Consider the following 288,358-nt stretch of genomic DNA (forward strand, 5'->3'; position numbering starts at 1 on the left):
CTGCACTTTCCCTTTACCACATTCATCATGTCCCTAATCATTGCTATGCGGATGATGTCCGAATATATTTTTCTTAAACCTGCTAAACTCTCAAACCTCTCAATAATGTTTTACTGTTATAATAATAAATATGCAGATAGATTATAACAAAACTGATGTGGTCTTTGCACTAAATCAGGGTTTCGATAGTCACCCTTAAGCTTTAGGTTCCTTGACTTCATACTCAGTGCTTGCTGCCAGAAACCTCTGGGTCTTTTTTAATTCCCAGTTAAACTTTCAGGAACATCTTTAGACAGTTACTCAATCTTTCTATTTTGATTTAAGAAACATTGCCAAACAGTTTGTACAAATCACTCACTGTGTTATCTCTTCAAGTCTGGACTACTTCATTTCGCTTTATATCAAGATTTCACGGTATGTTTATGCGTAGTCCAAACTTCTGCAGCATATTTACTGACTCCCTCAATGCTCTCATGTCACGCCAGTGCTGGCTTCCTCATACTGGCTGCCTGTTAAATGTAGTGTTGATTTAACCATCCTTCTGCTTGCTTTCAACATCACAGTTTGGCTTAACCCTACTGTATCACTGAGCAGTTAGTCCCTTACACGTTCATTCTCAGGCTCCCATGGGAGGTTTAAGACTCATGGTGACCAAACCTTTTCTGTCCTTGCAGTTACTCTGTAGAGGTTTGATCAGAAACATTGAGAGTCTTTTAAACATTGATGATTATTCTGATTATTTTGCATTTCTGCATTTCTGATTATTTTTGGTGTATTTTCTTTATGTATCTACATCATCTCTTCTCTCCCTCTCATTTTTTAATTTGATTTAGACACTCAGTTTAAAATAACACAAACTTGCTGACGCAAGTTTTTTGAAAAATGTATACATTTTTAGCTTGACATTAATGGTAATCTTGTTATTAATGGTTTGAAACTACTTTTTGCCATATGCTCTATGCACAGAGTTTAAGTGACATTGAACTATTATGAATAAAAAAAAAAACACTTAAAACTTATTTTCTTATATTATTATATTTAGCAGTTTTTGTCAGTTTGGAATTCAAAGTTTATCTTGCCAAATCTTCCAGCCAATGTGATGAAATAGATCTGACTTAAAGGTGATGACAAATAAAATAACAGTCTTCAGTCAAGGTAATAGCATATTGTCAGTAGTAAATTAAAAATGGCCATAGGTGAAAAATTTCTTGTTAAGTTACCAATAGTGGCATTCCCACCATTCCCTGACATCTCCTATCCTACCAATGTGTCTGTGTCAGGTAAAACATCCCCAAACCTTTTGTATTGTGCCCTCTTAACTTAATATAAATATTATATGTGTATCTGTGTTGTATCTCTCATCTCTTGATTATCCATGAAATATAAAGAAATTCGAATTGGAATTTGTACACACAAGCTACAATTTACTCTGTTTAGTCCAAATTCTTTGTCTGTCCCTCTTTTCCTCTCAACTTAAAAAGGTTTTATCATTTCATAGCACACCGTCTGCACATGGGAATTTGAGATAATTGGATTTTATTTTAGATGAAAGCTTAATTAATATTTATTTTTGATAGCCTACAATTCAGTAACACGATAACAAGTAACTTTGGGGACATTGTTATTCTCAATAAGATTGATGTTTAGGACAAATCATATGCTTACAGGATGTAACATTAAATAAATGAAAGATAATTAAGTGACTTCTTGGGTGAAATTTTCCTCGGGTGGATGAAGTCATTTAAGGCACCTGAAAGATGTTTCACTGACTTTCCCATTGGTTTCCTTCCATCCTTAGGCCTCTAATTACTATCACAGGTGGAGGTGTTCTTCAATCACCTAATTCTGCACCCTGATTACACTTGGCATTTTAACCCTGACTGTCAGACATTTTCTCCATATGTGCAAATGAGTTCATAATTTCTTCATTATGCAAATATGACTGCTAACATTTTTGAGACTTTAGGACAGACATTCACAACATATGACTCATGTTCATATTGTGTGATAAACTACAATATGTGATTAAACATAAAATCTGACTAATTATTGTCATGTAACTTAAAGCATCTTTTCTTATGTGCTTGGTGTGAGTTTCTGGTTGTTGACAGAACATTGTTGGCATACCTTCTGAACACAGGGGGGCAGTATGGAATCATAATCACTGAGTGACATCCTTGCATAAATGAACAGAGATCAGGCTTTATATGCAAGTCTTATGTGTTTGATAACTGATTTTTAGTGTTTGATCTCCACAGTCTTCAATATGGTGTTTTCAGATAGCACCTGATGTCTTTTAGAACTACTCAGTCGTTTTGTATGTGCTACAAGCACAGGTCATCTTCAAAGGCAGAATAAAATAAAGAAATGTAATGAAAAAAAAACTCACTGGCATTTTGCACTATGAATCTTAGCTTTTTGCTCCATGTGCCTAATTAGTAACTTGAGCTCCCATCCTCAAAGAGGTTGTTTGGTAAAGTGAATGGTTAACATCTGACTGATCAAGAGACACTAGGAGGGAATATTCTGCTCATTAGAGAAATGACTCATTGTTTTCTGTCCTTTCTTCGTTCCTTCCTTGACTACAGCCTTGGTCACAAGCCCTGGGCATAACCCTGTCCATCCACACTTGTGTGAATAACTCAATGACTCCCATCCATGGCACAATTAAGGCATTATTACACCCTCTACTGGACCTCACACTCCAGGGCGAATTGTGGGGGCAGAAGGGGGCTGGCCCGACCCCCATTTCCATCCGGGCCCACTGTGAAGCATTGGCTACTCTTACGCCTGACCCATTTTACACTCTCCATGTGTCCTGCTTCTACACAGACACACAAACAGCCTGTCTCTGACACACTCATGGCACACACACACACACACACACACACACACACACACACACACACACTCCGTCAGTCCCATCCAGAAGGAAGAAACATGGCATTGTGAGTCACGTCACTGCCAGCAGCTGTGTTATCGGCGTCATGTGGGGCACTCGTTCAGCCAAGCAGGGGTGAGCATTGTGAGGGATTGAAGGGTGGTGTGTGGGCACCTCTCCTCTGTCTTTTACCCTTCTCCTCTCATGTCTCTGCATGAAGGAAGCCATCTGTCTACTGCCAGTCATCTAAGGCAGTAAAAGTGTCAGTGACACTTAACACTTTGAGCTTGTCCATCACCCACCCACCTCTTGCCTACACATCGGGTGAAACCATGCTGAGACCCACAGCTGACCGTGTTTGGCTTTTTCACTTTTCTGCCACTTCTAAGTTACAATTTGTTCCGCTGTTCTATTAAGCTTTTTAACTATTGTTCCTACTATCTTCACCTGGGACACACTGCTGGATCATGTTGCTATTTGAGACATTGTCACACCTAATGTTTTTCTTGTCACATACAATCATTCAGCAATATTCTCTACTCTAGTTTTCTAAACTACAACTATGAGTTCCATTCATCAGTCAGAGGATCTTCCACTAAATGAGTTGAATTTTTATTGTAAAGTATGCATCAGCTGTAAAACTTGTGACTCCATGAGACTTAGTTAGCTCAAAAAAGTAACCTATGCAAAAATAATCTGTGTAAGCAGGCACTGGACTTGAGTCAATATTTATAAAGACAGTTCTCTCACAAGCTGATCGGCAGCTAAACAAAATCCATCCCTTTATTCTTTATCACTGATGCAGTTCAAGCCCATCTCTCTTGATCATATCAGAGACCAAGGTCTTGTTTTCCTGTTTAATGGCTCTGGGAAAGAAATATTTTATTTCTGCGGCTTAACTGGAATAAAGGTCATCGATGCCTTTCATCGTACTGCAGTAAAAAATGTTTCATCATGATTTACAGTAGAGTAATTAACTAGATAAGCTTGGGTTTCAACCAACCAAGCATCCAGCTGCTGAAAAAACGACTCATGGTAAATTCAGTGTGCCTGCTGTCCATGCATTATTAATATTCATATGTGCAACATTTTCTTGAATGCTTCCAACTCAAAGGAACGAGTCTAACAAATGAACTTGTGATAGAACAGAGGTTTGCTCTCCAAATGTCACATCTGCGGGCTGTTCCATTTGTTTTGAATGGTCTCCAAATGAAAAGCAATTTAAGAGCTCCAACCATTAGAAAAAAAGAAAACAACAACAACAACAAAAAACCTCACCACTGAAGAACAAACCAAACTGTAATTAGTGAAAATGATGAGTGTTCAGTGCACTTGCTCATTTTGCTTTACAACTGGCCAACACTTTTTTCTTATACCAAGCTCTGACAATTTATATACTTCAGCCTGTCTACATTTGCAAAATGTCATCATGCCAGAGATTAAATTAAAAGCAGGTCTCTGTAAAGAAGATACATCTATCACATCATTACTGGCAGAAGATTAACTGGTTGACATTTCTCTCTACTAAATTGGGACAATAGGACCTGCTCCAGACGATTCTCTGTCAACAAGCCCTGTCAAACACACAGTGCATGATGAAGAATATAATTAAGTCAAATGTCTGTCACGCATCTGATTTTCTTCCAAAAGAACTCTAAAAGATTGCACGTTGACTTTGTTTGACTTTTGTTTGTACCGAAATGTCAAGGACGCTGTGCAATTATGTTGCTGAAAATGTCCTTTCAATCAGTTTGTCCATAATTCAAAAACTAAGAGCTCAGACACACACAGATGAACTCATGTGTGTTTAATGATACATGCTCACAGACACATGCTTCACCTGTGCAAATACGACCAGAATAACTAACAGTCTAATATTGAAAGCTAATGCTTGATCAATCCAAAGTGCACATAGTGTGGGTCCAGTCAACAGAGCTGGAACAAACAAGAGCAAACCTTAACACAGGGAAAGGTCATGGGATCAATAATTCATTTAAGATGCTCTCTGGGATTGACTCTGCAGTCGCCTTGTAATCAGGAGGGGAGATTTATTTATCTTAACTAACTTTAAATCCACATTCCTAGGGTAGAAAAAACATTATGCCACCTCAGTCGATTTTCAGTGCCCTCACAAGGCCATGAGATTTTCTGTTTTATTTACCCCCCAGGAGTTGGCAAGGAGCAGCTCTTTAATAGCACTTCAACTGTGGACTAAGCATCTATTTAGGAAACTTTGCAGAAGAAAAAATAAAGGAAGAAGGCTGAGGACACATTCAAGGGTAGAAGAGTGTTTGTAGTTGTGAATTATTTCACAATTTATGTTTGCAGTGGGCACCTCCAAGTTATATTAGCGAAACATGTAACATAATTTTATGTATTTTGCCAAGTGAAATTCACACAGCAAGATAAAAATGGGGTGGTTAATCATCTAATCTGTCTGAGCTAAATATGATAATGTGTTCCCGTGTAGACTCAGTTGAAAGACCTGTTTCATTAAATAACACCCTTGTCATGATTTATGTATTTATTATAATTAAATGTCTCCAAAAAAGAACATACTTTGCAGTGTTTTCAAATATCTATCATTTAGCTAGCAGGGCATTTCACACATGCAGTGCTCCCAGGACTGAATGTCTGATTCACAGACAGAACCACCACCTCTGATTTAAATAATGCAGCCCTGCTGAGTGGAGGCATCCAGGGGCTATGTCAGCTCAAATGCTACAAACCTGCCTGGTCTGAAAGATTTACCAAGTTGCCAGTCAAGGCTATGTCCAGGTGTGATGCAGAATCTACATTTTCCAAAATGCATTACCTTGAAATAAAGATGCTTACAAAACATTTTGAGAGAGCTTTTTTTACATGCTCCACTCCCCCTACCTGAAGTGGATTCACGGTCTTGCTCTCCAGATCGCGCATTTCTCACAAGGACAGATGCTTTTTTTAGTTTCCCAATGAAACAGCTGTCGTAAATGAACAAACAACTGTAACGGGGACTTTTTATAGGCAGAAACGTGGAGTTTTGCTTCAAAACGTCACTTAGCTCACTTTTCTGACTGCTATTAGACCATATGGTTTACAGTTTGGAGTGTGTAAACAAGCCTGACTGACAATCTAATCTGACTGCCAAATGGAGAGAGAACAAAACCGTCTCCGTCTAAATGTAAACACACAGCAGTAAAATGCCCTAAAAATGTTGATTTTGCTGCTCAACTTGTTCACTCCGTGCTGTACCTTCTATCACTTTTTCTCCCACACCATGTAAATAACCTGCCTTGAAGATAATTTTGTAATAGAGTGTGTTGGCGCACCAAATGCTTAGTCCGCTGTTCACTCTAAATTTGTGCCTTTGTTAAATTGGATTCCAAATGTAATTATCTTCCAAGGTAATTCATGACAGAGTATCCTGCCGTAACTGCTCATTTGAAAGGATGCAGAGTCATTTATGAGTCATTTTGGAACAATACTGTATCTCTTGGAAGAGGTGAGGCCCATGGGGAGCTCGGCAGGCTTTCTACTTTGTCAGGACAGGCAGGAATGAATGATTAGTGCCTTCCAATAACTAGTTCCAAGGAGAGAGTTTAAAGCGATACTGTAAGCAAATGTCTGGCCTAGTAATGAGTTGGATCTCCATGATTAGTCAAATCCATCACAAATGGTGCTATTTGTATAATGTTTGCAAAACACAAGCATTTTTTTATTCAGCATGGGAAGCATTTCCAGGGAAATCATGTTGCTGGCAGATGGATTCTCACTATTAAGACCAGCCTGGTTAAAGCACTTGCTTTGAGATAACCTTGTGTAGCCAAAGGAGAGTCCTTTGTCCTTTGTCTTTGTGGATACTAGTTTGAAATGTAACAGCAAAATGGCTTTTCACTTCTCAGATTTGTAGTGTAAATGCTCCTAGGTTTGGAATTGTTTCTTCGAGAATGCCACGTTTCCATGCAGTCTGCAGATGGATTAATCCAGCTAAAGAGTAATTGCCCTCGCATTGTATTGACTCTATGCATGAGGGAATTCAAATCGCATTTAAGTTTCTGTTTTGTAGGATTGGAGCCAGGACTTCAGACAAGCTAAGGTGTTTATGTGAGTTCATTTAATTTGGAGTAAGACTGCAATGGTCCTATTAATGGATTAAAGGGCTGCATGTAAATGTAATGGTGTGAATCTGCTGACTGCTTAAGACAATATCAGTGGGGGGAGTGAATAAAGGCTTTAGCCACAAAATACCAAGAGTAGCTGATCATTAGCCAAATGTACAACACTGGTAAGCAGATGAAGTATGTGACTGTTTGTCTCCATTTCTGTATACATGGTTGCTGGCATTTAAGAGGGGTGTTGTTGTTAGTTCTGCACATGTATTTCTCATCCAGTTAGTTTCTTCTTCATTCCCTTTTTCTAATAAGGGCAAATTACAAATGCACCGTGGAGCCGCATTCAATTTCAAATGAAATCTAGTCTGGATCAACATGCTAGGAAAAACAATATGTGAGCAAAAGATAAATAAGTGGATCTCACATCATTGCTGTTGTTACACGGGCAGTGTGTTACGGGGGGGATGTTGTGTTAGGAAAAACATAGATTGGAAAAATAAATTCACCACTGTACACTGATTAGGATTGCCATTGTCTCTTTATCTAGTTTTGGTTTACTTGTTTTTTGCTTTGTTGTTGTTATTTCCCTTCCCCCTCCTTAAGACAATTGAATGATTTTTATATTTTCCCATGAACCATTTATATTTTGCTGATTTTATTTTAACTGTTAAGCAATGGGTTTTGACAAAGCCAGTGTGTTAGCAAGCTACAGCAAAAGCAAATTATTGTTAAAAATGACAGCCATTTGCATAAATAACATAACATTTCCAGTCAGCAAATTACCATCTCTCAGTGAAACCACTGACCAAAACAGTCCGTTTACATTATTATTGCTAATATGCATACAGCATGTACCTAGCAAAAGCAGACTCTAATTTTTACCAATTATTCTCACTGACAGAAAACAGTGCAAAATAAACACAAACTCAAACATCATTTTTATTCTCCAAATATACAGAGCAAAAGCATCATAGATTCACAGACCAGTACAGTTAAAATACAACCTTTTTTTTCCTTTTTGTCTTAGTTACAGAGGGCCACTGCCTGAAAATAGTGGTTTACCCAGTAGAATTTACATATTGTATTTTCATTACAATTACTGTATGTTTATGGTTCACTATTTATACAAAGTCTTCAAATGACCATGTAAGTTAAGTACTTTTTCAGACCTGGGTCATGTAGTATTTGCACACTAGTTTGCATTATTTGGAGTACACAACAACTGAACCAATCACAGAGAAGCACACTGATCAGACTTTCAAATGACTTTCTGTGATTCTTTCAATTTACTGTGACTTATTGTACACTGTACTCCGTAAACCAAACCACACTGATTCCCGGTGTGCTCTGCAAGCCAAAGCAGATGCCAAGGATTATTTGCAAATACTATTTAGTCCAGGCCCCTCAGTAGCATACTATTAAAGTACTAACAAGGTATTGATTTGTAGAAAAGAAGTGAAAAAAGCATTTTTACAGTAAAGAAAGATGGGTTATTATGATCATTTTAGTGTTTCTGAATGTGTTCAGTGTGTTCCATCATGGACAGTAACACCTATCACGCTGTACAACAGACTTCAAAAAGCCTCATGTAAACCATCTTTCACAGGCATAGGTGGGATATTGACACAAGCAGTGTTCAATATTTCTTTTTTCCTGTTTATTCCAACTTAGCAATAGATTTTGTATATTAAATAAATATAATATAGCCAGTGAATAAAGAAGATGTTACAAACAAGTACCAACCAGTCTTCACTTCAAACTGCCTCACACCTGAATCTGTTCCTGCCCAGTGTACTGCAGGCTATTCTTTAACATCTCCTAATAACAGACTACCCTGCATGCTCGCCTCTGAAAGGGTTGCTTTGTTTTATCAGCATAGGTCAGTAACCCCTTGTAATTGTTCAGGTCTTTGTGTTTATTCATCTGTTATACCCTGGCATCTGTGTGATGCATGTAGCCAGGCAAACAGGTGCTGCCAGCACCAGCCGGAGAGGCGTTCACAGGTGAGCAGGGTGGACTTTGTCCTCACATGGGCTCTGATTCCCAAAGACATTCAGTGGTACTCTCATGCCCATTGTAGCTGCTGCCATGGAGCGATGGGACAGAAGGCTGGTCTATCAAATATTTATCTGTTTGCTGTGCACTGTGCAGATTCTCTGGACTGGGAAAATGCATTATGTTTGGATCAATGCAAGAGCTGCATCAGATAAGGAAAACTGAACTGTTTGGATAGGAAAGCAAATTTGCTTTGTTTTTAGGAAGAGACGTGCTCAATATGATTTGAATTGTGATGCATAATATATGTAAATAAAATGAAAACTACATATATATATATATATATATATATATATATATATATATATATATATATATATATATATATATATATATATATATATATTCCCATCCATATGAGGGTAAGAATGTTGCCCTGCACTTTTGAATGCTAAGGAAAATGCATTTGAAAAATGGCACAGGCATACTTGACAGTCATCATGGTGTCAAATGCAATATATTGCCTGGCATCTGGACATTTCTCAGAAGGGCTGAAGGTATAATAACCTCTTACTGCTTCTCACTTCAAAGGTGTCCCAGCTAAGCACAGCTTCTTATCCTATAGCCTGTGCTCGGTATACAGAATGTGAGTTTCCCGATTTTGGGGGAAAGAAAATACCATCATGACCCTGCCATGTAATTATTAAGTAACGAGAAAGGTTGATGACATATTTGGGAAGGATAAAAGAAAAGTGATTGTCTGTCTGTGTAGTTTTGATGTCACAAAGATTTTTGTGAGCTCTCATATAGTGAATTCTGACTGGGAAAGAAAGAAAAAACAGAAAAATTATATACACAGAGAGACTGCATTAGAGATTTATATACAGTCTGTTAAGTGCCAAGCTGGATTATCACCGTTGAAACAGAGTTTTTTTCCTTCCTTAAGCTGTACAATGGGCGCCAATCCATTTGTAAAATTAGAGTCCAAAACACTGCCACTGAAGTGGAAAACTCTATTCAAATGCCTTGAATATAATCATATGTAAAGTGCTTACAACAACTTGCTTTTGTTAGAAGTGCCTTGTTTGGTTCTTTCACACTGGTTGTGAGGCAGATTTCATAGTTTCAGACGCATGTCATCCCAACTGACAGATGCACGATGGAATGCGTGGACAAAACACCTAATTAGATAACTAATAGAATAGGTTTTAGACTTAACCTTATGTTTGTTTTGAAATGACAGAATAGAAGTGACATTGGCATTGTGAGCCACCATTTTCAATACTGTTTATAGTATTTTGCTGTGTTAATTTTCCAGGAACTCATATTTACCCCTCAAAAAATTGATCAAATAACAAACAAGCTGATTCTATAAAAGATGGACGGATCAAATCTCAATAATTCATAGACACATAAAGCAGTTTTTAGCTAAAATCAAATGTGAAGTAATGTGTGACATAACAGATAATACGTAATTATTTGTGTTTATAAGATAGTGTTGTCCTTATCGATCAGTGCCTGGTTTAACGAACAAACTTTGTAGGCTTTCCATTTTATAGACTTCTGGAATTAACCTGACACAGTGTGGTACATTACGCACTAACAAAGTGGATAGGAAAATAAATAGATAAATAAAACAGACAAACAAAATGCCCAGTGTCCGGTACTCCAAACAAGCAAACTTTTCATTTCTTAATGTTCCGCAACAAAACATGACTATGACACTTCACGCTGCTAAACAACAGGTTCAGTTTGACTTTTATGTAAAGCATGAGTTTTTGTGAAACTGCAAATTACATCACTACTCACTGCATCTACTTTCAACTAAAACAAATACAGTGTAGGTGATGAGAGAATAAATTCAATTTCATATATGTCACACACAGTGCCAAACAAAATAAAACAATGCACTTGGAAAGCGTCAGTGGGCCAACATCACCTCAACACATTTTTCAAATTTGTTTTCATATCTCTTGATTTCCAGCATGATCACAGGTAGGTATACAGTTAGAATGCACTGGACTCTAGTGTCAACAGCGGTGTTGACAATAGCAATGGCATAACCACACAATAAGAAGCTCAAAATATAATGTTTACATTTCATTCAGCGGGTACCCTCAAGTATGGCTGATGATCAGCGGCAGCAGCAGGACGAGCTCACAAATACAACACATGTTGCAGTTTGTGGGCTTTCGTGCTGCCTGCCTGGGAGCTGGATTTGGTGCTTTAACACTATGTAGAGTGCAGTTCCCCATCAACAGAAGAGCTGACAGTGTACGTCTGGCTCGCTTATTCAAAGTTTGTATTGATGCAGTTCAAAGAGACCTTCAAGGCAAAGAAGATATGGACCGGAAGAGGAGCACGTGCCTCATTTAGAGTCCTCCATGGGGGAAATCACAAATCAGAGTCACAAATTAGATGCTAGAAAAGAAATTAGAGTCACATATGTACATTGATATTCTTTTATCACGAAGTGTCAAAGTAAAATAATGACTCAGGGATTTAAAATGAGATCTCAGCCCCTCTTTATCTGCTCAGCTCTGTGGCCCAGATATAGCTGCACAGAAAAAACAGCCATTCTTTTCAACGTTCAAGACGTCTGTGGGCACAGGGAGAAAGTTTTCTTCCACCTACACAGGAAACGAGTTTCTACAGGCCAAGCTTTACACACAGGTTTGAATTGAATGTAGGGGGGAGAAACGAGTTACCATTTTAACAAAAACCACGTGCACATTCATTTTTGTGCTTCAAACTACAGGAGAGCAGCAGGACTCTGGCTTGCACTGCTTAACGTGCCAGTCTTGCTGACGGTTTCAACGCTTGCAATAGCAATCTCAGTTTTTCTGAATGACAATCTTTAAAAGGCAAACAGTTTTTGCCAAGGAAACTGATTGTCACACAAAAGCCTTGCATTCCCACCCTCGAATCCGGTAACAATTCCATTGCAGAAATCAAGTATTGAATATTCAAATCCCAAGCTAGTCATGTCTCTCTGTTGGCAAATAGTGTCTCTGTAGCACAATTCTGATTCAGATTGATTTTAATTTTTTTTTTTAAAGAAGGTGGTTGATGAGTTAACATGAGGATTGTAAGGCTTCTTGATCCACTTTTTGGGACATTGAGAAGTCTGAGCAAGTCACACGGTGTATTAAAGCCAACCAGCCCTGGCATCTCCCGACGCACGGAGAAATCAAACACACAATTCTTTGTGAGCTCCTTCTTTTACAGTTTTACAATCCTCTCCGTTTCAGCCAGTTCAATGCCCTCATCCCTGGTGGTCAGACGTGGGTTTGCATGCGCTTCTGGAGGGGCCGAGTAAGGTCTGAGTTCTGCGAGGAGGACTGGGAATAGTGGGAGGAAGAGGAGGCTGACGCCTTGCTGTCTTTGTCGAACTGCACGTAGCCATCTGGCTTACTGTAGCTGCTGACGCTGCTGTCGCACTGTGTGTCGATAAAAGAGCTGGAGTCGCTGAGGGAGCCACGCTGGAACTCCCGCTCACATAGCTCGATGGAGCTGCTGCCCATGCCCAGCACAAAGCGTTGGCTGTAGTCATACAGACGGTTGGAACCGGCTCCTAGTGTGGAGTAGATGTTGGTGAAGGACATGCCTGTTGGTACCCGCTGCTTGCCAAGGGTACCTGTGTTGGTGGGGTTCCTCACCTCAGTGGTCTGATTACCTGTCATGGTAGGCGTATGGTGCTCCTTGAATGTATTGACACTGTAGTAGCCATTTGTGGGATCCTAATGAAAACAGTGGAAAAAAAATATTATTATTATCATAACTATTTTATTTTAGCTTATTTTCTTCGAGGCAACATGTAAAAGAAAATTAGTAATAGGGAAAAAAAAGAAGAGAGAAAAAAAAGAAACCATTCCCTTGTTTATATGCATTTCCATGTACATGTATTCTAACAGGAGCCAAGGTCAAACTGGCAGTAATTACCACTCAAATTGCTGAATAAATAAGGAAACAAGCTGCCGTGAACAAATGAAAAAAACAGTGGAACAGCTTAGTGCTAGGACTTGGACAGCCCCCATGCTAACCTTAAAATCATGTTTCTCGCTAATTAAGTGGGCCTTGATGAGTTATAGTTTGGCATCCAATGTGTCACTGCAAAGTTCACTCAAGTACCAGCTTTAATTGGACCTAAACGGATTGCAGCGTGTGTAATTTCATGTATGCACCGAAATGGTGTCTGAGACTACAGCTGTGTTGTTTGTCTGCTAGACACCGTGCTGTTGCTAAGGGTCCAGTTAGGTCATGTGTGTCTGTCTGTGTGTGTATTTATATCCCTGCGTGAATGGATGTGAATGTCAAAGATAGGGAGAACAATCATAATAGGGAAATGAAAGAGACCACCTGAGAGGATCCCCTTTTTGCCTTGCTTATCAGAGAGCAGAGAGGAAGACTGTTCGTATCTGGCCTTAATCAGTGTTTGGTCCAGCTTCAACTCTGACCTTATGAACACTGTCATTAACTAGGATTAAACAAAATCTGACCCCAGGGGGAGCAGGTTAGATGAGAAAAACAACAAAAGCAGATTCCAAAGATCCAACGTCAACAATCACTTGGACAAGAGAGCAAATAATAGGAACTGAATTTTGTGTAATGGCACAGATAAGCAGCAAGATGCAAAGTGGGAACGTAAAGCAACTATGTCACCTTCCTTATATCACTTAGGGACACAGCAATGATTTACTCTTTGGTGAATGTATGTCGCATTCTGAAAATTCATCTACAGTCTTGTTGACTAGAATACAGGTTGGAGGTGGAATAAACACCTGCTGAGATAATCTGCTGTGCTTGATTTACTGAAGCATTTACATAAAAAAGCACCAAGGGGGTCTTCTTAAGGAATGAGAAATATTTTAGGCACATATTTAAGTAACTTTGAGGACAACTTCTATATAAATATTGAGAATTCCTGTAGCATAAGACAGAAGACAAGGTGTTTCTAAAAGAGCTCACCTGTTAATTAACTATTAGTTTACTATTTTATGCTCTATTCACTAATTGGAATAAAAAAACAAAACATGCAAAATATTAATTTTAAAGGGTCATTTTACTGGTGTGACAGGAGTAGGTGACCACTCTTTATTAGAGGTCCGCCTATGAAGGAGTGAAAAAAGGCCTTGATAGAAGAATCTGTACAATCTGCCAAATCGTGTGTGGATCATTTATTGCAAGATTTACAAGAAGTAAAGTGCTTTCATGTGCGATGGGAGAACAGAAAGCAAAGTGCCTCCTCTGTAAAGACTGATCCATTCATTGCCATGTAAATGGGTGGGCAGCTATAAATAGCACTGAAGTCAGTTTTATTACATTCACTGAATCCTGGCTACACTGAATAAGACACATTTGGGTGGATCTGACCACACTGACATTTTAATCTTAGTTCTATACTGAACCATTCTGCTTATGAGCTCCAAAAGGATTATGGAGGAGCAGGACTATTGATATCAAAGGATGTACATGCATAATACAGAGTGTATTTCCTTGATTAAACAGTGAATGGAATACCTGCGGTCAGATTCCGCATTCAGCACCAGGCTTCTATATTTGGCTGTAGTGTTTTTCAGTCTTTAGACATTTGATTGTGGTGCTGCCTATATAGTTGTCACATAATTAAAACCAGTACTGTAGCTAAATATTCCTATTGTCTGTAAAGATTACATCTCTGATACTGATTGTGATGCCACAGGTTTAAATAAAATAAAGGAGCTGATATGTTCCAAACCAGAGATTTTACACTGAAATTTGCCAAAATCCAAACATGTGACTTGTTATAAGTGGTATAAAATTAATATAGGAAAAAGGAGGAACAAATTAATTGAAAGAGTGGGAAAAGCTTTGCAGCAGAAGGAAAAAAAGAGATTGACATACATGAATACTAAAAGTTGAAATAGACACTAAACAGACTGGATGAAGGTTTATTGGCAGGTTCAACAGCTCTGATATGTTTATGAACATGATGCCTCTTAAAAGGAGACATTGCAAAAAGAAAATGAAATGCAGAGAGGCTACAAACGCTGCTGACAGAGCAAAATTGGCACATCTTATAAATATCCAGCACTTCCTCCAGTCCTATATGATCTTTAAAACCGTCCAAATGCACCAACAGTATATGCAACAACTTCAGTCACTTAAATAACAGCTTAAGGGCCAAGCAGCCTCTGATTTCTTGAACCGTCGCCAATGAGAGACTAATTAATAAAATCAGACCTATAACAGGAGTCATTTTGCCTCCGGACTTCTCCATGGAGAATTATGTGTTTCAGAAGCAGGATTAATGATTTTCAGCTATTTTGGTCCCAGAGTTGAAGACCACCCTCTGCCCCAAAGGCATTCTCTCCCTCACCAACTTTCATTCTCGTTCTCCCGCACCTCACGCCTTTATGCCGTGCTTGTTTCAGGAGTCGTACCTTAATGTGCTGATACTCCTTCTCTTCCTCTTGTAATACCTCCAGCTGCTTCAGAACTGATTCCTGCTGGAACTCTCCTCGTTCAACCTGCACAGAAATCAAGCAAAGTACTGTATAGTAAGAGTCTCTGAAATGGTTTCACTCCCAGAAAAAAAAAAAAAGAAATTTCTGAGAGAAGGATTTCACTTTTATCACTTGTTCTTTCTTTTTAATATCAGTCAGACATGTTTCACCTTCACTTGGAGCTGACAGGGAGCATTAATAATGTATCTGTGAATATATTTTATTTATCTTAGCAAAATGCAGATTTGTAAGGTAGCTAAGCTCATTTCCCTGCACTAACATCATGTACTGACTGTGTTAAGTAGTCTAAAAGAAACTGTAATCCAAAAGCTCTAACTACAAATAGCCCAGCCTTGGAGCAAAACCAAAACACTGGTACATATCCAAGAGGAAACTGTTTTCGTGTGTCTAGGAGGCATGTACTGTAGATATAGATGTACTCCCACTGTAGGATTACCCAGTATGCATCAGCATCTCCATAGTTACAGTGCATTGTATTGGGGTCTGCTCTGTGCATACGACTAGTGGCATCATCAAAGTGATAAATATAGCCTTTATACTTTGACTACAGCACATACACAATTTACATTCCTGTGTTCTTCCATTTCTAATAAAATAACGCGTTGTGCAGGAAATGCCAACAATAAAGTGCATCCATTTAGACACTGTCAGTTTAAGAAGGGCACGCTAAAATCTGAACAAAAATGTCGAAAGCCTATTTCTGAAAACAACAGCAAGAAGTTGAAAGTAGTATGTTGCGACACTCACACTCACCATCAGTTGTTTCATGGAGGTGTGTTCTTCGTTTTCTCGTGCTGCATTGTGGTCTTTGTGTACAATCTCAACGCGGATGTCGTTTTTCGCCGACACAACTCCTTTCAGATCTGGCAGAAACAGACAACACGTATATCTCTGTAAGCTGGATAAACAGCATTCTCTATTTGTTGACATTATAATTCCCCCCAGTGCAGTTTGCAGTATTACAGAATTTAGCAAAGATCCCTGGATTTGTGGTTTGTGAGAGCTCCCCCATTTCCCATAAACAATACAAAGCATTATTAATCATGTTTCCTGCCAACACAAGATTATCTTTTTCTGCATACATATGCAATCTCACACAGCCTTCCGCGGTGGCTCATTCTGCTTGGGACAATGCTGATGATACTGTCATATAACAAAGTCTTACTTTCTGTCTTAATTTTGCTTGCAAGTTCTCTCTGGTGAGCACAGATGGAGACGGGCAGTGAGGGCATAACCAGGTGCGCTTCCTCTGTAGTATACAGACAATAGACATGCTGAAGGGACCAGTAGCACAGTTTGGTTCTTGGAAAGAGACAGTGGCTGACTGTCTCTAACCTGAGTCACTTGGTACATGGGTGGGTGGCAGTGAACACAGCACAGGATGTAAATAGCCTAAAATGGAAATGCAGCCAGACTGAGATTGCATGAAATGAGCCCTTGTCACAATCTGGCTAACTCCGCACCACAAAAAAATGTCCATCTCAACAAGAGATTTAATTGTTCATTAAGTGTTACGCTATGTTTCAGCAATTAATCTTGTCAGACGTTTCTTGAAGCTTTTAGTGATGTCTTGGTGTCGTTAAAAGAATTTGCACATAGCCAAAATAACTTTCTAGTTCCAGATTTTTGTGATGATGTTTCAATGAAAACAGAATCTAAGTCCGTAGATGGACATGTTTTAATGTGCTTGGGGACCACACAAGTACTGGCATGCACGCTTCAGTGCATGTCACAGGGAAGAAGAGACATACTTCTCTGAGAGCGGGTGCAGCAGAAGGCTCCAATGGTGCCCATGAGGACAATGAAGGCCACAAAGGCTCCCACAGCAATGCCGATGATCACTGCCACTGGGAGAGATTCTGCAGAGAGCAACATAGAGACATGTCCTTCTACAATAACAGAACAAAAACACCTCAGCTGTGCAATAAAGTCAATGTAAGGAACAGCAAAACGGTCATAATATAAGGGGTCACCTTTCTCTTTCAGCCACATAAATGTACCACCTCTCCTCACATCTCCTTCTGTTTCTACAACCAAGGAACTAAAGGGAAGGATGCTACATTTTCTTGCACCACATAACTTGGACCTTACCCCTCACATGGAACAAGGCCATGTAATAAAATTACACAGGCACACAGACACAGGAAAATAAATAAATAAAAATCTGTACTGTGTACAAATAAAACCAAATTCAAATGGAAACTAATAACCGAACATGTTATTCTCTCATTATCCTACTGTCTAATAACTTTTAATTTTACACTCATTTAAGCTAATAGAAGCATTTCACAAAGGGCTTTTATTTTTATTGAGTAGAGTGCAAGAGTGTGTGCCTTAGTTTAGGCATAATCATGTTTGTGTGCTTCTGCATGGAGGTTATAACACATTTGCGACTAAATTGGGATTAAACCTGCAGGCACACATCTATATGCTGCTAGAACATTAAAGGTTCTCATTAAAGCGCACTTTAATGAGAACCTGCGTTACCAGCCCACATTTATGACCTTATCGCATTTTAAACAAATGCAAAACAACCAAGTGCTCTTCCTACACCATTAGAGCCTATTTTACGTCTTCGTTATTATTCACTTTCACATAAGCAGCTTATAATTTATCATTTGTGATAAGTGGACAGAAAACACAGCTTCCCCTATGGTGCAGGGGAAAAGGTCAGCAGATAAAAAAAATATTCATTTTTGAAGTAGAAGAACTGTTTAAATTTCTCTTTTAATATTTTTTATACTTGGGATGCATTGTATGCTAGGGGCCACCAGTTCAAATTACCAGGGAGTTGCACTTTATGTTAACCCAGAAAACTAATTTGTAAGGGTTTTATCTGTGTCATCATTACATCCAGTGTACATCAAACACTTCACAATTTAGGCCATGCTGTGTAGCTACTGTATGCGTATCTTGCATTTTTAAATGTGATTTTTAACTTTTTTTTTTACTTATTTCTGACAGAATATGAAAATAAAAATCCAATGGTGTTTTTAGATTTAACTGCAGAAAGTAAAGTAATAATCTATATATAATTTACAAAAATTGACATAAGTGCAGACAATTTACCATTTATATACACACACCCACACAAATTGTATAGTCACAAGCTCAGACATGGACAGGCTGTTTCACAACACAGCTGTTTCACTAAGACTGTTTAAAAAGCCACAGTCAGGTGATTTAAAGAAGAGGAAGGTAGAACCTGTCGAACCTTGGCTCCCACCTTGTTCCTTAAGGCGAATGATCTCAGTGTCCGAGCCAAAGCTGTTCCACGCAGTGCAATTGTAGATGGTTTGGAAGTCAGCTGGGACAATGTTACTCATGGTCAGTGTGGAGATTACTCCATCATCTGTGTTGACAGTCTCCACAGTGTAGCGGCCAGATGTTCCAGACTCTAGCACAGTTTCCTTCCATGACCAAGCCTGAGAAAAGCCAGAGGGTAAAGAGGTCATATATCGTGTGAAGTCTGTGATCATTACTGGCACTGTAGAGAAAGTGTTTGCGGTGATATGAATGAGTTGAAACGGAAAACAAACAAACAAACCAAAAAACAAACAAACAAAAAAAAACTACAAGTGCAATACAACTTTTAGCCATGTTAGCAGTCTGGTTTTACAAATAGGCATCTTGGTTTGTCAGGTTCAGAACTTCTGTCCACACTAAAACACTCCAAAAATATGGGATGGATACCCATGCAACAAATACTCTCATGACATAACTTCCATTTATCACCAAGCATGCAACAAAAGCTATTTTTTACCTCCATCTACAACTTTTAGACAAACTTTTACACTTTTTCTATCAACACAACAGAAAACAAAATACTAAATGCAGCTATCAATATCCCAATATCCCAAGGTAGAGATAACAAACCCTGCAGACACAGTTAATTCAATAAAGGTTTGGGTCTGTTAATGACATGTGTGTTAACTGTTTTGGACAATGGCGTAAGAAATGTGTGAAACTAATGGAAAAAGTGTTTTTTGCAAAAGACTTTTGCTGTGCCAAGAAGGTGATGATGAAGACGATTGGCTCCCAGTTTCATTAAACGCATCTTAGCAATTGAGAAATAATGTACCTCGTTTTATACCATGAAAATTGAAGTTTCTGAGGGAAATTATTCAGAGAAGATATGCTATGTTGTACTCTGCTGTGGATGGTAAAAGCACTTTAGAACAGCATGTTATGGGTAAAAATGTTGTGGTTAAAACTATTTTTGTTAACTGGCCCCATTTGCTGCTCTGTTTGACAAGCTGCCAGCTCACTGAGATATCGCTGGCATCTGTATACTGAGCTAATGTCTAATGGATAATTGCAAATTGCATGTGCTCTAAGCAGAACCCTTCTCGCCACAGTGTCTGTACTGGTCTTTTTTGGATTTTGCTGTTGGGAGACCATTTAAAGACCTCTGCTTGCTGCAACCAAGAACATATAGGTAGGACAATACACACTGTGCATTATTTTGCTGCACAAAAAAAATATTATGATTTTAGAGTGAGATAAAATATCACCCAATGATAATAAAGATTATAGAAGCTAATTATTTGAAGAAAATTCCAGTTTAGTTTGTGTTTAAAACATTTGGTCCAAAATGAATGTATATACATTTACACTTGCACATATACAAAGTACATGTATACTTTTACTCATATACATATACCATCACATATTATGATTTTAAAATGCTTAAACCAAAAAGGGTGTAAGTCAAAGCTACGGCTTAATTTACCTACCCTTCCCACTAACACCACTAAGCAAAATTAAAAAATCACTGAAACTAACTGGCCCCACCAAACGAACCCAACTATCCTCCGCCTGTTTTACACCCCATACCCAAACTCTACTACATTGCACTTCTTAACTAGTCTATGTTTTATAATTCCCAAATAATTAATGAGTCCCACATCAGTATACATATGCTATGTATATGTACATATGCTATGTATACTATACATACACATGTATTAGCATTTGGAGCCACTTTGTAGGTACTAAAAGTAGGATATCTTGAAAATTGTGTTTTGAATTGTTATAAGTTCCAAGCTAAAAATAAATAATAATAATGGAAGTAAGTAAAATTAAGATAAGAATAATAAGAAAAAACTTTTCTCTTCATACTAGGTTTGAGGAAGTGATGGATTAATGTGAAGCTGACACATGTGATGTTGAGAGAAAAACAGCACAACAATAGAGATTTGCATACGCTGAATTCATTTATGCAGCGCTATGATAATTTAACACATGCCATTTAGTTACTGCTTTTATTTAAGGCATCTTGGTGCAGACGGCATTTGTTTTGACTATGGCGAGAATCACAATTATTTGCTGATTTTTAACAAAAAAATGAGGAAAAAAACAAGGAAAAACACATTCGGTTTCAAGCTTGCAGTGATGGACAGGTGGCTACGTAGAGACATCGAAATGCAGTGTTGCAGTGTTACAATTTTTGCCTTGGTTCAATTGTTTTCGCTTTCGTCTTAAGTGGAAAAATTCCATTAATTAACATGTAGGGTAATAAAGTGAAGAGCTTTCCTTGTGCTTATCAAATCTCTTTAAAAAACCACGTAGATTGCAAAGTCCTCTAGCATGACCTGATTTGACTTGACATAACTACAAACAAAGCTGCTTCATAAAACAACAGTTCTTAAATGTAGAATAAAGGTGTACTGCCCCCACTGGCTAATCTCTCAATTAAACCTAAAATTATTTATATTGGTAGTAAAAGCTGGGTATAAATGTAATAAAACACATGTTAGATGGAAATTAACCACAAACATACAGTATCCAAACACACACACACAAATTAATAATAGGGACAATGTGAGCTCAGAGAATATGTTGTTTATACTGTATAAGGTCCATAAAGTTTAATGGGATCAGTGGTAACAGAGCATTAAACGAGAAACTGAGGGTTCAAACTCTAGATTCATACTTGCCTTTTCATACAAAAACAAATGATGGAGATAATGTTTCACCTATATAATTTCCCATGTGCAGCTAAAAGATCTGTACAGTTTAATTATTATGTTTCAACATGGACAAAAATCATTTAGAATATCATTTACACTGTACAGATCAACTGTACAATACTTATCAAATCTCTTTAGGTGAAAAGATCAATGCAGAAAATGATAAATAGTACAGATATACTTACAATACGGTCTGGAGGAGGTGTACTTCGAATAAAACATTTGATTTGTCCTTTTTCTCCATGTAACGCTTGTTGAGTCTGTGTGCTAGAAATAGTTGGCGGCCCTGAAAAAGAACAATCATAAAAAAAGAAAAAAGTTTTATAATGAGTCACAGAAATTGAAACATGAATAATTAAATCCATTTTCAGTTTCGGGTCATATGCCAATTCTGCTCAATCACATTCCTGTGATACATTATATCCTAAGCGCTCCCCTGTTCCAAGCCGTAACACCTGAAGTGTTCAGTAATTTGGGACTCCTGAGGAATATTGTATTGCGCTGCAATATGAACGTGCCTCTTCCCTCTCTACAATCTAGCCAAGGACACACCAGGACTAAACGAAGGGCATAAGTGGGGGCCCGGACCTCATTCTGGATCAAGAAAGTGTTGATTTATGGCTGGCTTGATTTCTCCCACTGAGATAAACGTCACTGGAGAGTGCTACAGCAGTTCTTTGGAGTGTAATCAGGACAACACAGATGGAAAGAGAAAAATGCCATTGTGAGCAGATAACACAGTTGTCACAGTGTTTCACCTCAAATCAATTTGCTTACAGCAAATCTAGACTCTGAGCCAACAGGCCTGCACATAACTAAACACTAACCATCAGCTCTCTATACATTCACAGTCCAAAAGATAGAACACAGTATGATTTGTCTTATGTTGTATCATGATCCAATTTTGCTTGTTTCACTGTCCATATTGTAAATATACATAAAGCTTTAAATAAATGAATGTTCCTACAAAAAACATGAATTCCATTGAATAAATGGAGTTGCTATTGGAATTACAAACTATGTAAACAGGGCTACTTCCATCAACATGAGCTGCAGGTATGAACTTCAAGCCAGCATGTGCAAAACCACAGTCAAGCTACAAGATCTAGCCTGACAAGGGCAGCCCAGCCTAAACGACTGGTCTGCTTGCCATCTGCTCTGGAGGCTGTTCACACCGGGTAACAGCACTAATATGAAGACAAGATATACACTAACACATGACCCAATTCTGCCTTTCAGGTCTATTTTCCCTGTTGAACGTGCCCAAGTAAAATAATATACAGTACAGAGGCTAATTTTTATATTTGAATAGATACAATTACAGGACAATATGGAGTTTTTATTTATGCTATGAAGGTAGATGAAAAAGTGAGTATTACAACATTTTTCAATTTTACTTTCATCTGCTTCTTCTTTCTTAGAAGCTGGGTTTCTTCAAGAATCTCCAAAAAACGCTTTTGTACTTTGTCTATTAAAATCCAACCTTAAGCAAGCCTCTTGTAATATTTAGGGTTAGGAATGTGGGTTTGAGGAGGAGGCGAGTGATGCTGCTTCTTGATTAGTCAGACAACTCGCTTCCTCACCAACTTTCCTCAAACTCCTGCTCTCTGCCATCTCTCAGACAATACATAATTGCAGTTTATTACCTGTCTCTTATTAAAATGAATTAGCATTTTAATGAGACTTTGCCAGATGGCGTGTTGGTATGCTACTGGAGGATGCTGCAAGGCTGCTACTGCTGCAGAATGAACAGACAGTTTTAAGAAAGAAATGTATCAAAAGCTGTTTCCCCCCATTTCACTGGTTTGCCAACCATTGCTAATACTGTTATGTAATGCTAGTAAAACCTTATTTCCTAAAAATTACATGTGCAACTAACTTGCAAAAACACTTAGAATTTTTTAGGGAATGTAAGCATCTTCTAATTCACTGCATTCCTTTCTTCATGCCACAGAAAGAATCTCGGATTCCAAGTGTGGCTCATTTTAGGCAAAAAATGCTATGGTTATGGTTAAAGAAAGACTGTCTTTTCTTATAATCTTAACCACCTAAACGTAAAATAAAACTTTAAATAGCGCTGTGGTCAGACAAACTTGACTTTATACTTCAAGATTAGATGCTATTAATGTGTAAATCAATAAATTCCATTAACATTAATTGTCAACACATAGTCATTATGTTTCTTTAAAAAACTTCTTGTTCCTATTTTGTTGCTAGCGTAACATATTTGCATTTGCTTAGTTTAGTTGTAAAAAAAAAATCATTTTTTAGGAGACGGGGCTGAATGTGCATACTTTAACTTGTGATGAGGAGGTGAAATGTAAGTTTGTGGTTTGTAAGAGCTCTGACTGTCAACACAACAAGCTCAGTCGCTTGCAGCGTGCAAAAGGCCGGTGTTAGAGGCTGGGGAAGATCTATTCATTGGATCAGAGCTGCAAATGAGGAATATAATTAGATAGCTTTATCTCACTAGCTCAGCTTGGGCTGAAATGTGTGTGTATGCCTGTGTGTGTAAAAGTATGTGTTTGCCACTTGCACTATGTGATCAGAGCACAAACACATTGGTAGCAAGCAGGTGGGTGGCACTACAACATCAATGTTAGCAGCAGGGGAGGTAATCAAAATGTTGGGTGCAGTGTTTTGCTCATTCATTTGAGGAGGTGTTAACTCTGTAGTGGACATTGCAATCTGATTACACAATATCAGCGTGGGTGTCGAAAGGCCAGGGCTTACATTTCCTTCCCAAACTGAGCTATCCACTTTGAACAAAAGCTCGACATTTTCTTTCTGCATCGTCGCAGCTCTTTTTATGTGTCACTTTACTGATGGCAATTAGTACATTTTCTTCAGAAAGAAATCTGTAGAGAAACGTATATGTTGAAGCTGCCAACAAGTTTTTATTCAATAACAAAGTTGTGAAATTAAATTTTTGTTTTAGAGCTACATGTATACAGAAGACTCAGGGTTATATAATTATTCAATTGTTGGGAATAGGAAACTGATAATGCAACAAAATATTGCTTGCACAATTTCCATCAAAATAATGCTGCCAAGGAGATTAAAATGTTTTATACTTCACACAGTTGAGTCACAGTGAAATCTGACATTGGTTTAAAGTTGCTCGTTATCTACATCCCTAATCTATATATTGTATGCAACATTTAAACTGAGAGAAAGCCCTCAGTCCTTAAAATAGTGTCATCTTCCTGCTGTTGTATTTCTGATATACCTAATCACATTCACAGTACATTAGTGAGTCAGACTGGATCTGCAGCCACAATAACAAATAATTCTATCTTTATCGCTAATTGGCTAGCTGAGGTAGTCATCATGTTTATCTTCTGTAGAAACACACACTTACCAATCGGAATACAGCTTTGCCACCTTGGGCTGCTTTGGCTGAATGTTTTACAGCAGGGACCAAGATTGTATTTTCTCCCTATTTCTTCTTCTGTATGCACTGTGATCCATACGGTCCTCACCTCACACTGTAAGATACACTTACAGTAATAATTCAGTGGGCATGCCACAGGCCAGAAACACAATTTCGATTTGTTTTGCCACAATTAGTGGTTTATCCAGATATTGAACATATGATTGGCACTGAGATGATCTTAACTAGTGTTTGCAAATAGAACGTGCAGAAAACACATGAACAGAAAGGCTCACCAAAAAACCTCTGGACCTGCCTAAAGAGCAAGATATAATACACAATTTATGTATTAACACTAAGAAGCCTATTGCTTGCGTTATGTGTACAACCACACACTTGAAATAAATGTTAATAAAGCTGGCATTAAATCTGTCAATTATCAAGGTTCGCACTAAGATCTATTTTGAGCTTGTTTATTTCTACACCTTCTTTCCACTTAATTTTAAGAACTAACATTGATTTATCAGATACATAAAGGACACATTGGAGGTTTGCTGCTCTCTTATGAGCCATTGTGAACAAGTCTTAAATACTGAGATCTCACCAAATTATAATTTTTTTGCTTTTAAAGCGAACAATTTTTTTTCCCTCACGCAATATAACATAAGTGTCAGCTGAGCACATAGAGCGTATGTGACAGCGACACATAAAGCATGTTCAAAGTCTTGCAGATTGTATCTTACCATGCTCAAATTGAGCTGGTGAGATAAATGAGATAAATTCTCAATTGTTGCTATGCACTTTTCTTTCTTAGACAGTGTCGCTGCCAGTTTAATGATGGCTGGGATGATAATTAACTGGTATATGAATGGTGTTTTGAAAGAAAAAGAGGGAAAAAAAAGATCAAGCTTAAATGATTTGTGGGATATTGGACAGTTCTCTTGCCTTATCTTTTCCTTCCTGGTCTTTTTCTCTCTAGACTGCCAAGTAATGTATGTGTGCCATCATAAATCCTGCTTAGCCCTAAGACACACATATACTCATGAACAGAAATGGATGTACATTACTACTCACACATTTTGGATATAGTAATTAATATGTATTGCATGAATATATGGTCCTCAGGTATACACAAGCTTAAAGTATTCAAGCATTCAAGATAAGTTCTCTCAAATCCAACAACTGCAGGACTCTGGAAAAAGCCATGCATATATATTGTATGCTATATAAATAATCACACGCATGGATGTGCACAGCCCCCTCTGTACAAAAACTTTGACGACTGCATACAAAATGCTGAAGGACATTTCAATTCTGAAAATGTTTGACTAGACTAAACAATATGTATCCATTAGTGACTTAAACACAAACTGCCTCCCCTGCTAGCTGTTTGATTATAATTAAATTACATTCTTCCCCAGGGAAAGCAGGAATCCTCATGTCTATGTGGCATGCCACAGTGGGAGCCAGTGACACACAACGGCAGAGAGGGGGAAGACAGAGGGAATGACAAATTATAAACACATGTAATTTAAATGATGGCATTAAGGAATCAGGGGATATCTGCAGGGAAAACAAACAGCAGAGAAATGCAGCAGACACTGTCCCATCAGGAATACTCTGAAAATCCACAGCATTGCTAGACATATCACTGGATCATAGATGTCCCCCCTGTAAAGCTCGCCCATCCGTTATGTTAGTTACTCATTGTCAGAATCAATTGAGTCCTGCTGACTGTCAGTAACGATGGGCTGATGAAAGGTACAAAGTGCTCATATTCATCTGCAGATGAGACAGTGGCGTTGGACAAATCAATGAACCTCCAGAGAGAGTCCTCCACATGCCACCAACCCCAGTGTTTGCACTTTCACAAGTTTGACAATCTGATTCGCCTCAAGGAGTGGGTAAGAAATGACTCAGATTCCTCATGTGGTGCGGAAAAAAAGAGAGATGAATTTAAATTATTCAGAAGGGTAAAAAAAAAGGAGGCTTTTGAATGTCAAACATTCAGGCAGGAAGGTGCAAGATGCAAACAAAGACGAATATAAACAAATAAAACAACTAGGATTCATCCAGAACTTGCTTAAATGAAATCTGCAGAGACTAAGTAAACATGCCATTTCAGCTTTGTTGAATGTTCCCAGTGTGCTTGGAATTGTTTTCTGTTATCAGCTTTATTAAAACAATCCATCTCATTTCTCTCATGACATCATTTCTGATCACCATAGATCCATAAGCAGAGCAGAGATTAATCAAAATGGTGCATTAGATAGTATTTTGTTTGCATATTAAAGATGCATAAATGATACCAACATAGGCCGCTATCAACAGAATAGGAGAAAACAGAATTAGTTGTGATTTTGCCTTATGCCCCTTCTGCATTGATTTCAGCTAGAATCCCGGCTGAGTAGGAAGCTCACCGCAGTTCATAGAAAGTCATGGTTCTGATCTTGTGCTGGAGGGAATACTGGTATCCCATTCTCTCTGATATGCAAAGCTAATGTCTGGATTTTGAAAAGAAAATCTTTACACACACTGTTTGCTACTTGTTGTATCTTCATCCCCAAATCAGCGGCAGTGTTGCTTACAGGCAAACTCTTTTGTTAGCTTTGAAAACGTACAGTCATACACTCTCAGAGTCAACTCGAAGACATCTTGCAAGCATCGTAAAGCTCCCTCAGTTTTTATTTATTTATCTATTTGGACCACATTGTCTTCAGATGGATACAGGGAAAATACGAGACATGTAAATCCCACAACTAAGAACCTCTGCCACACCGAAGCATGCTCTCTGAATATCAAGCACCGATAATGAAGTCATTTGTTTGAGAGTTGCCAGGTCTCCCACCAAGGCTGGTATTCATTAGTCAGTCAGAGCCCCAGAAAAGGCAGCTTCCCTGTGACTCATGCAGAATTTAATTAGCATTTAAGTACATTTCACCTGTTTATGAAATGTGCAGTCACATCTTAAAAAGACAAAGTCCACCCTTATTAGTTTTTAAATTTAAAACAGTGACAGCTGATGAAACAGTTCTGTACCATCACATTACCTTTGTCAGGAAACCTGATTTGCATGAACATGCTATGTACCTTGTATCCTTGTGCTGTGCTGAATGTTTTTTCCTTTTTTAAAATACTGTTTACCTGCTCAGTAAAATTAGCCATGTCTCTAAGGAAGTACTACGCTAAAATAAATAAACAAATAAAAACAGGAGAGAATGGAGTGGCATATTCTGTTAAGATTTATAGATTTGAAGTTCAATACTGACTCCTGGCACTGCTTTCTTTTTGCCACTGTTGACCCCAGCCTCAAGATTCACACTAATGTATTTGATAACTTTGTGGGCCTGCATTCAGCGCTGTTTGTTTGAAAGACAAAAACAAAGCTTACCATTGACAGTGAGAGAAACCTCCTTCTCGCCAGCTCCTACACGCGGGACCACAGCACGGCAAACATATTTCCCAGCATCCTCCTGTCTCACAGATTTCAGTGTCAGGAGGTTCTCATTGCTTAGAACCTGCAGCAAAAAAAAAGCCAAAGATCATCAAATGCAATGATAGCAAGGCACCTTTGCATTTAAGACAGCAACAAGGCAGAACTATGATAAAAAAGCAAGGCTTTTATTATCTTAAAGGGCACCTCTCCTCAATTATTAAAATCCAATTTAGGGTTTGAGCTCAGTGGAATAAAGGGGGTGACTTTGGCCTTTGATGTCGACAAAAGGAAAGGTGAAACGAGTCTGAATTTGCGGATCAAATCAACAAATCTCATGTAAGAGTAGGTCACCAGGACAGTAATAGGCACAAAATTGAAATAAAAAAAAAAGAAAAAAAAAGGAGATAAGCAGCCTTGAATTTATTGCATGTGACTGTATGTAAAAAATGACCAACAGTGCATATCAATACACTCACCACTCCAGATCCCCTCTTCATCCAGACAATGGTAAGCGATGGATTTCCTGTCCAGGCACAGTTGAACACAGCATCAGATCCAAGGTCCACCTGTAATGACTGAGGCTCCGCAGCCATCCGAGGACCAACTGTTGACATACACATACTTTCTATGATTGATCTACAATCAAGCATGGTATTAGGGAAATACAGTGTTACTTAAGAAGCCACTCACAGTAAACATCAACATTGCGGCTGATGTTAGTGCTGCCTAGAGCGTTGGTAACCTCGCAGGAAACAGGTTCGGTAAAGAAGGAGTGGTCCACAATAACCTCGTATGTGTCTCCAGATACCTCGCTGATTATATTCCCTCCTTTGGCCCACCTGGTGTGAGGATTAGAAAGCAGGGAATGGAGAAAACGGGAAGAAATGGAGAAATGAGGGAAAAGGGCGAAAAGGCATTAAGACAGGTTTTCACACCTCTTTATGTCAATAGCATTCTTTTTTGTGTGAATAAATCATCATTCTGGGGCAGATTTTCTGTGCTGGCTTCAGCATATTTTTGTGGCAGCCCTCCATGCTGTGACAAGCTCCCTGGCGACTCAGAGCAGACAGCACGTTCCTCATTACGGCAGACAGACAGTGCAGCACAGAGTGCCAGCTAAGAAAAAACAAATCACAGAATGACAAATGGGTAGCTCCTCCACCTTTGAAGATGCTGTTTGACACATACTGTATTGCACACAACAGCTGACATTAATTAATTGACATGGGATCACATAAAGAACATCTGTTTGTGCTTGTGAGTGATAGCTTTTGTGAGGGGGACAGAGACACTCCCCCTGTCTTCAGGTAAGACTTTTATGATGTCATGGGAAGCATTGTCTTGCTCCGTGTGGAGAGGATGGCTCTCTGCTGGTTCAACAGACAAGGCCCATTTATAAAGGTGAAGCAAAGGCATTTGTGGATGTCTCGGGGCCCTTAGGAAAATTAACATGGTGCTGTGGGACCTACAATGCATTATACATCTAAATGCTGCCATGCTCCACAATAGAGATGTGGCTGCATGCTGATGTGGCAAATGAAAACAATGACAACACAACTGGTGCCTGCCTCCATTTTATATCCTTGCCAGTACTGAGAGCAGTTTTCACGGGATAGGGAACTCATTTGTTTTCCATGACTAAGCTGGCCCCATGCTTGACTGAAATGCTATCATTTAAATGAGAACAGATTACCTCATTCAATCAGTAAGTGAAGTGAAACAGAATTCTAATTGGGCTTCATGGGATTTTTTTCGCTTTTTTCCCCGGCACTAAACCTTTTCAGACTTGTGTTCTTGTTTGACAAGGATACACTTCAGAGCTGTGCAACACCTCTGTTTCCAAAAATGTTGAAATTAGGGCAGATGGTTGTTTTTGGCCTGTCTGCCCTTTTGCATAACTGATCGAGTAGAGATCGTACTTGTATAGTGTCTGAGTATGCATCCCAGAAAAAAAGAAAAGTAGGGGGGAAAAAACCCTCTAAATATCAGCAAAGGCAAACAGAAAGTTTGTGGATGCTACAGCACAGATTGAACAATTAAAAAATGTGAAAACTATTATGTTGATGATGATGATGTTGATATTTATACCAGTGTGTCCCTGAGTATGAACCTCATTATGAATGTTTCTGCTGCTGCTTGATGATGTTAAAGACGAATACGATGAAGATGATGATGTTGATGATGATGATATTAATTAATCTAGCAATGGTTGTGGTAGTCATGTTGAAGGCAGATGATAATAAATATGATAACTGGGATGATGACAACAATAATAACTGATAAGGAGGATGATGACAAGTTCCATCTAAAAGCTGTTCAGGAGCTCATTCTCTGTATAAGAACTGTTTTGATAATCAAGGATATTCTGTCATGTCAACACTTTTGGTGCAAACAAATGCATCAGTATATAGATTATTTCCACCTATAGGTTACTACCACGCACGCGGTAGGAGCTCTGACTGGCTAAGCACAGATGTTTGGGCAGCCAGCTGCTCCCGAGTGGAGGTTGCTGCTGCCACGTTTAGGAGCCCTTGACTGTGTTAGAGGGAGCAGAGACAGAATGCCGTCATCCACAGGGAGCATGGGAACTCTGTTGGTGTGCTGGGCCTTGTCCAAAACCCATGTCTAAACATAGCTGGCCCAGGGTAACACAAACACCTGCATTCCCTTTGGGAGGTTAGAGGGGCCAGTGAAAGCTTACTCAATAGCTGACTCACTTTACACTGCTGTCTCTTATTCAGGGATTTGATTCAGACAAGAAGGGTGAATCCTATATGCTCAAGTGTCTCTGGATGTGATTGTCTGTGTGCACAAAGCTGTGCGTACAAGGGGTGTGTGTTCCTTGTTTGTGCATGGGTGTGTAAGCTAACACTCTGATACAGATAAACATGTCTGCCATTAATGGAAGATGAGGATGAAGGAGCCATTCGAAAGGGGGAGAGTTTAGTATTTGCTGAATGTGATTAAAGCAATAAAACAGTAACAATTAAATTAGGCAGGTATCTGCGCCATCAGCATCAAGACCCACAGTAAATCAGGCCCTACAGTTATTATCAGCATGGTTAAGCACAACACAGTGTGATTCTATTCTTCCTTAGTTCTTAGTAAAATCTAAGGTATATCTGCTGGTGTAATGATAGAACACAGTCTCGGACTGGATTTCAATTACGGACCTATATGATCTGCCAAGTGATTCTACAGATACAGAATTATGTACATTATGCACATGTATATCTATGTATCTAAAAATCAAGATATACATTCAAAACAAATTTCCAGGGTGATTTTCAATTCGTCAGGGTTGCATTGATGTGCATGTTTGCATGAATGGCGTAGCACATATTATTTATGCGGTGCTACCGATACACCAATGTGAGCATAAATAATGTGGTTTGGAAAACAGCAGTGGTGTCCAAAAACAAAGAGCCGCATGGAGAGAAACTGATCAATTAGCTACTTCCAAAGTTTGTAAAGAAGTAAGGTATAGCATTTGTAGTGTCAGTCAAAAGCAAACAAACAATCCAGCACTAGCAAAAACAGCACAGAGAATATAAGCGAGGGGAGCATTGGGATGTTATTTGCTGCAGTGCCATGCAAAGGAGGGGGTTTGTTGTCGCTCTGGCATGGTTATATGTGCAGACGAGGGACCTGATTTGCTTTGTTTGTTATTCTTTCTCTTTTCTCTAGTGGATTCTTGTTTGGATGTGAGAAAACCCTCTGTGTCTTCATCAGAGGGTGGTTGAGTGATTGTGATGTGCGCCAGTTAGCCCTCCTACCATTATAAACAGTAATGAAGATGTTCCGACCCACTCATCTTTCCCTCTCAGCGTGCCTTGATTCCCTAAGTGCCTACTGAAACACATGCCCAGTACTCTTAGTTTATTCACACTTTCACCACCACGTTCATCTTTACTCCCAACCCCCGCTCTGGCAAAAGTTCAGGTATCTGAAGAAATTCATCTTGTTTCCATTTTTATGTTGAAAGCCTCATTTATGGAACCCGTGTGACAATCACAAAGGGTTGAGGGCAGTAGAAAGCACCAAGCCTCTGTCTCATAGCCCCACTATCTGGGGCCTGTGTCTCAAGTGTCCATTGAATTGGAGGATGGCAAAGTGGCACAGTGCACATTGGGAATGGATGGCTCTCTTGGGGATGGAAAAGAGACCATCCGTCTAAGAACTACTCTGTCCTTGTGCCGTATCTGATCTGGGGTAGACAGAGTGTATTAGCACTGAATAATGGCCCCACACTGCTTGACCAGCTTTCTGCTCTCCTGTGCGATATTGCTCTCCAGAGGGGGAATTTGTAGGAGAGGGGGGGCTCTCCCTTGTAGAAGCCTCTCAGGCAAGCATTATAAGGTCCCTACCATGCCCAGAACTCCAATGGTGCATGGGAGTCCTGAAGCGCTTGTATAAATTGTAGATAAATCTAAAGAGGAGACTATGAAAGTAGAGAAATGGTGGAGAGTATAACCTTGAAGTTTTAGAAGTTATTAGTCTGTCTGGATATTATTTAATCCTGCAGTGGATTGTGTCAATGACAGAGAGCCCGACAGCAGAGAGACAGTGAGAGAGAAAAAGAGAGAAGGGAAGACATAAATTAGAGACTAGGGAAGTAGTGGTTATGGTCTCTTTTAGCTTCAACCTCCAACCTTTTTTCATCCTGCAGTTTTCCTACTAAAAGAAAAAGTCATCTCAACTGCCGTTGCATTTTAGCTTTTGATACCCTGGGGGGCTGTTTTATTCTAGCATTGATCCAGACTCATAACAACAGAGGTGAAATCCCTTCGCAGGTGCAATAGACGTCCTGTCTCTGCTCTGCACCTACACAATCAAATACAAACCTTGTTTTCCACAATATCACTGCCCTCCCTCCTCCTTTTCTTTTTCAAAAGGGCAGGATCCATCAAAAAAGGCAACATCTCTGTTTTGCCACCTGAGTGTGTTGTACATCCATTTCTTTTCCCAGTACCATTACAAGATTCAGAGTCGGCCAATTCCCTTTGCTATTGATTTTATTCCATTTATTTTTCACCAGGTTTGTAAAACCTCCCACACAGAAAACCATCACTTGACAAATAACTTCAGCATTACACTTCTGGAAGGCCATTTTCAAGAATGATTATCTTCATTTTGTTGTCGTATCACAATTAGATGTAGAAAAAAGAATTAGCATCAAAAGCAACTGAGAATGTGTCCATCAACAAGGTTTAATAAAGAGGAAATGTACTATTATACTGTTCAATACTGTTGAAGAGTGGCGGTACTTTAGGGTAAGAAAGACAAAATGCAAAATGAAATGTGGGCTCATAAAATTGTTTTCTAGTTAGGTATCCATTTGTTTAGTTTGTCACTATTTCTCACTGTAACTTGATTTGATATGAACTATATTATAATTTATTTATTGCTTTGTTTTCAGTTGTTTTGTGTGGATCAAGATGTTTTGGTGCATATGCTAACATGTAATAGATGAAGCAAAAACAAAATCGCATGAATTACAGCCAAGATGTAACTCCCCAGGAATTATGTCCATTTTAACTGATTCTGTAGCACACCATTTACATCTAGTACTTATTTTTAGTGGTAGAGCAAGTAGTATTAGGCCTTTTGTCAAGAAAAGAAGAAGATAAGGGTGTTGAGGTTACGAATGGAGAGTCAAATACAGCAAATTCAACTTGTCTGTGGAAAATGACATCACTTGCCACATAGAAGTCCATCTTTTGTTTTATGGCATTGGCAAATAAGTGGTAAATAAACATAATCTGGGAGTATCGTTTTTAAATTTGACTGATATCAACATTCGGACTGAGCAATGGGGTTGTTGATTAGCTTTAGAGTATGACAGGTGTGTAGGTTAGACAAAAAGCTGCACAGAGACACAGACAGTACATATCTACAGTAAATGACATATACAGTTATCTAAACATGTAACGATGCACTGCTGTGAAAGATGCAAAGGTTTGATATTTTCCATATTTGTGTGCTATTAGTTTACTGTCAGCAACCTTTACATAACAGTTAAAAAAATGTTTTCAACACTGTTGGGAAACTTCCTGAAAGTGACAAAGATTGAGCTCCACTAAATTATGAAGGATAAACTCCCTCCAGTGATTTTCAGAGCCTGTCAATGCAGCAGTACTGAGCCCCTGAGGAACCTTTCCATTCTTTTTCTGTGTCTCAGTGATTATTGCTCATTTTTCCAACCTAATAATAATGGTTCTAAACACAAACACATTCCTCTGTCTTTCACTATACAAAGCTGTATCTTATCTCTGGTTTCAGTAAGTTTGACAAAACTAGGTCCAGAGTTTTGTTTTTTTTGGTGCACATGCCCTCTTGTTGTTTGCTGAATTCAGTTAAATGACATATTAGAGTGAAGACCAGGGTTTCATCCTCCCTACTGGATACTGTGGATACACAACGCAATTTCAGGAAAAGCTGTAATCTTGACAGCTTCATAAGATGTCCCACACATTATATTTCCAGTTTTCCTCCAACTCACTGATGGACATTTAATGTTCAAGGGAGACTATATGACCACAAAGCGAACAGCCATGCAACACACCCCTGTATTGCTTTGCTGCACCCCAGTGAAACATGACAAGGTTTCCCAAGTGGTTCTCTGACATGTATTTTCATTAAAAATTTCAGCATGACAGTGTTCATTGTTTTTCTCTTTTCATCTCAATGTGTGGGCATATATAATAGTGTCAGAAGAGGGTGTGTAGCAGTGATTAATGCTACCAGTAATGAAGTGTTGAAAAATAAATAACACTGATCTGAGAGAACTTCATTATAAGTTAAGTGTATCAAATTTTCTCAATCCTTTCTTGTACATTTATAGCTTGTGCAACTGATCCATACACACTTCATTTTCATGCTCTCACCTGTAGAGTGTGACAGGAGGGTTGGCCTTTGCAGAGCAGTGGAATTTCACAAGGTTGCCCTCCAGAACAGGCTGAGGCTCCACTGAGAGATTGACAAGTGGGAGATCTAAAATAATACACAGAGACACAAAGAGAACAAAATGAGACAAACACCATGTTGCAGACATTTTCTGTTTTCTGAGTAAGGCTTGGAAAGAAAAGAAAAATTATAAAACAGATTTTGCAGATACAGTGGGACGACACACTGACAAGCAAATATATTTGTTTTATTAATGGGTGCCAGTTTTATTTGCTCATTTATTTATTTATTTTAGGGACCCCCAAACCGATTTGACATTTTTTATGTAGCACTAAACTACCAAACATAGTATGTATTGTGGGTTGCTGTACATAGCCCACTTAAAACCAGTAAGTGAAGGTCCTTATTTGGATTATCTCCAAATAACACAAAGGCAGTGCTTAAAACAGTTGTGACAACTTATCACAGTTTGTGGAAGCATTTTGTCCTGAATAATAGGAAATTACTCTGGAATAATTTGACACCATATTTTAATCTTACTGCCACCCACCTCAGGGTCTAAGCTGTCTAAGCAGTTATTGAGTAATACTGTAATGTATTTCACAGGTGTGGGCGAGAGCATGTTATTTTTTTCCCTGTATATCTATAAGCAACATTTTAAGTAACAAATTAAAGAAAAACTTGACTTGATACCAAGTTTCAGTGCATGACATTCTGCAAACAGCCAATAGTCCATAGTGCAAACCACTGCAATTAAAACAACAAGCAACCTCTGTGATGGCGTAGAATTAAAACAATTCTTAGAATAACAAGCATTCAGATTATGCAAATTTAATAAACAACTTAATACATCCTAATTGACAAAGGTGGGATTCTTTTTGAAGATACGTGTTAATTTCCATATCAATGCTGCCCCATGCAAAACAAACAGCTATTTACCCCAGAGACCCAGAGAATGAATTTCAAGTAGGTTGAGCGATTTGTCAGGGTTTCTGAAAAGGAAGTGGGCATGTTTTGCTGTTTTCTTTAATTTCAAGCTGTCCCAATGTGGAACAAACCAAATGTCAGACTATTCACATTAGCACATGTTTCTGTGCTAATGGTCTCCACTACAACCTTGTTAACATCAGACTTATATTTCCATTATGTCCACAGCACCACAGCCTGTGCCATCTGAGGTTCTAGTCTCACACTGGTATACCCAAAATGTGGACAGTAAACTAGTCATGGGGGAAAGTCCTGGTTTTGGGTTTGATGCTGATGAAGCCATCTGTTCAACAGGTGTACTACGTCTTTCTGCTCTGTGTTCAATAATACTAATGTATTAACCAGGGACTGTGTTTGGATGTGGATGAAGAGCAGTTGTGGGCACATACATCCACACAGAATAAAGAAGTATTCCAACACTAATGAATCCAAACAACACTGTGTATGGTTATGGAGAGTGATTCTGTGTGTGTGTGTGTGTGTGTGTGTGTGTGGGCATGAAGAGTAGGAAAACTGCTTTTACCCTGTGGCTGTGCAGATGCTCTGAGCTGGCTCAGCTGCCACAAAGCCCCAGAGAGGGGGTGATCCAGGTGTCGTATTCCTCCCTACTCACACAAACACTATATTCCCCATCAGCAGACTTATTTCCCTTCAGGACATTTGCCCCACACCTCCACCAACCACACTACCACTTTCAAATCCATGAGCTCCACCTGTGCCAATTCTCCCCAGACCAGTAAAGAAAACAACAACATTGTGGATCCTGGAAGGCTGAAGGCCACAGTGAACCAACAAAGTCTCCCCACATACTGAGCAACCAACTACGTGTGTGTGTGTATGTGTGTGTGTCTGTGTGTTTGCATATGCAGGCACATGTTTATGCAGGGCATGTGTGCATATGAAAGGGCATGTGGGTGTGTGTTATACTAAAATGGGAAACCTATCCACGCCTTGAGCAGCAGTGTTAGCAGCCTGTAGGTGTTTTTAACATTGCAAGTGGTTAATTACGTGGTCAAAAATGTGGGTAGAGGGAACCTCAGGGGCAAAATGACAGATGTGGCAGTAGTGGAGGTGGATATAAAATCCAGCAAGATGAGCAGTAAAGCAAGAGACAGGAAAAAAAAGCTGGGGAAATCTGGAGGTTGTGCTTGTGCTAATAGACACAGCAATGCAGAAGCTAATTTACAAGTCGTTTTCATTAAAAGAATGTTTAAAAAAGCTGTAATTTCAGCTGCTAATAAGATAATGATTATTTCGCAAAAGCTGACTATCTCTTAGAAAAACCTTAGTTAGTCTCAGCAAGAGGTAGCATCAAGACAACATTGTATTTAATTCTCAGAGTGGTGAGAAATTTGCTGGATAGTTCCAAGTCCCTGAGGAACCACATACAAAAACAGGCATCGGAGCAACAGCTATGAAAAGTCAGCCAGCAAGGGCCTTGGGTGCGAATCAGGGGCTGACACTTCTATAACCTTTGACCCTTCAAATATGAAAGACAACTACTTAATAAAAAATCCATTGCCACTTTGATGTATAAATGCATGAGTTGCTGAGTGAGTGCACTTGAGGCAACATGCCACAGCACATCAATATGCAAGACTGTTAAATCTTTGGATTCGTCAAGAGACTACTAGCAATGGAGAGAGAGGCCTTTCCTCCTATCCATCTGGATATGGATAGAGGGAAAGGGGGGGGAGTAGGACTGATCGGAGCTGTGAGAACAAGAGGATGAATGGTGGGGGTAGTGTTATAGTTGGCCGACAGCTTTTGATCGGTTAGTTCAAAGTGGAGACCAGATGGTGTTTTTGGAACATTCTTCCAACTTCCCTCTGTTTCCTGGAGATAGTGCCAACATAAATTGTTTTTTCCTTTCTTAAAGCTCAATTTCCAGTCTCTCTGGATCACCGTAGACAGCTGTTCTCCAGTAGGACGAGCCTAAAACTCCGGGTGTGTAGGCTTTCTCCGAAGGGTAGGGAATCTGTTTGTGGGCCATCCGCTCGTGGCTTTATAGCCTTAGCAATATGGGCAAACTGTCATATGGTTGGCTACGTGGAATACTTCAGAAGAGAACAGACTGACTGACAACCTGGGGTCCAGCATATTGAGTGCAAGATATCCAATGGTTGAACACCAAACAGTTTTTTTGTTTAATGAAAACAGATGTTCCACAACAGATATAGCATCTTAAATAGGTGGTGTTGTGTTCTTTGTAGCACATCTGTAAGCGCCCAAATATGTTCATGATCAATGTTTTGCTGTGTAACAAGTAGAAATCATATATTTACCTAATAATAAATAAAATCACTTTAAGATCATTTTGCATTGCACTGCCATCAGGGCTTAATTTAACATACAGAACATTCTGAAGATTTTATTGCCCCCTTATCATTATACTATTTCTCTCTCACTTTCAAATTCTGTCTCAGATGAATTTGCCATTATCTGCTTGATTAAGCACGGAGAGCATGTAGCTGAGCCAAAAACAAATCCTCCCCAATTGCACATCTGCATGTTCTTTATTAATTAGTCTCAACAAATGGCATCCGTTTTCCCCCCACATGGCTCAGCTTGTTTGTAATGCAAACACACGCTGAACCTTGGCTTTGCTCATCCCTATAGCACATTGATTTCTCACTAAGGCTGCAGATATGCAGCTGGACTAGAACATATTTGAGGGATTTTTTAAGTTGTGTGATGAGTGGGATTCAGCGGGACATGAAACTGTGGCATCAGAATCATATTTCATTTCAGTAGGGGGTAGGGGAGTTCACTGATTAAAGTCCAAAGGGCGTAATGCAAGTTAAGTCATGCTGCTGGAGAAAACAGCATCAGGGGGTTGCCAACCCTCTGCTATCAAATAATTACAGTCTGCTAATGGACCGGTTTGGACAACTGAAGTCAGCAGTCTATCCAGGGTTCTGAATCACTTCTGTTGGCTCTAAATCCCTCTCATTCTGGCAACATCACCAGTACATACTGTATTTAGATGCTAATTTGTCTAACCCCAGGTCAGATAACTCTGTATGAACTTCTGTGGGAATGAAACTGCTGAGGTGGATGTAAATCATGAGCATTAAAGTGATGACAAAAAGAAAATGATGTTGTGAAATGCATTGGATTTTAGGCTGGTTTAAGCTGTAGAGCAATGTGCCTGGTTGTGTTTAGATTACTCTCATTTGGATTGCTATAAGGATGGAGTTGAGAGAAAGAGGGCATCCAAATGTCAAGAAGGGCAGACAGACTGTGGAGACTTTAATTATCTTTGTTGCTATTATGATGATGTCACTAACATGGTCAATTAGATAAGTCGGGACTAGAAAATAAATTCGACTTTTATTTCTAAATACTGGAACACACAAGCATTTAGTTTAAAGTGCAAATGTTCTGTTGAAAGTTTCCACATTTTCAGGGTATGCACACCCATTTGGTGATACTTACCTATTTGCTGTGTTACTGAGCGTTACATGAGAGTATCAATATCAATTTCACCTCATATCGTTCAATACAGGGCTATTGCACAGAGTATAGTGGAAATATTTGCAAGGCATTAACCCTGTGTTCAATAAGTCATAGTTTTGTATTTCTGATTTGAAAAAAGAAAAATTTACTTTGAAGTCAATGTTCATTTGACTGTCTATAACATGTGTTGTCTTCAAAAGAATTTGAAATTATTTCTTCATACCCTGACCAAAAGTGGGTTAAAAGCTCTAGCCAAAGATCTGTTGCTTTTAGACCAGCAAATTATAATGTATCTCCAACTGATCTTGGAAGGACAGAAGTGGCTGTGGTGTGCAGCTGAGCTTCAGTGACTTCCTCTGCCACCAGGGTCCCACTTAGACTAACAGCAGCTGTTCACCAGAGACTGCCATTAATCCATTCATTTTTTTTACGGGACTGAGGCACATTGCAGCATCACCACTCTATTTTTACTATTATTATTGGTTTACACGAGTAAACATAAGAAATAGTTAGAATTATTTGAAGGCCCAATTAATGGCATTCTATGTAAAAAAAAAAAAAAAAACATTTTTAAAATGATAAAATTTTGAACAATATTTTAGCTGATTATCAATTCAGATTGCAAAATCCACTTTATCTTTAAAAAGGGGATAATGTATTAAATGTGAAAGTCTCTTTCTTTAGTTATTCATGTTTAGTGTAGAACATATGCATATAAGTTTATAAAAATGAAAAAAAAATTGAAGAACACTAAATGAAAAAAGAAATCACACAACATACAGTATGTGCACATCAACAAAATGTTACCATGCACCACTGTAACCTTTACAGCAATTTTTAGAAAAAACTATAGTACTTAGTATATGAGTATGTTTGGAAACAAGTTCAAATTCCTCACAAAAAGCACAAATTAAATATACTTAAGGTGTGTACATCCAACTTAACATGGCAAATGACCTGGCTACAGACTGTAGTGTCTCTAGAAAAAATGAAGGTTCTCCGCAATTATAAACCACATACAGTAAGAACCTGACATGGGAATGATTATTGCTATAGAATTGAAAGAACACCCACCGCAATTGTAAAAGAAGAGCTGGTGTTACATTTATTTCACACACTGACAGGGAGCGCCTAAAGGAACCATTGCTTTGATAGGTAAGGTGATGGCTTTCACCCTCTCTGAGAATGGTTCACTAAGAGAGTAGCAAAGAGTGGTTCAGGTTCGGTTTCTCATGCTCTAATAAAGTATTACACTCGTGATCTCTGACAATACAATGTTAGGCTCCATCTTAATCTATCATTTTAAAACCATCACTAATGAACGAGTAACAAATAGATGAACTCTGAGTAGAGAAGTAAGAAACTGTCATATTACAGAGTGTCCGTGTTATATCGGTGTGTCTGTGATTTGTAAATGTAAGTTGCTTGTCTCATCTCACTGTTGTGTGTTGTCATAAAAAGACTGTTTTGAGTCTGTTTGTGAATTGTGTCCAGACTACTCCTTGCTCACTGTAGGAGACTGTGGCCAAATTTTGGCCGTTCTGTTCAAAAATGTGTCCAAGTAACCCATATGTTGTCTAAATTTAGATGACACAACTGCAGCACTCATTAATTTTTTTTTCTGTTATGCACCAATCAGTTTTTGAGTGGCAGTCATTGACAACTCATAAAGTCAGGAACTATTTAGTTGCAATATTATGTAAAGTAAATGTCACAATAGGGTGTACAAGGCATAAGCTCCACCATCTGCTCTTGTTATTGATGCATATTTCAAAGTTAGTCACAGGTTCTAGAACTTTCTTGGCCATTTGAGGACAATTTCCTGGTGATTTATTTAGAAATAGCTTACCTATCTACACAGTCTTACTTGGTTCAGCTTGGCTTTTAGGTCGTTTAAGGATTCAGCCCCTGAATTAGGACACAGCTTTTGTGTGCTGCCTTCACTGTATGACAACAGCTGCTCCCCATCAATATTAACCACTTTAGTTGTTCTTCCACACTGCAGTCTCTAGAGAAGCAAATCACATAGGCCAGACCTATATGTGGTGTCTGGTCCTTAAAAGGAGGGAGGTCAAGTTTTATCTGCTGCTATTTCCCATGTCATTGTGATCCATCATTTATTTATTAAGTGTAGTTTTTTCTTTTTTGTGGCAGAAAGACATGGTGTACTCTCCAGTTTTCTTCCGTGAAACGCATGCTGGGCTCACCTGTAAGGGGTTTCCAGATATCCAAATTTGCAATACTACATTCAACACAGTCATGAATGTGAATAATCACAGGGAAGTTATCATTGTACTTACTGTACAAATTTGTATGCAAGAAATACATCATCAAATGCTACAGAAATCTAGATGTACCTTTACAAAAAATAGCTGTGTCTCTACAGTAGCTAAAGGGTTAACTTTGCGTGTCTGCAGAACATCATTATCATCATCAGTTCAGTGTTTTGCTCAAAGCACCGACAAGATCTGATTTTTGTTAGAAAAAAAACATGCAATTTTTCGGATGTTGTTGTTGAGCCAAGATCCCTGCAATCAAATTACTCAGCATTGAAATTAAGAAAATTGATACCCAACATGAATGAATCAAAGTTCAATTACAGCATGTTTCATTTTGGGAGCAGCTTAATTTAGAAGTGGATCTTCGCACAAACTCCAGAGGCTCTGCTGAACTGTGCTGAACACTTTACCTGTCAAGTCTGAGGAGGGAGTGGGGGGGTGAGAATGGAGGGAGAGAAACGAGAGGCTAAGCCTTGTGGGAGACAATTTGGATCTTGACAATTAGTCTCTGCTGCCGCTCAGTTTGATCTCACACTGTGAAAAATGTTTTCAGGAGCTTTAATTGTGTAAAGAGCACATTTTGGAATGCTAATTGCAAATCTGCTGCACTCATTTTTCAGGGTTAAATCATACTTTCAGAAGCAAGCATGATGCTATGACTGCAACGTTTATCACACATCATTATGCATGGTGACAAATCATTTTACATGTGGGCAGATTTCCCTCTCAGACTACATGACAAAAAAATAGCGAGGACAAACTGCAAGGGTTGCAAACACTAGCAACTGTTAATCATTTTTACTCCCGCGCCTGAGTTGGCCTGATCGTGCCGTGCCCGCTCTTGCCATGCTTGCCTCTTGTGGTGTACATAATGAAAAGAATGGAGCCGTCAGTCATAATGGCTCTCTAAATAGCATTTTCTGCTTTATTAGTCATACTTAATGGTGTTGAAGGGGCTGTGAGTGATGCAAAATCCCTTTGTTCAAAGCCCTTCTCTTACTGTGAATGCTTCTTGATCGAAAAAAGATTCCCTGACAATTGAGGCTGAATGTGTTTTACACGCTGGGCTTACTTTGCCTATGTTAGAGGGGAATTGTGCATGCTCTCATCAAAAAGATTGATGGCATGAGCAAGGAAATAAAAGAGGTGGAGACAGTGTGCATAATGCCACAGCAAGCAGGTAGCTGGACCAAAAAAATGACAATCCTGTTCATTTTAGATGGACAGCTCCTTTGATATTTCATCCTAGTGAACAAAAAGTGATGCATCACCAATCCATCCACCCACCTACATGGTTTGAAAGCAAAATGGAAACCAATTATAAATATCCATCAGAGCCTAAAATGAATCCAAGATGTTTACAGAATGTTAGACATGTATGCCTGTCTGACAGTTTCACGCCCCTACATGTGAGAAATACTTCATATTTTGAGTAATGCATGTCATAGTTTTTTCCCTGTCTGTACTGATCACTTACTAAGGGACAACAGCAAGAGGGAACAGGGAGACGAATAAAGGGAAACAGAAAAGGAGGAGCGGTGTACTTACGCTGGATGTCAATTGTGACACTGGTTTCCTTGCCGTTGGGAACTGCTTTGTTGGAGGCCCTACAGATGATCTGTTGTCCTGTTTCAATGATGGAAGGTGATAGATAGAGCATGCTCACGGTACTTTCTCTCTTGCCATCCCGGAGAAAATTCTGCAAACAGTGAAGAGGGACTGAGTGTAACAATGTTTTAGGCCTCTAAATCTACACCAAATACGCATAGTTGGTTTGACAGATTACCACACTGGCACCTCGATTTCCATCCATTAAAATCCATTAACAGAAACTCCAGTCTCCTTTGACAATAACCTCGAAATGCTTTCCACCACCAAACTTTGAACTACATAATGGGTTGTATCATATGTAGCCCAAATCCAAACAGCTTAAGTTATATCTATACAGTCCACATAAAAGATTTTGGTCAACTGAAACAAAACAACTACAGTAAATCAGCAAATTTAGGAATAAACATGGCAAACACACATTATCCCTTGGGGAACCAGAGGCAAACCCTCAGAGCACTCTAGCCTGTGGTTTTACTGCAAAGCTGAATGACTGGTATACAAAAAAAACCATCATAAATAAAAAAATAAAAAATAACAAAAAAAACAAAACAAAAAAAAAAAAACAGAAATTTGTTTTTTGAGCCTCTTTTGTGTGTCTGGAGAGATGTGCTCTAGTGCATGGCTTGTCATACTCCACAAAGGAAATCAATCTTCTTTTCAGCGCTCATCCTCTGAGCCCTACATTGTGGAAGCCATCTGGAATCGGTTGGTAGCACTCTGTAGCTCTCCCTCTTCCTCAGATGCTCAGAGGAGGGCTCTGGGAGTCTATGTTAACTAATGCAGGACAGAACAAAGTCACTGACTAGAACAAATTGCGTGGGCAACGGGGCACAGTGTGGTCAACCACAAAGTCAAGATACATTTCCCTGCCATGTTTTTAAAGGAGGCTCACAGTTGTTTTACAATGTTTAAAGAAAAGAAAACCCCTGCTAAAGGAAAGAAACAAAATGAGTTACTTGGCTTGCTGTACAGTTACCTGAGGAAAAAGCTTTCACATGTACAGACTGCTTCAGTGACAGCACAATCAACACTATATTTGCTAAGCAATGCTTAATGCCATTGCTCTTGCAGACAGTGCATTTAAGTATAAAATAAAAGTTGTATTAATACAGAAAATGTAACCAGAGATGTCAAGACGGAAACTTTGTCAGGTACAATATATTAAAATATTCTCACAAAGTTCAAGAAAGCTAAGCAGCATATATATTTTACCCACCATAATCACTACGTATTAATCATTAGCTGAGTCAAACCCATTGTCGGTGTACAAACCAGCAGTAATTATCTCCTCATTTCTCCACTTTAATGCAAGGGTTTCTATTTAATCAAACTGTAATCTAACTATGAGCCCTCCTTCTCTTTTAAGCACACCATAGTCTGAATAATATAATTAAAATGTCATTGACCTTGTAAAATCAAACAGCAAGTTACTTTAAAAGAAATCTTTTTAATGAAACACTTCATAGTTCAACCACCTTGAGGTGCCTTTTCAGTGGCACGTCATATTAGACCTTTGCTATATTGAATCAAAGATAAACAAATATTTATGTATAATAATAAGCATTTTGTCCACTGTAAGGATAATATAGATGCCATCCATGTTCCTGTGAAGTTAATTTGTATGTGAAGAACCATGTGATGAAATTCATAGTTACATTCATAGTGCGTGAGCCACTTCTAAAGCAGAACGCATTAGCTGTCAAGCACGGGATATGTCAATGTAATATCCTTTCTGACACAATCAGGATTGTTTCCCTCGTCGCTCTGGACCTGTCTAAAGTCATTAATCTTAAAAAGGGGGTTAGCTGGGTGCTGCATTAAATTCAACACCATGCCACATTACAAATTGATAAATTTTTACATCACTGCCTGGAGCTTACGTGAAGAATACTTTAACTATAATAGGGGAGAATTGGCAAAAGTAACTGCGACTTTTAAACATCAGTTGTGTGTTAACAGACATAGGCAGAAACTGTGAGCTCTCTTTTAGCAACCTGATGAAATCAAGGCTAATATTTTCTGACATTCCAGTGCTAGTTTGGGCTAGACTGGCTGTAATATCTCACAAAAAGTAAATGCAACAATACCAATCTTAATTGGCTTAAAGCTGCAACTGCCAAGCCAGGCTTTACCTTAATGAGAAGGTGACCTGTCATTAGAAAACCGGCTAGCAGCTTAAATAAGCCTAACTAACTAGATTATTTAATTTAGGGTTATTTTTAGAGTTTACTTTCAACCTCTGCTGCCCAGCATATTGTATAGTGGAGTTCTCCAAGCAATAAATAAACAACCAACAAAATTCAAAGTGAAAACCCAATTTAACACACCTGGTGCCACTCATTAAGCAGCACACACTGAGCCTGTTTTTGCATGTTAAAGTTATTTACCTAGATGATGTATCAAGGAGGATGCAAATAATTCTTGCAATGATATAATCTGCAATATTTTTACAAATCTCTTCTTCCTGGGCTACTTTGGTTTCTTTGAATAATGATTGCAGATTTGTACAAGCTGAATGTGGATTACATATTATTTTGACATTACATACAATCATTTTTGCTAAGTTTTGGTATAAAGAGTAACGACATTACAGTATGTGGGGAGACAAAAATGCATATGATATAAATGTAGTCAAAGGCTTAGTTTTACCTTTGCATTTAATGATATAAGTATCTTTTTTAGTAAATCCTAAAGTCATTAAAATGAAATTAAATGACCCACTGAGAATGGGCTAGTAACCAGGGATGTTGAAGAATAAAGCTGTCCAACGATGGTGCTGAATTTATGATGCAAGCAAAGGTTAATAAATTAAACATCATTAATCTTCTGATAACTCATCCAACACACCTTTAAAGTGTCTCTGGGTTATATTTAATAATTTACTCATATATTCAAGTCATTTCAAATTTTGGAACACATTCTTTCTTTCAAACTGTTTTAAAATTGAACGTTATAGTAGAGAAGTAAAAATATACCTTTTCATCCAAAGTCACTAGGGTTAAAAATTCCTTTTAGTTTACAATAAGTTACATAAAATAGTAGTTCAAAGTTTTTAAACAAAATTAATTGAAGTGATCTATGTTTCAGATCTATGTCTCACAATAAATAAAAGTTCAATAAAGAAAATTCAGTGAGCATGTTCATACGTGCAGTGCTCGTTTCAATTCTTCCATTCTTTGTCTTGATTTGTAAACATCCTTAACCCACCGACCCCTTTCATTTTTACACAGAGACAATGGTGGTGCAATAAAGTGCTGTAATTACAGACTATAAGGGATATAAAAATAATGAAACTAAGAGGCAGCAAAAGCAGCCGCTTGAAACGTGTAGAACAGCAGGGTGAGTAACTGAGAAAAGGTTGAAAAGATTGTTCTCTCTGGTGAAATTATATCCACAAACTGGAGCAGCTTCGTTTAAACTTTTACAGTCTTACTTGGCATTAAAGAGCGATACTGTTTTACTGTGAATCTGAAAAGATACATAATAAAAAGCAATATGGCCAGTTCATAAAAAAAAATAATAATAATAAAAATAAAAATAAATCACAATAATTTTAAACGTCTTAAACCTGAGATGATTCCCCATTAGTCACACTTCTTAGCTTGCCACAAGATTTTTCAGGCAAAATGTGTTGCGCCGTCTGGTAGAAGGAATGCATCTTGTTTTTCAAATGGTTTGTTCAACCATCCCAGTACTAGAGTATCATGGAGCAAATGTGAACACCTTCTAACCACAGCTTAGACCTGGACCCCAAATGTTACAAACAGTCTTTTGCTTTTTACCACTGAGAAACTCCACTGAAGCACAGCATGGGGGGGGGGGGGGGGGGGAATTCACAGTTAGTTAAACATTTTTGAACCATTCACCTTAGTGTGAATAGTTTGTGCATCTTTATTACTTTATAATAATTCCTCAATTGTACATGTACTACAACTCCGGTTTTTGAAAACTACCCTCAATAACATTAAGCAATGCATCAAAGTGGTGACTCCCTCATTTCTCCACACATTTTGCTAAGCGATAGCTTTAATTATACACTCTCTCTTTGACCACTGGTCCAATAAATAGAGTTCTAAGAGGTGATAGAGATCAGGTTTTTGAGGCCTTAGTGGAAAATTATCTTTGGGTCAGAACTATCATTAGATTTGACACCATCAGGAAAGCCATTTTTTGTAATCCTCCACCACATCTGCTCACATTAGTCCTCTTCATTTGCAGGATATGAGAAGACCATTAGAGCAGATGATTATGCTTACAAAATGTCCCACTACTGGTCTTCGAACCCCAAAAAGAGTCATCTTCTTTTAATCGAATCCATTGCTTTTTAATGGTAGGCAATAGAGATAAGAGAGCAATAGAGATAAGAACATACTTGGGCTCAGTGACGGCATGTGAGCATCCATCAGCTACCAGCACAGAATGTCCTCATATCTGCCTCCGTTCTGAGAGGAAGTGAACGCAGGAAGCACACTCTCCGCCTACCATTAGCAGGCAGCACCTCCAGCAATCATTTTATTCAAATCGGCCTGCTGCCGTACCCCAGTCCAATCAATGGCATTTATCTGCTCTTTGAAAAAACCCGATAATGGGATGAGGCAGCGCAGAGTGAGAGAAGGCGGGGAAGGTGTTAGTGTGCTAAAGTGTTTCGTCTCTTTATGTCCTTTGTCTAAATGGAAATAGAACATGACAGTGTTGATTGCATGATTAGCCTTGAGGGCTAATGTCAATCAGGAGTCTATGGATTCAGGTGATCACAATACCAGGCTGGCATGAACAGTGTCTGTTGTGTACTGTGGCATTAAAAATGGGGACAAGATGTGTCACAGGGACTCACAGTGCACCATGAAAAGGTTCATGCAAATACCAGACTGGAACGTGACATTGTAGATTTTTAACAGGTTGGAAAGATAAAGAGAGACAAATGCCACTGAATGAGATCAAAACACCAGAGAGAGAAAAAAAACAAAAGCCCTGATAGTTCCATTATCTCCCCCTCTGTTTGTCTAAGCTGATTTGGCTTCTGGGGGAAAAAAGTCCAGCAATATTTTTTGTAATAAAAACACAAACTACATTCTCAAGGAATTTCAAAGAGCAGTCGGGATGCTGAGGTAAACGCCCATTGCTTCAAGCAGTCACTCTGAAACATCTCATGGATGTTTATCTCTTTGCAGTAGTTAAATGTTCCATAGCTTGACTTGGAAAGATGTAAATTAACAGATGTTTTCGTTCCTTTTTTCGTTCAAAAAATCGCAAACAATGAAGCATGCGTGCTAGGCTTTCCAATCATTTACCACCCAACCTTATCTACAAACCTGGTATGACACACAACCCTGTGCTTACCTTAGAGTACATGGCCCCATTAAGAACCTCACCATTGCGGATCCAAATGATTGAGGCTGCAGGCTTGGCATTGTCAGCGTGACAAGTCAAATTGAGTGGTTCACCAGCTCTAAGGCTCACCACCGGCCCTCCGCTGATGACTGGGTCTTCTGGGGGAACTATTGATAGAGATACAAAGAAGGGGGTAGGGGGTGCAGAGGAAACAAAAGTTATTTATGAGTATGTGTTTTTGATTTTTTGATTTTTATTTTTAATGAATAACACTGTACTAGAATGGAATGCCTTTGCTAGCATCAGCTTTGTTTAGTTTTTAAATTTATGATGAACCATAAAAGACTAAAAGAATTGCAAATACTAACTGCACGGACCTGAAAGTGCCTAAATCCCATCAAGAGACCAACTTTTGGCTTAATGTAAATAAATAAATTATATTTCCTTAGGAAACAAAACCCGCATCTATGGTTATTCGCATAGGAAAGGCAATGACTTCACAGTGAGAAACCGATTTACCCTGTATTTAATGGAAAATTAGCAGAAAATGGTTCCGTTTGAGGCACACAGTGATTTGCACAAGCCACAGCATGAATTTCTAAATAACAATCAACACTACCATCAGTCAAAATAGTAATTTCCCAACTACACATACAGTATTCATCCAAATGTTAGGTTTAAATCTACTTCAGTGTGCACATAACCCTCCTCTGATGCACATATTTGTTTGCTACTCCCCCCACCCACCCCCACCCCCCCACACACACAAACACAAATATAACAGAGAAGAAAGCAGCATCACAATACTGCTATACATGCCTTTAATGGCACTGATCAAAGTCGTATCCCTATTTTAACCGTGGGCTGATCTGTTTTTTTTTTTTTTTTTTTTTATAACTGAAACTGCAGTGAATTATTGATTGACCTGAGTGCTCATTACAATGAAGATCTGGGGCAAGATGAAATCAAAGGCTGCAGGCAGCTGCCATATTCCCTTGCAAAAGCATCATGATTGGAAAGAAGGTTGTTATGGGTTAGATTTATGCTGTCAAACAGCACTGAGATGAATGAAAATAAGGGAAATGTAATTTGGGATGATGTTTTGCACATTTAATGGCAATAAGCATAAAAGTGCGCTTTTATGGCAGACATAAATGAAAGTGTGTATCCAGAAAGTTGTGCATGCAGTTTTCTATGTTACTCATTCTTCAGTGAAATTACTGATGTTATCACTTTGTTTAACTCAAACAAAACCTCTAGGACCTAGAAAACTTTCCGTATTCACATACTATAAAATTTTCATTACCTATACATTTGACACATTTTTTAGTTACAGTACAGTCATTTATTATCAAATGTTTTCTATTATATTCACATTTAAATTACTTTGGTATACGTGAATTATTTGCATGGTATGATGCAGCACAGAATTCAATAACTACTGTTTTCAACTTTATGTGAACAAGCTTGAAAACTACACTTGGTCTATCTTTCTTAAACTTTGTCCAAGTTGTGCTATGTGCTGACTAATGCAAACTGAACCCATTGGTGCAGTTTTACAATAAATGTATTCACCTGCAGTTAAAGAGTAACTGCAATTGATTATCCAAAATGCATCTACAAAACAAAAAGCATACATTTTTGGAGTTTTCTGTCAGCAGACAACTTTAAAAAAAAGTGGCAACAAAAGAAGGAGCAGCCACAGCGAGCTGTGTGATGAAGAGCTGCAGGAAACAGTCTGCTCATCAGGTTCATCTTAGTCTTCAAGTGCTGTGGTTGATTAGTCCACGGGGGTGGTATTCTGGTCTTTTGCTCATATGCCATTGCACACGATTGACTAAAAATCATTGAGAATGTTTGTTTGTCCAAATTATCACTCATCAGTACCACGCATTTAAAATGAGTAAGAACTGAATCAGACCAGTGTGGGAACAGTGTCTGGACTCTGACTAGACCAAACTAATCACTCTGACCAACTGGACCAGCAAAGCTGCTATTTCAAAGAATTCACACTCGCTGGCTCCTGTTGTGCATTTGAGTTTGAAATGCAGTGTTAATTCTGGCTGGCTTCCTTTCATCTAGTCTTCATTAATATGCAGGGTGCTGAGAGAGGTAGATGAATCTCAGGTCAGCACTAGCAGATCAGACAGCGCAGTGTGCTGATCTAGGCAAGTAGAGAAGATCCTTTGTGAGAATGTGGTCACCTTCTGGTCCTCTACCAGCAATTGGAAACAAGGTCAAGAAGATCACATAAGTTTATTCTTATGCTATGAATAGAGCTACTGCATTATGTGAAAATGAGAAAAGGAGCATGTGAAATGCATTATGAGCTGGGACCCTCGAGACAGCTCTTCCATTTGTCATTAAAGAAAATGAACAAAAATGTGATGCTCAGTCATAGCACTGTGACAGCTGATTGCAAAGATCCAGTTTTATTGGCTGGCTGTCAGTGTTCTCATTGCATTGAAGCAATAATTAAATGTCAAACGTATAAGGATGATCCTTTTTTTCCCCTCACTGCAAATGCAAGAGCGCTGATATTCCTGTTATTGCTTACAACTGCTCAGAAACTCTCAGAGACAGAGAGATCAGAGGCTTTTTTGCTTTCTCTCAAAGGAAATATCCCTCCTTTATAATATTACAGTAACACATATCGTTGTCTATAAATACATGCTAGGATCAGAAGGTAACAACTATTGAGCGCAGTTACCCGCTAAGACTTTTAGTAAGTCACTACGCCTCCCTTTGACCTTTATTAGTCTCAGTTGTCTGCAAATGTTCAGCCTTATTTTTTATTGAGGGATGTCAGAGCACACAATCCAGGAGGAGATTACGATTTTGTGCATATCAGGCTACATGGGAGAGAAGAGGTCATACTCAGACCAAACAGTGCACATCTACAGGTCGTGTCCCCCTGGAGAATTGCATGCCAACAAAACACTGAGGGTGAATAGTGAACTGACAAGTAGAAAAATGATCTGCCAGGTTGCTTCTATTCTGTATCCTTAGCATCTTTCTGTCCTTCATTGTGTTTGAGGTATTATTTCATCTGGTGGTTGCCAAGGTGAAGAGAGTTTGTGACAGTTTGGACTGTTTTCTGTGTAACGATGTGCGAGGCACTGAGCTTGTGCTGGCATCTATTTGACACCACCAACACTAAAAGAGAATGGAATACACACACAAACACACACAGCAAACAGAGGCAGTTACATTATACAAATTACACAAAAGTCTGGTAAAAGAGGAACCTTTTGTACTCTTTTAAGGCAGGTGTCTGCTGATGAAATGAGATGATTTGACCAGTAACCCAACATCCATTGAATACAAATGAATGAGAGGGTAAAATGGATTTAAATAGATATTTAGCTCTTTTTTCCCCATATAGGATCTTCCACTGATCCTGCCTTATGAGTGCCAGGTCTAACAGTTATACAGAGGCCAAGCCTTGAACTTGAATCAGCCATCATCATTACTGGGCTGTTTGCAAACTCTGCAGTCCCTAATGGTTCTAAATTAGCTCTTTACTGCGGCCATTCGATAGACTTGGCATAAGCAGTGTGGTCAGTGGTACAGATTGATCGCTTCTCTTTAATTACAGGGCTGACTCACTGCAAACTCCTTTCCCCTCACTACTTTTTTCCTTTGGGATGATAATGTAATCCCTTTTAACACTTTTGACAAATTTGCATTCTCCTTTGTCTCAACGCAGACAACTTTGGCTTGCGTACACAAACACTCAGTTAATTCATTACATAACCCATAGAAGATTAGTTGAAAAAAGGTGTGTTTTGATTTGCATGTCTGAATTAATGAAAGATGTGAGGTGTTTGGCCTCGACTAAGGTCATTGTGAACTGGAGTCAGTTGACATTACTATGACCTAAGCATTTGTTAGTTCATAGATTTTAATGTTGGGTTATAAGTCAAGAGCTTTAAGTTTTATTTTGAGGAAGAAAGTGATTTTTTCTGGACAACTTACATTCCGGTTTGTGATAAGAACTGAAAGAAATTCATATTGATTTATCCAAATCTACCAAATGCTAGAAATATATCCAAAAATCCCACCTTGAATGCCTTAGTCAAAATGAAAAACAGTAAGTGTGATGTCAGAAAGCTTGGATTTCAGTGAGATCATTTACTTTTACTGCATAATCAAAGTTATCCATAAATGAGCCTTCATGTGTAATTAACTGAACAGTGCAAGGCAGTAATTCGGTCTCTTGCAAAACAGCCCTGAATAAACCCTGGGGGTCATAGAGCGGCCTTTAGCCCTGTGATGTGTGAATTCTTCACTAAACATAAAATTTCTGAAACACAAAAATAAAATAAAAAATAAATGTAACTGTAAGTTTTTAATATGTCCTAGGGACATTGCTTGACAAACCAATATTAGGGGAAGTTCTCCAAAGCAGCCCGCGGAATGCTGCAAGGATCCTGGCTTTCACGGAACATGAGGAGGAGGGAAAAAGCAATTTGGAGGCGAATAATTGTGAGAGGGTTCCTTACAAGGAAGCTGCATGGTATAGGGAAGGGGAATGTTGTGTCCCTCCTGTAGCGCTATGCTCTAATAGACGTGTTCTGAACAACAATGGGGTTTCTGACTTGCCTGTCTATTTCAGAAGAATGTTTGCTTCGGCCGGCTGTCACCCTGTTGCGACAGCTTGCAGAGTTTGTGATGGATAGATCAGAAAAAGAAAACAAAACAAAAGAAGAGAGGAATACCCAGCTCAGGTGAATACTGGAGACATGTGGGGCTCATTGGCCTCTTCAAGTGCTGTCACTGCACATTTGTTTGCAATCCAGAACGTCCTCAGCCATGTGCACATGCGTGCGCACACAAAACCTCCTCATACGGTATACCAAATGAACAGTGCCAGGTAAAATGGAGGGAAGGAAGAATGAAGATGAGATGAGGAGTGGGACATGCCAGAGCTGTCGCAGACATGCAGAGCCTGCTCCATGACAATGCAACCATGTGCAGCCCCAGAAGGTGCTCTCCACAGATGGGGAGGGTGCTGACATCAGTGCTAACCACCGCTCACCACCAGGCTAAGTTGTATTATGCATTTAATGTCTGTGGTGGGAGGCAGTAAGTTTGGATTTAAGGTTTCCAAAGTTAAAATAACATGCTGCTTCAATAGACCAGTCATTCCAGTCATTGGTCCTCGTTGTTTTAAAATTGTCTTTATGCCAATCATTAGTTTGTTAACAGCAATTACAGTTAGCGGAAAACAAAGCTGTTTACTTTGTAGTGTAAATTCAAATCAGCCCAGCACCTGTACACAGTTGGTACTGTTGTTTTGCAGAGCACAGATGTATTTGTGTCATTTCTCCTCCTTCTGTTGAAATGCTGCGGGGGAAAAAAAAAATAAAAAAAAGAAAGAAAAACATCCTACATAGAGTCTGTCTACCATAATCATGCACCTGTTCACAGCCTCTGTGGTATCATAGATGTAGTTATCATTCCATCATGTGTTGCAGACAAAAATGGCAGAAAAGGCAGAGTAATATAAACATAAACACTGGAGTTATATTTTCTTCCAGATTGACTTTAGGACACTTTGTCTCTCTCTGTGCTTCAGAGATTCTTGGCTAGACCGAAATTAACTTGACGAATTGGTTACTCACACGGGAGCCTTTTTTTACTCCTTTGTGAAGTGGTAATTGGCCTATGCTGCAAAATGTTCTTGTTTGTCAGAATTTAGCTCACACACACAAAAGGGATAGGGATATGATTGATTTTTGTTACCTTTAATTAGGAATGAAATACAGTAAAAAAAAAAAAGCATATGTTCCTATGTTCACACTCAAAGAACTTGGGTACAAGAATTTTGTAGAGTCGGTCACACCAAGGTAATTTGTGTCATAAATTTTGTAGCCCAACTGAGCTGTTATACCTATATATAGGTATAACATAACTATAGGAATGACCCTGAGACTCTACTCACACAAATACTACATGCGCTAAGAGCAATAATAGATGAAGCGCCGTACACAACAGCATAAGCTTTTTTTTTTTTTTTTTTTTTAAATGAACAAATAACAGCCAAATTGCACTAATTGTTACATATTTAACAGTCACAGACAGTGTCTCCTGTTACCGACCCATCAGTGGTCAGTCGTTTCTACCGACTGAGAACAGCATAACTGGCCAAATTAGCAGTGCAACAGCTCACATATTGTTAGCGGACAAGTGAGTAGTAACATGGACATCCATTTTAATTTGGACTTTTCTTTTGTCCTGTTTTCTACATGAAACTTCTAATTCTTCAGTAGAATTCTCCCCCCCCCCTTTCTCCTGCCCTCAAAGTTCACCTACATTACTAATAGGATGGCAGCATGATCCTTGAGCAATAATGAATACAGACTTATCCACAGAAATGGCTGATTCAGCTTTAGCAATTGGAAACAACAATGACAAAAGATACCCTTGGGCTTTGTGCACATGAATATTGTTGCTGAAGCGCGGGTGCAAAACATTGACAATGCAGAAAAGGAAAACAAATATCTTGCACACAATGGTTCATTCAAATGGCATGCTATCAGTTATGTTTGGCAGAGGACCAGCATCCTACAGTGGGTATGAATGCCTGTTGTTTGAAAGATCTTGTGGAAGGTCTTTGAAGATTAACATACAGTACATTTCATTTTAATAATGAGATGAACCATATATGGACTATGTACAATTGGTGAGTCTACAGAGGCAATAACATAGAAAGGGGTCTTCAATATGTATCCAAACTAAACCAAGCCAATCACCCTTTTTTGCCCTTGCTACATTTTAGAGTTTATTAGTATTATTTACTTTTTATGGCCATTAATATTAAGGAAAAAATACCAACAATTTTTAAAAATCAATCAATCAATCAATCAATCAATCAATCATTTTACCTGACATGTTTTTTCCCAGAGAAAACAATCATTCGGCCATAAACATGAGAAAGAATGCAACACTAGGAGATTTTTACTAAATACCTGGAAATTACTTTCCTTACTTTTAAACTCCAAACAAGTCTCTTATGGTGTATACTTTAAATGCAGTATCCTATTAAAAAAGTTTCAAAAACAAACAAATAATTTTAAAAAATGCCTGAGATGTATCAATGAGTCATTACATTGAAAAGGAGTTATAAGTTACAAATAAAAAAAATAAAAGCAACTAATACACCTTTTTTTCTCTTGCAAAGACCTAATCAAACCACAGTGATATCCCTTCCCCTTTGTTCTACTGGTCCCCAACCTAAGGTAGAAAGATTTGATCCAAGGTCTGAAGCAGTGCCAACTTGCTGCAAGGAATATCAGGGGTCTTTTTTTGGAACCCAAACTCTCTATTCTCTTCCTTCATGACTAATTCACAAGAGCTTGATTCTCCTTTGGCATTCGAGGGTAGCCCTCCAAACCATCCAAATGCACCAATGGGTTAAGTTCACCATCAGTTTTGTTCTCAAAGCTTTCTGATTAGGGAACTTCATCATGGTTTATAAAGGCTGATGTGATCATTGTTTTTCTCTTTTCATTCCACCATTCCTGTTCTTCAATATTGGCAAGAGTAAATGGTAACAAAACAAAGGAATTTCCTACTTATTAAATATTTTCTTTTTAATGGGCAGTTCAGGTGAGTCACAACTGCTGCAACTGAAGTTTTTTGGCTTTCAGGGACAAACTCAGGAAATTATTAACAAGAAAAGCAGGAGAATGGAAAACATGCAGTTTTTATTTTTTGGCAGTGATAAAGCATTTTTCTCTTTGCATTTAAAAATATTTGTGTTATTTTATTTCCTATCAAAGTCAATATGAAAAAAGTTCCTTTGATTTGGCACATGGTGGAGTTTGGACTGATAGTGAGCTATGAAAGCTGGAGAGGAGTTCTAGATTTATTCATCTGTCAGCTTGAAGCTGTGAGGCTGTGTGTGTGTGTGTCTGTGTACACTGGCGGTGGGTGTAGATGTGTGCGTTTAAACATATTGCATATACCATTATACCTATGTATGTGTTTTTGTGTGTGTGCACGCACAGGTGTGTGTGCGGCCTTAGCTGTCTTCCAAGTCGATAGACACACTCTGTCACCGCTGGCAAGTAATTGACAGCTTGGAGTTTGCAGTGACACAGGACTTGCATATCTTTCCTGCATTGTGTCAGCTTGGTGTTCTCCCTGGCTGTGCATCCAGGAGCCAGCTAACTTGGAAGAGGATTAAACAAACACCTTATATGTGTGCTTGTGGAGAAGAATGGTAAACTCTCTCACCCTCCATCAGCCAAAAAGGTAATAAAGGTTTTCTCTTGCTCATTGCTGATAAGTTATTTAAACAGAGTAAGGCCAACAAGTCTACTTGCTGTTGCTGTATGTTGCTTGCAATCCAAAATCAAGCATTTGCAAATAATTAGTTTTCTTTTTTTCTTTTTTAAATTACTCTGAGTAGTTGGTGTAGGGTTTGCCAAATCGGGAAAGCAGAGTGTCAAGGGGATTAAAACAAACAAACAAGAATTATTTGCATCTGCTGTGTATGGCAGCTGTACACTTCTTTGCTGCAATGTTTTCAAATGAAAAGGCAGTTTTAATACCCATAAAAAAATCCCAAGGATACTAAGAAGGCTTAAAACATTTTTCATAAAATGTGATATTAATCAAATCCATTGAGAATGACTTTGCTGAAGTGTTAGGTAACACATCTTGAATTGTTAGTGACTCGTCCTCCCCTCCTGTCCTTGATGCTGTGATTGTATGTCAGTGTTTCTGTGACAAGCTCTATGTCAGAGCAGCTAAACGCTGTAAGATCTAAACAAATACAGAATGAAGGACAGTGGTAAAAGGTAAGAAAGCACCAGTTTTAAAAGACAATTTTAGCTCTTTATAGAAGTATCTGTAATTATTCATTCATATCCATTTGCAGGCCAGCTTGGCAGCCAGAGAAATGTTATGCAGCAATTTGTCTTTCTCTTTTTCTCTTTCTCCTACTGCCTTCCCCCTTACAAATCATTAGTTTCACTTTTCATTAGGCTGGATCAATAAGGCGGATCAGTCGCTCGTGGCGAGGATACTGCATGGCAGACACCCCCTCTCTCTTTCTCAGCTCTTTTTTTCTTGTCATTCTTCTCCCTTCTCTTTTGCTCTGTCATTGACTACAGCCATCTTCACAGCAATCCTCCAGTGAGAAAGGCTATAAGCGGCAGTGGGAAGCAGGAAGCTTGAAGGTCCCCAGAAAGAGACGCATGCCAGCGATTGCAATAGTGCTACCCAATAAAGCAGAAATGGCAACACTGAATGATAACCTCCTGGAGTTTAATTAAGAACTAGTAACCTCTCAAGCTTACACTAATAATGAAAATGAAGACTGCATGCGTAGGAAGGAAATTAAAGTGGAAATGTAAGGGCCTGTAAAAGTTTAGTCATATTGACAGTATCTGCCAAATGCCTGCCAAACTGTCTGCCAAATGGAAAACATCACTTAATTCCTTCATAATGGTTTTAATATGAAATAAAAGTTTTGTTCTTATGATTTACTGCTCATGTTTTGAACACTGTGAATAAGACAGTGAATGCAGGTGGTTGTGTGTAAACCTAATGTATATGCTTATTTTCTCTGCACTGGAAAATTAAGAAGATAGGATACTGTGTACATTATGTTGTAAAGCACCATTTTAGTTCTTGACCTCTTGTATTGCTTCAGTCCACAATTTTTTCCTGAAGGATGTAGATTTATGTTGGGTATTTTCACTCTCAAACAATAAGACATTATTGTCATTATTGTACCTTTAGGGGTACAACAGCTTGGCACAGGGGGTTGTACCCTCTAGGTGGCCAAATTTATACCATTTACACTGGGTATTTACTTGTATCTATATCTATATCTATCTATCTATCTATCTATCTATCTATCTATCTATCTATCTATCTATCTATCTATCTATAAAATCTTTTACTGCTCTACCTTTATGGCAGTACTGTACACATAGTTACCTTGAGGTCCAATAACTAGTCTTAGAGGTACATTAGTGTACAGTAGATTGTTCTACTTCCCAAAATCTTGATCTTCATCTCACTCTCTCAGTATCATATAAACATTTACACCAACACCAACAAACACCAACATTTATTATGCAGCATATGCTCTGTATGCTGTGTAAAAATGCTGCTTAAATCCTCAGAGGCCCCTTTGAAACCAAAATGAAAATCTATTCACAGATTGAGAAGCTATTGACACAAGTGATGCACTTGTACAGGGATGCTGTTTGGAGTCTGTGTGTGTGTGTTTAATTCAGACTCACCCAGCACAGTTAGACGGGCGGGACGGGACCTCATGGCAGCCTGGACAGCCTGGCACTCAAACGCGGCGTCATCCATCAGCTCGACACGCTGGATTCGCAAATGATGCTCTCCTGAGCTGTGGTCACCGATCACTGTGTAACGAGGATAGCCTGCAGCGCAAACACATTTGCTCATTTAATCACGTTCAAAAACTGAAAATACGGTTCATTTGCCAAAAGTAAGTCAGTGAATTTGTCATAAGCTTTGCAGAGTTATAACAACATGAGGCAATATTTAGCAAACACATTTTAATAGATAACCTGCATAAATGATTTAGCCCATGTTATAGTTCATCGTACAGACATGAGCATTTGAATTTAAATTGCACACATTGGATACTGTAATTTAACCATGAGGTAGCTAAGTAATGGATTACTTATAGAGTAAGAAATTATTTGATTGTACTTTTGTTAATTTACTCACAATGCATTCTCATACAGTGCATGTATTTGATAGCTCTCCTGGCAAGGTTAATGAGCTGCTGTGGAGGTTGCTGAATTCTAGGGAATTATGTTTTACAGCAACCGTAAACAGGAATGGCTCAAATTTAGGTTGCTTCAGCATTGCTCTGTGTAATGATTTATAGTTTAATAATGCAAGAAAGCAGAGCAATAGTCAAGAGACATGGGCATTTTACACAAATCAAACAAGATGGTTTTAAAGATATCCTCTTAACTATTATTGAAATATGCGTTGCAAGTGTGTTGAAGAGTGCGTCTCTCCACTGGGAAAAATAAGTAGGAAGAGGAATGTGTTGGACTAGAAGCTTTATGGGGTTTTTCCTCATGCTTTTGGAATTGCTTGTCTCCGAAGATTCTTATTCTCTCATCTGTCTTTCTAATTATTGGTAATGCCTGTTTATAAAATTGTACTTGTAAGAAAAAAAATGTCAAGAAATCCCAGCAAAAAATGTTTTATTTCCTCCCTTCCCCTTGCAGAGCTCTTTAAGTAATTGATCAGTGATGAAACTATTGGGGAAGTACACAGTAGAACAAGGCTGGTCTATTTAAAAAGCGTCACTCCAACTTTGGGCCGTGAAAAGAAAACGTCACACTTTAAACTCACTTGTCATTTCCTTTCCAAAAATTCCAAAAAACACCCATCCAAATGCTGGGGAGTAAAATATTGATTTCTCAGTAACAACTAGCCAATGACTCATGTTCACTTCAGAGATCCCCGAACAACAGTCTTTTCACTGTAAAGGTTTTACAGGCTAGCTATATGTTTTGGTGCCCAAAAGGAACATAACAGACTGGCCAGTCTTATAAATGCTTTTAAGTCCTTGAATGAGTCTACTGAAAAACCTCATAGTTTGCTCAAAGTCCAATTACAGACTGATGCTTCATTGAATCCAGTTGCCTTTAATAGAGCATGAAGTGGGCCTCATTTTATGCTGGTGGGGTGAGCTACGGCCAATTAAGGCACTCTTTGCATTTAATCCTCCTACGTTTACCCTTTAATGTGAAGAATCCATACAGTGGGTGGATGAAGGACAAAAGAACCCCTAAACATAAACATTAAATCTGGGGAGAAGACAAGAGGCAAGCTGGCTCGACACACTAATACTTCCTTAGCTAAAGCAAGCCTTCACTAAATTAGGTTGTACATTTATCAGGGTTAATAGAGATGTGATCACAACTAAAAGCTTCAGTTAATAACATTATTAACCACTGGTGACTAAGAAGGAGCGTTATGATTTTCACACTCAGAATAATGCTTAAAATAGAAGATGCACCATTTTGAGGACAAGGTCACCTGGAGTACCATTTTGCTTCAGTGTTAGGTTCACTGATGGGATTGAAAGCTGTAATGCCATTGCAGATCACAAGGCTAATGATTATTGCGCATTCTCAGCAATATGACCTTGATTTGACTTCAGCCCACCAGTGCCTGTCCCTACCCCAGAGACAGAATTTACTTCAAAGGTACTTTTGTTTTGCTTCTCTTAATTGTAGCAAGGTGTAAGCCATGTCAATTTCTGTTACACAAACAGATGATCTGGCCAATTACCTCATCTGTGCCTCTGGCAAACTAAGAGTAAATTTGCAGTGTGAGGATATGGCTCTGTTCCAGTATCTTCTCAGTACATTAGCTTGATCCAAAAGAGAAAACAATTAGCATTTTTGGTGGATAGTAAATGCAAAGAATGGCATCATCTATTTTCCAAACAATGTAAACACACAGCAAAGTGTTTTTGTCACCTTATAAGCACTTTGATCATGGATTTGGACAATACGACTGAATTTGTCCTAACACACATAAAGACTGATCACCTTCGCACACGTTATATGTACCTATAGTACGAAGGCCACTGATCCTAGATTTCACTGACTTCGAAAGACACGTTGTGTTGCCCGAAGCACACAATGTAAAATAGGCCCATTAAGGAGTAAGGAATCCATCAGGGGGGAATAGATTTGTCTTGAGGCTGGATCAATGATGTACGTGCATGTGCGGGTGCATGTGAGTATACAAACACTTGAGGCATGGCCTAGTGATTAATGGCATTCATCTAGAACATGTTTCACACACTGTAACCACCAGGGGATAGAAAAAGGTTTGCTGCAGCTGTGAACAGGTGACTAGTGTTTAATTGGCTCTCATCAGAGGCTAGAGTGACACATGTATGCAGCTGCAAGTACTTTTCAGAAGTTCATTCGCCAATATCCTAATGCATGGCATAATGTATACAAACATACGTCTCCATCTTTACTGTGTGCACAAGGGTAGAATCCCCCTATAGCTGCGTTGTCTGTTGTCACCACCATAATGTGTAGCAAATGCATATTCATGGCATTGACGAGTGTGTTCTGAGCTGCTGTGGGGCTACTTTACTTTACTTTAATTAGAGTGGAAAAGCATGACACAAAAGGGAATGAATAGGAAATTCAGGGACAGATAGGAATCAGTGGCTTCTGTGCTGTGATTTCTTGTGCTGAATAGTGAAAGAGTTCTCTCAGTTTAATCACTGCTCCAGTGAAAGGAAACAGGTCTCAGGCGGAGCACGCCGTTGGAGACGCAGCTTCTTTCTATGAATAGTCGAACAGACCTATATTATTGAAATGCTCCGTGTAACATTTGATTCGTCACACTTTTTATGTATACAGCTGCCACTTTCCTTTCATTGTGTACATCTTGCAGTGGATGTACCATCACTCTTTTACTGCTGCATGCCTTGCTTGTTTATGTAGGCAGGAGTGATAAAAAGGACAGCTGTGGAGCGCTTTATTTTAAACAGCGTCATCCGTCTCAAAGGAAGGCACTCGGTACCACACTGGTGATTTTAGTGACCTATCTTCCACAGAGAGGCTGCTATTCCTCATTCAAAACCCTGTGAAAGTTTTTGAACAGTTTAAAGAAGAAAATTCATTTCACATATACATCTCAGGCTTGATTATTCCTTGTAAACAAAAAAAAAAAAACAAAAACAAATCAAAAGACAACAATTGTGGACAAGTGAAATGTAAGGGTTACTTCATTCTGTCCATGATTGTTAACCTGTTCACAAGTGTGTTATTAGAGGTCAATCCACTGTGGTTCTCCCAAGTGCTGTGACCCAACCTTTTCTCCATCCATCCCTTACTCTGATTTTGCCCATTGTTGGAATGAGATTTCATCTTGATTGTCTTGTCTTGTTAAATCAATAAAATACAAGAGGACAAAACTAACTCCACAGCTCAGCTCCCTAAATAAAAATGTTCTCCCATTCCCATTTGCTCTCCCTCTTGTTCTATCCTGACCATTTGTAAGTACTCTCCCTGTCTGCCTCCTCTTTTTCCAAAAGAGACTCAAAAACTGCAGGACTATTGTTTACTGCAACCTCTCAGCCTCCCCTGGGCCTGATAAGGACTTGAAGAGGGAATACCATGGCTTTACTGAGGCTTAATTACAGACCACGCTGGTGACAGGGAAGGCCTCTAAGTGTGTTTGCTAAAGGTCAGAGAGTATGAGACCCCCAGTCTCTAGTGGAATACATATTTAATCATTGCAGATCATAAGAGACCTTTGTGTTTGTTTGTTTTGTTTTTTAAATGGCCATGGTTGAACATTGTGTGTGAGGCAAATTAGAAAGCTCTGAAATAAACACTGTGTCCTTATAGAGTAATGCATCCTGTTGAGTGAAAATGAATGATTGTTTGAATAAATGATGTGGATGTATACTGCAGTTTTTTTTTATGGATTTTCTGAATAGCTCGGTGCTTCAAATGTTTATTTAGGGGAGTGATGTTTTTCCTTAAAATTCATCAAGGTCATGAATATACATAAATGCTTAACTAGTGTAACAACAGGCTACTAAATGACAGTGCAGTAGTCTCTTTTACTCCAAATTAAACAATTAAGGCAATTATACATGAGGTGCAGTGTAATTAGAGGATGCCAGCTACTCTTCAAAAAGCCATTTAGCAGCCTGAAGCACCAGAGAAAGACCAGTGGCACTATTGATTTCACATTTCATTCAAATTTTTGTGCCTCCCTGCCAAACATAAAGTGTAAGGGATTTATATCTGCATATAACATAAAGACACATAGACCTGTTTGGTCAAACTGAACTATATAACCATTGATGTTTCATGTAGCACTTGTAATACTTTTGTAATACAACATTAAGAGACCTATTTTATGCCACTGCGGGGTAATATATTTGGTAGAGGGTAGCTTGTTGACACGTGGGGGCTTTAGATGACATAAAGCAGCCATTTGAATATGACAGTTTTATTACAGAGTGTAATTAATATGGGAAACTGATTGTGCTGAAGGAATGCACGATGACAAGAGGATAAATGTTGCTACTTACCAGAGAGGTCTCTGCCAACTCCCAGTGCCAGACCATCCTTGATCCACAGGACAACGCCATGGTAATTGGGGATGGTGCATGGTAACGTAACAGGCTGGCCTGCCACCACTACCAGGTCCTGTGGCTGCTGGGAAAACATGGCCTCCACCCCTTAAGAATAGAACAAGGTAAAGGTCAGATATGACTCATGTGATTTTTTTTTTTTTTCAAATAACCAGGACAAGAGGGCACAAAAATGTAAGATCAAAGATGTGCTGCATGAGGAAGAAAAGTGCAGCCATATGCCCTTTTCTATCAGTGTGACACCGACCGCATGTCATCTTGAAAAATGTAAAAGGTGGGTATACAAATGTGGTATATTTGTTTACTATTCATGCTACAGAGACAACATACTTTACAGTGCATGCATCAGAGGTGTCAGTGCAGCACCATGACACCATGACAAGCGCAGGCTAAAAGACAGCCGTCACAGCTCAGCATGATTCATTTAGGAAGAATATCACCGTACAGATGGGCTGGGCCCATACACACCACAGCCGATAACAGGATCTTGTCTGCCAACACTGCTCTAGTGGCATGCATTAACTCGAGCTCACACCCATGTATTCCAACTGTGCAACTGCTATTAGTCGTACTCCTCGACCGCGTGTTCAGGTGGAAAGTGCTATGCAGTGAACTCCATTAGAGGCAGAGGGTGTGTTAATGGGTACGTGTGGGGCGGTGGAGAGGGGGATCTAGTGTTGTGTATCAGACTGAAGGGTACAGAGTGATGTTGATGTTAAGCTTGAAGCACTGATAAGTTTAAGAATAAACACGCATATGCACAAACTGGCATATATTTACTGTATATGGCCAACCTCATGTTGATTTAAGTGTAAGAACTGCATCAGAGGCTTGAAGGTCTCACCTCTGCTGTCACACATTATTGAGACAGTCTTGTTTAACACCTAGTTCCTTTTTGATTATTAAGCAAATAAACAAATGTATCAATTAGTATCCCGCCTTGACAAGTGTAGCAACACAAACACACATGTTGTACAAAAAGCAGTGTGTACTCCTAATATGCTCATTTGGCCTTGCACACATTTGTATTTTGATCATAGGCAAATAAAAAGCTAATTGAAGAATAAGATACTGAATTAAAACAATAAACAGAGCAAAAACAACAAGAACTTGTGTATTTTCATCTTACACCTTTTACAGTGGAGTCATCTACTGCAGCTCTTTCTCTTTCTATCATTAGTTTTCTATTTTTAAAAAGATTCTTATCTTTTTGCAGTTAAAGGAACTGATAGCTTTGTTGTATGATTTCACACATCAGAAGAAAGCATGTTGTCATAAGAGAAAATTATTTTACTTTAGGTAGAAAAAGCCTTTTGAATTGAGCCTTGAACCAAATTCCATAAGATGTACAACTTGTTAAGGAACACATTTTTATATTGATTCATGCTCTCTCTTTTAATATGTATCTATAACTAAACCAACATCACAACAAAATAATGTGCTGTATCTTAAAGCATATACTGCAATGGGCCTTTTGTCATCTTGAAATTCAACTGCTTCTCCCTGGCTAACAAGCACTGTCCTAAATGTTTGTGTATATCGTGGCTTGTGCTTACTGGGTGAGACTTTATCTCACTATACGTACTGCGATGGCCCTTCAAACCTGGACAGCTTTGTTCAGCCCTGACTGTGTTCCCACATGATGAGCTTATCTCTGAGGTACTCTGCTACTGAGTCGACACACAAGTGAAGCAGGTTAACATACAGACAGCTACTCAACAGATCTCTTGGCATGTTATGAGGAAAAGAAAAAAAAACATGTAAATGCCAGGGAGTGTTGTATGTACTCTGTCATGACAGATATTATCAGACATGTCAGCCTGTTCTGTAATTGATTCAAAGTTGGAGGAATCTCAGTGTCGGTACTTCTTACAGCCTGACTGTATTCTTACTCTTTAACTCCTTCGTTGGCCTTGTGTAATAAAAAATAAATAAATAAAAATTGATTGGGGATTATTTTTCAGAGACAGTCTGCTTGTCATGCTGCTGCACATTCTCAACAGGCAGATTAACACAGTATCAGCTTGATTGCAGCATTCAATTAGGTGAAAAACGTTCTTAGCGGTTTCATACGTTTGATGATGTGTCTGCACAGAGATAGATTTTAGCACACAGTTTCAGTAGGAGTCCATGCTAATTCAGTCACACTTTGCCCTGAAACTGTTGTAAACAAATATTTGACTTCTCAAACAGCCCCTTCAAAAACATCAATTAACAAAACTCCACCAAACCACATGTCTCTCACACAGATACATACATGCGAGCCATTACTTGCAGCTTCACTTGAACTTGAGCTGTGTGACATAAAGGAGCACACCACTGATTTTGCACATCAAGATGAGTTTACTCGTCACAGGGAGTGCTACTCAGCTTTTGAAGGCAGTAAAATGTCTTCTGTGGCTCTGGAGGGAGCCTTCCAAAATAACTCTGATCATGTCAACAGGGCTACCACAGCTATGACTTGGAGACAGAGGTTTGAAAGACCTAAACATTTATCAGAGAGGAAAAGTCAAACAAATTATTATAAGGGGACCAGTAGGATCCAGAATTTCTACTACAAGTTTAGTTAGTACTGCCAGTCTTTAATGGTATCCTATTCTGAACAAATGTTTCATCACCATTCCTGGATTCATGCCCTAGAATAGCTTTTAAAATCAAAGCCTTAATTGACACCAACTTGTACTTGTCACTTGAGCAGTTAAAAAGTGACCTCCTTCATTCAATTTAAAGCCTCGCTGAGTCTTACAACAAATGTTTCTTCATTGGAACACAGCAGTAGTGAAATGGAGGCGATGTGGGCAACTGGGGCGTACATCAAGGTGGCTACATTCATTCATCCATTCCCTCTGGACTGAATTAATCTCTGTCACACCTGCCAAATTTATCCTTCACTGGGCATCACAGTGTTGGCAAAAAAAAAAGAAAAAAGTGCCCCTCCTCAATCTACCTCTTCAATATTTCTCTATCAGGCATGACACGCAACAGAGCAAAGAAAACTGCCATCACCTAGTTTACTTTATATAAATGAAATTAAGTTGATGTTGCAGGCATTACCTCTGGTTGTTTTAGGTACCGTTGGGTTTTGTACTATGATTATAACTCTCTATCAAGCACTTTAATATGTTTTTCTTGAGACCTTGGAAAAAAAAAAGTCAAATAAGTCTTGACTTCAGGAGTCATGTACTCTAAATGTAAAGGCACACAGGGCAGAAACCGACTTCTCTTATGTGTTACTACGACAACAACAGACAGCCAAACAGAATAAAAAAATAATAACTATTAGTTTGATAACAATAAGAACGCTGCAATTGCAAAAGGCTCTAATCTTTGGTACAAGGTTACCCTCAATTATCCAATAGCCATGTTCCAGTAAAGGAAAACTGCAGAGTTTGACAATGCAGTCACCTACTTGCAACTTGTTTGATTCTATACCCAGTCTATTTATCATGCAGAGAAAAACATCCTTTCAATAATGTCTATTTCAGACTATACCATCTTCGAATATTTAAAGGGATTCTTCAAACGTACAGTGATTACACAGGTTAGCATGAGACCATAACCCAGATACGACTCACAATCATTCCTGGCTGTAAAGACTTTACACAACAATGATGACAATTAAGCCTGTCAACCATGAAAAGAAATAGTTTGCTCAAACTTAAACTGTGACTTAATTGTATCCTCATCAACCTATGTTCTTACATCTTTATGTACAGCAATCAATTACAGTAGTGAATTTCCTCGACGATGCATTAACACTTACTGGATAAGATTATTTGGATCGAATCAGAGATTATGTTTATGCTGGGTTTGATTTAGGTTAAATGCCTTGCATTTAGGAAGCTGAGATCTTTGGTTAGGACCACCCAGTTGTTTCAAATGGTGTGAAAAGCAGGTAGTTAAAGTCTGTGCAGAGAGCCAAATTCCTAATGTGGACCAGCACTTTGCATTGCCTAATGTTGTCATTTCACTTGAGATAATTTTGTTTACCATTGGATGGCTCCTACATTTCCACACACTCCAGCACTATTTTCCCCTCAGTGCTAACTGCCCCCAATTTCATCGCTCTTTGCCAATCAGGCTTGGAAATTACCGTTACGAACACACATCCAGCCCACTTCAGAGAAATAATCAGCATGCTGTCTGTGCGACATGTGGCCACACAGCACCAAAGCTTAGCCCAGGATCATTATCAAAAACTATTACCCCTCTGGCCTGGGCATTTTATACCAGTAATTTAGAAGCCCAGGGGGGCTTTGGAATATGGAGGAGTGGGCGAGTTAGTCATATGTGTCGTAGTTTTGTAGCCGATGACCACGGGTCCTTTATTTTTCCTTTTTTTTTTTAAACCACATTGCTTGCATGTAGTTTTTAGTGGAATGGAAGTGGAAGCAGTGAAGAGAGAAACAGTTGGGGAGAACTGTGGGGGAGAGGTTTATTTTTATCTTCTAATTCACTGGTTGTGTTGCCATAGGTTACAGGTGCTAGCTGCTTTTGATATAAGTGTGAAATTAGAGACTAAATAAAGTTATACTTGTAGATCATATTGCAATAACCACCAGGAACTGAGTCAAATGAAAAATATCAGCCACTCTCCCTGCAGGCGGCTCAATTGATACATTTGTTTAAACCACAAAGAAGAGATGTACACCACAGGGAACAGTAAAGTACATTTTCAAGCACATGACAACTCTTTCTTTTATTCCCATCCTTTCCAAAGCTTTGTAAATTATTACCTAACAATGAAACTTGACTTCTGCAATCTACACCCTCCCTCATCTATTCACCAGACCTCCTACTTCATTCGAGGCAACGGCACACACTGTCCTTCATAATCACATCAGAACGATTAGTCATAAGTCTACAACTCCAGCATGCATTCTGACATTTCCACCATATATCGAATCCCTATGATTTGTGGAATTTAATCGTCTAAAGCAAAATCAATAATTTGACACTGTCAGTGAACCATGCTGCTGTGAGATTCTTCAATCCAATAGAAGATAGAAACCTCAAAAAATGGCTTCCATCTTGGCCATGGTTTTATGACTCTTAGTCATTTTTTTGTGCAAGTTGGTTTCAAATTGGTGATAAAATAATTCTGTAAAATGTCTGACAAAGCATTTAGATAAGTTTGAAAAAAAGAAAAAAAATTCAGGGGGTGTTGAAGCAAAATTATTGGAAATGTGTGACAGAAACTTGGCAGGAAAACAGCAAACTAATTATCAGTCATACCCACTGAAAGTCACGCTTTGATCAGTTATGTTTTATAATCAAATTCATAACAACATAAATTCAGAAGTAATGGGTCACATCATAAGTCATCTAATAATTCTGATTAGCTGTGATGATTTACTGCGTGTGGGAATATAATAAGGCAATTAGAGGGTCATTGTCTTGAATTTTGGCACACTGAACTTGGCACATGGTATCATTTTAATAGTACATGTTTATGTCAACAAAAAATATAAACACATGCCTAATAGAGCAGTGTACTGCACACACACACATACGGGACTAGAGCATGCAAGCACCAACTCTGCAGATAAAAGTGACTAAAAATTAATAACTTAGCTGATCTTACTGAAATAAACCTGTGAAACTGTAACGAATGTCTACACCTACAATCAATGCACAGTAGATGGCTTAAGTAAATACTTTTTTATAAACTCAAGTCATTCTGACAGAAATTGCCTTCAGTGTGTTCTGAAAAGTGAGAATTTTTTGAGATTGTAAACAGACATGTACCTTCAGAGAGGGAAGGAATAGCAGACATGACAAGGCCTCAAATATTTGCCATAGCATTTGTCATACTTGTGCTCTGGGTGAATCATGGTATTAAGTGTAATAATGATTGATTTTTTTTTCTTCTTTTTTGGTTAGATGCTGGAATTCAATGTCCCAACTTGCTTGTGCCAAGGTTTAAAGACAAAATGTGATATGGAATGATGCCCCATTTCTCAGAGCAGTCAGGCGTTTGTTACATGGGCTGCTTCATAAAAAAAAATGTAATCCTTCAGATGCAGCTGGCAATGTGTCAACAATAGTTACCAATATTAAATATTTCAGAAAGCTCCATCAAGCTCATTAGATGAAACATGTATTACAATCAATCTGTCTTCCTCATCGGAATGTTCAAATCCCTTTTTCCTGCCTGTCCACTTGTAAAACAAACATTGTATGCTGACAGATAATACGCCAAGCCTATCTGTGCTGTGATAGCTGCCATTATGAGTAAAACTTGTCTGTGGGAATGCAAATTCATGAAGCAAGGAAGATAAACATCAGTGCTGCCGGAAGATGCTGTATTTATGCCCTCTCTCACACTGTGCATTAGGGAAGCATGACAGTTGCCAAGACACAATCAAGACGAATCACTTCTGATGATGACTTCTAAAAATTACAAATGGCAACACTGGGAAGGCCTTGCAGGCACTCACTTTATCATCAGCTACATGTCCAGAGGAAGTGAGATTTCATGGACATCTAAAACGGGAGTATCAGGGGCCACAGATTTTTAATTAATCTTTCTAAGCTGCATCATTTCTGGCACTTTCCATGTGGTTGGGTTAAAAGGTCATCGAGGCATCGTAAGCAATGAAATTGATTCTTACCATTTACCAAACTTCGCAACAGAAAACAAATTGCTTAACATCCCAGTTAAAAGGGGACAGTGATTTAAAGGATTTAAAGAGTGTAAAGGTCGTCAGGGCCGTAAGCCTCTAAACAGTCTAAGCAGTGTAGAACAGAACAATAAACACTAACAGGATGTATGTGAGCTCTTCTTTGTAAACACATGACCTAGTCTGACCACTGATTGTAATAGCAGTGGTCAGACTGTAAAGCAGTGGCTCCTGTGGGCTGGTTTCCAAGGTAACAACAGTTCAAAGAGAATGGTTCAAATAATCTAGTTAGCATAAATGCAACTGAACACCACATAACCCTTATCCCCTGGCTGGTATTGATTAAAAAAGTGTGGGGAAATAGAGCAACTCACTTTGCAAACGGGACTACTTTTTTAGCGAACACTTTTGCATAATGGGAACCAGGGACATAAAAGAGATGCAAATGACAGAGGGAGATGGAAAAGAGTAGGAGTTTGGAAGTTCAGATGGGGCCTGATTGAATAGGACGGGTTCCTTCTGTTTCTCTACTTCTACTACCCTTTCTTTGTCAACTTTCACCACTCCATTGCCTCCTGCCTCTCCAGTGTCACCGGAGCATTTGTTTGAATGTTTGCTTTCAGAACTCAAGGCCAGCCTTGCTATTGTCTCTTTACTGACACATGCACACTTGAGTTTTTACTGAGTGTGTAAGCATGTCAAGACATCAACACAACATGATTTGCAAAGGGAACATGTTTGTGTAGTGAAGGGACCTTCAAGTGTGTTCAAAGTGAGCGTACATTGGGATTGATCATGCTCATTAAGGAATGATGAGCGTTTGAGACAGACTCAGGTGGCTGATTTGATGGATGTGGTGTAGAGAGGGCCTTAGTCCAATAGGGCATATCATATATTTTGAGGGAGAGTCCCATTTTTCTATTACATGATATGTCACAGGCACAGAAAGCCACATTAAGCTGCCTTTTGTACAGCTATAACTCACATTTTGGAGGGCTGACAAGATAAAAGTATACCATGACTTTCAAGACTTGGAGCATTTTTTTGTTAAATCAAAGATTTTAACTAAAGAGTTAGATCAAAGCCCTTGGACAATAAAGCCAAAGAAGATGAATCTGTGAGTCAAGAAGGCTAAAGTCTAATTTCAATCAAAGATTTTGATAAGTGAAATGAGTTGTTTGGTTTAGCATTTATTTGGTTACGATTTGTTCCCAAACAGGATTAAAACCCAACTTCAACATACAGAAATATAACAGACATTTTGAATATTTCGTTTTGACTAAAACTAGGGTTAATTTTTAATAGAAATGACTGCACTAGACAACCCACAAAAACATGAACTGGGGATAGTAGGCTCCATATAAACAGCACTCCATAGTTTGTCCAAGATGAGGTGTTCACAGTACAACAGGGATGACACTTTACTCCAAGATGTTTCCTGTTTTCAGTATCCCACTGAAATGCATATCATATCTGTCAAGGTATTTCCTGCAAAGCTATGTTGTATATTTTTGCTCACTTTATTCACAGTAAACTTTGGGACATCAACATAGACATTTTTCCTTATGAGGAAATATTTGGCGACATATAGCAGTGTGTTAGCTGTGCATATTCACTGCCAGCATAAAGAAAGGCACAGCCTGAGTGTGCAAGGTGGGGGCAGAACCATGGGCACAGCTGGTATATTTGAACTTATTCTCAACTCTTGTTAATAAAAGACAGACATGTGATAGATGACAGATGAGAGAGAGAGAGAGCGAGAGAGCGAGTTAGATAGATAAATAGATTCTCAATTTCCTCTTGACTTCAACGCATTAAAGCAGAAAAAAAAAATTGGTTGAATGATACAGAAAGAAGGATGAGAGTCCTGCTACTGCCATTTCTCATGTGACACAGGCGTTAATGCTCACATTTCTCCAGTTGGGATGGATTTTTAATTATCCACTTCTAATGATTAATGGTCTTATAATTATGTGCAATGGAATCTATCAACATAGACTGTGTTCATTCACATTAAAATGCCTATGATGATAGCGAGAAAAAAAAAACACTAAGAATGAGAAGATGAGTAATGTGATTCTGTGATTATTTTGGCCCAACATTCCTATTTTTGTGACAGCTTTTATTAAAAAAAAAAAAGTCATCCATGTTGTTTTTGTGAGGTTTTAAATCGCAAGGTAGTGCAGATTAGTCAGGAATTAAATTGAGTTGAATGAATCTTTTGTGATCGTGATGATGTCTGGTTAGTTGGTTGGTTAGGTTATGTCTGTGCGCATTTATTCTCCACGATGCTCTGAGCAATGTTCCACCTTGTCTCAGAACAATTGTTCCTGTAAGCAATGCCAGCCATTTGGTTGTGGCTTTTAGATTTTGGAACAGTGCATTGTTCCTGCCTGCATCTTGCATCCTGCCACTGTGTTGGATGTATACTGAACATATATTTCCTCAAACACTGTTGCCTTGGTTTGAAAGCAGTCCTCTAACAAATACAATGCTCTGTCACTTTAAGAATGACTAACTTGTCAACTTTTCTAAAAGGTTTTATTTATGGCATCCAGAATTTTAACAATCACCAAGCATAAGTTGTAATGGTCTAGTGGAAAAGGAATGTGGTCTCATTAAAAGGGATGCTCTCACTGAGCTTTCTCTGCCTCATAAAAACCCCATTCAACATCCTCCAGACAGTGGAGACATCCATTTTCCTCTCATCATCTTCAACTATTTGCTTCCCTTGGAGACGGCGTCATCTCATTCTTCTTCGCTGGCTGCTGTGACATTGAAAGAGACCCCTAATCAAAACATTTGTCTTTCTTTCAGCTTGCGCTCAGACCGGTGAATGAGAGCTGACACCAGAGGGAGACGTATTTGTCCCAATCAGGGCCTCATCTCTGTGTCACCGTTGGGCGAGTGTTTCATCTCGACAGGGCACTGATGAAGCCACCACTTAGCCTTGATTTGGAGGAGCGGCTCACCACTGCCAAAGTGCCAGGTTAAATCACAACATCAGTAGCTCAACCACGGCCATTACAGGAAACGCAGGCATTCTGCCTTTACCATAAATGCTCATAAATGTTGCAGTAATGATCTCTGCCCTGTATATTGTCAAGTAAGCTGTAATTATAATTTTGGGTTATACTGGGATAGAAAATTATACAGCTTTTACGACTGAGTATTTGTATTTGTGTAAGTGTCATTTAAGTGTCAATTACTGTGTTAGCTCATTTTCTCTTATGAATGTGACACTAGAAGGGCAAATGTGGAACACTAGAATGTCTGCCTTTATCTGCAGGAAGTGGAAGAAGATGTTTACATAATTTCTTAGTCTCTTCCAAGCCAGAGGTTGGACCTTAGCATTCATATTTCCTCCATATACTCTAAACACAGATCACTGTGGCTAAATTGTAGCATTAACATGGATTCAATGACAGCCTCCATTGTTCCATTAGTGCCTATCTAAGTTAACCCCTGTCAGGTTATAATGTGTCAGCCCTACACAAAAATGCAGGTGATGAAGATGAGTGTCTTACTCTTTGGATTTAACCAAATGCACGTCCATCGCTGTAAGTGCTATCTGGTACATTAGTAAAAAAAAAAAAAAAAATGAAAAAAAGGCTTTGAAAAAGTGGAGAAAGCCTTGTGTGTGTGTGAGTAGTGCAAGACAGATGAGAGGCAGGTTCCTGCTAGCTACAGTACCTGTCAGACAGAGTGGAATGTTGTTACGAGACAAGAGAGGAAAGGAGGCTTTATCAAGGTGTGCAGGATCCCACTGACATGAGATAAGAGTCCTGAGTCGGAACTATATTATGCCACACCTTCACTAAGAGAACTCTGTCAAGACAGGAGTAAAGAGATCCATTTCAGTGTGGGAGCCACCATAATACTGTACTTGACTGCAGAAAGCCATTACCTTTCAAGTATACACTCTACCTTTAAGTGCATATAAGGCAATAAGCAGACACTCTATCCTGTAATTTAATTCCCAAAGCCTTTCTTTGAAATCTGCCCTTAAATGGACAAAAACATTATTTCCAGAAAGCTGTGGGCAATGTCTTTAAAGTGGTAAAAAAAAAAAAAGATAACTGTTGAAAGCAGTAGTGTGTTTGGAAATCCATCTTTTTTTCAGAACCACAGACAAGATGGCCGTCTATAAGTCTGCTTGTTATTTGTGGGACCCGAGTTAGGAGCTCAACAGCTTGTCCTAGAGCGTCCTCTACAAGTCTACATGCTTCTTCAACAATACATCACCCAGCCCCAAATGGGACCACACAACATCTCTCCTCGGACTAGCTTCCACACTGCCACCTCATACACAACATCCTTTTCATAGAAATCTCTCAATCAACGCCTAATTTGCATTTCAAAGTAGCACTTTACAGCCATGGTAAGGACATAAAATCACATCTGCTTTCAAATAAATAAATTGGAATTCAAAATGGTGTAAAAAATGATATAAAAGCAAGTGTTGGCAGAAAACTAAGCTGTCATATTTTATGTCATTTACAGTACATTAGCAAATGCCATAAAAGCGCACAGCTGTGCGAGATGCAGCAGTCATAGGATTTAGGGGACTTAAAGCAGTAAAATAAATGGGAGGGTAATGATAGAAAAAGGTTTGCCCGAAACTCTGTGGGCAAAAAGCCTAAAAACTAATTGAAAATGTACCCTTTTAGTTCTAGCATTTTCTTTTTGGAATCACATAATATTCTAAACACATCAATATATTTAAAGAGTTGTTTATCAAACTACTTTTCTCATATGAAAATATATACACCTTACTCAAGAAATGGCTTTTCTTACAAGTGGAGGAGCCTTCAAGAGAGTCAAACATATTTTCATGAAATGCTTTAACAGATGCCATAAATCTTTCTTTTTGCAATAATTTTTTATGTATTAACTGGAATATAATACAATTTGCAAAGCTTTTATAATTTAGAAATTTTACTAAAGTACTTTTATTAAAGTTGAACAAAGAGCCATTCATTTTTACTCTAATTTATGTTTCACTGTTGTCCATTACGACCAGCACGACCGGACGTTGAGCGCTGCTCCTACTGTTGGGGCGAACAGAGAACGCATGGTCTTCAGTTGATCAAGAGTGGTTTGATGCTGAAGCTCAGGTACCTCTCATCTTAGGTTACTGTCTCTCAGCGCTCCTGGCCTCCCCTGGGGCACTTTGCCACATCCAACTCAGCATCCTGGTTACTAGACTGTGAAGCCTCAAGAAAGCCCCATCTCAAATCTACTCCTCTCCTTTTTCCACGCCTCTTGAACTTTCTTTTGCCAACAGCATCGCCCGGGGCCATAATTCAGCTTCCAATAGTGGAAGAGCTTTGAACCCCCACACTACAGTGCCTCCAATCCCCCACCCAACAACTTCACTACCTCTGTTTTTCTAATTTGATATAAGCTTTGCTCTTGCCAATTTTCATTTTCAGCACAGGTAAAACACTTAGAGAAACGCAATTGGGGTGCTTCTGCCATAACGTGTTTACAGGGGAAGACGAGTTGTTAAGGAGTGGAGAACAGACATTATTAGGTCACTTTTTTAACCAACTCCCACTGGCTCCAACAAATGATGATGAAGTGTGTGTGACTGAGTACTTTTCCTCACACTTTAAATCTCATTAACATAGAGGGAAAAGTTACCGCCAATGTGTCTTATTCACAATTTAGCTCTACCAGGAAAAGACACACCAGACAAAGGAGAGGAGACAGAGTGAGAAAAAAGATGACTAAATGAACACTGCGGTTTTTTGGAGCAGAGAAACATCCTGGACTCTCTTTGCCTTAATGAGAGATCATTGGCAATAGAGGCCAATGCAGCAGAATGCCAAGCATGAAAAGCACTGATAAAAACTGTGCCATCCACTGAAGAGTTCTCTCCTCGTGATCCAGGGTGGGGGCACACCACCTCTTCACTTAGTGTGCATGGCTTTTGGGTTGTGGAGGCATATCTTAAACCACTCTAAGTGGTTATGACATGGGTTCTAAACCAATTAGAGGTCTTCTCAACAAGAAGCAGTCATGGTCCTCTGCCGTTTTTACTGGGCACTTACAGGCTCTTCTGCACTCACTTTTTGCCTGGTCACTGAACCTCCTCTGTGACTCCAGCACTCGTGGAGTTACCCTTGACTATTACCCTTGGCTTTCATTGCCTAGGTTGTCAGAGCTTTGGTCCTACTGCTGGGCAGACTGCCAGTTGCAAGCTGAACAATTCTGCTAGGCCCCTTCAAAGACGCACGCGAGCGTATGAACATAATCAGGTGCACAAGCAAACATATACCCATATAAATATGAACTTGGCTGCATGCAGAAATGGGGTGTAGCTTTTGAACACTAATGGAGATAATGTTGCACTATTGAAGGTCAGGTCAGGGGAGATTAGAATGGCTGCCTCACACTGACAATCTGACCTTTAGTAAGTTAGTCCTCACAGTGTGACTTCTCTCCTGTTGCCTTGGAGCATCTCTGTGGTAAGGCCTTACTTACACAGCCCAGAGATCTATACTCTACACATTTAAAAAAGATGATTTAGAAGTTGTATCAAGGCTTTAAAAGTGCAGCAACATTCAGTATTAGCATCTCCAACCTTATATTTCCTACACAATAAAAGCTTGTCACCATGACAGGAGTAACTTTTTGGTGGGCGGGGATTGTAGACTGTAAAATCCACACTACAAGGATGCATGAAAAGGTTAAGAGGTACTTTTCTTGCTGTTTGAAAACAGCTATAAATGGATATTGGCATGGGAAGGTGAGGCTGTAAGTAGATCTTTGTTAGTTTGTTGCAATCACTTGGAGTGAGCTGGAGTGGCAATATGACGTGATGCCCTTTGGGACGATAAACATCAGATCCCTTTATGCTATTGCAGACAGTGCTTGTGTGTGTGCGTGTGTGTGGAGAAGTGTTTTTGTCAGTGCTACCCTTCAGGTGTGAATGAAGAAGAGTGGAGCTATGACTCCTAGGCAGTTTTAGCCCCTACAGAATGACAACTCTCTCCAGCACCTGGCTGCAGAGGAGCAATTAACATGTCACAACCTGAACCTTCTGTCCTGATCTTCTTCTGACTCTGTCTAACTCTCTGTGTCTCGATTTATTTTTTTCTGTCTTTCTATCTGTATCTCTACCTTTTCACAGCTTTTTTCCTACTGCTGCCATATGCACCCTACAGATGACTGAATAGCCACAGCTTACTTCTGTGAAAGTTGACAGCAGGTGTCATAAATGTCCCTAATACAAATAACAGGCCTGTGGTCAACCACAGTCTGTAAAACAATTCATAGGTGGTGTGATATCTTGCACTCTTGTAGTGTCCACAACATAAAACAACAAATCCCCACTGACAGACAAGTGTTTGCCCATGAATATGATATAGCTGCCCAAAAGCACTAGACTGAATTAGTAGAGAATGGCAAAACACTTTTGCCAAAGTCTATTCATCCATTATCTGTAACCACTTATCAAGGTTGGGTCACGGGGGGCTGCAGCCTATCCCTGCTGTCGCTGTGAGAGTACACCGTGGACAGGTCTCCAGTCTATCTCAGGGCCAACACAGACAGACAACCATTCACACCTACGTAGAGCCACCAATTACCTAACATGCATGTCATCAGACTGTTGAAGGAACCTAGAGGAAGATGAGGACACACACAGAAGCACGGGGAGAACATGAAAACTCCACACAGAAAGCCCACACCTTCCAAATTCTGGTAAATGAAAGAAAATTATACTCTTTTAAGACTTCAAGTGCTTTATCTAAATGAAGATTCTCACTGAAATATGCAGTATAGATTAACATAGTATATCCCTCTTGTAGTGACAACATTATTACAGTTGCTAACTAAGAACGTCTTGCAGGGCTTGTGAATTTTACACCTACATTTAACCCCGCTTAAATACTGCTGATTAATGGGTGGCAAGTTTCAACTGGTGTTACCCTCTGGCATGATGCCTCTCTATTCATTTTCAGGTGAATATTTTTATCGATAATTACTTCTGGTATCTCTGCATCTCCAGTGTAATGAAGTTGTCATGGAGAGAATGGACAGGAGGACGAACGAATGTGCAAGAATTATGTGGATTGAGACCACTGTAAAACAGATCTGTGAAAAGGGTCTTAACCTGAGACAGGTAAATTTGTATGAATTTCAAAAAGTAGAGTCATTAGTTGATGTTAACATCATTAGTTGATGTTAACATCAACTAAGGACCAGTTTGACTGAAAACAGCTCTCGGTTAATTTCTGTCCATGAGATTTCATCCTCTAGACTATTCAGGCTCATGATAGTGCAGCATAATATGAGCAACATAGTAAAAACAGCAAAACAACAACCTACAGTATGAAGATGTCTATCTTTTGGGGTGCCACAGCATGGCTTCTCCTACAGCTGTTGAAATTATGATCCTAATTATACACCAAATGTTTTGCATGTTGTCAGCCCATCACACATGCATGCACTATTGGTGTTACCCTTAAAAGCTAATGCAACAAGCACACAAAACCACGAACATACGTATGTTGGCATGTGTTCCCATATCTTATGTGTTTGTCATGTACAGGGACAGAGAAAAAAAACGAAATAAGTTGAATGGCCATCTGAAACAGATTAACATGGAGAGTCCAGACAGCCACAGCACAGCCATTATTGCTTGAAGCCAGTGATTTTAAAAGCAGCCACAATAACTCAGTCAGTACAAGATTCTATCTGCAATTTAAACTGGAGCACAGAGCATGCATATGGAAAGGAAGGGCAGATGTGAGGTTTATAAATGTTATCCAGCACAGACTCTGTACTTCTGCTTTGCTAATGGCTGTTTGTATTCATTCTCACAGTTGGCTCAGAGAGATAGAAATGATTTATTTGCATTTTTCATCTATATGGGACATAATCAAACATTGATGTTTATATCCCTCCGGAAATGTTGATCGAATAGCCTGCTTACCCGCAGTATATCTGCCAGCTGCCTCATCTGTGGGCAGCATGCATCAAAACTGGGCCTGACATGATGTGACTTTTCATCTGCAGGCTTTGGAGTCACACAGGTATAGATTATTTCCTCTCCCCTCCTTCTCACTCTGCTGTCTGCACATATTCACCCACTTTCTCTCTCTTTTTCCAAGTGTAAAGCATATAATTTGTCATCTGGAGAAATTGTTTCCCACTCTCTTACCATCATAGTGGAGCACATTTTCCTGATCTCCGGGATCAAAGGGTTTTCAATAAAAAAGACTCCATATCATCCAGTGACCCTGGCTTCACGCTGCAAGGCTCCTAATGAGCCCTCAGCAAACGGGCTGATTTTTTTTTCTTTTGCTTGTCTCTGCCAGTTGAGCTGTGACCCGACTCAAGCCTTGCAAATCAAAGACATCTTGAGTCTACTCATTATTTACTTGTGACTGCTAGCAGAGAAACATGATTAAAGTGAGTCAAATTAAATAGAGAGGAGCAAAGAAGAAACAGTGCTGTCGAGATATGTGGACCGGTTTTATCAAATGTTTTCTTTGCACTTCAACACAGATGAAGGTCATAACTGCCAATTAAGCGGGAAAAAAATTAGGCTGTTTATCACACTATTTTATATTAACTGAACATTTGCCCAGCCAACAGCAAAACAAGGTATTATTGCAATTAATTATGCCATCATGTTAGTGTAGTGTGTATATGTGAAAGACGGAGAATGATTGTTTTCCTGTATGTCTTCAAGGAGGATAAAAAGATGGCCTAGCTGTGTCTGCAAGACCATCAATCACTGCAAGGTATATGCATGTCTAAACCTTTTTATATATCGAAAAGTCACTTTGTCTGGATGTCACCACACTGTGTCACATTGCTGAGGAACATACAGAAGGTCAGCTTACTCGACACACTTCTCATATTCATCACGTTGCGTTGAAGAAAGTCATTCACTTACCAAAAGGTTGCAAATGAGTCACAGACAAATTATCAACGGAGTAATGTTTTCAGCCTGCTGCTACAAAGGAGTTGTTTCTGAACAGTGCAGCAAAAACAATTAGAAAACGCCAAACCAAGTCTAATATGATTTCAATCAATGATGCTCACTTTTAGAACAGTCCCCGATGAGCAGAATAAATAAATATAAAATCTGAAACATGTTCTGGTTCATGGCTGCCAGAAGAATAAAAATGACAATAGTTTTTGTAATATCAAAGCCCTGTTGCTTGAGCATATGCTGGCACAGACAAGCATACATGGCTAACACAATTTAGCCATTAGAAGGAAGCTTTTAGATGTCCAGGCAGCGCGTCATAGATGGAACAGACCTTTAGGGAACTCAGAGGAAGAGAGAAACTCAATCTAGCTTGTTCTTACCAATGTGGAGGGGGCTTAATTAGGGCCTGGGCATTTCATTAAGGCAGCCATAAAGTCAGCTTTGTTCAGTACAACACTGGCGTGCAACACTGGGACACTTGAGCCATCACACTCACATGCGCATGCAGGCAACTCTGGCACTGCTCATTCAGTGGACCTAAACAATATGCAGTGGGGCAAATTCCTCTCACTATAATTAATATGAACTCTCCCATCCCCCCATCGCTCTGGGTGGAGAATGAATATTGTATCCTCCACCCACTTTCTTTACACTCACAGGGGCCATCCATCATTTTGCCTTAATGTGTTTAGTTGCACCACACAAGGGCAAGGGAATCAGAATGAAATCATAAAGGACACTTAGACTGCTGTTACATGGAAGAGGGGATCCCATATATCACACCCCAGCGTGTTCATTTCCAGGAAATGACTTGGGCCTTATGCTGTAATAAACGCTTGATCTCTCCCTCCATCTCTTTGTCTCCTCCTCATAACCACATAAAATATAGGAATGTGGTAGCAGGCAGTAATGTTGTAACTTTATTATGTGAGTGGGATTATGCGATTAGGATGCATTTCATACTGAAAATATCCATTTTGTATTGCTTTGTTTCCTTAATCATAAACAAAACATATCGTGACCTATTTCAGAAATGCATAATCCTCACTAAATGTGAGAGAAAATGTGTACAATGTGATTCTACTTAGTGTCAGTTTAAGCCGAGCCATTGACTCGCTTTCTGCCAGCCTGCTTTCCATTCTTTCCAGTCAACTGATCTCTAAACCGTTTGTTAGCCTGTGCATGCAGGGAGTGCACAAGTCATTCCATGACGGGATTGGAAAGATGGGAAGACAGCAGAAAATAGAAGAAATAAAAGAAGAAAAAAAAGAAGAAAGAAAAAAGTGAGCGAAAGAGAAATAAACTCATCTCTGATCTTAAGTGACAATTTGACTTGGCATTTTGCCAGTAGAACGCCATACAGATGAAAGAGTGCATAAATAAAGGATGCAGAGAAGATGTCAGCCAGCCACAGCAGAGTGAGAGAGACAGAGAGGGAGAGTCGAGAGGGGAGACAGAGAGGGAGAGTGAACCAATTGGACACCTCTGGCTAGATTCCCTTGCCCATTACAGAGTCTGGATCTGACTTCACGTGCAATTAGAGGCAGTGTAAATCAGCAATTAGGTGCATAAATGAAGAAATGTCAGCTATTACCTGGAGCACAACAGGCCGACAGACCTTGCCACAGAGCATTCTAACAAAGCCAGGATCCGTCGTCTTACAGCCAGCCATCCACCCACACATACTCACAGCATGTTCAGCATCCACACACACACAGGTTTCCACTCATAGTTCAATTGAGCAGTTCCTGTCTGGGTTTGACACTGAGCTGTGCGGCTCAATTAGACATGTTGACGTACTTTACAGTAAGTATGACAACTGTTCTCTGTGGAATTGTTACAATCTCTTCTCTCTTCTGAAGGCTGCAAGAAGCTGAAATAGATTAAATAATATGAAATAACAATGAGGAAAAAAAGGGGGAGCTTGGAAAGATAAATAGAAACAACAAATACCAGTAAATAAAAAAAGAATAAAAAAAACACACACACAGAAGGTTTGCGAGTTTTTCAGTTACTTTGAACAGAGCAAATGACCAACTCAAACAGATATACTAGCACCTAGAACACTGCCCTCTAAAGGCAGTATACACAGTTCTGTATGTAAGGTATCAATGGGGCTAGTATATATACTAGCAAAAGTATATATACTGCAATACTAGCAAAAGCCGTTGAACCACCTTTATTGTTTTGAAAGCGAGTGTTATGCGCCACACTAAATGTCATGCTGCTAATACCTAAGAGCCACAAAACTAGAATTGGCCTAGACTTGCGTTTTTTTCATTCTGGCCATCTACAGAGATAATGTTTTTAACCTTGTGGTCATAAAGCTAGCGATCCATACCCACATTTTCTACCCACACATTTGCACTGAAGGCCATTTGGAGTTAAAACCAACCCAGCATGCATTAATAGAAATGAAAGGCAGGGAAACACTCTGTTCATGTCCAGTCTCTCTGTACTTGGAGAATGTTTACAATGCCTTGGCAACAATCATCTCTGCTAGTTCTTTTAGGATGGTTTGGGGCTGAGCTTAAAAAAAGGAAGACCTATAAAGTGGAGCGACAGAACAGAGGTGGGGAAAAATGCTGTGTTGAAAAAGCAGGCCACTTTGCAGCACTGTCAACACAGTTGTCCTAATTATGCAGCCACCCAAACAGAGGCCTCTCTAATCCGCAGGCACACTGGGCTGTCAGATTTCCTGCGAAGATCAACACCACACACACACACACGTTCCGTGCAGCAACTGCTGCTGCACACTCACCTCATGCCCTAAGCCAGCTAAGGCATAACTTTATAGCTTAGAAGGAAATTTACACAAGGTTGATAAGATCGAACATGAGCATTGCGGTGCCCTAGATTTTATCCATGTCCAAATGACTTGCCAGTGTCAAGGATAGGGTGCTGGGGAGATGGAAGCGTTAGACTTCGTCTTGGAGCAGTACCCTCTAGGGAGCTGCTTACTCTGATGCAACTTATTAAAGCAAACAGCTGTGTTAGCCACGGGGAACCTTTTGTGTAAGTCTGTGCTCCATGTGTTTGGCTACGAGTAGTGTAGAAATGTACATGTGTGACATAGACATTCAGTTTTGATGTAGGTAGATGTATTATATTACACATAACATGACCTCTGTCTCTGCTGATGCTTTTTGAAGCAGCCTACAGCCTCCCCGATGACCGCTTGGTAATTAGACAGATTCCCAGTGTTCTGTGCAAGCACTAAATGTCACCCCATATAGCTTCTTCCTTTTCACTAGGTAACACATTATAATGAACGTCTTTTTATTCCTACTGCTCTCTCTCTAACATCCACAATACCCACCTTAACAGACATAACACACACAGACACACAGACACACACACACACAGCACCTACTGCAAGCTGACATTTTAACTTTATGGTAGTATCAAACCAGATGGTATGTGAGCACACTACTTCACTCCTATGGTGATGGCAGGTCACTGATGTAGCTGTCTGACATGGAGAGGGGTGCTAGCAGTTAAGTAAAACACTATCTGTGACATAGAAGTGTTTTATTGGCTTCAGTTGACCACCTGGCAAGTGGACTGATCCAGTAAACGGGAAGGGTGAGAAAAATAAATTCAGACAGACTTATTCATGATAAATTTAAATTTCCCTCTGTGCTCTGGATGGCCTCCAATCTGAAGTTGAGAAGTTCTGCCATATTTTTTGGGCCCTCATAATTGTGTGTGTGTGTTTGTGCGTGTTTGCCGTCTTGTTTCTGTTACTGTGAAAGGACTCATCACACTTAGGAAGGCAGGGCTGAGGGAAAATGAATAGCTTGTTTACTGGGTGTCTGCAGCTCCTGTCCCCCCCTGACATTGCAGATGCTTCCCATTTAGGTAACAGAAAACTGGAAGGGCTTGAAGATGCTGGAGATACTTGGAAGGATGAGGACAGACAACAACCATGCTGCTGAAGGCAGCAGCTCCCTGCACAGAGATGCGTTTTCAGGCCAAGCCTGGCAGCAAGTTTGCACTGCAGCCCCCAAATGCATGACAGGCGTGGCATGCAAGAAAAGCCAGCACCATTTCCCAGATGGAATATAAGGAGATGCCTTATGAGTCCTGTTTTGAAAGGCGTGGAATGATTTCCCAAAAATAAAGCCGCCCATCTAAGCAGAGTTTATATTCTTGCTGCATCTCTCTTTTCCTCTCACTTTCACATATGCACAAACTCAGCTGAGTAAGCACAGATGTCTGAATGACTTTTTACCTTTGTCCAACTTCTTTTTTTCCCTTGCCAGATACTATTTGTCTTCGACCCTCTTGCTTATAGTATCTGGGGCCATCTGAGCAATTCTGCAGTAGAACTGTGCACTGCTGGGTTTGTAGCAGTGTGTGGGAAGGATTAATGTGACAGAGCCTCCCAAGCGTGCCACAAAACCATCATCTTTAGCCCTGGCAGCAAGAAATGCACACAAAGGGGGTTAGTAAGTTGAGCTAACTCACTGACTGCTATCTACCACAAACCCCCCACCACTAAAACAGGGCTTTGTATGCTAATGAAACTCCACAGATAAGCAATGGCAGGCAGGAGAAAGATGTGTGAGGCATAAAATCATGCCTCTGCTAGCATTAAAGAATAATAATAATGGAGAACGCAGAGACGTCTCTGGTTATTGATATGTCTTTTACGACATGCCTCTAGTGAAGAGAGTGTGACACTAATATCAGCCCTGTGGCAGGACGGGAAGGCGCATTAGAGACAGCGGCCGCTTCTCATTTATTTGCATAAGAAAAAAGTATGCTGTGTCAAAAAACATATACAGTAATAATTTCAAAATCCAATATTGCCCCTTTAGGAGGCTTGGAAGTATATATCAACAATAATCCCAGCATTTACACACAATTCAGGGTTATCATATCACTTTTTTATAGATGTCTGTGGAAATGGTTTTGGAGATTGGAAGAGATAAAATACTTATCAAGTTGGCTGGAGGGAGGAGAAGCCTTATATTGCAGCAGTTTCTCTTCAGTGCGCCCGTGGCCTGATTGTGGCAGTTTGAGAAGACTCATGCCCCAGGTGCCATCCTGTGACAGTTGGGCTCAGATGGATCTAAACCACCATTTGCACTGTTGGCAGCAGTTTGCTTCCATATGTTACGGAGTGGGCAGGCACTGTGGGACGCTCAGCTGGCTGTGTGGAGTGGGTCAGAGGGACAGAGTCCTTTGCCCAAGGCTGGTCGTCTAGGGATTTGTTGATTCTTTGTTGTGCATCGCATTGAAAGTGTGCTGGCAACTCCCTGAAGAACATATTAACCAGGCGGTGCATAGAAACACTGGTGGTTAATGAGAAACAGCGGCAGTGATAAAAGTTTACACGAGACCTTGATTTATATTCAGTCAAAGTGATAAAGGCGACCGTTTTGTTTCCAGGCTAAGTTATGCGGAAAGTTATAAGAATTGCTGCGTTTTTGCAGAATTCCAAAATTGATTTGCAAAGAAGACACTTGTCTCTCACACCATCACCACAAGAACTCCCTCTTCTTCGTTTTGGCAGCACATATCCATACCACCATATATCTAACAGAACAGCCCAGCGATAGTAGCATAATGTGTGCGTAAACATGTTCTTGAGCTGTCCTTTTTCCATCTCGCCACAGTGTCCAGCAGTGCATTCTGGCACCGAGGTCATCAAACAGCCAGAGTTTTCGTTCTACTTCAGTTTTCAATCAGTTTTTTTTAACACCCTCTGCATATTGGCAGCATATAACTTAAATTCCCTGAACTCATCCTGTATGACCCCCACGCGGCACATATAAGGCCTGGCTGAGTCTGGAACCCCCAGCAGATCCCTACATGCTGTACAGCTTTATCAGTGCTATGTTTCTCTCAGGGAGGGGGGTAATGGAATAGTGTCTTCCTGGGGCGAAGGCTGAGCACAGAGATGGTAGAGAGCATCGTTAAAAGCATACGAGTGCGCTTATGAGACAGAGGGGCCCGGCTGCTCAGGAAAGGGCAAGCTTTTATAGGGACAACCTTTGAGTATGAGTGCAAGCATTCAACATCTTTTCTTTGTCCAAGGTTCTCAGAATTCCTGCTTTTTTCCATCAGCTGTGGGTGTCCTGAAGGTTTTTTTGTCCTTTTTTTTATTTTCAATTCATTGCCTCACTTTGACACACACACACACACACACACAGACACACACACTCTCTCTCTCAACACACTTGTCATCACACTGCCATGACAGAATGTTGAACCAGCAGGTCAAAAGTCTCTAATAGGTTGTTGGTTCTCAGACACAATAATGGCGTTGATTCACTTTCCTTAAAACACTGCAGCGTTAATGGGGGTCCAGGGGTGACGGTAACACCATATGAAAATAATAGTGTTTGCCATGTACTGGCTTGTTGATTTGCTGCCTGATGGATTTTTAATATTCACGGCCGGGTCGTTCCGGACGATTGGTTGTGGCTATTTAGCAGCTCGGTGCTTCTGGACAGGAGGTGTGCTGCCACCACAGAGAGGTGGCAGGGGTTGAGGGAAGACAGAAAAGTTAGACACTTCAAATTAAAGATGGTGTGTTGCGAGTCTGCTCCAGTCTTGGTCATTCCGAAAGGAAAAGATATATGTTCAGCATCTAAAAGGTGAATGTGTGTCTGGATGAAGACACAGTAATCAGGTCTGGGTGGACAATAAGGAGAATTGGGCCACACCGACCTGTGAGGGGAGAGCGACCTAACAAATGGAGAGACGAGGACAAAGCAATGCAGTCTTGCTTAACTGACTGAGCCCATCAAAGTGCCCTGCTAAAGCCTTGTATCGCTGACCATGAGTTACTCCCCAATGTCCAAACACATTTCCAGCCGAGCCTTATTGTTCCATTTGTTCAAATATTCATGTAAACACTATTAGAAATGTTTTTCATGTCTTTAATGTCTTAGGCACAATAGGAGTGTTGCCCAATCTCATAAGCATCTTTCTTTACCACACGGTGCCCTAATGATTTATTATTGCCCATCCATAAAGTAGAGGACAAAATTAAATAGAAAATAAAAGAAAGAGATAATGGTCGAACTCTAAGCAAGTGTGGTCGACATTCCCCATTGTTAAACTCTAAGGCATCTGTTATTAAAACTCCATAGAGATTCAAGCAAGTCTGATAATGACTCTAAGGACATCATCAGTTCTGGACATTACAAAGTTTCCCCCAAAGCATCAAACAACATCTGTTATGAAAATGTTTTCACAGGCTAGATGACCAAAGTGTTAGACTCCTTTCCTCACCGTTTAAAAACTTTTTTAATTATATAACAAAGCAAACAACAAAACATTTTATATATTGCCAAATGTATAAAACATCTATTGAAGTCTGTGAGACTTTCCAATACAAACCCAATACATTGGACAGACTTAATAGAATAGTTATTAAAGAATATTTATCAAATTCATGATCCATCCACTAAAAGTGTTTTGCATCTGTACAGAGGTCAATACTTTCTGAAGATTGCTCTGAAGAACTCTTGGTGTGATATTTACACTGCTCCCACCTAGGCACAACCTGTTCTTGCAGAGGGAATTGAACCTCCGTGAACCCAGCACCATTCCATGTGCACTACCTGTCATCTTCCACACTGTCTGTAATTGGATTTCACCAGGAGCCCATGCCGTTCACTGGGCATTTGAAATCTTACATGTTTCTCACTAAGAGATTATTTCATGAAACTGTCTATATGTGTCTTTTCCTGTATGAACTCAAAGTAATTTCTGTTTTTTCTTACCGATTACACACATGCCTCAGGCGCATGCTATCATTTGTAGGTAGGCCTAATTTGACACCTGCCTCATCATTTACAATTAGGCATTATGGGATATAATTGGCCATCTGCCTCTGCCACCTTGTGTTCCTGGAGAGGGGCCATGTTTGTCTATGGCTGTTTAGAGAGCCTGTACACTTGAAGTGCAGTTGCTCTGGAAGTGACCCTTTGATTTTGTTATTATTTATTTATTTTTAGCCTAATGAAGAGTAGGGCAGAAAATACCTGGAATCAATCAAGCAAAGAAAATCTAAATTCTATTTCGGTGGCTGAGATCGAGGTTGTAAGAACGGTGAATATAATTTCACATCGGTGATAGTCTGGCAATTTTGAGCAATTTAGATAGGAAATGCTTGTAGTACAAGGCGCTAGGCAAAGACTGGGAACTATTCAGCATAAAATAACCCTTTTACCTAAGATGAAGAGCCAGTGAGAACATCAGTGGCTATTGAATATCTGACAAAAATACAGATATTGAAATTGAAAGATTTTAAGGAACAGATACATATTGCTTCCTAAATTATCCTCACCTCTAGTGAACTCAAAACCCTTGGCAGGTACTGTAATTGCTCTGTTCTTGCTGTCAGTCACAGTTAACTCTCTCCATAGCTGTTCCCGCTTTTAGCTCCACCTGTGACCCGTCGTCTGCTCGATGTGATGACAGGCACCACATTTTTGATGACAGGCAACGAAATCTTGAGTGACAGTGGCTTTCATTCCTTCATCCCTGTCAGTCACACTACTTGGCCACTGGGAACAAGTATTTCAACTTAGCTTGTTGTCTCTATACTGTAAGTACTTAGCAGTGACAGTGAAGAATTATGCCTATCCACGTGCATTTCCCAAAAACCCCATGGTTGACACTAGCATTAAAAAGGGACTGTGTTTTGAACAGTGCAACGTGCATGAGGTCGTTTACCTCCCGAATGTTGCAGTGATCAAAAGAGCCTTTGCCAGCAGGTTTCCTTTGGCTTCAGGCACACAGTTTCCTGCAGTTTGAACAGTGCCACTGAAATAACTACTCTCTCTCTAAAATAGGTTATTTTAAGTCCACTATCAAAACACTGGGGCCACAATACCTGAGGGACTTCACCGTGTTTGCCCATCAGCATACTTCACAAACAATAGCTCAGTCTCTTCAAAATGCAGATTTATTGCTTGTGGCAATGGAAGTGCAGGAGTCTCATTTGCTATATGTTCCTGTTCTTTGTCATTTTTTCCAAATACAGACATTATATTTATTTACCACTATTGTTGTTGTGGTCACAATTTAAACCGAGTTATCGACTGTGTTCCAGGTAAAATAAAACTTATAATGGAGAAAAAAAAGAAAAGAAAAAAAAACTGACTACATAATAGAAAAGTGCCCATAACTACAGGCACAGGAAGATATGTGCTGTGTTAGAAAAAGAAAAAAACTGACATTCATAAATGTTTTAATGTCTGTCTAGTGCCACAGAAACAAGCTAATTTGAGACCTTATTCAGCTTTCAGCCTGGAGATTTCCAGTGTGACCCCTGCACTTAGTACATCTATAATGTCCTCTCAGACGTCTTCATTTATTAACATTCTGTTCTCCACTCTGCGATAGGTTAATTAGCATAGCTCAAGGAGCATGAGAACACAGAAATTCCTCCAACGTGTTTGTGTGTATGTGTGTGCGCGTTTTTTTTTTTCATATCAAGGGCCACTTATACCAGTGTTTTGCCTACAGATAGATATAATAGTAACAGTAGCCATGGAATAATAATACACTGGCTACTGTCCCTCAAAAATCCATGATTTTGAAATCCACATTGAATTAATTCATTCTTGTTTTACTCAGTACATTTTTACAGCTTTCAATTCCAAGTCTGGGTTTCTGCACATGCAGACTCAAGCGTGGGGAAAGACTGAAAGAGAAGATTTTTTTGAGCTCAGGGCCAGAAAAGTTAAGGCATTGTTTTCCACATTATTTACCTTATATAAATTATTGACTGCATTTCCATTTAAGATATTGTTTGATGGATTGTATGCCATTCCAAGGAAATAGCAAAAACAAAGGGAAATATATCATTTTAGAAAAACAACTCACACATAAAACTTTCCCTTGTACACTGGTTTATCATTAACTGTAAATCCGTTTATTACCCCAACTGCAACAGGGTAACAAGAGGCCCTGAAAAACACACCATGCTGTGCTAGCCAGCAGACATCTTGCCGATTTGTTTCACTTTTCTAGGTTAATATACAGTAATCAATCCCAGTTGACATCAATACTGGCTGAGCAACTAGAGGGAAAATGAAATCAAAGAGAATACTTTTGCAAAGTGTGGCAAATAAGAGCTCTTTGAGGTAGGGAGGGAGGGATGTGAAGTACCTGCAAATTTATATATATATATAAATATAAATATATATATATATATATATATATATATATATATATATATATATATATATATGTGTGTGTGTGTGTGTGTGTGTGTGCATGCACGCACACACACACATATATATATACACACACATATATATATATATATATATATATATATGTGCATGCACGCACACACACACACACACACACACATATATACATATATATAGATATATATATCTATATATATGTGTGTGTGTGTGTGTGTGTGTGTGTGCGTGCATGCGTGTATCATGTAATACAGGAGGTTATTCATGTTACTTCTCAGCCTTTGGCCCAGTTTCTCCGTTTGTTCTTTATCACCCCTGCATCTTATGCTGTAATTATTATTTTGAAGTTACTCAAAATTAAGTTGCATTAGGAATACAACTCAACAACTTTCAAGCTCTTTGGCACATGTTTTCATGCTCTCAAACACATCTACAGTATGATATAGTATACCCTACCGCAGAGGTGGGAGTCAGCTGGTTGCTGTGTCACTATGACAAAACATGACAGATGTGTTTAGGCAGTGGAGTGCCGGACCTGCCACACAGCATTAGGCTCGCACAGTCAGAGAGGAGAGCATTGGGTATTCCCACACAGGGAGTCCAATCATGGACATAATAACGGTTTGTCCACAGTGAGGATCGGATGTCTGAGCCAACCTGAGAAACTGCTGCAGAGCAGGAGCACTGTAACTCAAATCTTCCTGGATTTCAGAGAATCAAGGCCGGGTTTGCTGGTGTGAAAGATTTCAAGGAACACTTTGGCTTTATAAGCTGGCAGCTTGTAGTGAATTTCAACGGCTCAATTCAGAAGACTTACCACAAATTACTGACATAAGCCAAGATAAAATGATCAAAGACAATCTCATTATTCTTCCATCATTTACTGAGACTTTTTTTTCAAAATGCTGATTAATCATTTATTCATCATAAGGAGAACCATGCGCACAAGGTTTGGCGAACTGACAGATTTGACAGGTATCCTAACGCAGCTTTTCATGTTCATTTCTCAAACTGCTGCTCAGCTTGTCTGTAAACCAATCAGTGAACTACAAGGCAGCCCATTGTCGATAAAAATCTCTAAGCAGATGACGGATCCCTCTTGAAAAATTCTGTGTTTGATGAATTATGGAATTGCATAATGAAAGTTGTGGAAAACCTTTCTTCTCATAGAGGCTCATGGTGAAAATAGTCATGCAATATTCCACCCATTCCATAAAAAAAAGCTGATTATGATTGACTTGTCGGTAGCCAGGTTTACTGTACTAAACAATAACCGTTGCAGCAGATAGCACTTTAATGCAGTTGAACAAAACACCTATGCAAAAACATAACACTGTAAACAACCTTTGGAAAAAGGGTGTTTGATTACCATAAAAATGAACTGCCAGATTCATTACATAAGTCGCTCACACACATCAAATGAGAGAGGGAAACCTTCTCTATGGACCGTGAAGAATACTTATACAATATGATTAGCATAGGCTTAATTACTATATAGAAATTAATCCTCAGCAAACAGAGAAAGTCCAGCCAATAGAAGTGAGAACAAATTAAACTCTAGATGAATTGGCTCATATGTTTGCACATTTAGCAAACTCTTTATCAATTAGCCAATTAGTAAGTGATACGATTTGTGTAGTTGAAAAACAATAAACATAATTAAAATACACAAGTAAACAACTAGATAAAGGGGAAAAAAGAAAGAAAGAAATGCTTGAGTCAGTTTTGTTAGTTGGCTTGCTATGACGACAATTCTCACAAGTGAGACCTCAAGTGTTTTAGCAACACACTGACCATTACAACACTTTGGCAGGAAACAATAAACAAATAAATAAATCAGCACTGCATCTGAAATGAGCACATGCTGTTTTCTTACCCATCAAAAACTGCAAAAACCTGACACAGAATCTACAACAAACAAGACAGTGCAAAGTCGATTTCAGTAACTTCAATAACATGTACTGTGTAGTTGTGGTCAAAATGTGCCAGTGAAAAGCAGTTGGGGTCTTTGTCCGTGACACATACACAACTCTGCGCTTTAGTTTCAGTGTACACTGTATAGGCTTTTCTATAGTTCCAACTCATCTCTAAAAAAGAGTGGACACATCAGGCCTTGGGGACCATGTGTGAAATGCAGCTGCTGTCAACACAACTGTGGTCACAGCAGAGTTCAGCAGTACTCACACCCTCTGGCTAAAGATCAGGTCACTTCCTTTAATGCCACAAACAGAGCTCTCTGTTTCACTTTTACTTCCATACACATATGTGCATTTTGTTGCTGCTTGTCTCAATGTTTACAGTGCAGTAGTTGTTGTATTTTCATAATCTTCTGGTGCTATGTACATAAACACTTTTCAAAATAAACTGCTCATTAGCGAAGCACTAACAGCTAAAGGCCCCTGATATTTTAGTGAATGACTACTCTCCAGTTTGCTTCCACTCACTCAGACAAAGTGTCCAACCACGGTGAAACAGCAAGCCACCATAAACAAAAGCAATATCAGAGCACATGTCTGCATGAGCAATGTAAGTGCCTGCAAATATGACACAGTATGTCACAAGCCCACCCACAGCTCCGATCTGAATCACCCGGCTGTCGCCATGGCAATTGAGTTTCCTGATGAAAGCTGTCCACCAATAAGATACCTACGTCACTCTAATCGGACAGACAGCCTGTTCATGCTTAAGCGGTGCATCTACCCACTAATTTGTCAGCCGTAGGCTTTAGAATCTGTGCATTTCCTTTCTTTTTTCCCCCCCATTACTTACAAGAGATCCTAATGAGAGTGCACATGTTCAGCTCTAGACCGTGAGTGGTTTTGACTTTATACCTTAAGCTAGGACTGAATTCAACACTTGATGTTGTGGTGCGGGTGTGACATTTCCCAGGCAGGGGCATATTCACACACCTTTCACAAGCCTCTGCTCTGGGGCAGAGGCTAAAAATAATCTAAGGATGTTGCAGTGAAACTGTTTCATAATAAAACCTCTCCTATTTTACTGCTGCCTAATTGGCTACAGGACCTTCTCACCTACTTTATTGGGTGTTTTGACAGTGTAAGAGCCCAAATACTGCTGGCAGGCACACAAGATTTTTCATTCTATCACTGAGTCACATGTTGTTCTCAAACTGTGCAACAAAAGGCTTAAGAATATAATCTTGCAATTAGGCAAAATTGCTATGCTTGGTTTAATAATTGTTACTTTGTAACTAAGTATTGTGGAGTTTTTTTCATAATGAGAACAACAAACAAATTATGATTCCTTCCCACACCTTTCAAGGAAAGTTATAGAAAAAAGAAAGAAAAAAATTACACAATCCAATCTGTTTACATATGACAGGGCATCTCAAATTATGACATATTACTTAAATGAAAGGATTATAAGTAGGCTCTGGAGTTTATGAGAAGCAAAAGGCATTTTAAGTAGATGAGTCACAGGGAACCGTGCCTCTAAAGAAGTATATATGCTTCTTTGGTATCACTCTCCAATCTGGTCTCTCACAATGTTTGTTATTAGTCTCCTTGATCCAAGCATCAATGGAAAGTCTATTGCATCTGCCAAATGCACTGTGCAGGCAATATTGCCTGGCTTTTAATGATAACGTTGATCCTTTAAAGCTCTGATTAGATGTTTTAGTGAAGATGCACTGTATAGTTTGAAGAGGAGTAGCACAGAGAAGGTGATTGTACTTTTTTAAATTGATTCCTCTTGGGAAATTCATATGGAATCACACCTATGCAATTCTTAGGCTCCATTTGTTTTTGTGGGGGAAAGAGAAAGAACAACAACACTGTGCTGTTGCTGTTTACATCCAAGACAGGGTTGTATTCTTTGTCAGCTGGCTCCAACTGTCACTCAAGGTTTGTATATTATTGAAACACATGCATATCAGTGTGCACATCAGTGTGCATGTGAAGGAGCTCAAGCCTAATGGAGGAACCCACCTGAAGATGTGACTTTCCACCTCTTGTCTGTATGATGCTCCAATGCAATATGGCCCCAAGTAGCAGGAGAATTAAAAACAAGCCCTGTCAATTTTCATTATTAGGCATCAGGTGCTGTGCCAGGTCCAGCTGCCATGCTCGGCTGCTCTCCACTACCTTCAGAGCCTTTTAACCCTAATTGACAGTCTTAAGTCCACTACCCAGGTGCTGCAGAAGAGACAGACAGTGAAGGAGAGAGAGGGGTAGACTGTGGGAAACAATAGTCAACATACTGTATAGATATAGTAACCGTGAGTAACTGGAGTTTCCTCAGAAAAATGTTTTCCAGTCTTTTTGGAATAAGAATATAACTTTATTTCTAAGTAAATAGGCACATTGCTGAAAATGCACCACCACCTTTGTCAGGCAAGGTTACATTTTTTTGGAATACTTCTTATCACAGGGATTTAATTAGGACAATAGACCTTATTTCATTGTCTCTGACCCCTAAGTGGGTGAATGCCTTTATCTACTAAACACTGCTGTGCATTTACCACTGAACAAGTTGACGCATAAGCTGTGTAACCATCCCTACTGCTCCCCTCTCCTGTCTCCTCCCTGCTGTTAAATGCTAAACTAAGCGAGCCATGCTAATCGGTAGGAAGAGGCGACTAAAGCTACTGCTAATCCATTCTGGAATTAGGGGGGAGAACAAATTAAGAAACTTCAACTCATTAGCTGAGCTTTAATTCACCGCCCCTCCTGGAGTAATCCCTAAACTCAGCCTCTCCAGTTAATTATACTGAGGCCCTGGATGAGAGGCCCTTCATTGTGTCTCTCTTGTTGCTGTGCTGTGTTAGGTTTGCGAGGTGTGTGTGCGTATGTGTGCCTGTTTTTCTTGGTGGTTCTGACTCAGAAAGGAAGGCTAAGAAACATCAATACTGCAGTGATATCCTAGAGTGAGAATCACCTATTACTAAATATTCTTCAGTTGGTAAAATAACTGCAAAGCTTTGACAATTCCAATGATTTATTTATTTAAGCTTTCAGGCTGTAAGGGAGATGAAGGGCTGTATGTTTGTGTGTGTGTGTGTGTGTGTGAGGGTGAGTAAAGTCTTTTACTTGCGGTTTGGTGTATGAAAGTAAACTATATAAAAATATAAACACTTTCGATAAAAAATATGCACCGATCTCTTCTCTTTGTGCAAGTTAAAGGGAATTTTCAGAGCACTTATGTGCATGTGGGAAATGCTAGACACTGCTGTGATGAGAGGAGGCAAAGTCAGAGAAATCAAAAGAGTCCCTTTCAAGAAAAGTCACCTGTGCTGAGCTGTGAAGTAAATGATTTACAGGCTCTGGCATTTTCTCCCAGCACTGAGTATTGATATACACAAACATATGATGCTGTCCATTTTTGATCAGGCACCAAAAAGGTATAAAATGAGCATGATCAGTCTGTGAAAGTCCCTTCAGTTACTTTTGAATCTAGTAGACTATTCCAGCTTAACCCTTTAAAACCATTTCTATAATATTTAATACATCAGTTTCTGGGACCTCTATGTCATCATAATGATCAACGCTTTCCTGAAAAACCTATTAAGTGTATTCTGCGTCATGATTTCTGCACTCTGGTGGATTATCCCTGCGCTGCATGCAGTGAGCAGTGTTGGAACATTATATCCAAGATGGCTGAAGAAAATTATAAATAAATTCCTGTAAAAATAACATACAACAATAATACTGTTAGTAATATTTCGATATGTATAATTTAATGAAGCAGCTTTTAATGATTTAATATTTTGTACTCTATGTTATTGTGTTGCCATTGTGTTGAAAATTAGGCCTGACCAATCAAATAAAAGCTCTAGACTTGTGGTAAGCATAATGTAGAGTTAATCCTGAAATCCAATGCAATGACCACTGCAAGATTTATAGAAAACTAAATGTGTGATAGTGACATTGAATGTTTTTCTTTATCAGTTACATTATATAAATTTACTGTATATAAATTTACTGGAGTGAAGACAGCTGGAAAGTATCTATGTCACTGAGCTTTGTGTAACTCCTTGTGATGTTTCATGTCCCTTTTATAATTCTTGTGTGCAAAAGTAAATCATTACCATCCACACTGGAAGAATTCAGTGGCTACAAAGAAAAAAGTATCTAACAAGGGCATTTTTACTTTTTTACCTTCAAAAGTAAAAATATCTGTCCATCCTCTCAAAAAGGCATGTTATAAAATGGATTTAGCTCTTGTGTCCGCAAGAGCGCTGAACTCATTTTCAATCTACAGCCACAAAATTTTAATCCGATTTTTTAGACACCAGATACTTTGTAAATTGACGGTAGTTGCTACAGCCGCAGCCACCTTTTAGAGAGGATTTCAATGGCTTTCTGAGCTGTGCAGATGGATTCACATTTGAACTCTGTCATTACATGGGTGATAAGCCACTCATAAGAGAGGCTTTTGTAATTTCAAATATGAATAAGTGGCAGTAGAGGATCAAGCAGCAGCGATGGATGGATGGATGGAGGGAGGGATAGATGTGCAGGCCTATGTTTTAAAACCACTTCATGTTCCTCACTTATCTTGCCCAGAGACACATGCAGCGATTGTTGTAATCAGACAAAGACCTCCGAGAGGCCTAATATGGAAGCTGTGTAATACCTGGTTCTAATTTGCTTTTGTTTACGCTCCATTCGCACAAGTGGCTCAGCCATTTGCAATCACCGCCTCAATGATTAACCCTAACTATGGTAGACCAACAGAAAAGATGGATGTTCTTGTCACCCCTCCCTCCCACACCCTGCTGTGAGGACATTGATTTGTGGTCCAAGCAAGGTTAGTCTAGGGGCCACTTGCCATGGTTCTCCCATCAGGCTAATGAGGCATGTCGTGACAGCTTTGGTGTGTGGGTGAACAGAAGATGCTGCTTGTGGCATGTTCCGTCACTGAGCAGTACATATCGGTGCCAATCCTCCCTCACTGCAGTGCTGTTGGCCTCTTATAGGGCTTTAATAAAAACAAGGGTCACACTTTCCGACTGTTCTGATTTCAGTGTTTATATTTCAGTAAAAAGCGCATAGTGCCCCCATATATACAAAATCCAAGACAGTGACAGTGGAGTATGATGTTTGCGAACATCTACTATGAGATCAGGCATTCAAGAGTAAAGTACAGGCTATGCATTTGAAGAAAAAACTAAATAATTGATTTTGCGTGTCTTCATTTGTTTGGTCACATAAATGGAAATACACTTTGTCTAATTCAACTGAAAACTTCCTTTTCAAGCATCCACAGGCACAAAGTCACAAAGAAAAGAGATGAAAAGAAAGAACATAAAGCCTTGATCCTTTTCACTGTTCTTAATTAGTTTTTCTATACTAAAAAATAGGCTTTTGTTCTATTTGTCTCGCCCTTGTTCTGCAGTGTGATGGTTTTCATTGCGAAGAGGATCTCAAGGTATAATAAATGTTTTTGGATGCACGCACAAAATCCATGGCATTACAACATCATGAAATTGCCACACAAAACACATCCAAACTCTCTTTCACATGCATACAAATGGCTAGGTTCACTCCAGATTGCATCTTCCCTTAAGGCCCAATCAGATGCCAAATCAGGTCTCATCTGATGCAACTCAAGATCACATCCACACTTCTGCCAGCAGCTAGAGTGCGAAAAAAAATAATCTGTCTTTAATACCTGAACCTAATTAGCTCTGAAATCTGGGGTTAATTAAACAAATCCATGCTATGCCCAAAAAATAAATAAATTAATAAATTTGAAACATCCTTTTCTGCCCTCAACCTTATTATTATTTTGGACTCATGTAAAGCGTTATATATTATTTTTCCAACCAAAAATGTGTTTTAAGGACATTCAGAGTAACACAAGGGGAACCCTGATATTGGCCGGATGCATGCTTCTCACAAACAGGTCAACTCACACTGGTTTACTGAATCCCACTACAGTGCATCTGTCTTTGCTTCTTAATACCTGTCAAATATGAAGACTAATAAGGTAACAGAGAGGAAAAATACAATCAGGATTCTCACATATAGACAAAGAGAGGCCTCGAATGGGAGTAAAGTGCTCTAATGGATGGGTAATTGGCATACCAACAAATATTCATTATAAAGCCTCCCGAGTGGGCTAGCAAGCACAGTGGAAGCTTTTGTTTCACCATTATCAACTTTCATCAGCAAAAATGCACTGTCAGCAAATTCTGAGGTAATGGAAACACTTTATATTGGCATCATTCAAAAGTCAGATATAAACAGGTGCCGGTGTGTTTTAAAACGCATTAAGTTAGAGAGAAAGAAGGAGAAAGGACATATGAAGTTTGACAGACTATAATTTAGTGTAGGAAATGATTGCTCCTGTTGGACCGCATAAGGTTAAGATTTTTGTTTATTCATTTGCAGAGTGCCCTGGCCAAATCATCACATTCACAAGTGCAAAGAACAAAACACCAATGTTCCTCCCTCCCACTCACACAGTCAACTCTCTGTCCCACTCTAGATTGTAGTGCTGGATGGAATATTTTCAGCACAGGAACACCTGACATGCAAACACAAACTAGGTTATTTCAAAAGAAACAAAAATAAATTCCATATGGAAATTAAACATAACAGGGAAATCTAAACTGCAGTATAGTCACAACATTAAAACTGCTGGCAGGTGAAGTGAATATCATTGATAATCTTGTTGCAATGGCACCTGTCTAAGGGGTGGGACATGTTAGATAGCAAGTGAACAGTCTGTTGTACTGGACAAGCATTTGATATCTAGACTGGCTGGATCTGAGCATCTCAAATATTCCTGTCTCTTAGTACTCAGTGGTCAGTGTCTACCAGAAGTGGTCCAAAGAGGGACAACTGGTAAACCAGTGACATGGTTGTGTGCAGCTACAGCTCAGTGATGCACAGAGGAAGCCCAACTTACTGGACTGAAAGAAAATTCTGCTGACGTCTTTGTGCCAGTTACCCGAGGACACCTACTGAGATCTTATGAAGTTCATGCCTCAATGGGTCAGATCTGTTTTGCCAGCACAAGGGAGACCTGTACAATATTTGGCTGAGCTTTTTATTGTTGTAGCTGTAAACATTTTACTTATGCAAAAGCCCCTGTGTTTTTTCTGAGGCCATATTTATTTTTTTAAATCCTACCACATTTTGTTTGAAAGCACAGCCTCTCTGCAAATGACCTTTCGCAAGAGAAAAGAAGAAGCAGATTGGGCACTTTTTTTTTTTTTTTTTTTTTTAAAGGGACAGAGGTGACATGATGATAGCTCAGCCACTGCCAGCACTTGAAAGCTCACCACTCTTAATGGTGCCACCTGTGTTTGTTGCGCAGGTTTGTCAGCACTCAAGTTTTCAGTGCTAGTTACTTTCCACGTGGAGCTTCCTAATGATGCACACAAGGCTTTCAGTGAGAAAACTACCCTGAAAACCCTAGTTATTGTAACCTTATCAATACTCTCTCTTATCCACTAGAACATGCCACTGTAAACAGCCTTAAAAAGATTTTAAATAAACTAAGTCAAAAGGATGAAGGGACAACTTTTTGAGGAGCTCTAATGTGCTTTCACAATGCTGTGAGTGGGCTAAGTGATAATGTTGTTAGTAAGGTGCTGGACTAAGAATTGCACGAGCTGCTACAGAAGTCTAAAAGAAAGCACTGCCAGATGTATCCCTATAAAAAAATGAATTCATTTTTAGGTAGAGCCCATAGTTTTACCACTGTCCTCTTTCTACCTAGGGGGCTATTATTATCAGGTGAAGGGCTCAGTACATTTTTGAACCTCTATGGTCATATCTGCGGGACTGCCTGCATGGTGCGTACAGTCGGTAGAAAAATGCAACTCTGTTGAACTTTTTTTGTCTGCTCCCATCTCGGTCATTTTACCCATTCTCCTACAGAATGACAGGAGTTGCCTGAGGGGGGTCATTTGTATCTGCTGCCCCTGTTGCTTGTCTTAGTTGTCCAGCCTGTAGGCCATGTAGTCACATGGAACCAAGTGTCAAAAGGAGTAATGGCACAGATCAATGGCAAATGATGCCCTAGCATAGGAGAAGCTTCCTTCCTCCCACGTTTTGCACCTTCCCACAGATTAAAACACCCTGCTGGGCGATCATTGGCACTGTGAGCTGACCGGGGCAAGGTGTGGTGAGGGCTCCGTGGGGTAGCATGCAAATATTTTTTCCTTGTCTTAATGTGTCAATCTCGAGGCCCTTCAGGCACAGCACACATCAAGAAAATGCAAGGGTGGCTGGGGCGAAGTTCTTACACAATTTGTAGCCATGGTCTATTTAAAGCCCGGAATTTTACCTAGAGTATCAAATAATAGTAATTTTGAATAATGATTTAAGGTGATTAATAAAGATTAATTATAACTATGATTACACAAATGGTAACAGTATACAACCAGTTAAATGATTAGGAACCTTTTACCTGTTGAGTCCTGGCATCATTTTATTCCTTAACAGCACTGAGAAAAGCTGAAACTAGTGTATACTTCTGATTTACTGTATATATCCGAGTCTTTTTTACCTAGAGGAGATTACCAGAGCAATCATCAGAATGTGGTTCCTCCAGGAATCAGCTATGAGAATGAATGGATTACATGAAAGTAATTCCAAGCTCAATATCAGAAGCTATACCATAGCCAGGAAAACAGATTCTGATCTCATAGTGTTGCCATGTCCTCCGGCTCTCTGCAGCAGTCTAAGTACCTTTGAGACTCTCTAGTGCATAAACCACCTTCGGTTTATAGCACTGTCAAGGTCACAAGTTCACCTGGATATTTCACATACCTTGCTCTATGCACTTGGCACATGGTTCTTTGAATCTTTGGGAATCTTGCCTTTAAATACACAATCAACTGTATATTAAGGACATAAACAAAGTGATGCAAAAGAAACTGTAAACAGCAATTTAAACAAGCTTCAAAAGAAATATTTTGGATGAAGGAATTCTACTGAGTGCTCTCTCCTATGGTAATGAAATGGGTCCATCTGTCACTCTATGCCCATGGCAAGACCCCATCTCCTGCAAGCGTAAGGGAACAGGCAGCTAATCAGCTCCCTCAGACATCTTCATCACAAATAGCCACACACCGACACACATTGCCACATAGTTGCACACGTACAGGAGCACACTCGAGGGAGTGATGAGAAGCAGAAGAAGCATGCCCGGACACACACAAGGACCCACAAACACAGCGCAGATAGATAAAAAGGATTAGGGTCCAACAGGCCAAGAGACAGCAGGACAGAGGAAGGGCATGTTGCATGTGAGTGTTAGTAACCTAGACTCTCTCTCTTTCCATCTACACATGTGCGTATTAGATTATGTCTTCCTGTCCTAGCATATGTACACGAAACTGCGTGCACACACAACACGGCCTCATTTCTCACTGTTATATGTAAATACGTTTTTTTTTCCTCTTCCATGCCTCAATCAGTCCTCTGTGATTAATACACAAGTAACATAAAATTACCTATTGACTTGAACAGAAGTAATTTTGAACATCAATGTCTAATTCTCCTCAGGGCTTCACATGCAACAGTGTTGCAAAATAAATCCGTTATTTCCTATGTCTCCTTTTCTGCGAATGCACACTGTGCTGCATTGAATGACATGAGGATGCATTTTATTTACGATATTCAGTTCAACAGGGCACGTTTATATCACAGCTTTAAGCCTTTAGGCAATACATGTATCAAATGTGACTAGCCTGCATTGAGCTAGGAATTTAAATAAGTCTCAGTTATACATTGCCTACACTGTCAAAATTATAAGCAGAATATTGACAAGTGAACAGTTAAACACACTAACCAGCCACATCTGAGGCAAAGGTGCATTATGTTTGTGTCACCATGTCACTACTATCAGTCATAGTATTGCTGTAAAAGTCAGAGCCACAGAGGAACCCCCCTCTTCAAAATATGCCGTATAGTTCATCAATATGACAAGGCAGGTTTCACTTTTAGATCTGGCTCCTTGCAGTGATAACAAAAGACTTACAAAATGTTGCTTAGCCTCATGTCCTGATGACTCTCACTCTGCTTAGCATCCGTTTGATGTATCCATGGTAAATTATCATACATTTACTAACTCATTGATCAAAGTGTGAACAGCAAAAAAACGCAGCAGGACCCCTCTGTTTTCCCCTCTCATCTCAGGTTGTAAACGAGAACATGTTTCTTAATTCTGTCTGGGGTAAAATCCCTTTTGGACCGTTGTCTAACACAACCAGTGTTTTACGCTTAGAGAAACCGTGTTTTAATCCATATTGATAAGTTTTACTGTTTCTTCAAAAGATTTAAAGCTGTCGTGGTAATTTATTTTTTTTAGGTGTGTATGGTGGCATGACACAATTAAACCACAACAAAGGGAGAGTTTGTTTGCTACAGTCTGGCTACCATATTGTGGTGTAACTTAATAACGTAGCCACATAACTACTGTAGATAATAGACATAATAATAAATGCCACACATTCTAAAACTTAGTCACAGTAGTTCTACTTCTGTTGTGCAATCCCTTTTAAAAATCTAAATTAAGTTACCCTACTATTGTAGACACCCTCAAATAGACAGGTGCCAAGGCTGAGATGAAATTCACTCTAAACAAAAAGAGATTAAAAATGATCAAATGCAACTTTTTTCTTTTCAAGACGATTTTTTTTAAGCATTGCACTATTCACCCTGTCAAATGGCCCTTTTGTATCCTTTGTGAATATTTTCTGAAAGAGGACCCTTCTGTAAAGACACAAGTGCCCGCACTTGGCTGTACTATTATATTTCTTTTTTTTGAATATATATTCCAACGGACACCAAACTGTCTCCTGACATTCTGAAAATGTCAAATATAAAGAGAATATTTAACGCACATGGTACCCACAACGGGCTTTTAAAATTCTCTTTTAGAAATTAATTAATTACATTATGGCCTAACTTATATATTAATGGTGCTCGTATGTGTCCTTGAGCGCACCTAGCAACAATGAGATGACTGGAGCTTAAAGCACCAATAGAGTTGGACAACTAGAAGAAACATTCAACAAGTTGAGCAAGGTTAGACATTACTGCTACATCTGACTGTGAATCTGCCACTGCACACCGGTTGCCAACTTGGGTGCGATCAGCATCGGCCTCACATTAGCCCTGCCTCAGAACTCTAATCCCCGGGCAGAGGGCAAAAACTCGTTGGATATTGCAGGTAACCGCTATAGTAAGGACACTTGATGCTAGGAGTAAAAAGTCAAGAAAAAAAACACCATCATCCTTCAACTTTATATCCCCCCCAACCCTTCCTTCAACTCTCACCTGCAGTCAAGTAAAACTCTGGGTCAGTTTTTCACAGCAGTACAAAGTCCTGGATCAGCAGCTCTCAGTTTGGTAATTTCCTGACCTTGAAATGTGCTTTGCGCATCTGTGTGGTAGTTTTACATCACACAGATGTGTGTCTCAATGCAAAGCAACATGCCACCTGAAATGTCCTATTAGCATCGTTGACATTTTCTGTTTTATGCAACAGGATATACAGTACGCAACATACCCCGCTATAGTAACCATGAGGGAGGGGTCAGAGGATTCGTGTAAAACTAAACATTCAAATCTAAATGTTCAAACATCTAAATCCGGCCCAAATAAACTGTTTATAGGAATTTTGGAGAACAGACCATCAGTATGGCTACCAAGTGTCAGCAAAAGCCTTGGTATTTATGAGTGCAAATACAAAAAAAGAATAGAAAATGGTATTTACATAGGTACTCTTTAAAGCAGGTACGGGAATTAGGTGCACATTTATTTTAAAATGTCAATGAGTCTGTGTTACTATATCTGTTCACAGCTGCTTTATACTGTACAGTATTTGTAAAGCTTCCCGTTCTGTTCACAAATCCCTGCAGCCAAATTAAGGCAGCATGACACATGTTGCTAAATCTGCAGCTTCTGAGTTAGGAAGTTTCATGTTGGAGTACAGTGCGATTACATACGGCCATACACTGCGTTTACCTTGATTACGTGATCTGCAAGTGACACCCAATTGCTATAAAGTGAACTCATACAAAACTACACACACCATATTAGTGCTCAGTGACTCATTGCTCTGTTGTTCGAGAGAAAGATGCCTAATTACAAGAGCTCATCAGCTCTGTGTCTCATTGTCGCCTTTATAACTTAGCAAAAGTAGCACTTCATTTCTATTTCTGAAAATCATTATGCTGTAAAGGCTGTCGTGTTCTTTTTAAGAGCAACTGTGCTTATTTATGATCTGGTATAGATAGTAAGTAGCACCAGATTGATGCACTTCGGCACCACCCAGATAAGTCTGTAATTCTTCGAGAAGCTTCTTTACATTTGTTGATTATGCAACAACATGACTGGTCCAACTGTTTCAGAGCAAGAAAGCAGCCGATTTAAGTCTTATTATGCCACTGAGTAGTGAAATATCAGCCATCCATAGCTACGGCCCAGTGGGTTACCTACTAAATGCCAGTGCTGTTATCATCAGAGAGTCATGTGAGAGACATCTACCAGCAATAGTAAATATGACAGGAGCAAGAGTGGCTATAAATCTATAAAGGTCTGGGTGGCTCCTTCATCAATCCATTTAAGTCCATAACTAGTTAGTAGGCTAGGCTATAGTCCGAATCACAGTGATTTCAGATGGCACATATCAAAATGAGATTTAGCCACATGCACCAACTTCCTCTCAGTGTTACACAGGAACCCTGGATGTTTATTCCTCAGCATTTCCACATCATTTATTTTTTCTTATATACATGTTTTGTTTTTGCTTTTACTTCCCATTTCTGCTGTCGGAAACCATAATTTTAACAAAGCATGAAATTCCACTCATGATCTGGAATTTGGCATGACACATACCATGACAGTGACAGCAAATGACACACGATTTAAGTGCCCACAACTCATCTTTAAACTAGCTAATCAGTGAGCAAAAGGAGGATGCTTCTTTGTGCATGTGCTCTGGGGCAGCGCTCTGGGCCTTTACTTACAAAGGAAATCACTCTAGGAGTAATTTAGCAGCATAGTTAATTTAGGAAATCACCCCTATTTCCAACAAAATGTAGGAGGGGAAAGAGATACCTAACACTTAATGACACAGACCTCATTAAAGTATGTTGGAAAAATAATACGTATTTATCTATTCATCATTCGGATAGAGCTCAGATTCAGGGCTTCCTCTAGCTTTCTCACTGCCTGCTTCGATCTTTATTCGTGGATTTAAAAAAAAAAAAATCATCCCTGCGTTTAATGCACATACACAAATGTACACACAAAGTTGTATCCTGACAACCAGTGGGCTAAACCTAGCATTTACCTCAGCAGCTGGGTTCACCACCAGTTACAATTACAACCATTAGCATGCTTAATTAACAGATTCACTGGCAGCTCACGTAGGCTGAACATGGTCCCCCCTCTCTGCCTAAACCACCAGGCCTCCAGAGATCCGACTCCCACATTACTGCCTGGTAAGTTGAACAATTTGTGGGGATGCTGACAGAGCACCATTGTGCAGATAAGCCTCATAGGGAACATACAATGAATTCACTTTTCTTTTCTTGCTTGGCTTTTATGTTTCATTGACATAGCCTGTGTTTGATGCAGACTGTCACAGAAACACTAAAAATGTAAACAAAAGCTCTGTGAACAAAAGCTTCAAAGATGGGTTCCTCCTAGTTGGTGAGAGACGTGGTTGTGGTGCCAGATCTGGCACACCTCCAAACCACTTGAATGCTCCATAGTGGTACCAATAAAGACAGATTCTCTGAAAAGCAATAACTGTCCTTCAAACACAAACACTACATATGCATTTTATGTCTAAATTGAGAAAACAGTTATTGTTTTCTTCCCACATACTGACTAGCTCCTTATTTTTTTTTTAAAAAACATGTTCTGTTGAAGTTACACCAACTCCTACTCAACTGGTATGTGAAGGAAGACGGATCCTTGTTCAGCGAAGAAAAAGCATTTTCAAATAGCAGCTCTTGACCGCTTGTCGCAGCAATTTCGTTTGCTGAGAAAATGTGCTCCCTACCCCTGGCTGAGTTTTAGGTCTGAAACAATCAGCATGCTATTTACACCGAGACATCATTAAAAGGTATAAAGCATTCTACTGCACAAAAAATAAAAATAAATAAAAATCACTAATTTTTCCTTGAATACCTTTGTATGTATATACTTGACATACTGCTATAGGTTCCAATATCTTTACTGTAAAATCTGCACAATGACGGAACCAGTGACAAGTAAAATGCGTAAACGGCTGAAAGCAAAATATAAGTCTTGCAATTTCTTACAGCTTCTTTTTTGGTGAGAGATGCAATACAAAGAAGTACTGTACATACATGAAGTATCTGTATCATGTCATAGCTGGACAATTCTCAATAAAGTACTAAGAAGTAAGGCTATAACTTTAATCATGTAATGCTACAATGATGCTGGAGGAAGGGAAAACCCAATTAGATGTGGGCACTGGTGCACAGTCCTCTGGAGAGACTGAGCGGCTCTGTTAAAAATGTATCATATTGCTCAGCTTATTAAGATGTCATCTGTGCAAACTCTGCAGGTTCAGGGTAAATACCCTCATGGCATATCCTTCTGTGGGCATGTCGATCCACCCTGTCACCGCTTTTGCAGTGAATGGCTCTTTAGTGGCTGTCACTGGCTGCCTGGAATGCTTCATAAACATCTTGTGCTTTTTCACCTAATTAGACTGGAGGGACTTCACTAAAATGCAGGCAAGGGGGGCTTTGTACTCGTCTGCTGCACTGAAGAACCTACCGCTATAAACCAACAGTCAGACACTGCCCCCGTGCTCTTCCCTTCCCTCTCTTTCCCTTTTTCTTAGCTCTCACATTTAACAACATCATATGTCTGTTTTATTTATGTATTTTATGTCAGAAGTGCTTGCAAGCATTGTAACATCTTAAAGCTGCACTAACTTTGCTCGTGGTTAGAGGGTCACTGGGGCCAGTGTGCTCAAAAGTTGTATCTTTCAACAGAATCTCTGTGCCTCCGATTTCAAAATTAAATATTGCCATTTGCTTTATTCGGTGAAATGAAAAGCAGATACAGCAGAGACATTTTCTGATATTACCATGTTTACTGTGCATACCGCATTAATCTAAGCACACAAATATTTCCTGACTAAGAATTGTCTGCTAAAAGCAACAACAATTTACCACTAAATTAGACTCTTTGCAGGAAAAATACCAGCTTTACACACTTATTTATATATTTTTTGAGTGATTTTTTCCCTGTCTAGTTGCTCCCAACATTTCCACACACACACACACGCGCGCATACAAACATACGCACATATACAGATTTTCATGAGCACGCATCACACACGCTGTAGACATGTGTGAACGAGACATCTCCATAACCAGCTGACCTGAGACTAACAGAGCTGCTGGTGACTCCCGGGAGAAGGATAATAGAATTTCTCCAGCTGCCTTCCTGTTAATTACAGCAGACCTTGGCTCTGAATATATATTTACTCAGAGGGTAAAGCAATCTGCATGGATATTACACACAACCATGCACTGTCCAGCCAGAACAATAAATAACTAAATGAAAAGTAATAGTTACAGTATACAGATGGTGTGCGTCTGTGTGACAGCGTGCCCTAATAACTAATTATCACTAATATAGAAATGCTAAGAAAGGATGTATTACAACTTACAGTTTATATGATACCACACTTTATTGTGCTCAACCTTTTGGAGCAAAACACTCAAATTGCATCTTTGACAAGCAATGATTTTGGACCAAAGCAGCAGCAGCAGCAGCAGCAGCTGAGAAAGTTTGCATTAGTGACAGGGTCAGACCACATTAAATTCACTGGAGTTTTGTGAGAAAATAAGTAGTTTCAAAAAGGGTTAGAATTCAAAGTACATTTTCCTGCACTACATACATACATAATTTATTCACGTCACATGCAGTGTATGTATTGGGGCTTAAACAAATTCAGCAAGTGACCTCTTAAAGTACATTGCAGTGTTCTAACACCAACACTTAATGTATTTTCTTACATATGTACATAATGTATATGGCTGTTATTTTTTTGTGGGCAGTAATTTACAAAGAATGTTTTGTATCTTGATGTTCTCTGTGCTCTTTACCAATGTACTTCACACAGTGAGAGATAAGGAGTAAGGCTGCAAACAATGTTGCAAAAGTTTTCTTTGACAGATGGAAAAACAAAGTCTGAATCTATACTTTGGCTGGTTAGCTGGCAGAACCACCCAACAGTTGGCAGGGAAATACTGAAGCAATATAGAGAAGGAAAGACAAGATCCAACACCATACTGAGATGATTGAGAGGGGGAAAACAAAACAACATGAGTCAGTGCCCTGAACTGATTAATCTACAGTATGTACGTATCCACATTGAAATGCACATACATGTACAACATGAATTCAAACTGAACACTCATCAAGCTTTCTCACAGCTCTGCACTCTCAATCACACACGCACACACACACACACACCTAGACATATTCCCCTTTGCTCTGTGGGCCAGGCAACAGCTGTGTTTGGTGCAAGTGGAAGAGCAGTTAATGAACCAAACAGAACGCTTGACAATTCACATCTGCTGACACTCTCCAGCTGCTTCCAGCAGGCTGGCCTTCGCAAGCCTCCGTAGACCAAGACCTAACGCCAGGGTAAACACCTGGGAAACCACACACCCAGGAACAGACACACACACACACACACTTTGGTGCATACAATACACAACACATAAAAACATTCACTCATCCTCAAAATGCCTCTTTGAATGGAATCTCTTCGGTCCCTAAAAGGCTGGGTTATAATGCTGAATAACTGAGGGTGCAAGCGTTTGATGTGGAGGTGGGAATAAAGTGAATCCATTTGACCGCAGTTAACATGAAATGAAACCACAAAAGCAATAAATGAGTGTCGTTACACCTACTTTCTATTGCAGTCTTACTTCATTATACCTCAGACCAAAACATTGTGTAACAACGTGCCGTTTGTGCCACCATCTCTGTACATTACCACAGTGTGTGCTGCTCTTTACTGTCTGTGTCTTACTTTGCAAAGACATTATTTATAGCCAGGTATGAGGAGGAAGAAGCCTTGCTGTCATTGCAGCAGACAGGTTAGTGGTCCTCTTCCTCCAGTAGGAGTCATTAAAGCCATCTCGCAGAACAAAATGGAGTGAGTCCCCCTTTTGCTGTATATCCTTGGTTATTGTGCTACGGAAACTCTTTGCTGACTAGCGGGCAGCCTCATGGACATATATATTAAGCAAAAAAATTACAAATTACAGATGTGCTGCCAGCAATATGCCCACACAAACAGGCAGCGTTATACTACACAGGGAGCGATACCCATCTGCTATAGTGAAAGAGGATGCAAGCATGGAGAGGTACATAGTGGTGAATGTAAAAGCATCATTAGTGCAGGGATGCTAAGCTGAAAAGTGTTCTCCTGGGTTCTCAAGGCTGCCCTACTCCACAGCCTCATTTAATAAGAAATGACTCACCTGTTCAGTGAAACTAGTAACATATACTAAATATGTGATTATACCCAGATGGGTCCCAAGTGCTTGTTTTTGTCTCCATGCTGCATCAGCACTCTTTTGTCATTCTATCCTTCTCCTCCCCCCATCTCCAAATTGCCCAGTATCTAAATGCGGTGAAAAATGTCTCTTCTTTTCTGATTGCATTTGATAACAATTTTGTCAAGGCTCTTCTGGCAGCCGGCAAGGAGCAGTCCCATCAGCAGCTGTAGCTAATTAGCCACTTTCGCTAGCTTTTGGCTCACCCACTGCTGTTTCCCTTGGCCCAGGCTCCTCAAAGTGTAAATTATTGGATTGTCGAGATCAACGAGGGCTGGCAAATAAGTGAGCAAGAGAAGGAGAGCGATGAGATGGGGTTCAAGAAGAAAGCACGTAGAGGAGAAAACAGATAACAGTTTACCTTATCTTAGCTATGGGACAACAAGACCAGCTTACATGGTGACTGCCTCAGTTACTGTAGTCAATTTGGTCTAAACTATGGTTAAATGGATTCAGTTTCCTCCCACGTCTGCACCAATAGCATGTGACCTTTGCCTCTCTGCTGAACAAAAAGCCAACAAAACAAAATATCTGGTATGACACTGATTTTTTTTTTTTTTTTTTGTTAACTTCAAGGTATGGAATTGTAAAAACAAACAAAAAAACTGTCTTCCCACACACATACTAATGATGCACACACAGCCCTTAGTTCATAATTTTGGCAATAACAGCAAAACATAGCAAAACCCACAGAGGACGTCTATGTAATTAGCTCTGCACAACTAAGGTACTGATAGTTGCTAACGGTAGAAAGAAAATGAGACTGAATTACTGTGATTCAAAAATAGTGGCCTGATGAAAACACAAGGCAATCACAGAGAACTGAAAGTCTAGCCAAGGACAAGTGGTGAGCGATAACGTGGGACAATCTTTTATCCCCCTCTGATTAATTCCAAGCCCTCCACACTGTACACTGGATACAGTGTCATCAGCAATCTCTATGTTAATAGAAGTTTCTTCAGGATTGCAGGAATCTGGCCTGTATAGATGTATTAGGAGTATAGAGAGATTAACCTTGAGGCCAGCAAAGATATTTGTTTGCCATTTCTTAACCTTCATTCTGCTGTAAATATTGCATCTAGTTTGTCTTAGTTTTAATTTTTTTTTAAGAGGAATTTCTATAATAGCAAAATCAGTATAAAAGAATATCTTCTTGCTGTATAATCTGTGAGTTACAAATGCACACTTTTCTTTAATGCAAAAGGCGAATAAGCTAAACACAGAAAAACCTAAACACACTTCAGCTGGTCACTGAATGGAGCAGTTTCACATGAACGGTCAGGGCACAGTTCAGTTAAGGCAGGCAAATAAAACCTATAATGGTCCTTTAGAAGACTTGTTTCACAGTCACAAAAGAACAGTTATTAGCTAAGAGTAATTTGGGTGGCATGTGTTAATCAAACTGTAGGGCCCTTGAGTAAATGAAGAGGTAGCTGAAAGCAAACAAAATAAATAACACCAGGAAAAAATCAAAATCATGTTGCATTGCTATCCTTAGAAACTCCACATCACAGTCATGTCAGAAATTCTCAGGTTTTGCCCAGGTTCAATTTGCATTTTCATTTTATTACACTTCACTTTACTCAAACTAAGTTGGACTAAACTTTTTCATTAGATATTAATCTGATTGAAGATAGTCACCAGCTGAGAAATAACTCAATGAGAAAGATGGCCAAGTACATATTCCTTTATCTCTTAAGAAATTTTTACTTAGCTTTTGGAACTGTCTCTCAAAAATGCATTAAGCCATACTACATCACCAGTTAGCATACCATACGAGCAGCTTTGGCCATCTCCCAAAGAAAATAGTAACAATGACTCATGGAATGCGAAAGCCCATCTGTTTCACCTGGTCATCTGATGACAGATTAGGTGCGACTTTAAATTTATGACGTAAACTGTATTATGGCAGTCCACAGAAAGAGATCAGAGTCATATTTATCCCATATAATGTCTTTTTACTTTGCAAAACAATCTGAACACATCAGTGACTGAGTAATCTGAGGCAATAGGCGTTTACTCTAAATGTCTGAAATTAACACTCTCCCACTGAATAATAAGTTTTTTGTCTTGATGAAGTAACTTGATGAAGTAACATGCTAGATGTTCAAACTACTGTACTTTGAATCTGACTGGTGTTGTCTAACTCCAAATAGTGTAATGACTGTATTATACAGTAGAATGCAAACCAAGTGAAAAGTATGGGCTGTAACACTTTCTATATCCAGCCTTTCCAACATACGCACTGTACATTATCTCCACAGGAGGGCTTGGTAATAGACTCTGGTGAAATGCCAAAAGCAAACTGACTGTATGACTCATCTTGTGGAATTCACTGAAAAGAGGATGAACCATCCATTACAGCTATGCATTTATTGCAGCAAGAAGCCGCAATTTGAAAATTAACAAAGTATTTTAAATGTTCGTCTACAGTTTTGTTTTTTGTTTTTTTTGGTGTGTGTGTTTTGTAACGCTAATTGAAATACACCAGAGGGATTAGTGGTGCTAAAAGTAGACAAACCTCCAGTGACTGTAATTCAGTGAAGGTAAATGTCATATGAGTGTTTTGGTTCCACCAGCTTCCTGGTGATGCACACTGGCCATCTTTTCCCACATCTGAGCTGAATGACGAGTGTGTGTGTGTGTGTGTGTGTGTGTGTGCGTGCGTGCATGCTCACAGGAAGTTTTTTGGGATAAAAGAAAGCACACAAACAAGTTACTGGCAGCCCTCAAAGCTGATAACCAGAGTGTGATTTGCAATTCGTGTATTGACCTTCATGTGTCACATTGGCCTACATCAGAGAGAATAACATTCCTCCATTCGTACTTTGTTTGTGAGAGAAACAGAGAATTTATGGAGGTTTTTGTTTATTTTTCTTTCAGATGCATCTGTCTTTGACGATTAAATGTATACTGGCAAAAATAGAATCTGACTGGAGAGTGAAAGAAAGGAAAATACGTGTTTTGTTTTCTTTGGTCATTCAAATGGAGAACTGTAGATCTCTATGCATTATGAGTTAGATAAAAACAGTAATCGAGATTGGATCATTACTAAGTCATTACATTTTAACTTAATGTATGACAGCATTAAAAATGATGAATTTCCTTGTTGATCTTTTTGGCAACATCTCTCATTCCCATCATCTCTTTTGTCTCGTATCCTCATCTACATACTGCTGCTGTATTGACATACCTTATGATTATGAATGACAAACTGCTCAATAAAATTATTCATAAATTTAAAAAACAATTGTGCACACGCATATGTCACATTTGACAGCTAGGAGATGGATTGTGGATGCCACGGGAGTAGAACTTTAGATGTAGGGTATAGTTATTCAAATCAATAACTCCGTCTTGTTAAAAGAACCCACCTCCTTCCCTTGAGGTCCAGAGCCATCAGATAACGACATCTCTATTTTTTTTACCACGTCACTCTATAATCACCCTCTTCTGAATATACATATCTGCTGGGAACCCTCTCCTGCACAGTGCCTCATGTGCATTAAGTAACTGCAACGACATGACCAATCGAACTGTCTCTGAAGCTGCTGTTTAGTCATTGAAAACAGTGCCACATAAATAAAAGGTTTTAATTTGTTTCATTTTATTTAAAATCTTTATAAATATATTGTTTTGTAACTTTGTGGAGACCTAAGTGCTAGCATTTCAGACTAAAATGACCTACATATTTTCAAATTTATTGTAGTGCAAGTCATAGATCAATTGAAATGTATAAATGCAGATCTTAATTTACCAATAGACCTTTTTCAAACTTTTGCATTTCTCAACCGGAGAAGCTGAGAACATGCTGCTTAATTTCTATTGTAAGTCATTACATAGGAACAAATGCAGAATCTAAAAACATGAGCTTTTGTAGCATAGTGAAAGTTCCTGTTTGGTGCAAAGAACAGGCAAACTTGTTCTTTCGCTCGTTTCTAAAAGTTCCAAAATATTCATTTTTATTTTTTTTAAGAAGGGTGTAGGCGATTAGGAGAGACAAACGACAAAGAGGCAAAACGTCCGTTTGTAGTCAGCTTTTCACTCTAGATCATTACATTAAAGCAGGCAGCGCTTGGCTTAGGTACAGAGCCGCCTTTCGTGGAACAAATTTGTCACACCACAGAAAGGGGAGAATGTCCATGATAGGGAAATTAAAAATTTAGCTGGGGAGGAAACGGTCTCCTCTTTGTCCGGTGTGTGGAAGCTGCCACTGACGCTTCTCAACTGACCTCGACTATGTTTCCCACCCACCGCAGGTAAGAAAGATTAACATAAATTTTGTATAACGTTGGAATTTTAAACAATGTTCATTCTGTTTTATTGGTTCTAATTTAAAGCTAAACAACTTAGCCTGTTAGCTTCGCATACTTTTAAACAACCTCTTGATTATAACAGTAATTCTGTTTACATGTGTAAGGTACTGCATTACATAACGTTAAACATCTTTGTCTCAAATGCAGTCTGTACAGGAGAAAAGTGGTGGTAGTCTACAGTTTACAGTGAGCCATTAATTTGGGCATAATTACGTTTATCAAGCATGTCACATTTAAATACAGCAACCTGGCTAATCGCTTTGCTTTATTAATGTTTATGCTTGTAACTACACAAATACAGTAAATTTATTCATTGACAGAAGTTGAAAACACTACTGTAATCACTGTGTTTCTGAAGTGGAATTAGGGTTACCCGTTCACCAAGTACTTTTTTTGAAAATGGTCTATTGTGGCCATACAGCACAGTGTTAATCTGTTCTTTTCAAAGTGAAACATTCAAGTAATGCCAATATGCATACATGTGCCGAAGCGGATATAATAAATGGATTAATGTATGATGTTTAGAAAAACAAAATTGTCTTAAAAAACTCTTGTCTTAAAAAACTCTTATAAATTCATATGAAGCCCTGCTGTTCAGAAGCAGGCAAATAAAAAAAAATATAGGGGGGGGGAGAAATCAGAGTTTGTTGTGACTGATTGTTTTTGAGTAATGGCTCTACATACTGTGTAAGATCCTCCAGGCCTGCTTTATTTCATCTGGCCAAAGACAAAACTAATCGCAGAGGACGGCAATGTGAGGGATCGCGGTAGATGGGTCCACCGCAGGGCAGCTGCGCTCATGCTGGGTGTGATGTTTGTGTGTGTAAATGTGTGCACATGCAACTTCCATCATGAGCTCAGTGTGGGGGTCATAGCACAAACATCACTGAGGTTTACCTCAAACTCTATGTCTTGTGTGTGTGGCTTGTTTCTCATTGCGTATGTGGAAGGAGGTGTGTTTGCAAGCTTTGCCTTAAAAGCTAAAACCACCCCAAGCTGTGATTGCTCTGCCAAGCATAAAAGATACTTTTGCCCATTTTCTGTGTCTGACTCTTTATAAGACAAACAACATTAGTCATCCTTGACAGTTGCTGCTATCGCTCTACTTTAATTCTATTCCAAATAAAGTAGATTGCATTGTCTCATCTTTTTATATGACTTATATTTGTTTACGAACATCCGTTACATGAATTGACAAGACTTTAATTCGATGTCTAGTTCAATGCATGCTGTATTTCTTATGGAGGGCTAATCTCAGTTTTCCAGTGAGTCAGTTATTGTCTGAATTGTAGGCCACTGGAATTGGAAAAGACCCAAGCTATTTCAATGTGATCATCAACTTTAACTCTGCCTTTTTTACCACCATGCATCTCCTCTACTTCAGCATCAATATGCATTCAATTCCTCAGGTCCAGGTTGGAAATTATGGAGCGCTCCTGGGATAATGGCCAAGGATTTGCTTCGCTCATGGCACCTTTAATAACAGAGAAGAGCTAAAGAACATACCTACACAGGATAAGGTTCGTAAGAGGGCTCAGCAAGGCTCTAAGCCCATGATATCTTTGACTCCCCGGTGACGGATAGAGACAAAAGCTTCAAAGCATTTCCAGTGAGTGAATGATGAGTGCAGTTGTATTGCTGTGGACCGACACCATGTTAGAAGAATGGGATTGGGAGGGAAGTGGTCATTTGCCATCGCTGACACGAGGGAGAAGTATTGTCAAACACGAGTGAAAATATTAAATGAGGTATACGTGGGGGAGAGTGTAAGTGGAAGAAAAAAAAAAGGTTGGCCTACTGGGCCTTGGTACCAGGGCAAACAGGAAAACTAGTGGAGATTGTGAATAACAAATTAATTAGAAATTGGAGCAAGATAGCAATGGATGAGAGGCCCGACAGACAGGGTCCTGGGAAAAAGAAATAAAAAATAAATAAAAAAAGCCAATCACGGAGCAGTGAGCTGTGAGCCCCATCCATTATGTGGGGACTGACAAGTTACCAGCAGTCAGAGCAGTAGCTGCACTTAATAAATCAAAGCTGACAACTCCTCCTTGGCCCTATCTCAAGTACAGCTTTCCCACTTCCCCTTCCCCAGTTTCTATTAAGCTTCACCTTCTGCGTATACACGCTGCCCACCTTCCAAGGGCTTTGCAGGTACTGGATTTGTTATTCCCTTAGTTGTGTCCAAAAATATGTACTCCATACTGGATTAAATGTAAATAGTGGCAATTCCAGTCAGAGGGTTATGGGTTTGGGCCAAAAAAGTTTGTTGAATAATGTGTAAGTTTTGGAAAAAAACAGGAGAAATCTTAAATAAGAACATGAGAAGCAAATCTCTTCCCTATTGGTGTTGGGTAGCAATTAGGAATGGTATTTCTATGATCCTACATATCAATGCATCAACAACAATGCTAGATATTATTTAGCACTTTTATATGAGGACAATTTGTTTGTAATGTAGCCAGATCTCCAAAACAAAGTTACAGTATATACCAATTAAAAGAAGTTTGTTTTTCCAGTAGGATTATGCATTTCGATATCTTTCTTTATTTCTTTTTAGATTAACTCGATAATCTTTTAAAGGACAATCAATTAGCACCTTCCAAAAAAACAAAATGTTTTGTCCTGTGTAGTGCAGTACAATCTCAGCAATTAGGACTCGTACTTGTAAATACAACAGTTTTACACACACGCACGCACGCACGCACACACACACACACACAGAAACAATTACTAGCGCAGATGTTTAAAGTGTATTCCCCACTGGGATCAATTCTAATCAAGTGTCTAAAGGCTGGAAATCAGCCTTGGCAGTCCCTTGTTTTCACTCCATCTTCTGGTCCCAATTACATACACTGTTCTGTTGTGTTGTTGCATGTCTAAAATTAACTAAAATTGATTAAATATTTACAAATGCCTCATTTTAATTCGGTGCTAAGCTAAAATGTTATAACAGGGTATGATAAAGCTCACTGGTTCACATGCTATAAGTGAAAACAAAAGAACTGGGCAGTGATTGTGCTTCCATAATACTAGATACAGAACACTGTATTATAGGTAAAAAAAAAGAGCAGTAGACTTAACCCTGTAATACTGTAGCAGAGATGCACACAGACTTTTGACAGACCAAGCAAATGACATTATAGTTTACAAATATAAATGTGAGGTTTTCAGAGAAGTGGGTGCTTACTCAGCAGTTAAAAAATGCCTCTATGTGCTTCAAAAAAAGATTTTTAATCATTTAAGTGTTGAGTTCAGTAGCAAGAGAATGACAAAGGTCGGTTCTTATGGGATAAACATGAACGTGTAGTTTTCCCACAGGTTTATTTTCTGATGCCTGGTTCACAGATCCATCATTTTAGTTCACATATGGAAGATTTTGTTATAAGACACCTTAGTTCAAGGTAATGGAAAGGTTAGTTGCCTTTGAACAATCACCATCACGCTGCGCCTACAGTAGCTGTTGGCTGAGAGCAGACAGGTCCAGCAGAAACATTGGATAATTGCAGCAAACACATTTTTTCACCCTTGAGCATTTAGAGACTCTCTTGCTTGTGCTGAAATCAAGTGTGTACTGCATAGCTGTAGTTTCCTGATAAAGGGAAGAGAGATTTCAGAGATTTACCAAAAACAACGGCTCCCAGAGACGATTTTCATAAAGGAAAAGACACAGTTTGCCTTTCACAACCTGACCTGGTGAGATGATATAAATATCATAATCTGGAGATCTTATTTGGCTTATTTATTACAAATGCAAACCCAAATGAGACGAGTGTTCAGAACATAAACACAAGTCAAATCTGGAAATGCATATTCATCTGTGGAGACCTAAATGCTCACACATGCATACCAACTAATCATTAAACTAAATATTTGGAATAAACACGGCACACAGTGGATAGCCTTTGTGCAAGTAATGAAGCTGTAAATTTCCTCCTTATAAAGAAAAAATAAAAGAGACAGATTATCCCCCCTTATATCCGTGTTTCTGAACAGATTGGTGCTCCAACTTAGCCATGACCTCGCTGGCAGTAGAATTCAGCAGCATCATGCCTACCAGATCATTTTAACCCATATTTGGGGTTTAGTTTAAGCCTAATACCACATGATGGAAAAGAATGCATTTCAAAATATTTGCAGGTCTTAATGCATTACGTCTATACTTCCTGTTAAGATATTCTCTTTATGCACTGTACAAGTTAAACGAATACTTTAGCTCAGTGTCAAATGCAAACGCAGGAGACGCCCCCAACTTTTCTGTATTGCAATACAAAATGCCTATGATTTCTCCCTTCAAAGGACAGAAGTAATTACCAGGATCTAACCTAAAAAAAGACTGCTTTTAATTTGTAGTTGTGGGTTGGATACAAGTGGGTGGTATATAAGCAATCATCTCCTGAAGCAGAGCAACACAGCACCATTCAATTTCTCAATTTCTGATCCCTAACCAACATCACCGCTGTTCTCTTGCGGCACCACTTGCTATGCATTTGCACTCATTGAGGGTAGATGGGACCCTTCTCACATGAGGCAAGTTGTCAACTCACTACATATGACATTAGCTTCTTTCCAGGTTTAAATAATTGGAGTCTGTCCCTCAGGCCAGAAGGCTAGGGGTTAGAGGGGCTCAAAGGGGTGGAAAAGGAATGGAGGTAACGGTTCGCCGGCACCACGTATGGCTTCACAGAGCCTTTCTGATGAGGTTCCATGGGCTCCGTGCACCTGCTGCTTCAGATAAGCATACCTCAGATGCTACTGGGTTAGTTGAAAAAAAAATTATAGAAAGATGGATCATCTCATCATCTTTTCTTATTTCAGAATAAAAATGAAAGAAGAGAGAAAACATCAGTAATGAACCCACAGACAGTCATTTTATTGTTACTGGTATTTGAACCAAACTCGTGATGTCGTGGTCATTTAAGACACAGTAGACAGTGGGAGATCAGTGGCTCCTTAATCACACACAAACTGTATACTTCTCTTTTTTCAGCCTCTCTTTATTTAACCGCAGGCATTATACATCAGCAAAAGTCTGCAGCAAATGAAATTAGAGTGGAAAAGAAGTGATGGGAATCTTAGATAAACTCCCCTCAGTCAATAAGTTGGCTTTGCTGTGTAATTCTCAGGTACTAAACAAGGCTTTGAGTGTGTGTACAGTCACAGATCAGAATTGGAATCCAGAAAAGTAAGAATCCATCTTTGTTCATGTTTGATTCTTTCCTCCCGAGGATTGGCAACAGACAGATGGCTGCTGAGATTATATTAGTTGGATGCGGTGCCTACTTCCTCCCTTAAGTCACTGTGTTTGATGTTGCAAGGCCAACACTTCCAAAATAATAACAGCCGCACAGTGTAGCTCATGCATTATGAAGACAGGAAGAAAACAGCTGCAGAACATCAGCAACAATAATAACAGCAAGAAAAACAACACATAGACAGTAGCCTTGGTTTAATGTCCTTGTTTAACTTTGCATAGTGGATTTTTTTTTCTTGTATTTCCTTTAAAGAGCACAAGCCACCAGCATCAGCCTACTGCATTTAAAGTTTTCAGTATTTCCCATTGCATAGTAAGCTCATGCCAGAATAACACACTGACCCGTTCTAACAAATAACAGAGATGATGTTGCAGTACCAGTACTACAGTTGTCGTATGCTCTTCAGAAAGATTTAAATGTTTGATATTCAGAGGGTTTAATAGTGTTCTTTAATGGGGAGAAAAATAACCAAAAAAAAGATTCATTTTGATGTTTCTTTATTTTCTCTGGTTTTACTGAAGCTGAGCATAATTAAACATGATATTTAATCACTCGCCTGAAAATCATCACAAACCAATTTATTTCGCCAAGCCTTCCGAATATGCCCATTTTCGATATGGCACTTCATGAGGCATTCATCCTGTTGTCTTTGCATTTGACGGTTATATGATGAATCTTTGCGTAAGGGCTCTTATAGTACACTCTACATCCAGGTTTGTGTCCACACGTGTGACTCTGACGTAATTCTGCAGTGACAGCCTGGATCTGTAGTTCAGATATCATTGAATTGCTGCAGGGGGGAATCACTTTGTCTCCCTTTCTCGCCTAACAAGGCTATTTTTCACAGACATGTTCGAGGTCAAAAAAACAACCTGAGAAAGACTCAAATACATGTTTATATTCTTTTAACAAATTTGATACATATTATGTTAAACTTATCACTGTACTAGATGCACAACCTTTCATAAATCCCAATAATCTTCATCAGCCAAAAATGTGTTCTGAGAAAATGTTTTTGTCTCTCTAACATATACAGTAATCCATGGCCTGAATAAAATACTATACGCAATTTGGCATGAATTAATAACCTTGAATTTGAATAATTCAGTAAGACAAACTGAGAAAAGGTCAACATCCATTTCCCCTTCCAGATCCATTCCCCTCCATGTGACTTTAACACTGTTCCTGAATAAGTATCTGGCTTAATTAAAACATGGCTAAGACATCTCTCTGTGAGTACCTGTAATATCGTAAATCCAGTTGAACTGCGGTGGTATGGTGAAAGGGGAAAGAAAGTGCGTAAGGTTCAATGTGCATGTGTGGGAATGTTCAGTGACAATTTGAGGGGGTGTTTCCATTCTTACACTAGCATCTCTGGCTTCAGCACCCTTGACTCGCTCGTCACCCATCACTCATCATGGCTGAGAGATGACCCAGTGCATCTCGTAGCCTTCTTTTAATCAACTAGTCTCTCTGCATGACCTTAAATATAAGAAGCAGCTGATGGAGACAGGGGGCATTTGTCTTTGCATTACGGGCAGACAGCCTCTCCTTGAGAAGCCCACCGGATTCATCAGTGTGATGAAGTGGTGTGTATACTGCTTAAAGGAAGCCTTGGAAAGTAAAGACAGAAGGAGAGCACCAGGAAGAGGAAAAACATGAAACAAAAGGGAAAAGGGAGCAACAGGCGTGCGATGGGTGAATGTGTCTGTTTAAGGGAGCCTGTGAACTTGTTTGTGCTGAACCTTGAAACTCTAAGTGTGTGTTTATAGGGAGCATCCAATCAATAATGGTGTGCAGTGAACAAATGTGTGTTATGGGAACTTATGCAGAAAAATCTTGTCTTTTCTGTTTGGCAGCATTGTATCCATGATGGTATATTGAGTTTGGCACCAAAAAATAAATAAAAAAAATGTAATAATATAAATTAACCAGTAAGTGAAATGAATTATTATTATTATTATTATTATTATTATTATTATTATTATTATTATTATTATTGTTAATATGATGATATTTTTAGGTGATTTAATTTGTTACGCAAAGAAATCTGGTGCATGAACATTGCAAAACCAAAATTAGTTCAGCTGATGTGAATTGTTTTGTGGGAAGAGAGAATAATTTTAGGGTAGCATCAAAGTCATCTGTAGGCCTAGTAATGCTTGAGATATTTGACTGTAAAATGGAACGCTCTGGCCCACTGCTAATGCTAGAGGATATGGCCAAAAACTAATGCCAGCGCTGAAAATTGCCCTAATTACACTTAAACCAACAAACCATTTTTTGTTTAAAAATTGTAAGTTTCAGACCATTGCCACCTGCCACTGGCCACAAGGTCACTGTGCAAAAGTAGATCTAATGGTCCAGGCCATTACCCATAACCCCTGCTGCTGTCACACCTCTCAACAGGCTTCAGCAGAACAGGTTCCTCACTTTGAATGATTTTAGACAGCAACAGGCTGCTGTCCTCTTGAAGTTTCCACCTACCTGTCATCTCTGATCAACTCCAGCAGTGCTTTTGTTTTACCTCCTGCCAAACCTGAATCTTTATGACTCACTCTGCACTCCCTCCTCCTCCAAGCAAGAGTCCACTATTATTCATGCCAAATAACTTCCATACTTGACTCTAAACAATGACAAATCCTTAACCCGGCCCACCCACTCAAGACGAGGGAGCCATCTTCATCTACTTCACAGTCCCTGCAGAGTACCGGGCTATGGGTTGAAGGTCAATGCTCTACCAAACAGGCTTTGTCGTCACCAGGCCAATCAGAGGGCATCTTATAATCCTGTAGAAAAGCTAAAGTTCTTTGCCCGAAAATCGTTTTAGAGACACATCACACGCTCATTAAGAGAGTGAAACAAATAACAATCCAATCAAGCATTTTAAATATAGTCTTTCCAAACAAGGTTGAAAATGGGCTCATTAGATAAGGCTTGATATGCTAAATTATCGAACTTTGACAGTGTACTCAGTTAATTTACTGTTACATAGCACAAGTTAATCTTTGATTGTCCATCATTCTCCTACACCTTTGCTGCATCTTGCCTTTACACAAAGACAAGCAATATCAAGTTAACAATGTGGAAAACAGCGTTGGGATTTTCCCATGTCCTTTTATTGTCTTCAAGGACGAATCCCATCAGAACACCATACCTGCTCCCTGTACACAAAGAGAAAGTTACAGACACATGCACTTCACACTGCAGTTCACCTCACATACCCAAGGGACTAGAGAGGCAGACAAACCATTAAAAAAAACTATATTTCATACAATGCATACCGCCTCAGTCTTATTCACCTTTGACTGTGATAATCTAAGTAGCAGCTAATTGATTACCTGCTGAAATCTAAAAGGACTGAAAAGGTCAAGGTACGGCACTATGCAAAGGACAAACACCACAGGCAGCAAGGAAAGGTCATGGGCCCTTTGCCTTTTTGAAGAAAGGAGCAGTGGATGAGCCAACAGGAATCCCAGGGGAGCCACAGCATGAGTAATTTTGGGCCAGACGGCAGTTTTGTCTAAATATAAGCATTCAAGCTGCGCTGCCTGGCACATGCTGAAGACCCAGTCTTGAGACATTGTTGAAATTCAGGTCAGAAGAATTAAGCTGTGCTGTAGGCTATAGACTGTATGTTGTAACAGAAGGATGTACTCTAACTTCTGTAAGGTATCTGATGTGTGCTACACTAAACAATCTGATTTCCCAAGCAATGTGCATTGGCTAGCATGTGTTCTTTTTATACATTTACATTTAGTCATTTAACAGACGCTTTTATCCGAAGCGACTCACAAGTGAGGTACAAGGCAAGCTAAAATCTAAGTCAAGTAGAAAATATCAAAGCAAAGTCCTTGTGTTTATTTTTTTGGTGATTTCATATATATAAAACAATTGTTGGGTGCAAAAACCAGTAAATAAATGTTAATAGTTAACAAATAATGTCGTAATTTTAATAAGTGACTTTATAAATTTGCACAGTAATGACTTGGCTTTAGAAATACATTTGACAATATGTCATATGATTAAAACAATTAATATTTTACAACAGTACATATTTTCATGTTAATTAATTTACCTTTACAGTTACAGCAGATTATGAAATCTAACACTTTGCTGAGAAATAACACAATAATTTTATAGCAAATTCAAATTCCAAATGTCGACAAGACCCTAGTTGCCATGGCTGTGTGCATTACCAGATTTACATCTGTGCACACAGGCTTTGCCTGCTAAATCTATTATCACGACACATGGCCATTGTCTCTATCCTCAAGAGTCTGCATACTCAGGTGTCTGTTATTATTTGGAAGGCAGCGTTATAAAAAACAGCATTTCCATTTATTTGTCACCACAGCTGCTTTTAGCTGGTGCCTGACGACAACACTCTACTTTGCCTTTTATCCACCCTACCCAAAAAAAAGCAGTGAAGTGAAATGGTGGTGACAGTCACATCCTTGCCTGAGCAAGCCAAATGTTGCTTGTTAACACACAGAGAATGAAACAACACTAATGTACACTTCAAGGGCAGCGAAAAGGTTGAATAATTGAAAGCCCCACTCTCACTTGGACTATGTGTTAAAAGAGTCTGACGATCACATCACATCACTTTCACTTTTCCAGTCGGTTTCCGCTCTAGTGCCGGGCGGCCCCGTTGGTACACAGGCATTAGGTATTCTTTCACGTAAGCTCTGTTCCTCCCATGAGTGCCTGAGCTCTACTCAAGGTACAAAGGGGAGATAGTGTTTGCAGTCTTTCCATTTACTGATGTAGGTCCCATAAGATAAAAGGCGCTTGGAAGTCAAACTGCACCAAATACTGGGCTTAGTAGACAGCAGTTAACTGACACTGCTCCCTTAGGACCAGTGGGTCCTACTTGTCAGCTTGACATACTTCATGCTGCCATTTGCTCTTTTACAAATGGGGTTGGGGGATCCTCCCTTTGGCGCCTTAGATAGCCCCTCCTCTTTGAAAGAAGCAGCACAGTCATGTGGTGAGAATTCACATTGAACAGGTACAGGTTCTTAAGCAAATTCAGAAGCTATCGCTAAATTAGCTTGGCTGACTATAGCATAATCTGAATCCCTCTGCCAGACTTGCAACTCTTAGCCTTTTTTATTGTTTGCTTCATGGTTTTATAAAGGCATTTTAGGAGTGCTCCGGGAGCTGCATATACTGCATTTGCTGACATGTATATTTCACAAAGTGTCAGGGCTGCAAATCAAGGTCTCCCTGTGTGTGTGTGTGTGTGTGTGTGTGTGTGTGTGTGTGACTGTGATAACCACTACATATAATATTAGTCCTATAAATAATATAGTGCAAAAAAAAAAAAAGATATGCTTGGATAATACATTGTTTTTCATAATAATTTTCAGAAGTTCATGTCAGAATTCTGCAGATCAGGCAGGACAACCCACTGACACTAAGATGATCATTCACTGCAATGACCCATCAATAATTCGGAGGTGTTGAGAGATACAGGCTGCTTGATTGATACCATGTGTCATTGTGCTGTGAACAGAATTCGATTTAGGTGGTGACTGAGAGCCTCTGGGAAGTTGGTCAATATGTTGCTTGCCAAACTATAATTAGCCCAGTAAGTCCTTTGTGCTGGGGCATGTAAGGTAACAATGTGAGTCCATTGTCAACTTCAATGTGAAGGTCCGATCTGTAAAGTGATGGTTTGACAAAGGTGTCATAACATATTAAATAGGTTATAGACAAGATATTATTGATGACATCAAGAAGTACACATCATGCAGTTTATTACGTACTTATCATAAGGACTAAATGCATGAACTAACATGATATATTTACTCCAGCAACAACCCATTAATGAAGTTCAATGCATATTTGACTAAACTGTTGGAGACAGTTTAGTCTCCACAATGTCACAAACAAGCATGCATGCTGTTTCTCTGCAGCCCTGTTCAAGATACAAAGGCCACAAGACACAAGAGAGTGAATGATTTGTGAAGTTAAAATCTCAAATCTTACTTGGAAGTATGTTTATCGTGTAAAACATAAAAAATAAATAAATATATAAAACAATGCATTTTTGCGGAGGTTCTAAGAAATGTGGTATGTGATGAGCTTCAGCAGAGTGATTTCCAAATGAGAGGGGCTGCTGCCGAACTGATTAATATACAGGGAGGAACGAGGGGAACAGAGATCATATTTATGGGATGAAACACACAGATGAATGTGTGCCTGCATACACACACACAACAAAGCAAACTCTTTCCAGACAGTAGAGTGATGGCATGTAATTATTTCCTCAATGGCCGACCATGTGTTTATCAGAATGTTAATGTATGCATAATAACAGGCTCCACAACTCCTGCAAGAATGTCAAGGCTGTTGGCCCGTCAATCAAGCCTCGAAATAGAATGGCAAATAAGTATGCACTGCTGTCATGCTAAATGAAAGACAGAGCCCCCTCATATCCCTTAAGCTGACAAATATCAGGCCAGTGCAGAGTTAGAATTATTTTATCAGAGACCATAGTGAGTGGGTGGTCAGCTGGCCAGAGGAGAGCTGACACCTGAAGAGGCTACTATGATACAAACAAAAAAAAAGGCAGTTCAAAAATCTTGGAATATGCATAAAAATGCCAGATATTCCAATCACATGGTGTAGAAGGCAGTAAAGAGCAGACAAAGCATCCTTGTACTACCCACTTGTAGCTGTTATTGAATATCTCTGACTCTTCTGGGAGACAATGTAACATCCACCCACTGTTCACCTTAATAAGTAAGAAACTAAGGGAAAAAAAGGAAAAAAAAAAACTTTGGACAAAAGAAAAGCATGGGTTGAATTCTTCTACACCCTGTACAAGGCAGTGTCTTCTGTTCAAAAAGAAAGTCTTAAGTGTCAAAACCTTTATTTCTATTGTTTGTGCTGGATATTGGTTGACAGCAAGTGCACAAAGTTTACCTGCAATAACTTTAAATACTTAGAGATAGTATACCTTAGTCAGTATTACTGTATCCCATATGACACTTTGTTATGGAAATTGTTTATTTGTAGGTTTGCACTGCTTCTGAATATAAAACATAAAAAGGAAAGATGATACTGTATCCAATAAAAAGATCCCCTTAAATAAAACGAGGCAGAATTGTGATTAAAAAAAAAATTCTAAACTTTCTTCCCTCTTGGCTCTTACAGTTATCAGCATGACAGCATTATCTGGTTTGCTTTATTAAAGAGTGGAACCTGATTATCATCATCATCTACTGAACAGATTTTCTTCAGATTAGTTCAAAGAAGGCTATTTAAGAGAAGGCTATGCTGGATTTGAAAAAAAAAAAAAAGCAGGAGAGGGATTCCAGTTAGGCTCCCCAGATGGATCTCAGTGTGGGGCTGTAAACCCCAAAGACTTCTCTAGATTTTAGACCCTGTCTGGACCACACATTGTGCGGGATTACGACCAAGGTGTGAGGTTGATCTTTTCCAGTAGACATATGAAGCAATAGAAAGGCAGGGAGACAGCCAGGCACAAACACACAAACACATGTCGTTCTCATAGAGAGTCATCAATGAGTGGCTTATCCACACACTCATGTTTTGTATGTATTTCAGAGAAAAGTTTTGCTTTGTAGTATCAGAGATCCACTGCAGACACATAGTGACATGTGCTGGATGTACTTTGTTTGGCAAAGTTAAGATGTACTTTAAGAAAAAAATAAATGTTGCATCGATTGCAGTCATTCATCACAGCAAAGGCATCTGCTTTATTGAGAGATTCAAAGTGTCACATCAGTAAGGGAGGAACCACAGCTCATCAAAGATACAACGGCTTTGTCCTGGAATTTTTGTAAGAACATTGCTGTCATACCTATCACTGACTGGCTGCCTGCCTGCACAATGCAGTGCATCACCGCACCCAGGTGTTTATTCTTCTCTCACAGCACCAATGCCTGGAGCAAACCTTTAACAAAACTGTGATGGGCAGTAAAGAGTTCATGCTGGGGAGCAGAGCCATAATTGTGGAAGAGATGTATGAGAAGCTGAGAGGCCCGATTCCTCTGTTCTTCGTCTGTTATGAGAACAAAGAGCTGTGGCTGTCACTATAGTGAGCTGCAATGCTCTAATTGGCAAGGACACTGGGAGAAAATTCTCACCAGTGTAAATCTTTAAACAGTGAGGTCACCTGCACAGATTTAAGGGAATTAATGCCAGGGCCTGGGGGACAGGATGGTGTGTCAGTCTGCATGAGAGAATGTTACTGAATCGAGTTAACCAAGCAGAATCGTCTTACAATAATCAATTCTTAATTTCATGCTGAGTGCCTCAGATTAATCTGTGCAGCAAGGAGAAGTGGGTGAGCTTTGATTTTGGGCTGTTGGGCTGTGTTACAGCACTGCGTGTTAAATGCAAAAGAAATATAGGTGGTGGAATCAAAAATGATGGGTAGGACTTCTCTACGCTATTCAGTGATATACAAAACTCTAAACATACGGTATATTGAAAACCACTGCAATGAGCAAAGAGACCAGTAATGGATACCAATTAAGGCAGAGAAAATAAAAGCACTCTGTAAGGCTAAGTTGAAAAAAAATAAATAAATAAGTGCTCTGGAAACTTATGGTCAGTCTGGGTAGCTTTAAATTAGGAAACCAATAACATGCGGTTGCAGTAGTAGTCGGAATTGCATTATGCATCACACACGTTGAAAGCCTGAATCATTTGCTGTAGGAATGTTTAGCAGTATGTTCTTCTATGCATTTAAATGACCTCATCTTATAGAGCAATGCATGATTTATGAGCTTTTTTTTAGTCTATAATCAGCAATATTCAAAGCAGATCAGTGTGCCTCAGTAAACAGTTTATTGAATCAAAACATATTTTCCCTTAATGACAGTGTTCAGTAGGCAACACTGACAGCATCAGTGGAAGAGATCCTGATATGTAGCACATTGTCTTATACAAGTCTAATCAGGCTCTCCTCCAGCTCGACCTTGATCACAGAAACCTTCAAACTGTTAAATGCACGCACGCACACACACGCACACACACACACAGACTAGAAATACACTTTCTAATCACTGGGGCCAATCTGGTGAAAACAATCGCCCAGTTAATTGAGAGCAGTTTAGTGGATGAGTGTATCAAACACGCACGCAAACAAACACACCTCACATGGAGGAAGAGAGCTTACAGGGACATCTTAGTTATTTACAAAGTCATTTCTCTTATCACTTAGGCTTTGTAAACAGCCACCGGGGAGGTAATGCAATCTCCGGTGCTGCTCACTCAAGTCTCAGATCAGTGGGGGGAAAAAAATAAAAAAATAAAAAAGGAGGATGGTAAACCTGTATCCCCACCCCAATCCATCATTGATGAGAAAGTGGCTTCCATGAGGTGAAGTTGACTGCAAAGCCTATTGTATATACTACATGCTTCTCTATACTTCTGTTTATGACAGTTGTATGTGGCTTTTTTTCATATGGTAATTCAGGTGCCAGGAAAATATTAAAATTACAGGTCTGTGCACATTGAGTGGTACCTCTCAGTCAATCGCCTGACACAAAGACGTGCCTGTCAAAGACTGATTTAGTCACTGACCTTGTGTAATTGAATCAGAACTAATTGTAATTAGCATTAGGAGGGTGCAGCCGCCCACCTCGTAAAGAGCAGTACGTGTGCCATCAGAGAGGCTCGCAACCCTGCTCTCATTTTCACGGCTCAACAACTGTGGGACCCAGTTTCTGATGGAAAATGAGTCAGTCAACTTGCCGTATGCATACAGCAAAATTATGAAGGGATTCAGTACCTTATTCATTTAAGCACAAATACAAATCTCCAAAGCGATATATGATTACAGAAATCACAACCATGAGCAGCACTTGCTCATTGGGAAACTCCAACCTAATGTTTTACCATATTTAAGCGAGACTTTCTTCACAGTATAATAATGCAAAGACACTGTTATTGTTCTGGTGGGGTGCCATAGTGGTGGTTTTATTGCTTTCATCTGAAGAGGCAGCAAAGGAACAAGAAATGTAATGTAATGTAGATGATTTATTGCTAAACACATTTTCTGTACCTTCCATGTTCCCTCTAAGAAACGCTTGACAAAAGGATGGCAAATACCATTTAACCAGTCACCAAAAATTCAGGTTTGAACATGATGGAATAGGTTGCTCAATCATTTTCTATTCTTCTCCTCGCCTGTTTCTTTTCCTCTTTCCACCAACTAACCAACCATAAGTAACCTACATTCCACCCCACACACACGGGCCTTCTTTTCACATGTTAGAAAGATAAGCGTGCCATCTCACACCAGTATCTGTCCAGAGCCATTAGTTCCCCAGCTTTTCCATTTCACTCTGTGGACCCATACACTGTGCCTTTTAATGATAAAGTCACTTAAATGGATGGCTCTTTGGCTGGCTGTAGATAATCTTCACCCAAGAGTAGGCATTGGTGCTCCAGTACTCCAAATGGCCACCTTGACTGTGTCTTTTGCACAGAACCGTTAATATGAAAGTCAAATTGTTGATGTTCTTAATATACTGTGAATATGTGTACAGTATATAGATTAGAAAGACTTGACCATCCAAGGAACATAACAAGAAAATAAAATATCTCTGCATTTCATTTCCACTGATATTTGTTTAAATGTGGCTTTTGCCTAAGCTGCAGTTATAAGCAAGGTTTGGAGGAGTTCAAACTATGAATAGGGCTCATTATTTCTGTTATTAAATCCACGTTTATTTTAGAAATTAGGTTTTACTGTGTTTTTAAAAGTATGCTACAGTATGGCCACTAAAAATTCTTGATCTAGATTTGTGTTTTTTGTTTTTATTGCCAGACAGTTTTACTGGACATCTGTAAAAAAGGTGTTTGTTTGCCATACTAATTTTAAGACCCATTATTCATCTGTGCATCTGCATGCGCCCAAATGTTACTCTGTAAAATTTAGTTGAGCATGGTACATGTTAGTCATCCATATCACACCCCACATTCGATTCCCCCAACATCATGACTAAAATTACCATTACGTTATGAGAATACTCTTAACTCACAGTGAAGGTTTGGTGATAGTCCACAATGTTTGGTTCTATATATTCTACAGGCACAGAAAACTTATTGAGAAAAACTAACAATTTACCAAAAAATAACAATTTGATGATAACTACAAATCACTGTAGACAAGTTGGGCTGACACTGGGGACCTTTAAACTAAATATAACCTAAAAAAAAAAAACACTACATATACCTGAGACCGACCCCAAATGCTTTGGAAAACTGTAATCTGCTGATTGTTCAATTTGACATGGAACTGTTATTTTCATGTTCTCACTTTTCGTCAAACAGAGTTAAATTGCACTAAAAGTAGAGCGCTCTAAAACAAACACGCTGCACGGCATGTTGCTGACAGCTGCCTTTTCTTTACATATGGAGCAGATTTTACAGATGGCATTTTTTTGTACACTTAGAGATTTTTAACCTGAAGACACTGGATAATCAATGTGGGGACAAAGTGATTAAAGATGCCCAGTAACTTGGGCTGTCACAGGAGTTTAGTGGCTGAACTTTCAGCACTGAAGCAAACAAAATGGTGCTGGCTGAATATAAAAGGATGATGGAGTTGTTGATGCTAAATGGGAACATTTTACATTTCTAATACTACATACTGCAACTTGCCAAAACAAAGAATTATGGCAGGCTCACATTGTAGGGGAACTAGCAGCTGAGTTATCACTGACTCATCCCTGACTCATCTTTGCTGTCAATCCCAGAGTGAATCTGTTCAGTACAAAAGATCTAGAAATGTATACAAATGAACTCTTCCAATTTTCTGATTTAGAATCAATCTTGGCTATCTTGCCTTTGGTTACTTACAAAAATTGAGTTGTTTGAAGTTGGCATCACTTCTTAATAAGCAGCTCCTTAACAGCTAGTGGAATTGTTTAGTTTTTTCACAATGAAAAAACTAACTTACATTTTAGTTTAAATTTATAAAAATCTAAAATGATATAAAATATAATATAGAAATATATGAAATAATAAACATTTTCTTTGCTGGCTCATTTGTTTAGTTTTATGAGCAAACTAAAAGCAAAGAGGGATGTCAAATGGTAATATGTCTCCCCAATGACAAGACAGCAGAATAACCTTGAAGCTCTTTCCTTGACTCCTACTTGTGAAAGCATATTTCCATAGAGAAGACTTACATAAACAAATATGAGTGCATCTGCAGTCTAATCCAACTTAAGTTCAATACACTTGGGGTACTTTTGTAGGAAAGAAAACTTTCCAGTTTCTCTGAGACTCCAATGTCTCGAAAGAAAATATGAAGAATATAAGCTTCTCTCAATGAGGAGTCAGTCCTTTTGTTCAGCAAGGACAAGAACTCGTCTCCTGCAGGGTTACAGTTACCACTCAGGCTTAGCTGTGTATATTTGAAGTTAAGCTGAACAAACAAGGCAACACATCAAATGAAATATAGACCCCCACTGAGAGAATAAGTTGTAAATGAAAAAAAGTGACTAAATCAGAGTGAGGTTAACCATTAAATTATAATGAAACTGAAACATCAATGATGCATCTGCGTTAAATATATAATGCTTTTAAATGAACTGCTTTCTAAAAGTCAAAAATCTGGCTCTTTGCAGCAAAGATTTGAAATTTGATAACATTTAACTTATTGTGATAAATAGAAAAAAGCTGGAGCAAAATCGTTTTATAGTAGCAGGTGAATTTACGCCTAATTAAAAACCACACATCATCCTGTATCTTCCTAAAACATCTGTCCAAATCGCCAGAATACAAAAGTCCCTAAACTACCAAAAGCAACAGAGATTATCTAGAAGCCTTACACAAAATAGATGCTTTTCAACAAAGATTAGTCCTCCCTTTTTGAAAATATAAGCAATGTGGGAAGAGCTCTTTCCCTCGTTCCTCTAGGATCTTTTCAAGGAAGATATATTAAGAGTAGTGGAGGAAGTCTTTCCCTTGTTGTGGCATGTATACGACCAGAAAGACCTTCACACGCCCATAAATGAAAGATAAAACTACAGAATGCTGCAACCACCCTATTGTTTCACAAACACACATAAAAAAAAGGCATCATAAGAAAAGTCGGTATAAACAAGTACATATTGTAGAGATTAACTTGTGCTTTTTGAAGTGTTTAAAAACCATTTTCCACTTTTTGTTTTGCATAACATAACTATTTTTTTGCTTTCCAACATTTTCTGTAATGATGCTCAGGAGAAAAAGAAAATATTGGTCGGTGACCTCTGTGGCGGTCACACCGATCGCAAACAGTTGAATCGGTTTGCAGCCGAGCGGATTCATCAGGAGAAGTCAAGGTACATTTCATTTATCAAGATTCCTCGTCCTATCAAACTCAACAGCGAACCAATTGGTATTTCAGGTTGCTGAAATTGCCCTTTAGCCATAAAGCTGAGACCCTTAGCCTCCAAAGGGGAAAAACAAGTCACACAAATGCTCTTTGCTCCAGTATTTTTGAGACTACTTTGTCGGAGACAAGTAACAAGTAGATTAAGTTGTAGTACTACAGTGCATCCCATTGTCTGTGGTGGCAATGACATCATCTAAAAAAAAGAAAAGAAAAAAAAAAGAAACTAATTTGTAAAAACGAAATGTATTTATATATTTCACCCACACCAAACTTGTTGTCAGGCATCTCAAGGTAATTAGTATTGGTATTTAAATTAATATTCCAGTGGTTGAATTGACACCAAAGTCTAAATCTATCTCTACATAGTTATTTTACCTGCAGCAGTTCAAATACACCTGCTTTGAAAAAGAACTTTGTACAATCGATCTTTGATGCTATCAACTATAGACTATAAAGTTGGGACCGAAGGACTACATTTGGTTTCTAGAGGGAGGAAGGGTCCATGGGATTGTGTACCTTCCTGTCCAGTAATGTGGGCTTGCTAGGTGGATTAACAAAAGGTCCTAAACTGAGTGCTACAGATTGTCAGGATTTAGGGATTTGGTAGGGAAGGATTGACGGCAGTGCGCGTAGATCAGGGTGTGGATTGAGAGCAGATGGCTGTGATTTGGGCACGATTATCCAGCCGGTATTGTCACTGATCTCCATTATCCTGTTTCATTTTCTCAGGAAGGGCAGCTCATCTCAGACAGAGAATCCAGCTGCCCCAATCCTAACAGGCAATGGACTCTGTTAATGGCACGGATTAAAAAATACCTCTTCCCCCATTTCTGCATTGCCTCCGTTTCCCTTCTGACCTGCTGAGGACCGTTTTGGGCCTAATCATATGTTATCAACATTATGACGTGCAAGACTCTCAATTTGATTTGCAGGATATAATTTTCTTGTATTTTGAAGTTTTTATACCGTAGTTTTAAACAAAATAGTTTGAATAGTAAAGACTTGACGCAAAGAGCACAGGAATTATTGACTCTTGTCCATAGAGATTTAGAGTGTTACTGGATACGGCAGGTGAGATCAGAGCAAATCACAAAATTAGATCATAGTCATTCTGAGGAAAAGAAAAAAAAAACCTGCTTTAGAGAAGGTCTGCCAAGGGACAGGGGCCAAAATGACTTGCCAAAGGAGGAAATTAATTGAAGCTATAGTGAATAGTGAGAGTTGAAAGCAAATAATATTAATCTCAAACATGAGCATATGTCATCAGGGTGTTTCTTGGCACTGTGAAGTCCATTAACAGCCAGTTTCTATCAAGTGCGATGGTTTGTCCAAAGCCTATGTCACAGTAAGGTCGACCAATCTTTCTCGCACGGCACATTTAAAACAAGGTTAATCCTCGTGCTGTCTCCGCCTTATAGAGGGCGCACTAATCTGAGTGCTCTATTAAAAGCCTCTGGAAGGGTAACTTCCACAGGCTATTTTTTAATAGCCTCTAGGCAAAAATATAGAATATTTTAGCCTTGAGGGATGCAAATAGAAGACAACAGTCCCGTTTTTCCAACGTGGTGCTTTATGGTAAACACGTTAGAGTTAATTTACTGTGTGCTCTTGTAACCCTGAATTCCAGTAAGGAAAAACAGCAGCCAGTCCCATTCATTTTAACTGTTTTCCCCCCTCTATAATTACTCCTGCTTCAAATTTAATAGCTACAGGACTATGTAGTAAATCAACTTAACTCATTAACCGCGCTTTTGTAACTCTGTCATTTGCACATTTTTCATGCAAAGCACATCAAATAATTTCATCAGCCGTCATCCAGTATGAAAAATCAAACTGATGCTTTATTGTACAACCACTGGCAGGTTCGTTATTACATTTTGTTACAAAATAATAATTAAATAATAATAATAAGAAGAAGAATGTTAAAATTGTGAATGAAAGATAAGGTTCAATTAAAAAACACACACACACAAACACAATACCATTACGTGCTGCTTTGGCAGAGTAACACTTTATTTCACTTTTGATCTCTGCCCAATCATTGTGACAAGACCCTCTGTGAAAAAGACTGTTGGCAAAATTTACACCATTATGGGGTGTGAGCGAATCCTCTCCTACCACAAAGAATGTACAACCCCACCCCACATCCGATTTGATATCCATGTGCTGTCTGTGTGATGAAAGCTGCCATGGGTGTGCGTGCTGGGGCTGATATAAAGGCCCAGGGCTGGTGACAAACACAGGAGCTCTAAATTTGGAGTCGATGGCACCTTAATAATGAGAGTGAGCAGGAACCATAGGGCAGTGGCAGGCAAGATTACAACCCCCTGACTGTTGGACTGTCTGTGCTACAGCCACTGCATTACTGCTACAGTGTTACTTTAGCTAAAGAAAGTGAGTGTGTGGGTTCTAAGGAAGAGTAGCTGCCAGGGTTTAAGGAAAGGTTTTGTACTGTTTTTTTTTCCCTATTGCCTCCATTCTGTTGCCAAAAAAACAAAAAAAAGTTTTTGTATGGTTTTGTGACTTCAGTGTCACTTCAGTGTCACAGCTGAAGCATTAAAAATAATCTGCACTAACTATTTCAATGTGGGCACATTCAGGAAACAGCATGATTTGTTTTCTTCACACATACAAGTTTCAGTAAACATTATAAGGTCCTAATGGCGTGAATCTCTTTTGTTTTCTAGATGTACTACAGGACCCACATACTGTATTCTCTGTTTTCCCAAAGCACAAACAGAATAAGACTATTCCAACATCTTTCCACGAGTTCTAAGTGACCCGGGCATGTGATTTTTGTATCATTTGAATTCAGATTAAAACCAAAGTAATAAATGCAGAGTTTTGTAGAATGCAGCTGTGAGGTGCTTCACTCACCAGGATGAGTATTCACTAATGGTAATGAGATATTTCAAGCAGAGGTTAACATTTCTTTTCAATAAAGCCTCCTCTACCTCTAAGTATGATATGATATGGCATAGAGGGACACTGATATTAGAGCTTGAGGCTGTTATCGGTTGTGTTTTCAACCCTGGGCATGCACTCTAACTCTGTGCTATAGGAATGGAAGCATTATGCTAATACGAGCTTGCCCTGTGAAGAATACATTTGCTGTTGGAAAACATTTTGGCTTCCGCCTTGGGAGCTAATTGAGTACTCTGACAATGCAGTGCTTGGCTGGTTCACATACACACAGTGGTGGAAAATTCAATTTCGCAGCAGGTTCGCAGCACTCTGCAAGGAGAAGTGAAAGGAAAGGGGTGTCTGGATTAAAGAGACTGAGCTGGCTCTGTGACTCTGCGTCTGGCTCAGTGGGCATATTCTTTTCATTACACTGTTGTGTTATATTGTTTTATTGACCAGCTGACAGTTAGACTGAATATGTAAATATACAGTGCAGTGCCTGATTTCGGATTGCCTTTTCACATTTTTAAGAAACATAATTTGTTTTTAATTCAAAATAGTACATAAAATTGTATGTCTGTGCATAAGTAGATGAGATTTTCTGTTTGTTTTCTTTGTTTTGTTCCAGTGTCTCTGTTGTACAATAATACAGTACAATAAAAATAGCTTGACTGCAAGTTTCCGTTACTCACTGATATGACCAACATTTCAATGACATCTGGTCTTTATCAACGAAAATAAAATACTAGTGTCAGGCAGCTTTTTACACATTCACATCTCATATGTGATTAATCACAGCTCATATAACCAGAAAAACAAAACTGTAAAACAACCTACATATTCTCATCTACATCTTCTCATTAGGACTGCAACTTTTACATGCCCTTTTTCTATAAAATAATCTATCAAGACTTTAATGTTTTAATGATTAGTCACCTAAACGTCTACACTTAAATGGCTCACCTAATCTACACTTACGCTTTTACTTGAATCATTATACTTAGTCATAAAGTACAGCTGAATATCAAATGCTATCATGTTATATGGAGTAGCACATACTAAATTCTCTGACAATTGCATTGCTGTCTGCAAACCTTACTAATGTAAATGGCTTACAAAAAAAATAGTTATGTTCCCTGTTCTATTATATAGCAGGTTCGAATCTTATATTATTGGATTTTGTGTATTTGTATTATACCTTAGAAAAACGGCAAATGCGACCTAACCCTTTTCTGTACTTCTTTACTTTCTCTTCTGTTACATCCTGACTTCATCTCGTGTCTCCCTCTCGCTTTATTCACCGTCTAACATATTAAATGCCTGTGTTTTAAAAATCCGAGTGTATAAGCAATTATTTTAAACTGTATACAGCAGTCGTGGTTTAACAAGCTAATCGGATACAGGCTTGGAGATGCAGAATAACTTTTTAACTTAAATGATAGAAGCAGCACAACAAATGGTTAAAACTATGAAAACAAAAACTCACAACCTCAGTACACACTTAATTTGTACACTTTCATCTGACAGATTACAGTGTCTTTATTCTGATTCACCCTCTATTACAGCGGTGGCTGCAGTGCTTAGCTTTAGCGTGACGGGTTTGTTTTAGGTTCCACGTAGCGCAGGACATCCACTGATCGCACGGCGTTATTAGAATACAACGGCTATGAAGGAGGGAGAGGATAGTTTGCTTACCTGCTTGACACAGCTTCACCTGTCCAGCATTGCTATAGTGATGTGAGGACAGTGCTGTGCGTTTATGACCTTCCCATTTATTTTTGCACTTTACATCGAACTGTGTTTGCAATCAAGCCCGATTCTGACAAGTAGAGCCGAAATAAAAACAATAATAAACTATGACAGTCATGTATTGTAACCACAAACTCAATAAGTGTTTATGCTCATTGTGTTGTCATGAGTGTTTCAGCACCGTGCCAGCTGAAAACACTTCTAGTACAAACAAAAAATTACATTTTTTTTCTTTCATATTTACACACTGGACAAGGCTGATGATGTCACTGATTATGTATTGATGTTGTATAAGAGGTGGACTGACACAAATTGTTCCAATCAATAACCTGTGGAAATGTACAGTGCAGTCATCTGTGTCGTATTCTTTAATGTACACTGTGACTATTGCTGCACCTCCAGTGGATTATGATGAGCGATCACTCTACTTGTCTTTTTGATTTAATAGTACAACACAAACCTTGTCCAATTGTCAATTTCTTGACATTTACTATACTATACCTTCATGATGAAGACTGCATGTCCACCAAACACCTAAATCCCTTATTTAAGGATCTGCTAATTTGTAAACTTTACACTGTAATGGGGGTCTTAATTAAAGCCTTATTTAAGACTGGTGCATTGGACAGGCTGCTAATTAAGCCTCTATTTGTTAAAACACAAGATGGATTATAAGACACACACGCAACGATACACATTACAGGTATCTGCATAATTAAGGTGATCAGTTTCTTGTCACTTAGATTGAGGTGATTTCTAATTAAATAGAAAGTCACATATCTAGATAGATCAGCGAGCTCATCGTTGCCAGCACTGTGGTTTTACAGCATCTGTCACTATAAAGGGTTTTCAGACATACAGATACAAAAGCCTGGGCCAGCAGCAGCCGCCAATTTGTTGTCAATGGAAAAACAAGCTTTCTGCCGTGTATCCCCCCCAGAGTGAAACAGAATCAACAGGAGTCCAGCTACACAACAGGGGAAGGTTGAGTAAGAGTCAGCTTCATGTAGATATCCTTTGATGCATTTCAGATGCATGATTCCAGATGAAACCAAAGCCTTTTTACTACCAAATGTGAAAAGACTAACCATCACGGAGGAAAAACTGGTCGCTGTGAACTTGTGGTTCCTGATTATTTAAGATGTCAATAACACATTACAAAGTGAAAGTGCCCGATAAAGAAAACACAACAAATGGTAAGAAAAAAAAATCACCAACATTATTAGTGTGTCAGGTGGTGGATAGGGCGAAAAACAATCATCCAGTCAGAGCAGAGTGTTACACACTCAGCACAACACACTCGCAGAACTACATTTTCGCCAAAGCCAAGTTATTGCTTTATATCCATGTTTTTGAAACCACAGTAACCCCCACACGCTGTCTTCAGTTATATGATGCTCTCAGAGTATGTATCTCAAGTGACAGAGGGACCCAGCTGGTGCCACTGGCCCAGACCTTGACCCAACCACAGCACTGGGGTCGGGCCCAGAAATAGAGGGTTGCACTTCATGCCTGTCTTGTTGATATACCTCGAAAAGAAGCCAAAAAGGAGTGGCAGTGGATGGCCTTTAGCAAACTGGACCAGAAAGACAAACTGGCCTTTCACACTGATCATATCTCTATCAAGAACATACCCGGACATATCGCCAAAATAAAAAGGAAAACATTTAAAACCACACCACGTAGACCCTGACCAAGTTTCAGTAAACAAATATCAATTGCAGTTAATCATGGAAAGATTTAAAGCTAAATTATTTCAGTCAATATTAAGTTATTAATTATGATTAATGTAGAATAAATAAATGAAACATTTTAAATAGCACTTATTAAAAGGGCTTATTTTTAAATTTTAGTATCCCCTGTGAGCTATTTTTACAATTAGTCATTTAGCCGATGCTTTTATCTAAAGCAACATACAAGTAAGAAAAACACATTGACGTCCGCTTCGGGTTATTTAAGGCATCCTAGTTCAAAACTGTTCCATTTCACCAGGTCACTTTTTGCAACGTGAAAGGACTATGGAGATACGAGTCAATGATTTGAACTCGTTAGAAACTGGTTTCCAACTTTTACATTAACGCAGGTACTAAAGCTGTCCAGTCTGTTGAAATGCAGAAGTAAGAATTGTCACTTCAAGAAAGCCTTTAACTGGACACTGCAAGTGTGCTAGCCTAGGATATAAATCATTTCTTTTTGACCCATATCTCAGCAGGCACTAATCAGTTGTAGACTGATTTTTACTCCAGGGACTTTTGAATAAATTCCACTACATCATCTTTGTCTGAATCAAAGGACGAAAGCAAAAAGATACCCAACCTGCGTCTCTTTAATTTTAAGTTTGCCTACCTTTCTTTATCAGGTTGAGTTCAACTTTTCCTCCTTTCAGGTTTAGTAATAAACTTAAATCTATGAACCTGGGATCCATTTGACCATCTCCAGTGTAGAATTTGTAACATCTTGAACAACGCTTTTGGTTGTTGTGTGGCTTGTTGCTGCCTTAAACCCCAAGCATTTTATAGACTGTGTTGGAAGTGGCCATCGTTTACCTAAAACACTTTCAAATCTACTGTTTTGCAAATAAGCTTTTAGAACTTGATGGTTTTGCGTGCTGAAGTGTCTTTTTTTTTTCTCCTCACAGCAAATGATTAAATGATCCAAGTTTATACTCTTCATCAAAAAAGTGAGATGTGACACCCAGGGAGTTTCATGGCTTACTGTTGTCCAACGAACCATTACTGTAATGCAATGTGCAGAGCTTTAACCGGTACATATATTTTCTGTGCTCTTACAAAGTCTTTTTTGAGATAAGGCTTCTCCTTGTGGGCAAATAATATAAATTTAAAAATGCAACTCAAATGACTTCCCATAGCGCCTTTTCCTCTACTGTGTTAACATGGTGACAGTTCTTAACTTTCCAGTTAGCTAAGCCTCAGTTGCTTTACCATTTCTTTGCTTGGATGTTGGCCCACATCAAGTACTAGACTGTAGCAAATTAGCCTGGCAAAGCGTTTCTGACGTCTCGATATTTAGTTTTCAGGTGATACATCAAAGATGAATTAGTTTGGTGTCAATTCAATTTGGCTTTGTAAAACATGGATATTTGCATTTTTTAATTACATTTATAATTTAAAAGTGTCTTTTTTCTTCTCCCTAACTACCGCAAATATACAACATTAGCTGTGAGAAAACAGATGCTGCAGAGTAGTGTACATTTTATTCTTTATGTTAAACAATTTACAATAATAGTAAAAATTAAGATGGTAATTCCCCCACCCCTAACATACCAGTAGGGATAACATTTCAATCATAATTAAACACTGAAATTCACCAAAATGCCATCAAGCTTCTGGTTCTGTGATGCTTTGTTGGTGTTACTGACTGATCTTGGCAAATAAAAAGATTCAGTCAACATTGCAAAGAAAGCTGCAGCAAAGATGATGTTGAAAAGGAAAACAAGTGTACTTTGAAGGTAGGGTTACAACACTCTTGGGACAGCCTGCAGATTTCTCATTGTCATGAACATAGATATGCCCTTGATCAAAGACTCACACTGCCCCCATTGTTTGTACCATGTAAGTGTGTGTGTGTGTGTGTGTGTGTGTGTGTGTGTGTGTGTGTGTGTGTGTGTGTGTGTGTGTGTGTGTGTGTGTGTGTGCGCACGCTTCCTGGAGTGCTTCACAATATTGAGAAATCTATTTGTTTCAATTCCTTTTGGAAGAAACATCTAATTCAAGTTCTTGTCTGAAAAACTAGAATCCACAAAGTCCAAAATGACTTTAGTACACACTGATTTTGGGCCTTGAACACAGACAGAAGCCAAATTCTCTACAAAAGGTAGTTTTCTTGTTTCGTGTTTGATTGAATACTTTGAACCTATTAAATGTGCTGTTTTGTTCTGCCATAGTAATTACTCGTGAAGCTAAGCGCAGGTTTGAATTTGCATTATAATGTGGAGAAAGCAGGTTTTCACTCGGAACTACACTTTTAGAGATCTATGCAAGATAACACTGAAATTAGCCTCTAGGTATTGCCGGGCTGAACTCAGTCTCTCGCTAAATGACTCTTAATTCAGGGAGCCCCTTTCTCTCTCTGAATACTGAGCAATTAGCATTTAAAGCTAGAAGTGCCATAGATTGTGGTTCGGCATAACACTGGGACTTTACAGCATGTGGAGGAGAGGACGAGTGATGTTAATTTCAGGATGGGGGTGGCCAGTCGTGGGAGGACAAAGTTGAGATGGGAGCCTTTTTCACATTTCAGTCTAGTGAGTGACTATCCTCCATGTACCTGGCTTTACTGAGGCCATTACTGGAAGCAATTCTCCATCTCTTGTCTCATTTGCACTTTATGCCAAAAGTTTTCCATGTGGGTAGCCGTCAGTGTTGTTAATGATGCTGCCCTTCTGCTATGTACCAACAAGTCAGCAGTGCTCCTCAGTGTGACAGAGAGAGACAGATATAGAGAGATATAGACCAAGTAGGGCATCTCAGAGCAGCCACGGTCCCCTGAACAAAGAAGAAGAGTTCATATTTTAGTCTGGTGGATGATAGGGCCATGCGGCATGATAGTTTGCCATTTATTCTAGAGGGCTAAAAGGTCCTTGTCATTTCTGCAACATACAACAACATTGGCAGACAGGTCACATCATCAAGTGGACTGATTTTTTCTAATCATGCTCCACAGATGATTATAGATAAATACATTATCGAGTTATAACTTGCAGCTTGTGCCCTGTTTCTAGTTCTGAGAACAAAGAAAAAGTCCAAGTACTGTATGATAAGGAAGAGAAGTCATTGTTCCTTATACTGTGTTTTCTCTGTTCCCCTTTAAGTGCTCTACCATCACTCATCTATTTGCATCACTGTCACACAGGCATATGTTAGAGATGTCCTGCCATGTTGCATTTCATGAACTTTAAGATGCCCCTGACCTGCTTTATGTCGCCGGAGGGTGAGGAAGCTGCAGGGTGGGAGGATGGGATGCACGCTGGTGTGCTGTGTCCTAGAATGAGTCTCTTGGGTCAGGTATAAGTAAGTGCACATGTGACATGCAGTCATGTTAATACTAACATGTTGCTATTTATTTTTTTATTTCTTTGCTGTCATACCATGCTCCCCTAGCATGCTCTGGTTCAGTTTCCCAACTCTCACTCCAGCCGTGTGACTTAATCAGTCTGACAGACTCTGGGTGCCTGGGGAAAGTCTCTCTCTCTCCACAGTCCCCTTTCTCCTCAAGTTTACGCTCTCTGTGACAAACTCATTCTGGCACCTTTCGAAATGCAGTGCTCTCTGTTGGTCGGCCCTCAATGGTCTCTTCACACTCACACACGTGCAATACACGCCACCACTAAGTGCACAAACTCTGTACAGTATATGCCACACACAAAGCATGCACAGACACACACAGGTAGATGCTCAAACACACAACTATAGCAATATGCAAAGACACAAATACACAAAGAAAGTTGTTACAAAGCAATGTGCTTTGTAACATATTATACATATGGCATACATATTATGTCTCACGCCCCTCTCCCCTAGATACCCTCACTGTTCCACTTGAAGTGCTTATTCACACAGCTTCCATGTATAAAGGAGTAGCAGTTCTGCTCATTGGGTTAGTGTTATTGAGTGACATTCTCAATTAGTTTTAATCAGAGCCTTTGCTGTATCTGACCTCTCAAGTTCTTTTTCAGAGCTCACTATAAAAGTAATGGGTTTCCACATCTGTGGGGCTGCCTAACCTTGGCTCATATCCAGTATATTCTGGCTAACAAGAAAACTTCAGCGTGTGGTTATAGACCTCCCTGCAGGCCTTAGATGCTTCACTATTTAATTCAGCAACACAACAGCACCCCTGTGGCATCTTCAACCATTCCACTTAATCTGAGAACTAAAACTGATTTTACTTTTATTTTTTTATTTATCTTTTAGAAAAGTTAAATGGCACTTTCCCTAACTCATCTTTTGGGACCTGATTAAACTGGGCAGAAAATCTTCTATAAGACTGGATACTATTGCTAACAAAATGTGTTTATTTGTATTTATTCCCTGATTGAAATTCTAGCAATACCACATAATTAAGATTATGGATAAGCAATTTTTAAGGCAACTGTGTCTTATTACACATGTAACATTAAATCAACCTAAAAGTAAAGTTATGGAGGCCCAGACCTGAAAATTTTCTATCACATAAATGTCACATGGAAAAGGAAGTCACCACCGATAAAGCCTCTGTAGTTGCCAAGTGGCGCCAAATCACTAAGGTCACCTATGACTGCTTCAATTTAGCTCAATTGTATTTGATCAAGTGGATATGACTCATACACAGATTCCTGTCTGCTGATTTACCAAACTGTTAGCTTTTAGTCTCGCACTCTAAGTTCATGCACCTTACTGTGCACCTGGCAAGTCATGATCACAAGGTTGTTCCATATGTCCGGGCTCATTGTACATGTCTGCTTGTACTTTCTTCTGTGTTTGGCTTTTCTTCTGCAAGTCAACATCCCAAATTTGGAGTGGTACAGTTGGACCCTCTCTGGCATCTTTGTAGATGGACAGCTTTCAGACTGATAGCACCTGACAAATGTTTCCCCTGACATACCATTTCACCTCCTCCCATCTCGTTGTTCTCTTCCACATGCCTAAGCATCTTAACAACATAGGCTTCCAGGCTTTCTCCGGCCTGGCTGAATTGATGGACCAAGGGTCCTACAGAGCAGAATAATCTATTCTGGAAGGCAAACAAGGAAAAAATGAGAAAAAGAAAAAGAAAAAAAAAAACAATGAAGGGGGAAGATTTTGAGAAGTCAGATAAGGGACACGTGTTAGGTCTTCTCAGGGATTCTCTCATTATTCTCCATTTTCAACAGAAGCAATGATGAGAATGAAACATTTCCTATCTTTCATAGTGGTAATTTGCTCATTTGTGTTATGTGCTCTCATCCCTTCTCTTTGCGCTAATTTCATTCTCTCTCCCTTTTTCTTGGATGATAATTCTCACTTTATTTCCATTAAGCGTTGTATGGTTACAGCGATCTGTTGCTGTAATTAGTGGGAGAGCTGTAAGCACAGCTCTCACACTTATGAGATCCTTTTCTTTATTATTATTATTATTTCGCCGTTTTTCGGTCACTATCTCCTCCTAGACGGTTTGTCGTAGAAACTTCGTTCCACTTCCTAAACGTAGGTCTCTTTTAGGAGATCTATGCTGTTACTTTTCTTATTAATAACTTTTATACTTTTTATTATATTTCACTTTTTATCAACTTTTTTTCCCATTGAAAATGAATGGAAGCCACTTAAAACTTCCCTTCAACTTGCCACTTTTCATCTGCCTCTTGTGTCATCATACTTTGGAGTAGAAACTTCATTTAAACTTTATACGGGTCTAGATCCTTTCAACTTTTTCTGGGTGGATCAGCTTCTTTGTATCTTTTATACTTTTTGAATAATCGCAGTTTTAGTTTTAGGCAACTTTTGGAGCTTTTTCAACTTTTCCATTAGTGTGTATTGCGGAATGTTGGAGCAGCTAGAGTGGGTGACATCACACGCACTCTAACTTTTCAGCTTCCACTTTTAGCAACTTTTTTCCTTCTTTTCCTTCTTTCCTTCAATCAACTTTAATCTTACATAAACAAACTATACATCAGAATGTAGGTATTTTTGTCTTCTTTCAGTAAATATAACTCTCATAGTGACAGGACTGACGGTTCTTTCTCCAAGAGTCCAGAAGCGGAGAGAGTGCCGTCTGAAACTCCCATTGGAGCCCATTATAACAGAGGTTCTTAAATTCTCCTCAAATCACAAACGGGGGGCTGTTTTCAAATTGCCACCACGCCTTCATTTTATGGAGTATATTCAAATAAAGTACATCAGTGTGTTCATTGAAGCCTTTTGTCACTCACAGTTTTTGAATTGTTTCGATAGGACTAATACTTTTTCATATTTTGAGCATTTTGCGAGGCATAGTCTCAGTACTTTTCCAGCCTGCCTTTGCATTTGGCTCACATGACTCAGCAGGCAGGCAGCAGTCATTGTCATGGTAACGGACACAGCTGCATGACGTCATGTAATCAGCCTCAGAGCTGTGTCCACACACTTTACCTGAGTTTTTCTCCCTCAACATACACAGTGGAGACACACACAGACACACACCCTCACAGACAGGAAATACCCTTTCAAAATAAAAGCCTTTCATAATATTTTATCCACTTTTTAGCATTTAAATGCTAAAATGACTTTGTGGTGAAGTTTCCCTACACACACACCCTCACAGATAGGAAACACACTTTCAAAATAAAAGCCTTTCATAATATTTTATCCACTTTTTAGCATTTAAATGCTAAAATGACTTTGTGGTGAAGTTTCCCTACACACACACACCCTCACAGACAGGAAACACACTTTCAAAATAAAAGCCTTTTATCATTCTTATTTTAATTATTTAGCATTTAAATGCTAAAATGAGTTTGTTTTGAAGTCTCCCTACAGTGGACACACAAACTACCACACAGACACAGACAGGAAACACACTTTCAAATTAAAAGCTCTTTTCAACTTTTTTTTCTCAACAGTTTTTCAGCATTAAAATGGTTCCTTCATTTCTAAGTAGTTACTTCTAGCTTTTTTCTTTACACTTTAATAGCAACTTTTTTACTTTGCTTCTTTTTTTGTTTCTTTTAACTTTGGGAATATTTACCTTTTCCTTTGTTTCTTACTACTTCTTTCCACTTTTGTTAATCAAGTTTTTGCTTTTTCACTTCTTCCTTTACACTTTTAATAGCAACTTTTTTACTTTGCTTCTTTCTTTGTTTCTTTTAACTTTGGGAATATTTACCTTTTCCTTTGTTTCTTACTACTTCTTTCAACTTTTGTTAATCAAGTTGTTGCTTTTTCACTTCTTACTTTTTTCTTTACACTTTCAATAGCAACTTTTTACTTTGCTTCTTTTTCTGTTTCGTTACACTTTAAATATCAACTTTTTACTTATTTACTTCCTCCATTGTTACTTTCTACTTTTTTTTTCTTTTCTGAATTCAACTTTTCTTGGGATTTTGGATTTTTTCCTTTTATTGTCATCTTCTTTCTTTCTCTTTTTGTTCGTATTTATCTCTCTTCAGCGTTTGCGGCTTTGAACGTGCAAACGCCTCTGCTCTCAGCAGCTTCTGAGCGGTCGGCCTCTACCGGGCGACTTAACAGCTCTCCCACGTAATTTCCTTGAAAATTGCCTTTTCTAGTTTATTAGAGCTGTCAGCTTAAATGATGTGGCATGCCGACACAGCCCAGCAAATAGTCGCTCCCCTTTTCCTGTTCTCCTTTTATGGAAAGCTGCCCTAGATTTGTACAGGGAGATAAAGGCAGACATTACAATTAAGGTGGCGACATCGACCACCTGGTGGCCATGCTCAGGGACCAGATGTCCTGTCAGAGAGATGCTGGCCCTCACCTCCAGGGAGCTCCAGGTTGAAATCTGGTTCATGTCTCAGTAGGAGAACACTGCTGCTCCTGTTCTATCATTAATTCAAGGATAAAAGACAAGGAAGTACAGGCCTCTCCTTTTCCATTGTGGTTCTACACAACAGGACTCACTCATTTGGCTATTTTTATTTTTGTGAATTCCTTTACTGTTCTGGACTTTTCAGCCTAATGTTCCAGACCTTTGTTGCCCAAGTCTAATAAATCCTGTGCATTAGGAACTAAAGAATAACAGGAACTTCAAAGCATATAGGATAACCATTTAGGTATATACTGTAATGTCAGAAAAAAAGCCTCTTGGCACAAAGACACATGAATTAAGTCAGTACAGACAAATTATAAGTAGGTCTCTGAGTGTTTAATATGGTAAAGTGCATTACCTGTTGCCAATAAATTTTTGGTTTGTAACCTCATTAAAGATAAAAGTAATTAGCATGACCATTTAGAAAGCAAATAATAGGCTTGACTTGCTAAATGAAGCCGAGCTTTTTTTGTTGTCCCTTTATTGCAGGTTCTGGATGCTTGACAGATGCCCAGCTATTAACACTGTATGAAGGAAGTACATTTCCCTCACAGGAAGCCAAAGAGGAAATGCGATCACAAAGAGACCCTACAATCTTCACTTTTTCATTTCCTACCCCTTTATACTGTCTTTCCCTCTCATTTTGTCCTGTTCTCTTTTAGTACAAGGCACAGCTGTTTTTTTTTTTGTTTTTTTTTAGATGAAAGACACTTGTTTGGCAGCCTTCAAAGAGTCACAGAACTCTGAAAGTCACTTGTATTGCCGAGTTGTTCATTCTCCATTTTATATCCAATATGGAGGTGATGATCAAAAGGATCAGAGCTGAGAGAGAAGCTAAAGGATGCCTGCTTTAGAGTAAACAACACAAGTACCAATCCCCAGACCTGCACAAGGCTTTCTTTTAAGGATCGGCCTTCAGCTAATGGCAGAGAGCAGACATGTCACTTTCTGGATTTGAAAAAAATGTTTTAGTTATTGGTCAATATTGCCAATAAGAAATTTGTGGGCACAGATTTGCTAGTTTTTAAATACATATCCAACAGTCCATTGGACATATAATTAAGGAGTCCATTAAACCGATTCGACACATCTCAAAGCAAAATAAAGAAAGGAAAAAAAACAAAAAAAAACAAAAGCATTAAGCAGTTACAGAGAAATGATGACTGACAGTAGACGCCAAGCCATTAAATGACCACTTAATGTGGAGGACACTCACTGGGAGAAGAGTCTTTGGACTGCAGGAGATCTGACATCAATTTATCAGATACTTTCAGTTTCAAATGTTAATACAGCTGGGTCTGAGCAAATATCAGTTTTTAATGAAATAATTGTTAATTATTAACACCTGTAACCCGAGCAAAGTGTAGGGGCCATGCACTGGAGGTGATGGGAGGCTTGGTGACACCTCTGAACATATCACTATACTGCCACGATATTCTTTAGACGGCTTTTGCATTTTTGATGTCCTGCTGTGCCAGTGTCACACAGCATTGGGGCACTGGCAATAACTTTCTCAAACAAAACACAATGCAACATAAGCCAAAAGCCATACAAGGGTATATGTGTGTAGAAAAAGTCTCACTCCCTCATTCATTCACACACACTCACATATATACAAGTTTTTTTTCCCATTACCATTCTGCTTAAAACAAACGCACATTGTTGTTTGAAAAACCTTAAGGAATAGTTTGAACCAAAGCTGTTTAGAGGAAGATAGGCAAATAGTGTGAAGTAATAGAATTAGCATACAACACAAGTGAGGAATAATCACATTTGTGCTTGTTTGCACAAATACTGTAGTCCCACAACAAATGCACTGGCATTGAGGATTAGGACTGCAGGATTCAGATATGTTTTAATCTGTGACAGGAATGCTCTTCCTTCACAGAGTGTTTTTTTTTCCTCTTTTCTTCCTTTGTTGTTCTTTCACTACCTTTCCCAAGTGCTTGAAATTTTTCCTTTATCTTCAAAGGCATTGTATCGCTATTAAAATCATCTGTCTGTTGGATAACACTAGCTTTCATCAGGGAAAAAGAAATCTACTATTCCACCTGAGAAAAAATGAGAACAAGACTTACTTAAATGCTACTTTGCTTTCATTTAACAACTCTTTAAAATCCTTCAGATGTAATTTGAATTTTCACATTTTTATTTCTCTATTTTCTGTGTCCATCAAAAAAAGAAAGAACAAGAAACAACATGGTAAAACTTAGATTCCATATATCATAAATCTAACCACCGTAGAGATTAGTGCTTTTAAGGAGAATACAAATCTCAGCAATATCACTGCTCCCATTTTCCTCAAAGTGCCTCATGGTTATCAGTGATGAAATGGGACCTAAATTGCAGTGAACCTGAGGACAGAGCCTCTCTAAACTAGATACACCTGTGATGATGACACTGCAGAGTAACTAGGGTGCCAGCAATTGATGGTCCATTTTATCGTAACTATACACTGGTCCTGCTTCCTGCTCTTAAAAAAAAAGATGAGTTGACCATAGTGGACTTGCCTATCCACCATTCCCATCTCGCCTGATGTTAGTTCTTTACAGGGCACTGTCCACTCATCCATCATTACATGGGCCTTTTTCTAGTAACATTATCGCTTTAGATAAGGCTTCAATAAACTGTGTATGGCTTTTAGGGCTCTCTCTCTTGCCACTCTAATCCAATCTCTGATGTGGAGTCTGTTCATCATTGTGCACCACAGGCATTTTCCATGTCGCTGTGCTCTTGGTTGCACAGGAAGTAATGGATGGCCTTGCCCTTGATTCACCCAAAGCCTTTTGGTTCCTCGTTACCTGTTTGTCTTTAGCTTGTCTCAAATAGGTCTGCAGTGTGGTATTTTGATTTCATTAAATCAGGTTTAAAAGGTTGGAGACGGGGAGAGGCAGGTTTGCCCAACCCAGTTCTGTGAGCGTGTCCTCTGCCATTTAGTGTTGGGCAGTGGCCAAAGGAAAGTGCAAAACAGAAATGACTTCTGTGCTCCTTTGTGATTTGCACTAATGTCCCCCAGGGATTGAGCAATGACCACTGTGAATTCCCCCAGGATGCCAGCCAGATTGAAACCCCTGCCAACACATTTGAAAGGAGAGCAAATCATTTAAACTTCCCAATGTGCATTAGCATTTTTTTTCAGTGCCCAGGCCAGCCTCCACAATATTAAATTGCACTTGATAAAATAAAATAAAATCAGAGTGCGACAAGAGCTCTTCAACTGCCAAATCAGCAAAGTGAATATTGGAGTGGCCACTAAAAATTAATTATACATAAATTCACTTTGTTTACTCTGTCAGGTTTCTGACATCCACTTGAGGCGCCCAGCTAATAAAGAAAGGACCTAAGATAAAGGAGGCGCTAAGGCACTGAAAGGTGCTGTGTGGCACAGACCCAGAGTAGTGAAATATATCTAGGGATTGCCTTTAGCTGATCCCACTTTTGACACCACATTATTATTGCGTATAAAAATAGGCTGCGTATTAAAGTGAGCAGAGTGAATCCCAGCAGTACCATATTAAAGAAACATCAGAAGCACAGGCTTACAATCAATATGCTACTTTCTTTTATTAGGATATATTAACGTTTAAGGATCGATGCAACCCTTTATTTATAGTATGTTACAGAACCTACAAACAGAGTTCACATACTCCAGGTTTTCTCATCGGTTGTGCTCGAAAAGATTTAACTTTGGTAATGCAAGTGGGGGTATGGAATGTGTGTGCCTGTGTGTCTTTCAGTGGACGTATTTTTGCATGGCAGTTCTGCCCAATGAAGCTTTGCCTCACAAACAACTATAACGACATAGAAGTACTGGCCCCACTCTGAATTTGTCTGGAGACCAATAGAGAGATTTTCTATCAACCTGCAAACCAATCACCCCATGTGAGAGAGTTCCTGAGACTGGTGACTAATGCTCATGTACTTCCCTCAACAAAACACACAAATAGCAATTAGTAGGCACACTGCCAAAACTGTTGGTGCTGAAAGAGTTTTTGTGGGGGAGGGGTGGTATGCAGGGCAGTTCCTGGTTCCTATGCTGCTGTGATCCCCACTAGTGAATGGCCCTTTCTTCCCAATTGCTTAATTGTCTTAGAAACAGGCAGGTGGCTCAAAGCCTCATTTGGCATCTGGTGAAAAAAGGGGGAAAAAAACATGCAGATCTACACAATATATGGGAAAGTTGGGGGAAGGTAGGGACATTAAAAGTGTTTTCATTCTGAAGCTGCACACACCCCTTGGCAGATTTCAAAAGTTTTGGCTTGGATCAACAGCAAGTTTGTGCCACTATTGTGTCTGATGTGCTGTACTGAATTAAACATATTTTGGTATCAGTGCCAGATCAAATAGCCTTACAAAAACCTCTGCTTCTCACAAACTATGTCTGGTATCAGACAGTAAAGTGTTAACTAAATAAAAGCCATCAATACTTTCAATTTAGCACATGTTAAATGCTAAAGTGAAAGCACAGAAGTAGGGGGTCTAAGGCACATCACCACGTGATTTTCCCACACGTTCTACAGCTTTACCCAAGAGAGTACATTACTATACTGGAGTCCAGTTTCATACAACAGCTTCAAATTTTGCTTACAAATAGAAATACTGCAAATGTGATCTACTGCAATTGTTGTTCTCAAAACATGGACATTAGTTGTAGTGGCAAGAAAAGACAAATCCAGATGCATCCCCAGGTGAGAAGTTTCTCCCTCCTTCTATTCTGAATGTAAAAGTTAAAAGGCTGATTTGCATTTATATTGCCATTCAAGGCTTGCAGCTGTAATTGTTGTGGCACGAAAGCAAATGCACAGACACCACACATACTCACATGCATACACACGATGCATGTGAATCTTTGACATGTGGGTGGTGGGAAAGTTGGGACAGGGATAAGCAGAGAGAAAGAGAAAGAGAAGAGAGAGAGAGAGAGAGAGAGAGAGAGAGAGAGAGAGAGAGAGAGAGAGAGAGAGAGAGAGAGAGATGACAAGAAATCAGGAGGGAAGGAGAGAAGTGAGTTCATCCAGGTGTAATATTGAGCTGTCCCAGAAACTTCCTTTCCAACACTAGGAAGTCATTATCTGATCAGCAACCCAATTCCTCAAGTGCCTCCTGAGCTGAAGCACCGCATGCATCTTCTAGGCTCTTTCCTAACACCGCCTTTCACAATCATGTTAATGGACTGGCTGGCTGGTTTACTTACAAATGTTCCAAGCAGCAGTGGGACACATTACATGATACAGGCTGCAGCACTGTGCAGTGTTAAGGCTTCCATGTAATTTCTTTGAGTATATGTGTGTGTGTGTGTGCGTGTGTATATATATATATATATATATATATAAAAATATATATATATATATATATATATATATATATATATATATATATATATATATATATATATATATATATATATACACACGCACACACACACACACACACACACACACACACACACACACGCACACACACACACACACACATAGCTGAAGACCTGCACATAAAGCAACTTTCAGGAGACAAATTGAAGAGAAAGTTTCTGAGCAGAATAATCAATATTTTATTATATTTTATATACATAATATTTTCCACATACAAAATACTAAACCATAACTAAACCGCTTTGAGTAGGTTACATGTTTACCTTTAGACACGCGTCAGAGTCTTAGGATCTGTAATAACATACACACGTAGCCGAAGTTTTGAAGAAGTGTATGTGAAGTGACATTATGCACAAGTATAAATTTAAGTGTAAACTCAGCCTTCAGACTCTACTGACTCAAGTGTCAAATTTAAGCATGAAACATACAGTATACCTGTATTTATTCAACAAAATTTGCATGACTGACACACTGGAAAATGAAATCTTGTTCTATTTCCAAACCCTCACTTTGCATCTGCATAATCTTTACATTAAAGCTGCAATCTTTACAAAGTACAGCATGGAATTGCACTCTTTCTTGTACTGTATTAACTAATTTTTTTAGATGATATTGAGAAGCTACAATAACTGATAGTAATTACAGTCATTACAAACATTTTACCTTTGCTTTAACTATACACAAGGATTTGTGTTCTTACTTTGTTGACTGTTTTTAATGGCAGATGGTGGGTCAGGTTCAGCATTGTCATTCTTGCACAATAAACAAGGAATAAAGAGCATATCTACTGTGTATATATTTATAGGCCTTTGTGATTTGGCTATGAGATTTGAGCGCCAATTCTTTCTCTTCCTAATGTTTTTTTATGTTACAACTTTACAATAGTACAGCTAAAAACTTTTGTGAGGACTTACTTTCAGTTTTTAAAGAATGGAAATAAACATCTCATGTCTGAATTAGTAGACAAAATGCATATTTTAGGTGAACACTTCCGCAGCGTATCTTGAATAAAAGGCTTATTAATGTCTCAGATTGGCACTGCAGAGTTTTGACAAGAAAGGAAGAAACGTCTTATTGTTATATTGTTTGAAGCCACCTCGTAAGGCACCTGTGTTCTACAAGCAATCACAGATCCCCGTAGCAAGTTAAAAAAGTTCAAAATCTCGCTGAAATGAGCTAAACATTGAGTAGACATTGTCGAGCTTAAAAAAAAAAAAAAAAGCTACATTTTTCTTCTCAGCCGAGCTGCTTTTCTCTTGCTCATTCCCTCGTTTCACACAATCTTTATTCACAGCTCTCTCACAGGATAGCTAAGAATATGACTGCTATGGCCACAACTCCCCTCTTCAAGGAAAATAATACAGTATGACCCAGCAGTACTCTACCAACACTATCCACACAACTGAGCACACACAACCCCGTAGAGCCATCTTTAGTGCCTTTAGCAGAAAAGAAAAAAATAAAAATAAAGCAGTTGTTCCGTGTGCATTAAATTGCAATTTAAAGGGCATTAATCCAACCCATAATCTGTCACCAAATAAAACCCTTACTGGGTACGGGGTGGGCTTTCTTAATCTTCCCTATATTTTACGGCATTCTTGCATACAATGCTTGATTAAAAAAAATTAACCAGTTCCAACTTTGTTTCTCTCTGTTTTGCAAAGATAAAGTCTCAGATGGACAGAGGTGCGACAAAAAAAAAACAGAGCTAAATGAAGAATTGCAGTTGCTAACCCTGCCTTAACAGGTGACCCAGTGATCACAACAGCATCTGGTTGAATTACTTAACACTGCTGCCCAACAGACATGTAATCCGGGATAATGCCCTTTTGCTGAGTGCTCCAATCTGGATGAATTTATCCCCCGAGGAATGAGATCCAGCGGCAGCGTCTCAGAGAGAAAAAGGAGATGAGGGGCTTGGGGGGGTGGGAGGGGGTTGATTGGTTGGTGCTAAAGAAAACTGTTGGGCTGAAAAGAAGGTCTTCTACATGGATAATGATTCCCAGCAGTAAACAGCTTGACTCTGTTGACTGGCTGACTGACAGCATGAGAGGACGAAGACCATTGCCTGGTTTTCCAAGAAAGCTCCAAACTAATCATATTGCCTCTTCTAGCTGACCTGAATCCTGACAGACTCAAAATGAGGCTTTCATCTGAACTGCAGTCACTGGATATACTGCGCTTACTTACATTTGGCATTTTTATTTCAGGATTAAAGCAAGCAAAATATTTCGAAGGCTGTTCCCTGTACACATAAACGGATGCCTACAACTTCAATATCATTTCTTTGGATATCATTTTTCGATATTTTAATAATTAATTATTTGTATTTTTTAATAAAAGTCATTGACCAACATGTTGTTTTCCCCACACAGTGCCATCCAAATACAAATTTTAGTTCTTAGCCAAAACTGTTTTTTCTTGGAAATGGCATCTCTCTTTAACACCACAACCACTGGCAAACACTGGGGTTTACAAGTTCCAGCTGTCCAGCAGCAGAATCCTAGATTATTTATTCATATGTTTACTTATTACCATAAATATCGGCTCAGGGGGGATTACACTGGGCTTAATCTATCGTGGCACAGAAATGAGCAGGGGGTCACAGTGGCTAAGGTGACTTAAGCTGGATAGGCTTGATGGGACATGCAGCACAAACAAGAAAACAAACTGCACACCACTGGACTCCATCATAAAATGATGACATCATGCGTCGTTGGTTTACATCGCATGATGGTTTACATTACTCTCCACAGTTGATACATATGATGACTAATAGTCATACGGTCAGGACAAGTACACCGTTATGTTTTTTCAATGTAGGTAAATGTCCTGTACAAGACATTCAGAATTCACACAGTGGTGACAACAAATTCAGTCTCTACTGTGTTGTTATGGGAAGAAAAAAATCCATGATTTTGCATTCAGATAGACTGAGGATAAATCAATTAATTACTTCAGAGTTATGTTCTTAATCCATGCATTAGATAGCAGTGTGCTTGCTTACAAATAGCTATTCATATTAATGAGGATGAAAATTGGTATTTCGGTTTGAGTAATGTTGTGCACTGTAATGGGTTATATTTCCTTTTTTCCTCTCTCCTCTGGAAAAGAGAGAATGATTTCTCGGTCTATAAAAATCCACACATCCAAACACGACATTGGAAAGACATTTAATTATACTTTGGTTAAGAATTATGTATCAAAGCCTGCCACCCATGAAAAGCGGGTTTAGAGTCGCCAGACAGCAGTTAATAGACAGCAGTAAATGAAACAGGGGTTGTTGGGGGCATTAAGACATGCTTCCCAAGACTAAGAAACAGATTAGACTGGTTGGTGAAATCAGGAGTTCTGACTCGAGATATGTGGGGGTGGGAGATAATGAAGTCGACAAGGGGAAAGGAAGAGGCAGATTTTTAAGAAGATTGTAATGTTATTCCTGTGCAGCAGCACTGCCCCTAGTGGGAAAATCTTGAGTCAAGTGTAGCCTGAAAAAAAAGAAAAAGAAAAGACTTCATTTCCCTAAGACAGCTGACCAACAGCTAGAGACCAGACAAATTGGATGTTAATTTTACAAGGTATCAGAGAAAGAGAAACAGAGAAAAAAGAGACAGAGTGCAAGAGGTACAGAAAAAGTGACATGCACTTAACATTGACAATGTGTGATTTTTCTCTCTGGCACATTTTCTTCTGAGTCTGGCACATCTAGTGCAATTCTTAAACTGACCCTTCTCCTAAGAGACATCATGCTCTCACATATTTCACCCTTTACATGACACAGCCTAGAGTTCTCAATCACAATGCATCTCACAGCAAAAAAAAAAAAAAAAGTTCCAAAGCCGAGCCAAAGAAAAGCAGTTAGTCAAGGAGATGGGGAGAAATTTGCAGTTGCAAGGTGAGGAGTGAAATCAAAAGACCAAGAGCCAAGAACAATGTGAGCAGTGTTGGTCACTGTATAGATTTGAATAGAAGAGAGAAAGGCGGGGAGGCGATGCGAGGAGATGGACAAGGTCCTGGACAAGTTTGGCCTGAGGTGAACGTGTGCCTGGAGACTGTATCCTAGATCCTTCTGATGAGTGTTGTGTCTGTTACTGGCAGGAGGGGTGACAGTGAAAGAAAAGGTGCCCTATGTGGTAGCAGCACAGTCACTATACGGAGAATGTTGTAATAGCTTTACTTCCCCTTGCTCTCCCTCTCTGTCTGGCCCACTACGGACTGTTTATATCTCAAAGTTAAGAGAAAAAAAAAAAAACTACTCAGTGCATCTGTATGTGGACAGAAGAGTCTCTCGGCTTCTCTCTTGCTCATTCTCTCATTTACATCCTTTCTTTTGTTCCTTGCGCCCTCGCAGGATAGCTAAGTATATGACTGATATGGCCACAACTCCCCTCTGTCCCTCTGTTCATAAAAAGGAGATTGTTTTCCACAGCTTTCTGCTGACACTGACTCGGCACATAAACAGAGCCATAATTTGTACAACAGTAAGCTACAGGGAAGCACTTTTTTTGTCCCCAGAGGCATGCATAGAGAAGGTACGTTGTTATCCCCTGTTTACCAGGCGGGGGAAGCAGTATTTTATTTTATGGTAATAACCAACTGAGCTGAAATACACAGCCATCACATTTCATTCCAGTTGTAGCAATGACTTCGTTCCAGCTGGTACTATTTTAACTCTGGTGTTAGTTGTTACGCGAACTGGGGTTAAGGCCAGTGATGGTGTGTATGTGATGAAATTGAGTGGTTACTGAATGAAACACAGGACAAAAACAGAATGTGCATTGTGTCAATAAATCAAACCCCCTCTGCAATATAACCAAAATTCTACTGAATACAGTAGATGGCAGTTTGTGGACACACAACTTGACAGAGGCTTAGAACAGTGAAGGAAAAGAAACTAATAACTAAATTACGTATTTCTGCATCACAATACACAGATGGCACAGAACGAGGGGAAAACAGAACCAGTGGCACAGAATACAGCAAAGCAGCAAACATCAGCTACAGTTACAGCACATACAGTACCACATCTGATGCGCTACAACTGCCCCATTAGCTGTGACCTACAGAGAAAGCTTTCGCTGCCCTGACTCTGTCCAGTCTCACAGGTCAACTTACGCAGACACAGTCCCAGGTTACACACAGTCGTAGAGTCAGTAAAGCTGACAGCCTCTCTAAAAGAGCTCTACATTCTTTGTGTACAGGCGATGGTGCTGAGAGAAAATTAGAAGCTTCATCACTGTAGTCAGTTTCAAATTGGTCTGTCCTGAATGTTTTCGCTCTGTTTCTAAATAAAACATGAGTCAGCAGAAAATCATAATTAGAGTAAATTGTTGTATTTGATGAGTAGTGTGTTTTTTTACTTTCTGTTACAGACCACAATACTGTGAAACACCTGAATTCTGTGCCGTAGAAAATGCTTTTGTTTGCCAAGTTTAATTTAATGTTGTGTTGGCAGCATTTTACCAACTTTGAGCCGTCAATTTCCACACGGCAATGTGTCAGATTTCGTCCTTTTTTTTTTCCTTTTTAAAACAAAATGTTACACGGCCCCCTGTAAAACAAGTGTACACATGCACAAAAAAAACCCACACATTCATTGCGTTAGTTCCCTCCTTAGAATGGAGCCCAGTGTGACGGGGTCAAACTTTGGATGGAAGTAATTGACCCTGACCCTGCGAAGCTTAAACCAGGGCATCGCATGTGGGCCAAGAACAACAAACTGTCTGGCTCAACCTTGTTTACGTCCAGACACTCCACCGACACCACAAAGGTAGATTTCGGCTTTACTTTAGTCAGTTCTATTGTTTTCCAAAGACAACCACCTGGTGGCAAACTGGGGAAACAACTAATCCATCCTCATCCTCACAAACACACAGTTTAAAAATAGGAATAGCATATGGAGACATTGTCCATAGGAAAAAAGTTGCCAAGACATTATCTTGAACCTGCTTCTATGAAGCACTTGACAATGAACTTCTCCTTATTTTGACCAGACCCCCCATAGCTGGGTTCAATGGAGAAGCACTGTCAGTTCAAAACAATGTGACTCAGGAGAGAACGCTTGACTGAACTGGGCTGGGGTTAGAGGGCTTTTGTTTGTGCATGTCTGTGAGTGTGACAGGAATATCAAGCTCACAGAGCAAGTATTTAACTTGTCTGGTCTTAAAGCTTTGAAAAACTAAAGATGGAGAAAAGTGCAGACTACAACTATTCACAGCTCCTTCACCCTAGGACAGCCACACTCACATTTATGACAATATACACCTTTATCTTTTGCACCAGACAGAACAGTGCACATAGGAGCTATATTATAAGCAGTTAAAATTACAGATGGTATCACAAGCTCAGACATCACAGCAAGAAATGAATTCAAAGACACGATTTCCAGCCATTAAGTAACATAGCAATCACAAGCACGCAAGATGTAATGAATAAATAACTTAATGTGGAAAACTTACCATGTCCGGAGATCCACAGGAGTATAAGGACCCAAGGGATCATGACTGGGGAGTGAAGAGGGCAAAACCTACGAAAAACAGTAGGCGAGTGTGAAATAGAAGTTGGCAGGCACAAACAAATGCACGAGATGAGACAGTGCTCCTCTGTGCTGCTGGTGGGGGACGGATGCTACAGTCCCTCAGTATTGTCTCCTTTTACCAGTGGAAAGCTGGTAGTCTGTCTTCGGTCCTTCTCTTCTGCCGATTCTTCTTCTCTGTCGCTCTGTGTGTGTGTCACTCTTCAGAGTTGCCAGTGGTCAGCCCTGCCTCGCACACTCTCTTGTTGATGTGAGCTTGTGGACTTTGTGCGTCTTCACTGTTGACTCTGAACATACACGCGCTCACTCTTTCTTTCTCGCTCGCACTGTTTCCCTTTGCCCATCCATTCTCAGTCTCTTCAGCCCTCACTTGCCCCCCCCCTTCTCTTTCTCTCTCATGCTCTCTCTCTCTCGCTCCACCATGTACATAGAAACAGTCAGGGGATAGAGCTTCACAACTAGACTCCTCCCTCCCTCCATCTCCCTCTCGCTCACGCTCTCTCTCTCTTCCAGCCTGGCTGTCTGGGTGGCTGTGTGAATGTGAGGCTGGGAGACTCGGCTCCTCACTCTGGGAATGAGAACTGCCATGGGAGAAAAAGAAACGGAGCAATTCCAATTAGAATGAGAATAGGAGTAACTTGGCCTCTATAGCTACAAATAACACAGACATGCACAAAAGAAAAAGTGCAGTTTCAGCCCTGTTCCCAGCAACAATCCCTTGTTTTTTTGTTTTTCTTGGGGGGGGTGGATTGTATGGATGGCATTAAATTTAGTATGTTTTAACCGCTTTCCTTGATAATGATTAAAGATCACATTAACATTCGAGACCAAAGCTGTAGTATTCATTAGAATTCTTTTTTCACTCAAGATGCCATGGTACAAGATGTCGTAAAAAATATTTAGAGAAAATCTACCCTAGTACAGCTAAACACAATAGCAAATTATGTACTTGAGTTACTAAATAATTCACTTAAATTTACAACACCAATTCCAAAAAAGTTGTGAAAACATAACATAACACAATGATTTGCAAATCTCATCAACCCATATCAGATGTTGATACAGACATTTTATCATTTCATGGAAAATATTAGCTCATTTTGAATTTGATGGCAGCAACACATCTCAAAAAAGTTGAAAGATGGGCAAAAAAAGGCTTGAAAAGTAAATGGCACAAATCAAAAAGAAATGGAGGAGAGCCTCTCGAAGGTAAAGATGGGCAGAGGTTCAACAATCTTTGACAAACTGCACCAAAAAATTGTGAAACAATTTCAGAAAAATGTTCCTCAACGTAAAATTGCGAAGACTTTAAAGATGCCACCATTTACAGTATATAATATTATAAAAAGATTCCAAGAATTAGGAGGAATCTCTGCGTGCAAGGGACAAGGCCAAAGATTAAAACGGGATATGTGGGATCTTTGGGTACTCAGGTGGCACTGCACAAAAACAGGTATGATTCTCTACTGTACATCACTGCATGGGCTCAGGAACACTTCCAGAAATCACTGTCTGTGAACACAGTTCACTGTGTAATCCACAAATCTAAGTTAAAGCTGCATCAAACAAAGAAGAAGCGATATGTGGACAGATAAAGGTCAGATAAATCAAAATTTGAAATTCTTTTTGGAAACCATGGACGCTGTGTCCTGTGGACTAATTCAGGAGATGGACCATCCAGCTTGTTATCAGCAGACAGTTCAAAAGTCTGCATCTTGCATTTCAGCAAGACAATACTAAACCTCATACAGCATCCATCACAACAGCATGGCTGACCTGCCTGCAGTCCAGACTTTTCACCAATAGAGAGAATTTGGTGCATCACAAAACAAAAACTCCAGCAACAAAAGCCCAGGATTGTTAAGCAGCTAGAATCCTGCATCAGACAAGAATGGGACAACATTTCTCTCCTAAACTCCAGCAACTGGCCTCCTCACTTCCCAGACATGTACAGACAGTTGTTAAGTGAAGAGGGGATGCTACACAATGGTAAACATCACCCTGTTCCAACTTGTGATGTGTTGCTGCCATCAAATTTACAATTAGCTAATATTTTCCATAAAATGTCTCAATTTCAAAAATCTTATCAATGTTATTCATTTAAACTTAATAGCAGTGATTTGCAGAATTTACTCAAACAGTCATAAAATATAAAAACATTGTGTGACATTTTTTGGCACTTTGGTCTTTGTGTATGCACCTCACACCAAGACAAATTCCTAGTACTGTTAAATGTTCTTAACTGTGCCTGGATATAAACTGTTTTCTGATTCTGAAACTACAACATTGTAATTAGTTCATGTCTTGTTCTTGGTCACCAGATGACTAAATAATCTCCCTGACTTAATCTAACACCAGTCTTTTTTTTATTTATTATATCCTTTTTGCACTAGAAAAATTATTTTAGTACAGTAAATTTATAAATATCTACGGTTTTCAGTCAGTGTCACCCTTGACTTTTAATCTAGTGCACCAAGCACTTCACACTGAGTGCAATATCACAATAACTTTTCAAAAAATAAAAATTGTCTGATATTCTTATCAGATGTTCGAACCCTCCTCATGATAAACTGTAATCCTTCATTTTTGGTCAATTATGATTGACAATAAAATAAGAACTACAGGGACAGACACTATTAATATAAGATTTACAGTAATGCCCAGTACTTCCAGATCAGAGCTCTGATAATGAAACAATAAGCACTGCTTGAGAGCCTAGTCTACTTTATATCAATTTAATCCATCCCTTTGACCTCCTAATCTAATCAAAGGGCCCGAGGATGACAGGTGGTCTTTTCATCACTGCAACTAACAAACAACCCCTCTGCGGCCGAACCAGAGGATAACAGATTTGCATTCTGCCTAAGAACATGATGAGTAGGGGCAAAGAATAACAATGCAGCTTATGTGCTTGAAGGGTGAACAACGAGGCTAGACAAGGTAAACAGGCAAACAAATTTGTATGTCCAATACCCACAATCCTTGACTTAATACTATGAACTCTTAGCCTGGATTGTTTTTTGTTTTTTTTAAATTGCTGGAATATTTGGACATATTCCAGGATAAAGAGCTGCTGTAAAGTTATGTTGTTTGTTGTCACTCATTTAATTTTAAATGTGAATCTTTCAATGAAGAGAGTAAACTTTTTTTTTGTAGGTGGGATACTCAAAACCCATACATTTATCCCTCTAATATTTTAACTAAGGGTTGGGGTGCTTAGCTCTCCCCCAGAATCCACCAGCTAATTTAGCAGTATCCTGCTTCTCATTCATATATGTGACCAGCTACCTGTCACAACAACCATGCTGTAAACCTTTACAGCTGGTGCAATGATTTTTTTCAACAATAACCGTTTAAGAAGGCAGAGTCTGCACCCCAAATCATCAGCCAGGCAAACAAACGGACATAAAATCAACAATATGTTTTGGAGCATAATGTCCAGGAAGCAAGGAGAAAATAGGAGATGTGAAGTGTGTATAGTATAGCACAGGGCTCATACACTGTTAAACCCACAGCACACCCATAGGGGTCATAATATTAAATGACTTGGGAGACAGGAAACTCTTCTTCACAGGGTTTAAGAGCCTCTTTATGCCAGCTATGACCATAATCCATAGTCAAAGGGAGAGGTTTAGAAGAGACTGACATTGAGGTAAAACAAGATAAAGATTTAACTTTAACTCTTAGTCTTCTAAATCACACATACTATTAAAAGCAGATGATCACATTAAAAATTACATGTTTATAAGTTTGAGTTTTTACCCTCCTGAACTGATTTAACATACTGTTAGTTTTTGTGCTTCATTTGTATGGAAAGCCGTTATAGAAAGGATGCTCCGCCTCATATTGTTAATCTGTCATTAACATAATACATGCCAATAAAATTCAAATAAAGTACTCCTTACGCCTCTTGTGGCTTCCATTCACTTAAAGTGAATCACTGCAGGATAAAAATGTTTAAAATGGCGTTTACGTTATGCTGAAAGAAATGGAATTTGCATGCATTGCTATGTGGTCTGGAGTGCTGGCTCTACACGGACCTCCCCAGTATGGATAGCAGAGCAGGACCCATGTTGCGCTGACCTTTGTAGGTGCAGCCAGTGCTAACCAAAGCTTTAACAGATGAATAAAAATAATTAAGACTTGTTGTGTCTATGAAATTCCCTAAGTGTACAATAACACATTACCCTCATATAAAGACCTGCCAAACACAGCAGCCTTTTGTTACTGGGAAAATATTAGCGTGCAGACACGGAGTTTCAACAAGACTTAAAAAATCCCTCTTTAAGTCACTGAAACGCAGCACTCTTCTGCCAACATTCTCGTTGTATAGGGTGGCGCTGTTTAGTACAGAACCCCTAGCATCTCTGACGTGAGCAAATACTGTGCCAACCAGCTGAATTTTCCTCTTGCAATCTTAATCCAATCCTAGGCCTTCTCAGTGTGTGTGTGTGTGAGAGTGTGTGTGTATCTCACAACTGGTTGAGTTACTGCTCAACTGACACTAAAGCCCATTGCAAAAATGCACTTTATATAACTGAAGTTTTAGTTGCGCAGGTTTTAATAACATGCTATAAAGCCTACACTTTATTAAAAAGCATCTGAAGCCTTCCACCTTAGCCATATGACTTAATGTAACTGAGCAACAAAGAAATATGTGTCTATTAAAACACTTATACATGGGCCAGAGTGTCGTAAGACAAGGATAAGGGATTGGTTTTCATGTTAGTCTGACTTTCAAGACACAGGATTATTCAGAGCAGCCAGTTTCCTCTCAACTAAGAAATGGCAATAAATTTCATCTCTGCACTTCTTTCTTAAGCCTGCATGTCAAAGCTCAAGGAGCAACCGTTGCACGGCACAGCAAAAAAGGACCTCCTAACTAATTTAATTAATTAGTCTGGGTTACAAAGTGACCTTTGCAACTTGGAGGGCTTACAAAAAACCAGTAAGAGATTGAGAAAAAGTCAAAGCTGAGATAAAAATCTCCATAGTGCTGAATCACAAATTGTTTACAAATCTCATGACTACCACAATGAAAAAAAGTACACTTTAATGATCAATTAAATTAAAACAGAAATTGTAACTTTTATAACTACTTGGCTGCTGCCTTTTTTGTTCCATTCCATCCATGAAATCTTCGGCCTCCTCGCTGTGCCTACCTCATACACAAACACTGACACATTAAGATGATAGACAGGCACTCTGTTTTTGAGCTAAATAGGAAGTGACATATCTGTTTATTTCTCTTGTGCCGGCATATCTGCTGCTTAGAGACCGAAAGGTCTGAAAAACTGCTATTCGGGGACGTGTGTGTCCAAGTGTGTATGCGTATGTTAAGTGTGTGTTACCATCAATTTGTGTTTTGAAATTAGCAAATCAGCAGTTGTCTTTCAAGGAAGGACATCCACTCAATCTTTTTCAGTCAGATGATTCCCCAGAGATGCTACTGTACATCTCCAGATTCTCATTCACATCTCTGACTCTCATTCTAATCAACTGTGCAAAGTGGCAGAGGAGAGGATCTAGATAAATATAATTCAACACTATGCCAGGGTGTTGGGAGGAAGCAGGACAGGGCGACAATATCTCAATCAAAAGCACTTTTTAAGACAGAACAATCCACTGGGAAAACATGGCTCCTGCTAACATATAATTAATGTACATTTAATCTACTCTCTATCTGGGAAATAATGCAGGAACTCATTGCCATTGTGTTACTATAATAAAATAACTGTATAGCATAGATCTACATTATCAATGAATGTCCCTCTAGTTCGTATCCGACGCAGACTTGCTGCTTCCACATTAATATAAACTGTGTAGCCAGTACTTTTCATAAACTATTGCAGAATCAAGAGCATAACCTCGGGGATCACTTTTTCAAACACTGCACTGCGCTGCTTTTCCTGAGTGCTTTGTCTTTAGTGATGCCTCACCTGCAATACATGACCATTTGCTCTCTTTGGGATGGCACTTTGCTGATTCGGCTAATAACTAAAGGACCCGGCTATATATAAATGTAACCTGAGCCACAAATATAAACGAGCCAGAAACTTTTATACTGATAAAACACTAACAGTCAAAAAAAAAAGATCTCAGAAGACCTATGATCAAGAGGTGACGATTTGGATGTAGCTGCAGAGAGTTACACAGTAATCTCGAGGACTTTAGATATTCAGCAGTCCACAGTTAGACACAATGTTTATAAAGGAAGATGATTTGGTACTGTGTCCACTTTCCATAGAAGTGGGCACCCAGCCAAGATCACGCCAAAAGGTACAAAACAGAATACCTACTGAGGTGAAAAGGAACCCCAGAGTAACAGCTAAAGGATTAAAAGATTCATTGGAGTTTGTTATAATCGTTGTTCATGAGTAAACCATATACAAAACTTTGAACGGGCATGGTATCCATGGCAGGACACTATGGAAGATAATATTCTTTTCGAAAAACAACTGCTGCCGAAGGTGGTTCAAACAGTTATTGTCACTCTTCCCTTCAGGGCAATGTTTTTTCCCTCCTTTCAAGCTATGTTCCTCTACCAGAGGCCTGGGAATGTGAGGGTCCTGTAAAATACCTTAGCTGTTCCTAGGACTTTACACTTCTGGTCAGAGCTCTCAGATACTGTTCCTGGAATGTGTTGGAACCATTCTCCCAATTTGGGGATCACAATGTCCTGATTATCACATAGCAATCACTTCTTCCATCTGCCAACGGTACATACAATGCAGGAGTTTGTCCTTCCTGATGGCCCCTGTTTAGCATACTTTTTTTTTTTATTATTGTAGCCTGTTCATAGGTTTGATTTGTTCCCATTTTCCTGTGATACTTGTCACTGTCCTCAACATCTGCTGTGTTGCGTTCTGGTAATACAATCCCCTCAGTTCTGGCTACCTTTCCTCTCCTTGTTACCATCCAACTGCACTTATTCAACCCCATGCTGCACTTCATGGCAACTTATGAAATTAGCTTGAAGTTAGCCTCTAAAGTTTTTATTTTTATTTTATTCTTGATGAAGGCTTCCAGAGTCCTGTTGATGTTGTACAATTCCAAGAATTCTAGGAACCATGTATGAGGCATTGGGTAATAGGCTTTCTTGTAGTCAATCTAGGCCATGCACAGTTCGGTAGATCTGGTCACGCAGTCTCAAGTGATTGCTTTATTTACCAGTAGCAGGTGCTTTGCACCTCTGGTTTTAATACCCATTTCCTTTCTGGACTCTACTCATGCATTAACCCATGTGCCTGCTCATATCTGACACTACTATGTTGGAAAAACTAAAACAATTACGGATAAATGGCCCATCATTTCTTTTTGTCTTTTTACTGGCAGTCTGAAATGTGATTCAACAGATTTACCAAATTTTGACTACTCTGATTTGTATTTGTATTCCATGTTTGTATTTGTTAATTATGTTAGAAATTAAAAGCCTACAAGAGCCTGGAGAGTTAAAGTATTTGTAATGGAAGTATTACAAAGTGTAGATAATATATACTTTTGTGAGAACCAACAGCTGCACATGATATACTCACTTTCTTTAAGGTAACTGTTATGAAGAGTTCAGAGGCGCTTGATAACCTCAAGCAGCTAGTCTATATTCAAAGGTTTGTTTAATGCATCACAGTCGTCTCTGGCTCAGCTCCTTCTATCCATCCACTACAATGTTGTCTTCGTCTCAGTACATAAAATCTGCAAAACAGCGTGAACATAAATATGTCAGGATAGATGATATGGTAAGGGCAAACTCTGCAACATTGTGAAATTGAGGTGTCATCTCACCTGATCATGTGAAAAAGGCCTAGCCATGTATAAGAAAAAAAAAGTAATACACTGAAACTGCATAGTTTGTACTAATTACTATTTTTCCCACCATTAATATATACAGTATATACAAAATTATTACTTTAATCAGCCCCAAAATACTATTAGCCAATGTCTTATTGTCCAAATAATGAATTATATAGATTATATCCAACACAAAGAAAAATGTTATATTTCAGATAACATGTTTATATTTCATTACAAACTACAAACTGCTGTTGTAAGAATCCCACTATGTCATAGTTTGCAAGCTCATTCACATCCATGTGAAAGCAGCATTTGTTTGCAAACGTGTTATTTTAACTAAAAAAAAAGACATTGTTTCCAGAATAAATGTGTACAGCTCGCTTAAGCTTAAAGCTCATCTTTAAATGAAATTCACACTGCCTCAGGGTGGCTGGCTCATTTGACTCTGCCACATTTGAATTCCATCTTCATTCATTGTGGAAATGAGGTTTTTACATGGTATGCAAAAAAGTTGTATAGATTTGTTTGCAATGCTTATCTGGAGATAGGTAAAGAGCAATGGTCAGCAGTGTGCACCTCAAGAAGGCTTGTCAGGGGTCAAACTTCTTTGCATAAGTTGAGCTGGATTCTTTCTTGATAGGGCAGTGGGTACATGATGTTTTACATCTGACAGATCGACCATCGGCTTCTTCATTGCATGCATTATCCCTGTGCTTTTTCTCCCGCACATAGTGCATGGTAAATACAGCCGGTTTGTTGAACTATGGATGTGCCCTAGGCCTTGAAAAGGAAAAGGACTCTCAGCATGTTAGAGGAAGAGAAGCAAATACGTCAGTTAGATTAAATATCGGGCAAAACACAAAATTTATGTATTTTATTCTGATCATATTTTGTAGACTTAATAAACAGAGGTTGTTGAGGTGACATACTATGGTCCTAATGTGGGGTTTTATAGTCAAACTTTGTGAAGTGAATATCTTAAGAATATTAATTAGAATCACGAAAATAATTCCAAATAAAAAATTATGTCAAAAAAAGTGGGCTGTGAATCGGTAAAAATTTACAAATTAACCGAATTTCAATGTGATTAATCCTATTTAATCATACTCTTTTTTGAACTTGTGATAATTTCACACTGAATCACCATATTAAAAAAAGCAAAGGAATGGTGCAATTTAATAGCATATTTTAACACTATAACCTGTGACCTGTGATTATTCTTATTCATACCCATATACAAGTACAAAATCAGTTTTCATGACTTCAGAAAAGGCTAGAGGAAGAGAAGAGAGGCTACAAGGCAAATTTTCATGAGAAACCAGCCTTGCAGCTCTGGTTGTATTACGAGCAACGTTTGCTTAAAGTATGGTTCATTTTTCAGTCTGAAAATGTTGCACAGATGCTTCGGCATCATAGGGCCCTGGCGTTTCACACACTGTTAGAAAATCAATCATAAAACAAAACAGTCAAATGACTGGCAGCAGCAGCAGCTGCCAAACACAAACCGTTAAATTAAGGCAAGATATCCTAATGTAAATGCAGTGTTACACTAATAAATGTACAGAAATTTTCCTTAAAAAACAAACAAAAAAAAATTTTCCTAAATTATTCTGAACAAACTTCACTGACAGTTCAGTGGCAAAATTGTTCAGACTTTTCTTATATTGTTATTTTCAAACATCTTAAATAAAGTTCTGTGGTAAAACAGTTATTTCACAGATTTTTCACCTAAATTATTAAAAACAGACACCTTCAAAAAAGTGTTAACACATGCTAAAGATTCTAAAATAACAATTAAAAAAAAAGAATAAAACCGATTAAAATCTTGTCAGACTAAACTTCAGTAGATAAATGTTAAAAACATGTTTTTGACTAAATGTAATATTTTATTGTTCTGTTTTTGTAGCATTAGAGTACAAGCCTTTACTAGTAGAAATATTCTCCTAACATAAGCTATAAGAGGGCTGGGAGATATCCTGAACTGAAAACATACAGAAGAATTACAAACTAAATAAGATTTTGGGGTTGGAAACTTAATTACAAATAAAGAACACAACACTTGGTTCTAAAGCTGTTGCTTTTCATATTAGTTTTATATTGTTTTCCACTATATTCCCAACACTTGGGGGCTGTCCATACTGTACACTTATGATATTATGTCTACTAGTGATGGACCTGGCTCTCTGTTGGGTGCCTGTAGCCACTTATAAACCTAGTTCCAGTGTTTGATCTAAAAATATAAGCAAGACTTTTGTCGTTAGCAGTTTTCAGTGTTTAAAAAAAGGGGGGGGAATGTAAAACTTATTCAGAAACAGCAATGCACACCTAAGGCACATTTAGAGTCACAATCCAAAGACATGCAGATTCGGTTAATTTGTGTTAGGAAACAAGAAAGCAAACAAAAAAATCAAGTCACAGGACTAATGCACTTTTATCAATTTAGTGTGTTTATGAAATGTGATTGTGTAGTTCTGTAGCCACCTGGATTAGTGTGCTGCTTTTTGCTGCTGCTGCTAATATTAGCATTGTGCTGGCGCGATAATCGCGGTTAGCATATCACTTTAAAACATAATGAAGCGCTACATAAACACACGTCACCTACTACAGGGTCCTTATGTCCGATGCCTCGTAGTTAAGCTCTTAATGGCCACTTCTCTCCAGGGTAGCTTTGACAATTTTCACAATTTTCTCTAAAATAATCATTTGGCAGGCAAAAGTAAAATAATCCAGGTAACTAATGGACCAACCGAGTGAAAGCGAGATCGCGCGAACCCACTAAAACAGAGTTGTTGTTCTTTTAACTTGACCGTGAGGCGCACAGAGCCGTCATTGGCCAGTTATCTGAATGACAGCCAGAGTCACCAATCATGATCAAACCAACACGGTCCGACAGCCAATAGCATTTGTTTCACCATGGAGCAGCAGTAGAGATGGAGCAATCAATCAACTAGAATCAACTAGCAGCCACCGCTGCTACAAAACAGACGCAAACTCTACATATGGATCCTTATGACATACTTTATGTAAGACAAGATGAGAAAAGGCTGGATTGAAATCGAGGTGACAATACTGTAGCAACCCACGGTTTATAGGAGTAACTGTGGGAGGCGGTGAAGCTAAACTAAGGCTAACCCTAACTGACTCAACTAACCTAATCGGCTGGCTTGGGTGCTAGCAAGTTAACGTCAAACGAACAGTTCAAAATGGCAGGCGGACGGGAGAATATGTGCGCCCCATACACCGCACGACCCCAAGTGCCTCGAGCGGTTTGACAGAAGCAATCACAACACAGCTCTTGCCTTTTTAACAACTACCTCTAACAACAGAGATAGCTGAGCTTTATTTTGAACACACACAAAAGTAGCCGATCACCGTGAGGGCAATTCATACACCCATCACTTTCCCTCACGGTGCCGGCTAACACATACACTTTACATAACAAACCTAAACATGTGAACACACCTAATAACAATAACTGTAACGTAATCATTTAACAACATTTAAGCAATTAAAGCACAGAACTATTCAGAACACATTTACCCATAATTCCCTCGGGGCAGATTGCATCAGCCCCCACACTAACCCACTTGCTGGGCCGTTACACTTCCCCCCCCCCAAAGAAGGTTCAGTGTCCCCACAACCCTCAGTCACTCAGTCCCACAACAAAGTCTCTTAACTGTCCCGGCAGACGTCGAGCACGCGCCGGTCTTTGTAGCAGCCCACTCACCGTACCAGGCTCAGCCCCAAGTCCACCATTGTTCATGCTGGCAATGGGAGTGGCTTACAAAAGACTGTCCTCCGGTTCTGTCACCGGATTCGGAGCCAGAGGATGATATGGCGCCAGCCAATCCCTGTGCAGCACCACCCTCCGCCCCCTTCCCGGCATGCGAACCCGATACACCACCTCAGAGATCCGGTCCAGGATCTCCCTGGGCCCCTGCCAGTGGCTGGTGAGTTTTGGCGAGAGCCCCCGCTTCCTTACAGGGCAGCACACCCAGACATTGTCCCCAACTGAAAAAGGGTGTCCATGGCACCGTCCATCATATGCCCGCTTTTGTCGGGCCCCAGCATCCCCTTGGGATTCCCGAGCCAGCTGATGGACCACACTAAGGCGCTCCTTGAGCCGCCTGAGGTAATCCAACTCTGGGCCCCCCCGTAATTTCAGGCTCCGGGGGTGGCCCAAAAACCAAGTCCACTGGTGTCCCGAGCTCCCTCCCAAACATCAGTGTGGCTGGGGTACATTGGCTGGACTCCTGGACAGCTGTCCGGTAAGCCCACAGGACCAGGGGTAGTTGCTGGTCCCAGTCCTTCTGATGCCGGCTGGTTAAAATGGCAAGCTGAGTTGCGAGGGCTGAGTTGTGAAAGGGCCCAGGATATCCACGCCGACCCTCTCCATAGGCACCCCGACCAGGTACTGCTGCAGAGGCCCTCTGGAGCGTTGGGTGGGTCCTTTTTGAGCTGTACAGTCATCAGTTTCCAAAGTGGCCAGCCCCGGCAGATCCATGGACCCACCGGAGTACCTCCGCCTGAAGAGAACTGGCGACCAAGAGTTGCAGGCGGTCAGCCCCCACACCTGGTGCCCGCCACCGCCGGTAGAGGATACCGTCACAGAGCTCCAGGCTGCCCCACTGTGAGTGAAGCAGCTTGATCTCTGGCCCTCTGGCTGAAGTGGCCGGCCATTCCGGTCGTTGTTGATTCTCCAGCCAGCTCCGAACCTCAGCCAGCACTGGATCCATCTCCTGATGCTGCTGCAGCTGTTCTCTGCTGAACGGCTCTCCCTCCCCGGTGGTGACTGCAGCTGCTGATGGCCCCAGCTCTCGTTCCTCATGGCGGCGACAGTAGCGGCTCTCGTCCAGAAGACAGGGGCGTCGGGAGAGGGCATCAGCATTGCCATGCTGTCGCGCTGGCCGGTGCTGGATCTCAAAGTCATACTCCTGGAGGATCTCCAGCCACCTTGCCACCTGGCCCTCGGGCTGCTTGAAGTTGAGCAGCCAGGTGAGAGAGGCGTAGTCGGTCCTCAAAGTGAACCTAGTGCCAAGGAGATATGGTCTAAAGTGTCTTACAGCCAGGACCACCGCCAACAGTTCTCGCTTAGTCACACAATAGTTGCGTTCAGGGCGGCTCAGACTGCAGCTGTAGTAGGCCACCACTCGTTCTCCTGTCTCCCCCCCTTGAGAGAGTACCGCTCCAATTCCCACTCCACTGGCATCTGTGTCCACAATGAACGGCTGCTGGGGGTCGGGGTACGCCAGGACAGGAGCCTCCGAGAGGGCCACCTTCAAACGTTGGAAAGCCCCTGAGCAGGCCTCAGACCACTCGAACCGCCGGCCCTTCTCAGTCACTCGTTGGAGGGGACTGGCAATGGTGGCAAAGTCTTTTACAAACCTCCGGTAATAGGAGGCTAGGCCAAGGAAACTCCTCAGCTCACTGGTGGTGGTTGGCTGGGGCCACTCCTTAATTGCAGCCACCTTGGCCCGGTCCGTGGTCACCCCATGCTCGTTGACCACGTGACCCAGGAACTGAGTCTCTTTCGCCAGCAAGTGGAATTTCGCTGGTTTAAGCCGCAGTCCAGCCTGACGAATGGCCATGAACACGCCTGCAAGGTTATTGATGCCGTCCTCGAAGCCCTTGGCGTGCACCAGCAGGTCGTCCAGGTAGACCACACAGCGGCTCCGTGGAATGTCCTTAAGAACACGCTCCATCAATCGTTCAAAGGTGGCAGGGGCATTGCAAAGTCCAAAAGGCATTACTTTAAACTGCCACAGTCCTTGCCCTATGGTGAAAGTAGTCTTTGAGCGGGCCTCTGGTGCAAGCTCCACTTGCCAGTACCCATTACGCAAGTCCAAAGAGCTGAACCAGCAGGATCCAGCAACATAGTCCAGGGCATCGTCGATGCGGGGCAGCGGGTAAGAGTCTTTCTTGGTTACTGCTTTTAAACGCCTATAATCCACACAGGGGCGCCATTTTCCCGTTTTTTTTCCGCACCATCACCATTGGTGCAGCCCACGGGCTGTCCGAGGGCTCGATGATGTCATTGGCCACCATGCTCTCGATCAGTTCCTGTGGGGCTTGGCGTTTCACCAACGGCAGTCTATGGGGCCGCAAGCGAATGGGAGGCGCATCGCCAGTGTCAATGTGGTGCTGCACCAGGCCAGTCCTAGTGCAGCCCTCGTCCCTGGCAGCAAAAATGTCTACAAAGTCCTGTAGCAGCCTGTTCAGCTGGGTGGCTGTTGGGGTACGCTGTTGGGGTACGCTAGCCCTGGCTGTGCGGCTCCCACGGTGTCTCCGTTGCCCTTCCTGCCCGACCTGGGCTGGAGAGCGAAAGTCTCGATGAGGCGGCTGGGGTGCGCTGGCCCTGGCTGTGCGGCTCCCGCGGCGTCTCCGTTGCCTCTCCTGCCCAGCCTGGGCTGGAGAGCAATGGTCTCGATGAGGCGGCTGGGGTGCGCTGGCCCTGGCTGAGCGGCTCCCGCGGCGTCTCCGTTGCCTCTCCTGCCTGGCCTGGGCTGGAGAGCGATGGTCTCGATGAGGCGGCTGGGGTGCGCTGGCCCTGGCTGTGCAGCTCCCACGACGTCTCTGGGATTCTCCAGCAGCACTCCGGCCTGACCGGAGGGGTATGGTCTCTGCACTGAGACAGATAGCAGACCCCGGCACGTCGACACAAGCTCCCCAGCGGGCCAGCAGATCCAGACCCACAATGCAGTCGTCTCTAATGTCTGCAAGCCAAAACTCATGGCTTATCTGTTGCGCCCCTACCACCACAGGTAACAGTTTCTTGCCTGGCATAACTGTCTTTTCTCCCGTCACCGTAAGCAGTTCAGTGGTGGTGGGAGTCCAGTCTGCGGGGAGAGGACCAGCGGTCCCCGGCAGTACCCCCCGTCGCAGCAGGCAGATGGTGGATCCTGTATCCACTAGTGCACTGCAAAGCTGCCCTCGATGACACAGTCTATGTACAACCCCATAGCGGCTCCACAGCGTCCCACTGTGGGGCAGTCTATTTGGAGGGGTGGTTGGAAGCGGGATGAAGGGTCCCTCATTGACTCATCCGGTATCTGTTTCCCGTCAGTGACTCAGGTCTGGGGCGAGGGCTCGCAGCTAGGCAGTCCCTGGCGAAATGCCCTGGCTCCCCACAGCGGTGGCAGCGATCGTCCCTCGGTCGTCGTCGTGTGACAGCTGGCTGGGCCCGGCTGGTTGCCTCTCCCTCTAGGCACTCCCCGGCGGCCTCCCGGCTGGCTGCCCTGACTGGCCTGTGCCAGGATGGGGATCGGCCCGGTGCTGAACCAGCCCCCAACACCTCCTCTGCACGCTCAGCTTCTCTCAGGGCCTCTTCCAGTGCGGGGTGTGGACAGGCGGACATGTTGGCGAAGCCGCTCTGGTGCTAGCCCCCGCAGAAAGGAGTGGAGGCTCAGTTCCTCTCGGGCTGCAGCCGGAAAGGTGGGGTAGCCGCGTTGGGTGTAGAGCTGTACATCAGCGGTGAAAGCCCCCAAGCTCTCTCCATCATGTCTGTAGCGGCCAGCTAGCTGCTCTCTGCTCTGCTCGACGGAGGTTCTCTGCCCGAAGCGCCGTTGGAGAGCGGCAGTGATGGCTTGGAGCTCCCGACGATCCTCTGGGGGTAGGTCAGCAAGCACCTGCAAGGCAGGACCTTCTAGGGCCAGGGCCAGGTGAGTAGCCGTTTCCTCACCGCTCCATCCCCCATGGAGGGCAGCCAACTCGACCTGGGCAAGGTAAGGTTCCAGTGGAATCAGCCCACTGTAACGTGGTAGCTTTACTGGCGTTATGGGTAACGGTCCGTGTCTCCCGTGGTCAGGGTTGCAGTGTGTAGACCGGCCCACACTGGTGCCGTTGGGTCGGCGTGACTCACTAGCCCTTTGCTGTGCCCCCAGCTTGAGGTGCTCCAGCAGCACGCTGCTCTCTAGGACTGCACGCTCTAACTCGCCTATGCTTCGCTCCATTATGGCGTCTACTAGACGATTAATCCCACTTCTGACACCAATGTAGCAACCCACGGCTTGGCTTGGGTGCTAGCAAGCTAACGTCAAATGAACAGTTCAAAATGGCAGGCGGAAGGGAGAACACTTGCGCCCCATACACCGCACGACCCCAAGTGCCTCAAGCTGTTTGACAGAAGCAATAACAACACAGCTCCTTCTGTTTTTTTTACAGCTACCTCGAACAACAGAGATAGCTAAGCTTTATTTTGAACACACACAAAAGTAGCCGATCACCGTGAGGGCCATTCATACACCCATCACCTTCCCTCACGGTGCCGGCTAACACATACACTTTACATAACAAACCTAAACATGTGAACACACCTAATAACATTAACTGTAACGTAATCATTTAACAACATTTAACATTTAAGCAATTAAAGCACAGAACTATTCAGAACACATTTACCCATAAAACCCACTTGCTGGGCCGTTACAATACAATTAGATTCATGTTTAAATTCATAACAAAGTTAATGTCCAGAATGTAAAAGTACACAAATATAAAATACATTTAAATATATACCATAGTATTTCTATGGTAAAATATACTGTATTTACATTACAACTTACAAAGAAAAATATTAACTCGATTGTGTGGACATAAACTTTTTTATTATGACCTACATAATAAATTACAGATGATCATTGTAATTAAACATAAATTAGACTGTATTCTAAGAAAAGGGGGGAAAAGGCTGGTTAAGTGTTTTTATATAATTAATACTTAGAGTTTCTGACTAGTTTGTTTAACAAGATTTTGGAGACTGAGAGGATGCCCGAGGACTGGAGGAGAAGTGTACTGATGCCTATTTTTAAGAACAAGGGAGATGTGCACAGTTGTGGCAACTACAGAGGAATAAAGCTGATGAACCAAACAATGAATTTGTGGGAAAGAGTAGTGGAAGCTAGGCTAAGGGCAGAGGTGAGCATTTGTGAGCAGCAATATGGTTTCATGCCTAGAAAGAGTACAACAGATGCAGTATTTACTTTGAGGAATGCTGATGGAGAAGTACAGAGAAGGTCATAAGGAGTTGCATTGTGTCTCTGTATGACAGGGTGCCGAGAGAGGAGCTGTGATATTGTATGAGGAAGTCTGGCAGAGAAGTATGTTAGAGTTGTGTGGGACGTGTATAAGAGCTGTAAGATCGTGGTGAAGTCTGCTGTAGGTGTGACAGAGGAGTTCAAGGTGGAGGTGGGTCTGCATTAAGGATCAGCTCTGAGCCCCTTCTTGTTTTCTCTGGTGATGAACAGGCTGACAGATGAGGTGTGACAGGAATCTCCATGGACTATGATGTTTGTCATTGTCACATTGACATTGTGATTTGTAGTGAGAGCAGGGAGCAGGTGGAGGAAACTCTAGAGAGGTGGAGGTCTGCTCTGGAGAACAGAGGAATGAAGCTTAGCTGCAGCAAGACAGAATACATCTGTGTGAATGTGAGGAACCCAGGTGGAACTGTTAGGTTACAGGGAGCAGAGGTAAAGAAGGTGAAGGACTTTAAGTACTTGGAGTCAACGGTTCAGATTAATGGAGAGTGTGGAAAAGAGGTGAAGAGGCGAGTGCAAGCAGGTTGGAACAGGTGGAGAAAAGTGTCTGTTGTGTTGTGTGATAAAACAGTATCAGTGAGAATGAAAGGAAAGGTGTTCAAGACGGTGCTGAGACCAGCAATGTTGTTTGGCTTACAGACAGTGTCCCTGAAGAAAAGACGGGAGGCAGAGCTGGAGGTAGCAGAGCTTAAGATGTTGAGGTTCTCTTTGGGAGTGACGAGGATGGACAGGATCAGGTATGAGTACATCAGAGGGACAGCTCATGTTAGATGTTTTGGAGATAAAGTCAGAGACGCCAGATTCAGGTGGTTTGGACATGTTCATTTATGGATGTAGTGAAAGAGGACATGAAGGTAGTTGGTGTGAGAGAAGAGGATGCAGAGAACAGGGTTAGATGGAGGCACATGATTCGCTGTGGTGACCCCTGAAAGGGAACAGCCAAAAGGAAAAGAAGAAAAATTTTTTGTTTTTTAAATACAAAACAGAAAACAGTGCAGTTAATGCAAGTGATTTGAAATTCCATTCCTTATCAATAAAGTGAGCTGTGACACCCTAATTCCTGTTACTGCTTAGAGTCCAGTAACAATGCACAGAGCTTTATCCAGCATGCTCTTCCGTGCACTTGTTGTCACACACAGTTTGTATCTTTGACATAATCTTTCTCTTGAAGGGAAAATGATGAGATGAATTCCCTGATGCAACTCAAATGACTTCCTCCAGTCCCTCATCCTCCTCCCTCAGTCCCTCCTCCTCTTCTGGTCACAGTCCTTGGCTATCCAGTTAGCTAAAGCCTCTGATTGTTTGGATAACAGCCCTCCTTGAGTACCACACTGCAGTGAAGAAGCCTGGCAAAGTGTTCCTGAAGTTTCAGCTCTCAGCCGATGCTTTAAAGATAAATTACATTGGTGATAAGTAAATTTAGCTTTGTAAAATGTGCGTAATATTTTCTTTAAACATTTTTAAGTCTTTTTTTTCTCAATAACTACTGCAATACTTTTCCCAGCCTGAGAAATAATATTAATAATGAACCTAGCCGTTAAATATAACATTATTCCCTTTTCACACTCATAACTATTTTTATGTATGTTCTGTATAGGGATAGAATACACATTAGAGTGGAGCATCTCTTCTAAAACATGATGATACATGCTTAATCAGCCCACCAGTCTACACTCATATTATTCAGTCAACATAGTGCAAGTGGCTTCAACTTAAATTCTCGCTTGGCTTGTACCTCACTTGTAAGTCGCTTTGGATAAAAGCGTCTGCTAAATGACTAAATGTAAATGTAAATGTAAATGTAAAAGTAAAATGAGTAATAAATCTCAAAGGCTGAGCATGCTAGTCTCTACCATTACTTACAGATGTGAAGCCCATCAGAACATGACATGCAGGGGATGTGGTTTTATATTTGAATGTATAATATTGTAAAATGCCATACAACACCAATAGGCGTTCAGATTCATGAAGAATTGTCATTTCTAACACAACTTGTGAGCTGATTGAGAGCCCCACTAACCTGAGCTGTTCACTCTTATCAAATTCAGTTTATTAATAATGTTTTGCTGAAATCACTGCGCTGTTTCAATTTAAATCTGAATATTCATTCTTAACATTGGGATTTTTACGTTATAATTACCTTGTAAATCACAGAAGGGTTATATTGGACAATTTAAGTGTCATTTTAAGATGTTGCTTTTACAATAGTTGTTATTACAATGTTTATTTTAACTAGAAATTACATTATGCAGAGCTTTCTGAGACGTGATATGGCTTTTGGTGCAAATGCTAAATGTGGTTTAATTAAATCAGTTCAATACTAAAACCAATCTTAAACTACACAGCTGGCTTGCTGGGTGGGCTCTGTGCTCAACAGTTGTTGTTGGAGGTGTCTGCGGCTCTTGCTGTGGCCAATTAACATCGTTCACACAAGATACTTGCACATTGCATCTTCACACACAGCTAAAACGTTTTCAATCAAAGTGATTTGGTTTTGAGCACAGCAAATTTAGAAAGAAATATGGTTTCTGAAAAATAATGCTTTTACCTTTACCCTGGTTTCTCAAACCATAGCATGGTATTTCTGTACAACAACATACATAAACCTTCGAAAACATAGTAACTGGGATAAAACATTACATTACTAAAGTTGAAAACCTCAGCTTCAGTTTTGTTTATTTGGTTCAAACATTACGTAAGTTCAATTGCATCTACAATTACACATATACTGTACATTTACAATGCTTAGACCAAACAGGATATAAGTAGAAGCTTCAGCTTATTTTACCTTTCTTACTAACAGTACTCAGACAGCTGAATTTACAGTCACTCATATTTATTACAGTAACCCCCATCAAACTAACTTAACTTCTCTATCCTCTAATTTACAACCCATATGCAATCTGAACTACACTGTACTTGTTAATTAGTATATCTTATTCTTTTAAATTTAACAAAGTGAGTAACACATCTTCAAATCATCTGAGCTCATTCCACAAATTAACTCCCATAACTGAAACTCCGCTGTTTTTAACTTTTGTTCTCACTTCTTGTTTTTTATGCATCCAATCTCCTCTCATATTATATTATATTTATTGTCTTAATGTAAAACACCAAATTGGATTGGATAAATTGGATATTGTGTTGTTAACAGTTCTGTACTTTTTGTTTTTGTTCTGTAATTTGTAGTGTTTAAAAAAAATTGTCTAAAATATTTAGAGACATATTTATATTCAGTACCAGATAATCTAACTATTCTTTTGGTTCTCTTTTGCAATTTAAAAAAGGATTTTGTGTTTGATTTACATGCATTTTCTTAAACCTCCAGACAGTATGCAATGTATGGAAATAACTGTGATTGATACAACATATATAACTGATTTAATACAATATTGCAATTGACTCAATTTCTTTTCTTGATATGAGTATATGATATCCCAAACTCTATCTATAATCAATATTCATTTCAGTGATTAGTTTTAAGCAGTCTTTCCAGTGTCATTCACTGCCCACTATGCAATTTGTTTTTCAGTTTCCGAAAATTACAAAAATCAAACCATCAAGGTAGCAGCTCTCCTACTTAAATGCTGATCTCTCAAGCTAGCAGTGGAAACTACATTTGGCACGATTTCTTGCTAAAATGTAGCAGTGTTTAATGAATATTTAAACTGAAAAATAATTTGGCAATACAACAGTTTCTAGGCTTAAGTTTTACCATAAGTAGCCAAAAGTCTACATCAACAACAAACAGTAGCTTGCTTATCTACAAGTAGTCCTACAATCTGCCTTTGCACACTTTTACAGAGTCTGATGCTTCCCTCGCCTTCTCAAAAGCTGCACCAATGTGTAGTCTGGTTTTAATGAAACCATAACCAAGTAAACAAAATAATCAAGCATGCTGCGCAGGTGGCAGCCTCATTATGAGACACCACTTCTAATGCTCTTGTTACAGTATGTGGTCCAGTCACCAGGTCCAGCTTTGAAGATCAGTAGAAATACATTGTCTTGACTTCTTTCCCTTGTTTCATGATGAAAACATGAGATACAATATGTAAAAACAGTAAAGCAGTTTGAAGGATGCTTTGGTGGAGCTTTGCAACCTGTTTTTCTTTCAGAACATTAATAACTTTTTATAGTGGCCGTTATTTTCTTCCCTACATGTGATACTGTATAATGAACCGATTGGATCATATATATTAATGATGCTTATAATAAATATTTAAATTTCTGAATATTAGAATCCTTAAAATTAGCTTTTGAAATTGACTGATTTAAAGACATTAAATATGTTCCTGACACAAAAATCCTCATGATCCAAAATGTCCTGATAATTGTCAAGTTAGCAAAAAACCCATACAGTAATTCATTATTGGCTTGTGCTATGACAAATAAACATGTCATGAGAGTCTGTAATTACGATACCAAGGTTTATATTTGGTTATTCTAATGGTAATGTAAACACTGAATGTGCAGGCAAGTCAATATTTGCTTTTAAACTTAACTGCTCTTATTGTTTGGATGAGTTTGTTGCTGTGAATGGCGAATCATATTTTCAAAATAAAGGCATTCTCTTCAGTTTGACGGCTGCGAAATGTTTCTTTGGCAGGTGTGCACAATCCTGTTAGATGGTGGTGGTGCTACACCTTAACCTCTTTTTCCAGTAAATATATATTTTAGTTTGCAATGCACTGCTTTCCAGTATGAAGCTTTGATGCCAAGCAGATTTAAATATATAAGCAAAGGAAGAAGCAATCTGGTGCTACGTTGTTTTCCATTTATGAATTAAATGCACAACACATATGTAGTTTTGTTATTTGGTTATTTTATTTTATCAACTCTAATCAGTTCTATTTCTTATCGATTTCCTGTTTCGATTTCAAAATGGTTAAATGCTGCTCATTGTTGCCACCTCACAGGACACTCCGCGCACACCGCAGTAGTGAGAAGCTCTGCACCCGAACAAGGAAAAGACAAAGCTGCATTAAATAAAAACACACTTGGAAAGGCTACAAAGGTGAGATCGTTTCATTCGGAAGCACTTTTAAACATGGTCCACTTTCACTAGAACAAAGACTGAAAAGTCCTGATGTAGGATTAGGTTTTGCAAAAGACAGTGTCTTTAGTCAAACCTGTTAAAGTGAAGCTCAGAGACATTTACTGATGCTTTTTGGAAAATGGATCTGGGTCCTGGATGAATCTGTCTCCTATGCAGTGAGTAGACAGTCCCACTTGGGCTAGGAGACATGAAGACATCAAACACTGTCCAGTATTTCAGTTTGATGGTGTACTACTTTAAAAGTGTGGTCTGATATGTAACCAGAGTTGCAGCTAATTAGCATCCCACAAGTATTGCTCTGTGCCTCATCTTTTTCTTTTCTAAAGCCAAACATTTGACTATTTACTGCACTCCATCTTTCACACTGTGTTTTAGTTTGTAAAATGAATGCTTGGATGTATTAGCCATGTATGCTAGGTCATATCCAAACAAATGAAAATTTTGTTGCATTGAGGTGCAGCGTTGTCATAATGTCAGACAGGCCCTCCTGAAAAAGAGATATGTACATTTTTGCAGATACGTAACCTTTGTTTGGAACTGATAATCAGAACCAAAATGCAGTATACACAATAATTGAGATGTACAATCAATAATTCTAACAAGAAAAATTAATTCTAAATCAGAGTTAAATGGTGTACACATGGGGACAAAATGTGGTGACCTTGAACTTACAGGATAAGACGACAGGACAAAAAAAACCCCCAAAAAACAAAACAGTTATATGTATTGGGTATTGGGCTTGATACTACCCCTTGTGTAGTCACATTATGACTGACTTCAGAGACAACTGAAGGAGTCTTACAATTGCTGTACCTGAGGTTTCCTTTGTTTTTTTCTTTTTAAATTAATCCCCATAGTATTTTATCATGCACTGGCCTATTGGGGGTGCCATAGCATGTTGCTCAAAATGTTGTGCAAATTGCTGTAATAATTCCAGTCCAGTAATATCATATTGTAATGGTAAAAAAATTGGGTTTTTTAATCTGAGGGAGTAAAACATCTAGGAAATGGATGATTTTCCTATAATAGTGGGAACTTATTTAGGTGTGCATTGTTTTCAAACATCATAGTAAATATGTGTTTTCTCTGCAACTGCCTATTTTGTCTAAAGGTGAATTACACTGAACTCAACTCCATTGAGCCAGTCAATACATTTTTTTCAGTAACAGCATAAATACAGTCTTATGTTTGAAACCAATAAACTACATAGTTCATCCGTACACAAAAACACAAAGACATCAGCTAGCAGCTGACCTTTTCAAGCAATAATTCATGCTAAAATACTAATATGCTAATGTAAAATATGCGAGTTGTAAGAAACGTCAGTTAGGTACCTAGCAGAAGGTAGTGATGAGAGAAAGTTAAATGGAAAGTAGTATCCTCATTTATACTATATCAGTCTGTCTGTGTAATAATCTCATTAGGGATCCAATGTTTTAAAGCATCTCAGCTTCTCCTAGGTGTTAGCTTTATTTTGTTGCCATGAATTAACAGTTACACTAACAGTGAAGAGGCAGACAGGAAACATGGAGAAAGAGAGGGCATGAAATATAGCAAACGTCCCAAGATACACAGATTGCAATTGTGTAGCATATGCTTTAACTACTTACCTACTTCAGTGAAAGCAATAACTTTCACAGAGAGTATTAAAGGCATTAAAGCAAACAATTCCACACACACACACACACACACACACACACACACACACACACACACACACACACACACACACACACACACACATATATATATATATATATATATATATATATATATACATTATTTTTTATTCCTACAAAATAAATTAGTAAAATACATCTTCAGACATATATAACTGTAATGTCATGAGGGTATTTTTGTTGAATGAGAATTTTCTGTGGGTCAAACAGTTTTTGTTTATTTTTTCTTTTGATAACCGCTGAATGTTGCTTTTGCATTCCAGGATAATGGGCCAGAGAGTGTCACACTGACCCAAAATGGAAGGTGCTCATCACTGTCAGAGACAACAACAAAACAGTGATACCCAGTGTTTTCTCTTCAATGCTAATCCTTTCACCAAAAAATAAATAAATAAAATAAAAAGCTGTAATTAAAAAGCACCGCCTTTGTTCTGTGATACATGTGATTATGGTTCTCCAATAGTCAGCACACAAGAAGGTGAGCGCTCTGCAGAAACACTGGCGACAATAACAGAAGAACGAAAACAACAGTACGCTTTCTGCTACCCAGGGCAAATGTAGAATGTATGTAGTATGAAGGAGCAGGGTTTTGTTGCACTGAGGTGGAGCTAAGCGTCTATTTCTTTATCTGTTTTGTTATACATGTATTTTGTCAAATTGGAATAATTTATATAAATATATATATAAACATGCAATACATGGTTAAAAATGGATACGATCCTATTATTATTATTTCAAGTGTAAATGACTTATTAAAATAAAACATTCTCATCTCTCAGCACAAAGGAAAGACACTCAGCACTTAGTGACACTTCAATTAGCCTCTCGTCCTCCACTACTAATAATCAGATTGTGAGCGGGGTATAAGACAAGATGGGTCATTTAAAAAATCCTCAAAGATTTACTGTAGGCTGTAGATTTGGCATGTATTTGCTGACAGCCATAGTGCTGAAACCCCCTCTTGCTCCCTCCAGATGAAATAAAGGCTATCTTTCTGTAATTGCTGGGGAAAACTGATTCACCAGTGTCGGAAACACTTTGTGTGCCCCCTAATTTCGTTCAGCTCTTTCTTCAATTTCCAGGCCCCTCACAGGAGCCCTCATCTCTGTGCTCTTCAGTATGTCGCTGTGGACCCAGATAACCAAATTACGTAGGCACAGCGTTATGACAGGGTAATCAGACAACCAGAGATTTTTCGAAATTATCTAACAATATATGTAGACACCGGGGAAGGAAAACTCAATGATTAACGTGTATAGCATACACGATTTAGCATAGTTTTAGAGGCAGACTTTTATTATATTACTATATAATTTAGATGAAATATACAGTTTGTTCAAGATAAAAAGGGGAAACAAAAGCTGTACATTTACTCTGATGTTATTCAGAACCCATTTTAATCAATTAGGTTTTTCAAAAACAAACAAAAAAATGTACAGTTGCATTTACAGATGCTTTACAGCTGTGGTTCTTAATTGTAGTCCTCAAGGACCTCTGCTATGCTTGTTTTCCAGCTAACCTTGCCCTATCCACTGCTGATTAACTGGATCAAAAGTGTTCAGTCAATCAGAAGCTGGGAGATACCAATTCACTTTGTCTTTTTCACTCCACCCTCATTTGATATGGTACATTCCCCTCCAAAAGTATTGGAACAGTAATTCCTTTATTTTTGCTACTTAAGCTTTTATTTCCACGTATATACATCTTGATCTGATACACAACTTACAAAATAGCACCTTTTGTTTCAACCAACCAATGTGAGCATAAGTATAGGAACAGATAGATGTAAAATAGATTAAAGTGAATAAGACTTTATATTTAGTAGCAAATCCTTTTCTTGCACTAACTGCATCCGGCCTGTGACCCATTGACATCACCAAACTTTTCCAATCTTTTCCACGCTTTCACCACAGCCTCTTTCAGTTGTTTGTTTTGAGGAGTTACTTCCTTCCGTCTCCTCTTTAGCAGGTAAAATGCATGCTCTATGAGGTTTAACTCTGGAAATTGACTTGGCCAGTCTAAAACCTTCGACTTCTTGCCCCTGATGAACTCCTTTGTTGTTTTGACACTGGTGTTTTGTATCATTATCTTGTTGCATGATGAAGGATCTTCTAATCAGTTTGGTTGCATCTCTCTTTAAATTGGCAGACGAAATGTTTCTATAGACTTCTCAGTTCATTTTGCTGCTGCCATCATGTATTACAGCAATGAAGATTAATGAGCCCGTCCCAGAAGAAGCCATGAAAGCTCAAGCCATGACATTACCTCCACTGTCTAAAAATAAAAGAACTGGCCTCACTGTTCCAATACTTTTGGAGAGGAATGTATCTTACTATTTGGCTGCTATTTCCCTCACTTTAATTTGAGGTAATAAATATTACAAGTGTGTATAATTCAACATCAATCAACAATAGTTACAAATGAAGTAAAAGTTATCATGGTAAATGTACTGTTCTGTAGAGTAATGGTAATGTTACTGTTAATAGTCAGTGTGCTGATCTCTATAATTAACAGTGTGTGAAATGAACTGTTCTGGAACAATGGGAGAGTAATTTAGAATGACAGAATTGGCCTGTATATGATCCCTCATTTAAATTTGACACTCGTCTTTTTCCTGTTGACTGGTGTGAATAGCCACTTAAGCTGAAGCCATATTTGACCAGCCTCCTGATAATTCTCGCAACATTTGTTATTTAACCACTGCTTTCATATCCACCTACAAAAACAGGCAGATTTTATTTTTCAGAAGCAACTAGTGACTCAGCCAGTGTTATGCGCATCATGTAGTAAAATCCATCCATCCATCTGTAACTGCTCATTCTGTTTCTGGTCGCAAGGACCTAGAACCTATCCAGCTGTCACTGGGTTACAGGCAGGGTACACCCTGGACAGGTCTCCAGTTTATCTCGGGTCCAACACAGAGAGTCATACAGCCATTCACACCTACAGGCAATGTAGAGTCAACTATTAACCTACCATGCATGTCTTTGGACTTTGGGAGGAAAGTACAGAAACTTCTCACGGGGAGAACATGCAAACTCCGCACAGAAAAGCTGCAGCTATCCAAGGATTCACACACGGGACCTTCTAGCTGTGAGTCAGCAGCGCTAACCACTTCATCACGACCTGAAGTTGTTGCAAATAAAAGTGATCATGTCCAAATCATCATTGTAATATTCACAAATAGCAGATACACACGTGGGCGGAGATAATAATACAAACACGCATTAAGATGAAAGGCTATTATTTATTTAAACCTGACCATATAGATTATCCATTTACCCTGTCAAATGCAATACTATACACTAGAAAAACAGTCTAAGCTTCAAGTGCCCCTTGTAGAGCTAACTCTGTTACACGTAAATGCCTCATTGCGTCAGATAGGATCACATTGGGGATTCATGTGTAAATCTTTCTGAGCAATTATGTTTGGTGAATCCTTGCTAAATGGCACATATTACTGGTGTGTAAGGTGTTAACAGAGAACTCGCTGGCTGCAGCCAGGCAGAGTAGTGTGCATGTGTGTGTGTGTGTGTGTGTAAACACTGGGTAATTTGTGTATGGATGCAATTAGTCCTTTCCTATCAAGCTTGATTTGTGACATGGCTGGACCATCAAGGAGCAGCAGGGAGTCCATTGACTGTAAACTTAATTGAGTAAATTAGGACAGATATGTCTCATCTACTCACTGGAAAGTCAAAAATATGGTGCCCAGTGTTTATTTGAGTCTGTTTGAATTAGTTGATGATTCCTACAGCAAAGCACTTTAAACTCAGAAATGTCAAGATTTTCTTCACAAGAAAAAATAAAATCCTGTGAATCTTCATTTACTTACTAGTCTGACTCTTAACAGCTGCTCCATGTCACCTGTTTCTGACTCCTTTTTGCTTTTGGCAATTCAATGATAACATTTTGTGTAGTGTAGTTATCAGAATACAAATTTATAGAAGGACCTTGGTGGATGGGCACATCACTTAAAGATCTTCTTTTGTATATCAGAAATAGAACTGAATGGTGGAAGATTGCAATGAATGTTTTTCAAGTTAACCATCAAGTTTGCTGATTCTTTTAATTTGCGTGAGGCTGAACAGGTTTGAATACCTAATTATATGTTATTAATAACTACACCACTCTGAATTAATGCAATGCTTTTGCTTTGATCCAATATCAAGCATTTTCTTTAAGCCTTTTCCATATGTCTAGGAGTCAGATGATTCTAGTATGATACAGTAAGTCCTGGCTCTTCAATCAGTTGTCAGTGAAACAGATTCTCTTAATTATTTTGGAGTCGTTTTCAAGTTTGAAACCTATCAAGCCTCGCTCCCACACCTAATGTTATGCAGCATGATAATAACTGAATAAAAGAGACTGATTTCCATTTAAATTGAAAATAACTACCTTTCTAATAACGATGTGCTGTAATCCACCTTCAACTATCATCCAAGACGGTTCACTTGTTAAATATGACATGCAGTAGTCAGAAGATCCCATTCGCTCAGTTTCTCCTGGGACCTAAATCATATTCTTGGTGGCTTCTCTCCCTCTTTGAAGATAAGGGAGGAGAACTTGTACTGGGAGGTGTGGCAGCCAGTCTTTTAGGTTCACCTTCATGTTACAAGACACTGAATTTAATACCTTCTTGTATCTGTAATGTGTGCAGCAGAGAAAGGGAGGAGTTGCAGATGGCAAGTCTTTATACTTAGGTAGTATTAACCGTGATGTCTTTAGGTGACTGGGTGATTTTTTTCTAGATGAGTAGGTGCGGGTGAGTATTATGTAGTCTTGTCACTTTTAATTAATACAAATTTTTCAATGATTAATGCACAATCAAAATAAAAACAAGTAATATGTGTATGCTGTCAGTTAAATACTGTTGTTGTGCTACTGTTATATTTATCACAGTAACACAGGGGGTCAACACAATTCACTTGAGGATTTGCTTGTTGCCTCCATTTGCTGGTTTCCCACTTGCTCTCTGTCACATTGCCTATTGATGATGTAATTAAGGCAACTGTCACAAGAGAATCTTAAAATGGAAATCTTAGAAAATACATAATCCTGTAATTATCAGTTTTGGTCACTGTTCTGCAGAAGTTTTCTAGTGTATGTATGAAAGGAAAATAAACTAAGGGAAAATGGACTCGATTTACAAACTGGTTCATTAATTCTAATCAGAGCAAACAAACTAGAGCTTTGTAAAAGCCTTTACACAGTCTTTTGTAGCCTTCTTAGTTTATGAGCCTCATTGTTTCTCTGGCTTTTGCCAAAAACAAGCAGAAATCTTTGGATTGAGTAACCTCTGACTTCAAGCTTAACTATATCACTATTTCATTACTTGCTGAGGACGTTTGTGTTTCATTAGATTTTAGAGAAAAACTATCAGCTGAAAGGAAGCATATTCTCATACGTACATGGACCTAGTGCACATGCAGCACACATTCAACAATGCCACAGGCTTAATTAGTGAGGCGGAAGGGTTGAAATAATGTCCATTATCTCTTCTCTGAGGTATAATATCAGCTTGTCAGAACATTTGGCATTGCCATCTGCCACTTTTTTAAATACATAAAGAAATTAACTGGACAGTTAGGGAGAAGTGAAAAGTTAAATTCTACTTTTATAATACACATTTTTAATTTTCTTTACATTGCTGCTAGGTTTCCTTTATATATATGTTAATACAGTTAGAGTAAATACAGTTGCTCTGTACCACCATTTATTGCATTTTTGTGAGCTACAACATTAACATCATCGTAGCTTTAGTGTTGTGGTGGGTGGGGGTCATCATGGTCACTGTATCGGGTCTTCGGTTTTGCAGCCCCATACAAAGCACTGGGGCAACAAGGACTGTGTGTTCTTCTCCCCTTTCATCCAAAATGTTAAAACCAAAAGATGGATTTAATGTGGTGGGTGATTGGTGCGCAGCAACACCACCCACACATATTTGCATTTCAATCAAGACAAAAAGGCATACAGCCTTTAAAAACATGGGCCTCAACAGTTTGCCTCCAACTGCATCAGCTCAAATCAATACAAAGTTCAATAGCCTTGATTCAAGCTCTGTGTGCTGTTGCTTCCAACACTTCCTCTGACTGTATAGCATTACTGTATCTAACAGCATAATGACTGAATTTTGTATTCCAACCATGTAAAGACCATGCAAATGTGCAAGACTGCCAAAACAGCATCACTGACAAGTCATGTTGAGCATGATTAGTGAGCAGTGATTCAAATTCAAGTTGCCACCATAAGTTACGTAGGTGTGATGTCCTGTGTACGAGCACAGCTGTTGCAGTTGAGTTGGGAGTAGGAGGAAAACAATAGGGCAAGAGGAACCTTCTTGACCTGCCAGAGGAAAAGCAAGTAGGTCCAAACTTTGATTACCTATCACATCACATGAGGTGTAACAATTTCTCCACACCCACTCATGTACCAAGAGGATTAGCAGATTCAACTAGGAACAGACTTCAACAAGCAAAAGCAGTTGTTCAAGGTATAAAACTGTGTCATATTATTTTTACCCTTGACTTAACAAACATTATCGGACATGTACATTTAAGCTACCCCAACCCCACTTTAAAGAAGGAAAACTTTCAACTTTACACAATCACAAATAAATACCACAAATCATATTTTCCAATATACACTGTAAACACTGATCAGCCTAAACTGCTGGTGTTAACGATGTCATGGCCACTCTGAACAGAGGTAGTAGAAGTACAAGTAAAAGAAAATACATGACTACTACAACTACCACATCATCTTTTATTTAAGGAAAAGTACAAAATTCTAAATTATATTTTTACTTTATTAATAAATCAGAAGTTATACATTTACCTAAACTATAGAACTAAAAGCACATCACAAAAAAAAACAAAAAATGCATTTTTTAACCAATAATAGATCAGTGGTTTTCAGCTTGTCCCTTCAGGGGTCCCCACAGCAGAACGTTGATTTGGCATTAGTTTTTGCACCGGATGCCATACCTGCCGCAACCCTCCCACTTTGTATGGGCTTGGGACCGATGCCAGTGTGACCCTTGGCGTCTGGGCGGGGCCACATCTGGTGGGATAGGGAGTCGAGCCTGTGGTCCTCTGCATCCCGTCCTAATGCTCTGCCACTGAGCCACCAGGCCCCTTATTTTTAACCAATAATAATTATAATAATTATGGTAAAAAATGTAGAGTAATTAATAAAAAATAAAGGGAAAAAATCATCAAAGTTTCAGGAAAATTGTTTTTATATTGCAATTTGTAAATTGCCAGATCTTTCACTGATCTTTCCTCACACTAATGAAATCACTACTGTAACGTTAATGTGCTTACCTTCAGTATGTTTTCATATTCATTGTGGCTGAGCAATATAAAAGTCACTTTCGATTTACTCTTGTGAAGTATGTTTAAAGAAAGGGCAGTGATTTCTGCATGGGTCAGTGAATGTGGATGTAAACACCCCCAAATTAAACCAAAAAGGCAACGGAATTGCCTGTTCTGCTCTGTGACATTCTGGATGGTTCACTGGCGTCATAGAAACAATGCCGTGACTGTGATCAGCCATTTTTAGAGCCTATGATGCAGCCAATCTGTTTTGTTGATGTCCACTCCACAGCTACAGTACATAATTAGGATTAGGATAAAAGGGAAAATGCCTCACTCATCTTTATTAAATGTTAGACGCCTAACTTTTGCCATGTACATCCTCGTTTAAGCACTTTGCCTATAACTTTATATACACTAAACCAATCGCATCCTGGAAAGTCTTATTCTAATTCTAGTAATATAAGAGACAACTTTTATTAATATTTGGCCACAAAAAAGGGGAAATCCTAATTCACAGGAAAGCTAGTTGTGTTGATGTGCTGCAATGTTGCATTGTAGTCTGTATCGTTGTCACTGTAAACAAAGGAGATTAGAAGGGCACCAGACTCAGTGAACATACACTCCTAACACTGCTTGTTCCACATAAATCAAAAGAAATCAATGCCAGATTGTGAATTGTGGCCTCTGTTGTGCAAATGACGCCTGGCTCCTGAATAAGATAATAAATCCCTAACACATTATTTCAGCTTTTGATAAATAGAGCAACATAGGGAAGAGAGTCTGCAATTTGGAGCAGAGGGCATGCAGCTGACTGTGAGCGCCTCAATAAAACATGTAGAAGGCCTTTGATGCACCAACACAACAATTCAGTTACTGTATGGATCAAACACTCTTGCCTTTCACTGTCCTGAAATGTTTGTACTTATATCTACGATTTGAGTTTTATTACTTTCTGATACGCCTCAAACTACATTATTGTTAAATCACATTATATGTTTGCAGGACATATAGTCATGCAAGCTCATCACTTGCTTCTTTTTGGGATTAATTTAAGGGATAGTTTTTTGTGATGACTTTGATGCTGCTCACCTACGCACGGCCCATGACTGGTTCAGCTAGGTGGGGCAAAAGAGTACGAGAGGTTTTTTATCAAAAGCTAAGCAGTTTGTAGCCCCTGACAGATGTAGAATCGGTTTTAGATTTATATAATGCAAAATAGGTGGATCAGTGAAGAGGGAGGAAATGACCTGACTCCGCTGGTCCCAGCATGTTTTTGTACGATGGCCCTTACGGCAAATGATGACAGGGATACAGAAAACTCCATTCTACTGTACATGCAACCAAGCACCCCTGCATCCCTCCCACCACAAGGCTTTCTGCACCTCTTGATTGCTACCCCAGACCATTAGATCACCTTTAGTTCCATCCATGCTGTTGCCCGGCATGTCCTCTCTTTCACCCAACACCACTGCGGCGCATGGCCTGAGGAAAGTAATGAATCAGAACCTTATTCCGTTTTCATTTGCAACATCAAGACTACTTTCACAGATTTGAATTTCACACCAGATATGAGGCAGAACAACACATTTCCGGGGTGATACACTGCATATATTAACGATGCAGAGTGATTGCACGTGTGTGTGTGTGTGCCAGTGTGTATGGTTGTATGAAAGCACTGCTGCTCTGATTATAATTTGCATTTGGATGACATGTTTTGATTCCTATAAGAAAAGTTAAAATATGTGATGTGGCACCCAATCTTTTCAGTAATTTTCTCTTATCGATGAATTTTCACAAAATTGTGTAAAAATAAAAAAACTGAGAAAATACAATCAACGCTGATTGTATTTATAACTGTTTTATGCATATGTCTGCACTTTCTCTGTTGGTTAGTTTCATCTTGCAGCTGTTGCTGTTCATCTCTCCTAGTTGACTGTTGCTACCTTGGAAACTCATCGACCAAAGTGCTGACTGTTACATCTACTTCATTGTGCTTAAATCTAATATAACCCACTTTCTGTTCCTTTTCCACAAGGTGTTTACATTATTCACCCCTTCTCAATTATTTAAATCTTTGTTAGTGTGCTTAAGTACAGTCTAAATGTAAATTAAAGAGTGCATTATTTGCATTTAGCTCTCTGTACGTCTGCAGACTGAATTATTATGCAGAGTTTACACTGCTGACTTTTGTTGTTCACTCAAAGCCCCTCACCACTGTTATCAGCAGTCTCTCAATGGTGCCGCCACTGTCAAATTCCAAGAGCTGTGAAATCACTGGAAGTTCACAATAGAGGCAGCTGCCATGTTTATTTTATTGTATCTCTTCACTCCACCCATCCCTACCCATCCATTTTACATAGAAATATTTGCCTCAAAGGCATCACTGTTGAAAAGTCTCCTCTTTCTGCTGTCTCTCACTTCAATTTAAGCACTTAGCATTCAGCAAAAGGTTATGCAAGAGGGGATCGTTGTACCTGGCACAAATATTGACAAGTGCTATTGTAGTAATATAAACCTTATAATTTGCATACACACGCGAGGATACATTACACAGAGAACACAAAGACATGGATGCCAAAAATAATTCATTTTAGGCAGACAAACATGATTTGAAGTGTAAAAGTCCTAATACACATATTGTTAGTTGTTTATTTTTACCATGTACACTTATGACCTTCTATGTCCTTGTGTTGAAAGTGGATTGATATAATGTTAAGATAGTTACTTTTAAGGATTTCTCTTTCAATTTTGAATGACACATAACTAGAGAGTGGTTCATCTGCACTTTGTACCAACTTCTCCTACAGCAGGTAACACTGTGAAAGGTCCAAAGGTCAAGCTGGAACTTTGTATTCTTTGTTGCCTTGTAATATGTCAGCCCATGATGTTTTAGTTGATTATCTAGGGGCTTATAATAAAGGCCTGAAGCATTGTCAAGGTTTTCTTGTTATGTCAGCATTTTCTGAATTCCAAAGAGCTTTTCCTCATTATTTCCATTTGCTGTTCCTCCTCCCCCATCTCTTCTTTTTTTCACATTCACCACCAAATCATCTTCTGCCGCCCATATTCCCTTTGCCTGTCTCCTCCTTCCATCCAACTTCTAATGGGCTCAAATAGAGAGTGACAACTCTTCCTGTTCCTCTGCAAAATTTATGATTAATGTTTCATAAATCATGGATTAAAAAAAAAACATCTTGCTCCCCAAGGCTTTCTTCTATACTGAAATAAATTAATAAATGAGCCAAGTGTGCACAACCACTGAGAGACATTGCTTTTTCCATGCCACCCCTCCTTATCGTTCAAATAATGGTCATTGTTTATGGCACCAGTGCACTCAAAGGCGCTTTCAGGAGAAGACTATAAAGTGAGCCACCGTTCCACTGAATTTTATGTGTTGTCTAAATGTTGCATCTTGTCTTGTCAAGGACTGGGGGGGCTTTACGCCTTTGAACACTTATGTTTTATTTCAACTGTTTGGAAATTATTATTTCTCCGCACAGTCAAAAGGTAGGCATATGATGGGAGAGAAGACTTATGGCACATGAATGCAAAATGGTTTCCCGAAATAACAAAGTAGAAGAACACAAAAGGAGACAGATAAATAAAGCATATCTTCTAAAGAAAACCATTGATGTTACGATGTGTAACACTGGCTAAAGAATGAAGAGGAGACACTGTTAGTTTGAAACTCGTCTTCAGTCTGACTCCTTGACTTCCAATCTGTTGATATGTCACACTGGGTCATTGTGCTGCCACAAATGACTTTCAACACTCAGTAAGGAATAATATTTATAGCTGATGGTCAGACGTGAAATGAATGAACACAACTGCACTGTCTCATGCCTCTGCTTGGTAAACAAGTGAGGTTGACATTTTATCCAACTTTCCAACATCCACACAAATATATCAGAGCTGTTCAGCATAAGAGGAATTCAAAGAGGGTTTATGTTCACGTAGTTGAGGAGAAAATTGTTTTTAGTTTCCAGCCAGGCCTGTACATTGAATTGTCTCATCAAAGTAACATATTCATTCCCAGCTGAAGAAGCCAGCTGTAAAGTGATGATCAAGTTTACTGCCTGAACTATTTGAAGCCAATGACCTGTGGCCTGATCTTGAGAATTATTGGTCCTACTGGAGTTTGCCAGCTCTATAATTAACAGTGCAGAACAGGGTGACTTTAAAGGTTAGTCTCAAAATGTATCCACTGAATTTGATGGATGCATAATCCCCTGATCTAGAAAGTGCTCGCTGATTTTCCTGTTGTACTGACCATTCTACTTTTACAATGCTAGTTTTTAGGTTGAAACTTTCATAAAGTGATAATTCTACTCTTTGTTTATAATTGAGCTCATAGTGGTTGGTGGAGTTGTACTGAAGTGCATTATAAGAACAGGTGGTTCTAAAGTTTTGTTCCGCTCGTTGATTTTGAATGGAGTGGTCAAAACATTAGAACCATCTCCTAATATAATTGCGTCGGTGACTGAGGCTATGAGCTTTCAGTGTAGTTAATTAGAAACCTTGGAGCTTCAGTGTTTGACGCTAATATCAACGACGTAATATAAGAAGATAAAAAGTCTCATAGGAGGATGGGTGTGGTGAATGGTACAGCAAGACACAGGACTTTTCCATGGGAGACGGGGTTTCGACTCGAGATATTGGTCAATTTATGAATGATTGTTTCACAACATGGTGCACATGGTTACTTTAAGGAAGCACGTGTGTGCCATTGTCACTTTTTTTTTATGACTTAACCTTACCCTGATAGTTTGTGCCTCAACCGTTATTGTTTCTTATAGTAAAGTTACCCTTAAGCTGTTTTCCCTAACCCTAAAGTAGTTTTTTTTATGCATAAAAAGTTGTTTCTGTCATCCAAGGGCATCAAATAGTGGATCTCCTGAAGTGTCCAACAGTTACTCCAAAGGGTACCTTTGGCGTATCACACTGACGCCAAAGGAGTGCAAAGCGGCACAATTTGATGCCTCAGGAACGTCAATATCTGATGCTGTGGGATGAGAATGTTTTGGGTGAAAATATTTTCTTTCTTGTTTTATGATCTATTTGTTCAATTGTTACAGTCATTCCTTGTAGCATTATACTGTTGCCATGCACCAAAGTATCTACAGTCGATGAGAGTAATAAAAATACCCTGTGTATGTATGGGAGCATCAAGCATCCCCACATAAAGGGAAAACTGGTGCCTGTTTAAAAAGCAACATTAATGGTGAGGGTTTGTGTAACATATTTCTTGTATTTTATTTTTCGTTTGACTTTTTCTTACTTTCTTTCTTTCTTTTTTCCTTCTTTGTTTATTTTCTTTTTTCTTTTTTCATTTTTGACGATCAATGCAATTTGCCAGAGGGGGTCAATCTTATTAGTATTTGAAGCCATTGATCAATACCACCTTATCTGCTGTGTTGCATCTGTTTTTCTTTCTTTTCTACTTACAGCTCCTGCTCACAAAACCCATGATGAGAAAAACCATTTATTAGTAACTGAAGCGTGTGCCGGGGCCTGCAATAAACCAAGAGGTGCAGACTGTTTCTGTACATGCGCAGTGATAATATAGGGCTGCCATGATAATATTGATTTTTTACTTTCTTCTGGTGGATATATACTGTACAGTAGATGATTCCACGTATTGGCTGATTAAAGTACAACCTTTTTCAGGGCAGGCTTCGACTCGGGAGAGGCCATATCTACAGTATAGAAAAAAGAAAAACTTGATTTAATATTTTGTTTAAGGTTTACAATGCAACCTGATAGACAATCAGCATCTTATTTTAGTACATGTTTTTTAAAGGCTGTGTGTTTGGTATGTGTCGTACCTAAAGCCTTTAAAGTGTCAAGATCTAAGTGCCAACATTATTAAAAAATAATAAACATACTCTAGAAAAGTTAAGATGTAACGTCTCAGAAACGGACATATTTACCTTGGAGTCTCTGTTAGAGGCTATGAACCATTGTTAATGTTTGAAAGCAGATGTCTCACAATGGCAGAAAGTCTCTTAGGGCTCTCGCTGTGCAGGGATATGGGATTTTGTCATGATGAAAGAATCTCTGTTTACCTAATACAGTGTTCTGCAGCTGTTAACTGGAGTTTAATAATGGTCCTCACAACGAGAATCCTGGAAAAGTACCACACTTAATGGACTCCAACTGCATCCACAAGCAGTTTCTTCAATGAATCAATGGAAGCTTAAAGAGTGCGTCATCTCACTGAAAGCATGTTTTTACATTTATTTCCCCGCTATTTGAGAAGCACATGACGGCTTTTCTTTCATACTTGATTTCCATCTTGCTATTTGGCGTTTGTATATCACAAAAACATTCAAATGCTTTTTGTATACCAAATAATAAATTTCATGCGGACGCGATTTACCAAATAACGTCAGCAGTATCAATAATGCAAATATGCATGAGCTAAAACACTGGCATGCTGCAATATTAAGGAAACTCATTAGGCATCTTTGAATGGTTTGGATGATATGCATCATCTTTTGTCGGGGCCACTACCATATGAATCTATTCGAAAACAACCCTTTCACCATATTCTCTGTAATAACAATTATCTGTGAATATTTTCATTGTCTGTGTGACTGGCATTTAATTATATTTCTCTGTTCGTATTTTCCATCTCTTGTTCCATGCTTTCACATCCAATATGAACTTCTTATGTTGCTCTGATAATTGGAAAAAGCAGTGCGATGTCATCTGGTGAGGCGACCAAATTATGCACATGTTCAGTTAACAAATGGGATATAACCACTCAAGTGTCAGGTTTAGTTCATACTCCTGTAATCAGAAATGCATGTGTGAAAATGGTGGTGGATGTTCATTTTAAAAGGAAAGAGAAAATACATTTAAAAAAAGACTATATAGCCAACACCACATCAGGTCTAGAACATACAATATAGGTATAGAATAGCATAGGTTCAGTGCAGCTACGAATGAAACCAGTGCAAAGTTTTGCTGTGAACAATGTGATTAAGAGCTGGGTCTATTAAGAGAATTATGATATAGCACACATTTGCAGAAATATGCTAACGTTAGCTTAGGGCTTGGCATAATATCTATCTTTTTCGATACTGTACTCTCTTTCTGTGACTTAAGATAAACAGAAGATGTTTGATGCTAGTCAGGATCTGTGGAAAACATTGTCTATATATTCAACAATCCTGGAATCATTTCTGTTACAGTAATTCTCTTGACGATCTTATCAACAACAGCTCCATGGCCATACATTTCAAATTTATCAAGGACAGGGCTGTTTGGCTTTTAATTTCATATCTTTCCAGAGGGCACAAAACACCATTTGATTTGGCACAAAGGCCAACAGACAAATGAAGGACTTATGTATACAGTTATGTTTTTCGCATAAATTTCCTTCCTGTGTCTGAGAAGTAACATTACAAAATGGGTTTTTTCATTTTGTAATCATTTTGTAATCTAGCTTGTTTTTAACTTACTAATGGAGATTATTTAAATTAAAGCATGGTAAAATACTTGAAAATAGTTTAATTATAGCTTAAAAATTGTATACAAAAGTAGAGGTACTCAAAAAAAATCAACTTTGTTACAGTAATGTGAGTATATGTAAGTGTTATTTCCAGCCCTGGTTCAAATACAAAATTGGAGGCAAACAAAGCTCCTTACATCTGAAAATGTATACAGCTGTGCCATCATCATAAGAAAGTGATATTGCTTGAAAGGTCAAGGAAAATAATATCTAATTTCTCAAAGAGAATTTCATTCTCTAATTCCGCTCTTCTTCCTTGTGACTTACATGGGAGGAAGGGAGACATACATGCACATGTACTTATCCACATACATTCAGAAATGCATATTCTACCAAATTGGGCATCAGGGGGTTACTGAATTGCTTGTTGAGCATGAATGACTCATGCTAGTCCCGTAGTCAAAACAGGGGATTTTGGAGAAGCCTTTATAGAAAATGTTTTAGGAAGAATAGTGCTCATCCCTCCAGCAGTGTTTCAGAGACCTGGAAAATCACTGCCAAGGAGCATGGAAGCTGTTGGAGGAACAAGACCTTTCTTTCCTTAACCTAGCTCGAGTTCATGGTAAGTCTTAAAGTCATTTGACTGGGTTTTGGCGTAGACGTGTTGAAGCCCTTGCCTTAGGTGCTCTAATGCAAGTTTCCCTCTCAGAAATGTACCTGTATTCTGGCTCCTTTCATAACACCAGCTATTATTGTTCAGTGTCTTGTTCAGTTCTCTGCCTGTGACTGACACCAATACATAACTGGTTAAATTGAAGTATCCCACTGGCTCTCCTCGAGCTATGGTCAGATGATAGGCTTTGCAAAGGGCCTGTCCAATTCAAATGACAGTCTAGCAAAAGCAAAACACAGAGTTATGCAACTGAACTGAGTGATTTATTATCAGTGTACTGCATTGGAGTTTTTAAAATCCATTTGAAGAATTTTGGATTCATCTAACTACACTTTGCAATGTAAATGGGTTGATGTAAAAAAAAAAAAAAAAACAGTCCATCAATTTCCCTTGTAAGACTCTGTGGTAAAAGATGAATTATCCAGCACATCAAGTTTCAAATAAAATGTAATTTATACTGTATTTATTCCATTTGCCTTCGCCATCATTATTGCCGATTTTTTGCTGTGCATTATTAGATATACAGTATAGCAGCAAATAAGCATGTTCGGTGAAATTATTCCACATAATTTAATATTTGGATTTACATTACAATTAAAAAGTCCTTCCTTTAAAAATGTGTTTTACCTTGATTGCTTTCTTTCTGTTTTTCCATTTTAAATGTTAAACAGGTTAAAAGTTCCTTAGACATTATTTTTGCATAATATAATGAGGAGACACATATTATAATGAGGAGACACATGTTTAAAGACAACATTAGTATCACAGATTCTTGCTTTGGCCATGGTGGCTACTCCTCCTGTTAACAAATGATACTTGGCGGACCACAACTTTATTACCGATCACCTAACCTAACATACCCCTGACATTTTTGTCTGTAACTTAAACCAAACCACAGTGTGTGCGTAGTAAATCTTGAATTTGTGAGTTTTTTGGAGCAAATGATGAGTAGCCTTTTTTTGTCTGTAAGGACAAAGGAACAGTAACAGACATTTTGAAGAGTGATGCTCAAACTGGTGCACTTTTTACAGATGGCTGCTTGTCTGTGTTGCAGTGCTTTCTATTTCAACCAGCAGTTTACTGATTTATATGAAAGGGGAGGTACAAATAACATCTGCGGGTATTACAGTTGGAGGACTTGTTGCACTACCAAGTACAACTTAATCATATAGATGTGGAACATGACATTTCTAACAATATTGACTTGAACATCATTCTAATCATCATTCTAATTGGGTTGGCTGTAGCTCGGGCTGGGCAAGACACTGATGGGAGATGCAAACTTTTGCACCAATATAGCTTTTATTATGCTGATGTTAAAAGAACATTTGAAGTAGCTAAATGTACATTGCTTTTATGTTAAGGTTCACATTATACAGTATACTACTTTCATATAAGGGAATGTAAACCTAACCTAACGTAACCAACTGTATAAACCAATGTACAGTTATAGAGACCTCTCATAGTATTTGCTAACATTTGCTCTACTGTATAGAGCAAATGGTGTTCTCTAAATGCTGTTTGAAAAATGACCACCCGGTCATTTTAATCAATATAACAATTTAAATTTTGATTAGTTAGTTTTTTTCTACCACTAGTGGAAAATGTATTTCTATGACTCATTGGGCTCTATAATTAAGTTCCAATATAAGTTGTCCTAAATTACTGAGAGCAAATCCTTTCCTTTCCATTTTAATTAAATAAGGCCTGAAAGAGAGTGAAAAAGTAAGGGAGGGGAGAAAGAATGAAAGAGATCAGATCTTAAGTAACTGGCAGCTGCTTTGACAGAAAATTAGATTAATTTTCTCCTGAGAGCAATCACTGTGATTTGAACTGATTAGTTCTAGGAATATTTCTGAGGAAGCGTCAGTTGGCTTCAAAGTACTTTGTGTGTACAATAGGATGTGCCGCGCTCATATTTACCCAACTAAATCAACTACTTCGCTTAAAAAAAGATGTTTTTCTATGTACGACATCTGTCACGTTTCCAGATTTCCATGTAAAACCAGCCACTGTTTCTTTGATTATCTTCCATAGCTTAACTTTTGTCAAGTGATTAAAATAGTTCTGGCATTGCTCAGGAATAGCTGTGTATTTTACTGGAGGCATCAGCAATCAGAATTTGTGTGTGGGACTCGTTTTATTTTTCACTGACATGATTTGAATTGTTTGTCATTGCCTATCATTTCTTCGTTTAAAATATTCTTAGAAAAATTCACAAATTCAGGGATGAGGAGTTGTTGCTTCTCCACATTGACAGAGAAAGACGCACCCCTGGGCATTGTCCCTTAAGGTTGTGTCAGATATGACTGTGACAGACCCAAGACATCCTGGAGGGACAACACTTCCCAGTGTACCCCAGGAACCTCACATCAAAGGAGGAGAAAGCTGCCGGTGCTTATCTCTGTGACTCTGACGTAATGGGCTAGAAGATGGATTAATGAATAATGAACAGATTTTTTACTCTGAATGAACCTGTTAAACTGTTTTGCGTACATGTATTTGTCTACTGAAACCCATTGTTATTATTATTATTTTACACATGCATTCCCCTCTAAAGGTACTATACCTTTGGAGATTGACAATTTTTAATGATGTGAAAAAGATTTTATTTCTTGGTGTTTACATACAGCCCGTTCTCATTCCTGAGACGTCAAAAAGCGTTGCTTTGTACAGTCCCTTCTACGTTACATGCTGACCCTTAAGGTTCCCATTCACATCGGTGATCAACGGTCAGAGCTTTCATTGTGGGTAATAAGAAACCCTGACGCTTTAATATTTGAAGGCAAAATTGATGATGTAAAATAAAAGTGTCAGCGGGAAGTGACCGGTTAGTGGAGGGCACAGCAGGACACAGGACTTTTCCATGGGAGACCAGGGTTTGACTCTAGTTTGAAATGATTTCACAACCTGGTGCACGTGGTTACCATGGTAAGGAAGTATGTGTGTGCTGCCCTAATTTGTAGCATTTTGTTTTATTGTAATTTTTCTTACAATAGACTGTTGTTGTTTGTTAACATACTGTTACCCAGAAGTTGTTTTCCCTAACTCTAATAGAGTATGCTGTTACATATTTTAACTAACATAGGACACAGTACTTTTTTGTTTCAACCCGAATTCTAACTGAACCAGTATTGTAACACGTCACTGACAGGTGTTTCTTGTTACTCAGGGGTGTCCTGTGAGATTGGTTGTTGAAATTAATAATAGCTCCAAATGATTCCTGATGGTTTTAGCCTTGGGTCTTACTTTTAAAGACTGCATTTGTTGTTAAAAAGAATAAATCAACATGGAAACCAGGGAGCTGTCTGTGGGAAAACAGCAAGCAATTTTAAAACAGAGAAAAGAAAGGGGAAAAAACAATTAGAGGCAGAACATGAACATTGGGCAATGTCCTGAAAAAAGAAACATACCAAAAAAACAGTAACAACAACAAAAAAGAAACTAGTGTTTTACTGAGCACCATCACAGTTTGATATTTAGTGTGTTTCTAATACTGACAATTGTACTGTTGTGTAGACAAACTTTTCAAATTAACATACAGTCATTTCTAGTGTTTGTCCGAGTTATAAAATACCCTTCAAATGTTTCATACCAGTTTAAACATACAGTGTTAATTAGAGTAGCTGTGGTTTGACAAGGTCATGTACCGCATTGGAGCTACAGGTTCAGAGCTATTTAGTAACACAGACCTGGTACAGGACTATGTTTCAGGCCTATGCAGAACAGGGACAGTGTATCACCTTGGTTTATATGGCACTTGATGGTCACTCGTGCAATTTGTTCACACTTTGCTTTCAGGGTTGTTCTCCACAGTCCCACAATTTCCTTCTAACTTTGTCAGGCATTTCCAGATGGGCTTTGGTTTTCAGACGCTCTGTTGTCACATTCCTGTGTCTATGTCTGTATTTGCGATGCAAAATTTTTCTTTTATCCAGTTCATAAGGTCCCGGAACATTTGTGTTTGGAAAGACTGTCCGCAGGCACCTCCTGTGCATGTTCCTGAAATATACTTTTGGTTTCACACCTGGAAGGTACTGTATGTAATGTTTACTTCAACATCCTTGACACTGTGCAGCTGTTTCACATACCATTTTAATTTTCAACCCTTTTCAGGTTGTTCAGTCATATTCAGTAAGAAGCGGAATGTTTCATCTTCATGTTGCTACTCTCCAGAGTTTCCATCACGGACTACCTATTAACAGTCCTAACCAACATTCCAATTATTTGCAAACATTGCATAACAAAATTTTTCTCTGTTTTTGATGCATCTCTTTTATGCACCCATAGTTCCCTCACATGTTTCCCGTACCCTGTCTCATTGGGTCTAATATTGTATATTCCAGCCGATCCAGGTTCTCATTTCTAGCCTAAGAGTGGTTTCTCAAGCACAGGGCTATGAACAGCTGCATAAATAAATATATATAATTCCATACATATCCTGTAAGAGGCATGCAGTTCAATTACCCATCCAGGTCTAAATTTTAATGGGTGTACAGTCAGACAGTAATTTATTCCTAATGAACTTCAAGTAATAAGATATTGATTCAGACCAGAGCAGCAAGTTAAACAGACACGCAATCCCCATCATTTGGGAGAAACATTTTAACAAGGGGAAGGAAAAAGAATGAAACAAACTAAAAAAAAAAAAAGAAAAAGTCATAACAAAGTCATTAATACATGCTGATAACAACGCTTTGCCTATCATAACTAACAACACCCATTTACAGAGTGTTGTAACAAATCAATAATTAGCTGTGAGATGTGTGTCCTTTGTATCAGAAACCCCACAGAGTCTTTGATCTGCTTTGTATCGAATTATGCTCAAAATTAATTGTCCACAGATAACTGTCATGTCATGTGCATACAGAGCGCTAGAGATAAACCATTTGCATGAATATTAGTTTCACTTCTATTTCAATTAACTATTTATTTATTGTTTTGTTGTATCAATATTTATTGTTTCAGGGCTGTGAATGTACAGAATGCAATAAATAAATAAATGTGGTGCCATCTCACACACTGAAACTTGATAGAGCAGGTTTCAAAATTGCATAAGATGACATGAGTTATACATATAGACCCAAACTGTATTATGTTACATGTTTTAAATCAGATTATGTGATTAAAAGATCATGCACACACACACATATACAGTTTGTCTCTGCTTTTCATATGAAATAGTTAGATAACTTTTAAAAAATAGGCAACAAAATACAGATTTTTTTTATCTAATAATGGAACTAAGAAATTGGAAAAAGATTAGTATTAGTAGTATTATTAAGGGCAACAACATAAACAGTTATGCAGTTCTTTATGTTTCAGTTATATAGTGGGTTTTCTCTCAGAATAAACATTGTCAGCCCATTTTCATTTCTTCAGTGCACTGAAGCTCAAGGTGTTCGTTTGCATTGGTGATTGACGCTCTCAGCTTTCAGTGTAGTACAATTTAGATGCTTCAATATTTGACACCTAAAGCAATGACATATTATATAAAGTATATAATGTCTCATAGGGAGGTGAAAAGGGTCGGTGGGTGAAAACACAGGTGACCAGGATTCGCTTTCATGATGATCATAAAACAACATACATGGTTACTATAGTATGTACGTGTGTGCTGTTGTTGCTGTTCATAGCTTTTTGTTTTTATGTAATTTATCTTGTAACTTAACCTTACTCTGAAGTTTCTGTACATACCCCTAACTGATGTTTACCCTTAATGTAACCTTACCCTAAAGTTGTTTTTCTGCGCAACATCAGACACAGTTGGTCCCAGGTGGTCAAATAGTGGTGCTCCTGGAGCATCCAATAGTAACGCCAAAAGATACCTGTGCAATTTTAACACCTTAGGAAGCGCCATGATCTAACACTGTGGGATGAGAACGTGTTGATGTTGCTCATGTTAGGTCTAATAAATACATACTGTCCAAATATAAATCGTACATTTCTAAATGTAATTGTTATACACATTTACTTTGTTCAGTTTTTCAGTAAGTAATTATAAATAATTATACAACCTAAATAATAAGCAGTTTACTCTCCAAATGTCAATAAAATTCTGCTTCAGCATATGGAGCTGACTTTTTTGTCTACCTCTAAACACCTATTCACAGATCAATCACTGACAGTTAAAAATGTGTGCAAACTGTTAGGAATTCATAGTTAGGGTTTGTTATTGGCACCTAGCTTAAAACTGTGAACATTATTCATTTTCTTACATTTAAAACTCCAACTGCCTTACACCCAAACAAGGGCATCTTTCTTATTTGGGTCACACAGACCATTGTTCACCAAACTTCTAATTTAGTGTTTTGGGGAATGGCAGCATGCATGATTTGTGTCACAGTGGCTCTGTATAAAAAGACCCAGTGATCTGAAGAGAAAAAGAGAGAGACGGAGAAAGAGAAAAAGGGAGATGGAGAGAAACTATTCTACTTTATCGATCTCTTTGAATGCTATATTTGGTCTATTGATATTCCATGTGGTGGAGCATATAGGACACCCTACAAAATGAAAGCATAGAGGCTGTATTCAAAAGCTTGTAAACAGACTGATACTGAGTCTCAGTGGGCTTGTGTGTAAACTGTGTGTGTGTGTGTGTGTGTGTGTGTGTGTGTGTGTGTGTGTGTGTGTGTGTGAGTGTGTGTGTGTGTGTGTGTAAGGAACCACAAGGCCAGGACTGTATATGTTTGTATTTTGATTCATGTGCCTCCAGCATGGACTTGAATTTGAAGAGACATTGCTTACCATGAAAACATTAATTACCAATCAGATCAAATCAAAAATATCAGAAATCCATCTGTGCTGGCAACAGCCATAGCCAGAGGGTCATGGTTACCATGACGTCATGTCCATCCGTCTGTCTGTCCATCTGTACCGTTATTGTAAACGCATTATTAAGATACAAGGGTGAACTGATGTGACATGGGTCTAAGTCAATGTAACCCTACGTTCGTCCCTTTCGTCTCTCCCACTGTTGTGAATGACTTGAGGGAATTTAGATATGCAACGAGCATCCACTTGGGCTCAAAGGTGAACTGCTTAGGTTTTGGTGGCCAAAGGTTAAAGGTCAAAGTCGCCGTGACTCTTGGTCACATTCATCCCTTTTGTCTCTCCCACTGTTGTGAATGCAATATCAAAATAACGACTTGAAAGTGCATCTTTAAAATTGGCACAAACTTTCATTTAGTGTCAGGGGTAAATTAATTTTATTTTAGTGGTGAAAGTCACTTTGATCACATGTCTGTCCCATATCACAGGAAACATGAATGTTAGAAATAGTGATCCTAAATTGTCTGTATTGTAGGTTTGAGTGGCTGTTTTCCTGTGTTGGCCTTGAGATAGACCAGTGACACAACCAGAGTGGAACGCACCTCACGCCCAGTGACATCTGGATTAGGCTCCAGCCCCCTGTGAGCCTGAACAGGATGCACAGTTAATAGATAGATGGAATATTATAACTGTTGTATAATGATGTGTGGTTTACTTGTAGGGACCTCAGGAAGATTAGGTGCTACTATTGGCTAAAGAAGATCTAAATAAAGATAATTAATAAAAAAATAAATAAAAGGATTTGCTGTTGGCTTTATGCTTAGTAAACAGCCTACAGATTTACCATCTTGGAATAGAAGATGGTAACACTTGAACTTCAACTTAAAACATAGTCGTGCAAGTTTAGTAAACTTGGTCATCTGAATTGTTTTGGGAGACACAAGCAAAAACTGCTTTGTCATTTAGGTTAGATGACTTATTGAGCAATTGAACTCCCTCTGTTTTGTCAAATCTAGAGAATTATCCAAAATGACAGTTAATGGACACAGTAAAAGTTGCGATCGATTCGCCAAAAAACCTATACTTTCTAAAGTGGAAACACTTTGTCCTTGAAGGAACATTGATTTTTTTACTTTTAACCAGCTGGCAGTGTGTATGTCTGACAGAGCCACATAACTGTTGATGGTATAATTAGTGTACTTTAACTTGGCCCAGGGGCTGCCATGGGCCAACATAGATAGACTTTTATTTCATAAATTGCAAAGTCTGCATGTGGGGTCCTCAGTCTTCAAAAACATTATTTAACAACGTAATTATAAAGGCCTGTGATAAGCGAATATGCATGGCACCTTTTCCACATTTTGCAACATACAGCTTTGAGGCAGGGCCTATATTTATACATTTTATAATAATGTTCCACAAGTTCAGACTCAGTTAAAAATAAAACCTTTCTATGCCACAGCCTATTTAATTTGGTTGCTCTATGAAAATGTTATAAAGGAGGAAAGCATGTTTGGAAAGGCTCATTTGTTTGTCCAGTCACATTGTTTCCTGTCGTTTGAGACACAGTAGGCATTTCTCGACACAGAGTATGTCAACTTCAGAGTCTGGACTCTGAAAACAGCAGGATTATTGAAGCAGCAGCGTTCTTGATGACAGCAGCAGCAGCTTAGCTCAGCACTGACGATTACACTTAAAAACAACTGTACAGTTGTTGTTGTACACTGACAAATGAACACAAACAGTGGTATATTACTTTTTTTTATAACTGAAATATGTTTTTTTATATCACAGACTTTATATTAAAAAATGCAACAAAACTGAGTTTACACCACACTACTTCAGTTAAATTGAATTTATAGTCCTACACACAGTCATGTTTTCTCTGTCGTGTCCAATAATCTCACATGATAATTTTTCCAAAACTACGTAATTTGGACAAACTGACAACATTTTATGAATCAGAAGTGGCTCTTTCTTGCATGAAAATATTACAACTTCATAAAGTGGCGTAATAGAAGTACAAGGATAACATTTTTACCAGCTCTGAGTCTAGCTCAAACTCTCTGCCAAGATATCTGGTTGGCAAGCAATGCAGTCTGGGTTACCTGGCTATTAAGTCCACACAATTCAGCTACCAAAGCCTCCTCAATAACTCGGGCAGAGCAAGAACCCCTACAGTTTTTTGATATGTACTTGGTGAGAAATATTTTACTGATGACATCTACTAGAACAGGAACACACAGAAAAATGCAGATTGAGAAGGAACTTCCCATCGTTACAAGCTTTTGTGAAGTAGCAGGTGCCCCTCTGCGGCGTCAATATGATACGCCAAAGGACTTACAAAGCAGCACAATTTGACGCCTTTGGACCGTCAATATCTGACACTAGGATGAGAATGTGTTATTGCAGACAAATGTGGCAGAGTGGCCATATACTTACTCACTTTATTAAGTAGGTAGCTTCTCACCGTTGACTGCAATTATTAGTTTCTTCTTTTTTTTTTTTGGTAGAATTGATTGTTTCAGGTTTTTCAGGAATGGCATTCAAGTATTTTGCATTCATTATCATACAATGGGGCTTCAGAAAGTTGGAAAGTGCATCTTTTTAAGATCTCACCTACCTTTTTTACTTAAATTTAGCCCCTTTCACCCATCCCTCCCTATCACCCTCACTCTCTCTGTGTGTCTCTCTCTCAGTGTCCATGACGGGTTTGTTACATGACCAGGCTGCCAGCATGTTCGGTGCCAACTTCTCCCAGCTCTGGGGATGTGGTGAGCAGCCCTTTATCTGCCGGAAACAGACGCGTCCGTTCACCTCCTCGGGGGGCTGGTGTGGCAAGGAGGGCGGGAAATAGGAGGGGACCAGCAGGATTTTTTTTCTCCTTCTTCTCCAAAGTCAGAATCATCCAAAAATCCATGTATAGAAGCATGCACATACACATGCACAGACATATATCGGCGCGCACACACTCACACAGGCTGAAGCTCTTGTGCCCTAGTCTAAGGAATGGGGATAATTTTTGATTTATGTACTAATTAACATACCTCGCCATATCCCTTAGGGTAATGATGCTGTAGTTTTAGAATTGCTCTCCCCGTTTTTTTTTCTGCATTCATCACTTTCTGAGCAACAAATGCAGCATGAGTTGTAGCCGCTCTGACCTGTATTTTATATTTGCAGAGGAAAACTCACAGTCATTCATCTGCCTGAAACAGGCTCTCCGAGATGATAGAAATATATTTTTGCAGCGGATGACTCCAGTTTGCTCTAGGCCAAGCTTTGTTTGTGTTGTTTCACAAAGTGATAGAAAACTCCAGTGCATCTACAAACTATAGCACTGGTCAGAGGTACAGATTACTGGCATGTTTACTTACAGAATTTACTAGGATGTCTTTAAATTCTGTTTCTCTTAGGTTACACCAGTCATCAAATAAAGATGTTTTAAGCCTTACAAATCCTCAGTATTCATCCGCACTAACCTGAAACCTGTTGGGAAGGAACAGATGCTTCCTGAGCTGCCCAGTATTTGTTGATCACTATGCAACATGCATTTGCAGCAGTGTGCTTTCTCTAACCGTTCGCTTAATCATGACCTGAGGCTTTTACTACCTGCTTTTCATTCCCCTATTGCCATCTGGCAGTGGTGGCAGTGCTTACAGCATCAATTTCTCCCGGATAAATGATTTCAATGGTATCGAAAGACTTGTCTGGTAGGGTTGTCATGCAAAACAGCACAAGGTTCCATGTTTCCCAGAGCCATCGCGATGAATGCATCAAACACACCTGTTAATCTCTGGAAATGACAGTTTGCATAGAAAAAAATCTATTAAGAATTGAACCCCCCCTCATCATTGTCTTTCACTGGCAATGTAGAAATATGGTGGCAATTAAGTTGAACTGAACTGAATATGGTGTATTCCAGTGGAGTGATAGGAGCGTAATATACTCAAATTGAAGTTATTAAAATTTCTACAGGTACGAGTCGAGTGGGGGGGATACTTTCTTTCTTTTTCAGTGTATTCTTTATGAATTTCTATTGTTATTTGGTGTGATTGGGATAGTAGTCTGTCTTTTTATGAAGGATGCGCCTTTCAAATTGAGATTCTTACTGAAGGGAAATTGTTAATACTGATCATTTCAGGAGCTAAAGGAGGTCTTACAACCAGTCTGAGGGGCATTACTTGGCCTCAGCCCACCTAGTGGATTCTATTGTTGTGGTGGACAGGTCAACATGGGCACTCTGTCCGGTTAGTGGCTACGCAAACTCATACACAGCAAACTCCAATGCACTTTGTGACAGCGTTAATGTCGAAGTCGAGATTCGGTCTTCAGATTTTTTCTTTTCACTTTGCCTATTGAGTAATGTGTGAGATTAGTGTCAAAATTTGAAACGTTTATGACAGAATGTGACTTGTGTTGTGCTTTGTTTTGCACAAGAAAAAATCCAGAGAAGAATGATTGACAAGATTTCTGTTTTACAGGTGAGCAAATAAGGCATAGGTTTAGACATACTATACTAATTGTCTCCTACAACTCACATTTTTTAAAGGATAGAGTAGCAAGCGCATTTGTTATTTTCTGTTACTGACCAAGAAACAGTATGTAGACAGACACGTACATTTAACAACAGAAACAACACGGTGAGAGGGCTCATTGTAGGTATCTGCACTAATAACTGAAATATGTTTCAAGCAGTACGCGTAAATGAAAATCAATCTCAAATTACATAGTTAGATTTTCCCTGATGTGTATAAACTGAAATATATTAAGAAAACTTGTTAATGAACAGCCTGGGATATTGACTTATTAGAATCAACTAGTATTTTTATGACATAACATCCTTAAAAAAGTAAAGTTGTGTAGAGCTTTTTTCTCCCAAAAATGTTGCTTATTACGTAAGGGATGAAACTGCTAGGATGTACTTGTGACTAATACCAATGAATAACTTATTGTAACCCATCACTGTAGCCTGAACCTTAACTGCCATTATTCAGCAAAGTTTGTCATTTTGTCATCGCTGATTTAATAATTTACAGTTAATTTAATCAATTATTACATAAATGATGTGATTATGATTCTTGTTCGTATGACCCATGTTTTGTCAATTTTTGAACAAAGACTAAATAACCAAAACCTTTTTAGCTCATGCTAGAGAGGGGAGGCCTTTATTTTATCCCCTGCTTTGTTTTTTCCAAACAAAAACAAAATTCTCCTGTTGTGTTGCTGCAGAACTCTCCTTACTTTCTCATCCCATATGGATTATTGATGGCAACGTTCTTCAGTCATGGCAGCAGCAGACTTTTTAAGGAAGAAACACCACCGTCCCCACTGACTTGATTGGGTAGAATGACTAAAAAAATACTAAAATTGGAGCAAAGCTATATTTGATCTGAGTGAACTAAGAGTACAGGGAAACACACACACACACAAACATATATATCCTGGCTGTAAATCCGACATCCTGGTTGTAAATCCTGGTGGTATGGATCAGTGAGTCAATGTCTCGTTCACTGCTGGCATACAGCTTGATGTCATCCATGTAGAGGAGGTATCTGACAGTCACCTGACAGCCTGACAGGAGCTTCCATGTTGTGCAGAGACAGGTTTTTGGTGGTTGGATGGAACTACTCCCCAGAAGGGAGCAGTTTCAGGTTAGCTTCCTTAACCAGCAGGCATGGATCATGTCAGGGCCTGGTGCTGTCCAGCTCTTCATACTTGAGACGCTCTCTTGAATGTCTGTCATTGTGAAGGTTACTGGATCTTGTTCAGGAAGGTTCCTGTGTTCTTCTCTCAAGTCCACCAGCCACTGGGCATTGCTGTTTTGCGATGCCGCCTTCTCCCATATGTTTTTTCAGTATTCTTCAGTCTCAAGCCTTGATGAGTCTGCTCTCATGTTATTACCCTGCCACTTGGATGGCTCAGTGAAGAACATCCTGTTTATTCTCCTGCTTTCAACTACTCTGGTGCACCTCTTCAGCCTAGTAGCCAGGGCTGTACGCTTGTGGTTGGCAGTCTCCAAGGCCTCAGGTATGGACATTTTGTTGTCCTTCTTAGGTAGGTTGTACCTCTTCATCATGTCTTTCTGCAATTCAGATAGTTGTCTAACGTCTCTCTGTGTTACCTTGATCTTAGCCTCCAACCTTTGTTTCCATGGACGATACTGCACCTTTAGGCTTATGTTGATCTTATAGCCAAGCATCTCAATGATCACGGTTGCCGTGGTGTATATCAGCTTGTTGGTCTCAGTGATGGTTGTAGTTGGGATTGTTCTTAGTGTTGTGTTCACATCCTGTAGTAGACTTTCAGAAGGCACCTCACTTATTCTTAGTATTATTATTCCAGGTGTCCATCCTAGCCATTACCTTCAATCTCAGGTAAACTGCTCTTGTATTAAGCTTGTTTGTCTTTATTGGGGCTTGGAAACCAATCCAAGAGTGAATATATGGAATGGAAACTGACACGATCAACGTGCGAAGCATAACCTTGTGTTTTCAATGTATAATGTTTGTCATATACACCTTGACACTACAGGTGATAAAGAATGAGTGAGTCAGCGAGGAAACTAGTGGCGTCGTTCCTGAGCACAGGGTGCAGCACACGGCAGCATTAGTCCACTCCACTCAGTAAACTCCGTTCTACTGAAAAAGTGTATTCTCTGTTTCACTGTTCAGTCCCATTGAAAATATTGAGACTTTTCTTCCATAAACTCTGATTTTCCCTCAAAATATTTAGACTTTTGTTCTGAATATTAAGACTTTCATTAAGTATTCACAATTTCAGTTAATATTCTCAAGTTTCATTCCATATATTCAAACTTTCATTCAAAATATTCTCACTTTTATTCCAGACGTTTTATTCAGACATTCAATCAAATATTAATTTTTTGGTCAATATTCTCAGTTTTGATTTGATATATTCAAACTTTAATTCAAAACATTCAGACTCCCATGCTATATATTCAGACTTTCAATTAAAAGATTGATAATTTCAGTCAAGTTTTATTCAGTATATGAAGAATTTCATTGAATATTCTCACATTTCATTCCCATTATTTATAATTTCATTCATTATTCTCAATTTTTATTGCATATATTGAGAATTAATTCCCATTTCTCATTTTCCCCCATTCAGCTTTCTCACAACTTATTTCCTGAAATGCAAAAATTATGTTTTTTAGTGGTGCATTCCTTGTGTCATCCTTTGTGCATTTGACTTTACATGAAAGTATTTATAAAACTCTTAAAAAGCCAGTGCACTGACTAATAACAATAACATTAATGATAGTGCTAATAATCCTGATTATCATCATCATTGAATAGCCAAACTTAAATATCATTTGAAGACTGACTGAAGTGACTGTTTTTCTTTCCAAGCGATCTAGACAAAATAAGCTTGCATTCTCAGCTAATACCAAATTACATAAAAAGCTATTATTATGGTCAATGTCACTACAGGACCTACAATGTTTCTATTGTCAAGATTCTAATTGTACTCTGTTTTAAATAACCTTGAATTTAATTCATAACCTAAAACTGCATTGAATCTTTTTGTAATAGTCAGTTCATGTAATCTCAAATGTAAATCTGCTGATTGTCAAGACCCATTCAAGACCCAAAACCAACTTACTTTGCTGGGCAGTTTTCTACACAAAGTGTCAATACTTCATCATGGTGAAACCACTTTGTCATTATGCATGTTGCTTTTTGCAGAAAAATATGATCTTTTTTCAATGTCTCTGTGTGCTGTAATGAGTGTAAGAGGATCTTTTAAAAGATACTATCTCTGCAAAGAGGTGCTGACACACTAGAAATAGAAATTGTTACTGTAAGGGCACATTAATATGGACACTTGAATTACTATGTCGGTGTGCAGCTTCAACAATTACTGGCAAATTAGCATAAGAACAGAAATAGCTCAAATGTGCCTTGCTGGGTACAGAGTTGAGAATAGTATGGGCACAAAAATGAGTTTATGCTCTTGAGAAAGGAAAAGCTTTTACTGAAAAAGAAAAGCATTTCAATGCCCCAAAGAATTTCAGAGACTTTGCTTCTTTACCTACTTCCAAGTTACCAAAACAGAATTTAATACCTCATCAAGGAGAAGTATGTTAATAGTGGGTCAAAGTATCTTATTTTCTTTAGCATGCATCTTATTAACATTAATTTAGGGAATGACAATTAAAAAAAACCCTGAAGATAAAGATTGTTTCCACCAACCATCACAGACTTCTAATCTTTGATTGTTTCGGAGCAACATACACCTAACAAATAAGTAAACTAAGGACAACACACTTAATGACAACACATTGAAAGGACGCCTTCACTGATTTTGAACTTGCTTTTTATGGTTCTAGACTGGGTAGTATACATACACATACATGCCATTAAACTTCCCATTGACTTCCCCATATAAAAAATAACTTCTCCTTCTAGCTGAAAAATTCCTCCCAATCTCATCACTTGGAGGAATCTTCAGTTCAGATTATGTTGCTTACAATATGGAGTTTGTAATCACGGCCAATCTCCTTTTCGAGAGCTCCTCCAGATGACATTATCTGAACTCCTAATGATGAAAAACTCCTCAAGGTGATGTCATCTAGAGGAGAAATATTTTAATATATGGAACTCAGAGAGAATTTTAAAAACATTAATGTAAATTTACACTCTTATCTAAAGCTAAAGAATGCAAGTTGGAAATTGGTGAAGTTGCCCTATAACTAAAACAAAGTTATGTTCAGGTAAAGCTGTACTTACTGTATTTCTGCTTCAGTTGTGAAATCATCGGCCACCGATACTGGCCATAAATATTAAACATGTTTTAAAAAAGTATTTGTTTGAATGACTTGCAGAGACTAGGTTTTAAGACTAAAGACTATAATATCTAGACAGCACATACTTAATTTTTTCTGCTGACTAGCTGTTACCGGGACCCAGAAGGTCTGACCAGTCCTCAAGACCAAATCACATTCATAATTAGCTCTACAGTGGTTTAGTGTGTGCCTGCCTTCAGCTATTCCTAGCACAGCACTCTTCGAGAATGTTCCTGGGATTGGTTGTTGCTACTCCTCCAGCTTACAGGTCACAGCCTTGAGTGCTCCTACCCCCACTGGGATCACTTTGGCCTTATCGTTTTGTATCCTCTAAAGATATAAAAAAGGGCTTTTTAAACCCATAGAGGACTCTATAAAGATGTTTTTAAACCTTCCTTATTTAGTCTGCTTAAATCAAACTCTGCTTCACAACTCCCCCCCTTGATGGCAGGTCTGAACACAGTTGTAAGAGCCGGGTTTGGGTCAGATTGATACCCTTTACTCAATGAGATCTTGGTCTGGTCACAAACAAACTCTGCAGCTGTTCGTTTGTGGTTAGAATGTGATCTGACCTCGATCTGGCCCAAAAACATCATGTGTTAGCTAAGAGTTTTATGTTTTGCATGCTTTTTTGAAGTGCATTCAGCATCTGTTGCAATATTTTGCTTGGTTAATTGCCCAGATAATCACCACATTTCAGAAAGTCAATTGTGCAGTTGTAGCATTATTAGCAATTTTTTACTCATAGGAATAGTCACCACTACACAACAGGATGTGTGTGTGTGTTCAAAGCAAAGGTGCAACTAAAGTGAGAAAAGAAAAAGAAATCAATATTTTTAATCCTTTTATCTATAGCCAATTAGTTTAAATATATAAAAGGAATTTAGATAGACACTATTACTGGTACCAGAAAATAGAGATGCTTGGTGGATCATTTCGCTTACCTATAAACAAAGTGTGTTAAGTGTAAGAATTGATGAGGCGGAGAGGAGGATTTGAGGAGTTACTGCTAAGACCAATGCCTTATTGTGAGCTTGTGAGAGTTATGTATAAAAGTGGGCAGTCTATTAACAAACCACAGAAATGTATTTTCATACAGTCAAACAGGCAGCCACAGAGGGTAAGCAGACTGAGGACCTACATGCCCACAGCCCTTGTGGGTGAGATGAATTAACTGAGTCAGATACAAAGAAAACATTGGCTGGCATTATAAAGACGAGAATTTTTGGAATGGCGGCAGCAAAGGGTAGGAGTGGGGTGCAGAAAATACAGAAAAGGAGAGATAAATGAAACAAAAATGGAGTAAAAGAAAGATAACAAGAATGATAGCAAATAAAAGAAACTGTTTTAAATGTTTTAACAGATGTTATTAGCATTCGTTTTCACACTTTCATCACTTTGGAGCTGCCAACCAAACCAAGCTATTTAACTAATTACATACATACAGTATATATTATACATACAGTATATATTATAATGTATATAATTAGTTCTTAAATAAGTTAAATACAATACAACACAATAAACAGATACAAAGTCTCTTCCCTGCTCTTCCATGAGTTACATAATCCATGTTGTAGTGTTTTTGGCACCTCCAGAAATGCTCTAATTCATGGCTGTTTACAGGCTGACTGTTTACATGAAATGGCTTAGAGGCTTTTCCCTTTCGTTTGCTTGTTGTAAATGAGTTGCCGTCTGCTTCAGAGTCTCTATATTATTCAAACACATAACCTCCTCTATACACATACTCAAATAAATCAATAGCTGAGCTACCAAGACGATTAGCCCTAGGAAAGACAGTCTTAGAATTTGGGTCTAGACCAACAGTCTAGTCGTAGATCCAACCATACCAGGAGGGAAAGTCACTGTAATAGCTCACTTATGACTCTCTTGTGTCCCTTATAAGAAGGAGGTTACATTTCCTTCTTTTTTTCTTAATTTTAATCTCCCTAGAGCTATCTTACCGAGTCCAGTGATGATTGCTCCAAAAGGTTTACAAGCACTTTGCAAGAGAGGTGCGGTTTTATAGTTTGTGGATGTTGTTTTTTTTGTTTTTTTTTGGCCATTGATTTTACCTCTTGGATTACTCCCCATGGAAGATGATGTTATAAATCCAAGTATGCTTTAATAAGGTACAGTTCAAGGTGTCCTTGCAGCATAAACCCAAAGAACTGGAGGACTAAATGTGCTGTATTGTCACAATTCACTGCTGTCACAAAGGCTTAAATTCTAGTCTCTTGACTGTAACTGTGGCAAGGACATATTTGTTCTATTTAATTTTATTTTCTTGCTAGTCAGATGTTTTATTTAACACTGTCAGCTCATTCTGTATTATAAGAGATATTTCTCTGAGAGGGAACAACATGGATGGACAAAGGACAATTCATTCAAATGTGAAAGAAATTTTGCCCACATACTCATGGGTATGCAATGTGTTGAATATCGTAAGGCAGGCAGGTATTAAGAGAATGCAAGCACTGTAAATAATTCATGCTGGCTTTTCCATTCACTATTCCACAGTATAGGCTTAAGGGCCATTTTAAAATGGGATAGAGGTGAGATGTTACCTCACACCAATGACTGTTGTGATCTCTTGAATCTCTTGAGTTAAAACACAACTGTACTTATGATCATTTGGACTCAATGCCATATTACATAAAATATAGCAGGGACTATTTCTTGACTAAAAAAATGAGGATGGGAAATACATGTTTTCACCAATACAATCATCCACTTGCAAAATGGGTACTAAAGTGCTGGTTTCAATTGCTTTCAGAAGCTAAGTGCTTACTATTAAACATGCTGTCATTGTTTCAAATACTCTTATATCAAGGCCTTATTTACAATAACACAAAGAGTGCAGACAAAAAGGCACACAAGTTTTAATAATACTGATCACTGCAATTTTCATTAGATATGATCGTATAGCACAATAACCAGTGAATCACACTGCCATTCACACCTTTCTTATTCTGTTTCCGTTTAAGTCTTCATATTATTTGTCAAAAGCCCCCAGTTGGCCTAATTGGCTGGACTTCCTCCAATCAAGCCAGTATTATTGAATTATGCCTCAAGCTTTCACTGCACCTAATCATGTAGAAATTCAAATTTTCAGGCATCAGTAAGAATCTAACACACTGTGTTTCTGGCCTTCTCTCACAGCACTGTAGTGACACAAGAATCCTAAGACTCGAACAGCTCTCAGTCAGTGGGAAGTGTTGTCTTAGCTTCAGAACACTACAGGCCCCAAAGTGAATGTCAAGAAAATAGCCAGCAGAGACCTCCAGCTCTCCCAAGTTGGAACTCATTGCCCCCTACACCCTTGGCTGCGTGAGCTCTAACGGAACAAGGCTTGTCTCTGGCTGACCTCAACGAGTACTCTATTTCCAGATTTACTGGCCCAGATGATGGCTTTTTCCACATCAGCGGGCACAGTCACAAATATAGCAATCCAAAAGGTGGAAGGAGTAGTAGTGGTAGCAGCAGCGGTTAGGGTAGGTGGAGTGGAGAGGATAGGAAAGGATGAGAGATGCAAGTAGTGGCAGTAGGAGTACTGCAGTGAAGGAGTGAGTCACCCTCGGCAAGGGCTCTCCATCTGGTCGGTCAGCTGAGTAGACCAATACATTTCATCTGGTGCTGGTGTAAATATCCATGCCATCATGATTTGTGCAGTTCAGCAAACATTTTTCTATTAATCATACAGACAGAGAATAGGTACTACGTGTAATGGATGCTCACACTGTAATGGGCTTCCCGACCCTGCTGAGACAAGGAAACTTCATGTAACAAGAACAGTGTTGTTCTTTTTAGTTGTCAGATAGCCAGAAAAAAAAAAAAAGAAAAGGTTTTGAGCATTTATGGAGCAAAATGCAGGGTGTGGAGGCACTTGCTCAAAGTGTTATTTTGGTTCATTAAGGCCGAGTGTTGCGCTGCCTTTTTCAGATTTTTAGTCTAGTAAAGAAAAGTATCCAGTTTGTTGTGTAAAGCTTACCCTCTCTGATCATGCTGTTGGAGGAGTTTTTATTTTTCTGGAGTTTTTTTATTTAAAATAACTTTTTCTGCTTCAAGTGGTGACCAGCGCGCAACAGCTGTATGGAGCTGGAGCCGCTCATTTGTTTACAGTCAGGAACAGCTGATCGGGCTGCAGCAGACCGGCACCGTGGATTTAAGTTTGATTCGGACTTGAATTAAGGAGGAAAAAGGGAGAGGTTGCAGAGCTGGTAAAAAGTAGAGAGGTGGAAAAGAAAACAGGCGAGCGAGGGAGAGAAGATTCAAGCCGCATCTTCCATCTCTGTTTATGGGCAACGTGAGGTCTCTGGAGAACAAGGTGGATGAGTTGACTACACTGGTCAGGAAAGAAATTCTCTTTAGAGAGTGTTGTCTAATGTGTTTCACAGGGACATTGCAGGACAGTATGCCAACACATGCATCAGTATTGATGGCTTCAGTACAGTGCGGGCAGATCGGAGGAGAAAGGAGAGTGGAAAGAGGAAAGGAGGGGGCCTGATGTACTCCACACCTGTGTACAAGCCCCTGGTTTAAAGGCAGCCCCACACCACTAAAATAGTAAAAAAAATGGTCTGAGGGGACCGCAAATGTCCTGCAGGGATGTTTTGAGGCTACGGATTGCAAAACACTGAGGACATTGATGGACTGACAGATTACATCAATTTCTTTGTTGACATTTGTACACCAACAAAAACTGTCTGCTGCTTTCCAAACAACAAGCCATTGGTCACCAAACACATTAAAATAATCCTAAACTAGAAGAAGGCAGGGTTCAGGTCAGGTGACAAGGGAGCAGTGAGGTAGGTCTAGAGACGGCTATCGGTAAAGATCAAAGAGAGGAAGGAGGCTTACAGGAGGAAGCTTTAACAGAGGCTCCAAGAGAAGGATAGAAAAGCAGTGTGGACTGGCATGAAAAGCATCACTTGATATAAGACCAGCAGCCAGAGGACAGAGACGAGTGTGGATACAGCTAATGATTTTAACACCTTTTTCAAAAGAATAGATGTGCCTCATATCCACCCCCCAAGGAGCTTCACCACAAGTGCCCAGGTCTCGCTCCTGCATGGCTCAAACACCCCTCCTGTCTCTGCAGCAATGACCATCTCAGCAGATCAGGTGAGGAGCGAGCTATGCAGGCTTTGCCCCACAAAGGTCAGCCGCAGGGTACTGAATGCCTGTGCTCCACAGCCATGTGTCATCTTTCAGCTCATCTTCAGCCTGAACCTGCAGCTGGAGAGGGTGCATGTGGGATGGAAAACATCACGCCTGGTGCCAATACCGAAAGTGGCCAACCCTATCGCCCCAGTGACTACAGACTACAAGGGTTTTTCTTACTTAGTGATCAGTAGTTTGTATTTGTTTACTGTCTTGGTTTGGAACTTTTTTCCTTTCTTTTCTAATTTATTTGGACAGCAGCTGTAATAAGGAAACACAATTTCCCCATGGGAGCAATAAAGTTGTTTGAATCTTGAATCTAAAGACATTAAATCACCCAATTCCTTTCCAGCACGATGATCTCATGATGGGTAAACTTGACAGAAAAGAAAGACCTCACTTCACTGCCTGTGATGTTGTGGCTCCTTGTCAGTTCAGGGAGTTCGGCAGCTTTTTATTAAAAACCACTTCATAATTGTCGTTTGCCATTCAGACAAATGGTGCATGACAAAAAAAGGTACAGTCAGTAAATATACAGGCAATTGCAATATTATACCATAGAACTGTGCAGCAAAAAAGACTCACACAGCCAGACATGTCAGATAATGATGCATTATTATTGTCTACAGTAATATAGTTAATGGCACTCTAATGCTGGGCCTCTTCTGGTCATTTATCATTTCAATCAGAGTTGCGGCTACTAGTAAGGCTTTTACATCCAGTTCATTGTTACAGATACAATAAAGGATCTTGGAAAACCTCAAAAGTAACAAAAATATTAGTATTTGTAACCAATGGCCATAAAAGGGTAGTTATCTCATTTTTTTTTTCTGTATTTTAGAGATTAAGTAGAGTACACTGTATGCTGTGTACAATCTAAAAAAAAGATTTCCATGACTCAAATATGGAAAAAACAACTCTTGTAAACTATTGTCTTTATACGAGCTACATCTTCTGTTATTGTGATTAAAAGGAAATTAATTAATTTAAGAGGTATTTATGAGCCCATTCAGCAGAGCTACCACTAACTACAGTTAATTAATTTACCTTCTGTGTAATTGTTCAGTAAGGATAAATGGAGCAGGTCTCATTCTCATTAATTAGCAGGAGCAATGTAATGTAGAAACAGTTTTCCTTTTTTTAAAGTAAATAGATTTCAATTACTTAACAGTCTCATATCCAGAATTTGAAATGATGCAAATTTTTCAACAGCAGTAAGCTCCTATTCTTACATGCCACTTGCATGCATAAGTGGCACTTAAAACAATCATTGTTTTTATTAGATATTACTGTGTCGACTGATGACGCATAAACCAGTGCCCAAAAACAAACAAACAAACAAACAAACATGCTCTTCTACTTTTAAATTATGCACATCATGAAGGCTGCTAGTTTGCCTTCAATTATTTCTGGATCACTACCCCCCTTCTCTCCTCCATGATAGATTGGATCGTTATTGTTTGGCTAAGACACAGTCTTGAAAAGTTAAGATAGATAAGATAAATCCTTTATTGTCTTCTAAGAGGAAATTTGTTTTTACAGTGCAGAATGTACTTAGCAATATTAAAGAACTGACAGGTAATAGCAAATAGACATGTATAGTCTATGTTTTGGACTAAGATGCACCTAAAAAAAGGCAATTTGTTAACAGGAAGGTAAAATAAAGCACTGCCCTATGGTTAATGTTTCAATATACAGTATGTCTGATCTAATAAGCTCTGTTACGTATTATTAATATTAATATTATTATTTTTTAATTTGCCGGATTGTTTGCATTAAAAGGTATAAGTTCCACTATTTTAATGTTTTCTGCACCTACACTCTGGTGTTGTCTGGTGATGAATTCTACCTTTGTGAAGGTGTTGTCAATAAATGTATGTTGTAATTTTGGAGTGCCATTTATTACAGAACCAGAATCAGGAAACTACAGAAAATTCAGTGTGGTCCAGTCAGTCTGGGGACTGAGCAGACGTTCATACAGGAAAAACATTGTTGCCTATGATGTCTGCGTTATTTGTATTCGATTAATTGCACATCTGAATGAGTTGAATTACATCAGGGTAATGAAAACAAATTTATAGAAAAAAAAAATCAAATCACCTAACAAGGGCAGAAGGCTATTTACAGTGTCTATGCTGAGATCTGGATCTGACTACCTATATTTTCAGTTTTACATTAATCCCTGCTTGGCAAGTCACCTTTGTGGGGAAAGATTATTTGTCAGCATCTCTAAAAACAGCACTGGCACTTCTTACATCAATACTCTCCAAGGTTTTGTATTGAGAGGCGTGTTGTAAGGTGGGGGAGTGGGGTAAAGGAGTGAAAGGGATAAAGAGAATCGGAGCCAAGCGGACAAAAAAAGGCCTACAATAAAAAATAACTCCAAAACCAACACATTGAGAGGCTTGGCAATCACAGCCAGGGTTTTGCAGGCATCACAGACAACAGATTCGCTAACAACACCCTGGTCTGGAGTAGTGTCGCCCTGTGATTGATTCCCCCAAGCCGACTGATAAGTTTTGTGGGATAGGCAATCTGTGGAGAAACGAACCAGTTGAGTTGAAAGAAAAACAATGTTAAAACCCAATGCATGGCAGCCATTACTTTGACTAGTAACATTTGCTCAGAGGTCAGTCACCTTGGAAAGGCAATCTGCTGGGAACAACAGTGCTGACTATACTGTAAAGTAACAGTTCTTACCTCAGGGTTTACTTTTAGTTTTGGTTTCTCCAATAAATTGTTACTGACACTCAGTTCCTTTGTTTCCTGCATTAGAATGCCCCATTTGGAATATGACGTGGCATGGAGCCCGACTTTTACTGGCAATGTAGCATGTTTAGTTAAATTTCTTATGAGGGAATGTATTAGATTCCCAGCTGGGATTACCACCATGTCTTGCAACCAAATGCCTTTCTATGTACTTGTTATTATTTTCACATTCTAAATTGAATTCCCCATGCTTTCTATGAGTCATTCTGCCATGTATGACTTCATCACCAAAACCTAAAGCTGTGGCCTACTTTATCTGGTTCTGCCTGTGAAATAGCTCCTGGTTATTTTACACAGCCCTGGCCAGTCAGAATCCAACTATTTGAGACTATTTTGGGTACAGAGTGGGTAGGTTTCTGGTACATAGCTGGCAATATTCATCATCACCTCTTATTAATCAGCCCATGTCTGACTACCAGATGCCAAATACAGACACTCCCCCATGGTCAATTGGAAACCGTGATGTACTTTTGAAATTTTATTTATCACCCTAATGCTGGGAGCTATGATCAGAAACACAGAAAATTAAAAAAGCTCAAGTTCATAACTTTTTTCAAAAACAGAAACAGTCTTAACTCCAGATACGAGCAACTGTGAGATTCAGACATTAAGGGATTTGGATTTTGGTCTTTAAACATGGAAAATTCAGACTGTCCCATAAACAAATACTTACAATTAGGAAACTGAGGAGGTTAGAAGAGGATATAAGGTGTTCTAGGGTGCTCATTAAAGGGTCGGGTGTAAGCTGACAAAGCTAGGTGATGGGTTAGAGTGTAGATAGGTGTTGAGGGTGGGTGTATAAGCGAACTGAAAAGGTATAGAGGATGGCCCTGGAGATGGGGGGGGCACACCAACACTGATTTATTCAGAAGCTCATTAGTGGAGACAGGCCGAGGCACAGGGGAACAGGGAGTTCACAGTCATTGGGGCTCATTACATCCTGGCAGGTAACTGACCCAGCCTGGGCCAAAGTGGCACTCATCAGGGTAACAGTGACTACCTTTACTCAGACAGAACCAGACTTGGCTTAAATCCATGTGGTCTGTGAGAAGTCTCATCTCTGTCTCTCCTCTCTCTCTCCCAAATACACTTCTAAGGATTCTCTGAATCCTTTCTCAATCATTGTGTCTCACTTCTGTCGCTGTAGGTTGACTTGGCGTTAACAGGGGCACTCTGATTTTGCTATGTAAACATCACACAGGACGAATTTAAATAGATGAGGCTTCAGCAGATACTGGCACAGTTGCTGACATGGGGTCCTACATCATGTGGAGGAACTGCAGAGTGTGAATAAATTACCTTTTACTAAAGAAGGCACAAGGGTATCAGCTTGGAGGGGAAAGCTTTTTTTTTAAATTATATTTTATTTTTTTAAGTGTATTGTGTTTGTTGCTGGCAGAAACATAGCTGCAGTTCAGGAAGCTGGTTGAGAGACAGCCCATGGGCCTTTTGTCCCAGAATTCATGCGTGAGTGATCACTGCATCCATAGCGACACACTGTGTACCTGAACAATAGCATTGGCTGGGTGGCTAAAAGGGAGCCAATTACAATAGGGTTGGGGTATCTTGCTGATGGGAGGCGAGCCAATTAAGCTGACAGAGCTGAGAGTGCTGTGTATGGAGAGAAACTGGCAAGGCGTGCTAGCCGCGGGAGCAACACAGAACCAACGGGTGGCTTGCGCTCACTTTAGCCCACTCACAAGCCCTGTTGGGGAGTGAAGTGACATCACACGGATCCAAAAAAGAGGTCCTTTAGCACTGGGAAATAATCCAACAGTTGTGTTGCAGTTGTGAGTACTATAGAATTTTTGATTCAGTTTCTCTGCCTTATATCTGTCAGCTGTCCTTCAGAATTATTCAAGAGCAGTCATGAGACATTGTTTGTCAGAAATGGAGTCCTGTTAAACAAAAGCACATTGTCTCTTCCCCTCATCTCACCATTGGAGATTTGAGAGGTATCCACTGATGTCTCACTATCAGATCTATTATTCATGTGTTGTTTTTTTGGGTTTTTTTTGACTAATGATAAGACTCCATTGAAACAGAAAATGCTCATTAAAATATATTCAATTGATAAGACATGACACCCTAAAAAGATGGCTAGAAAACCAGGTATCAGGCAAGTAGACTGGTAGTGAGAGCGAGGTTGAACATGCGGGATGGGAGTGACTGTGGAAGGGGTTGAACCCAGGAGGGAATATTGTGCATGTGTCTGTATCATAGACACGGATAGGAGGGAAAGGGTAGATTGCTGCTGATCTAGATGGACTTACCAGTCATTTAGGCATTGGTGATAAATCATGAAGTTAGAATTAAAAGGGAACAGCTTTGAAGATTACTGCTCACTTTCTGCCATACATGCTTTAATTAATTAGAACCCAAGCAGGAAAGCAGGAATAAGGGATTAACAATGATGCACACATGCTTGGCCAGGCTTTCCTTCTTCTTCATTTTAGCTTTCCGAGCATCTAATCCCTAACGGCAGAATTCACAGATCAGTCTAAATGAACTCTTTGACTGACAAATGATTTAATGTTCTTCAAAGGTTTGTCAACAGGAATTATCTAATCAAATTTCTTTTTACATGGTTTCGGGGTTTTCCCAATTTCTAAATGTTTTTACAATAAATCACGAGTTAGAGTACACTATCAATTTTGAAAATATCAAATGAGAAAATGTTTAAGATGAATTGAGTCAGCAAGACTTGCACATTTGCAGCTCAAGGTCAGTCAAATTGCTGACTGAAATTAATGACTAGTAATTTGTAGACTGATTTGTAGTCAGATTTCTTGGAAGCTTGGAAGGACATAGTCCGAATGAGAATGTGTGTGAAAAAAAAAGACTTATTTCTTCTTATGTAAGTTACTGAGTTGAGGGGTAGAATACAGCATCTAATTTTTGCTTGACATGTGATGGCCCAACCTCCATCCATGGTATGCAGCCCCCTAACACATCTGCACAACTCTTAATTATAATATTACTGACTATAACAGGAGGATGCTCAAGTTTCCCCCAAACAAGTCTTTCAATTGCACAATGATTTTAGTGGGAAGCCAGCAGAATGTGCTTCTTTTCCACATTACCAACTGCTACAAGACACTGAGCCTAGCTGAAATAGAAGCCTTAGATTTCTGCAATCTGATGGTCCGAAGGATCTTACCTCTTAGCCAATGTAACATGGGTTTGTCCCATGTCATCTTTTGTCTGTAGAATGACCCACAGTGAAAGAAAGAAAAATGGTTTAAGGATGCTTCTCTAGTTACTAGGAGAGAGGAGGTCTTGAGTATGCAAATAACCACAACACCCATTTACTGTGCTCAACTGGCTGATGACCTTTAGACACAGAAGGGTGAAAGGTTTTATTTCATGACTGGATTGCTGACTTGGCAAAGATGAGGGACTTGACAATAGCAAATGCTCTTAACTCAGCCTTTTAGGACCATCCTTGCTGCTGCTGGGCCACACATGAAATCCACACATCAAATTTCTTGCACTGAACTAAATTTGTAGATTTATATTAAAGTAAAGCCTGTCACTTGGAGCAAAGTGTTCTGGGCTCTGGAAGCAGCCTGTTTTCCATAAGTGACATAAAGCACTGTCAGTCTGGGTCGATCATGGCAACTAATCTGGGATAGGAAGATATAGATTTGTGGTCTAATGATAACGCCATCCTTGGCGCACTTGTTTCGTGTCCTTAAACAAATGTTGCTGAGAAATGGATGGAAGAGTGCAATTTAAGAGTGACAGTGCCTATTAAGGACAAGGGTAAGCATTTTTACAGTGTGTAGAACTGTAAAAACATGTGGCCAAGCCTATAAAGATCTGTGTGGGACCAAAGCTTGTGTGCACAACACCTCTATAAATGCAGTGCATTTTACTGAGCTTGCATTAGCACACAGCACAGCAGAGAGCTCTGCTCCACATCCATTCTGTGGTTAAACTTGCAACTGTTCAGTTCATTCACAGCCTCTTAGTGTTGGCTGCTGACCATCTTCACTGTAAGCTGAGAGTTAAGTTTACTACGCAAGGGTGCCACATACTGTATTACTGATTTATTTCACTGCCAAACGGTGCCTGTTCTGCTCTGAGAAATCAAATTAGCAATGTTCCAGTTATGGTCACCCATTTAACAATTTTTTTCACACTCATTTGGCCACCTACCTTTGGTAAAGCATGTTTTTTTTGTATTTTGCTGCCAGTACAGATCTAGTTCACAAAGCACACTTATACCCCAAGAGCTTAGAGCAAATCAGGCTTCCAAATCACCAACTGTTGTATCCAACACAAAGCTTGTGCCACAGGACACCTGCCACATAGAAACTAAGAGACGATAAACTACAGTTTTTCCCCATTTTGTACACACAAATATAGAATCTTGTGTATCAACAACATGACTCCAAACTGCTAAACTCTAATCACAGATCTATTGTTCTCACTTAAACATCATTCTAAATCATAGTTATAGTCATAGAGCAAATCGTCTTACATAAATTTCATCGTATGTCACAATACATTGACCTTGAAAACACTGCCCTTCAAAATGCAACACCCTGATTACCAATTAGTGTCACTTACGTTGCACCCGTGTATAGAACGTGTAGCAGTCCGTGGAGGCCATCAAAGAAGAGGAGAAAGAGGAAAGAAAATCTAAGCCAATATTTTCAGTGAAAAATTTGCAACTTTGTTTGACCATCCAATCATCCGTTGCCTAACCATGATTAAAGCTGCACAGCTAGTTCAACCTAATTTGAGTAGCTTCACAGTAGCCTCAGTACTCTCTATAGTAATTAGAGTATATCATAACTTTATGGAATTTATTGATCTTCAGGGCTCACCATCAGTATGGTTTTGGAAAATAATTCCATCACCCTGAGGGAAATCAGAGACAAAGACCCCAAAGACCATTTCCACTTTGCAAACACTGAACAGGTCTTCCTGTCCACAATCCATCGTATTTTGAATCAACGCTGCCTAAGGCTATAACATGTTTATAACATATATCAAGGTACGATTGAGCACAACTCTGACCGGGCGAAGGAGCAATTATACCAATATGTGCATGTGAGTATGTCATCCCCTCAGTAGTCTGTGCTACTATTGGTCAGCACTGGGTCAGACATCACCACGCATAACTTGGTCCCTGTGTATAATTTAATGCGATAACATTAAATAAATGCCAGTGATGGCTCCACCTTGGCAGCCGTTTTCCCTTGCTGCATGGGCAGGGAGACCTTTGCAGGCGACTGGCCTGACCAGGTTTAGAGGTGGGATGCAGAGTGATCTGCTTCACTTGCTTTTGTCAGATCAGCTCAACACTTTGCATTGCAGTAACAAATAAATATTTATTATCTTTTTCATTTATGCACTGGTTTTATTGTGTTGCATAGGTTATATTACAGAGTTTTGCTACACACTATGTAAAATAAGCAACATATATGTTGCATACACATGTACTATAGCACTGTAAATGCTTTTTTAGGACACAAAACCTCACACGTTTAAAACAAGGAAAAAGAAACTTATTTCCGCACACATTTGAATAAGTAGCATGGCCACATGAACCTAAAACATAAAAACACTTTTAATAGTGTTCAATGCTCTGTAATAAATACGAATATTATAGCTGTAAGTGCATTGTTCTTTGTTTTTTATTAAAAACTTGTAAATTAATCCACAGTTCTTGGAAATGTTTAAACATTTTGGAACAACTGTAAAAGTTATGTAAATGTAAATGGCCACTTACATAGCATTTTTATGTAACACACATGCTATTTTTGAAAAAATAAAATAATACAATTGTGTACCCTATAAAATGAATGGGTGAAACTGTATAAAATGAATAAATTCTTACAAAAAACTAAAACCAATTCACATTATCCTTACGTTAAAGAAGGGATGATATGAGAATATAGACCACTGGTTAGACCACTCTGCTGCAGACAAAGGAACTGAAGGGATCCTAAGAAGAAAATTTGGGTGCGGGGCAACTGTGGTGCAGGAAGGTAGAGCGGTCATCTACCAGTTGTTGGTTCGATCCCCAGCTCTCGCTCACATGTCAAAGTGTCCTTGAGCAAGACACTGAACCCCAACTTAGTTGCTCCCAGCGAGCAATGGCCAGCTGCATATCAGCTCCCCCATCGGTGTATGAGTGTGTGTGTGATTGTGAGTGTGAATGGGTGAATAAGAAGCAGTATAAGGTGCTTTGAGTGCCAAAAGGTAGAAAAGTGCTATATAAGGGCAGACCATTTACAATTGAGTAAGACCCTCCCATCTTTCAGATGATTTTCAAAGTGAGGAAAGTCAGATAAATAATCAAGGTGCTTTCTGTTTTAAGGATGAATAGAACTTCATGAATGGGGAAGAAAGAAGTATTATTAAGACACAGAATCATGTTCAGTCCTTGAAAGCAACAAGACTTAGAGCTAAAGATTGGGCTAGAAGTTATGCTGCTCCCTTTTTTCCTAGGGGATTACTTTTCATCCAGTTTACGTGAACATTTCACCAACCTAATTGCTGTAATCTGGAGATATTGATAGAACTGAGTCTACTAAGGCAACACACGACACATCACACTATGTACATTGTACACATTACCTGGTATACTGTACACAGGAAATAAAAAAAACAAAACAAAGCAATGCAATGGACATACTTCTGATGAGTGTGCTCATTGCATTCTACTGGCCATCTTTAGCTGTTTGGGTCACGTTTTATTGCATTAACCAAATTTTATTATAGTTACTAATGATTGCAAACACGCAAATGAAAAATAACATGTATTTTTTTATGTTTAGTTATGGATACAGTATTACAAAACTTAAACACAACAAGCAGCCCTTTGTCATTGTTTACACACTACAGGTAAAAACTATACATTCTGTACAATTGTATATGTCGCTGACTGGGTTTGAAGCCTATAGCTCAACAAGGTAGAAGCAAGAAATGCAATTAGCTTGTGTGAGTTGGACTATGGCTTCAATAATGGAGAGAAACAATATAGGCCGAGGAGGAGTATGTTGAGGAAGACCAAGAACAAGACCAGTCATATGAAATGAAAATAGAGTAACAATCATGGAAATATGCTGTCCAACCATATCGTTACTCTAGATGGTATAGTTCTGGCCTCCAGTACTACTGAAAGGAACCTTGGAGTTATTTTTGACCGGGTTTTATCCTTTAAGTCACATATAAAACAAAACAGCCTTCTTCCACCTATGGAACATTGTCAAAATTGGGAGCATCCTGTCTCAAAGTGATGCAGAAAAACTATTCCATGCATTTGTTACTTCCAGGTTGGACTACTGTAATTCCCTTCTTTCAGGATGCCTCAACAACTCCCTAAAAAGCCTGCAATTAATCCAAAATGAGTGATGACTGGAATTAGCAAGAGAGATATTTCACCTTCATTAGCTTCTCTCCAAATGCTTCCCATAAAATCTAGAATAGAATTAAAAATCCTCCTTACATATATAAAGATCTAAACGGTCAAGCTCCATCATATATAAAAGACCTCATAGTACCATATCATCCCAGTAAACCACTTCGATCTCAGAATGCAGGCGTACTTGTTGTTGCCACAATTTCCAAAAGGTAAAATGGGAGGCAGAGCCTTTAGCTATCAAGCTCCTCTCCTGTAGAACCAGCTCCCAGTTCAATTTGGAAAGCAGACACCCTTTCTACTTTTAAGTACAGGGTTAAAATCTTCCTCTTTGATAAAGCTTATAGTTATAGTCATGCTGCTATAGGCTTAGACTGCTGAGGGAACCACCCCCCGATGCACTAAGCTCTTTCCCTCCTCTTGTCCCTCTAACCCCACATTTATTTGTGACGACCGTATAACATTAACATTGTGTCTTTCTCCCCTGTGTTTTTTCAGTGTGCAGCCACTGGTCCTACCAACCTGCCCAATGTTTTGTTGTTGTTTTCTGTTGCTCTTTTCATTTCTCTCTCCACTTTCCACTCAACCCAGCTGGCCACCCATCCTGAACCTGGTTCTACTGGAGGTTTCTTCTGTTAAAAGAGAGTTTTTCCTCTTCACTGTTGCCTAGGGCTTGGTCAAAGGAGATTTGTTGTATTGTCTCTATATATCTTTAAAGACGTTATGTAAATGGCCTTGAGATGACTTTTTGTGAATTGGCACTACAGAAATAAAGTTAAATCATAAATCATCAATCATTTGTTCTTATTCTTAGTGGTCTCCATAATCAGGAAAATCTGAAGATAAAAAGTATAAAAACTGTTAGAGGAAACTTCACACCTCTAATAGTCTATTGTAAATTTAACTGTAGAATTGAAAGACCACCATGAGAAGTCCTTTGTGCCATCCCCAGGCCAGAGGAATAATGCTAACCCAGAACTAATTCTTTACATTGCTTATTCTAAATATATTGCACTTTTATTTTTTTCTGTTTGTCTAAAATATGAATAAATGTAGGTTTTAATCAATTAAAAATATATACAGTACTAAATCTTTTTTTTCCTGCTATGCCAAGAGCACAGTAATTTTTTTTGTGTGTAACATGTTGTAAGGGACTTGTTTTAAGGTTGGACCCAATAAGGTGCTTAAAACAACAGCTCAGTGAAATAAAATTTATAAAATAATAGTTGTCACAGCAGGATGGAGATGTAGTAAGTCCTCCGACTCACTAGATGGTGCTGAACTTCTGTCTATGAGAGAGGACATGCAGATGAGTAACTTAGCAATGACCTGTGGGATATGGAGTCTTAACAAGAAATAAGACTTACTAGAGTGTTTGGGGAGATGAGCGGAGTCTAGAGGAGAGGCAGATTCTTATGGGGCAGAGTGGGTTATGGTCTGGGCAGTGTAGATAGATCCTTAGATACAGCAAGAAGGCATAACTTGAATAAAGGGTAGTGAAACGGTGGGAGGAGTGTCCACTGGAGATGATGTAGTGATCTGGATCCGTAACACAGAGGCAGGCTCGTAAGGAGTACTTGGAATGTAGCCGTCTCCAATCTCTGATGTGAGAACAACTACAAATTCCTCTTGGTGACACAATATCCAAAACACACAAAGTGCACTAGGCCAAGAATTGTCCCTTACGTGGTTTGCAACAGAGAGTCGACTCACAAAACCAGAGTGGCAGGTAGAGTCAGGTCATAATAAAAATAGCGTGGTCTGAACCATGGATAGCAATGATGAACTTAGAGGAAGAGGAAGTGACAGCAAAATAAAATCCTGAAGGAGGATGTGAAGTTAGCGATCCTGACAGTATGTAATTACTGCTGTGTAGCATTTATACATTGGCTTGCTTTGGGTCATCTGAGAGCAGTGTTTGGTTTGAGCAAAGATGAAACAGTTTTAAGTTGACCGTTTGATTTTGCAAGACCACTCAAATGTTTCTCGCACTAACATCAAGCGTATACTCTCACTCGGGCTCCCACTGTGTGTTACATGTTTGAAGGGCAAATCGGGACGAAGTCTGGTGCTTGTTTCTCCTGACATTGTCTGGAGTTCATTTGTGAAACACGCTTAAGACAGCGAGATAACACTTCAGCCAATTTTCCCAGTAGACACCTTTGGTATTGCAACAATAGATAAAAGAAAATACCCTGCAACCTCAAAAAGCATTTTCTTCTTTGACAGAAGTACTGTCACGACTACTTCAACTGCAAACTCACCCCCAGCCTAGTATTGTTGTGATGTTTTCACAATGTAAAGCCTATGAGTCAAGTGACTGCACAGATAGTCCAACCAGAAAAAAAAGAAAGTAGCGCACCTGTAGGCTAGAAACCCCTTTTTGACTCATGCTAAAACAAGTGAGTAGTTTTCTTTCAGGTAATAAATGCTATCATTAAATCCAGTGTCCAGTTCTCTTTAATGTATACAGAGGGCTATTGCTTAATAAGCAATTTTATATTATTGTAGCTGGAAATGTACACACCATTTCTTGTTCTTCTTTGATTCTTTTTCTTCTGTTCTTGGTAGGAGTTTGAGTTTAGGGCTTACGTGATCAATGGATGCTTCAGTGGGACCTGAGTCTGTGGATTTGGCTTTGGTCTGTGCTTGCCAAACTCAGTCAACACAGTGCTGTTGTAATTGCACAGTACTGTGGGCTGTAGTAATTTCTCAGAGAGCACGCTATAGTAGAAATCAAAGCAATTACTCAAACAAGCCCACCATTCAACCAAAGTGTCATCCACAACAAGCCTTTGATACTGCTACACTCTCAACAGTGTGAAGAACAAAAAAAATATAGTTTCCTGGGGAAAAAATGGTGTGAAATGTCTATTCACAAACTAACCCTAAGTTTCATTATGGTCTTACATTAGTGAGCAAGTAACGCATTTGACTAAGTCACACTTTGTGCAACAATTCTTTCTATTGCAGTAGCAACTGAAGACGATTAAACTGAATGCTAATAAGACATGATTCAGCTTGCAGTCATCACATTTCCACCTATTCACTGTCAAGTCAATGTGGCATCTGTAGTTTGCATGGCAATTTTTATCTCTCATCCATCACTGGCTCATCCCAATCCCAGGCAACCATCAAGAGACAGTTCTAATTCATTGGTCTAATTAAAAGATAATGGTCAGCATTCGCAGATGTCAATGGCGCTTGTGTGCACACCTTAATCACAGGATAAGCACTTTGATACATTGGGATACATTGACAGAGCTACTCCATTTCCTGATTACTGCCCAACCAGCAAGGAGCTACAAATGACCCTGTTCTGCTGAACAGTCAGGTTTCATCACAGACAAAACTTTCCTATTATTATCATTTAAAAAAAAATCTGGCTTAATAATGTCATTTAGGAAAAAAAAACAAAAGCTGAACAGAAAATATTCATTAATGGTATCACTACACGACAAAGTGATAAACATCCTTCTTTTTATTTTCGATACAACAGCCCCTTTTCCATGGCAACTGCAGTATTAGTCCTCCCTAAGTCTGATGTAGAGAAGTTTGTGCTGACTTTGTTCTCTAAACAGAAAATTGAGTTATGCAGCTGTCTGCCTCCTACATATTTGCCCTGCTTGACTAAGCTGCCAATCATCATGACCGGCTGACTTAAAACAAAACACCACAAAATAATTTTCGTCTTCAATCACTGTCAAGGAGACTAAATGCATACTTGTTAATTGCGCACACCTCTTTTTCACACTGTGTGAAAGATGCAGTTGGAGTTCACACCCTTCCTGCAAGTAAAGAAGAAGTGAAACACCCTATGTGTCTTAAATTTGACTTCATTTTGATTAAAGCACCAGACCTGACAATCAACCTATGGCTGCCTCTAAGATTTCTATTGTATTGCTTGAACTTTCCCCAGGAACAGGTTTGCTTAGAAATGTCACCCACTCTGTTGCAGTCTCAAATGGAGATGCCTGACAGTGGCTCCATGCTTTTTCAGGCATGTCACAGACAACATGCCTTACCTTCAGCAGCCTTTCAAAACCTGATCAGGGTTTCTTCAGGCTGCAGTTTTTTTTTGTTGTTGATAACTCTGTCAGTCATTCAGGCCACACAAAGTGTGATGACTTTCCAAAATGCTGTCCCCGCGAGGGTCAAATGGACAGGTTAATCAAAAGTCCATTTTGATCTGAGGAAAGGAAAGGCACTACCACATAATCAAGATCAAAAAACAAAACGACATTTGTCATAAGTTGTCATAAAGGCAATCATCAAAATTATATATTATTCAGTTTCCATGAGCTCACTCATTTAAAAGAGATTTTAAACAATCGTGTTTTTTGCCTCATCTCAGTTTTGAGAAAGGAAATGGCATTCAGAATTACAAAACAAAACTTTCAGTATTGCATCTTTCTGCAAAAGTTTGATAAAAAACATCCACCGTCACATACAAAATCATTAGCTGGATGAAGCGCACCATTTCCCCCCCTAATTCTAATAATGATGTACTTCTTGCTTATAGTTGTCGTTGTTTTCCTAACCTCTCAAGCATGATTGACGAACTGATTATGATCCTGTAAACTGCCTTTTTTAAAATTTTACCTTGAATTTTATTTATGCAACACAATGGAGACATTTGTTTCCCCCATGATGTTTTCACTGAAACCTTTTATCTTAATTTTAAGTGTACAGGTTTTCACATTTGGTGCCAAAATGCATAAAAACTTGAGTTAGGAGTTTAATTTTAAACTGTCTACTTTGCTGAAGTATCGTATTTGATGAAAGAAACTATAACAGTAAACTATGAATTATGATAAGAACAAGTGATACAGCGCATACATTAACTTTAGGAGCAAGTTGGGACGCCAGAGCTGCACAGCTGTGAACATAGATTCTCTCTGTTACTCTACTGAAGGGATACAATATGTCAGAATTAAGATAGTTGCTGCCGCAACTTTTTTTAAAAAATGATTGTTACTTTGTTGGGAAACCTACTGCTTTGAAACACCCAATTAAAGTGTCGCTTGTGAAGCAGGTTCTTCCCATTTACATTAAAGCTGCATTATAATTTTTTCCTTAATACTGGTGATCTGGGGACCCCAGTGGTCACTCCATTTTAAATTAGCTGCTGGAATGAATCTCGGACTCATTAATGAAGAGTTTTATCACAAACTTGCAGATCAAGATTAATGAGTTGTAATAATGATGCCTACCTATAAAGTGACATTCTGTTCAAGGATATTTAATCAAGCTGTTCTTGATTCAGAGCTTGTTCGTCATAAAATACATCATGTATCTCATAAAATAAAGAATAATACAAGTTAATAACAATATGTCAGCTATAAATATTAATGTGATTTGCATTAATATCCATTAAATTGCTGGGTTAGTGATAAGGGGTTTTGTTTCAGTCAAAATTATCACCCATTAAATCTGGATACTACTGAGTATTACATTCAGTTATTGTGTTATCATAAATCAATTCCCTCAAAATACAATATGAGCTATTTCAATTAAACTTATCTTAAACCTTTCTCTAAATTTAGGCTAAATGTGTTATCTGCACACCTGACAGCCAATTTACAGGCAGCAATATGATTTTCACAGATGTTATTTATGTATCAAAATGCCGAACTGCCAGTCTTATTAAAATAAAGCTGAAATGTGTGTTACAGCATGTTGTGATGGTTTGCATTCAAAAGAATCAAATCTGTGGAGGATGTTGCCACAATACCTATCATGGTATGCATGCTAAGGACGAAAGCTATTTAGATAACTTTACGGGAAAAAATGCTGGATTTGATTAATTTGTTTTTATTAATCTAAGAACACTGTTCATATGGAGTGGATACTGGAAGTGGAGACACCTTTTTAGTGCAACCACTGTCCAATGTCCTCTACAGTAGGGTTTATTGCAGGTCTTAATGAACAATTACATCCACTACTATTTAATGACAAACAATTTAAATAAAACCATAAAATAATACGTTTGGCTTTTAAATTGTAGGGTTTTGCATGCATTGCATGGCCACAGCCACGTTTTGTTTTGTAACCAATTGAGATCATGTACCCGAGCCTGCTACGCTCACTGAAGAAAGACCATATATGGAAGCTCCAACACTAAGTAACTTTCTAACTCCACTGCATAACAAAACCATCTTTTTTTAATATTCTCATCTCCTGTGTTCAGTACACATTTACTAAATTCAACAGCTCAGACAGATATGATTTTAAATTCAGTATTAGGACAGCAGAGTTCTCCATCCAAACTAGGTCCCCGATAATGATTTTACCTGCTTATGCAACAGCCCACATGAGTCAGATCCTCATCTATTGAACCAGAGGAGAGAACACAGCTTTTCTAAACAGGAGCTCTAAGCATTTTAGATGTGTTCCACTCCGTTTTCCCATCTCTTTACTGTGGGAGTTTAATCTCATTCCAACTGACATATCTCCAGGCACAGTTTTTCAGAAAAAAAAAAAAAGAAATCGGAAACAACAACAACAACAACAAAAAAGGGGACAGACTGAAGATTTTTCCCCTTTCATACAAGAGCACTGTGGTACGTATTTGGGTATGTCTTTCTCCCTCTCTTTCTGTCAGTCCATTTTTACAGAGATTATTTTATCTTATTTGCTGGGGTTCTGGCCATGCTGGCCATGGGGCTGCAGGGGCTTTTATGGACTAATCTGTCCACAAAGCCAGTAATAACCTGTCAGTTCATCCTCGGCCAAACCTCTTACCCCCACCCTTCCTACTACCCCTATCCAAGTCCCACCAACCGTCCATGAAGATACCAGAATGCAGAAGAAATTCGGGGGGCCAAAAGAGAGAGCTGTGTGGGGGTAATGCCAGGCTTGAAGCACAGAGCCATGCATCCTAACTGAACCGCAAACCTGATTTTTTTCTCTTTAACAGGAAATGGACAGATATCTTTCCACAATGAAGCATGACGGCAGAAAGCAGGTTTTCAAACGAGGGATTCTGTCTGATGTGCGTTTTCTGCCTACATTCTGTTGAAATGATAAGAACTCAAGGGAAAGAGAAAAGGCCGGGGCGGAGAAGTGTCGGAGAGCACCACAAATGCAATCGGGATTAAAACATCAGTATAACATAAAGCAGAATAAAGAAGCTTTCAAAACACGTGATCTGTTTAATGATTTGGAGAATTTGTCCTTCTGTCCGATTCAGTTAATGTCTCTACTAATCTCAACAACAACAACAACAGTAAAAAAAAATAACAATAACAAACCAAAGGTTTTAGTTATGATACTCTGCATTTTTTTTACTCTTTTCCAAGTAAGAATGCGGTATTTAAATTTTAGGTGTCAGAAAATGCTTTGAAAGGCAACATTTTAACCAGCATCAAAGACAACAAAAATTATGAGACTGTCTTTGATCCCTCTCAAAATGAAAGATTAGATATTAATCCAGGTTGTTTTATGAAAATGCCATTCATATGTCCATCCAACGTGATGATATTGTCTCAGCTGACTGAATAAGTAATAATACAATGAGCTGTAAAAAGTCAACTGTATAGCGTCATCATTTGATGGATTAACAAGTGGATTATCGTTTCTTGTATTTTTATTTTTTTCCCCAAACAGGATTAACTCTCAGGGTCATGTTTTCATTTAAACCTTATTCTATCAGAAAAACAAAATATTTCAATAAAGCTTGTTTGTCCATCCGAGGCTGCTGTACAGTTCTGCCTCAGTGGCAGCATACCACTATTTGTGCCTGCTTTCATCTTATTCCTGCCTCGTCTTTCTGCCATACCTTCCCTGTTGGATATTTTTAACCTTCCTTCCCTTGGTCTCATTTGGGCCAGATGGAGTCTGCCCTGAAGCATGTGTTTGGGGCAAAGCTGCACTCCTGGTTAGCCTCTCTCACTAGTGGAATGAGGCCTGTCAGAAAGCATCAGGGTGACTCATCTCAGGAGGATGTGCTAACACATCATTGCCCCAGACTTTTCTATGAGGGTTGATCGTCCATGAACAATGCAGTTCCCGTCGCAAGCTCACACTTGGCCAGTTCATCATCTGGCCTTAGACGTAGGGTGGAAATGGAGAGAGCGATAAAGATACAAGTTTTAAGTCATGAATAAAAAATTGTTTTGTTTGTGTTTGCCCCCGCTAGGATTAATAGCAGCACTCATTTTGAATTTAGTCATTTTCTATTTGTTGAAACTGTACTGCATGACCTTTCAGTCTATATCTCATATATTTAGTTTTACTTGCCTAAGGGAATGGGTAATCATGCATCCTCTTCTTCTGCGAGGCCCTGTTTTACATACAAACTAAAGGATCAGCTATGCTTGATGTGGCCTCAGTGGGGTTTGTGCATTTTGGTTGAGGCACCTGTGGTGTTTGCAGTGAATTTTATGCCAGTTTCCGGGTTACCTCCTCTCTAAACTATTGCGCTGACGACATTATGTGATTGCGATTTGTGCAGTCTTTGTGACCCCGCAGAGTTTCAATTTGGGGCTGGTGCAAAAACCCATGGCGCACCCCTGTTGGAGCTTCTGCAAAACTCTTTGCTTTGCTTAGACACTCTAAACTGCACACATCGCAGATGCAGCTATGCATAAATTAAGGTCTAGTCATATTCTGAAGCAGCTACGCTAAACCTGTAGTGCTTCCACTGAACCTTTGAGGCTAATTCTAAACAATGTTCCAAGTGTCTGCTGATAAAATATGAATATCAATACATTTTCTTGCATAAAAGCATGCATTTGTGCCTCCTCATACAATAAAGGAATCCTTATTAGGTACTCATAATGTAATGAATGGTAAAATAAGCATGAATTAATCTAATAATCGTGGTGCGAATAAAGTATCTAACTGAGATGAACATGCTAAATGGAATGCTATGTGGAATGGATTAAGTTCAGTTTATTTTGCTTCAGGGTGCCTGTATACTATGGTTTACTGTAGCCACTTGTGTGAGATGCTATTTCATAAAGTATCAGAAATTGTATGGGGTTACAAAAATTTGTGTGCAACTTTTGTTGTACAGTTCTTTTAATTGTAATTTAATTGTGTTTTGTTTAGACTGTTAGTTACAGTATAGCTTCAAGATTCAAAGAACTTTATTGATCCCATAGGGAAATAATACTGCCGTTAATCCAGTTCTTACAGAAGTTGAAAAATTATTAGTGAAACAATGTCTTGTAGTCCTGATATAACAAAATATGCAATATTGTGAGTTTGAAATTGTCGTGGGCACTTCCTCTGCTTGCTCTTTCGTTTCTAAAACTTTTATTTTTTCAATGCTGAGAGGAAATTCATATTTTACCCTAGATGAAACAACTATTGCTTTGAGAGAAATATATTTATTTTCAAGAAACACACACTACACACACCATGCCTTGGAGACATGTTCATGTAATGGAGTGATTATTCCAAAATAATCAGCAGCAAGGCTTGCATATGAAATCCACTGCCTCAAGCCACTAATCAAAAATTCGCATCTCAACATTTTTTACAAATGCACGTCTACACCAAGTCAAGAATGTAACACAGGCTTGCCAGAAGGCGTAAGGGAGGGTTTTATAATCATCTATGTCTTACAAATAATATTGCTCCATTAGAAACATACATATACACATTCACACATTTAAATCATGCAGACATCTATGGGAATCCACATGCACAGACAGAAATATTCTCTTTTGATAGGATGAAAGAATATGTCCTTAAGGCAGAGTGATTTAGTGTAGATGCACGTAGGGCAAAATGTGAGTCCCTTCCACATTTGCATTGTTAATTCCCCATCGACAGAGCAGGCATGGAGTATTCTATGGATGCGCTCCTTATCACTCAGGCTTCCATATATTCCACACAAGAAATGGGCAGAGATGTCAGTAATGCAAACATGGCAGAACATGGCAGATTAAAAGTATCAGTAAGCTTTTATACTTTATGTAATGCTTTGAATTTATTTTATTTCTAAACATGCTTTTCATGTTAAATATGTTCGGAGTCAAACTTTTAAATTTTCAGTCAATTTTTGTTCAGTATTGAGTTATCAGTTCCCCTTTAACATTACTGTATATCAATGTTGCTAAATTCCAACTTAAAAGACAAATGTACAAACAAAATGTTGTTGCACTTGGCTGAAACCTCATCTGTCTCATCTGTGTATTGTTATCACTCTCCACAGAGTAAAAATATGGGATGTGTCATCAAGCATTTTTAACCTACAGCATTGTGAGCACTTGACATGTGTCCTTACTCACCAAGCAACTGATTTAAAAAGCAGGCTAACCAGCCTGAAGGAACAATTTCCTGTAGCGCTGCTCACTTCTGTCTCCCTCATTAGAGCCATGATTGGCTCGGACATCCTTGGAGATAGGCATATTAGGGACCAAAATACCAATGGCCCCCTGTCTTAGAGATGACAGCCAGTTGTCTGAGTTTATAATCTAGCAGCGATCTCAACCAATCTAATGAATCAAATCACCATCATTCACCGTTCTCCAAGTCCACTCCTTATGGCATACACTGCCTACACTGCCCTCGAGCTGAGAGAGATGAGGGGAGAAGGGCAGGCCAGGAGATCATGTTTTGAAGCGGGAAAGTACTCCTTCTTTATGGATGGGAGACAGTCTGTCTAGCTTCACTTTTAGCTCCAAATTAAAACTTTTGTTGGATCTCGTATGTTTTTCTGTTTGTTTTTACAAGTAGGCCAAGTGCTATGCAAGTGTATATCGAAGGATGCAGTGTAATTGGAATGTCTATATTCCATAAAGGACCTATTAGTTGTAGTGATGGTGATTGGCTTTGGTATGAAGTTCCTCTCCCATTGCTCTCGTTGACCCGCATCCAAAGGTCATATATTGACTACAGAATGCGTCCATTATCCCCCACATTAAACTCATGACGACCCTTTGGGACTTTGAGAATGTGATTGGTAGTAGATGGGCAGGCACAAGCCACAAAGGAAGCTGCGGTCACTGGGTGGACACTGGTACACGGGGCTTGGGAGCTAGCCAGCCAGTATGTTATTGATCTTTGTGGATTAGAAGGCCCTTGTCTGTGGGGGGATCTCCCTCAGCTGACAGATTATTACAAGCTTTGCTGGGATTTGGACCTTGAAAAGACTCCCAGCACAATAACTTTGTATGACAGAGACATATCTAATTAAATACCAATAAGCTCAGCAAGGGAGAAAGAGGAAAGAGAGAGAAAGAAAGGTTTTTGGAAAGGGAGGCAATCTCATTTCTTTCTCCTCCTTCTCCCATTTTGCACCAATCTTCCACCCTAATTCTCCTTTAATTCTGGAATTGCACAAGTGGGATTTACAAAACAGATTGAGTCCCTTTATTAGTTCAGTTTCAGTATGTCATTACACTAGCACGAGCTTTGAAGCTGTGCCGTGTAATTCAGCTATACATGGAGGTATGGGCTGTACAGAGACTGCAAATGGGCATTACAATGACCTTAGATTTCTCTCATCAGGGCTGATGGGAGAGACAAACCATCAAGGGCCGAGTCCAGACTGCACCCACACTGCATCCAATCCTCAATCTGCACGCAGAGCACACAGTGTCAGCCAAATACAGCAGAAGGAGATGAGAATTCTGTGCCAGGCATGACTTAGTACGTAATTAAGGCCCTGGCTCAGGAATGGCAAATCAACTTGCTTCATTTCCCAAAGGAGTTATGAGTAGAACTTAGGAAGGATAAAGGAACCGAGGTACTCATTTTTAGGAGCTGTCTGCAAGTTCACTACGGTGAGGAAACATATTGTGTACCAGTCAAAGAGTTGTCTGAAAGTTTGGTGGCAGAAGTTACTTTGCAATCGATGGCAGAATGGGTTTGATGGGGGACCAAGGAGCCGTAGCCTTTGAGCTATGGTTCATCAAATCTAAACACTGTGGTCAAAACATGGATGCCTTTTGGAAATGCTGTGCCTTCTCTGGTACACTGTGTAAAGAATTCTCTATTTTTTTCTCCTCTCTCTTTTCACCCTCTCTTTTTCCTCATCAGACTTCAGCCTCCACTGATGATGCCCTGAAGGAGAGCCTGTGTGGGTTGCATACCAAGCAGTGTAAGGCTGCTTTAAAAGCAAGCGGCCAAAGAAGTCGAGAGGGATATCAAACACGCTGCTGAATATGCATATATAAATGACCTGTTCAGTAATCACGAACAACCACACAGCAGCTTTTCTGGGGGCTGTTTTGACACAGCTGGGCCACAGCCCCATTAGTCCCACAAATATGTCTTTCAAATCAGTGGTTTGGAGGCATTTTTGTACACAAGCAGAGTAAACTCAGATTGTGTACCGCGAGCAAAACGCTTTAATTTTTGCATAGGCATGAGGTAGAGTTTGTTTCTTCAAAGGGTCACCAATGCTGATTACAACTTAATATTCTGCCTGTTCAGTAGTTCAGTGCCTATAGCATTTAGCATGCTAGGTTTGATTGGTTGCCTGGTTGCTGGCTTGGCAAAGAGGTTAAAGATGTTTTTCTCTGTGATTATACTGTTGTTCTTTTTCAAGTGTGTGTAATGAAAGAAGATTTCTTCAGAGAATACAGTACATGCAACATGCATATATGCAGGTAAACTGCAAGCTGTATATGTTTCTTTGTGCTGCGGAGTAAACTTTAAAAGTTTAATAGATGTTTGTGATTGGCTGTATGCTCGAAGGGTTATTGTCACATCAGAGACACAAATGACTGTGTTTAACTGTGCTGACACAAAATTGATCTGTAAACCAAACTATGCTTTGTGAAAAAGATCTTTCCTAGAGAGCATTATACTAACTGTCAGTCTGACTGTGCCCCCCAATGCTGAAACTGCAGCTCAAATAGCACAGTTCTTGTGACCACAGCATGTGGTGTACATGGTTTATGTTGGCTTAACAAACTGCGTCAGGAAGGGCATTCGGCGTAAAAACTGTGCCAAATCAACGTGCGGACAGATGATCCGCCGTGGCGACCCTGAACTCACAGAATAAGCCAAAAGGAAAAAAAAAAAAAGAACTAAAAATATTCTTCAGCTTATTTTTGTGTTCATTTGCCATTGTGAGATTACCAATCATCTCAGCATGTACGACTTCAAGTACTTTTTCGTATTAACCAAAAAATATAAAGGTGTTCAAGGCCAGGGACTTGGAGGAAAGGTTGAAATTATGCAGGACAATTTGAATATCTGTGCTTGTTTTAATTTCATGCTTTTATTAAAAGTGCCTCAAAATCACTGATGATATTATCTGTGGGCAATGAGTCACAGATAGTGTGAAAAATTAAATATGAAGAACATGAACAATTTATCAAGCACAGAAATATCCACCAAGCTTAACTTAACACTTTTTTTAGTTGCTGTCTCCTGCCAACAGCATATGGGCCAGTGTCATCATTATGGGTGTTCATAATTGATATGTCAATGAGAGAGAAAAATGTCCTTGTTTCACATACAAACCTTCACACACACACACATCTGCTCCTATTAATTGTCTGCTGGCTAACTCAGGCCAAGATAAGGCTCCTTCACTTCTGTCACACAAATATTTGTCTTGGTTTAAGTAGAATAAAAAGAAGAAAGACCTACAGGGGTCACAGCAGGAGGTGAGTGAAGTCCTTATTTTCACTTTTGAGCCATGTAAAACTCTCTCCTTCACTTGACCACAGACTCGTCTGCCCTCCATTATGACACACCAACACTCTCCAAATGCCCTGTTCTGTGGGAGACTTTTGTCAGCATCTTTGCACGCTCTCACTTTCACCCACTCCCCATGTGTCCGGCGCTCCACTGCCAGTGTCGACAGTAAGGCCCATGCATTGAAAGACCCTAGCAGAGTGCTCTCTCTGTAGGCAGGCTGTTTAGGCACTGATAGATTCTTTGCTTGCTCTCTGTGTGTCTTGCTCTCTCTCTGGATTTTGATGTATTTAAAACCCAGCATTCTGTTTACTGTAGGATTACTGCTTTTGTATGTTTCAAATTTGACAGCTGCTTCATTCAACTCCCCAGTGTGGAGGCTGCACGATAAGGCCGATATGGGTTTCTAATCTTTTCCCCTGCCTAAATCCTTTCCAAATCTTCTATTTCTTTCTCCCTCCCCATCATTCCTTGCTGTAAGATTAGAGCATTTTCTAGCACAACTCTTGGCTTTTGGCGCAGAGCTGCTGGAACACTCTGGTAGGACTGCTAATGAAGGGAGCTGCTCCTTTTGACAGCTGTTGCATCTGACGCTAAGGTTCCAATATAAAGGCCGCCATCAAACACCCTCCACCACCCCGTCTCCCTTTACGTGGGCGTGTGTACCGCGCTTCAACAGCATGCTAAAAATAATTGGGTGACTGGTAAATATCAGTCAGAGAGGCACAGTTAGATCTCTTTGGGAAACTGTTTTATGGAGGGTTTTTGGAGGATATATTTTATTGAGATATAGCCAAGGCATTCAAATGTACTGACAAAAAAGAAATGTAGTGTTTCTTAATGGTTCTTTTCTGCTTGAGGCCCCTCCTAACCAAAATGACTGTTCATTCACAGATTGAACCAGCTGATTAATTCAGTGTAGAACCCTCAGCACGCCTGTTGTGATTCCTCTGAGGGCCCTCAAAGCTTTGCACTGCACAACACACATTCCCCTGACTAGAATTTCTATTTAGGCAAGGCTTTAGGGAAACTGATGGATTAATATTGGTACAGTGGTGGCATTCAGCAAACACACATCTATCACAACCTTTGCAAATTATAACTAATTTCTGATTGTATAGGGCATTAACCACTGTACCTGTTTTGCTCTTTGAATATTATATTCTAATGTTAGGAGCCAGCTTCAAATTATGCATTAATCAAAGTAACAGAGAAGACAGTTATCACCAAAATACATTATTAATGACTGTCATATTGTCCTTTATACCTTTCACTGTCTGCATATTATTAAAAACTGAATACATGAATGATATCATGGCATTTTAGATATGATTTATTACATGTCATGACCATCTATGAAACTCTTCACATTTAGAAGTGCCACAAATTGTTATGTAGCTGTTAGAATAATGGTTTTACCTCTTGTTTGCTTACTGTCACCGTTCTAGTATTTGCTCAGGTTTGAGGAGGCTAATCTTCCCCATACAGGTATGTTCTTTGTGTGGTTTGTCAACACATCCCGTGGTTGCGTTGCTTAAGCACTTCAAACCTTTTGATACACCTTCAAAACACAGAGAATGAACTCCATCACAAAAGAAAATAGAGCGGGAGCCTATGACGAGTGTCAGACATCCCTGCACAAGTGTCATTTGGGTGATTTACAAGCATAACCCAAGGCTAAAGGCTCCTTTGAAGTAGAATAAAGAAATCTATAGATATCAGAGTGAGGGCTTACTAAGTATCCAGGGATTGTGAAGACCACAGTTGCCTCTTTTATTGTGGGATTTGTAAGAAAGGCAACACATTTTGATTATACCAACACTGGTATGAATATCGATAGGTGTTTTTTTTTTTTTTTTGTCAACCAAACATATTTGTTGTTAAAAAAAGGTAGTTAGGGTGAATATGTGTTTTGCAAATTGTTAGTTAAGGACTATGTGGAAAAGCAGTTACTAACTACACTTGAAGATTTAAAAAGTAAACACTGGCACCTTCAAAACAATGATGAATGAAAGGCTGCTCGAGTGGAATGGAGATTTTGTACGATGATTCAGTGCTAGAATTGAATTTAGATTGATACTGTCACTCGGAGGAAATTGGAATTTTTACATGAATATGACATTATTGTGCCTATTTGTGTAAACATAACTTTAGCGGAAACAATATATAAAATTAAAGAAATAAAGAGAAATGAAGGAAGAAAAAAAAAGAAAATCTATACATTTATTTCTTCTGTAAAATGTGCTAAAAAAGATCTCTAGACTATTGCTCTCTGCGCAGCATGGATTAAAACCACAGTCTCCTATATATATTGGAAGCATTTTCAGAAATCCATTTTACATAAAAAATGTGGGACAAAGTGGACCAAGAAATGTTGTCAATGTACAAGATCTAAGCATGTCAACTCTAATCAGGTTTGCACTTTTCAGAAACTAATTTGCTGAATTAGTCACTCTTTTAGCAAAACATTAATCGATATTTATCTATTTGGACACATTTGTCAGACCCATTTGGCACAAACACACCTTCACTGACAACACATGCAAAATAGCACACACAAGCCACAAAGGTTAAAAATAACAAACAATCTGTTGTTATTATTAACATAAATGTAACACACAAGTAAAAACTGTCCCATGTCCAGTCGCTGATTTGAGTTGAATCCAAAAGGTAAACAGAACAACAATTGGTCCAAAGCATCATGTTGGGACCTCGCAAGGACGAGGGCAACAATAGAAGAGGAAGAGAACAAGAACAGTCCTATCAGATGAAGTTTCAACCACATTCATACATCCTGTATTTGCATGATTATCAGGGAAGCAGAAAAACACGTGCAACTTACTTTAATATAAGCAGATTCTCAGTGGTAATCTAAGTGAAATCTTGTGGCTTAAGCCAGGACTTCCTCAATTTAGAAGGCATTATGCTGATATATATATATATATATATATATATATATATATATATAAATATATTTATATATTTCTTTGCTTTATGCAGGGTTATAAATATACCTATTCTGTCATAGATACAAACATAAGCAAGAATTCTGAATAGTTTGTCCTACTATGCCATGAGCAGTGTTTTGCTCATGGTTTTTGTGTACTGTGTAATGGCAGTGCATTGACTGGCCTTTTGTGATGTCTGACAGCTTTTTTTTTGTTTTTTTGGAGCAAATATAAAATAGTTTTGAGTCAATTGATTTTGCAAAAAAAGTCAAAGGTTTTGAAAATGTAGCTTGAAGGCTGGATTTTGTGTTTACTGTTCTGCAAAATGGAGGGGAGATTTTTAAGAAACATCCTTTATTAATTCAGAGAACGCAGCATTTTATAGTTACCATGACAATGGACAATAAACTGTGGTAACATTAGGGAGGACTTATTTTAATCTCTGACCAAGTCCAAAATCAATCCCTACTCATACACTCACTACTTTTTATGGAGTGTGCACTAAATGGTTCACTCAATGATGAGCAATAAAATTAGTTTTTAGACAATTTAAAACCTTTGCCATATATTTTATTCAGATTTTATTACATTTCTAATTCACAATAGAACATAAAAAAAACATAATCAGATGTTGAAATTGAGAAATTCTTTTGAATTTTAAATTTGATGGCAGCAACACATCTCAAAAAAGCTGGAAGAGGGTGATGTTTACATTTACCAATTCAAATTTTTAATCATTTGACCATCGAACACTTTTCCATTTTGCCTCAGACCATTTTAAATGAGCTTTGGCTCAGAGAACACAGCAGCATTTCTGGATTGTGTTCACATATGGCTTCTTCTTTGCATGATAACGCTTTAACTTACATTTGTGGATGGCACAGTGAACTGTGTTCACAGACAGTGATTTCTGGAAGTGTTCCTGAGTACATGCAGTGATGTCCAGTAAAGAATCATACCTGTTTTTAATGCAGTGCTGCTTGAGGGCCCAAGATCACACACATCCAGTTTTGACCTTCGGCCTTGTCTGTTGCACACACAGATTCCTCTTGATTTTCTGAATCTTTTGATGATATTTTATAATGTAGATGGTGGGATCTTCTAAGTTTTATGTTGAGGAAAATTTTTCTGAAATTGTTCCACAATTTTTAAACTCCGTTTGTGGCAGATTGGTGAACCTCTGCCCATCTTTACATTTGAGAGAATCTGCCACTCTGAAATGCTCCTTTTGTATCCATTCGTGTTACTTACCTGTTGCCAATGTGCAGCACTTAATTTGATATGATATGTTCTGATATGTTCTTTATGTATAAAATATGGGTTGTTTATATGGGATCATTATATTCAGTTATTATTTACGTCTTTTTTAGTATTGGGCTTGTACATTCCCACTAACAGCTGTTTGAACTCCTCAACAGTAAATTTCTTATCCCTAAAACAGGTAACATTGTATTGTAGGATTGTTAGCTGAAAAGACTGTACATTACTTTTTTCATTGTGGAACTTCTAAGTGCGCTATAAAGTGAACCGATTTACACACTCAACATTGGGACACAACTACAAAGTGCCAAAACACTATAGAGTATGTATGTATAGTGCACTATGCATGATCAGCCACAACATTATGACCAGTGACAGTAATAGCATAACATAATTTTTTCTATAATGACTATGATGATGATCATTATTATTATCTCGTTACCATGGTACCTGGAAGTGGCATACACTAGAAAGCAATTGAGCATTTAGTAACTTGCAGAAAACATGGACAAGTACAAGGATTTAAGCAACTTTTCAAAAGGCCAAATTGTAAAGGTTAGATAGCTGGCTCAGAATAACACATACATTACAGCTCTTTTGGGATGTTCCTGGTCTGCACTGAAGGAAAACCAGTAACCCTCTGACAGGGTCATGTGTGGCCAAGCCTTAACAATGCCAAATGGCTACACTTCATGCCATTGTTTCACTTCATGATCTGCCTCGGTGTGTTCACTTGCCCCCCCCTGATCTGTAGGATCTGTACTGATTGTTCCTGCAAAATCGACCCGAAATCTGGGGGTTATCATTGATGACCAGCTAAGCTTCACTGCCCATATCTCCTCCCTCTCCCATATTTGCCTCTACACTATTAGAAAGATCAGCTCCTACCTTTCAGAATATGCACCCCAACTCACTGGGCAAGAACCGGTAATAACTCATCTTGACAATTGCAACGTCCTGCTAACAGGGCTACCAGCAATCACAATCAACTCTCACCAAATGATCGAAAATGCAGCAACATGTCTTATTTTTGATCAGCCAAACAGAACACATCCCGCACCATTTTTTAGATCTCTAAACTGGCTTTCAGCAGATGCCTATATCAGGTTCCAAGTTCTGACACTTGCCAACAGAGTAGTCAATTCAACAGCAACTTTGACCTGAACTCCCTCATCCAGGTCTACAATCGTTCCCCCCCATTGTGCTCTGTCACCGAAGGTTATTGAAGACAGAACTCTTCAACAAGTTCCTATGGAAAAAAGGATGATTTGTGTCCAAACGTCAGCAAACTATTTTTAGGTAAATTTCCCCCAACTCATTATAATTAGAAGAAAATTAAAATTACAACAATAAAAAAGATCCATTCGGTTCACCTTCTGTTGTCTTAAATGAATGTCCTTGTTCTGGGTTCCAGGAAATTTGGCCGCTATATACAGTATAGTCACTATATATACTTTTAACAAAATACTGAACAGTGTAAGTGGAGGAACTTCCCAAGTAAAGATGCTGAAAATGTAGGCTGCAGTATGTAACCACTGTTTCTCATTTTCTTCTCCTCAGTATTTAAATATGTATTTTTCCCAACTATAAGACATATTGCAATGTTTGTCAGGGCTTGAGCAGTTTATTTTTGTCACCTTTTAGTTCAACTCTAAAATATAAGTGTGATTTATATTGCATTACATATTGCATAAACTGAATATGGAACGGGCTCATTTTGCATGGTCAGCTGGGAAATAAGACCACAGCTTCAACAACCTAATAATGGAAATAATATATACAGCATGACCCAAACGTTTGGACAACCATGTTATGAATTCACATTAAAAAAAGAACTAATTACATTAAAAGTTTCTTGCAAGCCTGAACATTCTTATATCAAACCTTAGAGCTCACCAAAGGCACTTCCATAGTAAGATTCACATACTAAAGCAGGACATGAATCTAAATATATATACTGTATATTTCCTAGTGACAGTGTTCTAGGCCTTTGTAGCTGCATCTAGTTTCAGTCGCCTTCCGAGTCTACCTCCATGTGCTAAAGCTTCATTTTGCTGTGTCTTTACAGATCAGTTTATCTAAAGGTAAGGCAAAAGCAATATGGGATTACATCGTTGCATCAGACCTGTCACTCTATTTTGTGTTGGAAACTAATTATAACCAAGGCCATTAAAAGAGGTGACACATAATTTAAAAAATATCATAATATAGCGCTTCATCACATTTGCATCTATTTTTTTAATAATTTGTTCACATATCTTTAGTGTCCAAATTGACAACATTTAATTAAAGGTTTTGTTCCATGGCAACAATATTACAAATGCTTATAGTTTACCACACAGCCATAGACTAATGCAATCCACTTAAATAGACCTCCATTAATTTACCCATGTTTACCCAACTGCATCTGCACATGCAAATCTAGTACATCACTGTTGGGTATGTGCCATTAGCAACTGTGGATTTCTGTCGGTACGGCATACAACATTTGTGAGGACAGATGGTGCTGTTAGATCTGTAAGTAAGTTTCAGAATGTGGAAACTAGTTTGCTTAGCTTGCAAAATTTTAGGACTGACTCCCACACAAACAATTGTTTTGGTCTTGTAATTTCAACAGTTGATTCACTGGCAGGCTTAGTGTAATCTGTAATGTTCATCTAACATTTTGGGGTGTAGTTAATGTAGGATGACTTCTGAATAGAGTCCAGTTGATGGCAAATAAATAGATTGCCAAACTCACAACAAAAAGTACTCAGCATCTCACATTGTGTGATACAAACAAGTCATGCTAAGTCAGGTGGTAATGTGCCAAGTTGGTACAGCAAGGGCTGCTGTTTATTGTGACCTGACTTTGCAGGCCAATATTCCTCATTTAGCAAGAAAAAGGTCATCTTTGTGTAATTTTGTTGAAAATAACAGGTGTTAATGCAGCATTTACTTTTGTTACTGATATGTAACATGCATTTCGTGTTTGTGCTGTTGTGTTTTGTTCTGAGTTTGGAAAAAAAATGAGCTAAAGATTTAAAAATGTGTATACATTTACAGCTACGGAGCTGTAGCGAGGCTGGACATACAAAGCAGTCGGCTGTCACATTACAGACCAGAGTCCAACCCTAGTTATTTTTTTTTACTTATTTGCATAAATGCTTTGGTGGATTTTCCAACAGGTAAAACAGGCCAAAGCAGAAGATGACTGGCCAAAATGTTCTAGCACCAACAAAACATTAAAAACAACCCAACTTTTGGTCAAACCACATCAACACATTCTTTCAGTAGTTAGTCATTACACAATGGACAACAACATTCAAATTGCAGCAATCAATCTCCCAATGTCCCAGGGTGATTTTACCACAGACAGTAAATGCTGCTCCACTCTGCACCTGCACTTTTTTGAAATGGCCTGTTGAAATCATGTAAAATATTTTTGTGATAACATTTTTTTTATTCATAATTGTACTTACACCTGTGCCCATGAACAGTTGTTGACATGCAACTAGGCTTGGACACATTTGGACATATCCCAGCATTTGCACAGTATTCTTTCTTAAATGACAAAAAAATCTTCTAAAGTGAAAAAAACAATTTTTCTGTATTTTACTGCACCCTTTTTTTCTGTACTGTTCAAATTGAATTGAATACTGTACGTTGAATACTGTAAACACCTTGTGAAATCACAGGGAAATAAAACTTAATGAAACCAAAGAAAATGTGGCTGGAAACAAACAAACAAACAAACAAACAAACAAAAAACCAAAATGAAAAGTTTAAATATTCAGGACTTCCCATTTGGCAACGTGTTCTTATAATCATCACACTTAATTTTTTTCTTTGTCTTTGATTTGTGCATGCAAATGGCAACACAGAAGAAGTCTTTTTTATAGATGGATACAATTGATTGTTGGTTGAATAGTTTTGTTCTGATGGTTCCACACAGATACAACATGTCCTCAAACTTTTGCAAGTAATTTGATTTAGCCGGAAATAAGTGTTATTGTTTTTTGACACAGTTAATCCATTAGAGTTTGGGTGTGGGACATGTGTGGTAACTGTTTTGCAAAAGCGTCTGCAAAATGTTTGAAACCAATGGAAAAATATTAATACATTTGCCAGAAACGATTTTTGCTGTGCTAAGAAAGTGATGATGCACACTCTCAGAAAATAGGTGACATTGTTGTATCTTTCGAAATAAAATAGCTTTCCTCTAGGGCTGGGCCCTTTTAGAAGGCCACATGTGTACCTTTCATACTGGATACCTATTTGTACCCTTTTGATAATAGCTTTTTTATATTCAATTCAATTCAATTCAACTTTATTTATATAGCGCCAATTCACAACAAAGTCATCTAAGGACACTTTACAGAATAAAGTCAAGATTATAAAGATGTATAGAGAGAACCCAACAATTCCCCCTGGAGCAAGACATAGGCAATAGTGGAGAGGAAAAACTCCCTTTAACGGAAGAAACCTCCAGCAGAACCAGGCTCAGGGTGGACGGCCATCTGCCCTGACCGGTTGGGGTGAGTGGAAAGTGAAGAGAGAAAAGAACAGAGCAACAAAAAGCAACAACAAAACATCAAGCAGATTGGTAGGACCAATAGCTGTACTCATTTTTTTTGCACCAGAGTGTTGCTTTTTAAACTTAGCTAATGAAATTTGCCTTAGGAATTTACAATTGTAATAACTCATTTTCGTATCCACAAATTTACTTCAGCCTCCTGAATAAATTGTATTTGTACTTTTTACTCCTTGGGAACATATATTACAGGTACACATAGTTACCATAATATCCAATAATTAGCCTAGGAGGGTGCACTGGTAGGTGTACCTCAGGGGACAGAAATAAACTCCTACTGTATCCCTATTTCTTAGATCCACTGGATCCTAATGTCATTAAACACATCTTAGCAATTGAGAAAAACTGAAGTAAAGCAAATATGTTGCCTGAAATCACTGGTATATATCTCTTAGCCCAGATCTGCACAAAAATAAGCAATTTCTCAGCCTCACACATCTTGGGACGCACTACACACACATCTGTACATCACACACAGATATCTAACACAATGTCACCTCTTTACCATTTCAAGCCACTGAGTTTCAAAAGGTCACACTGATGAACCAACTGATAATTCATGTCTCTCAGTACTTAGGTAAGTTTTTCTGAATTGATAAAACACTAAACCCCATTCTTAAAACAAAATTGTCAACTGCTTGTAGAATTGGTAGATGGTCATATTGAATCATGTGGCCCATCCCCAGGCCAGGAGCAAAATGCTGAGATAAATTAAAGAGTTAGCTTGTTTACTGTAAATATGAACAAATTACTGTTCATACGTGTACTTATTTTTGTTGCTTTTTTTGTTATATAAAGTTTTTTTTGAATGTAGCATGAAGTTCATGTTTGAGAAAAGGAACATATCAAGAGAACTATAACCAAAAGTACATTACTTATGGACAGACAACCAAGTCTGTCTCCTAAGGTAAAGCCAGGGCATCAAACACTGCCACTCCTCGAGTGTCAAACAGTAACGCCAAAGGCTACCTGTGGCATCAATCTAATACACCAAAGGATGTACAAATTGGGACAATTTGTTGCCTTACGAATCATCAATATCTGACGCTGTGGGATGAGAATGTGCTGGTATGTCTGTGGACTTCTGTCTAAATTGCTCGTGAGTGTAAATGGTTCTGTGTCTGTGAATGTAGTTGGCCGTGAGATAGACTGGGCGATAGTCCAGGGAGAACACTCCCTCTCACCCTATGACAGCTAGGATGGGCTCCAGTCCCCCTGCGACCCTAAAATGATAATGGTTGGATGCACTTACATTAGATGTCTGTAGATCCCCATTATCTGCAAAATGGGTCCAAAATAGAGGTCTAGGTTTCTGAATTTAAAATAGAGAATCTGCAGACATTGATATTTTGTTTTGTGTAGATGTCCAGATCATGACTTTACATCCTTTGTGAGAGTCCAAATTCAACATTCACACAAAAGAAATAAACCAATTAATTAATTACCAAAAAGAAAATACCTTACTTTTTTCAAATGACCAGAGAGATAGAAGAGGTCCTTCCTGAAAGTCCAAATATCAGAGCTGTATTACATTCATCTATGTATTCATTATCTGTAACCGCTGATGCTGTTCATGATTGCAGGGGGCTTGACTCCATCCCAGCTGTCATTGGGTGAGAGGTCTGATACACCTTGGCCAGACAATCTCGGACAACTATTCAGACTCACTAATTTACGGTCACCAATTAAACAAACATGCATGTCTTTGAAGTGTGGGAAGAAACCGCAGTACCCAGAGAAAATCCATGCAAACACAGGGAGAACATGCAAACACAGGATAGAAAGGCCACAGCTGTTTGGCAGCAGTGCTATACATTCCACAGCTGTACTGCTCAGAACTGTTTTCCATCTAAAGAAATCTAAAAAGAGCCATACCTAGATGTCTGTGTTTGAGCCTGTCGGCATCGCACAAACAGATGGACAGAGGTGGAGACCTGGACAAACCCAAATGATATAGATGCCATGTCTCTCCTACATCAGATCTTTGGTGGATTACAAAATATCCTCATTATGTCACCACAAGATGTTGCAATTACAATCCCTAAAAATGACTATGTATTGGTGGTTACAGGCTGGTTTAGGAAACATGTCTGTTCTCTACCTAAATACCAACCACCCAAGTACTGTATCTCAATCTCCTCCAGTATTTGTTCCGTCTCCCTCCCAAACTGCTCTACAAACATCTCGTTTTATCTTGAATTAAAATCTCCACTGCGTTAGAGGTGAATCACTCATTCACACAGTCCAATTTCAGTGCAATTTTTAGGAAAATCCACTGCACTGGAGACAAGTAAATCCTCTCACCCCACTGGCACTTTTTCATTAGTTTTTAAAGACGAAGAGATTTTAGTGCTGACTGCACATTTTTGTCTCTTCTCTGTCTCACCCACTTGTCTCCTTTCCACACTCCATCACTTTTACTCCCTGCCAATCTTGCCTCCCTCACCGCAGCATTGCCTGCCTGCCCACCTCCCTCTGCGCTCGCCCCCCACCATGCTGCGTCGCTCTCTCCCTGCAACATTTGTCTCTCATTTGGAATGAAGAGGAAATGCCTCCCTGTGGGCTCGCAAGTGGCCCATCCTAAGGGCTGGCTGAGATTGATGCCTGTGATCCAGCTGTGCTGATTTACTCCCCACATCCACGGGGGAGTGGGAGATTACACTGTGCTCTGCTGGAAAGGACGAGAGGCAGACAGATGAAAGCAGAGTGAGCAAGAGAGAGAGAGAAAGAAAGAAAGAGAGAGCAGTAGATGACGTGTGGTAGACGAAGCCCTGTGGGTCCTCTATTAGTACTCCATCTTCTTGTCCCAGACCATTCATTCACCTTTCATTACTTCTCACTTTAATTGTGCTGTGAAGGCTGCATTTGATGATCATGATTTACTCTTTATTAATTGTTGCAAGGACAAACCCTTCCTCTACTCCCTGACCCATATGATACACAAATAGGAACTGTAATGTGTAAAGTCAAATTGTTGCCAGTGTTCCAAATATGCAAGACCAAGAAAGGAAAAACAAAAAACATATCGTAATGGCTTTCAGTAAAAAGAAAACTGCCCATGTTATAGTAGAAACATCTATTGCTGTTATCTAAACATTGATTCTAACCCCACCCACTTGAGGTCATCTGTATTCACCCAACAGGGACGTGTGTCCTAAATATACCTTGTCTCATCCCTGGCTCGCTGGCTCCGTCCCAGCCATCGGCCTCAAATTGAATGTGGTGATTAATCACAGGTCATGGACGAATGATAACGCTCTATCACTGTAGCTGCCGACATCGTACTGCAAGTAATCTAATACAGTGCACAGTGAGAGATGTTGACTCATGACACCTAAACCTGTTTCACTGTATACCTCCAAGTTAAATGTCCCAGTATGCTCTAAAAGAAATAAAGGCATGTGTTTTTGCACAGTTTTAGTGTCACCTTGAAAAAGGAAAAAAGTTTTTTTTTGCAAAATGACATTGGAACCGTCATGGTTTCAACATCCCATGAGGGAACTTACTGAAGCTCGATGACATATTTACTGTAGATTAATTCAAAAGAAATATGTTGTTGTTGTTGTCATGTTAATTTATTGTTTGCTTTGAAATGCTAGCACGAATGCTAAACGTGTTAATCTTTTCATCTTGGTAGTAAAAGACAGGAAAGTAAGACTTTGTTTTGAACTTTATTGACACTTTAAATCTCGCTGTCTGCCAAGGCATAATCTCACTGGCTGCAAAGAAAATGTACTTTTCCATCTGAGAGTTTTACTCCAGTGAGTTTTATGCACTGAATTTATGGTTTTAGAAAAATAAGCTGACAGCACACTGCCTGCTCTGCCCATTTCACCTTTAACAAGATAGATGCTCTGGCACTGATATAGTTCCTTGGAGGCAAGGTTGCACACAAATACTCACTTGTGTGTTTACATGCATATTGTGTGAGTGTGTGTATGTATATGTGAGTGTTTGTGTGTGTGCATAATGGTAAATGTATTACCATTATGCATTTAGAGACTGGTCCTTCCATGGCAAAGGGATGTTTTTGCTCTTTAATTCAGTAAACAGAGAGAACTGTAATGGGTTTCATGACCTTTTAGGAGAAACCCATCGGTTTATCTGTGGCTCAGGAGGCATTGATTAGGTGGCAAAAGGAACAAACGACTTGTTGGGACTTGCTGTGTGTGGTCCATACAAGGTAAACATTCTCTCCGGCTTCATCTGGCCAATAGCTGGTGGCAAGTCCTCTCTGCCCCCTGTGAATCTTAGGATAGTTCAGTGCCACGATCTGAGGAAACAGGTATATATTAAACTGTTTGTACAGACTTTGCCCAGGATGACAACATTTTACACAAAACAATATGTGAACATAGTGTTTTTAGTAACTGCCCAACAAATACATCCCAATAATAATAATAATAATGTTACGTACAAAAATGAACGCACTTTAAAATGCCTATCCTTTTTATTCCCCAAACTTTTATCTGAAGCCATAATACCAGATATTTTAATCTCTTTCAACAGTCAAGATATTATTTTGTTGCACACAGTAAGCACAGTTAAAGTAAATAAAGATAACTGCAAGGTCATAATGGGCTCTGAGAAAATGGTATTTGCTGGGTCTCTAAAAGACAGCAGATTGAATTGTTTTACCAGACAGGCTTTGCTACTATAAACAATTTTCCAATTTTCATGCTAAATTGCACAGGCCAGACCAACAAAACGAAACACGTAAACAGTGCCTACACACAATAGGTGTGTATTTAAGATTGTAAAGCACTGAGAATAAAATACAAAATAAATAGCTTTTTACAGTCAGTGAAGGCATGTACTGTACTCAGAGTAGACGAGTGCAGACTAGTCAGAAGGCAGGTTTCACACATTGCTCAAAGCCTTGATTTTGCCACATGGCACCTGAACAACTAAATACAGATAATTTGTATTTTTTTTCCCTTTCAAATGGATTTACATTGATTCAGTACTATACGATTTCAAATAAAGATTCCAAGTAAAAATGCCAATTGATAATTGCTTCATTGCATATATATGAAAAACATTCAAATTAAGATATTTCTTTCAATCTATCTGACAGTTAATTGTTTTTCTGCTTTATTTATAGGTAAAGCAGAAATAATTAAATGCTTCTGTCAATTAACTGTTTATAATTAACCAGACTGTAATTATTCTTGCATGTGATAATATCTGTGCACATACGGTAAAGAACCAACAAAGTTACCAACTTTTTACTTTATACAACAATGCAAGCAGCAATCTCACACAATCAATGTCACACAAATTTCTTCATGTAAGTTTAAAATCTGAATTACATTTACTATTCCCCTCAGTGCTACATTCACCTTACCAAATCTGTACTGTACACAGCACAATCCAGTGGCATACTCTTTTGCAAATGTTTTCTTAAATTATGTAAAATAGTTTTATTTGTTTTACTTATTTAGCTGCTTTGCTGCTTTTTGTAATAACCACAATGGGTAGCGAATTGCACATGAATAATGCAATACAAACTTCCACCCAGTTATTTCAGTGTACTGCATACAGTAATATCACTTGGTTTTCCCATTCACAATTCACACAATTTCTGTTATAGTGCTATCATAACACAAAATGTAGACAAGATGGTAGAGATATCACGTAGTGCTAAAATGATCGATCAGCAGAGCTTTACACATACTGTACAATAGAACTTTCTCCTAAACCGTTTTCCTATTTATTAATTGACTTCCTGACATGCAATTTAGGCTGCTTAGCCATTTTTGAATCTGCTTGTGCCAGCCCCCAGTTTATAAGGCAGATGGTGATCTGATTAAAGTAGAGCACAGGCAACTCTTCCAATTACTAAGTACGTTATCAATCACATGTTCTTGGTCTGCTTTCCTTCATGCTTCTTATTTATGTATGTCTGTCTTTTTTTTCCGGATCATCAGCTCCTGTTACATTTTTCTTTTTACCCATTTGCTTAATGTGCAATCTGGAATACATTCTGAGGTTGTGCCTTATCACTATTACACAGGAATTGCATCATACAAGTACCTGTTTGTATATCTTTATTTTATTAGATGATGCTGTTCACCACGGATGTTCATTAAGTTGTTCTATTGGTTTAGCTTCAAGCAGGTTCAGTGATTGTCTGCGTGCCAAGTATTTGTGTCGGTGACCATATGACATATCAAAGGATGTTTGCTGTTATTTTTGTCTGCGTTCAGAGGAAATATCGGTGCGTCCCAGCTGAAAAGGCATCACAGACTGTTGATCTGAGTGGCTCCTGGGACTAACTACGATAATCTGCGTCTGTTCTTAGGTGTGTTATACAGGTGGCTGTTCAGGAGAGGAAACCAGGGGAATTTGGTTAATTAAGCAGGGTAAACAGCAGATAACTGTATGCCATCCTGGTGGGACCACAAAAGCGTAAGACCCTAGAAATCATCAAAATACCTTACAAAGGTACCAGTCTTCTTTTTTATTTCTTGTTGTCTTGCATTTTTGACATTTAGCATAGTTGGCTCAAAATTTATTTACAGATTGCTGCTGTTGGGGTTAAGGGTTCCTTGGAGATCCACTGTGAACAAGTGAGCTGTCATCTGTGACGAGATTCCATTCTTGGAGTGGAGGAGGTAGTTGTTTTGTTAACGATAATGATAATGCATGCCACACAGATGGCACAAATTACTCAGTGCAACACAAGGGTGGTACTAATTGGGCCAAAGGCAGTGAAGATACAATGGAAAAAGAATAATAATAGAACAAAATGTTTGTATGAACTTGCATGCAACTCTGTGGGTCTGAAAACATAATTAGCCAGTCTTTTCTGCGGTCAAAAAGACATGTTGAAGTGATTTTTTAAAATTATAATTATTATCTTTATTACTCATTGTCGAAATGAAGAAAAATATAATTTAGGAAAATATGAGAAATGGTTCCTTTTCTCTTACCCTATCAGTGGGTGTGTCAGTGTTTGTTTTCCAGTTCTGATACATGCAAAACAATTAAGCGGTATGTAGAAAGATTGTACTGAGGATGTTCTGCATATCAGTTGCTGTGCTGTATGAAATATTTGTATAAAAACAAATCTCTATAAAATGAAAATCGCCTCCCAATGACAAGTCTTAGCATTCTGCTACTTCTTCAGTACCCTTGCTCTTTAATTAAGCTCTGATAGTAAAAAGTAACACCAGGGTTTATGACATGATATTTAAACTACATTATTAAATCTGCACTTTTGATTTGATCTCTTAACTTCTCATATGTCTAAGACTGTATTCTGATTTATTTTCTGATGTCTTTTGTTTTTAACTACCATATTGTAATCTCAACAATGAACCTGGCCTGTTTATCTTCCATCATCATATTTCTAAATACCTTTCCGACTAATACCTATATGCTGCACCCACCCATGAATACTTATTCAAACAGTGGCAACTGTTGTAGGCAGCTTTTATAATACATTATATTGGTAAATCTCATCAGTTGCTCAGGGTAATGCTGACCCCTTCTGCACTCTCTTTCTGTCCTTATTTAGACCATAGTGAATGTGCTCACCAGGCTGTGAAATGAAAATCATTGATGGCCCCTCAGCAGTTTCCCCTCTGTGCCCCATTCATGGGCAAACTGAAACCCATAAAATATGACAATTCCGCTATATCATCTAGGTTAAACTTCCCAATAATTGCATTAAACCAATCATACTTCTTTATACTTGGTCTGTTTTTTCTCCCCATGGTGTTCCATATGGACACTGATGTATTAGTTCATATCATGGTGGTAATGAGAGTACCTTGTTCTCCTCTGAGGTGACACACTGACCCAAATGAACATATATATATGGAGAGGTGTGCGTATGTGTGGGTGGGTGAGTGTGGTCAAGAAAACAATAACTAAAGAATTTTCTTTTTATTAATAAATACCTAACATAAATAGTCACAAGAAATATAACCAGCCGAACATCATTGTTTGGTATTTTATTCTTTATTTTTGGGGCAGTGCAGCCTGATAATAGGAGCAGGGTAAGTTAGAGTGGCTTTGTGCATGCTGGAATAGTTATTTGTCTAGGTTTAAATAATAACTTCAGTCACTTTCAGTTGTACTTGTGAACTCCCTTTTCTAGCAGATCCCATCCACCAGATGACTCCTCAGGCTTTCAAAACATCACAGAATCAGCATCAACACTGGATCTGCAGTGATGATCCAAAATGTGGCGGGACGCTTCATTTTTAATCACTCAAAAAAGACTCATGTCACACCAATCTTCAAATTTCTACACTGGCTTCCTGTAGCTGCCTACATCGGGTTTAACGATCTGTCTCTTGCCTATAGGGTGATCAACTCAACAGATACTGCTTACAACAACTTGCTCATTCAGGTCTACAATTCCTCCCATCTGCTGGGTCTTCCCAGGACCGCACAGAAGACACCCAGCAAAACTATATAGTTCAGTGATCCCACAAAGGCAGGCTTAGCAAGCTCACTCCCAATACTCAAAACACTGCTGAAAACAGAACTCTTCCTCACTATCCTATGCACTTAAATATACTAAGTGCTAAATATAAAAAAAACAACAACAACTTCCTTTCGGCTCTTTTTGGCACTTGCATCTCTTAAAACAGAAACACTTCTTCTGATAGCGCTTATATGTTTTCACCTTGACTTTTGCTTGCCTTGACTTTTAAGTCACTTTGATAAAAGCCAAAATGTAAATAAATCCGACTAAATGTAAATAAATATAAATACAGACAATAAAACAAACAGTGAATTGTCTCCACTCACAACTAATGTCTGTCTGTTTGCAGTGTGGGCTAGTTTATTCATCTGTACCATAGATCTCTCTTGTTTGTACAACGGTTGGAAGTAAGCCAGTCAACTGCGCATGTGCAAGATACAGTATTGTGATTTAGATCATTTGGGGCAGCATGTTAAAAATGAATAATCTCAACCAAGTGTTTTTTGATTACAATGGATGTCTATGGCGCAGATGAATGCGCTTATTGTTTTTATTTATTTAGAAAATAAATGAAGATATACTTTTAGATTTATTATAAAAAAGAAGTGCAGAGTGGTCAAATCTTACTATATTCATTCATTTATTTATTTGAGGCTTTGTTTTGTTGATATGGACAAAGCTGCTTCTGTACTCAGCTCATGTGTGCAGACAGCTTAATGCCAGTATCAGTTAAATGTAAATACACTATTAGATATCACATTAGATGCTGGTGATTTTTTTTTTTTTGGCTTTTGCGTTATTTGTCATTGGATCCCATGCGCTCAGTGTCGCCACAGCGGATCACTAGGTGCATGTTGATTAAGCATATTTCTTTTCTTCCTGACGCAACCCTCCCAAATCTTACTGGGAGTGGGATACCACAGCTTGGGATGGGCGGTTTGGGGTTCAATGTCTTGCCCATGCAGGGACACTTTGACATGTGGTGCCAGTGACATAATATACTGCACTGTAATATCCAGAATCTTCCATGGGAAATAGAAGTATATAACATGTGTGCACAGACCCGCAAAAGGATCCCTTAAGTGTATCTTTAGAACACAAGGACTTTTTGTCACAGTGTCAGTGTGTGATGTCTTTCTACAGCTAACTTGACTTGAAAAGTTTGATATTGTAGCTTTAAATTATCAAAGAGATACCTGTTATCCATAACTGGAAACTTGGGATTCATAACAGGTTCCCCAGTAAATCACTTATTTAGGGAGTGTTATTTATTGGCTCTTCAATGGATATGATGAAACCTAAAGTGTCCAGTATTGCAATGGGTATGTTTATGTTGTCAATAGATGATGCTCTAAGCATCTACTATTGCTGTTTGTGAGTTAACATTTGAGTCAGTAGAACCTAAAGTGTGTCAGATACAGTGCCAAAAAGAAACATGTGCATGTCTATGAGATGTCAGTGGGCTTGATAAAGCATCAATATCTGAGCTGGGAAGAAGAATAGATTAGAAATATTTACACCGGGCACACAAACACTTTGACTTAGGTTTGGTTGTGCTTTGTGTTTCTGGTTCTGAAAGTGTGTGCTGCATCTACAGAGATCTGAGGGTTGTTTTTTCTTTTCTTTTTTCTGGCACAGCAAAGAATGTGGGCAGGCTTCCAGTGCAATGTGGCCAGGGTTGATAACTGTAACACTGCCCAGGTTATGCTCTGGCGGGATGGTCAGACCATGAGATTTGGTTGGATTACCAGTGAGGAAATGTTGTTGCGGGGACAGTGAAAGGCGAGCAGGGTAGGTCCTGTAAAACATGCAGCTAGAGTTTCACATAGATTAGACATACATGACCACTGTCAGCAGTGCCAAAGCACTTATGGACATTTTGAAAGAGGATTAGAAAGCGAATCCCTTTGCTCAGTTTCTGGCGAAGAAAATCACTGGGAAATTACTTTTTGTTTATTTTCTGCTGCACATGACAATGTCGTTCTAAGGACAGGAATCTCTGCAGCTCCCACTTCAACTCTTAGTCCTATTTATAGAAAAAACAACAGCCCCTGGCTCTCTGCCAATCACAGGTACAAAAAAATCCCTGCCATTGGTAGATAAAATAGCTCAACAAAAAACTTCACAGACTCTTAACTAATGGCACGTTCTTGAACACCATTGAAAATTCACCAATTGTGATGGCTCCTGGAACCAAGATGCCACCTGGAACCCTGAAATTCACCATCAGTCCATATTCCTCTCAGTCTATAAAATATTGCAGACCATGTCCCCTGCATGGTCAAATCAAGAACTGTTCCCCATGAAAGCAGCCGACTATTAATGATGGGTGGAGGAGGTTTGGAGGAGGAAGTGCTTTCTCATTTCTTGGAATGCAGCTTGTGCTCAAAATCATATAAATCCGCCCCACCCAGTCCACTTGGCATAGCCAGTAAAACATTTGAGCATCCTGAGAAAAAAGAACCCACAACAGTCAGAGAGCCAGTCAGAGATGAGCTTCTGAGAATGGGAAGAATGTTTTATCAACTGCTTAGAGCAGAATTAATTTCTAGCAACAGAGGAGCTTCCTCATGACACAAAACAATGATCCACTCAACAAATGACTCCATCAGAGGAAAAGGTGCAAGGTTTAACACTGACCAACTCAATCAACAGACCTTAACCTAATAGAACATGTGCATCTCAACTACTGAAGAGTAGTTAGGCTGTAATATAGCCTGAAAAAGCAGATTACCAAAATAGGAAACTAACAATTTGCAGATGTCACAGACTAAGTAATTTGCACCTAAAATAAAAAGTCTGACTTACTTTAATGAAGCTAAAGTACATCAAACTTTTGTTTACTTTTGTTTACATCAAACTTTTTGTTTGCTTAATTTGTTTACTTAAAAGTTTGCCCTTACTTAGTATGAGTGTGTTCACAGCTTTACTCTATACTGCTCAGTTTTTGTTGAAAGTTGGATACAAAATTGCAATGACAGCAACACTAGCTTTTGTGTTATTTGAAAGGCTGAACAAGATCAAAACAAATTACCAGCAAAACCAATTACCCAGGCTTTATTTATTTACTTGTTATTTGATTATTCACTCATTACTGTGCATTACACTCTCATGCCAAACAGTTGCATGGATTTTATTTGTTTCATTACAGATTCCATACACAAAATGAGCAGTGTCATTAGTGTGAATTTCAAATTCGAAGGCAGCTGCTGCAAACAGTGCCTGTATTTGCCAGACTATTTCTGCACCCATGTGAAAATGGATATGCTATATTCAACACATCTGTACATCGTGGACATAACGTATGTGTATTAATTTTTTTCCAACTTAATAGTAATACATATGGCATATTGACAGCAGCAATACAACCAAATGACTGTTGACATGTCCTACAGTAGAGCATTCATTATGCAGCCATATAAACCATCAATGATTCAATGCAAGAGGGAGGTGAAGGCAGCATGGACTGTGGAGCCCCACTGTAATCTCACAGAATGGCAGCAGTGACAGAATGAGTTTTCTCCCTATTGAATAGCGAGACAGCTCTTTGTGTCTTTTTTGATTTTCTCCCTTTCCAGATGATGTGTAGGGAAGGAAGGATCCCCTTTGTGTCAAGATACACGACTTAAAAGCAAAGTTGGATCTGGCTCACCATGAGGTGTGTGTGTTTGTGTGTTTCTGTGTGTGACACAGACTGAGGGAAGGAGAGAGGAGTACACAATGCACAAACTGCTTGGATACATGTTTTTCTATGATACCCCGCACAAACAATGTTTCTTGAGAAAAATTGCGCCATTGCAGCTTAGTTTGTTGACAGATTGTTGAAAATTTTGAAGACTGAACAAGAAAATGACAAAATTATTTTCTCTCTTATTCAGTTTGTTCTCTAAATGCATGCTTCTTTGCTTGCACATAAACAATTGTTGCTTTCAAAAATTGCCGTCAAAAGACAGTTTCATTTACAATTTATAATTTTTTCACCATGAATTTGAGGGTGGAACTTAATAAAATCATTATAGCTCAAAGGGAAAACTTTTGACACACTTAATTTTAGTTTACTGAGTCCATTGTTTAAGTCTCTTCAGCCCAGATCTTGTGGTTTTAAAAAAATGGTTTCAATCACATGTATGTATATGAAAGATAATAAGAAAGGGCAATACCTTGTCAGGTCTTTAAAAGTTGCATTCCATCATTTATAACCAACAAGGAATAAAAAGACACACATCTAGCCTTGATGGTATCAACTTAATTAGCAGACACAAATCAAAATCTCACGGCATTTTTCTCTTTGCACAAGTTGTGCATTTGACACTATCTCCTAAAAATGCAAATGCATTTTGTAAGGACAATGCAAGTGAATTTTGTTTCTGTTAAAACAATCCGGATATGCTGATAGATCAATGGCTTTTGGCTTGTCCCTTCTTGGGGAGCCCCAGCGGAACATGTTACACATGTTGATTTGGCATGAGTTTTTATGCCGGATGGATGCAACTCTCCCATATGCTCCAGGCTCGGAGTCTGATCGGAGTCTGCTTGATGAGGTTGGATTTGAACCCGCTGCCTTCTCATCCCACTGTTACTGTTAAAGTACAACGCACGCTGTTGTTAATGCACAGGTTGTCCCCTGCAAGGGCTGAGCAAAGAGGAACAATAAAGTGCGGGATACACTCTCAGTCTGTCTTCCAGTTCCAGCACATGATGGCTGATGTTGTTATTCCTCCCTGAACATGAACAACTGTGTTACCATAGCTCATGATATGTTGGCTTTTTTTAATGGTGGCTTGTTAACCTGACTTCTTCTTGTGCTAGACAGCAACCACAGACTCCACTTGTCCCAGTTATTTTTGTTATAAAGAATGGACTCCACCTTTTAAAGTGTGCATGGCTGAAAAATAAAACAAAATCAATTAATAAAAATAAAAAATAAGCTGCACAGTTGGTTAGCTAGGGTGGTAAAACAAGGCTATAGTCTACAGCCTTGTTTCAAGCTTTTTGAGTGTTTAGTCAATTTAACTTTATTTATATAGCTCCAATTTACAAAAAAAGCATCTCAAAGTACTTTACATAAAAAGAGAAAACGAAACCATCCCCCTTTGACTAAGCAGTAAGCAAAGGTGGGGAGGAAAACATCCCTTTCACGGAAGAAACCTCAGGATCTGGGTGGGCGGCCATCTGCTTGGAGTGGTTGGGGAGAGAGAAAAGAATTGAAGCGCAACAAGAGGCAACAACAAAACACTGGGCAGGTTGGTAGGGCCAGTGGCTTGCACATTGGAAACACACGGCTCTAAAGCTGAGGATACGTGCAGAAAGGGACAGACAGATGGAGACAGAAAGGGAGAAGCACAACAACAGGAGAAAGACGACAGACAACAATTCACACCGATGGGCAATTAAGACTCCACATTTAACCTGCATGTCTTTGAACTGTGGGAGGAAGCTGGAGCACCTGGAGGAAAAAAGCCACAAAGAAAAGCCAAACCAGCTAACCCCTCCACCCCTGTGCTGCCCTAACAGTAACATATTAGCAAATACAATGCACATTTAAAACTAAAGCAAATGTTATTATGTTGCTCTTTGGATATAAGCTATAGTTTTCAGTTTATAAAGTTATAGCAATTAATTGTGAGAGGGTCATGGATCTGAAAGGACTTTTTAAAAATGTCTGTAAACAAACACAACAGTTGAAACTGTTTTTCACCATATTATTTTTTTTGGGGGGGGGGGCATCACAGTCATTACTGTAACTTAACAATTTTATAACCTCAAAGTAAATGTCTTTCTCGTATGAAAACTTTTTGAATGGCAATTATTCAGGTCCAATAAAGAAGTCCAAACTACACTTAGTCGGATGTATTAACCTCAAAACATAGCGCTGAATCTGAGAAGTTTCTAAATTTGCCAAGTTTCATGTAAATGAACTCTCGGGGGAATTTCCCTTGAGTGTGCATGTAGAACAAAGGAAGATTATATTTAACGATGGAAAAAGTTCCTCTGTGTAAGCCAGTCGTCACATTTTCTGTGAGTTCCCTGTCTGCTGTTGTTTTACTTTGCTGCATTTGTTTTATGTGTGTTATTGCCTGTCATCCACCCCATCACTGGAACCAGGACTTCAGATGACTGCAAGTTACTGTTTGTTCCCTCTTAGAGGTAAGGAACTAAAACGAAAGAGAGATGCAGGAGTGGAATGGAGGTAATTGATACCCAGCTTTGCATACCAGTGACTTTCAGGACCTCAATGAAATAAAAATGCAAGTCTCTCTACATATTAACAAATAGGCATGCTGAAATAAACCACAACAGCACACGTACACAAGTGTGTCTAGTAACTTGGGATGTATGATGGAACCATTATTTCTATGCAAACAATAGAGGCTAGCAGAGGGTGCAAGTATTATTAAGTGTGCTGGAGTTTTCATTTCCACTTGAAAGGTGTCTTTGCAGTACAAAACTGGAGGTATTTTATCATTCTTGCCAATTTTTTATCTGAACACAATTTCCGCTCAATTAAAATCAAATTGATAATTTTATATGAAAATACATCATAACTTCCAGCATTGAGTTTTGTTCAAATCTGAAGCAACTTCAGATAAGTGAGTGGGTGAAGGTTCAGGGATTTGTTTAACAATACACATAGTGGTTTTAATGGATGTTCACTGGCTGTGTGATAGTATATCAAGTGACCTTTCTTGCTAGCTGTCTCTAGTTCTACACTAATACACTAATGCATTTAGCAAGCCATTTAATGAGGAATGTTTCCTTTGTTAAGCAGGTATGTGACAATCATATCGAGCCAGCAAATATTAATCATCCATTATCTACGGTGCATTCAGAATTGCAGACTGGCAATACAGTCAATTTATTAATCTACACTCAGTACCCCATAATGACAACGTGAAAACAGAATTTTAGAAATACTTTCCAAAAGTATGAATAAGGAAAAACTTAAATATCACATGTACATAAGTATTCTGTGTCCCTTTATCCAGTAGTTTGTTAAAGAACCTTTGGCAGCAATTACAGCCTCAAATCTTTTGGTGGGACGTGACAAGCTTTGAACACCTGGATTGGTGGATTTTCCGCCATTAATCTTTGGAAATCCTTCAAGCTCAGTCAGGTTGGGTGGGAATCTGTCAGTGAACAGCCAATTTCATGTCCCTCCAGAGATGTTTAACAGGGTTCAAGTCAGGGTAAGACATTCAAGGAGTTTTTCATAATCCACTCCTGTGTTGTTTTGGCTGTGTGCTTAGCATTGTTTTCATGTTGGTAGGTGAACCTTCAACCCAGTCTGAGGTCTTGAATGTTGTGGAACAGGTTTTCATTGAGGATATCTCTGTACTTTGCTCCCTTCAACTTTCCCTCAACCCTGACTTGTTTCTTAGTGCCCTTTGCTGGAAGACACCCCCGTAGTATGATGCTGTCACCACCATGCTTCACTGTAAGGATGATATTTGGCAATTGATGAGTGGTGAATTTTGTTCCTTACAGTATGAGTCCTTCGAGTGTTTTGCATATATATATATATATTTCTCCTACTTGTGACCAGACCCCACTCAAATTTCAATCCTGACCGGACACAAACCCCTGTATACCAGCGGGTCCCATCGGGCTGGATTTGATGTCTACCCTCTAATAGTGACAACAGAACAAAAAATAGCAAACGGGATTTAGGTGTATAAGGGTTTGAGTAAGTTTTGCTCCTGATGATCAGTCAATAAAAAGAGCAATGATTTCTGGCTTGTAAGTAGTGAAGCATGACAAGTAACATAAAGTGGCATCAGAGCAAGAAGAGGGAGAGCTGGGCAGAGCAGAGAGGATTGATTCAGAAATTCACATTAGCAGTAGCTTAAGCTGCACACTGTAACTTTCTGCACAATATTATGAAGTTTTAACAAAATAGATTTTCAGTCTTGATGTTCATGATTACTGAGTCCATGATTTAGTCTTTATTTATTCAGTCACAGTGATCAGTCTGAGAGGTTCAGGAGTATTTACAGTGATTTGATTTATGAACAATTAAACACCTTCCCATGATTGTTTTGAATTATTTATTGCTGCTAACGGATGTCATATATTTGTATATAGTATTTGTATTTGTATTTGTATTTGTATTAGTATTTGTATAGTATTGTTTGTATGTTATTATAGAACGCTGCTTAACGCTGTTTGTACTGTAACCTTTATTCGCTTTGGATTAAATGACTCAGAGCTGCTGAGGTGCTGCCATCTGGGATTTTTATTAGGGCTCCACGTGTAACACTAAATCCCTGTAAAAATGTTGTCATCTGCAAGTGCAGGTAACCTACTGACAATTGTTGAACTCACCTCTTGACTTGCATTAAAAAAATGTAATATTTTTTGTCAATAGCAATTAGCTTTTTGGGGAATTGCAGGAGAGGCCAAATACACTATCCAGGGTTACTGTTAGATTGTTTTTTTTTCTTTCTTTCCTTCTCTACTCCTGCACACTTCGCTCCAGCTTGGAAGCTGTAGAAGAGCAGATGGCTTGGCATCACCCTGACATCGCAGCGTCAGGCTGTCTCCTTGGTTTGCCATCCAATCCAAGACTAGCTGTTAGCTCTGAATAAACACAAAAAGTGGCACAACAAAATTAGGCATGAACAATTTTGAGGGCACTATTGAACAAGAATATGAAAACCCACCAAGATGGGCTTCAATCAAGAAATAGGTTCGCACAGCAGAGCCCTCCCCTCGAGGGACAGAGACCATTAAAATGTGACAGAGAAAACAAACACATTTGCTTTGCACAGTTGGTGTGAAATGCCTTTATTTATTTTATATCAGCTCTAGGTGAGCTCAGGAGTGCAGTGTTTTCTCTCTGATCATTTCAATTTTCTTCCCAGAGAATGCCAATAGAAAGCAGCAGGCTGTTGATAACAGAGCATGTAGCAAGAGCAACGGAGCCACATTGACCAGACTAAAGTTTGTTTTAGCTTATAGACAATAAAAATAACCTGTCAACATTTATTAAGTCTCTTAACAAAAACCTACTTTACCTCCTGTTGCACTAGGATCCTCTTTCATGAAACCACACATGTATTTAGTATTAGAATTTTCTGAATATATAAAAAATAAAACATTTAAAAGTGTTTTCAAACAAAACAGATGAGGTAAAAACTAATACTAATGGAAACACTGTGCATCTATGTATTTTAGCCTTGACAAAACTATGTCAAGGCTATGTCAAAGCTAAAAAAGCTAGCTAGGGAAAGCTAGTTTCTGAAATCGAAACAGAAGTAAAAAAAACAAACAGATTTTCCCAGATAGATTTCTGTTGATAACACGAATTTCTGTGCCATGTATACGTGTAACCAGGTTTCTAATCAGCTTTCTCCATCTGTGCATGTGCTTAACAAAAGACTGCAGACAGGAACACACAAAGACTGAAAAGCTGAAAGGAAGTAGAGATCATTAACTGCTGCCTTGTTTTTAAAACGAAGTCTGCCCGTTTTAATTTAATTTAATTAATTTATTTAACCAGGTGAGTTAATTGAGAATGAATTCTCATTTACAATAACGACCTGGCCAAGAGGCAGCATGAAGGACAAATGCAAAAACAGTAATTTAAAAACAGAACACTTATAAACAAAATTTAAACATTAAAACATGTAAACAAATCAAATAAATTCAGTTTGTTGCAAATAATTTCAGTTATTTGCTGCAGAAAACTGAGGAGATGCGACCAAAATAGGTACGGGCTTTTGGAAAATGGAGGTTAATTAAACTACTGGACTATGACTACTGTTATGAATTTTGAACAGTGAGCGTAAGTGTGAGGGGGTTTTCCCATTCAGGGTTTTATAAATGAGCAGAAACCAGTTAGTCTTACTGCGGGACTGGATTGAAGACCAATTCACCAATGAATACAAGCTGCAGTTGTGAGTATTACATGGAGCCCCGGATACAAAGCAGATGGGAGAGTGGTAAAAGACATAGAGCTTATGTTGGAAGGTTTTTGAAGCTGACCTATAGACAACTTTCCCATAGTCTAAAATAGGGAGAACTGTCAGTTTAACCAGAAGATGTTTCGAAGAATGAGTAAATGAGGGTTTTTTTACAAAAGAGAAAACTTGAATTTGCCTTTGTAAGCAGACATGTGCAATGTTATTAACATATTTATTAAACAAAGTTGTACCCAATATGGATCCCTGAGTAACACCTTTAGATAAGGGCAAAGCACCTTTAAATATAAAGGCAGGGCAGAATTTCAGATACGTCAAAGATGACTTTGATCTGAAATGTCACCTCATTTAAAGAGTGGGGTGACTGCAGCTAATTTCTAGTCCTGGGGAAATTGTAGAAAGAGGTTAAACAGGCAGGAGATGGGGGCTGCAAAGACATGTAGTTATCATTGTGGACTTCAGGACGAAAGGGTCTATTGCATCCAGTCCAGGAGATGTGTGAGTAAGCACTTCTGCAAGAACTTCAGAAACCTGTGGTGACTGGAAGGAGAACAGGGGGTAGGGGGTAGTTGAATGATTGGCAGGTATTGGATTGGAATGGATCAGTAGGAAAAGGTGTATATGCACAACCAGCTGTAGCAAAGTGCCTGTTGAAATGTTCCACTATTTTTTTAATTCGGAAAGTTCCTGTTGTGGATCAGCTGAATGTGTCTCCCATTTTTTTCTTTCACACACAAAAGAGAAAAGCACCATTCTGTCACTATACAGTTAAAATCTGTGAACCAAGCTTCCAGCTTTTTTAAGTGCATGTAAACGCTGTTCCCCAGTTACCCGAATGACAAGCGAGTGACATGCACTGACAGAGAATTGTACGATCTAATATAATTGCACAACCAGTAACTTATCACTACCTTTGGGTTCAACCGGGCTGGCACATGCTGACTTCTGTAAACATGAATTTGTACATTAATTCTGATATCTTGTGTGCTCATGCATTTATTTGCGTTTTGTAATTAAAAATGTAATATTGTATTTTAAAATATTAGTGTTAATCAGCAGTTTATGTATTATAAATTAAGTTACTACCACGACAATGCTACAGTTCTATATCAAGTCTTCTGAAGAGAAAACTTGATATGGACTCACGGTTTGTCATTCCATGCAGCTAACAAATAACTCACTTCTTCAAATTTCAAGTGAATCAACATGGTTAAAATGTGGCTAATAAACTTCCTGGAAAACAGGAACTGCACGATTATCATTCGACACATACCCAGGCTCAAGCAGCATTTGTTGCAGATATTTCTTCTTTATCTGTCTGTATCTGTCTTTGTTTGGCTATATAATTATTTATATATTTATAAAAGTCTCCATGTGTTTTTTGAATGCGGGAACATGTTTCTGCATATGCCATTTCTAAGTATGAGGTAGCTCATTATTTTACTGCATTAGTATGAAAAGTACCTATTGATAAATAGGTCTGTCTTCAAACAGATTAAAATGTAAAATTACGTCATAAGAGAGCATCATGGCAGCAAGGGGATGGCCTTTTTTATGACTTTAGATTATTCCTTTTTTTACACTAAAAGCAGACAACAGTAAGAGGACACAGCTTCAGGCAGTTCAAAGTGCTTTCTATGAGAATATGCATGTGCTACAATGATACATCAGTGTGAGTTTTAAATTAGCACAGTATGTGTGTGTGTGTTATAAAATATCTTTTAACACGTGATTCACAGAGACCCACAGTAGTGTCAGATGTGAAGTAAATCAACAAATGTTGATTCATTTGAAAATATTGTGAGAATTTTAATTTGTCTTTAAAATTAACTCAGTGTTTCATGACTTTTGACAACGTTTATAATTTTTCTGTTGTTGTCAAATCAACATTAGTTGAGTGCATCCTGACAATGTTAACTTCTGATAAACCTACCAAACCTTTTTTGTTGTGTTCCCCTAAAACATGTGTAAATATTAAAACCAGAAATGGAGTGTTGAACATTTCCAAGTTGCAATGGCACCAGCTACATACAACCTGGCAATCATCAGTTTTACAAAATATCTTAAATTAAACCCAAGCAAGAAATGTGCTTCCTGAAAACAGAATATAATTTGCATTTCTGATTGTTTTTCAGATGCACCTTGTGATTACAAGTGCCCTTAGCTGATTTTGTATATGAATATGTCTTTGCTTTTAAGACAAAATAATCAAAAAAGGTGAAAGAATTATGCATGGTGAGACTAAATTACTTTTATTAAGCACGGGCACATTACATTTTTCTGTGCAGCTATGATTAGATTGCTCTGATTTCTGATTAGTGATCACACCAGCTCATGTGCCATGGATTTCCTGCTTTTTTATGATCAAAACTAAAGTCAAGTAAATGGGAGGGCAAAAACGAAGCAGTGCTGGTACAAAATGTGTGTGTGTGTGTGTGTGTGTGTGTGTGTGTGTGTGATTGACAATGTGTGGGAGAGTAAGAGATATGTGTGGAAAAAGATTAAAGTAAGGAAGAGAGGAGGCAGAAGGCAGCTACTGTATAGAACAATCATATTAGGGAATTGGGGTCTATCAGCTTTATTAGGTGAAATGAGGTGCCCCAATACAGGTTGGTTCCAGGCAGTGAAATGATAGATGAAAAGCAGAAACAACAGTAGTCAATTACAGCAGTGCATGATTAACCTAAACTAATTAAGACCTTTGGGTAATGGAGGGAAAGGAAACAGTAGCTGTCTCTTCCCTTTTACAGTGCAAACTCCCAGTGCAGTATGTGTTCTGTGGCCGCCTTTGTTCTCGATGTCCCAGTCCTGAACAACTGAACAACTGCCAGCACTACTGTGACTCTCCGCTTTATTTTTCCCCAACTCTTTAAGCCTGTATACCTGTTTATAAAGGTTTTTTCTCCACAAACACATTTATAAACTCACATATCACATTCGCAATAGCTACAATACACATATAGTGTATATTGTGGAAGACACGTGTGATTTTGGTTTCAGTTTTTAAATAATGTTTCTTACCGGCTATCCCTTTGACAATGTTAGTCACAAAAACTGTGACAGTAAAAAATGCCGTAAAATGCTGCAGAAGAAAACAAATAAATCAAACAGTCGTGCTGTTCTACATTTTTTCGATACATGCACAAACACTGAGGCACTTTGTATTTAGTTTGGAAAAAGCGGGAATGTGATACAAAGACTGACTGCTCTTTAAACCTGGGGAATGAAGCATCCTGCCATGTTAATTACACTACTGCACATTTACACTAACCGCACTGTGATGAGAACTCGAGTAATGTTTGTAGCCTATGTGTTGATTAGACGCTAAGATGAGAGAAAACACCACATGGCTACTGGTCCACTGGTTACTGGAGGGATCATCGGACATTCAGAGCTAAAGTGTAACAACTGACAGATCAAGTATTTTGCATGAGGACCCAAGAGTTATGTGCTTTTCAGATTTGGAAAGCAAATTGTTACCAGCATTTTCATCAAAGGGTGAATGGCTGCATTTCTTTGTGAAAGATAGTATCCTCAACTGGTATGGACCAGCTGATGAATCCATGCATGCTCCTCTTTAATTAGGACAAATGGATGCATAAACTGTCTGGTAGAAATGACCTGGATCCACTCTGCTTTGAAGTTGTTAGTGATCTTCACTAGTCATCACTTTGCAAGAGCACATCATTTAGAAAACTCCCTTTGCTGCTTCTCTTTGCACTGAGGGAATTGGAAAAGGGTTTTTTTCCCCCTTTTTTTGCTTTGGGTATGCATGGTGCTGCTTAAGAGCCCACAGGAAGCAAAATGCTGACATCAGGCAAACTTTTTGGAATTTTTTAATCCGTTTTCTCTATGTATATATGACCTATATACACACTCTATTATATCTAGATTGTCCTGGCCTTCTGTCAAAAACAAATAAAAGAGATACAATTTTAATTGAAGTTATACTTCAGTTCCTTTTGCGAAAAAATACTTCTATCTTCAACTTCAGGGCTCTTTTTGAACACAGCTTTTGTCACACTGTAACACTGTTTCTGTCACTCAGACTACTGTGGGAAGTAAAGCCTAGGCAGGAAATCATCACATCTCCACTAATGATAGGGATCCTCTGACATTACATTAAAAAGCCAGTCTCGCACAGAGCTCTCCTTTGACTCTCCTAATGAACTAACTTCCTATTCAGGTTGAGTCTGCTCCAAATGCCACCTTTCCCATCATGTAATGTCACATTTCCATGCTCAAAAGCTAGTGTTTAGAATTCAGTTTTCACATGGTAATATTGTGAAAGTACTAATTAAAGAGAGACCAGATGTCACAATGTAGTGTTATGCAATTGGTCTAACCCTTGATATCCAAATATGTGAGGATGTTATTAGAATTTAAATATTAGATAGGAAGTGAAAATCTACTGTAAACTGGGTATTTTCTCCTTTACTCACACAGTGTTTTGTTCTGTGTATTAATATTGTAAATAACCCACAGCTTACAACCAGTGAGCTTTTTAGATACATGGATAGGTGGATACTTTATTCATCCCAATGGGAAATATCACACAAGTGCACACACATGCGCACACATGCACACACACACACAGACACACACAAACACACGCATACATATGTAGTGCCAAAAGACTTTTAAAATAGTAATTATATACAACTTTTCTGTTGTGCATGGCAAGAAGATACAAATTTGAACAAAAATAGCAAAGAATGAATTGGTTAATTGGTTTCAAATGATTATTTGTCTTATAAAAAATAGTTAAGTTATTTTTTATTACAAATACAAAACTTAGAAATGTGTTGAAAACAACACAATGACAACATAGTTTAAACCACTGCTGGCCTAAGTGATCAAACTTTTAAAACCACTTGGACTTTACTGTAAAAGATTAAAAAAAGTTTGTTTGCTAGTGACCCTGACTGAAGGGCTTGTTAGCATTGGATTAAGTGTGGACATTCTAGGACCCGACTGCTGGTGAACAGTGTGAGGGGAAAAAAGAACTTCTCTCTTTTATTCTCACCTAGTGCTTCATTAAGTGGAAATGCTGTTCAGCTTCAGCTGCAAGAATTTATTTCTAAAGATACAGTGTGCAGGACAAATGCCACAAAAGCCAAAAATCTAAAAGATTTGTAGTTTCAATATGTTTTTGTATTTATTCTTTAAGTTATCTATGTTTATTTTCATTCAGCTAGTTGTGGAAGTTTGGTTGCCTCTGGTTGTAAGTCTCAAATCTTGTATATTTTAGAGGCAAGATGTGGTGAACAAGAAATATTCTAGCGGCTGTATAGATCAAATCTGGCAACCAGAAGCTCCTGTCATGACCAATTAGAAATGCTTTGTAACTCAGAGACTCACTCAGAAGCATGGAGCAGCTTTACCTTTGGCCATTGTCAGTCATCAGACAAAAAAAAACAGCTAACCCTGCGTGCAAATGGGGGCATTGCAGTTATAAAAATGAATTCAATGAATATTTTACAATGGTTTCATTATGGGTGCATGTAATTACTGCCTTTCCCATAATGCTTGACTAAGCTTCAACGAAAAGAAATTAAGTGGGGAGAGTAAAAGTTTGAATATGTTCCCCCCCAATATAAACAAACTACTGTAATGGTTGAAAACTAATTTAAAGACTTTGATCACTAAGCGATACATGTACTGACACTTTCTAATTCACTTCTGACTGAATACTGCTGCCTTTTTAAGCCTCTTGAAAATTCGACCAAGTGAAGAGGTACTGCTGCTCCTCCAAAGCTAAGTGGAAGTTGATTCTTCAGATTCTGTTTTTTTCACTTCACTTCAATTATTTTCCTAGTTTGCCTGTGGTGCTGCCACTACAAGGAAGACCTAAAGAAGTTTTATGGATAAACAACTCGTCATAAATGTTTGAGGTCCACTTTTCATGTCACAGTTACCTTCAGTTTCTCACCTTCAGTGCCTACATTTCATTTCAGAAAACATATAGTAAGATATCAGGCTAAACTAAATGGTATACTGTTTGTTCTGTTGCTGGCGTCAGATAATATTTACTGGCTCAGTTTTTCTACATCACTTTTTAGAGTCAGAGGAGAAATCTGGTGAATCTTAACATGGCTGGGGTGTCAGAGAAGCTAAAAAGAATTTTTGGAAAACACCACATACCTGCCAAGTCACTCAAATTTGTATTTAGCCACTTCATTTAGTCACCCTCGCCAGGTGACACACAGAGCCAAAATGACGAAAATGAACATCATTTTCGTCATTTTCGTCACTGTTTATATATTTGTGGACCTACAGTATCTGTAACCTGTCAGGCCTCTATTAAATATTAAAAGTTATAGGCCAGATTGGCGATAATTGTAGGTATACCTGTAAAGTGTGAAAACATTTTAGCTTGTTAAAGCTTGTATTACATAATTAGGTTTCTAGCATGTCACTAGTGCCACTATTGAACCAAACTATACAGTATTGTTTCTCATTTGTATTCAAACTCTTTTTTCAGGGTCCTTTCTGTTGTTTTCTTAAACACTGCCCTCAGACCTGTACTTTTTAAAACAGCTCTGTAAAGGAGCCTATTAGGAGAATCTTGACATGGAACAGCCCTGTGGTTTGTTGAAGCCGTGCATAATAGCTTCATGCACCAGATCAATGGATAAAAGAGGTTTTCATTACTCAGTGAGTTTTCTACAGTGTACAGCATAATAAAAACAAAAGGCACTAGTCTTACAGTATAATATAACCCACATTCTAAAAAAGTTGGGAAGATGTGGAAAATGTAAATAAAAATAGAATGCAATGATTTGAAAATCTCATCAACCCATATTTTATTCACAATAGAACATAAACAGCATATCAGATGTTGAAACTGAGACATTTTATCATTTTATGGAAAATATTAGCTCATTTTGAATTTGATGGCAGCAACACATCTCAAAAAAGTGGGAAGAGGGTGATGTTGACCTCTGTGTAGACTCCCCTCTTCTTTTAACAACTGTCTGTAAACATCTGGGAAGTGAGGTGAACAGCTGCTGGAGTTTTAAGAGTGGAATGTTGTTCCATTGTTGTCTGATACAGGATTCTAGCTGCTCAATAATCTGTGGTGCCTTAGTTGCTGGATTTTTTGTTTTATGATGCAACAAATGTTTTCTATTGGTGAAAGGTCTGGACTGCATGCAGGCCAGTTCAGCAAACAGGCTCTTCTCCTGCGAAGCCATGCTGTTGTGATGGATGCAGCATGTGGTTTAGTATCATCTTGCTAAAATATGCAAGACCTGCCCCTGAATTCATCTGACCACAGAACAGTTTTCCATTTTGCCTCAGATAATTTTGAATGAGTTTTGGGTCAGAGAACATGGCAGCATTTCTGGATCATGCTCACATATGGCTTCTTCTTTGCGTGATAAAGCTTTAACTCACATTTGTGGACGGCACAGTGAACTGTGTTCACAGAAAGTGATTACTGGAAGTGTTCCTGAGCCCATGCAGTGATTTAGAGAATCATGCCTGTTCACACCTTTGGCACTGTCCTTTGCGCTTTGAGATTCCTCCTGATTCTCTGAATCTTTTTATGATATTATTTACTGTAGATGGTGGGATCTTCAAAGTATTTGCAATTTTACATTGAGGAACATTTTTCTGAAATTGTTCCACAATTTTCTGGCACAGTACATCACAGATCAGTGAACCTCTGCCCATATTTACATTCAGTAGGCTCTGCCTCTCTGAAATGTTTTACCATGTCATGTTACTGACCTGTTGCCAATTAATCTTATTAGTTGTCAATTGCACCTCCATTTGTTTTTGCTGCCACCAAATTCTAAATGAGCTAATATTTTCCATGAAATAGATGAAATTTCTCAATTTCAACATCTGACATGTTGTTTATGTTCTATTGTGAATAAAACATGGGTTGATGGGATTTTTAAATCATTGCATTCTGTTTTTGTTTACGTTTTCACGTCCCAATTTTAACAACTTTACTAGAATTGGTGTTATACAAGCTGCTGACAAACAGCACACCAAACTACATCGGTCTGCATGTTTTAATTGTTATGCAAAGCAATAAAGCAATTGGACCTTGAGCAAAAATCAAAAGTTGCTCTAAGTCTCACAAGGTTAATTGGGTAATTTATACCAACCCTGTTGCAAAGTAACGTCTGCTGCCTGGTTGTTTAGCTAAGGTAACAGTGAATGTACAGGCATGCAGGCACACACACAAGACCACAAAGGCACACAACACAAGTTTGGCATGACCCTTATCAAAGTCTAGCAGCCTAATTACAGCTCAGGCAGTGGGAATCCATTGATTTGAAGATAAATGTTAGCACACCTGTCTGCTGAATCCATTATGATCTTTATCTTAATGGTGCTGGGAAAATACTTCATTAGGGCTCATTACAATAATGTGAGCCGTTAAGCATTAATTAGTTTAGCATTGTGGATTTTCACATTTACTTTCACACAAAAACACAATGCTTTGCATTTCAATAGGCAGGAATAGATTAAAGCCACTGTATACAGTACAAACACCTTGTCTTGTACAATATTGCAGTCATTTATTTGACCCAACATCGTCAGATGAGTGTAACCCTAAGGCATTTAAATATTGAGCAATACACACCAAAAATAATAATTTATATCTGGTGACACCTCAGACAAACATTGTCCTAACATTTAAACAGATGAAACAGAAAAGCTAATTTGCAAATATCATATCACCCAGATCTGCCAGGTAATGTTAGTATCATCACTGACACCATCTGAGGGGAACAGTGCTTGGACTGTAATGAGCAGTGAAACCACTTTATGAATAAAGAAACCAGGGCTCTAGTCTGTCCAGTTCCTCCTGTTAACTTGGAAAAACTGAGCAGAGAACACCAATAATGAGGACAACTTATCTAACTTAAATTCTGATGACTGAGTAGGAGGCTCTCAGTGATTTGAACGTCAGGAGCGACATAATCATGCTGGCTTGCATGGTGAATATTATGGAGCACAGTTATTTCAGGAGTGGGAGCACTGGAAGAGAGGTAATGGCAGGCAATGATTGACATCTAGCAGGGCGCACTCAGCTTCCTTTGGAAAGAGCGATTTCAGGTGGATGAAAAATTGAGTTGGATTTACATCACCTTCATTATTTTACCCAGCAAGTAGAAGTTACAAGCAATATAACAAGTTTGTAACTGTTGCAGCACAATTCCTGTCAGCAGATGGCATGTGTTGAACAAGAGATGCAGCAAAACCTTCTCTGAAATGACAATTTGACTGCACTTGCAGTGGAAATCATCCTTGACCTGAACTGATGAGGTCCAGGATTCTTCTGTCAAATTCATTTTTTTATTATTATTTTTCATTTCTTATTTCAGTTGTCCTGATGCAGGAGATTAAAATAAATAAATGAATAAATAGTTAAATTATGAGACCATGGAATTTGGTGCAGCTTCCTTTCCCTAACTCATTGACTGATTCTTGCTAAATTATCTGCAAGCTACATTTTGTGTGAGTTAAGAACTAAAAATAGATAAAGGATGTGAAAAAAAGTATGTGAACTTGAGACTAAGCTGTTTTATAAAGAGCAATGGAAGAAAATGCTCCAGTCTGATGTGCGGCAATACTAAACACTTAATTACTCATTGAATGCATTCGTTCACATTGCCACACAAACGTGAAACAAGCATACAATACAACTGAGCATTGAATAACAAAAGGCATGAGTGGCCCAATGAAAAGCAAAAGGTTTAGCTAACCCCACATTGCCAGACTGTCAGTTCACTGAGTGCATTTAAAACAACTCTGCGGCTGGAGGTTGGAAAGCTGCACCACTGTTGACACAGATCTCTGCTCCGTAAAGACCATCAGTTCAATATTCTGTTCATCTGATCGGCCAGCAGTGGACAGCAGGTATTTCAGCCATAATCCCAATCTCTCTCTGCTGTTCAAAGGTACTATTTCTATTTCTTGCATTAATTGTGCAATTAAAATCACACAAAATAACACAACAATGGTGAATCTCAGACAAAAGTTCAGACTCACAAGAATGATTGAAAATCAAAGCTACGTGTTAACACTTGTCGTGGGAGGCTTCTTGTCTTTTATTCAACACTTTCCTGTCAACAGGCAAGACTACTGTAACAATAAAAAAACAAAACAAGAAAAAGAGACAAACAAAACCATTTTAGTCAAGCAATAAAAACAAAAGCATAAGAGACGCCAAATTGATTTCTTCCTAAAGCTAAGTCATAGTGGTTGTCTTCTGCTACTGTTCACAAAAATCTTTCATTCTATTCATTCAGCTGCCAAATTAAATATCACAGGCAGGTGGAGACCACTGAGGCTGAACACATCTCCCCGATTCAGATCATTCCTCGGTTATACCATAGATTTATATACTGTGCCTATTTATTTATTTATTTATTCTTTCATGGCTGTGAAAGTCACACTCGACCCTCCTTTTAACAAGTGTAGCATCCCCCAGTCCCTCCTCCTTCCACCTCTCTCTTTGCCTTAGGCCCGTGGGTGGTTCAGATAATTTGCTTAATTTGTTGCCATTCACTCTCAGGACATGGATCAAAGAACTGTTAAATTGCACTGACGTGGCAGCATCTCGGAATGACTGAGACTGGAAGTGCAGAGGGGGTGAGAGAGAGAGAGAGAGAGAGAGAGAGAGAGGTAAGCCCTCGAGCTAAAGGAGGAGACATCCAACATCCTCATTGCCACCGCTGTGCATGTGTGTGTGGGAGTGTGTGTGTGTGAGTGTGTGTGTGTAGTTATGTGTGTGCGTGCCAGGAAAAGATGAGGATGGAGACACCTACTCTCCAATAGCAGGCCAAGTCCTGTTGCTGTGTGGATGCTGCTGATAATGGCTGCAGCCAAGTGAGATAATATGTCAACAGACATTAGAGCACTTCTACAGTTGCCTGTTCACTGTTATGGGCAGAGAATGAGTGGTTATTTATACAGGGAATGTTATGGGATTAAAATAAAGGGGTTAGCCAGGAATGATGTAAACTTTTTTGATTTGAGCCTCATTTTCTGATTGCCTTACGGCCCCAATACCCTGAATCAAAACAATTGCAATTTCTATACTGAAACTACTGTACTGATCAGCACTTTTCCTTCACTTCCCTGCCCGTTTCTCGCTAATTCTAATTAATAAGCCACATGAAACATCGGCTTACCATAGAGTCTGATCATGAAAAAGACCATTAGAATGATGCAATTAGCCAGAGGACTCCGATGAGAGATACAAGCAATCAAAGTGTGAAAAGAGGCAGAGAGGCAATGTAGCAATGAACTGGGGGAAGAAAAAAAGCAGATGCTGCAAAAAAAAAAAAAAAAATCTTCAAAGGGAGGGATGAGGTTGAAAACCCAGGAGAGGGAGCTGCGGGAGCACTTGTCTTCTTAGGCATAAATGTGACAGAGCTCCTCCTGGACCAGGAAAGACACAGAGAACCAACGAGCAGCAGGGGGTACTCTCTCTTTCTTCGTCTTTTTTTTACTTCCTCTAGGTTTTTTTTGTATATGCCTTAAAATATGCACATGAAGGAAATACAAAGCATCTGTTATAATTAAAAGTGACGGTAACCTTTCATTTGAGAGGCAGGATGAAGAGATGGGAGTAAGTCACACGTGTGAAAGTCACAAGCAAGTCTCAAGTCATAACCTTCAGTCTCAAGCAATTACCAAGTCACTGTAGTGAGAGTCAGGCAAGTCGAGTCCCTGCTATGCTGTAAATCAAGCAAGTCACAGGCTGGATATTATTCTGATGATGTACTCCGGTTTACACATTTAAATCTGTTAACAGACAGCAGTTATAAGAGTCAAATTGTATTTTCAGCATAAATAAAACTGCTGCAGCTCACTTACACCCTTCAATGTGATATTTGACCTTAACAACACCTGATCCAGCTGTCAGCCTGCAGATGTTCCTCTAGATGACAGGTTGGTGGAAACGTGAATGGATAAAGATAAAAGTTTTATTGCTAAACACAAATTACCAAAATAACTGCTAAATATCACCTACACTTGTCTAAGGTTTTCCTTTTTTCTTTTTTAAAGACAGGTCAACAATCTAGTCCAGTCCAGAGCTCTCACAGTTTACCCAAACATTCATGTGTCCTACTTACAATTACATTTTTGTAGCGAACGTAAATATTACGTTCCAATGCAGCGTATTTTCTTTTTATTAAGGGAAACGTGGCTGCCAGGAGGTGTTTGGGGAGGGTGTGTAATGTAGAGGACTGTCAAGCCAATTACCCGACTCCGGTTCCTGATCCCGGCCCCGGAGTCCTGCGTTTGGTTAGGCTCAGGAAAGAAAACCGCTGACTTAGGGTTAGAGTAAGATGGTGGATGTGTTTAAAAGCGGTAAAACCACTGTCAGATTTGACGTTTGCAACATCGGATATTTTGGAGGACAAAAGTATTGCGTAGTTGGAATACTACACTTTTTGTAGTATCCCAACTAAGCAGAGTGATCAGAATCTCTTCTAGTGAAAAGGTGGTTGCTCATTAAACACTTTCTGTTTAAAAAAATGATATGTCACTGTTGTTTCCATCTTTACATTGTAAATGTGTTAAAAATCATTTTATATTGTAGGTTCTGCACCCTACGCCTATACAGCACACCTTAAATGATTTGTAAATAAATAAAGAAAGCATACAATTATTAATAAGTGATAAGCTACTGTTGAATTAGTGCATGCTATTTTTCTGGTACCAGATAAAATAGCAGGGTAACTTTTAACATTACATGGAAACTCAGAGCCAGCCAGTACCCATTGTCATGTTAGCATCCTCCACTGCATCCTCCAACCCCCCAAACACACACAAACTATCACCACCACTTGTTTTCCAAACAGATGAAGGTTTATCAGGCAATATTATACAGCAAATAAATGGATTGTACTGCATATCATCTTACCTAGTTTACTCACTAAATCATTTTTTTTATTACTTCTGAATCTAACTAACTAATCTTTCAACTTTTTTTCATTTATTTTGTTGCAATGTGACTGAATCAACCAAACAGACATAATCATTGTACTGAAGTACAAGAAAGTTCATTTCACTATTAGACTGTTTGTCTTTTCTCTTGTATGTGACTGATTTCATACTGGGAGTAAGCCACTGGTAGGAAGCAAAACTGAGAGAAACCCAGAAAATCTAGTCAAAACACCTGGAAAAAAGACCATAAAATGGTTTCCTGTTTGCTTTTGTACAGAAAAAAATACATCGGCTACTAAATCTGCCACTGATTCAGAAATTATTAATGAAGAGTTTAACGCTGACGTTCCAAATGCGTAATTTAACGCTATTCCTCTTTCACACATATTGGATACACACACATCCATCCCTCAGCTTTGTGACTGCCACAGAAATAAGGACGAGGAGCTAAGCCTTTATGTGAGACAGTGCCTGAGAGCTGTGATCTATAAGACAAAAGTGTGGCCGCGCCTGTCACACTGTGTGCGGAGACAGACAAAGGTTCACTCTGGCATGGTGACACATGTGGGTGTCAGGAGCTGTAGCGAAGGATGTCGCGAAATGCTTCTCACCGAGGACAGTATTGATGATATGCGCTTACTGACACATACTTACAAGAGTACTGACAACAGAGGATGCCCATTGAATGAATTTACCATGGCAAAACTGCATCTGCCTTTTGTGCCAAGTGTGTGTTTCTTAGGATTTCTTACTGACTAACCTACAAAAGTTAGATGTAAATATTACACAGCTCAACCTGCTCACCAAGCAGAACTAGGGAAAATGCTTTCACTTCTTTCACTTGACGTTTGCATACTTTCTCTGAGCTTAAAACCAGGCACACGGATGTATTTTAATAAGGCCAAAGAAATTTACAGTTCATCAGTTTGTAAAAATCTCTACATGCTAACACGTCATGTTAAATAGCATTATAATGTACAGGTTAGATTTCTAACTTACATGAACCAGAATGGTTTTATGAGGAGTGTTTCATGGTGAATACCTTCATTGAATGCACTGTTTTACTGAGTGCACCTATGTGAGTGACTGAAAAAATGTGATTTACCAATTTACCAGCCACCTTGACAATGTGCTGGGCAGCAGTCATGGTAAAATTTCAACTTTGATCAGCCAATGATTTAGCTAAAGCAACACATTCATGCACCTTTTAATCAGGGTGTTTGGTGGGCTGTTGCCACCGGTTTACTACTGCTATCAAAAACCTGATATTTCAATCCAAATGGTTTTTGTTTTTATTAATTCATTTATTTATTTTGACCAGCCTCATCCATGAGAGTCGCCTCCTGCTCTGACCTCTGCTAGTTCAGAAATTCCCATAAACACACTCCTAAACCTCGTGGAAAGCCTTCCCAGAAGAGTTGAAGCTGTTATAGCTGCAAAGGGTGGGCCGACGTCATATTAAACCCTATGGATTAAAAGGTAGGTGAGCGAATAATTTTGGCAATATAGTGTATATACATTAGCTTTAGGTCCTATATGATGATTTTTTTCTAAAAAGGCCAAATGTAAGATAGTTTTCCAGAGCTCTGTGAGCCATGGCCTCACAGAGCTATTGGACACAGTAATGAGTGCCACTTACAATGACACAACTTTATGTACTGTATACACAGTGTAAATCCTGACTGTAAAGGCTTTTTCTTATGTGAACTCCAGCACCATTAACAGAAACACTTACCTTAAACATTAGATAAGTAAGCAAACAAGTCTACATTAATGGATTTGACAAATAACTGAGCTTTTGCCATTGGGATGAGTAGGAGCAGAAACTAATGGATAGATGAAGACTTTCGTGTTTAATAGTGAGGTCAGTAAAAGGCATTCTGTTTTATTCTGTTTTTAAAAAAATAAACAAACAAACAAAAAAAGGGTTGTATGAAATCATGTCAGTAGAAGTGCAAAGGTAAACCATTATTCATCTTGATTTACAGCACACAGGCAGTGTGAAGTAGAAAGAAAATTAATACAGAATGATTTTGTATATCAGTTAACCTTTACACACACAGGGCAGAAAAACAGTACATCCTTGCATCCTCTATGAGATGTTAACATAATTTTAAATTACCAAAACAGAAGCTTTCAGTGTGACTAAAAAAAGATTTTCAGTTCGAGATGCAACTGCCTGATATTAGTAGACAGTCAAAGTATCTCTCATTATTGATTAATTCACCTGCCTACACATGGGCCTGACAGAGACTTATGTTTATATGCATGGTATGAAACCCTCAATATTTCACTCCCAAGAATAATATTTATGAGCTGCTGTATTTAAATGCCATATCCCATTTGTAGTAACTGGAAAAACTATAAACATTTCTCAACAATCGCATCCTAGTGGTTCTTTATGACACAGTGTAATTGAGACTGACCAACATGGCTCAAAGTTAATTACTGTACATGTTGTCTTTCTTTTTTCTAATAATATTCTAGAGATGATGATGTTGGTCCCTTGCAGAATGTGGACTAAAACTTCCAAAGCTGTCATGATGTCCGGATTTTTTTAAAGTAAGCTAATATCAGCCGTTTGTGTTTTCTTGTTTTCATTGCCATGTTGTGATTTTTAAGATGATTTTATAAATGAGTCATGTGTACCACGTCTACCAAGTGTGACACAAAGTGTGTATTCATTAAGTACAGAGTCTCTGTTTTCCTGCACTTATTCGTGCTGAGATTTCGTGCTCATTATTAAAGTGCCAACCTCAATGTCTAAGTTTAATTAAAGTCTTTTTTTTCTTTTTAACATAGGGAACGTGATTATAACTGAAAGCAGTTATTCTGTCTCTACTTTCTTTAATTTTATTCGTTTTTTTCTCCCTTTATTGACTATTTTGCTGTACTTTCAATTTCCTCTTTTATCCTCAGCCTTCTATTTTTAACTGTCCCTCTTTCTGTTGTTACAGAACCAGGCTGGTTTCTAACATCTATCCTGCGATTTATTGTGTGTTTTACATTTTATAATGAACAACACTTTACATTTTCTCTCTAATGATATGCATCGTATTAGTATTCTTAATTCAGGCTCATTGTATTCTAAACATCCAGCAGTATTAGAGTGTATTCACTGTCTAAATTCCTTTTCTTCTTTTTCAGAAGCAGAAGATGGAGCAAGGGTGTCAAAGCTTGCAAGAATAGATGCTAGCCCCCACCAACATCCAGCCCCCACCCCAACATTCTTTTCACTAGCATGGAACCAGACCTCTAATTGTACATGCCTACTCTGGAAGTATTATTAACTACGGGTATATTTTGACATTAAATGCCAACATTGTTATTTCTTCCCCAGAAAAACATATGTGCGCTTGCAGTTCACTCATATAGAAATGTATTTTTTTATGAAACAGAATTGTAGTGTACTTCTGTAAGACATTGCACTTTTATTATATAAAAGTTAAATAATCACTAATAAACAAACAACAAGGAAATGATAGTCAGTAGAAACCCAGTTAATGGAAAAGCAAAACAAATTGTTGTGTTAAACATGTATGCTGATTAGTACATGGATCTCAGTGCCTTTTGTGTTGTGCACGTCATACTTTAGCAATCTACAGATAAAACATTACATGAGCTCAGCTCAGGAATGTATTGAAATCAACACTTAAAGATCCTGATAGTCATATATGATTTAAGATGCAGACAGAACAACCAGCCTGACCCTATACAAAGTCAACAGAACACTAAAGACCTCCATCACAAACTCACTGGGGAGGTGGAAAACAATGCTGGAAGCCAAATCTGGACCAGTCTCACAAGTGGTCATCAAGTGCTGCATTATACCAAGGTCATGCACTGTCCCTGCTGCTGTTCTGAATAGGCCTGACCCCCCTCAGTCTGTCAAGAATGAACAGGACATCAACTCAATGATCCACCTGGCACAGATCTACAGAGAGGACACTGGGATTTCACTTACACAGGATAAGTGTCTGGTTAATAGTCCAAGAGGGAAGGTGGTAAAAACTGGAGAGTTAGAGCTACAAGATACAAGCTACTAGTCACGCAAAATGGTGTTCTTGACCAGCCTACGTTGATTTGAAGTGTCGGTTTTTCACACCTTTAGAAGTTAACTCACCATGTATGCAAGATGCAATAGCACTTATTGTCATGGGGCAGCATCAAATGATCGCCACAGCAGCATCACATTCTAATGATATTAGTGAAAGGTTTCAGGAAAAAACCGGGGTCATCTGTAATTACCTGCCAGTTACAGTATGTTGTGGCAATTTTCTCTGCCCTGCTCTCAAAATTAACCTCTTAGATTGTTGTGATGGCTGTTGTTTATGTTGTAAAAATGGGAAAGTTTGTGAGGAAGAAATGTCGTTGTTCATCATGGATGCTCAGGCCTAAATCTGCCCCCTTGTGGCTAACCTTAAAAATCCTCCACAAACTGCAGGAAAAATGTGAACAGTGATGCAGATGACACTCTGTTTGTCTATGCATTAGTTTGAGTAAATAACAAGTATATCCTAACTTATAATGGGCCCTCAAATTGGCCTGGCTGGTAATTATGTCTTTATTTATACCTGTGTCAAAACACATTGGTATAATAGAAGAAGTAGAAACTTCTCCATTAATCAACAAGTGTCGTCAAGTTCTTTTTATCTGTGGATTCACAGGACTTGAATATCTTGTTGACAGGTCAAGCACTAATGGCACATCTCTCTTATTAATTTTTTTCTTTCTGATTTTTCCAAATGCATGACAACCTATGGAAAAAAAAGGCATCAGTTAAAGCGTATGAAACATTCATTGGAAATAATTGGAGCTCCAAAAATACCTAGTTTCACATCCTTACCTACAGAATATTTACTGTATACATCACAGGAACGGATAGGTAAGCTTACAACCTACATACTACAATATAACTACACGTGGATCAATGTCTGGTGCATAACAGGAATGGGCACTTTTTAGTGAATAAGTTATAAGTAATCAATTAATAAGTATAAGTATCAATATAGAAAAGCTTACTACAAACATTTGAATGCAGTAAATTGTAAGTCATCATAAAAATACTGCAGCTTATCAATTTATCTATCTGCCTTATAACAAAAACATAAAATTTTGAACACATAATGCAATACCATATTCAGGGTATGAAAGAGCAAGAACTGTTTTTGAGTGTGAGAATGTATCATCTATGTATTCCCTTGATATTTCTACATGCAGTCACACTGCAGAGTGAATAAGAAATAGTGTTTACAGACTTTGTTCCAGAATACAGCTTCATCCTGGCTGTCTGGACAGGTTCTGCTACCTCAAATACAAAGTTGAGACATAATCACAGAGAGGAGTGCACTGTCTGCGGCAAGAGGAGGGCAAAAAAAGCAAAAAAGCAAGAGAACAACATGTTTTAAGTTTCAGTCTTCAAAACGAATAGAATAATATAAACATATTTATTTTTTAAAATATGATGGGCTTTTAATACTCCGA

At 39.0% G+C, this 288,358-nt stretch overlaps 1 protein-coding gene across 7 annotated transcripts; it reads right to left on the bottom strand.

Moving 5' to 3' along the window:
* Nucleotides 1-7,894: 7,894 nt before the first annotated feature.
* Nucleotides 7,895-159,706, bottom strand: kirrel3b (kirre like nephrin family adhesion molecule 3b). Of its 7 annotated transcripts, XM_067508273.1 has the most exons (17): nucleotides 159,425-159,706; nucleotides 159,226-159,293; nucleotides 63,931-64,080; nucleotides 59,096-59,245; nucleotides 48,840-48,997; nucleotides 43,437-43,587; nucleotides 35,145-35,250; nucleotides 28,948-29,096; nucleotides 28,734-28,861; nucleotides 28,213-28,339; nucleotides 21,634-21,734; nucleotides 18,691-18,901; nucleotides 17,228-17,335; nucleotides 16,642-16,725; nucleotides 16,224-16,339; nucleotides 15,393-15,479; nucleotides 7,895-12,710 (listed from the first exon to the last, which is right to left on the bottom strand). In XM_067508273.1, the coding sequence occupies exons 2-17, from the start codon at nucleotides 159,266-159,268 to the stop codon at nucleotides 12,249-12,251; spliced, it is 2,331 nt and encodes a 776-aa protein (XP_067364374.1). In that variant the 5' UTR covers nucleotides 159,269-159,293; nucleotides 159,425-159,706; the 3' UTR covers nucleotides 7,895-12,248. The 7 variants fall into 7 exon arrangements, with proteins under 7 accessions (XP_067364374.1, XP_067364376.1, XP_067364375.1 ...); XM_067508275.1 differs by having other exon boundaries at nucleotides 18,703-18,901; nucleotides 159,226-159,705; XM_067508274.1 differs by having other exon boundaries at nucleotides 16,230-16,339; nucleotides 159,226-159,705.
* Between the last annotated feature and the right edge of the window lie 128,652 nt (nucleotides 159,707-288,358).

Source organism: Channa argus, chromosome 6, assembly GCF_033026475.1.
Source record: "Channa argus isolate prfri chromosome 6, Channa argus male v1.0, whole genome shotgun sequence".
NCBI lineage: Eukaryota > Metazoa > Chordata > Actinopteri > Anabantiformes > Channidae > Channa > Channa argus.

Excerpts from the sequence above, each read along its gene's own strand:
- kirrel3b (XM_067508273.1), bottom strand. The coding sequence starts at position 159,268 with ATGATCCCTTGGGTCCTTATACTCCTGTGGATCTCCGGACATG. Across the intron at positions 59,246-63,930 it reads AGTTGGCAGAGACCTCTCTG|GCTATCCTCGTTACACAGTG; the intron begins GTAAGTAGCAAC and ends TTTGCGCTGCAG. Across the intron at positions 15,480-16,223 it reads TGAAACAACTGATGGTGAGT|GTTGAACGAGGAGAGTTCCA; the intron begins GTGAGTGTCGCA and ends ATTTCTGTGCAG.